The sequence below is a fragment of the Pituophis catenifer genome, unplaced genomic scaffold, assembly GCF_029215685.1.
Source record: "Pituophis catenifer annectens isolate HBS135680 unplaced genomic scaffold, rPitCat1.0.hap2 SCAF_5, whole genome shotgun sequence".
Classification (NCBI taxonomy): Eukaryota; Metazoa; Chordata; class Lepidosauria; order Squamata; family Colubridae; genus Pituophis; species Pituophis catenifer.
The window spans coordinates 102,042,868-102,331,225 of record NW_027256885.1 but is presented as its reverse complement, the minus strand read 5'-3'; the positions used below and the strand labels follow the sequence as shown (position 1 = coordinate 102,331,225).

Below are 288,358 nucleotides of genomic sequence, written 5' to 3'. Positions count from 1 at the left end.
GGAAATGTTTTGGGTGATTTTGACGTCTTCATGCTTTTTCTGAGGAGGGCTTATGGTCAGTTCCATTTGGCACCCTTGCCAGTGGTCCCCCATCCTTTCTCCCACCGGAGTGCTCTCCCGGGGTTCCTGACTCCTTTTGACGCATAAGAAAGGTGGCCCCAGAAGGTGTACGCCAACAGCCACAGGGCCAATGATGGGAAGGTGGCTAACTCCCAACTTTACCAAGCTGTCATAGAGGTCATCGTGTAGGTTTGCATCTGCCAGGGTCCCCTCCATCTGGCGCCTCTCTCAAAGGCTATGGTGGCATTGGTGTTCGTCCAGAGTTCAGGCATGACAGGGGCTGTGTGGTATGCCGATGGGGATGCAGACAAACACAACCAGCATCGTTGGGCTAAAGTTGGGTCAGGTTGGTTGACCAGGCTCTGAGCTATGTCCAGTATGTTCAGCATATAGTCCCCTTCCCTCAAATGTCGCATAGGCCCCTTTTTACCCCGGATGATATCCTTCCTTCTGTCCAACTTGGGTTTGGGTTTAGGTGATGGACTGGATTTGGTGCGGTGAAGGACATGATAGATGCGGCGACGGGGGAGCAGACTGGCTCAGGCCTCTCTTCATTTGGTGTTGCAGAGGACCCCAAACCATGGACCCTAATTCCTCCTCCCTCCTCAGGATCCCTAACAGCTCCAGGGCCCTCCTCTTGGGTGGGAGTAGGCAACTGGCCATGTTCACAACAGTCTGAGCTGTTGTTCAGGACCCTATCCACCAACAGGGCACACACAAACACCAAACAAAGCCATAGAGGACTCATGCCTGCCAATTTGAAAATAAGTCAGGGTAGTCTGATGAGTCTAGGTCTGAGAGGGAGATGATCTCTTCAGCATGAAAATCAGGAACCTCAACTTCATCAGGAAACAGAAAGAGAAAATGAACAGAAAGTATATCAACTGATGGATGAGGATGAAGATTAGGGAAGTCAGGGACCCTTGATATTAAGGTTCCACCAAGAGCCCTTGATAAATATACAAGTGGGACCTCAAGAACAGGAGTTAGTTTTTTTTTTTTTTTAATTGAAAAAGTTTTTCAAATACAAATTTTTCCCCCTTTTTCCCCCCCTCCTCCCTAACCCCCCTCACCCCCCTTCCCCTTTGACTTCTTCATAATAAAACCCAAATTCATAACAGATTATATCATACTTTGCTATCCACTTACTCCATCTCCATATACTGACCCTTTCTTTCTAATAAAATTATCATACCCCCCTTATACTATGCTATAATATGCATTTCAAAGTGACATTCTATTATAACAATATCTAGTAACTCCTGATTTAACATAATGATATTATTATTATATCTCCCAATTTAACAATTTCCGCTCATAATCTACCCTTTTACTACCCCCCATACGATATAACATTTCAAAGCATACTTCCACTCTAATACTATTCAATAAATCCCAATTTAACACTTATTCAGTTCAACTACCCATTTCCTTCCCCTCTTCATTACATACATTCACATCTAAACATAATATCCCTTTTCTTTAAACTAAACAATCCGTAACCTATCCTATCTCCACCCACTTTCCTACAAAATTACCATAATTATTCTTAATATCTTTATTCTTCTGCCCACTCCCCTAGAAGAATATTCCCTTATGTAAATAAAATCCTAAAAGAAAAAAAAACTTTTTGCTTGTAATCCATATAACATCTTCTATAATATCCTTCAATTGGATGATAAATTCCATCACCCATGTTAGGGTAACATCGCATCCTTATTCCAACAGTATTTTCAGAATCTTCAATTACCATCTGCCCCCATCAGTAACAAATATCTTCATATTGGAAGAAAGAAACAAAAAAAGCCCCCAACAACCACCCGAGTGACTTTATAATTATATTCCGTATAATGTTTATGGAGGTGTCTTTTATCCAGATTATTAATTCCAACCATCGTAATAGGGTAACAACCAGATCTTCTGTGTGCCCCAATCCAGTAAATCTCTTGCCATATAACTCGACATACACGTAATATATTTATCCAGAAATCCAAAAATCAAACAAGATGTTTCCAACCATTCAATTTAGGGCCTTTTTCACATCCCAAAATAATTCAGCACTGCAGAGATCTGCCCTATCCTCAGGATAAAATAAACCAATACTTTGCCAATTATCTTTTCGTATATTCAGTCCTCTCATAAGTAACTGGCATTACTGTTGTTTAGTTTAAAATTTTTTATGTTTGTGAGACCTACTTCTTCTTTTCTTGATTTTTTGTGGGTTGGATCTCCATCCTAAATTCCTTTCTGTAGATTGTATATCAACTATTTGGTTTTGCTGGTGTATAACTTGATCCTGTTGGGTTTGCTTTTGTGGCTGAGATCTTTCTGGTTCTGTAAATTGTATACCAACTAATTGACTTCCATGCTGGTTTGTGGTTTGACAAATCATTGCAATAGGATCCGGAACCGCCTCTCTTATATTAAATAATCCAGCTGAGACCTCTGAAGAAGAATCCAAAAGCGGCTCATCTGTGGAGACCTCTTTAACTTGTTGTTTCTTCATTGTCTCCATCTCCTTCTGCTTTTCTTGAATTTCTGTCTCTTGTTGATTTTGCTTTTTAAGTACCTTATGATAAAATTCTTCCGCTTTTTCAACAGTATTTATCTGATATCTTATTCCTTGATATCTCAGTATTATACCCACTGGGACATCCCACCTGAATAGAATATTTTGTCTTCTCAACTCAGTCACCAATAGACCAAATTTCTTTCTATCTCTTACCATCTTAGGCGGCAATTTCTTATATATCCAGATTTTTCTCCCATTCAGTTGTAAAGTAGAATTAAAAGATTTTTGCACAATATCATTCCTTATCTCTTTGTCTGTAAAGTAAATCACCACATCTCTAGGCAGTTGCCTTTGTTTTGCAATCCAGGAATTCACTCTATAAGCCTTATTAATTTTACTGAATACCTCCTCAGGATGAACCTTTAAGATCCCAGCCAAAACTTGAGCAGATGTTTTTCTTAAATCATCACTATTATTTTCCTGTAAGCCTCTAATTCTGATCGCAAATTCTGTAATTCTGTATTGCAGCATTACAACCTCTCTTTCAATTCCTTGCTTTATATCTTCTGCATTATAAGTCTCGTGACCATCTTCCTTTTTAGACTTTAGTTCTGAGCTATTATCTCGAATATTTATTAAGTCCTTTTCAATTCTTAATATTTTATTGTCCAAATCATCAATTTTCTCCATTTTAGACTCTAGCAATTTAATATTTGTATCCAACTTTATAACAATTTCTGAAAAACCATTAGTCAGTCTTACAATCTTTTGTTGCAAATTATCATACTTTTGTTGTATCATTTCTTTAATTTCCTGCCTTAAATTTTCAAATTTCTGGTTCACAGTCTCATAACATTTTGCCATTTCCTCCTGAATAAGTTCTTTTAAATTAAAACCATTCTGCAAAGTCTGTAGGCTCAGCACTTGCTCAAACAGTTGTGAGTGGGGGAGCACCCCCCCCTTCTTGTCTATCAGATTTCATTAGTAACGCCATCCTTCCAGCAGGCTGTTCTTTTTTACCCCCCAAACAAGATCAAGTACAAATCTCCAAGAAGAGAGGAACTTAAAATAACTCTTTTTCTTTCAAATTGTAGCCAACAGTATATATTCCGCTACTTTGTATCTGTTATGGAAGGACTCTTAGTTTCAGCTTTCTTCTACTTCTCAAGCCTCAGCGGCCATTTTAAAGCTTTTTTTTTTTTTTTCCTCTTTCACTTTAAAATGCTTGTAAATTCATTAAGGATACTTGCGATTTAGGGTCCAAAATCCAAGTCTCATCTTTTTTAATAAGTCCATCTGTTAGTTTCGTTAGTTAATCCGGTTCCAGCGCCTGGCTCTGCAAAAAACGCAGATTGCACTCGATGCCCGGAGCGGCGGCAAGGGACAATAGGGAGCTCCAACCTGCCCGTCCCCAAGAGTTAAAAAAGACTCTGGGGACTTCGCAGAGGGCTCTACCCACCCCCGCCCACTCAGACTCACATTTCCATCAGGAAATGGAGTTTTTCGAGCCGCCTTTCAGATGTAAAGGCGGCTCTTTTACAGGCAACGGGGCGGCGGTCACGGAGGACCGTCTGGCGGCGCCGGAAGCCAGACCAGGAGTTAGTTTTTTTTAATAGACACCGGAGCCTCTCAAACATCCATTATAAGTGTGCCCCCAGGCTGCCAGTTGACAAAAGACACAGTTAGAATATCGGGGGTGATGTTCCTGTGGTTCAGGTTCAAGGAGTTCAGTCCAAATCCTCATTCTCAGTTTGACAGTCCACACACACAGGAGAACAGTCACAGCAATGGGAACAACAACAAAATTCAGTGATGCAGTTCCAATCACAAAATCAACACATCAGGGAGCGGGGAGTTATTAGGTGTGGTCTGGGGAGGAGTAGTCTCAGTACTGGGCTGCCCACAGAGCCAAGTTTTGTTTGCCAAGTATAACGCCCACAATCCCAAGACTCCTAACAGACTCCAGAGGACCCACTCCCAAGGTGCTTCAAACATAAATGTCCAGAGGGGTTGCACACCTGTCACTGTCACAGTCTGTGTTCACAGGGGCAATGCCTCCTTCCTTGGGAACAGGATGATTCCAGAAGTCAAGAGGAAGGTGTTGAAATGCGGATTAGGTGCGAACTGGTAGGGAAGGTAAGTGAATTTCACCCCTGGTTTACACCCACATTCTTCTAATAACATAGGACTGTTGCCTAGTTTAGTAAAAAGATCCAGGTATTGTATCTCATTCTGTCTCTACTTTTTCTTCAAAACTGTCCTTAATTCCCTGATCAGATGACTGTCCACTGACCCTTGTGGAGGCCAGAAATCACCAGGTCGTGACAATCTCTCATGGGGCCACACTGACATACAATAATTTGACAGAGCAGCTTTCGTGCCAATTTCCCCCCTCCTAATTCTCAGAAATTTGCTAAGATACATCCTATGGCAGCAGTCACCAACCGGTGATCTGTGGACCACTGGTGGTCCACGAGAAAATTTTGGTGGTCCATGGCACACCCAGGTGGAGGAGCTGCTCTGGGATGAGCAATGGCCAGTCCTGTGACTAGAGCTCTGGAATATGGGACTGGCCAGGCAGCTTGCAGTGGGGCTGTAAATCTCTGCCATAGAGGGAGGTTCGTACAACTTGCAACTTTGCAGTGCAGCCCTCGCCGGCCGGAATGAGATAATGGTGCAAGGGGGGTGGCGGTGCAGGCGGGCTGAAGCAACGGGTGGCAGCAACCCCAGGCTGTTTCTTCCCCCTGCTGTAGCTTCCTGTCGGCTGACCCCACCAGTGGCTGTCCCTGCCCCTCACCCTCCCTTCCCAGTCACTCCTCGCCTGGCCTGAGTAGGGAAGGGTGGGGGATGGAGATTCACTCCATATTCCAAAGCGAGAGCAAAGCATCGTCTCTTGCTGGATCTCACTTTGCTCCGTCTTTTGCTGGATCTTGCGGGTGTTTCTTCTGGCTCTGGTTGGTGCTCCGCACACCTCAGTCTCTCAGGGAGATGCTTGACTTCCTCTCAGCCCCAAGACACTGGCTTTCCTATGAGATGAGAGAAAGAGAATAAGAGAGAGAGCGAATCAGAGAGAGAATGAGAGAGAATGAGAGAGAGAAAGAATCAGAGAGAGAATCAGAGAGAGACAAAATGAAAGAGAATCAGAGAGAGAGAGAATCAGAATGAGAGAATCAGAATGAGAGAGAAAGTGAGGGGGATAGAGAGAGAAAAAGAGAGATGAGAGAGAGAGAATGAGACAATGAGTGGGAGAGAGAGGGGGAGAGAGAGAGAAAGAGAGAGGAGGGAGAGTGCCTGAAGGACCCCATCCCATCACTGGGAGTCCAGGCGCTTCAGTAAGCGGCGTGCTGGATTCGTATTAGTGGTCCACAGGATTTAAAATTATGAACTTAGTGGTCCCTGAGGTCCAAAAGGTTGGGGACCCCTGTCCTATGGGACTGTCTGTGGGCACTGACGGCAGAGACCCTCCTTTTACTGTTCCAGTTTTACATTTTTTATCTGGGATTTTACCCCTTTTTGCCTTGCCTCCTGGAGATTTATTACCCATCCTTGTGACTATTTCTCAGGGGTCTTCATAAGAGTGTTGTATTCCTTCCACCCTGGACTTCACACCTTACAACCCCTGGGGGCATCCTCCACAATAGTCTCACCTCATCCTGTAGATGGTCAAGCTTGGCCACGCAACCTGAGGAAGCCTGGTTTTTGTTTCCAATATCTTCCTCCATGATGAAATTGTCCACACCTCGATTTTTCTGGGATTTGACCTTTGAGTCCCACACTGTCCAGGGACTTATCTCAGGGCCAAGTCCAAAAGTAGACAACTTATGGTCATTCAGTCACCCTTTCTGTGAGCCATGATGGCATGCATGTCCACTCCAGGAGCCCTTGCTATTTAAGTTCCCTGGCCACAGCTCAGACGAGCTCATGAGGACTTAAGGGCGGCTGCCCCCAGTGAACGCACAGCCAAGGTACTGTAGGAGGGGAACACCACCAAGACAGTGCCAGGACCAGTAGGACATAATCAACTCAGAAAGGCAAAGGCCACAGGCATAGGAAAATGACCTTCCCAAAATAGAACACATGAACATCAGGGCCATTTAGGAACAAAAGAGGACCCAGGGAAGTGGCACACACAAAAGACTCAGGACATGCCAGGAAAGGAACTATCAAGACAGCAGAAACTAGGAGAGCAAAACAAAAGGGATGGCAGAGGATTAGCAAAAGGAAAAGATTTAATCAATAGCCCCAGCAATCTGATAAGAGCCAAGCTGGGAGTAAGGGCTTAATTGATAACAACATGATCAGCTTAAGGCAAAAGGAAAAATAATGAAAGCAGAAGGAAACGAAAGGACGCGAAATCAAATAACTAAGACACCACCCAATCTCAAGTAGGAAAGATTCAGAATAAGAAAACACAGGGCGATCCACAAACTCACACACAAAAGCCAGACACACAAAAGTAACAAAAGAAACAAAGAATTTCCTTTGTACAGAAAAGTATAAAAATGTATGCTTACCTTGTAACGATGTCAGCTCACCCAGGAACGCTGGTTCGTGCACTTGGTGGATCCGTCTTCCTGAAAAAGAATAAAGGAATCCTGTTTTCACGCAGCTCGCTTCACTCGTTAATCGGCTCGTCGTGCCTGGGACGTTCTCCCAGCCAGGAAATTTGAATCCTCAGGGAGGGGAAACCTCTCCTCCCTTCTAACAATTGGTGACAATCACGAAGGGACTCCCAACGAACCCAGCCGACCGGACGGGGCCTGGAGATTGAACCCAGCCGGCACGGACCATTTTGTCCAGGGAAAAATCTACGGACCCTGCCCGGGAGGAAGAAGGTAGTACAGGGAGATTTTTGAGCTTAGCCCTCAACGAGCTGCTGGAAAACAGGTGAGTACCGCTTTAAATTATAATAAAATCCCTGAAATAAGGGGGAGTGTGGGAGTGCGTGAGTGAGTGTGTGCGTGTGGGGTTTCACCTGAACGGCAGCCTGATCCTACCTCTTCGAGCAATCTCTAGCCGCACCTCTACCTACTGCTAGCTCCACCGAGCCGTGACTGGTAGGATAGAGAAAGCAAGGGGGGAAAGCCGAACGTAGGACTTTCTGCCTAAAGGGAAAGAAAGTCGAGTGAACAGAAGCGTGTGAAAGGGGGGTAATAAAATTGTGAGAGGGAATCCCAGTTTTGTCCAGCCCAGACACGGGGCGAGCATGTGTGAGAGGAGGTGCCAGTATCCTCTGCTGGGGTCAGCAGGTCCTCCCGGATCCCCTTTTTGGATCCGAAAATCTACGGCGATTCCCTACGGAAGGGGCCCATACTTCGTAAGGGAATCGAAGTCCTTCCCAGAGCTTTTTCTCTGAAAACTGACGGCGTGCCACCCGGCTAAGTCGAAGTGATCCTTCTGGAGAAAAGGAAAGGGTCATGGGTAGCGATAGTTCGCGGGTGGCGGGAACCCCTTTGGAAGAAGTGCTCGATGCCCATACTGAGGGGCATGGATAAAAGGAAGTTAGGAAAATTGTGTCAAAAGTGGGCTTTGCTTAGAGACGAAACCGGGAAACAAATTTGGCCTGATAGCGGTACCTTCGATATAAAAATCCTAAAAGCACTTAGACCAAGACTAAAGCCCAGCCACATACCCTATTGGTATTGCTGGGCCGAACTAGCTAGGAATAAGGAATCCTTAATAGAAAACAACACACCCACGATAGAAACAGACAGAGAGGCAAAGATAATGGCCCCCTTAATAAGCAGACCCGTACCAGGGAGACAGAGGGGCCAACCCAACTACGTTTTAACACACACACCCTTTTCGGCCTCAGATTTAGTAATCTGGAAGAAAGATGCCCCAACCTTCAGAGCAGACCCCCAAACAGTGATCAGGACCCTAAAAGCCATTATAGATAGCCACAACCCATCATGGGGGGACATGAACCAACTACTGCATGTTTTCTTGACAAAAGATGAGTTGTTAAAACTTTTTGAAAAAATGGACCAGATTGCTAAACAACCAATCATAAGGGTCCCGGGTCAGGCTGCCCGCCCCAGGGTCACCTGGCCCCTTGAGAATCCAGACTGGGACTATAACGATGACACCCACTGGACCACTTATACCAGGGCAAAACAAAACCTAATGGAAGCCCTGGAAGAGATTGGGAAAAAAACCCTAAATTGGTCAGAATTCCAGCGAGTTACCCAGAGAGACCAGGAGAATCCTGATGCCTTTTGGGTCCGACTTTCAGAGGCAGCCACAACCTATGCCCACCTTGATGTGAACTGCCAGAAGGACCAGAGGATTTTAGCCTCGGCCTTGGTTGACCAATCTGCCCGAGATATTAAAGAACACTTCCACAAAATAGTCTCTAACTGGTCCACTTTAGATATCTCGGAATTGCGCAGGATTGCGAATTTCGTTTATGACCAAAGAGACAAACTTAAGGAAGAAGAAAGGGAGAGGAAGGAAATAGAGAAAGAGAGGAGGAGGAGAACAGAAAGGCATGAGGAACTGCAAGTATTCGCGGCCATGCACAGTAGCTACGGGCAAACCAAAAAATGGTTTTCCGATAATGGGCCGCGATGTACAAGGTGTGAAAAGATCGGAAACCCACCATATAGATGCTATCACTGTTTTAGGTGTGGGGAATTAGGACATTCAAGCCGGGGCTGTACCCAACCCTCCTCCCGCTACCGACACCCAGGACCACCCCGGGATTTTAGACAAAGAAATAGTTCATTTAATCAAAATGCGCGGGGAAACAACTATTACAGGGAACCACCAACAGCGCCCATGCCACATAACAATCCATTCTATCTCAATGAACAGCCCAATCCAAACAACACTCGTTGGGAAACGGAAGGGGACGGAGAATCAAGGCTCTTATGACTAGGGACAGATGAGGGAGAGTTTGCCGCCACCTTCCAAGGACTAGCCATCCCCTTAAGGAACGGTCCAGAAGGAGAACCCATGATCTCCCTCCTCATAGGGGGGAGAGAATATGACTGTCTGGTGGACACCGGGGCTACCGCCTCTTTGATTGTAAAACCACCACACAGGGACTCAATAAAACCTGGAGCTCATGATAACATAATGGGAGTAGAAGGAAAGGTGATTCCGGTACAATTCACAAACGATGTAACCATAGAAGAAGGTCCCTTCTCATTAAAACACTCATTCACCATATGCCCTCAATCTCCAGTCTCTCTCCTTGGAAGAGACCTCCTATGTAAACTAGGAGCAACCATCAGGTGTGGAAAAGAGGGACTAGCCCTAGATATTCCAGGGAGGAAAACCTTCCTACTAGCCACTCAAAGCACATTATTACATGCAGATTTGGCAGCTCTACCTTCCTCTTTATGGGGATGGGATGCGACAGAGGTAGGACTCCTTAAAGAAGCCACACCAGTCACGATCAGAGTAAAACCAGGACCCCCCCCCTCCATACCACAGTATAAAATCCAGGCTGAAGCCATCCAGCCCATACGCAAGCTGATAAACGCCTATTTGGAGCAGGGAGTTTTGCGCAAATGCACCTCCCCATGCAATACCCCAATTTTTCCTGTAAATAAATCCACAGTGGACAAAGATGGAAACCCAATCTTCAGATTTGTTCACGATCTACGCCTTATTAATTTGCATGTAATTCCCCGAGCGCCGATCGTAGCTAACCCGGCCACGATAATTACGGAGGTGCCGGCTTCAGCTACTCATTTTACTGTTGTAGATTTATGCTCTGCTTTCTTTAGTATTCCCGTGGACCACGCTTCCCAGTACCTTTTTGCTTTTACCTGGGAAGAACAGCAGTACACGTGGACCCGCCTCCCTCAGGGTTACACGGAATCCCCCACCCTATTTTCCCAGATCCTGAAGGCAGACCTCTCTTCCATCACCCTGCCGGAAGGATCAACCTTAGTCCAAAACGTAGATGATCTCCTGCTAGCCTCTAACAGTGAACAAGCATGTAAAATTGACACCCTTCACTTGCTGAAATCCTTGGCTGAGAGGGGACACAAAGCCTCCCCCTCAAAACTACAATACCTAAAAAAGGAAGTAACATACCCGAGTAGAAACCGTATTATCTTTTTTTTTTTTTAAATTTTTTATTGAAAATTATTAAAAAATACAGAAAAAAATATAATAATATGGATAGAATTGCAGAGAGTAATATAATACATATAGAGTTTTAAAGTATCAATTTTCGCCTGGAGAAAGTACAAACTTCCATTAAGCTAACTCATCAAAAGAAAGGAAGGTTTAACCAGAAAAAAAATTCTCAATCGTCATGCAGTACTCCTGGAAGTATTTACCCACGTTCACATTAAGGTTAATATTTTCGTTCTTCTTAAGATTTCTTTTTTTGCAGCCAAGCATACCATCTGTCCCAGCTCCTATATAACCCCGATTCTTGTCTATCTCGCAAAAGTCCAGTAAGCTTGTCTGCTTCTGCACAGTCCATGATCTTTGCAATTAACGTAGCCTCCGATGGGATATTTTTAGATTTCCATTCTTGCGCGAACGAGATCCTGGCTGCAATGATGATGTGGAGAGCGAGATACCAATTAGATTTGTTTAAATTCTCTGGTTTCATGCCTAGTAAAAACGTTTCCGGGTTCAAATCTATTCTACATCCTATGATTTCTAAAATCCATTTTTGAATTCTAACCCAATATTCTTTTGCTCGGGGACAGGTCCACCAACTATGAAAGTAAGTTCCCATAGCGGCGTTGCATTTCCAGCAAACCGGAGAGGTCCCCGGGAACATCTTCGATAATCTAGCCGGGGGCAGGTGCCATCTATATAGCATTTTGTATATATTTTCCTTATAGGAAACTGACATTGTTAATTTTAAGGTTGTCCCCCAGATTTCTTCCCATTTTTCAAGTTCAATCGAGTATCCCAAATTTCTCCCCCAGGCAATCATTGAGTCTTTGATGACCTCCTCTCCAATCCAGTCCATTAAGAGGAATTGATAGAGTTTGGATAATACCTTCTCATCCTTCCCCAACAAGATCTTATCAAGTTCCTGTAGAGAATTATAAATTCCTCCTTTATTTTTATCCTGAGCTGTCCTGGATTGGATCTGATTGTATGACCACCAATCTAGCTCATAGCCTAATTCCCCCAGCATATTTCGAGATTTTACTTTGCCTGAAGGAACCAACAGAGCTTGGTAGATTAGTGGTTTATTTCTGTTGTAAAGAGTCGGGTGTGTCATTGCCTCTAAAGGGGAAAGCCAAATCGGAGTCATCAGGTAAAATTTATTTCTTATTCGATCCCATATGGTCATCAAAAAAAAACCATAGAAACCGTATTATCAATGAAAAGCCCCCACACTAAAAGACAAGTCAGAGCACTTCTGGGGGTCCTGGGATTCTGCCGGCCCTGGATCCCGTCTTTTGGGGAACTGGTGAAACCCTTAATACAATTAACAAAACAGGACATGGCAGACCCCATAACATGGACTAAATCCCTAGAACAGAACTTCTTAGTAATTAAAAAGACCCTGGCATCGGCTCCCACGTTAGGTCTTCCCGACTACAATAAGCCTTTCACTTTATTCTTTTTATTTATTATTGAAAAGTTTTATAGGAAATGCAAACATTTTCTCCCCCCAACCCTTCCCCCCTCAACCCCTCCCACCCCCCTCCCCTCCTTCCCCCCTACCCTCCTCCCTAGACTTCCCAGAACAAGCACAGGGTATAGCATTCACAAACATAAAGCTAAAATATGCTAACAGATTATTGCATTCATATTCTCCCTAAGTCTTTAACTCCTTATAACTCAAAAAACTATAAACATAAAAAAATATTTCATTCATAAGCTATATGAATCTTCTTGTTTGGATACTTTTTTTGTATATAGTCAATCCATCTTCTCCATTCTGATATGTATCTTTCGTTTGAATGGTCTTTAAGGTATGATGAAATTTTTGCCATCTCTGCCAAATGCACAACTTTTAGTGTCCATTCCTCAATGGTGGGTGGATCTTCCTTCTTCCAGTACTGTGCCACCAGTAACCTGGCAGCTGTTATTAAATTCAAAACCAACTTAGTCTCTATTACAGTACAATCCGTGACTATTCCCAACAGAAAAAACTGTGGTGTAAATTTAATTTTTTTCCTTAAAATATTTTGAATAATCCACCATATTTTTACCCAAAAAGCCTTCATTTTTTTACATGTCCACCATATATGAAAATATGTAGCATCTTCACACTCACATCGCCAACACTTAGGTTGTAAATTTGGATACATACAAGCTAGTTTTTTTGGGTCTAAATGCCATCTATTAAACATTTTATAAAAGTTCTCTCTTAAGTTTTGAGCTTGTGTGAATCTTACATTTCTAACCCATATCTTTTCCCATGTATCCATCATTATTGGTTCACCTATGTTTTGTGCCCATTTTATCATACAATTCTTGACTAGCTCTGTTTCTGAATCTATTTCCACTAATACATTATACAACCTTTTTATATGCATTTGACCTTTATCAAATTCTCATCCTGCTGCAAAATACCAGTTTTTTTATCTTCTCTCCATCTGGCCTGCAGCTGACCATACTGAAACCAAGTCCTAATAATTCCTTCTTCTCTTAATTGCTCCATAGATTTTAATTGTAATCTGATTCCTTCCTTATACAGGAGTTCCTTATATGTAATCTTATCTTGCTTTTGCTCCAAATTTATATTCTCTATCGCATGTCTGGGTACTGTCCATATTGGTAACTTATCCTTTAGTTTATATTTATACTTTTTCCAGACACGCAGTAGAGCATTTCTTAATATGTGACTTTTAAAAGTCTTATCTACTTTCTTGTCATACAATAGATAAGCATGCCAGCCGTAGACCAGACCATATCTTTCAATATTCAATATCTTTTCCTCCGTTAAATGTATCCAATCTGCAATTGCTGAGAGGGTAGCGGCTTCATAATACAATCTTAAATTGGGCATTTTAAGACCACCTCTTTCTCGGGTGTCTTACATTATCTTTTGATTAACTCGTGGTTTCTTCCCTGCCCACACAAACTTGTTTATGCCCTTCTGCCATTCCTTCAGATTTTTATCTTTTTTGAGTATAGGTATCATTTGAAAAAGAAATAAAAATTTTGGTAAAATATTCATTTTTACAGCGGCTATCCTACCCAGCAAAGACAGTTGCAATTTTTTCCAATTTTCCATCTCTATCTGTATTTTTTGCCATAACGGTTCATAATTATGATGATATAATTTCATATTTGCAGTCATAATATAAACCCCTAAATGTTTAACCTTCTTAACTATTTCAAATCCTGTTAACCTTTCTATCTCTTCTTTCTGGCTTCTGACCATATTTTTAGCTATTATCTTTGTTTCAGCTGTATTTATTTTAAAACCAGATACTTGTCCATATGAGCAGATTATATCCATCAAGGCTGTAATTGATTGTACCGGTTGGGCTAAGGTAACCACCAGGTCATCCGCAAATGCTTGTAGCTTATACTCATGCTGTCTAATTCTAATTCCCTTTATTATATCCATCCCACGTATTTTATTTAATAAAATTTCCAGCGTCAAAATAAACAATAATGGAGACAAGGGACAACCTTGCCTTGTTCCTTTTTTGTGACGAAATGGGGTTGAGGGGTACCCCGGACCGTGAACCAGCTCATGAGTAAACACACTGAGACTGAAATGATTCTGACAGAGGCGTCTTGTGTAAAAATATAATTTACTTTAAAACATTTAAAAAGCACTATGTCTTTAAGAAAACACATTAAAAACAAAGTCTTATCTGGGTATGCGAAGCAAGGCTATCTCCCTAGATCCCTCTCCACAATACCGAAACAGTTCACAAAAGAATAAAGCTAGCATGAAGGTAAGCAGCTTCGGCGTCGATACATCATCAAGGCCATCATGGTGGGAGCAGCACGAGCTTCACAGCTGAAAGTCACCTGAAGTAAAAACAGTTCAAACAGCAAACATTGCTTGAAGCTTGTGGGAGGAAGAAGATCCAGCAACAGCAGTCCCGATGATAGCTTGCGTGCTATAAAACAGCAAAAGGCAAGCATCCGTGGGAGTCTCTCTGTAACATCTGGAGTCCTTATCTGCATTCTTCTCCCATCTGCGGCATGGCACCAAGCTTCCTGCAGGAGCTGTGCTTTTAGGCCTAGAAAACTAGGCCCAAGTAGCAAGCAAAAGGTCCTTGCTTATATAGGGAGTTAACCTGCAATTAACTAGGGCGGGGAAGGCTTGCAGGTAATTGCCAACAGCAGATGGCTTGATTAAAACCATACTGTTTGTGAGTAGGCAGATAGCCACAGCAATCCTGGAAACACTCGTGACAATCCCCTTCTCTGCGGCTATTTGACTGGTTAACAAACATACATTCTACATTGGGTACATATATACATCAATGGTAAGTACATTCACATAGCCATCGACATTTTACCCAGAAGATAGAGGTGTTGGTCACGGGGCAGCGGTTTGGTAAATACGTCCGCTACCTGTTCCTTGGTTTCACAATACACAGTCTTAATGAAACCTGTTTTCACCAATTGCCTCACATGTTTGTTTTGTATATCAATATGGCGCGATCTCTGGCCTACAGCATCGGCTTCCGATATGTTAATGGCAGCCATGTTATCCTCATAGACTTTTATAGGTTGCATGGGCTGCCCCCATAAGCTTACCAGAAGATCGTCAAACCAAACTAGGTTATTGGAAGCTTTGGACAAACTCACATACTCAGCTTCCGCTGTGGAGGTTGCAATTAACTTCTGCTTCCCAGAGTACCAATACACGGGGCTACTATTTAGGTATACAATGTACCCCGAAGTACTTTTTCTAGATCTAACATCCCCTGCCCAATCGGCATCCGAAAAACAACTCAATCTTAATTCTCTAGTTGCTTCTGGTTCCAATAACAATGAATAGTTCACAGTACCCTTTAAGTATCTCAGGAGTCGTTTAATTCCGCTCCAATGGTACTGTGTGGGATGTTCAGAATGTCTAGATAACACATTTACACTTAGACTGATATCCGGTCTAGTCCAATTTGCAATGTACAACAACGACCCAATCACGGACTTGTAAAGGGTCTTATCCTCAAACTCCGTGCTCTCAGTGTACATATTCTTAAGGAAGTCTGTTGCCATAGGGGTATCGCATGGCTTCGCCTCTACCATGCTACACTTTTTAAGCAATTCCTGAATCTTATCTTCCTGAGAGAGCCGAAACCCCTTCTCGGTTTTTACGAATTGCACCCCTAAAAATTTGCTAATGTGACCTAATGGTTTTAGGGCGAAACTCTTACTTAGGTCCTCAGAGAACTTCTTATGCCTGTTCTCTGATCTGCAAATATATAGTATGTCGTCAACGTACAACAGTACTGTTTCCCTAATGCCCTGATCTTCCTTGACAAAGACACACTCGTCAGCCGACGATGGTAAAAAGCCCATCTCTCTCAGGCTTTTTGTGAGACACTCGTACCATCGTTTACCAGATTGTTCTAAGCCATATAGGCTCTTGTTCAACAACCACACATCGTCTTCCCGATGGCTTACTCCCTGAGGAATCCTCACGTACAGCTCTTTGTCTAACTGGGCGTGCAGGTACGCGGTCTGAATATCGAACTGATATACATGTTCTCCTTGCATGGTAGCGATGGTGAGAGCTGTTCTCACGCTCTCAGGGCGCACCATGGGCGAGAAGGTGTCCTCATAATCGTCAGGGAATCTCTGTGAGAATCCCTGCGCTACTAGTCTCGCCTTATAGATAAAGCCCCCACCTTCAATGGGCTTTTGCTTGAAAAGCCACCTGGTGCCGATCACCCTCTTGTCCTTGGGCAATCTTGTTGGCATGAATACATCAAGCCTTCTCAGGCTTGTCTAATTCTGTATCCATGGCGGCCAGCCACTTCTGTCGTTCATGGTCAGGTAAGGCCAACACATCCTCATATCTCTGAGGGGTGGCCAAAACCTGGTCGACTGAGGTAACAAAGTCGTTGTACCTCTTAGGCTTATTGCCCCTAGTAACCCTAACTGGTCTGCCTTTAGGAGAGTCACTCACATCAGAGTCGTCCGATGAGTCATCTACCTCGTGACTATCACTATGCGTCTCAGAAGCTGGGTGCCTATCCTTCCTGGCTACCCCCATCTTACGCTTCAACACCCCTTTCAAGGGTGCCTGGGATGTACGCTTCCCAGAACCAGATGTGTCCCTATCCTCAGATAGGTTTTCCGATACATCCTCCGCTCGCCTATGACAACTACGGGAAGGGTTCCGAGTAAGAATCTCATTGGCATGGATCTTACTCCAGTTGGCCCCTTCATGAAAGGTGGCGGACCTTGATATCATTAGTTTCCCGTTAGGGTAGGCAAACCTAAATGCCTTGGAGCCCTGCTCATAACCAACAAATCTCAGTTTAACAGAGATTGGGTCTCCCTTTCTCCTGAGCTCCTTCGGGACATGAACATCGGCCATCACCCCGAAAACGTGGAGGTGTGCCAAGCTAGGCTTATGGCCGTATAGCACCTTGTATGGGGTCTTCTGCACCACGCTAGACCACACACGGTTCAGGGTGTAATTCGCGTATCTAACTGCTTCTACCCAATACGCGAAGTTTAATCTGGAATCCTCTAGGGCGCACCGCATCATAGTTTGTAATACGTCGCTGCGCTGTTCTGCAACGCGATTTTGAAACTTAGAGTAAGGCGCGGTGCGTAAATGGACTATGCCCTTACTCCTTGACCAGCTGGAGAACTGCCTGGAATTAAATTCAGTCCCCCTGTCAGTTAAGATCTTCTTAACTCTGACCTGGTGCTGGTTCTGGACTAAGTTACAAAATTCCTTAAACTTAGTCAACGTTTCACTCTTGGACATTAGGGGAAAAACGAATCCAAATCTGCTATGGTCGTCTACTATGGTAAGAAAGTACCGTCTCTTACCCACGGAAGGTGCGAATGGACCCACCAAATCCATGTGGACGAGCTGAAACGGGTGTTCAGAGTACCTCTGAGACTTCTCAGGCGCAGATTTCGCCTTCAACTTTGCACTCCTACAAATTGAACAGTCTAGGAATGTGTTACAGTCATTGATCTTGGTTCCCCTTGAGTGTTCGGTTACCTTCTTCACTATAGGAAAACTCACGTGACCTAGCCTGCGATGCATCAAGTGAGCACATTCATTGTGCAACGGCTCACCTATAGCAATTGCATTAGCATTTTCAGGTTCCCTATTATCTGACTCTAAGTTAAAATTTAAAAACTTTTTATTAACTTTACATTTGTCTTTACAAGGCTTCCTCTGGTGAAAGTCTTGATCCTCATCACCTAGTTCTAACTGTGATTCATTGTTACTACCAAATGAGATAGCATAATTGCTATCACTGCAGGACTCAGCATTCGTATTGGGGGAATAATAAGGCAAGCCACCTATCTTCAAAACCTCCCCAATCACACATTTGTTGTTTTTGATCACAGCTGTTCCTCCTGAGAACAGAATCTCCATTCTAGGGTTCTCACATATCCTCATCAGGCTTAGCAGATTATGATCTATCTCTGGTACATACAATGCTCCGTGAATCTCCCCTATCCCAGGAATATAAACATCTCCAATGCCAACAACACTCACCTTTTTACCGTTTGCAACTTTGACCATGGATTGATGCCTTCTCATATTAGCAAACAACCTTCGGTCACTGACAACATGGTTACTGGCTCCACTGTCCATTAACCATAGTTGCTCTCGCTGTTCCCTTGTAAGCTCTGACTCAGTAGTTTCCACTATACCTACAGAGCTATCATTAAACCTGGGATTGTTCCCTTTGTTGCCTCTATTTGGCTTTTTACGCCTTCTGTGGTTAGAAACGTCTCCACTTGGCTTTCTGCCTGGAGGAAGTGATCTCCTTTTACATTTATTATCAGAAGGTGTCTTTACACTTGCCCTAGTATTTACATTTTGTGGGCAATCCCTTCTATAATGTTCTTTTGAACCACAATTGAAGCATTCTCCGATAGCATATGCTCTATCTGAACTATCGGGCCTTCTTAAAGGTTTTTCCTTTTTGTGAAAAGCCGCCCTGCATTTTCGCAAGTTATCTTCAGCAATCAATCTGCCAGATAACACTTCTAAAGATAAGTTATTACAACTAACATTATCCAGTTGCGATATAAAATTATCCCAGCTAGGATCAAGGGAATTGAGTATAACAGTAATGAGGGTTTGTTCAGACACTGTTTCCCCCCTCAACATCAATTCCTGCCTTAACCTGTTTAACTCACATAAGTGTTCATTAATATCTACTCCCGCCTTCAACCTTGCGGAATAGAACTCCCTATAAACTCTGTTTGTAACATGGGAGCTTTTTGAACAAAATAGCTTATGCAGTTTCACCCAAACTTCTGTTATGGTCAGGTTACAAGGTATACTGGGATATAATGCAGGGTCAATAGACATCAATAAAATACAAAAGGCCTTATGATGTAAAAGATCAACTTCTAAGGACCATGGTCTAGGTGGGGGTTTTAACAGCAACGATAAAACATTTTCTTTCATTAAAATTACTTGAATACTTTTAACCCATTCCTTAAAATTTCCTCCACCCACACTTAAACTTTTAAAATTAGGAGGAAGGACCTGTACATTATTAAACATGGAAACAGACATTAATTGATGTTCAAAATGTGGTCCATCCTGGAACGGGCAATAAGGCATTGGAATGGAAGCACACAACACAGTGTCTTCCATCTGGCATTCTGACAATCGTTCCTCCCCAATGGGAGGGATTAAAACTTCACGTTGTGCGGATGCAAAGCTCATCCTGGCTTGATCACAAAAACTCAAGGGTCCTCTCTGGTGCACATCCCTAGGAATTTTTGAACGTGCTCCCAAATTCCTATCTTCAGTTGAGGTAGCCTCCGGAACCGTCCTGGATGTCGATGTCGTCACGGATGGATATATCCCACTCGTGGCGTGCGCTGAATTAGTCGCAGACATCAGGGGTGTTTTGGTATGTGCAGCTACTATTTGTTGAGCCGATGGTGCCTGCAAACCATCGCCTAAAATGGTTGCCAAAGTTTCTATCACACTTGCAACCTTACGCTCAACATGATAGTCTCTTAAATTTTTAGCAGAAGTCACTGATGTCATCAAGGGAGCTAAAGTCTTTATAGCCTGATCTATGATGGCTTCAACAGCAGATGGCGCAATATCAACTTGGCCATGCTGGTTTAACAAAGAAGCAGGAACATTCGAATCAGGCAGTCTGTTATCCCCCATTCTCCACTTATGGTCTGAGGTGGGGGTTTTAGGAAAAGATTGAAAGTCTCTTACCAATCTGGTGTTTTCTAGGACTTCGATCTTATTTTCTTTCACGGCTGGATTCTTTAATAATCCGCTAGAATCAGTAGTCGGGTTTTGACTTACTGTGGGCAAACCTAAAAACTGAAGGATTGCCTTCCTAAACTCATCATCCACCTCTGTATTTGTTTTCAAGACCTGAAGTGGCGTTCTTCCAGTCTCTACTTCTATAGGTGATGATGGTTTATTCACTATCTTAGGCCCTTCAGAAGTTGAGGCCTCTGCTCCAAAACTTATAGCTCCACTATTCTCTAAGTCAATTAGAGTTTGGGGTTTTTCAGCCAAAACATTTTTGGCCTGAGCCCCAGACAGTCCAGTTTGTGACTTCATACTTTGTGCTGCTGCTGCTGCCCTAGTCAACATCTATTCAACTGCAGACATTCCAGTCTAGCATGTTACCACATGAGCGTAAGTTCGTTAAACCATCCTCTGCTACCAACTGTGATGAAATGGGGTTGAGGGGTAATCCGGACCGTGAACCAGCTCATGAGTAAACACACTGAGACTGAAATGATTCTGACAGAGGCGTCTTGTGTAAAAATATAATTTACTTTAAAACATTTAAAAAGCACTATGTCTTTAAGAAAACACATTAAAAACAAAGTCTTATCTGGGTATGCGAAGCAAGGCTATCTCCCTAGATCCCTCTCCACAATACCGAAACAGTTCACAAAAGAATAAAGCTAGCATGAAGGTAAGCAGCTTCGGCGTCGATACATCATCAAGGCCATCATGGTGGGAGCAGCACGAGCTTCACAGCTGAAAGTCACCTGAAGTAAAAACAGTTCAAACAGCAAACATTGCTTGAAGCTTGTGGGAGGAAGAAGATCCAGCAACAGCAGTCCCGATGATAGCTTGCGTGCTATAAAACAGCAAAAGGCAAGCATCCGTGGGAGTCTCTCTGTAACATCTGGAGTCCTTATCTGCATTCTTCTCCCATCTGCGGCATGGCACCAAGCTTCCTGCAGGAGCTGTGCTTTTAGGCCTAGAAAACTAGGCCCAAGTAGCAAGCAAAAGGTCCTTGCTTATATAGGGAGTTAACCTGCAATTAACTAGGGCGGGAAGGCTTGCAGGTAATTGCCAACAGCAGATGGCTTGATTAAAACCATACTGTTTGTGAGTAGGCAGATAGCCACAGCAATCCTGGAAACACTCGTGACATTTTTCTATATTGAAATTATCTGTTAAACCACCATTGATTATTATTTGCGCTGTTTGTTTTTGATATATTGCCTTAATAGATTGTGTAAAATGTTCTCCAAATTGCATCCTTTCTATTAGTTTTAATAAAAATTGCCAATTCAATCTATCAAAGGCTTTTTCAGCATCCAAAAAAACTAGCACTGCGGGGACCTGGTTGTTCCTTCCCAAATACTCTAATAAATTGACAATTTGCCTTACATTACTTTTCATTTGTCTACCATTTATAAAACCAGTTTGATCATGATGAATCATTTGCTGCATAACTGTCATTAATCTATTTGCTAAAATTTTAGCAAAAATCTTATAGTCTGTATTTAAAAGTGAAATCGGCCTATAGTTTTTAGGATCTGTATAGTCTTGCCCATCTTTTGGGATCAGCGAAGTAAATGCTGTCTTCCAAGTTGGAGGTACCTCTCCTCCCTGTTGTATATTATTGAATAATTCCTTCAATGGTTCCACCATTTCCTCCTGTAAACTTTTATAATAAATAGTTGTCAAACCATCCGTTCCAGGAGCTTTGCCCACTTTCAACTGCTTAATTGCAAACATAATTTCCTCGGAAGTTATCAATTGATTTAAGCTATCCCTCTGCTCTTTTGAAGTTATATAAATATTCTCTTTCTGCAGATATCTATCTATATCTGTATCTTGAATTTTATCACCAGTATACAGCCTTGAGTAGAACTCTAAAAAAGATTTTTTAATCAATTCTTGCTCATAAACCTCCTTACCCTTGTATTTTATTTTCTCTATTGTCCTCGCTTTCTGCTTTTTCCTTAACAAATATGCCAACCACCTACCTGGTTTATTAGCGTTACAAAAAGTATTATGTTTTGCATATTGTAAATTGGTTGCCACTTGATCTGCTATTAACATATTAAACTGACCCTTCAATAAATTGATTGCCTCTTTAATTTTCTTATCTGTTGGGTTGGCTATTAAAGCCCGTTCCTGTTTATTAATCTCATCTTCTAATTCTTTTCTTTTCCCCCCCTATTTCTTTCTATATTTATTATTCAAATATATCAGAATTCCTTGCATGTACGCTTTACTTGCATCCCATACCATTTCCATAGATGTACCCTTTTGCATATTCATAACAAAAAATTCTTTCATAAATTTTTTACACTCTTTTACATTTTCTTCATATCTAAACAAGTTATCATTTAACCTCCAGGACCTCCTAGGCCCTTTTCCATCCTCCAATTCCAGCCAGACTGGACTATGGTCTGTCAATGTTCTTGAACAAATCTTCGTGTTCTTCACCCTAGATAAGAGATCATTGGTAATTAATATAAAATCAATCCTTGAAAAAGATTGATGTCTATCCGAGAAAAAAGTAAAGTCTTTTTCTTCTGGGTTTCTTTCACGCCAAATATCCCTCAACTCCCAGTCGTCCATCATCTCCCAAAACGGTTTGGGCAATTTTGCTCTTGTTAAAACATTTTGTTTAGGTCCCTTCTTATCTTTTTTTATGTCCAAAACACCATTCCAATCCCCCAATAAGATACAAGTTTTATATCTCCATTGTGTCAACTTTGAGTGTAGTAAGTTATAAAATTTTTCTTGTTGTTGGTTTGGGGCATATACTCCAATTACAAGTGTTTTTTCTCCTTTTATTAAAAGTTCAATTGCTAAAAATCTTCCTTGATCATCCGCTTCAACTAATTTTGCAATTAAGTCTCTTTTCAAATATATAACTATACCGTTTTTCTTCTCTGGTGCTGCTGCTACATAATGTGTACCTAATCTTGTATTTGTCAAATATTTTTGATCTTGTATCCTAATATGAGTCTCTTGTAAACAAATTACTTTGTTCTTGAATTGTTTAAGATAGTGAAATATTTTCCTTCTCTTCTGTGGAGAATTCAAACCATTGACATTCCAGGTCAAAAATCTAGTTCCCATCTCTGGGCCTCTGAAGCGTCTGGAGCAATTTCTGATGATCTTGCCTCAATTGACCTTTAGGTCTTGCTCCTCCCACAGCTTCTGTTTTGGTAGTTTCTTGGGTTGCCATCTGAAGTTGTTGCTGTCTTAATTCTTCCTTACGCTTAGCTGTTGCTGCTCTGGTCTGTCTTTGATCATTTGGTTCTTCTAATATATCAATTAAATCCAAATCTTGAACAGCCATCTGAATTTGTAATGGTTCTTCTTGACCAGTCAAGGCTCCCCCCTGAACTACTGTCAATAACTCTTCTCTCTCTCCTTCCATTACTTCCTTCTTTCTTTTTCCTTCTGGTGATTTAGGTGTCCCAGCCTTTAATACATTGATGTAAAAATCTCTTGCTTTCCATATTGTGTTAAGCCGATATCTCTCTCCCGAATAAGTCACCACTAGGCCGGCTGGCACCTCCCATCTATACTGTAGTTGGCATTTTCTCAGCTCATCCACCAGAAAAGCATATTCTCTTCTGGCTCTCAACATCTTGGGGGGGATTTCTTTCATTGTCATCACCTCCTGGCCTTCAACCTGAAGCTTGTTTTTAAAAGTAGCCTGTAAAATTTCATTGTGTACTCTCCTTGTAGTAAAATATATTACAATGTCTCTTGGTAAGTGTTTCTGTCTGGCCACCCAAGAGTTGACACGATATGCCTTGTCAATCTGCCAGCCCAGCTCAGTTTTCGACTCCCCCAGCAACTGTGCCAATGCCTCTGATATCATTTCTTTCAAATTCTCTTGTTTATTCTCCTTCACCCCTCTGAATCTTAAAGCAAATTCCATATCTCTATATTGTAACATCGTTACATCAACTTCAGCCCTTTCAAGTCTGTTTTGAGTCTCTCCTATTTTATTATCCAAAATTTCCGTGGATTGCTTAATTTCTTCCACTTTATCATCCATCATTTCAATATCACCTGCCAAACATTTAAATGCCAATAATATGTCTTCTCTAATTTGCCGATTCCGAGTTAAGATCTCCTCTGAAACAGCCTGTATTTTTTCATTAGTTTCATTAATTTTTTCATTAGTTTCATTAATTTTTTCATTAATCACAGTAGCAATTTTATTTTGTGTGGCTTGTAGGGCTTCTTGTATCATCTCAAACGTTAAAGTCTGTGGGTCTGTTGGGGGGGCAGAGGCTTGCAATCTAGAAGTATGAGCTGGGGAGCTTCCAGCGCTCCCAGTTCCTTTAATAGGAACGGTCTTTACAGGTTTTGAGGCCATTTTCAGTTTAAATTGGTCATTATATTTTAATCAGAAGCCAAAAAGAAAAGTTCCTCAAAGTCAAAAGATTTCCCCAATCATAAATTAACATTTAAAATCCTCCTTCTCTCAACACAAAAGTTCTTTCCAGGCAAAAGGCTACAGCGAAACGAAACTTTCTTGTAACTTTCACTTTCCGTGCCCTTTCAAATGACAATCACCATTTTGTTGCAAATTACTAAATTGTTACTTCCAAAGGAGGCTATAAACATTGGAGTTAAGTGTAAATACTTGCAGTCTGACTTCTCCTGGCTTGTTCTGCCTGCAGCAATTGAAGATGTTAAAAATCCCACACTTGTTATCAGCAGAATTGGTTGCGGCTTCTAGCTCCGCTAAATAGCGGAGTCGTCCCAAGTCCAGAGCAGACTGACAGGCTTCTAGGGAGCTCTCACTCTTCGCGCCCCAAGAATTCTCCTAGGGCGCTTGGGGGGCTCTACCTCTGCCTGTCTGCTCTTCTCTCTCCCCTTTGCCCGGGGAGAGGGTTTTCAAGCTGCCAGACAGCTGTTTTTCGGCTTTTCTGGCGGCTTTTACGGTGCCGGGGATCGGGCTCCCACGGAGCGTCAACGAGGCTCGCGGAGCCAACCGGAAGTCCAAGCCTTTCACTTTATTCATCCACAAGAAATTAGGCATCGTGTCTGGAGTCCTAACCCAGTGGTGTACTATTCTGTTAGACTAGATTCGGTAGCCCAAGGGACACTCCCATGCTTAAGAGCAGTAGTGGCAACCGTTGAAATAGTAAAGAGAATCAAGGATCTCATTCTAGGGCAACCTCTGACATTAAAAGTGCCTGACGAGGTTTTTGCCATCCTTCTAAAATCACAGACCCAAGCCTTCACACAACAACGCTTAGCACAATATGAGGCTGAATTGTTCACCTCAGACCACATAACGTTTGAGAGATGCAACACATTAAATCCAGCCACCTTGCTACCCACGGATCAGACAGATGAACCCCTTCATGACTGCCTCCACCTAATACAGGATGCAGAATTGCCTCACCCAGATTTAACTGACACCCCCTTGCAAAACCCAGATTTAGAAGTTTTTACGGATGGCTCTTCTTTTATTCATGAGGGAAACAGGGTTGCTGGAGCTGCGGTAGTATCTCTTTACGAGATCATTTGGGCAGAACCACTTTCCCCCTCTTTTAGCACCCAGGCTGCTGAACTCATTGCTCTAACAAAAGCCTGTGAAGGAGCTAGGGATCTATCTGCTAACATCTATACAGACTCCAAATATGCATTTGGAGTCTGCCATGCTACTGGAGCCTTGTGGAAACAAAGAGGATTCCTCACATCAGCAGGAAAGCAAATTGCACATGCCACCCAAGTCTCCCAACTATTACAAACTATCCAGCTACCAAAAGCCATTGCAGTCATCCATTGTAGAGTCCATCAAACAGATGACTCCATGGTCACTAAAGGAAATCACTATGCTGATACAACAGCCAAGTGGGTAGCTACAGAACCCCTTTCCTATAATGTCACTGCCCCAACAATAAGAGTTGATCCTGAAATTCAGTACAGGGACTTCCTAGGGCAGGGAGAAGCACAGATGTGGGAGGATAAATTAGGGGCAACATTTTCAGATGGGTTTTGGAGAGACCCAGATGGTAGACCTATTGCCCCACGTCACCTCATACACTTAATTTGTCAGAGGCTACATGCAAAAGGTCACTGTGGGACCCAGGCAATAGTTGATGCTGCTAGGAGAGTATGGCATGCACCAGGTATATACACGGAGGCAACCAGAGTAGCCAGCAGCTGCCAGACATGCCAAGCCAAAAATAGCACCTCCCGGAAAGCCATCTATGAGGGAGGGAGGCCATGGGCACAAAGACCATTTGAGGCAATACAAATGGACTATATCCAATTGCCCAAGGCCAATGGATACCAGTATGCTCTCGTGTGTAGGGACCAACTGACACACTGGGTGGAGGCTTTTCTGTGCCGCCATGCTATGGCTGTCGAGCCTCGGTTGGGTCTCGCCATCACTGGGGAGGACGACGAGGAGGGGGCAAGCTGCTGGACTCTCCGGGGGTGTGTCATCAGCTGTTTGAGAAGTCTTTACCACTCGCGCACAAAACGAAGCAAACTCTTTCATCGGAGATAGGGGGGGCACGGAGTTTGCAGATGACACTGCCTTGTGATGTAACAGAGGCGCGCTCCTCCTACAGGCCAGCTAGGGGAAGGAGGGATGATGTTGACTGTTTGATTGCCAATTGATTTATTGTGCTCCTCCTACAGGCCAGCTAGGGGAAGGAGGGGTGATGTTAACTGTTTGATTGCCGATTGATTTATTGCGCTCCTCCTACAGGCCAGCTAGGGGAAGGAGGGGTAATGTTAACTGTTTAATTGCCACTTGATTTGTTAACTGTTTAATTGCCACTTGATTTATTGCTGCGTATATAAAAGGCGCTACACTGCAATTGCGTGTAGCGCTAACTTTAAACCTTGTTTCCAGCTTGTGCCTTTCTCCTGCCTGTGTTTGCTGTGCTGAACCTAATTAAAGGATTGCAACTGCTTTATTCCATTCTGGTGGTGGCTTGTTTCCAGTGCAGTTGGGTGGACTGGCCGAGAGAAAGTTAGCGCTCCCCCACCCACCAATTTCAACTGCCTACTTTCCCTAGCTGCGGTCCGGCGAGAAAGGCTGTCAGTGATGGCAGAAGGGACGGCGCTAGGTGATTCGGAGTTGGAGGTCCCTCTAGAGGCTGATGTGGAGGAGGTGGTTGTGGAAGAGGAGAAGCTACAAACAGCAACCCCTCACCAACCGGTGGTCAGACCCAAGCTGCGCCAGCCACGTGAGGAGGACTGTGTGGAGACGGCTGGTGCACAGAGTCAAGGGCTAGACCCTTCGGGACAGGTTTCCGGTGGGGGCTGGTGGCCTAGTTCTACTCATATCGGGCCCCAATGGCCATCTACCCCCCCATTGGGTCCGTTATTTAGAGGTTGGCGGGAGAGACGTTGGACAGATGACGAAGAGGCGGACTGGGGCTATGATACTACAGGGCCTGAACCCAGTGCTATGGATGCCATAAGAGATCGGTTTGGAGAAGGGAGTTTCCGGGAGGCCCCGTCTTGGCAACCCTGGGCCACTGGGGCGGAGCCGTTACAAGGCAAGTCTTGGCAGGATGAGGGCCTTTCCAGGTCAGAGGTTCGGTTTCGCATTGCTAGCCCCAAATTCCAAAGGGAACAGGAAACAGGAAAAGGAAAGGGCCAAATCGAAGACCGGGACTACCACCTGCCTAAGAGGGAGGATAGCACCAGGGGTTCCGAACAACCATCGACCAGAAGAGAGGTAGGAGCTGGAAGGAGGGCACAACGTCCTGTGGGGGAACGGAGGCCCGTTGGAGACCTGAGGAGAGATGGGGAGAACAGACCGCCTGTACCACCCCCAGCATGGATCCCGGTTCCTGGGATGTGGGCACCACCTCCAATCTGGGGCCCTCCTGCACTGCAAGCCACCTTTGACGGGAGTCACTTTCAACTGCCCTCTTGGTAGCTACCAATATAGAGTATGCCGTTTGGACTTCAAGGCGCTCCAGCGGTGTTCATGCAGCTTATCAACGAAGTTTTGCATGAACATTTGTATACAGGAGTTCTTGTTTATTTAGACGACATTCTAATATATACGCGCACCTTGGAAGAACACGTGTTAGTCCGTCAGGTTTTAGAGAAGTTGTTAGCTGCTAAACTGTTTATAAAACTTTCGAAATGTGAGTTCCATAAATCAAAAATAGATTACCTTGGGTACAGGATCTCAAGCGATGGGATAGAAATGGATCCATGTAAAGTCCAAGCTATAGTTGAGTGGCAAGCGCCAAAAACCAGGAAACAACTCCAAAGTTTCCTTGGTTTTGCGAATTTCTATCGCCAATTCGTCCCCGCATTTGCCGCTATAGCACTACCGTTAACAGACCTGTTATGCACTAAATCCCCTGTGATAAAACCAAGACCAAACCAGTTATTGCAATGGACAGCTCAATGTCAAAGTGCGTTTGAACAGTTGAAATATCTTTTCACCAGAGAACCGGTACTTAAACACCCTGATCTGTCTCGTGAATACATCGTTCAAGCCGATGCTAGTGACGTTGCTGTGGGAGCTGTGTTGCTGCAAAAAGATGAACAGGATAGGATACGCCCTTGTGCTTATACCTCACACAAATTAAACACCACAGAGCGAGGGTGGGCGATCTGGGAAAAGGAGGCCTTCGCTGTCCGTTGGGCTCTACTTACGTGGCGTCACATCCTGGAAGGGGCTACTATCCCATTTGAGGTATGGACAGACCATAAAAATTTAGAGGCATTACAAACGCCTAGACGTCTGTCCCCAAAGCAACTACGCTGGGCACAATATTTTCAAAGATTCAATTTCAGACTCAAATATGTGCCAGCAGGAAAGAACTTCCTCGCCGATGCACTTTCTCGTATGCCACAATATAACAGTAAGCGCGAGGAAGTAGTGGAATCTCTTATACCACCTATTGAGAGTGGGCATGCGGTTGCGGCGGTGTTACAGAAAGAAGCGTCCTTCTTAACGAATCTTCGGATAGCTATCAGCCAGGATATGTGGGTAAATCAAAACCAAATGTCAGTAATCCTACGAGATGGATTAGGGTGGAATGGGGATCGTTTATACATTCCAGAACCGCTTCGAGCTACAGTTTTAAGACGGTGCCATGATGCCAAACCAGCAGGTCACTATGGTTTCCTTAAAACACTTCACCTGATTAGATGTCAATTTTGGTGGCCACGAATGCGTGGTGAAATTGAACGTTACATAAAAACATGCCCAACATGCGCGGCAGCAAAACCATGGTCAGGGAAACCACTCGGTCGATTACAATCGGTGGCTGATCCTAGTCGTCCGTGGGAGGAGGTGGCGATGGATTTTATAGTGGACCTTCCGCCCAGCAATGGACATACCGTTATTTGGACAGTAGTAGACCTATTTTCAAAGCAGGCGCATTTTATACCCTGTCGGGGTTTACCATCTGCCCGACGATTGACAGACATGTTTATACAACATATCTACTGCCTTCACGGGGTCCCGAAGCGTATTATATCAGATCGGGGTGTCCAGTTCACCACCCAGTTTTGGAGGTCTTTCATTCATAGGATAGGGTCTACTCAAGGATTAAGTTCAGCCTTCCATCCCAGTACAAATGGAGCAGCCGAACGGACTAATGCCGCTGTGGAACGATATCTACGTTGCTACGTTTCGTATCAGCAAACTGATTGGTCTGCCTTACTCCCGTTCACTGAAGTCGTGTACAACAATATCAGCCACCGTAGCACGGGATTTTCTCCTTTCCAGATCATCTATGGAAGAGAATTCCCTGCCATACCTGAGGTAGAACCTCCAGCTACAGGTGTATCTACGCATTCCGGTTGGGCCGACAAGATCCGACAAACGTGGCCAGCAGTAAAAATGGCGCTTCAGAAAGCAGCAAATGAATACAAACTTTATGTCGATAAAAAAAGAGCCGACCCAAAACCATTTTCTGTAGGGGATCACGTGTATCTATCTACAAAATACTTGAAATTACGATTACCTAGTAGGAAACTAGGTCCCAAATACATAGGTCCTTTTCCTATAACACGTGTGATCAACCCTGTCACTGTCATGCTTAAGCTACCTTCACTGTTAGGAAAAATACATCCTGTTTTTCATAGCAGCCTCCTTAAACCTGTCAAAGAGGAAAGGCCCACACATCAGCCTGTTTCCCCGGGACCGAGTCATTCAGATCAATATGAGATAGATAAAGTATTGGATTCACGTCTACATAGAGGCAGGTTACAGTACTTAGTACGGTGGAAGGGTTATCCACTAGCACAAGCATCTTGGGTGGCAGCTCCAGACATTCATGCCGACCGGTTGCTCCGTCGGTATCATCGTAAATATCCAAATAAACCAGGTCCCAGTGGGTAGAACGGTTGCTATACTAACATCTTTATTTTGTTTCCTGCAGGTGGACTCCTGGTAGAGAGGAGCCGCCTGTCGAGCCTCGGTTGGGTCTCGCCATCACTGGGGAGGACGAGGAGGAGGGGGCAAGCTGCTGGACTCTCCGGGGGTGTGTCATCAGCTGTTTGAGAAGTCTTTACCACTCGCGCACAAAACGAAGCAAACTCTTTCATCGGAGATAGGGGGGGCATGGAGTTTGCAGATGACGCTGCCTTGTGATGTAACAGAGGCGCGCTCCTCCTACAGGCCAGCTAGGGGAAGGAGGGGTGATGTTAACTGTTTGATTGCCGATTGATTTATTGCGCTCCTCCTACAGGCCAGCTAGGGGAAGGAGGGGTAATGTTAACTGTTTAATTGCCACTTGATTTATTGCTGCGTATATAAAAGGCGCTACACTGCGATTGCGTGTAGCGCTAACTTTAAACCTTGTTTCCGGCTTGTGCCTTTCTCCTGCCTGTGTTTGCTGTGCTGAACCTAATTAAAGGATTGCAACTGCTTTATTCCATTCTGGTGGTGGCTTGTTTCCAGTGCAGTTGGGTGGACTGGCCGAGAATGGCCCTGGAAACTGCCAGACACCTCATTAAAGATGTAGTGCCAAGATTTGGTGTGCCACGAATCTTAGATACAGACAGAGGAACATATTTCATAGCACAAGTCCTCACATACATATACCAAGCTTTAGGCATAACACAAAATCTCCATTGTCCCCGATCTCCACATTCATCGGCGGGGATAGAATGGGCTAACAGGGAGGTAAAAACACTACTGGGCAAGCTCTGCCAGGAGACACACCTCTCCTGGCCACACGTCTTGCCCATTGCCTTATTCTATATAAGGACGAGACCAAGAAGGGATATGGGAATCTCCCCTTTCGAGATTCTGTTTGGCGGCCCACCTGACACACTACAAGGCCTTGACCAACAGTCTCTCAGCCTAGACAGGGGGGATATGGTCCTTTCTTCATATCTTTCAGCCCTGCATAGGAGACTACAGGAGCTGTGGACGCAGAGTGTCCTAACACAGACGCTGCCCCTGGAGGAAAACCTACACCCATTCGAGCCAGGTGATAGCGTGTGGATACAATCCTTCACAAGGACCTCACCACTACAACCCAAGTGGACAGGACCCTACCAAGTTCTACTAACAACCCAGACAGCTATCCGAGTAGCAGAAAGGGACAGCTGGATACACTGGACACACGCCAAACCTGCAGTGGTGGACAACAGCCCAGAAATCCCTCCAATCAAACTGAAGAAAAACCCTGACACAGAAGAATGGACCTTGCAAGCATTTTTTGAACACGACGAACTTGACCAGTAATAACTCTTTATTGACACCATTCGGATTACCTGGATATACACACTTACCTTTTTTTTCTCTTTTTTTTTTAGTATTTGTTTAGAGGGGGGGGGTTTAGATTGTACAATGAGAAACAAAAAATCTATTGTAAGCATGCTATGTAACCTTTATTGTATATTGTTAATTGTGACTCAAGTAACAGCATTCCTAGAACCAAACCTCATCCCAGAGAAAGAGAACATCTGGGAATACCTAGCAAAAGAGATACTGAACACCACAGAATTTTGTCTAGCTGGGGGAAGATCAGTGAAAGACATTTTAAAAACATGTTTAATGGGGGTAGCAATAGGGCCACAGGCTATACTCAACCACACATGGCTTAGACATTTCCCTATCACACAACCATATTCAACCATTTATGAGTGGGGAAATATTTCCATTGTTGCAGGAAATGAGACGAGACTAGGCCAAGCTTTCCAATGCAGGAAAAAGTTTATTGTGCACGGTTCAAACAGCCCAAAGACAAACAAAAAGTCTGAACGCCGATGGCTTCTTCTGGCCATGTATTTATACAGTTTAAAGGCAAAAGTATTACAGAGAGTGATGCATTTCACACGTAGAAGCTGCCCTTTCATCTATCTCTGGGAAAGGAAATAACAAACTTCTTCTCACATACTCAGGTTCTCTGCTCCGGCGCTCAAGACATAACAAAAGGAGATAAGAGGCTAGGAGACGCCTCAAGGGCAATAAGGAAGCAGCACCCCTTATCCAGGGATATGCATGACATTTGGGATGCAATAAACATTAAACAACAGAATGTATCTGTTTAGGGTCAGTTTGCCCTCTTACAATTCTGTACCTACGTCAAATACCGTTTGTCATCTCAGCACCTTGGCACGGAAGAGGCACTTCTGTCTTGACCAAAGATTTGGATTTCTAATATTTGAGTTTTATCCCAATATCGAATCTTAGCCTGGCTCACCATAACAAAAGATCTAGACATGTACACCCTCCATGTAGCTGCTGTCTCTGCCTCATCCTCGTGTTTTGAAATCTATGGGTGCAACAAATTGGGAAATGGAAATTGCATCAATTTAAACAATACTGAATTGAGATGCAATAATACAGAGCAGATCCCCTTTTCTTATAGCTACTTGAGGCTGCCTCATGGCTGGTTCATACTGTGTGGACTACAAGCCTATTCATACCTGCCAGCCAACTCAACAGGAGGGCCATGTACCCTAGGGAAACTAACCATGCTAGTGCCATCCCTACAGAGACGACACAGGAGGGCTTTTCATTCCCTAGAGGCAGACTGTGACTCTCAAGTGAGTTTACTCACTAAAGCAGAATATGTTTCATTGGCTGTTTCGCTAGTGGGAGTGCCAGGACTAGCAGTCTGGAATTCCAGAAACTTAAATAGCTTGGCATGTACCCTAGCAAAAAGTTTAAATTCGACTTCCCACACATTGGATGCCCTAAACAGAGAATTGAGACAAGTCAGGGAGGCCACCCTTGAGAATCGGGCAGCAATTGATTATTTACTACTAAAACACCATCATGGCTGCGAAGAATTTAAAGGGTTGTGCTGTTTTGACTTGGAACAAAATTCAAAAATTGTAGACACAGAAGTCAAACACCTAGAGGAACTGGCACAAAACATTGGCCATAGCCAGTCATCTCTAGACTTTTCTTGGCTCTTTTCTTGGTTACCAGACTTCTCTTGGCTCAAAATCGCCCTAACAGGTGTTGTCACTATCTGTGTACTGGGAGGCCTTTTGTGTTGTCTCTGTCATTCCATCCCTCCTTGCCTTAGCTGCATAAGGGCATGTAAGCCGAATCTTCCCCAGAGAAAGGCAGGACATAATCAAGCAGCCCTCATGATGATCCAGATTGACCACGAGTATCAAATTTACACAGACCTAGATCCAGCCAAAGAAAAGGAAGTTGAAGAAACACCTATTTAGCACAGGCACGCACACACACACACAAAAAAATAAAAAATAAAAAATGGGGGATTGTAGGAGGGGAACACCACCAAGATAGTGCCAGGACCAGTAGGACATAATCAACTCAGAAAGGCAAAGGCCACAGGCATAGGAAAATGACCTTCCCAAAATAGAACACATGAACATCAGGGCCATTTAGGAACAAAAGAGGACCCAGGGAAGTGGCACACACAAAAGACTCAGGACATGCCAGGAAAGGAACTATCAAGACAGCAGAAACTAGGAGAGCAAAACAAAAGGGATGGCAGAGGATTAGCAAAAGGAAAAGATTTAATCAATAGCCCCAGCAATCTGATAAGAGCCAAGCTGGGAGTAAGGGCTTAATTGATAACAACATGATCAGTTTAAGGCAAAAGGAAAAATAATGAAAGCAGAAGGAAACGAAAGGACGCGAAATCAAATAACTAAGACACCACCCAATCTCAAGTAGGAAAGATTCAGAATAAGAAAACACAGGGCGATCCACGAACTCACACACAAAAGCCAGACACACAAAAGTAACAAAAGAAACAAAGAATTTCCTTTGTACAGAAAAGTATAAAAATGTATGCTTACCTTGTAACGATGTCAGCTCACCCAGGAACGCTGGTTCGTGCACTTGGTGGATCCGTCTTCCTGAAAAAGAATAAAGGAATCCTGTTTTCACGCAGCTCGCTTCACTCGTTAATCGGCTCGTCGTGCCTGGGACGTTCTCCCAGCCAGGAAATTCGAATCCTCGGGGAGGGGAAACCTCTCCTCCCTTCTAACAGTACCTTGCCGGATATAATTCTTAGGAACCATTCACTCTCCTCTCAACTGCCAACTTACATGACCTGGAGGCCTCCCCTTTGATTTGTCCCTCAGGCAGTGGTGGATCCAAGCGTGTATGCCTGTATCCTCCACCAAACTGTTGTCCCCAAAACTGGGCTCTTGCATGGTGTAGAAGCCGATAAGTCACCGGACACAAGGTGTGATACAGAATTATACTTTTATTTTGGTACCAAGCTATAAGGACCCTGGTTCAAAAAGCTAACCAAGGGCCCAGATTAGAATTTTACAGGAATTTTTATAGTCAAGGGGTGGTCGCATTCAACCCTTTGCCCTTCCCCTAATAATGCATGCATAACAGATAATATTGATTGGTTATTTGGATTTCAGCCCACTAAACCCTTACGCTTGTTATGCTAAATAGCTAAATGTCGCATCACTTGTTTTTCACCCCAGGTCATGGGTATCTTGCAAAGTGTGCCAGCTATGTGGTTTTTGGGGTTTTTCTTATAAGCGAGATATTCTTGTGTCTAATATCCTGGCTAGTGGTTTTCTAACAGGTAAGGTGCTAACTTCTGTCTTGCTACGACTGTGCAGGCCCCCCCTTCCTATTGCAGAGCACAATAAAAGAACAGTTTTGTCTCAAGGCAGCATCCCCACTCCCCCCGACCCCCCTCCTTCCGCAGAGAAAAGTAAAAGCAGTTTTAAGTTTTTGTCTGAGGCAGCACCCCCACCCCCTGTGACCCCCGCCTCCTTCTGCAGTGAGAGAAGACAGGAAAGAGCAAAGTTCTTAATTGTTCATTGTAAGGCAAAGAAATGAAGACAAGAGAAAATGTTTTATCAGAATTCATATTCCTCACTCTCATGTCCATTCCATCCATGCCTGGGTCCTATCTCCACATGTGACCCTTCCTCTGATCCCCAGGGCCTCATCTGTACATACATTCCATCATCTGATCCTTCATTAGCACCCACCCCTCTCCTAGAAGAATTAAATATTTTAGGAAATATTAAAAAGGCAGAATATTTCCCCTAAAAGAGAAATAGAAATCTTAAGACAGAAACTCCCTTCCACCAGCAGATATTTTGGTTATCTACAAGACAAAAGACTGGGCTAGCTTATCTACAAAACAAAAGACCTTCACCCTCAGGACATAATATGATTAGCACTCTACCCATCTAGCAACAGAACTCACCACATGTCACCTGGGGAGATTGCATCACCCAGCAAGGTTCAACCAAGCCTGGGAATCAAGACAGCCTACAAAGTTACCCCTGCATGGCCCCATGGGAGCCTGACAACCAATCAGAATACCTGCCCTTACACAGGAACAGGAAGCTCCAAGGCAGGGCCCAAGAGAGGGTATAAATCTCTCCCCGTCTCTCTTCCATGTGCTCAATTGCTCAGGACCTCAAACCATGTGGTCCTGTCCACCATTAAACCATCTTTCCAAACAGCCTCCATGTTTCCAGTGTCTTTCTCCCCACTTGGAACTGAACCCAGATGGACATTTTCTTCCAACAACATGATGAAAACAGCTTTTAAGATAGTTTAAAGGTTGCTTTCTCCTTGATATCTGAATATAATACCAACTGGGGCGTCCCACCTAAATGGGATATTTCTCTTTTTTAACTCATTCACCAGAAAACCAAATTTCTTCCTTTCCATCAATATCTTAGGTGGGAGTTCCTTGTAAATCCAAATCTTTCTTCCATACAATTGCAAATTAGAATTGAAGGAATTTTGCACGATATTATTCCTAATTTCTTTATCTGTAAAATAAATCACCACATCTCTAGGCAATTGCCTTTGCTTGGCAATCCAGGAGTTTATTCGATAAACTCTGTCAATCCTACAAAACACTTCCTCAGGTTGAACCTTTAGAATCCCAGCTAGAATTTCAGAAGATATTTTCCTTAAATCATCTCTATTATTTTCCTGCAAACCTCTTAATCTTATCGCATGTTCTGTGAAATTATATTGTACCATTAAAATCTCTTTTTCAATCTTCTGTTGCAGATTTTCTACATTACCAGACTTTTGATCAGCATCCATTTTAGGTTTTTCTTCTAAGCTATTATCCTGAGTGTTTGTCAAATCATTTTCAATTTTTTGAGTTCTATTGTCCAATTTATCTTGAATTTCTTCCATTTTAGACTCTAGTAAATTAGTATTTGTGTCCAACTGTATCATAAATTCTGAAAAACCATTAGCCACTTTTGAGAATTTTTTCTCCAAAAAATCAAACTTAGATTTCACCAATTCTTTAATTTCCTGCTTAAATTTTTCAAGTTGCTGATTCACAATCTCCTCCCTTCTTTCAATCTCCTCTAAGAAAAATTCTATTATATTAAAATCAGGTTTCTGAGACTGAAGAGTTAAGACTTGTTCCTTTAAATTGTTGGTGGGGGAATCCCCCCCCCCTACTTGTTTATCTGACTTTGTGAGTCTCAGTGCCATGTTTCCGCCCAGGCAGGCTTTGTTAAAAAAAAGCAAGAAAAAAGAAAAGACTTCTTTCCAATCAACAACAATATCAAGTCTCCAAGGAAAAAAAGAGAAAAAGACACAGGAGCGAAGTTTTGTCTACAAATGTAGCCAGTGGTATTTATTCCGCTACATTGTAATAATAGAAAACGGAAGGACTTTCCCTTTCAGCCTCTCCTCCAGCCGACGCCATTTTAAAAGGCTTTTTTTCCTCTTTCTTTTCCTCCTCTCTCTTAAGTAATTTTTAAAAAATCAGTAAAATACTTGCGGTTCAGTATTACAGGTCCAGCTCACATTTTCTTTGAGTAATCTGTTAAATTTGCAGGCTTGCTTTTGACGCCTGGCTCTGCATTAGCAGAGGTCTCCCAAAGCCCGGAGCAGCGGCTGGGGATACGGGGCATCTCATCCGCTCCGTCCCAAAAGTAAAGGAAAAACTTTTGGGACTCCGCAGAGAGTTCTACCCACCCCTGCCGGCTCTATCTCCGTTTCCTCATGGAAACGGAGTTTTTTCGAGCCGCCATTCCGTTGTGAAGGCGGCTCTGACAGGCAGTGGAAGCTGATGATCCCAAAGGAACGTCTGGCAGCGACGAACAGCAAACTGGAAGATATCAGCTAAATACTGTTGAAAGAGCGGAAGAATTTTATCAAAATAGGTTGAAAATGAACTTAACATCTTCAGGTATAATACAGGATAAGCAGAAGGAGCTGGAAATAAAGGTAAAATATCGAATTACAGAGACTGTACCAGATGAATTGCCTTTGGATTTATTGGACACCCCAGCTGGACTATCTACAAATTTGAGAGAAGTGGCATCTAACCTTAATGTGATGACTTATCAAGGCAAGGATAAGCATGGAAACCAATTAGGGGATATACAAGGGATAAAAAAGAAACATGAGATACAAAAACAAAACCAACAAGACCAATCTACAAAGCAGAATGAAAACCGACCAGATGATACACAATTTGTAGAAAGGAAACCAGGATGGAAACCAAACCCACAAAAAGAAAAGAAAAAAAGAAAAAGGTTGCATAAAAATAGAAATTTCTAAATCAAGCAACAGTGAAGCCAGTGACTTTAAAATATGAATGATTATGTGTAAACATAGAAGAGGCGATGTATTGGTTAATATCATCCTGAGGATTGTGGCAGATCTCTGCATGGCCGTAATCTGGGGACGTGAAAAGAGCCTTAAACTGATGGATTTGAATTATCCACTTTGGAATTTCTTTTTGTGTTGATAAACATATTATAATTATCTTGAATCACAAGGCAAGAGAATTATGCTGGGGCATGCAGAAGATCGGGTTGTTACCCACTACGATGATGGGAATCAATAATCCTGATGAAACCCACAATTATTACTATATGGAATATAATTATAATGTCACTCAGGTGGTTGTTTTTACCTTTATACATATAAGAAGATATTTACTACTGATGGGGGCAGATATGATTGAAAATCCTGAATAAACTGTTGCACCAGCAAGCTATGTTACCCGATTATGGATGTTGGTTTTACCAATCCAGTGGAAAGACCTCAAAGAAGATATTATATGGATTATAAATTTAAAGTCATTGTCTTTTCTTTTTTTTTATTTAGATATAATGGAAAATATAGACATATATTTTTAAGTAGTGTGGGCAGTGAATCAAAGATATTAAGAAATGTTGTGTATGGTAATTTTGCATGATAGTGGGTGAATAAGCTAGTTAGTAGATTGATTAGTCTAAGAAAAGGGATTTTTAAGTGATATATTTAGGGGAGTGGAGGAAATGGATAGAGTGGAATAAATGTTAAACTAGATTTTATGGGGAAGGCCGCTTTGAAATGTTATAGTAATATATATAGAAGATTAAATGTTAAAGTAGGACTTATCGTATAGTTTTAAAGTGGAGAAGTTATTCTATAATGTTATAGTATAATGTCTTTTTTTTTCTTTCTTTTCTCTTTTCTGAAATGTATGGATAAAGGGGGATGTCATAATATTAATAATATTTTTAGTAAGTAAAGGTCAATATTTAGAGGAGGGAGTAAGTAATCTGTTATGAATTAGGTTTTTTTTTTGTTTTGAAGAAGTCACAGGGGGGGATGGGTGGGGAGGGGGGGTTAGGGAGGGGGAGGGAGAGGGGAAAAAAAGGGGGAAAAATTTGTATTTGAAAACTTTTTCAATAAAAAAAAAAAAAGATAGTTTAAAGGTTGCTTTGTTTTCTCTCAATGTTTCCAAGACTGATCAATTTGATATAACAAAAGGGGTTAGACAAGGCTGTCCACTTTCTCCGCTATTGTATATTTTAACATTGGAGACTTTGCTAAACAAAATTAGGGAAGACCAGGAAATTAAAGGGTTAAAAATAAGACGAGAGGAGTACAAGGTTCAGGCCTTTGCTGATGACCTTGTATTTATAGCAGAAGAACCATTAGAAGTAGTACCAAAGCTGTTTAAGAAAATAGAAGAATTCAGGAAGGTGGCTGGTCTAAAAATAAATAGGAATAAATCGAAACTAATACTAAAAAACCTTACGAAGACTCAAAAGACAGAATTGGAGAACAGGATACAAATCCAAGCAATGAAGAAAATAAAATACTTAGGGATCTGGCTGTCACCAAGAACCTCATCAATAAGAGAAAACAATTATGATAAATTAATGATAAAGATAAAAAAAGATTTGGATAATTGGAAAAACCTACAGATCTCTTTAATGGGAAGAATTTCCACTATTAAAATGAACACTTTACCAAAGCTGCTATACCTGTTCCAGGTTGTGCCAATAAAATTAGAGAAAAAATTCTTTGAAACTTTAAATAAGATGATTTCTAAATTCATATGGCAGGGGAAACGACCACGAATAAAACTGAAGTTACTCCAGGACACCAAGGACAGGGGAGGAACAGCACTCCCGGATTGGGAACTTTACTATCAGGCAGCAGTGCTATCATGGGTTAAAGATTGGATGGAACTGAAAATCAGCAGAATATTAACAATAGAAGGTCATGATTTACAAGTGGACTGGCACTCCTTTTTATGGGACGAAAAACATAAAACACATACTTACTTTAAAAGACACACAATTAGGAACACATTACTATTAATTTGGCTCAAAATTAAAAAACAACAGTATATAAAAATCCTGAATTGGCTTTCACCATCAGAAGCATTAAGGCATCCAAACTTAATAGAACCCAAAGATATAATTAAATACAAAGACTTAACTGATTATCAAGGGAAATTGAAAAGTAAACAACAATTGGAAACAGATTTAAATAGAGAAATCGATTGGTGGACCTTCTCACAGATTCAATTGAAACATAAGGAATATACAAAAACATACAAAATTTACAAAGAAAAACAAGAATTAGATAAAATCATACTAGACTCAGAAGAGAAACTAATTAGTAAAATTTATAAATTCCTGTTGCGATACAAGATGGAGGAGGAAACAGTTAAGAATATGATGATTAAATGGATGCAAAACTTCAATTATACAATAGATCTGGAGAAATGGGAAGAACTTTGGCAACTGAACACAAAAGTAACATTAGCGGTGGCATACAAGGAAAACCAGCTGAAGATGTTTTATAGGTGGCATATGTCGCCCACAAGATTGGCTAAAATTCATCCGAAAAACAGGTCACTATGTTGGAAATGTAAAAACTCACAAGGTACCTTTTACCATCTATGGTGGACGTGCCCGGCGGCAAAGAAATTTTGGTCCAATATCAAGAAATGGCTGGAACAAATTACTAAGTTACAAATAGAGAAGAAACCAGAAACTTTCCTGTTAGGAATCTTTTCCAAAACATATCCTAAAGAAATAAAATATTTGTTGATACATATTCTAATGGCAGCACGGATAACATATGCCAAAAACTGGAAACAGGAAAAAATCCCAACGAAAGAAGAAGTAATGGACAAAATTACACAGTGTGCCGAAATGGATATGTTAACAAAAGAGTTAAAGGAAAAAGAAGAGACAAAATACTACAAAATATGGAATAAGTGGTACCAATGGCGTAATGCCACTACCAAAGAAATACAATTAGAAGAAGGATAGGATAAAAATGTAAATATGTATATAAATAACTTCCTACAGGCAGATACATCTGTAGAGGGAAACTTAAAAAGAAAGGGATAATCCAAATATATAGTATATAGATTAATAAGGGGGGAATTCTTAGGGGAAGAGAAGATTGGGGAGGGGGAAACGGAAAAAGGAAACTATTAGGTTAAGACTAAGGGAAATAAGTACAACTGTACTAATTGAAGGACCAATACGAAACAAATGCTTCAAAAGATTAATTTATTTATATGTTGTTTGTTGTGTAAATGTTTTTATATGTTTTTATATGTGTTTTATATGTGTTTTAATAAAGTTTATAAATTTTTAAATAAAAAAAACAAAGTGGAAAGTGAGCAAACAGAAGAAAAATCTAAATGAAATCAATATTTGGGGTGACTACCCTTTGGCTTCAAACCAGCATCAATTCTTGCACTTGCACAATGTCAGGGATTTTGTAGGATTAGAGTCAGGGGGTGCGATTAATCATTATGCCAAGCAGGTGCTAATGATAATCAATTTCATATGTAGGTGGAAACACAGTCATTAATGGAAAAATAAACAGCTGTGTAGGAGGCTTAAAACTTGGTGAGGAACAGCCAATCTGTTACTAAGGTGAAGTTGTGGAAGACTGTTTCATTTTGCAGGTCATACACTATGGCAAAACTGAGCACAGGAACAAGACAAAAGCTAGTTATACTGCTTCAGCAAGGTCTCTCCCAGGCACAGATTGCAGAGTGGGGTTTCAAGATGTGCTGTTCAAGCTCTTTTGAAGAAGCACAAAGAAATGGGCAACGTTGAGGACTGTAGACACAGCGGTCAGCCAAGGAAACTTAATGCAGCAAATGAAAGACACATCATGCTCACTTCCTTTTGACATTGGAAAATGTCCAGCAGTGCCATCAGCACAGAACTGGTGGAAACCAGTGGGACCCAGGTACACCCATCTATGTCTGGAGATGTCTGACCAGAAGTGGTCTTCATGGAAGAATTGTGGCCAAAAAGCCATACCTCTGACGTGGCAAAAAGGATAAGCAACTGAACTATGCATGAAAACATAAAAACTGGGGTGCAGAAAAATGGCAGCAGGTGCGCTGAACTGATGAGTTCAGCCAAAAGCCAAAAGCCCTACTAAGCAGGTATATACAAAAGTATGAAGGCTATTGCTTAAAAGCATTGTAAGCCGCCCTGAGTCTCCGGAGAAGGGCAGCATATAAATCAAACTAATAAATAAATAAATAAATGAGTCAAAATTTGAACTATTTGGCTGTAGCAGGAGGCAGTTTGCTTGCTGAAGGGCTGGAGAGCAGTACAATGAGTGTCTGCAGGCAACAGTGAAGCATGGTGGAGGTTTCTTGCAAGTTTGGAGCTGCATTTCTGCAAATGGAGTGGGAGATTTGGTCAGAATCAATGGTGTCCTCAATGCTGAGGAATACAGGCAGATATGTATCCATCATGCCATACCATCAGGGAGGTGTGTGATTGGCCCCAAATTTATTCTGCAGCAGGACAACAACCCCAAATATACAGCCAATGCCATTAAGAACTATCTTCAGTATAAAGAAGAACAAGGAGTCCTGGAAGTGATGCTTTGGCCCCCACAGAGCCCTGATTCTTGATTTCAAAAACTCTGCAAGTGTACCTAGAAGAATTTATGCTGTTTTGAAGGCAAAGGGTGGTCACACCAAATATTGATTTGATTTGGATTTCTCTTCTGTTTATTTTTATCAATTAACAAAATGCAAAGTAAATGAACTATTAGCACTTCTATTTCTGAAAGCATTCTTAATTTACAGCATTTTTGCACAACTGCTTAGCACTTTTGCACAGTACTGTATATGAAGGAAAAAAACACATTTTCAAACCCACTTTATAAACACAAAACTACATTAAAAACTTTCAAATACATATATCTGATTGGTAAAAATCCATTCTAACTCCAATTAAATCATTAAATTTAAGTCACTCCCTACATCTTATCCTCGCAGAATAAAATATTTTTCTTCACTGGAATCAAGTAATTATAAACTTCTCTTTTTCTCAAGGAATTCTCAACCTTGTTAGTATCCATGAAGTCCCAAACCTGTTCTCTTGAGACTTGTAGATTTGCTTGGAACCCTTCTTCTTTCAACTGCACTGGGAGGTTTGTATTCAAGCCATCATCATAATAAAGATTGGTGTCAGATTTGTATTCCAAAATTGCAGTTAAGTCCTTTGCATTGTCAGCTACTTCTGAAATTGCCTCAGTGGTTTTGGTAACATTCTACACATAATTGCATCTCTGAATTACTCATCTTTCTTCCAATTACTTGAGTAGTTTTTTGTTTTTTTAAAAAAATTTTTATCCTGCCTTTATTATTTAATTTATTTTTTTTTATAATTTTTTATTATATTTTTATTGTTAAAGAATAACAGAAAGAAAAAAAAATACAAAAATCAATAGTAAAGAAAGAAAAAAATTTTTCCCCCCCAACGTGCTATACAAATGGAAAGGAAGTTTTAGGAAATTAAAGTCTTCAATTCTTCCAGAAATCTCTTTGATAAGGTACTGGCGCCGATTCATCCAATCTCCCAAGTGCAAAGTCCACAAATGGTTGCCAAGTGTTCCAAAAAACATTCTCTTTGTATATACCACTTCTAATTTTAATATCACAAGTCAATTTATCATTTAATGCAAATTTCCATGTTTCATTATACCATTCTTCTAATTTTAAGTCAACATTTAATTTCCAATATCTAGCAATTATAATTCTCCCCATTATAACCAAAATCCTCACCAATTCTCTTTCTCCAGTTGTTAATGTTGTTTCATTCAATATTAATAATAATATGGTTTCCGATTTCAATTTGACCCTCTTCTTAATCATTTCAAATATTTCATTTTCTATCCTAGACCAAAAAAGTTCAACCCCATTACATTTACACCACATATGAGCATATGTCCCGAGTTCCACTTTACATCTCCAACACATTTTATCCACTTTATTATGCATTTGAAAAAGTCTTATTGGGGTCAAATACCACTTCCAAATAACTTTATAATTATGTTCTTTAATCCTTATTGATAATGTCCTCATTATTCTACTAACCCAGTTCATATTCCAATTTTGATTAGAAATTTCAATACCCAGTTCTTTTACCCAATTCTCTTTCATTACCCTTTGTGAATTATTATCAAAGTTAATAATTTTATAAATTTTGCTAACTAATCCCTTTGGTCCAATTTCATCTTTTATTATTCGAGATGTCAAATTTTCAAATTCCGTTTCCTTTCTACTCTCATCATTCCTTTCTTTACATTTCCTATTCCATTTATTCATTTGAATTCTTTTGAACCAATTAATGTTTAATTTTCCATAAATTTCCTCTTTCCTCATTTCATTTTCTATAAATTTCAACCATTCACTAATTGTTTCCACTTTCTCTTCTATTATAATCCTCTCTCTGTTACTATTTAATTTCATTGGGTAATTCTCTTTCAGTTTACCTAAATACAATACGCCTGGTATTAATTTTTTTGCTACTCTGTCCCAATTTTTAGTCAAACTATTTAACCAATAATTACAAATTTTAACCTTACCTTTAAAATTTTCCAAAAACCATTTGTAACCAAACTTCTTTATTTCCTTCATTTCCAAACTACCCCAAAGTTCAACATCTCCTTTTAAAATTTTTACTACTGTTCTTATATTAAATGCTCTATAATAGTTTAATAATTTTGGAATTCCTAAACCACCTTGTTTTTGGTTCTGATACCACATTTTCTTAATCAATCTTGATTTTTTTATCCCCATTACAAAATTTATCTAATTTGTTTTGATATACTTCAATGTCCTTCTCAGTTAAAAAAATCGGAAGCATCTCGAATAAAAAGTTAAATTTAGGAAGTAACATCATTTTACATATAGCTACTCTACCAAACCAAGATAACTTTAGTTTTTTATATTTCCCAATTTTCTCTTCAATTTCTTTTATTACTATGTCATAATTTAGTTTCTTTAAATTTTTAATTTTAAGTGAAAGTATAATACCTAAATATCTTAAATTATCCTTTATCCTAATTCCAAATTGATTTTGTAATTTTTCTAATTTGTTTTCCCTATCAATTTCCATTAATAATTCTGATTTTGCCCAATTTACTTTCAAACCAGTCATATCTTCAAATTCTTCCAAATGTATTTGAACTCTTTTTATATCATTTGTAATATTATTTAAAATGACAAGAGTGTCATCTGCATATCAATTAACTTTGATACCTTTATAACCTATTAATTCTGAATCCTCTTCAATCAAAGTTGTTAAAATTTCCATTGCTAATAAGAATAGGGTCGGAGACAGGGGACAACCCTGTCTCGTCCCTGCTTCCAAATTTATATCTTGTGTAAATATACCATTCACCTTCACTCTTGCCGTACCCCTCTGGTACAATTTAGAAATAATATGAATAAATTTATTACCAAATCCTAATGCAGAAATCATTTCTTTTATAGTATCCCATTGTATAGAATCAAAGGCTTTAAAAATATCCAAGGAAAGAATACCTATTTTATCACCATTATTCTCAGCAATATCAATAACATTTAATACTCTTCTAACTAAATCACACATATAACGCCCTTTAACAAAACCTACTTGATTGTGGTTTATATATTTATCTACAAAATTATTCAATCTATTTGCTACAATTGCAGTAAATATTTTAGCATCTTGGTTAATCAAGGAAATGGGCCGATAGGATTCAATCTTTTCTAAATCTTTACCTGGTTTCGGGATTAAGGATATAATTGTTCTATTCCAGGACATGGGAATATCACCTCCATGTAATATCTTATTATACAATTTCTGTAGTTTTGGGATCAAAGTTTCTTTAAACTCTTTATAAAATTCTGCTGGTAACCCATCCTCACCTGGAGATTTTCCAAGTTTTAGCTTCTGAATCACATCTTTAATTTCCTCAGAGGTAATATCCTTTTCCATTTTTTCTTTATATTTATTATCAATTTTCTTCTGACCATATTTTTCTAAAAAAAAATTTAATTTACAATTATCAATTACTTTTTTGAGATATAATTCTTGAAAAAACTTTTTAACAATTTCACATTTCTCTAATTTTTTATAACATCTCTTACCTTTTTCATCTATTAGGACACCTATTTCTCTTTTTTCTTTTTTATCTTTCGCCATTCTTGCTAATAATTTTGAATTTTTATTACCATATTCAAAAAATTCTCTTTTTAAATAGCTTAATTTTTTTAACTATTTCTGTATCTTCCGCTATTTGTTTATTTTTCAATTTTTTAAGTTCCTCCCATAATTTCCTATCCTTAGTCGCTAGAAATCTATTTTCCAGTTCTTTTATCAATTTCTTCTTTTCCTCTATTTTTACTTTATAATTCTTATACTTTCTACTTGATAATTTAATGCTTTCTCCTCTAAAAATTGCTTTCATTGTGTCCCAAACTGTTCCATATTTGACTTCCCCATTATCATTCCAATCCCAATTTTCTTCCCATTTCTTAAGAATATGATTCTTATCTTCCTCGTTTTTATACAATTTTTCATCATATCTCCAACTATTTTCTTTTTTCTCCAAAAACATATCTAATGCTAGCAACAATTCTGCATGGTCAGAGTCTTTAAATATTCCAACATCCATATTATCCACGTTATCCATCAGATTCTTAGATACAAAAATATAGTCAATTCTTGAATATGAATTAAATACCTTTGAGTAAAAAGTATACATTCTTTCATTACCTTTAATCTCCCTCCAAACATCTACTACACCATTTTGCAACATCCAATTATCAAGTATCCCCATTTTTCTTATTCCACCATAGCGGGTAGGATTGGTACTATCCATCTGGTTTCTAATTAAATTAAAATCACCAGCAATGATTACCTTCCCTACCCTTTCAATTTGCAACAAATCGGTAATCTTATTCAAAAAATCTTTTTGATTCACATTTGATACATATAGATTAACTAATATTATTTTTTTCCTCGTTAATACATCCTGTTATTATCAAATATCGTCCATCGATAGCCGCTATTAATTTGTTTTTTTCAAATTGGACTCTATTTGATATTAATGTTGCAACACCTCTAGATTTTGAGGACCCAAAAGCTTTTTCATAAACCTGCATCCCTTTTAAATACATCCTGTTTATATCCTCAGATTTCTGATGAGTTTCTTGCAAAAAAAGTATGTCAGGAGAATCTCTTTTAATCTTAAATTCTAAACGTCTTCTCTTAATCTGATTCCCAGTACCTTTAACATTCCAAGTCATTACCTTAATTACCCCATTAATATTTTTAATTTTAACTATTCCCTCTTTTTCCTTTCCATGACCCAAAACCCAAACAAATATATATAGGCAACACATAACATAAAAATAATAATAATAAAAATAATAATAATGTAAAACATGCAAACAACATAAAACAAAAACTAACATAACACACAACCACATAAAATCTTCATCTCCCACCATCTTCATTAAGACACACCTCGTTGCCAAGAGTGGGGGAGAGGGGACCCCGTCCATCAGCCGGGTCGTCTCTTCATTGGCATAATTCTGGTTTCAATTGAACAACTACAAGTTCTTCATCCCTGCACTCGGGCTCATCTTCCCTTTTATGTTCAGAATCCAATGTAATCATCCTTTCCACTCCTTCACCAGTAACATCTCGACTTTTCTTCTGTACCTCCGCCAAGGATGGAGAAATATCTTTCATTGGTTTTCTTTTCCTCTTTGGTTTTGGACCTAAACCTCCGACCGCCCCTCCTTCTTCCTCTGGTGTTGATGTATATACTTCAATTCCACCCATTTTGAGTAATTGTGATCTTAGTTCACTTTGTTATTCCTCTTTTTCCAAAAAACCAAGCTCATGAAGGTATTGAACCGCATCCATTTCTATTGTAAATATATGCATTCTATTTTTATAGAAAAATTTCATTCGCTGTGGTGGTCTCCAATTATACTTAATACCTCTATCTCTTAATATTTTAGTAATTGGCTTCAAATAATATCTCCACGATCTTTCCTCTCTTGAGATATCTTGAAAGACTTGGACCTGTTTTCCCTCAAGCTTCAGCACAGCATCACCATTTTCTCTAATTTTTGCCATTACTTGCAATTTATCATTAACACTTGCAAATCTCACCAAAACATTTCTTATTATTTCACGTTGTCTTCTAAATCCAATTCGATAGACACTTATCAAATCTGTAGTTGTAAAATTTTTATCCAATCCGAGTTCATTAAGCCATTTCAGAACACGTTGTTTAACATTGTCCACTTTTTCTTCCACTATGCCTCTTATAACAATGTTGGACTTCCTAACTTCTTCTTCCAGAGTACATATTCTTCTATCCTGTTTTTCATTTTTTAAAAAAAATTCAGTTATTTGCTTATCAATTTTTTTTGTTTGCACTTGTAGTTGATCTACATTATCTTTTATCACTGTTACTTCTGCTGTGTATTTAGCAAAATTAACATTAATTTCTTGAACAATTTGTTCCAGCTGATTGGATCTTTCCTTCTTTTCTTCATCCATTTTTAAATGTATTTTTTGAAATTCTGTATCCATTATGTCAATTTTATCACTTAATTTGTTTAATGCCAACACAATTTGAGCTGAGTCAATACTAGCTTGAGAAATCTGTTTGACCTTAGATCACACCGATTTATCTTTAGATGAATCCATCTTAATAACTCCTATAATTTTTTGACCAAATATTTCTATAACCTTATTCACAATTCAAAATCAATGGGTCATCAACTTGTATTTAAAAAATCTGATTCAAACAATGTTGAATTGTTGAAGAGGAAAATCTTTAACCATCAGTTCTGTACCACAAATACTCAGAAGGGTCTTTTCAAAAGGACTTGGGCTTATTTTACTTTCACTTTAAGGAGCCCAAGACGACAAATAAAGCATTAGGGAGTCCCAAATTTAAAGAAGTTGAAAGTCCAAATTATTGAAGGCTTGCTTACAATTGCTTCTTGCGCCAAAGGCAGTGTAAAATACAAACAGTGAAATTCCTGTAGTCAAGTTAATCAAGATCAGTTACACTCCTCAGCGCCATATTGCCCGCTGCGAACTTCAAACAGCAAGAGTACTTTAGATTACTTTAAAACTTTTAACTTTTAGTCCACAATTTTCACAGCGTCTTCAAAAAAAGGATAATTGCTTTCAAATTTTCAGACGATCCCACAAACAAGCCATTTAAATATTCGGCTATTCCAAAAAAAAAAAAAAAAGGTTCCTGTTCTCCACGTTTATGTCGACTCCAACATTCAGGCAGCTGTCATATATCTTATTTTTATCTTATTGAAATATAGCCATAAAACTTAATTTGCTGCCCTTCGCCCTGCGGACTTTTTTTGCGGATCCAGCTCACAATTAAGTTCAAATTTATTGTTTTTCAGACCTCTTTAAATCATCGTTTCGCCGTTTCATCACCCCCTCTGCTCACTTTTATTTCCCCGAAGGGAAAGCACTTTAAAAAAGCCTCAATTAAAAGCAGTTCAGGGTGGCTTACCACATCGATCTTAATCCAACCAAATCAGGAACTCTTCAATAACGCATTTAGTTGTTATTGGACTTTAAAAATGCTGTTTATTTTTATTTTCATCCACTTTCAGTTTTCCATATGCCGCAGAGAGATGAAGACAATGTCTCTAAGCCACAGCCATGGACACGCCCCTCACTTGAGTAGTTTTTATAACATCTTTATAACATAATTGATATAGAAAGTGAAGGGTTTTATTTAAATATTTTCCAAATGCCTCTCTAATAATACACTAGATATACGTTTTAAATCAATAAGTAGCTCCTAGCTAATCAGAATCCATAAAAATTGGAGTTTCAGCCATGGACAGTAAAGCAAACCAAGCTACAGATTACTTAAAATAGTAAAATTGTTAAGTTGGGTGAATGAGGATGCAGCAAGCCAGGCAGTGAGTGACAACAGCTCTTTATTGTAGGGTGAGAACCGAGCGACTGACCTAGGGAAACAGCTCCCTTTATATACCTTGCAGCTGTGGTGGTCAGCCAATCAGCTGATGGTCAGTTAGTTCAAACTTCCCGCTAAGAAAGCCTATTTACATAACAAAAATAAAACCACAACTTTCTATCCTTATGTTTCTCCATCAAAGTTAAAAAGATACTACAGACTTCCTCATTTTAGCTGCCTCCAGCAACCCTCTTCCTTGTCGTTTAACAATAAAAAAGTCCCAAAAATGGTGCAGATCTTCAAAAAGGAGTAACAGGCTGTGGCCTCTTTTCAGCTTAATAAAGATAATACTCCCAGAAAGTGATTAAGAAATGAAAGGCACTACTTATTATCCATTTGAAAAATAAATTCCAAAATGGCTTCTTTTTCAACAACAAAGTGATTGCAACCCCAGCTAAATGACTCACCACTCCCATGGCTTCCTGCAGACCGCTGCTATATGGAGGGTCTTGTGTGGTGATTCTAGGACTCTCCCTAACCCAGAAGAGTCATATAAACTAAAGGAATGCCTGTTCCTTTTGTTAGCAAATTGAAAAATCCACAGTCCAGAGAAAATCCCTTCAGGGAACCCTCCCTGGACTTGTTGTCAGTTGGCCAGTACTCTTCAATATCTTCATAAACGACTTAGATGAGGGAATAGAAGGGGAACTCATCAAATTTGCAGATAACACTAAGCTGGCAGGAATAGCCAACACCCCAGAAGATAAGATCAGGATCCAAAAAGATCTTGACAGACTTGAACAATGGGCCCTAGCCAACAACATGAAATTTAATGTGGAGAAAAGCAAGGTTTTACACCTAGGCAGGAAAAACCAAAGGTGCAAGTGCAGATTAGGTGAAAACTGGCTCAAAAACAGAAACTGTGAGAGGGACCTTGGAGTCCTAGTGGATGATCACATAAACATGAGTTGGTAGCGTGCTGCGGCAGCCAAAAAAGCTAATACAATTCTTGGTTGTATAAACAGGCATAGAATCAAAATCACATGAAGTATTAGTACTGCTTTATAAAGCCTTAGTATACCTGGAATACTGCATCCAGTTTTGGTCACCACATTACAAAAAAGGTGTTGAGACTTTGGAAAAACTGCAAAGAAGAGCAACTAAGACGATTAAGGGCATGGAGACAAAAACATATGAAGAATGTCTGCAGGAATTGGGTATGGCCAGTCTAGAGAAAAGAAGGACTAGGGGTGACATGATAGCAGTATTCCAGTATTTGAGTGGCTGTCACAAAGAGGAGGGGGTCAACTTATTTTCCAAAGCACCAGAAGGCAAGACAAGAAACAATGGATGGAAACTAATCAAGGAGAGAAGCAACCTGGAATTATGGAGAAACTTCCTAACAGTGAGGACTATTAATCAGTGGAACAGCTTGCCTCCAGAAGTTGTGGGTGCTTCACCACTGGAAATTTTAAAGAAAAGACTGGACAACCACCTATCTGAAATGGTATAGGGCGGGGGTGTCAAACTCACATCGTCATGGCAGCGTCACGTGACGTATCAGGACTTTTTTCCCTTTTGCTAAACTGGGTGTGGGCGTGGTCAGCACGTGATGCATCTGGCCTGTTGGAATTTTTTCAAGGCTTCTCCTCGGGTTTGAATTTCCCGGCTGGGAGAGCATCAACCACATGGTGGAGCGTTATCCGCGTAGTGAAAGTAATTGAGATCAAAGCGAGCTGCGTGAAAGTGAGGGTTCTTTATTTTTCATCGTCATGAGGTAAGTGTACTTTTTTATACTTTTTGTACAATGGAAGTTCTTTGTTTCTTTTGGTGCTTTTGTGTGTTTCCCTTTGTTTGTGTGTTCGCGGATCGCCCTGTGCTTTCCTATTCTAGTTTACTGTTGTTCTACTCGATGCTGGGTGGGGTTTCGGTTTAAGCGTTATCTGGGTGTGTGTTCCTTTTGTTTCCCTTCGCCCTTATTATATTGTTTCTCGCCTTAAGCTGATCATGCTGTTATCGAATAAGCCCTTACCCCCGGCTTAACTCTTATCAGATCACTCGGGCTATTGCTTAAATCCTCTTTCTTTGCCCTGAGCTAATCATCCCTTTATTTGCTCTCCTAGTTTCTGCTGTTTCAATAGTTTCTTTCTTGGCATGTCCTGGGTCTTTGTGTTATTCTCAGGTTGACCGTGCGAGACGCAATCAAAACACAGCAGCACCCCTTTCAGCTCTTTTTGGCACGCTGGTTTATTCGCGTCCGTGGACGGCTACACGCTGTGACTCGTAAAGACGAATGAAATCGGCGCTACAGTGTAGTAGAAATGGGTGTTTATATAGCCCTCCCTTCTCATTAACCCTTTTAAACCGCGCCCCCGTTTATCACCACACCCTTGTTAGCGCGGAAGCGTCTCAGCTGGTTCTCGAAGGTGCTGGTTGCAGCGTCATTTGGAGATGTCCTAAGCCCATCGCACCCGATACCACCTCCCCTCGCCCCGCAGAAGGCCGCCTGCACCCAGTGCCACCACCACCAAGTATGTATATGTCCCTCGATGCTTTCAACATTCGTTAGCGGTGTCGAGCAGGTTGCTAGGCTCGACAGGCAGCTCCCCTTTCACCAAGTGTCCTTCTGTAAGAGACAAATTACACATATTATTAGATTGTTGTGGTTTGTGAGGATATAGTTTATGAAACCGTCGAACTATACGACTCGTGTTCATATTGCTCTGCGGTATCCAGGAAGCTTCCTCTATTGGATAGCCCTTCCATTTAACCAGGTAATGGAAGACCCCCCATTTCCATCTAGAGTCTAGGATGTCATCGACCTCGTAATGGCCCTCTGTAATCAGACCAGGACGTTCAAATGTTTGGGTGTGGGTGGCGGGTTTGAGAAGACTACTATGAAATACGGGGTGGATCTTCCCCAGTAACGGAGGTAACTTTAGAACCACAGTCACAGGATTTATTGTCCTCACCACTGGGAATGGGCCTAAATATTTTGGTCCCAGTTTCCTACTAGGAAGTCGTAGTTTGATGTACTTGGTGGAGAGATATACCATGTCCCCCACCTTAAAAGGTTGGAATGGTGCACGTTTTTTATCCGCCTGGGTTTTGTATGCGATAACAGATTTATCCAATGCCTCCCTGACCTGGGGCCATACTGTCCTTATTCTGTCGGACCACTCTTGGGGCATTGTGGTAGCTGTTGATGAATGACTCAATTCAGGTATCGCTACGAAGTCCCGTCCCATCACCACCCGGAAAGGGGTAAGACCCGTACTGCTATGAACCGTGTTGTTATAGGTGACCTCTGCAAAGGGCAAGAGTGATGACCACTCGGTCTGTTGATATGAAACATAGCAACGGAGGTATCGCTCTATCATTGCGTTTGCTCTTTCTGCAGCCCCGTTGGTACTGGGGTGCAACGCCGAACTAAGTCCTTGTGTTGACCCGATAGCTGAGAGGAAGTTTCTCCAAAAGCGAGCAGTAAACTGCACCCCTCTATCAGATATAATATGGTGGGGCACCCCATGTAGCCGGTATATGTGCTGTACAAACAATTTAGATAACCTACGAGCTGACGGCAAACCCCAGCAAGGAATGAAGTGAGCTTGTTTAGAGAACAAATCAATAACAGTCCAGATAACCGTGTTCCCATTGCTGTCTGGTAGGTCAACTATAAAATCCATCCCTATTTCCTCCCACGGTTGGGTAGGGGTGGCTACAGTCTGTAACAACCCTAATGGTTTTCCAGGGCGGGATTTGGCTTTGGCGCAGACAGAACAGTTTTGTGTATATGTTTCTATATCTTTCCTCATATGAGGCCACCAAAACTGCCGCCTTGTTAGGTGTAGTGTTTTGAGGAAACCATAATGGCCAGCCACTTTATTGTCATGGCATCGGTGTAACACTAAGCCCCGAACCCTCATATATCTTGTCCCCTTTCCATGAGACCCCGTCTCTGTGCGTGAGCAGATGTTTGTTTTCTCCAAACCACTTGTCAGTATTTAACTCTCTTTGCATCAACTCTTTTCACTTTGTCGAGGACTCCGTTGTTACGGCTGCTACAGTTCCCCTATCCTTGCCTGGTATCATAGCTTGCACTACCTCGTCCCTTTTGCTTTGGAACTGGGGCATCCGAGACAGAGCATCGGCCAATAAATTCTTGCCTCCGGGCACGTGTTTTAATGTGAACTGGAATCACTGGAAGTGATGAGCCCAACGGACTTGTTTGGGGGACAGCCTTCTGGGTGTTTGCAACGCTATAAGGTTGCGGTGATCCATCCACACCTCAAACGGCACCTGCGCTCCCTCCAATAGATGTCTCCAGGTGAGGAGAGCCCAACGGACAGCAAACGCCTCCTTTTCCCAGATAGCCCAGCCCCTCTCCGTGGAACTGAACTTTTTGGAGGTGTATGCACAAGGGTGTAACTGACCTTGGACATCAGTCTGCAATAACACGGCACCTACCGCAACGTCGCTGGCGTCTACTTGTACTATGAACTGTTTCGCCTGGTCAGGATGCTGCAAAATGGGTGCCTCTGCGAACTGGCGCTTCAGGGTTTCGAATGCCGTTTGGCACTCCAGTGTCCAAGCCAAACGATGGCCCAGTCGCTGAGGCCCCTCCCACTTTGTCCGTAGTAAGTTTGTTAAGGGCAAAGCAATTTGCGCGAATGTTGGGATGAACTGACGATAAAAGTTGGCGAAGCCAAGGAAGCTTTGTAATTGCTTTCTAGTCATCGGGGCTACCCAGTCTAATACTGTTTTTACTTTTGCAGGATCCATAGCTATGCCATCCTTAGATATTCTATATCCCAAATAGTCTAGTTCTGTGCGATGGAATTTGCACTTGGATACCTTAACGTACAGTTGAGCTTGTAATAACCGTTCCAACACCTGGCGTACCAACACGATATGTTCCTCCATAGACTTGGTGTATATCAAAATATTGTCTAAATACACCAATACCCCTTGGTATAAATAATCGTGTAACACCTCATTGATTAGTTGCATAAAGACCGTGGGAGCGCCTTGTAACCCGAAAGGCATAACACAAAACTTATAACTGCCCAACGGGCAGTTAAACGTGGTCTTCCACTCATCGCCTTGTTTCACTCGTACCCTATAGTAGGCCTCCCGCAAGTCCAATTTCGTAAAATATTTGCCGGTCGCCAAAGCAGCGAGTAGATCTTTCATTAACGGCAACGGATACACCGGTTCCACACTCACTGCATTTAAACCCTGGTAGTCTACACATAAACGAAGGCCCCCATCCTTCTTCTCCCTGAACAGAACCGGAGCAGCCATACGTGACCGACTGGGTTGTATGAATCCCCGAGCTAGGTTTTTATCGATGTATTTCCATAACTCTTCCACCTCCCGTGGAGTCATGGCGTACATGTGTGGCTTTGGGAGCTTCACCCCGGGTATTAGCTCGATAGCACAATCAGTGGGTCGGTGTGGGGGTAGCGAGTCACACTCTTTCTCGTCAAACACTGCTGCTAAGTCCCCATAAACGGCAGGTACACCAATGGGACATGTATTGCTATCTATCCCCAAAGCCACCCCTTGCTCTTTTGGGATCTTCTGGATATCCGGGTCTGGACCTAGCGGCAAACGGAGTTTCCTGAAGTCCCCCTCCCACCAGATCGTGGGTTTCCATTTGTCTAGCCAGGCCAGACCCAGGATCACAGGCTCGATCATCGTATCCACCACCACAAATCGTATATACTCCCAATGGGCCCCTATTTCCATCTTTACCAACTCCGTGACCTGGGTTACTGGGGCCCCCCCTAACGTGGACCCATCCATTTGTTTGAACGTTATCGGGGGTTTTAGTGATTGTAACCGGATACCCAAACGGGTGGCTACAGCACGTCTCATCAAGCATCGTGTACATCCAGAATCAATAAGGGCCTCGTGTTGTACCCGTCCCGCCCCCTTTAACAGGATTAGTGTGATGGGTATGAGGAAGGGACGAATGGGCTCACTTACCATCGGGTCGCTGGTATCCTCATCCTCATCGCTATCAGCCACTACCACGGGGACTACACCAGGGAGTATAGCAGGACCCGGTCCCCCTGTGTTGGTTCCAGTTGGACTCTGTCCTTGCTGCGACAGGGCTCTAGTTTTCTCCAGAGATGGTCGCCCAAGAAGCTTCCCACTGGTTGTCGGAACATTTGGCCCAGGTGGTTGAACCGGTGGCCATGGGCACTCCAGAGCCCTATGGCCGGGCTGGTTGCATCAGAAACAGCATAATGGTCAGCGTGTGGAGTCAGCCACATGGGGATCGAGCTCCCCTCTCCCTACTGCTCTGACGGGAGCCGGTCGGTCTGGCTGGCGTCGGATGGGGATCGCGCTCACAGCACCCTTCACCCGAAACTCTCTCAATCCCACGTCTAGGTCGATGGCCGCTTTACACCACTCGGACAGGCGGGGTGGCATGCCCCGATATACACAAGCTTGTCTTAGTTCACGATCCAAGCCAAGATGGAATTGATGAACAAGCATGCGTTTGGGCCAACCCCTCACCCTCCCTGCGAGCCGACGGAACTCCTTTACCTATTCCTTTGCTGGACGTCCCCGTTGTTTCAGGGCTACGAGCTCCCCCTCGGCCACCTGGGTTTGTGTATCATCCTCAAACCGCACCCTGAGTCCTTCCAGGAACAGACCAATATCAGTGAGCTCTCGAGCATGATCATTGTGAAGGTCCGCTACCCAGTCAGCAGCTTCCCCTGTTAAGGTTGTTGTTATGGCGACTACCATGGACCACTGGGTTGGATATAGGCGGCCATATAGGTCGAGGTAGCTAAGTACCTGGCTCAGGAACAGGGCCACACGGTCTGGGTTGCCATCGAACGTGGTCTGCAGGGGGGGCGGTCCCCAGACCGGTTGGGGCTCCCACACCCCACTTTGGCTATGTCCCAAAATCAAGGTATACTGGGGGAAAATTAGAATTTGGATATCACAAATTACAGGAGAAGAAATAGAATTAGACCCAGATATTTTTTTATTAGGAATGTATAAACAAAATATCAGAAAAGAAATGACATATTTGATACATCATATAATTACGGCGGCCAGAATAGCAATTGCACAAGTTTGGAAGACCGATCATTTGCCAACCGACCAGCAGATAATACAAAAAATATATGCATGTGCGGAATCAGATCAACTAACACTGAAATTAAAGGATAAGGAAAGCTCAAAGTATTTTAAGGTATGGGACAAGTGGTATGATTGGATTAAGCGAAAAGAAAGTGGATAAGGATATACTTAGTAAAGTATAAAGATAATCTTGAATATTAAATTTTACTTTTCTCTAATAGTGAGTTTTAAACTAAGAACTGATAATTGAGAGTGTATTTCCATGCTTATTTCATATAAATACCAACAATGACTTCACTGTCAGGAGGATGAATATGGGACTAGGTTATGAAATATATAATGTGTAGAGGAGAAGAATATATATAGATATGTAAAAGAATAGAAATGAAATGTCAAATATATGATATGATCTATGTACATGAATATCTTATTATGGTTTTAATTGTTTTTATAATTGTTTGATAATTTAATAAAGTTTGTTTAAAAAAAAAAAGGAAAGCCCTCCTGTGTCATCTCTGTAGGGATGGCATTAACATGGTTAGTTTCCCTAGGGTGCATGGCCCCCCTGTCGAGTTGGCTGGTAGGTATGAGTAGACTTGTAGCCGACACAATATGAACCAGCCATGAGGCAACCTTAGATAACTATAAGAGAAGGGAATCTGCTCTGTATTATTGCATCTTAATTCTGTGTTATTTAAATTGATGCAATTTCCATTTCCCAACTTGCTACACCCATAGATTTTAAAACACCAGGATGAGGCGGAGATAGCAGCTACATGGAGGCTGTCCATGTCTAGATCTTTTGTCATGGAGATGTTGCCCCACTCATAAATGGTTGAGCATGGTGATGTAATAGGGAAATGTCTAAGCCACGTGTGGTTGAGTATAGCTTGGGATCCTATTGCTACTCCCATTAAACATGTTTGTAGGATGTCTTTCACTGATTTTCCTCCTGCTAAACAGAATTCTGTGGTGTTAAGTATTTCTCTTGCTAGGTATTCCCAGATGTTTCCCTTTTCTGGGATGAGATTTGGTTCTAGGAATGCTGTTACTTGAGATACAATTAATAATATACAATATAGGTTACATAGCATGCTTATAACAGATTTCCCCTTTTTCATTGTGCAATCTGATCCCTCCCCCCCTTTTTAACTGATATTAAAAAAAAAGAAAGAAAAAAATGTAAATATATATAAAAGATAATCAGAATGGTGCTAACAAAACAGTTATTACTGTTCAAGTTCATTGTGTTCAAAAAATGCTTGCAATGTCCATTGTTCTGTGTCTGGGTTTTTCTTCAGTTTGATTGGAGGGATTGCTGGGCTGTTGTCCACCACTGCTGGTTTGGCGTGTGTCCAGTGTATCCAGCTGTCCTTCTCTGCTACTCTGATGGCTGTCTGGGTTGTTAGTAGAACTTGGTAAGGTCCTGTCCACTTGGGTTGCAGTGGTGAATTCCTTGTGAAGGATTGTATCCACACGCTATCACTTGGCCTCTCCCGCTGACAAACGTGTCAAGCTGATGTTGGGCTCGACACAGAGCATAAATCTATAACCGTGAAATGAGTGGCTGAAGCCGGCACCTCTGTAATTATCGTGGCCGGATTCGGCACTATAGGTGCTCGGGGTATCACGTGATTGTTATTTTTTTTAAAAAAATTTGATTTATATGCCACCCTTCTCCGGAGACTCAGGGCGGCTTACAATGCATTAAGCAATAGCCTTCATACTTTTGTATATTTATACAAAGTCATCTTATTGCCCCCACAAACTGGGTCCTCATTTTACCTACCTTAGAAAGGATGGAAGGCTGAGTCAACCTTGACCCTGGTGAGATTCAAACTTACAGTAATTGCAGACAGCTGGTGTTAATCACAATGCTTTTAGTCTGCTGAGCCACCAGAAAACAATTTTATAGCTGTGCTGGCTTTCTCTACTGCCAACTCCCCCTAGTTTGCCTCTATAGTCTGAGTTACTTCTGGCAAGGCTTTTATTTCTTTGTTCAGGGTACACCTTTGCAATTCTTTCAATTCTGCTTCTGTGAATACTTTGTTTTATATTATAAATCATTGTTGATCTGCTAGCCTCTGTGTTAGATCGTGGGAGGCAATGAAGAGGCAGGATGACAGACAGTAACTTCAGCTCTTTATTTAAGTAAGTGACTTCTGGGGAGGCTTAGCCGGCAGCACTCCCTTTTAAAGGGAGCTGTCCCACCGATTCAGCCACTGACAACGCTTTACTTTTCCCTCCGTTTGAATCCAGCAATCAGTGGCGGCCCCCGTTTGAATCCACCAATCAGCAGTGGGCATGCAAATGTCCAGCCAAACCCGGACCTGAGTGAAACCTACATCCCTGGCTTCACTTGCTATTTACATATGTAACACCCCTCCCCTCTGGAATAGTCTTACCCAATCATCAGGGTGTACAACACATAGTCACATAAGTAGGCGGGGCGTTGATAGTTCCTACCTGACCTGCGTGGTTCATTCAAGTTAGCAGCAGCGGCCTGGGTAGTCAGGCCTGCTGCCGCTCCCACTCCCTGGCATGGAACTGCCTGGAAACTTTCTGTGGGTGTGGCGGACCCAGCCTGGCTTACTTCCCCAGAGTCTTGTCACTGGACACTTAGCCCTACAGGTGGGTGGGTGGTTTCCCTCAGGCTTGAGAGGAGGTCCCCTGTGTCTGGGTAATGTAGGCCACAATCTATGTTTGTTTTGTATCCTGCTTGGGGCAGGACACTGTCTCTTCCTATGGTTGTTTCACGTTCGGTTTGGGGCTGATTATTTTCAAACTGTCTTAGGCTCGAGTTCCCTATTCGTCCCCGGAGTTGGTCTATGTGCCTTCTCCAAACTTTTCCATCCTCTAGTTCTACCTGGTATGACTTGGGACCCATAATGTTAATTATTTTTGCCTTTAACCAGGCAGGGGTCCCTGCATAATTGTGAGCATATACTAGATTCCCTACCTGGAAGTTCCTGACCTTACTGGTAGAATCGATGGGGGTGTCTGTGCTATAATTGGGGTGCAGTCTGTCTAACGGGGATCTTAGCTTTCTTCCCATGAGTAGGTCAGCTGGACTCCTATTCGTGGTTGTGCTAGGGGTTATACAGTATGTTGCATTAATAAGAATTTGTCTATTTTGGTTTGCCAATCCCCAGGGCCCATTCGTGCTAGTGTTTCTTTGGTCGTTCTAACCATTTGTTCGACCTGCCCATTAGTGGTCGGTGAATATGGTGCGACCAATGTGTGCCGTATGCCCTGTTCAGCTAAAAACACCTCGAATTGTCTGGCGGTGAATTGTGCCCCATTATCTGATACCAAGACATCGGGTAACCTGTGAGTGGAAAATATCTTCCTTAACACCCTAATTACTGCCTCGGCCATTATGCTGGGCATCAAATTGACTTCTAACCATTTCGAGTATGCATCTACAATGATCAAGAATGTTTGGCCTTGGACTGGTCCCGCTAGATCTATGTGCAATCTCAACCATGGGCCCCTTGGTTTGTCCCACTCTCTTACGGGTGCCCGGGGTGGCGCTGGTCTAGATTCCTGACAGGGGGTTCACGTTGCCACCCACTCCGTAACAACCCCATCCATGTTGGGCCACCACATGTAACTCCTAGCCAGAGCCTTCATGCGTACTATCCCAGGGTGACCCACATGCAGCACTTCTAACACCTGTTCCCTTAGCTTTTGTGGAATTACCACCCTGTCTCCCCACAATAGGCACCCCTTCTGTACCGACAATTCCCATTTCTTATTTACAAATGGTTTATATTCCTCCCCCCATGGTTCCTCTGGCCAACCTCTCAACACCCAGTTCAAAACCGTTGACAGGACTCTGTCTTTAGTCGACTGACCTGCTATGTCCGTTGCTGTCAGTGGGATGTCTGTGGAGTCCTCGATGAGTAGAACGGGTGCTACTGGTTCTGGATCTTCAATGAGGTCTGGAAGGGGGCACCGGCTGAGGGCGTCTGCATGTCCGATGTCCTTGCCCAGTCAATGTATTAACTGGTAATTGTAAGCCGCTAAGAAAATTGTCTACCTTGTCATCCTTGTGTTTGGTGTTGGCCGGTCTCCCGCAATAAGTCCCAGTAGTGGTTTATGATCGGTGACCACAACAAAGTCCCTTCAATACAAATATTCGTGGAAACACTTCACCCCCGCTACCATGGCCAGTGCTTCCTTATCTAATTGACCATAGTTCCTTTCTGCTGATGACAGTGCCTTTGAGTAGAACGCAATAGGTGCTTCTGTTCCATTTGGCATCTTATGGCTGAGCACTGCCCCTACTCTGAATGGTGATGCGTCACATGTTAGTATTAGGGGCAGTGTTTCATTATACTGAATGAGAAAACTCTGTGCTGATAATAAGTTCTTTACTGCTGTATAGGCAGCGGCTTCCTTCCGTCCCCACTTCCAGTTGGCTTTCTTATCTAGCAGTCATGCAATGGTTCAGCCACCGTTGCCTTCTGTGGCAAGAAAATACTATAAAAATTTTAAAGTCCAAGAAACGCTTGCAACTCTGTCTGATTTTGTGATGTGGGAGCTTCCTTAATAGCTTTTATCTTACTTTGAGCGGGGTGTATCCCTGTCCCATCAATGAGATATCCTAAGAATTCAACCTTAGGCACAGCTATTTTACATTTTTCCTTATTTACCTTCAACCCAGTTTCTTTAAATCGCCTTAAGGTTTCCCTTACCCTCCATAATAATTCTTCTTTGCTGTCCCCTGATATGAGGACATCATCGAAGTATGGAACTACTCCAGGAATGCCTTGCAACAAGCGTTCCATTATACTTTGAAATAGCCCAGGGGCCACGCTTACCCCAAATTGTAATCGGTTGTTGAGTGTCAAAAGCCCCTTGACAACGCATCACCTTGATGGATGGTATTGAAGACCATGAAGGGGATCCGGAGGATACTGAAGGATTCCAGCAACAAAACACAAGAGCCTTGGTAGTACAGTGGACTAAAGCACTGTTATTAACATTTGCTGCTTGAAATTACTGCAAGTTCAAATCTCACTAGGCTCAAGGTTGACTCAGCCTTCCATCCTTTCAAAGGTAGGTAAAATGAGGACCCAGATTGTGGGGGCAATAAGCTGACTTTGTATAAATATACAAAAGTATGAAGGCTATTGCTTAACGCATTGTAAGGCACCCTGAGTCTCCAGAGAAGGACGGCATATAAATTAAAGCAAAAAAAAAAAAAAAAAAACCACGGTGGAGGGGGGTGTTGCGTTAGGACACCATGTACACTAATAGTGGGTGATGGATGGAAGGCAAGAAGAGGGAGGTTGGGATGGGAACGTAAATCAGCTGCTGAAGAGATAATGAAGAGGGGGAGTGGAATGGGAACGTAAATCAGCTGCTGAAGAGATAATAGTGCGGAGGGGAATGACGTCCTATGTTTGCGACGAGCATGAACGGAACAAGCGGCAGCTTTAATTGTGACAGCTGTGAGAAATCACTGCCTGCTTAATGATAGTTAACTGTATCCACACCCTACAAAACAGTATGGGCAGAGAGCTAGGGCGTCTCTGACTTTGTTTTGCTTAGCAGCTCAATCTCTACTGTACGCTGCTGTGTTGCCTCCATTAAACCGGGTTTTGGAACGAATCCTCCTTTTCGTGTGTGCATGTTCGTTTGTGCCTGATGAAGCACTGGCGGCTCCAGAGGGGCTGAGAGAAAGTCAGAGACCAGCTTTCCATCTTCAAGAAATAGGTGTGAAGTGAGAGAGATATGGCAGAAGGTACGGAAGAGGGGATTGCCGTTTTGGATTTGGAAGTGCCTGAAGGGACGAAGGATGAAAAAGAAGAACAGGGGGAATGTGAACAGCTGGTGGTGCGTCCCAAACAGAGAGCGGTTCAACCAGAGGAAAGGCAGGGGAGTCAGAAGAGTATGGTTGCAGAAAATACCCAGCCATCCTCAGGACATTGGTGGCATAGTTCGGCTTTGTGGGGGAAACAGGGGTTTCGGGCACCAACACCCCCCCCCCCCTCAGGTCCGCAATATCAAGGTTGGAGAGAACGACAGTGGACTGATGAGGAAGAGGGATAGTGGGGTTACTCCACTGGATCGGGAGTAACCATGATGGATTTGTTGAGAGAGAGGTTTGGGGAGGCCAGCTTTAGGGACGCTCCTTCTTGGCAGCCATGGGCTCCAGGGTTGGAATCATCGGCTACCTGGCAGGGAGGGAGTGGAGCGTTGGTAGGAATGTCTGAGAGCAGATTTAGACTGGCCAGTCCCAAATTGAGGATGGATAAAGAGCGGTATCGGGGGAGGGGGGAGGAACCCACCCTCCCTGAGATGATACCAACGTTGGGGCCACATGGAACTGTCAGGGTGGCAATTAATCCCATTCTGCTTTTGGGTAATTGCACCTTGATTAGAGAATGGATCGTGGCTTTTCCTTGAAGTATACTTTAAGAAAATAAACCTGAGATATATTCTAATAAACACATTTTATTATAAAGAAGTAAAAAACATCTTACTAGCTAATGATTACATCTTGGCAGCGTTCCTGCCTTGCCTCTTGGCAGGGGAACAAAGAAAGTTAGAAGAAAAGGAAAGAATGTGAAAGAATGTGGACATGTGCAGTGGCTTCTGAGATAAGAGTCAAATCAGTCTACCGTAAGTCTCAGAATGGGAGCCCAGCTGACAAATACAAAAAACGCAGTGACAATCCCCTTCTTTGTCAGTTGAGCGGACATCAGGTACATCATCAGATAAGGTACATCTTCTTAGGCAGATACTCGTGTTGAGCTGCTGGAAGCGGTTTGTTGAGTATATCAGCAATTTGATCATGTGTAGACACATACTGCAATTTAACAAAACCTTTTTTCACTAATTGTTTTATGTTCTGATAACGGATGTCAATGTGTCTGGACCTAGAACCTGTGAAATGTGATTCAGAAATATAAACCACCGATTCATTGTCTTCCATCACAGTGATTGATCGGATCAGACATGCCCAGATATCTGTGACCAAAGCATCAAACCATGTTAGAGAATTACATGCATCTGAAACACAAGCATATTCAGCTTCAGTAGATGAACAAGAAACAAAATTCTGCTTACGCACTTGCCAATAAACAAGACATCCATTTAAGAACATCATATAACCTGAAATACTTTTACGTGATTTCTTATCACTCGCCCAATCAGAATCTGCATAACAACATAATTCTGCATAATCAGTATGTGTTGGTTCTAACAATAACTTCATATGTTTAGTGTGTTTTAGGTATCTCAATAATTTCTTAGCACATGTCCAATGAAACTGTTTTGCCTTACCTACGTGTCGAGATAAGAGATTAACACTAAGTGCAATGTCGGGTCTGGTCCAACTACTAATGTACAACAGTGACCCAATAACTGAACGATAAAGTGTTTGATCCTCGAACTCAGGACTTGCTTCATGTGTCAAGTTGTGAAAATCTGTTTGCATGGGTGTCTTTGTTGTGTTAGCATCCTTCATGTTGCAATGATGCAAAATTTGTTTAATTTTATCTTCTTGTGAAAGACTAAACCCCTTCTGTGTTTTTTCAATCTGAACACCTAAATAAGTACTAATATGACCTAATGATTTCAATGTAAAATATCTCTGCAAAGCTTTGGCAAAAATTTCACTCATTTTCTTATTTGGACCAATATAAACAATATCATCAACATAAACAAGAACCATCTCATATGTATTGTTAGATCTTTTTGTGAACACGCACTCATCAGTTTCGGACTTAATAAAGCCCATTGAATTTAGTTTGTCAGTAAGACATAAGTACCACATTAAACCAGACTGTTTCAGACCATAAAGACTTTTGTTTAGAAACCAGGTATCCCCTTCTTGCTATCAGAACCCTGGAGGACCTCTCACGTAGCTCTCTTCATCTAGGTCTGCATGTAGATAAGCTGTGTCAACATCGAACTGGAAAACTTCTAAACCAAGAATAGTTACTGTTGCTAAAGAAATTTTTACACTCTCAGTCCGGACTGTCGGTGAATAGGTATTTGTGTAGTCCTCAGAATAAAGTTGAAAGAAACCCTGAGCTACAAGTCTGGCCTTGTACAGTGTCTCACCATTTGGCTTCTTTTTGATTCTGTAGACCCATTGAGTGCCATTGACCCTTTTGTTTGCTGGAGGTTTTGCAGGTGTAAACACCTTAAGTTTCTTTAGACTGTCCGTTTCAACCTGCATTGCCTCATACCATTTCTCTTGCTCTGAATCAGGAAGATGTTTGATTTGTGTGAACGTATCAGGTGGAAGTGTAACATTGCAAATCAAAGGCAAGGGTGTTTTTGTCAGTTGCCACGAATATAGTTGTGGAGGGATTCCCTTTGTGACCCTCTTGGAACATCTCGGAAAAACAGTCCATTCTTCTTCTGCTTTGTCCTCAGCATCAGCATCCGCGGCTTGCGAAGACGGAACATCAGGTTGAGAAGAACCAGTGGCTGGAACATCCGCCCGTGAATCTTGATCATCAGGCTGTGTGGCATTAGTAGTATCATCTCTAGGAAAATAAACTCCAGGATCATTGGAATGAATCCTGGACCAGTCAACATCTTCCTCAAAATTAGCAGATTAGGAAATCAAAATTACATGTTTGGAGTCAATAAATTTGCTCCATTTTGAATTATCATCAATGCCCATAAATCTCAGTCTCTTTGCTGCTGGACCTCCTTTTCTTCTTTGAGCTAAGGGAATGTTCACCATAGTGTATGAACCAAAAATATGGAGGTTTTTGAGATCGGGCTTGTAGCCATACAACATGAAGAAAGGAGTCTGATTCATTACACTGCTCCAAGTACGGTTTACAATGTAATTTGCATATTTGATAGCTTCACCCCAGTATGGGTTACTAAGGTTGGCGTCTTCTAGGAGACAACGCATCATGGTTTGCAGTACCCCTTGTCGTCTTTCTACGACCCCGTTATGAGCCGGTGTGTATGGGGCCGAAGTCTGATGAAGAATTCCATTTTTACGCATCCAGTCCTGGAAACGCTGAGACATGAATTAAGTAATAAACACCACCAATTAACATGGTTTCAGCAACAATATCTCCATTTTTAACTATGTAACTTGCTTTTTCAAGGTGGTGAACCTGGAACTTTAACATTCTAGACAAGTGACTCTGACTAAGCAAATTACTATTTGCTGTTGGTATATAATAAACATCAGGAATGAAAGCATTGAGCTCTTCAACATAAACAGTTCCTTTTCCTTTGACCTGACAAGGATAATTGGAAAAAGAATAAAGTTCACGTAGTTCAGGTTCAGGCTTGTGCATCTCTGTAAAAAGTTCCTTTCTGTAGGTAACATGCAATGCTGCACCACTGTCCAAAGTCCACAGGAGTCGTCTGTTGTACTCTGGTTGAGGTTGTGGATTGTTGGTTAAAGCCAATGTGGCGAGTGGAGCTTGTGGATCACGCCTGGGACCACGACGACCTTGTCTTCCTCCTCTGTCTCTGCCTCCTCTGGAATCTGTTCCTCGGGGCTGGTATGAGACTGGAGCTGGAACTCGTTGGGGACAATCCCAGGTGGCATGTCCCACACGATCACAGATGTAGCATCTTGGCATCCTTGGAACATAGGTTCTTCCTTGGAAGGGACGCCTCGCTGGAGCTCTTGATGCGGGTGGTCCTCTCAAATGTGGAGTAGCTAACATAAGTGCTTCTTCTTCAATTAAAAGTCTGCATATATGATCCACTGTGCATTGAGCAATAGGCACTAGATTAATCTTTGTAATGGCATCTTTCCATTTATAATTCAATGAGTTAATAATAATGCTGATCATTTGAATATCATCAATAAGATAGCCTCTTTCTCTCAATTCTTTTCTGATTCCTTTCAGTTTGGTTAAATGTCCTCCAATTTGTTCACCAGGTTTCAATCTCGAACCATGGAACTCAGACATGAGCAAACATGAAGATTCAATTGAAACAGGCCTGTAGCAATTTTCCAATTGGACCCAAATTTGTTGGGCTGTTGCATCAGGTGGAAAGGTAACCTGCAGTTCAGTATCCATGGACATCAATAATGTTGTGCAAGCTTTAGTCTCTAAGTCTCTTATTGCAGGAGTCCATGGCTGAGCAGGAGGATTAAAAACCATACCGTGAGTACCTTCTCTGCGAAGTAACAATCCAATCTCACTGACCCAGGACTTATAATTTTGTCCTGACATCTTTAATTTGGATTCACCAGCTAGTGGAGCAACAGAAAATGCCTGTTGAGGAACATGCATTTGGTATGCTGGCTGTGCCGGTAAAAATACCTGTGGTATTTGCTGTGCTTGTTGTGGACCAACAAATGGTCCTGGTTGCATGGCTGGAGGCACTTGTGTGTGCATTTGTGGCTGAGGCTGTTGCATTTGAGCTGCAATATTAACATGGCCTGCTGGAGATGCAGTCATTTGCCTTTGCTGCATTAAGCATTGTTGTGCTCCATCTAAAAGGACACCAGCACCACCAGGGGGTGCTGAAGATTGGGCCTGTGGAGACGCTTGTTGCATTGCAGTCTGAATATCTGGGTGAGTTAAGGACATGTTTGATAAAGTCTTGTGCAATACTTGAAAATGTTCATGTAAACTGCGATGCATTTCAGCTTTCTCTAGTAAATTACTTTTGCCAGCAGATGGTGCTGCAACTTTAGTTTTGGGCAGCTCAGATAATTTTTCTGCCTTCGTGGCATGTGTAATTTGATCAGAGAGAATGTCATATGACAATTGTGACGTGTACACAGCTCTCTGTTCTGGTTGGCCTGACACAATATCCTCTAGGGGGTGTGTCTTTAGCTCTGAAGAAGAAGCTAAGATGGCGGTTTCAGGAATTTTAAAAGCACGAGACTCTCTCTTATCTGCCTCGAGCATAGATAAAGCCATTTTTGCCTGGGATAGCTGACGTTCAAAAAATTTTATATGGTCATGATAGGCTTTTATAGTTTGCTCATCCAGGGTGAGCTCAGACCTTCGAGGAGAATAATAAATTACTCCTCTCTCTGTGTGGGAGGGAAAATGCTCAGCAGTTTGTGAAAACTTTGGCCTTGCACCAAGTGTTTCAAATTCAGAAGGTTCTGGGAGGACTGTTTGAGAGCATGCATATTCAGAAGGAGACGTCACTGACCTCAGTTGCAGCACGTTGCCTTCAAAAGCAGCTTTTCTGTTATCTTCCTCCTGAAGCCTCTGTAAGAGCATTTCGTCCGATTCTCCTGCTCCTCCCATGGCTCTTTGTTCCAGGCGGGTTGGTGAAGCAAGTGGCGTTTGAAGAATTTAAAACCTATTTGTGGTTCTTTCCACGGCTTCATCAGAGATATCTATGTCTTCAGCAGACTGTTGTCTGTATTTTGTTTTGATCTTTTTCTTTCTCGGCATATTTGCAAAAAATAATCAGCGTTCCTCAGTCGCCGAAAATAATCATCTGTCTAAACTAGCCTAGAGGTCTAATCATCAAAGTAACAAGCAAGGAAAAAGCCATAATTTCAAAACGAGCCATCCTCCTGCTACCACATGTCAGGGTGGCAATTAATCCCATTCTGCTTTTGGGTAATTGCACCTTGATTAGAGAATGGATCATGGCTTTTCCTTGAAGTATACTTCAAGGAAAGAATGTGAAAGAATGTGGACATGTGCAATGGCTTCTGAGATAAGAGTCAAATCAGTCTACCGTAAGTCTCAGAATGGGAGCCCAGCTGACAAATACAAAAAATGCAGTGACAGGAACAACCCAAACCCATGGGAGGGTCCAGCGAGAAAGGGAAAGGGAATCAGAGGTTAGGCATCAACAGACAGAAGCATGGAGGAGCCATCAGGGAGGCAAAGGCTCTGCACGTGGTAGGGACCCAGGTCCTGTTTGGGTGCCTGGATTGTGGCCACAGCAAATCCCCTGGGGGCCTACTCCATTCCAGGCTACTTTTGATGGTAATCCGGAACGTGTGGCTCTGTTTTTGAGCCAAGTAATTAGCTACATGGATGCCTATGGACATTTCTATCCCTCTCCATGGGCGAGAGTGGTGGCTGTTACTATGAACTTAACTGGTGATGCGGCTGACTGGGTAGCTGGATTACACAACATGCATGCCCGGGAGCTCGCGGATTTAGGTCACTTTCTGGAAGCCCTGCGGTGTAGGTTCGAGGATGATGCGAGTACTCAAGCAATTGTCGAAGGTGATTTAGTCTCATTGAGGCAAAGGGGTCGAGCAGCTAAAGAATACGTACAAGACTTTTGAAAACTAGCAGGACGGCTGAGGGGGTGGCCCGAGCGTTTACTCGTGCACCAGTTTCACATGGGTCTGGACAGGGAGCTACGCCGGGCTTGTGTTTATAGGGGGCTTGGTCCTCGTATTGTGGAGTGGTATAAAGCGATCATAGAACTGGATATTGGGTTAAAGGAGTTTCGTACACGAGGTGAGGTACTGGGCCAACCATGAAAACTATTGGAAAGACTGCAAATGGGCCGAGGAGTAGTGAGATTGAACATGCCTATAGGGGCCAGATCTACTGCTCCTCCAAGACATCTGTTTCGATGCTACCAATGTGACCAGGAGGGGCATAGAGCCATCGAGTGTCCGTTTCCACCTCTCTGGGTATCGGCTCCACAACCATCGAATCCTGGGGAAAGAACCAACCCATGGTCACAAGTGACTTCGGAACGTTCTCGTAGTGCAAGCAACGGAAAGCAGTCTTAGTAAACATGAAGAAAGACATGGTTGCTCGGGAACCGCTCGGGTACCAGAAGAGCCGGAGGTTACCGAAGACGAGACGGATCCCCGAGACCCTATGGTATGTGCTCCTATACGTCCCTTTATAGTCCAAGTAACATTGAAACACCCAAAAACGGGTAAGGCAGAACACATAGGGGCTTTGGTTGACACTGGGTGTACGCGCTGTCTCTTGCGGAGGTCAGTGGCTGAAGGGTTGGGTCTTCGTATTATAACTCTGCAGACTCCCATTAAATTCGAACAAATGGATGGCTCAACTCTAGGTGGACAGCCTGCTACACATGTGACAGAACTGGCGAGACTTGAAATTGGACAACATTGGGAGTTGGTGCGATTTGTGGTAGTGGAGACAATGATAGAACCTGTTATCCTGGGGCTATCATGGTTGGACAAGTGGAAGCCCACCATTTGGTGAGAGGGGGGTTACCACAAACTAAGAATGGTATTGGGTCCTGAACCCCCAGAGGATGGTTCTAGTAAAGGAGCTGTGGGGCGAGAAACAGAGCCATCCCTACTGGAGGGGGTCCCAAGGATATACTGGGACTTAAAACGTGTATTCAGTGAAAAGGAATGTGAATCCCTCCCACCACATTGCCCCACTGACTGTGCTATAGAACTGAAGCCTGGTCTTTGGTTGCCCAAACCTCGCATGTATGCAATGACTCCCCAGGAACTGGAGGAGCTATGTCGATATATCGATAGTAATCTGGCTAGGGGATTCATAAAACCCAGCAGATCACACATGGCAGCGCCGGGTACTATTTAAAGAGAAGAAAGATGGTGGCCTTCACTTATGTGTTGATTTTCGGGGATTGAATGCAGTATGTGTGGAACCCTTGTACCCGTTACCCCTTATGACAGACCTGTTCTCCACTTAGGCTACTGGTAAGATTTTCACTAAGCTTGATCTACGAGAAGCATATTACAGAGTCCGTATCCATGACGGTGATGAGTGGAAGACAACTTTCAACTGTCCTCTTGGGAGTTACAAGTTCCAGGTTATGCCGTTTGGGTTGCAGGGGGCTCCCGGAGTATTTATGCAACTTATTAATAGCATGCTCTATGACCATCTGTATAGGGGAGTCCTAGTCTATTTGGACGATATTCTGATATATTCCACCACCATGGAAGAACATAAACAACTTGTGAGACAGGTTCTAACAAAACTGTTAAATGCCCAGTTATTTGTGAAACTTTCAAAATGTGAGTTTCATAAAACAGAGATTGACTATCTTGGATTCAGGATCACGGGAGAGGGGATAGAAATGGACCCCAACAAAGTGAAAACAGTGTTGGAATGGCAGGCTCCAAAGACCCAAAGACAGCTACAGAGCTTCCTCGGGTTTGCAAACTTTTATAGAAGGTTCATTCCCACATTTGCCCAGATAGCCCTACCCCTAACAGATCTTCTATGAACACGGGATCTGGGGGTAGGAAAAAAAAAACCAAAACAGATACTAGAATGGACACAATCCTGTCAAAGGGCGTTCAAGACTTTGAAATTTCTATTCGCCAGAGAACCAATACTTCAGCATCCTGATACAACACAGCCGTTCGTTATCCAAGCAGATGCAAGCGAGGTAGCGGTGGGTGGAGTCCGGCTACAACGGGACACTCAAGGCATACTCCACCCATGTGCGTACACCTCTCGAAAACTAACTCCCACAGAACGGAACTGGACTGTGTGGGAAAAGGAGGCTTACGCCATCAAATGGGCTCTTCAGACCTGGAGACATTTGCTAGAAGGCACCAATGTTCAGTCCGAAGTATGGACGGATCATAAGAACTTGGAGGCTCTGCAGACACCCCGTAGGTTATCACCCAAACAAGCAAGATGGGCACAATATTTCCGCAGGTTTACGTTTACACTGAAGACCATACCAGGTGGAAAAAATTATTTAGCGGATGCTCTATCTCGTATGCCCCAATATGAGAGTAGGTGGGATGACTCACCACAATCCTTGCTGCTGCTTCAGCAAACAGGAAAACAAGTAAGAGATGTACCCCAGGATGTATCCCCCTGGATAGTAGACTTAAAAAAGGAAATAGCGACGGACCCCTGGTTAGCAACGAATTGCCAATTAGTGACGCAGAGAGGAGGATTGGCATGGAGGGGGGACAAATTGTATATCCCAAACCCCTTAAGGGACAAAATCTTAAAGCAATGTCACGATGTGAAAATGGCCGGACATTTCGGGTTCATCAAAACATTACATTTACTACGACGGCAATTTTGGTGGCCGCGCATGCGGAACCATGTAGAGGAATACGTACGGGGCTGTCCTGTCTGTGCAGTAGCCAAGCCACTAGTAGGGAAACCACCCGGCCTATTACAGTCAGTTTCTGACCCATGTAGACCATGGGATGAGGTAGCCATGGATTTTGTTGCTGAGCTACCTAAGAGCAAAGGACATACTGTAATCTGGACGGTAATTGACCTGTTTTCTAAACAGGCACAGTTCGTCCCATATAAAGGTCTGCCTTCTGCTAGATGTCTGGCAAAACTGTTTGTTCAGCACATATATCGTCTCCATGGTGTACCTAAACGGGTTATATCCGACAGGGGTCCTCAATTTACTGCCCGATTCTGGAAACTGTTCCTACGACAAATAGGAACAGACCAAGGACTTAGTTCTGCGTTCCATCCGAGTACCAATGGGGCGGTCGAGCGAGCCAATGCAATGGTGGAGAGATATCTACGCTCCTACGTATCCTACCAACAGGATGATTGGTATGACCTATTACCATTCGCTGAGTCAGCCTACAATAATATGGTACATAGTAGCACAGGATATACCCCATTTCAGGTGGTGTCAGGAAAGGAGTTTCCTGCTATCCCAGAACTCGACATACAAACACAAACATCACATACGCCTGGCGACTGGACAAGGAAAATAAACAGGGTTTGGCTGCATATAAAGAATGCGTTAACAAAAGCCACAAAAGCATATAAACAGCAAGCCAACAAGAGGAGGAGTGATGCCCCACCCTTTAAGGTGGGAGATAAGGTATACTTATCTACTAAATGTATAAAATTGTGTATACCCAGCAACAAGCTAGGCCCCAAATATATAGGCCCCTTCACCATTACTAAGGTCATAAACCCCGTCACCATCTCCTTGAGACTTCCACCTCTACTAAAAAGGATATACCCTGTATTCCACAGTAGCCTCCTAAAACCGGCTATTGGCGTGCAATCTCCTGGAACGAGCCCAGGACCAGTGACAGGAAACATATATGAAGTAGAGAAAATACTTGACTCAAAACTGTATCACAGGACACTTAGATACCTGGTGTGGTGGAAAGGATAGTCCAATACAGATGCAACATGGGTACGACCAAAGGATCTAAATGCTCCTCGATTGCTGAAGCAATTCAATAGAGCACACCCACACAAACCTGGGAGCTATCCCTAAGGGAAAAGACCTGATAATCCTATCTTTTTGTCTCTACCGGATGAGACCTGGTGGGGGGTGGTCGCATGTCGAGTGTCAAAAGCCCCACGACAACACATCACCTTGATGGATGGTATTGAAGACCATGAAGGGGATCTGGAGGATACTGAAGGATTCCAGCAACAAAACACGGTGGAGGGGGGGTGTTGCGTTAGGACACCATGTACACTAATAGTGGGTGATGGACAGAAGGCAAGAAGAGGGAGGTTGGGATGGGAACGTAAATCAGCTGCTGAAGAGATAATAGTGCGGAGGGGAATGACGTCCTATGTCTGCGATGAGCATGAACGGAACAAGCGGCAGCTTTGATTGTGACAGCTGTGAGAAATCACTGCCTGCTTAATGATAGTTAACTGTATCCACACCCTATAAAACAGTACGGGCGGAGAGCTAGGGCGTCTCTGACTTTGTTTTGCTTAGCAGCTCAATCTCTACTGTACGCTGCTGTGTTGCCTCCATTAAACCGGGTTTTCGAACGAATCCTCCTTTTCGTGTGTGCATGTTCGTTTGCGCCCAGTGAAGCACTGGTGGCTCCAGAGGGACTGAGATCGGTGGCATTTGAATGCCCCGCGGAGGTTAATACAACTGCCTAACATGCAGGAAGCCCAAGTTTGAATTCAAGTAAGGGTATGGCTAGCTGATGAGAGCTAAATAGCTTGAAATAGATCTATACTAGTCTCCCTTTATTTCTTTATCAGCAAAATATAAATTTGGTATAAAATGGTTTGTCGTGAATGCGACTGCTTGAGGGCTCCTGGATTGGAGCTGAAAGGCAAAAAGGAGCAGAATGCCCCCTCCCACATGTTGGGGTAGACCCGGTGTCTCGATAGAAAAACACTTAATATATATAGGAGTCATGTTGTGATGAAGAGGTTTAGAGGAACTAGAGGCATGTCCCACTTTTCAATTAATTAACTACATTCGAATACTAATCTAGGAATGTTATTTGAATTAAAAGAACTTGCTCATTATCCATAACACATTTTTAAAAAGTATTGAGAGATAATAGGGACATCCTCTGCCTCACATCAACAAGTTACTATCTGCCAGGTTTTCTGGAACAGATGAGACAGTTATAACAGAATGAAATAAAAATCTGCAACAATCATGCCTAGAAAGTTTAGTAAATGTGCAAGAACTACAAACAGCCAAGCAAGAGAAGGAGAGGAATCTGAAGATGGCCAGTAGTATACTAGGCACAACTTTAATCATGTTGATAAAACAAACTAGTCTGCTCACACATATTTAAAAAAATAATTTCCCTTTCTGTTAGAGGCTTGGTTGTAATTCCTTCATCAACCACAGCTTTGTGCATTGCACACAGTGTTTCAAGTTCTGGAGCAGAAATAAAAACTACATAGGGCATAAACTCTGATGTCCACAACACTTTAAGTGCCTGGAGAGAAAAGAATTAAGTTACCCTCTCATATTATTTTTTATTTTTTTGGATATTAGGCAGTATCAGTGTAAGCAACTTTACTATTATGCAGATCTTTATGGTAGCCCATATCTTTCTCTATTTAATACTCAGTGTGTTTCAGGTCCTTTCAATCAAGCAATGCCATCTATTGGGACACAGGAAGTGTGCTTTCTTTGTTGCAGCACCTACTGTACCCTCTGGAATTATATGCCCCCAGAGATTCATATAACTGCCAGCCTGATGATGTTCTGGAAGTCTTTAAAACCTTGGCTCTTTTCCCAGGGTCTTTGTGGAATCTTGTTATTGGTGGTGGTGAGATAGGGAATATGGTTGTCAAAATGTGTCAGAGATTTTCTTTGTATTGTTTTTCTGTTATTTAAACTGTAAGCTGCCCAAAGTTACTCTAGAGTCAGGTAGACTCTAAATCTAAGTATATTTTAATTCAGTTTTACATTTCTCAAAATGATTAGCAACTAATGATATTTTTATTTACTTATGTTTATATCTCACTATAATTTAACACTCAGTCGTGCATGCATTACACACACACACACAGAGTATATCTTAATTACATTTCAGCTATTTCTATACATATGAGTGAAAATAGCATTAGAAATATTTTAATATTAATTTCATTTAAAAAATGAAAGTGCAAATAAAAAGTGACTTGCCATACATCAAAAAGAATGCAAGGTAGTCAGTTTGGTGTATGGGTTAAAGCACCAAGCTAGAAACTGGGAGACTGTGAGTTCTAGTCCCACCTTAGGCACAAAGCCAGCTGGAAGACCTTGGGCCAGTCACTCGCTCAGCCCTGGGAAGGAGGCAATGGAAAACCTCTTCTGCCAAAAAAATTGCAGGGGCCTGTCCAGTCAGTCACCAGGAGTCAACACTGACTCAAAGGCTGTTAGGTGTTTTGTGCCAGCCATGGCAGTCTCTTCAAAGGCCACCAGATGGGGGCAAAGAGGCACCTTTGATCCCACTGGTGGGTCAAGGGGCTCCAGCCCCTGCAGCCCCATTGGGGAGATGTCAGCCTCCGCCTTTACTGCTTTGGCTGCCATAAGAAACGGGTGGGAGAGAATTCGAGAGCGTGGGGGGGGGAAGCGTGCTGGAGGATTTTTGAAGAAACGAAACCTAATCTCCGAAGTGGCTATCGGGTCAACCGTCATCGCGTTCCTGATTGATGACGATGCCAGACATGCTTCCACCTGACTTTAGTTTCAGCTTTTCCTTGGTAGCGTTCACTTCATTTTCTAGTAAAAGTACATTACTCTATAAATAATGGAGTTTGGCTTATTCTTTCCTGGACTTTGAAGGAAGCACACCTGACATTAAGCTGAAACTCACTCCAGTCATCCCGGATAACCACCGAGGGGACTGAGATCCAGATCATGTCGGACCATGAAGGTGAAGAAGAACAGATGGGAGCATCGGGTTCTACGATGCCTTCACTTCAAGCAGAGAAAGAGGTTGCCGAATGGTTGGAAAAACTCCGGCTGAGAGAGGAGCCTGAAGAATCCAGATGGTCGAAAGGAGTAGGAAGGCTGCCGGACTGGGGGGGGGACCCCCCAGGGAGTAACCAGCTCCAGACCCCCTAAGAGAGAGGTGGTGTGGCTGCAAGAGCAAAAGGAAAGCCTCATGTTGGCACAGGCATTGCAACTCCTCCGTGATGTTGAAGAAAGCCGGAAAAGCCGTGAGTCTTATGGGTTCCCTGTGGAGAAGGGAGGAGACGGCCCCAGGGGGGAGCTGGAAGAAACAGCCTGTGGGGGAGAGGATGAGGAAGCTGAGGAAAGAACATCTCAGGCTTCTGGAGCTCAAGTGAGGGATGCAGCAGGCCAGGGACCCCCAGCCTTGCAGCCCCCCCCCCCCCACAGACGTAAGAAACCAAAGATTCCCCCTCAACCGGGAAATATGATGGGAATCCGAAGACCTTGGGGTTTTTTTTTGACTCAAGTGTGGAACCACATGCAGGACTGGGGGGAGGACTACTTATCAGATGCTGCTCGAGTGAGATGCGTCACGAACGTCTTAGAGGGAGCAGCAGCTGACTGGATGGTGGTCCTCCACAATAATAACTCCCCCTTGCTGAGAAACTACAACCAGTTCATGGGGGCTCTTAGGAGGCGGTTTGAAGACCACCTAGCTGAACGGAAAGCAAGACTCAGAATGAAGGGCATCCAGCAAGGCCGGAGATCAGTGGCAGAATATACCCAAGAATTTCGCGAGCTGGCACCCTACATGACAGGGTGGTCAGAAGCGGCTCTACTGGAGAGCTTCAAAGATGGGCTGAATGAAGAGATATACAAGGACTGTAGAGGCCGGGGGGGTCCCTGAAGACTTGCAGAGTTGGTATATAGTAGCTGAGGATGTGGAGATCGAGCTGGCCCGAAGCTGACTCCGAGGGGGACGTGCAGGAGACCCGTCATCCTCCTTTCACCATAAAGAAGAACCTAAGATGGCCGAGGGGAAAGTGGAATTCAAACTGAAGTCGAAGCTCTTCACCTGTTTCAAATGTGGGAAGGAAGGACATCGGGCTGCCGAATGTTTCTCCAAACCAGTACCAAAGGCCACTGGCTTGGGACCAAAGAAGGCTGACAAACCACCCACAAAAACCCGCGGCACTGCCCTGAAAGGAGAAGTCGTTGAGTTTGCTCCCCGAAACAAGGGTGAGCTGGGAACTCCGACCACCGCCACCGACAGCGAGACGGACTCCGACTCCGACGATCTGGTGAGTCACACAGAGGACCCCATGCTCATCCCCGTAGAAATAAGGGTGCCATCCACAGGGACACAAGCGCAGATGTTAGCCCTATTAGACTCTGGGTGCACCAGGTGCATAATCAGCCCGAAGGTGGTGGAGAAGATGGGCCTGAGACTAAAAACGTTAAAAAGGCCCATTGACCAAACCCATTGAAATGCAGTTGGGGGATCATGTAGAGAGTCTCAGATTTATTGTGGCCCCTGACATGGAACGACCCCTCATACTTGGGCTGCCTTGGCTCCGTAGATGGAACCCACGGGTTAATTGGAAGACGGGGGTCTTGCGTATTCACACTGGAAAACCGAAATTAGAGAGGGAACCCCCCCCCCAAAGGACAGGATAGAAATCTGAATGCGATTTGTGTGGAAAACGCTTACCCCCTACCACTCATGAAGGACATGCTATCTCACCTAGGAAAAGGGAAAATCTTCACCAAACTTGACTTACGGGAGGCATATTACTGAGTGAGAATTAAAGAGGGGGATGAATGGAAGACAGCGTTTAGTTGCCCGCTTGGATGTTTCCAGTTTAGAGTGCTCCCGTTTGGACTACAGGGAGCCCCTGCTGTGTTCATGCAATTGATTAACGAAGTACTGCATGAGCACCTGTTTAAGGGGGTCCTGGTCTACTTGGACGACATTCTTATCTACTCAGAGAACATGGACGACCATGTGAAGTTGGTGCGAACAGTCCTGAAAAAACTCAGGGCTGCTGAACTATATGCCAAACTTTCTAAGTGCAAGTTCCATCAAAGCAAAATTGACTATCTTGGATATCGCATATCGCATGAGGGGATAGAGATGGACCCTGGAAAGGTTCGGGTCATATTGGAATGGGCCGCCCCACGCACCCACAAACAACTACAGAGTTTCCTGGGATTTGCGAATTTCTATAGACAGTTTATCCCCTCATTTGCAAAAATTGCACTGCCAATAACAAATCTTCTGAAAACTAAAGGTGAGGCAAAACCAAGGCCCTCTTGAATGGACTATGGACTGTGAAGCAGCCTTCGAAAAGTTGAAACAATTGTTTGCTGCTGAACCAGTCCTCAAACATCCAGACATGGAAGAGCCTTTTGTAGTACAGGCTGACGCGAGCGACATAGCTGTGGGAGCAGTGCTTATGCAAAAGAACACAGAAGGGGAATTACAACCCTGTGCTTACACGTCCCGTAAATTATCAGAAACCGAGAGAAGATGGGCCATATGGGAAAAAGAGGCTTTTGCGGTGTGATGGGCATTGTTAATATGGAGACAATTTCTGGAAGGAGCAAAGCATCCTTTTGAAGTTTGGACTGATCATAAAAATCTGGAGGCGTTGAAAAGACTGCGTAAACTGTCACCAAAGCAAGCTCGTTGGGCCCAGCATTTCAACCGCTTCAATTTCACTCTACGCTACATTCCTGGTGGAAAGAACTTCATGGCAGATGCACTTTCCAGATTGCCTCAATACAACAGTACCAAGAAAGAAGTGGTTCGACCCATCATCCCTTCGACACAACTGGCAGCGCCAATGACTACCAGAGCGCAGGCGAGGGCCGATCTGGCCCTTTCGGGCGACCTACTTCAGAAACTGCAAGAAGCCCTAAAAACTGACGAATGGTTTAAAACCCATTCAAATGAATGTACACTCCGTGATGGTCTAGCTTGGATAGGGGCAAAATTGTATGTCCCTGATAGTTTAAGACTAACAGTATTACAGTACGCTCATGATGCCAAAGCAGTGGGACACTTTGGGTTTGTTAAAACTCTACATCTTGTTAAAAGACAATTTTGGTGGCCTGCCCTCAAAAAGGACATAGAGGCATATGTGGCTAGTTGTCCGGTGTGTGCCTCAGCTAAAAGACCTCCGGGGAAGCCACCCAGTTTACTGCAGAGTGTGGCAAGGCCGGATGCCCCTTGGAAGGAAATATCCATGGATTTTATTGTTGACCTACCAGAGAGTGAAGGGTGCACGGTCATTTGGGCAGTAACGGATTTGTTTTCCAAACAAGTGCACTTCATCCCCTGCTCTAAAATCCCTTCAGCTAAAACTCTTGCAAAACTGTTTATTCGTCATATTTACCGATTACATGGAGCTCCAAAACGTATAATTTTGGACAGGGGTGTACAGTTTACTTCCAACTTTTGGAAGGAGTTTTTAAGGTTGATAGGCTCCGCCCAAGGGCTAAGCTCCGCCCACCACCCCCAGACTAATGGGGCTTGTGAGAGAACCAATGCCGTGTTAGAACAGTACCTGAGATGTTATGTAAATTACCAGCAAGACAACTGGGTGGACCTATTGCCATTTGCGGAGGTGGCATACAACAACTCCATACATAGCAGCACCGGGTTCACTCCGTTTAAGGTAACATCTGGTCAGGAATTTGTGCCAATCCCCGAGCTACCACAAGACACCCCACAAAACCCATTTTTGATTGAGTGGATCGAACAGCTACGGAGCACTTGGGCCGTAACTCGAAAAGCCCTAGATGATGCACACCGAGCGCATAAGACCCAAGCTGATAAAAAACGGTCCCCGGCACATGTGTATAAAGTGGGTGACAGGATTTATCTTTCCACCAAATACTTACAGACTTCACAGAAATCAAAAAAGCTTGGACCCAAGTATGTGGGTCCTTTCCTGGTCACTAGACTTATTAATCCAGTAACAGTTGAATTGGAGTTGCCAAAAACTTTGAGACGAATCCACCCTGTGTTTCATGTTAGCTTGTTGAAACCAGAACACTCATCCCCTTTACGACCGGACCAAGATTCCCCTCCAGTCCCCATACTGATAGAAGGGGAACAACATTTTGAAGTCAAAGAAATTTTAGACTCTAGGAAGCACCACGGTAAAGTGCAATATCTGGTGGCCTGGAAACATTTTCCTTTGTCTCAAGCTGAGTGGGTGAACAAACGTGATGTCCGGGCACCAAAGAAAGTACAGTTGTTTCATACCAAATATCCTGATAAACCTTAATGTCTGTATGGCAATTTTTCTTTTCTTCCTTTTCTTTTCCCTGTTTAGGACTAACGTCTTTTCTCCGGAGGGGCCGAATGTCAGCCTCCGCCTTTACTGCTTTGGCTGCCATAAGAAACGGGTGGGAGAGAATTCGAGAGCATGGGGGGAAGCGTGCTGGAGGATTTTTGAAGAAACGAAACCTAATCTCCGAAGTGGCTATCGGGTCAACCATCATCGCGTTCCTGATTGATGACGATGCCAGACGTGCTTCCACCTGACCTCTGGAAGACCTTTGGATTGGGTGATTGATGATGGACAGTGGGAGGGGATGCTTTCTATATGCAACTTTCGCACCTATTGCTTTAGTTTCAGCTTTTCCTTGGTAGCGTTCACTTCATTTTCTAGTAAAAGTACATTACTCTATAAATAATGGAGTTTGGCTTATTCTTTCCTGGACTTTGAAGGAAGCACACCTGACAGGAGAGTTAATGGTCCTCTGGCCCCCTCACACATTGGTAAGGGAGGGGCCAGGGGCCCCTATAAAATCCCCTGCACAGGGGCTGCTCCCTGCCTTCTGCTTTTGCCTTTTGTCCTTTTTCCCTTTTTTCCTGCTTTTGTTCTAGTCTCCTATGGGACTGACCCATGGGCTCAATCCAGGCACGGATGCCTCCATGCCTGGGACCTTATTTTACTCTACTTTTACTTCTAAATAAAGACTTAATTTGATTGCATCCTTGCGTGCTGACCTTTTCTTGGAAGCATCCTCAACGAGCCATCGTTCTTTGTGAGATCCCTCACAAAGTGGTAGCCGAGGATGGTTTGAGGCAACGCTTCCAAGCCAGCAGAAGCAAGATGCCAGGAGGTTCCAGCAAGAACTCCCAAGAGATGGATGGCAGGACTTCCCCGGTCATGACCAGGAGTCTCCAAGCAAGGTTGGCAGCCCTGCATCCAGTCCCTGATGCGAGCTTCGATCCAGAGGAGGGTGCAGAAGATCTCTATGCCCCCAGAGGACCCAGCGGAATGCAAGGGACCCCTTCGCACATTTCCTTGCAGCTGCAAGCCACAGAGGAAGGCGTGGAAGGCCAGCAGTCCACCCAGGACTGCCAGGACACTGGGGATGCGGCCAGGGACCAGGCCACCCCCAGCGTGGACCAGCTCACTGGTGAGGAATGCAGAGAGCTGCTAAGAACACTCCTGGCAACCCAAGGGACTCCAGGAGCCAAGCCATGTGGGACACCAGCGCAGGGGGCCTCTGGACACTGGGTAAGTCCTTCCCCAGCGCCCAAGAGGCTCCCCAACATGGCGGCCCCCAGGCCACCTACTCCAGCGAGGCTTGGTAGGCCTCAGCTAGGCCACGAGGCCCAGAAACCGATGGCAGCCAGCCAAAGCAGCATGCAAACTGCTTGCCCCCCCACCCCCACAGGCAAGCCTCGAAGTCTGCCGAGCCGCTCCTGCTGCAGCGGGCATCAGGGCTGCAATCCAAGTCCTGGTCGCAGCCCTGGAGGCCATGATGACCGCGGCCTCAACCTCAGGGGCAGCCAGCCTCCCTCAACACCCCCAGGGGACCAGCAAGGGGGGGCATCCAGTCTGGAGCCCCCCAGCCAGGACCCAGGCCTTCAGAGAGCCCCAGAAGAACCCCTGGGGGCTCCAGCCTTCCCAACACCCCCACCGAGGCAACGGAGGACTCACCTGGATGACTTCAGGGGCCCTCCAGCTGAGCCTCCCGCCTCCCAAGATGGCTGCCTCCTCCGGAGTCTTCAGGACCAGCGGTGGGCCCCTCCAGGCGATCCTCAGCATTTTCGGGCTTTTCCAGCCCCATCCTGCAGCCTTCGCCCCCTGGTAAGTATTCCAGTACCAGGGGGGCTTCCAGAAGACTCTTCAGAGCTCCACAGGCCTGGGCCCAGGCCTGGCCCTGAAGCACAGAGGGAGAGGTCCGCTCCCGTCGGCTCCTGGGCTGGAATGAGTTCTGAGCATGCTCAGTTGGCCCCATCTGAAAAGGAGAAAAATAATCAGAGAAAAATACCTACACCGGCCAGCAGAGGGATCCCTCTTCCATTTACTTCAATGGAACCCAAGAAGAGATACCTTGGACAGCAAAATACATCAGCATTTTCTGCCCCAGCTGTGTCTGTTCTCCCAAATAACTTTCAGAAATTACATCTGGGAGGGGAAAATTTTAACATATGGAATAAAGAGGTACAGGTATGTCTCTTAAAAGAGGGGACCCTAGAAATGGTTTTAGACCCCCCACCTTTCCCTTGGGGACCTAAAGAAGAGTGGTACCACAGGAGAGCCTATACCACTCTACTGAGCTCACTGGATGCTAAATTGTACCCTAGCATTCCAGATGGGCTCACAGCTGGTGAAATTTGGGGGTTGTTATATAGCTTATTTAATAGTGATAGCTTGGGCTCCACCACAAGACTCACAACGGAGTTCTATAACACCAAGCTAAAATTTGGGGCTAGCATGGCTGAGCACCTGGGAAAGTTGAAGGCACTCAGGGCAGAGCTGGTGCTCAGGGACTACCCTGTGACTGAGGCCAACATGATCACCGTCATTCTGGCATCCCTGGACAAAAGTTGGGGCAATTTTATTGTCTCACTAGAGGGAACCAGAAAGGAAGCCATGACTCTGTCCTACCTCACAGGGAGGCTCAATGAGGAAGACAGGAGGCGTAGAGATGCGGGAGAGTACACCAGGGCCACAACTCATCACATCAACAGAAGGCACCAGAGTTCAGAGCAGGTTAACGCTCTACCCAAGTGTTTCATCTGTGGCTCTGAGGAGCATCTGAAGAAGGACTGCCCCCATTACCAGCAAGGACCTAAGTGTGGTTCCAATCAAGGAAGGAGCAGGGGGCAGAGAAGGGGGCCTGGTGGGGGCAAAGGTGGTGCTAAGGGCAATTTTGTGTATACTAGTTACCTCACCCCCGCTGCAAAGGCTGATGGCCCTACTGGCCTCTGGTTACTGGACTCTGGGGCTTCATCTCACATTGCTAACTTGAGGCAAGGCTTTAAGAGGTTAAGGAGAATTAACTCCTCCGTTAAGGTTGCAAATGGTAACAATGCTTTGGTTGTTGGGGAGGGCACTGTCTCTGTACCAGGGCTGGGCAATGTCGAAGGTGTATTACATGCTCCCTCTATAGCCAATAACCTGTTAAGCATAACCAAGCTATGTGATGATGGCAGGGTAGAGGTATTGTTTCGCAAAGGGGGAGGTCATGTCACTCGAGACAAAAGGGTCATTGGGAATGTTACCATTATAAATGGTTTGCCATATTTCTCCCCCGAGTACCCAGCCACAGGAGACAGCTCACAGGGTGCCACCCCAGAAGGGGCCTGCGCGCAGAGAGAGAGAAAGGCTCCACAGCCAGCTCCCAGGCTGTCAAAGATGCACAAGACTGAGACAGTTGCGCCCACGCCGCCTCAACCAGCACCACGGCCTTCCAAGGCTAATGCAGGCAAGAAACCTGAGCCTCAGCAGGCACCTAAGGCAGATAAGCCCAAAAAAGGGCCTAAGGTGCCAGCACCGCCCAAGGCAACCAGAGCCAAGGGGGTGTCAGTGGGAAAGCCGCTCCATACTAAATGTGCCCACCTTTTACATCGGAGGTTAGGCCATGCGAGCTTCCCAGTGGTTAAAAAGATGGGGGAATTCGCTGAGGGGATTCATCTCCAGGATTGTGAGGTGTTTCTGGACTGTGCCATCTGTAAGAGGGCAAAGAGGAAGGCTGCCCCAATAGCTAAGGTGTCACTGCATAAAACTCAATACCCATATCAATTAATACATGTTGATTTGGTTGGGCCATTTACACCATCCCTAGGAAAGAAGCAGTATTTCCTCACTGCCGTTGATGATTTCTCGAGGTATGGCCATGTGTATACCCTCACGGAAAAGTCTGAAGCCTTTGATGCCATAAAGTCACTGTACAACTACGTGGAAACTCAGTACAAGACCAAGATCGCACAGCTGCACAGCGACCAGGGGGCTGAGTTCATGTCCCGAAAGTTCCAGGACTGGGTAAGACATAAGGGCATACATCATTTTCGTACAGCGCCTTTTACACCTGCGCAGAACGGTGTGTCAGAAAAACGTAATTACATTCTGCAGACCATGGTGTGCAGCCTGATTGCGGATGCTGGGGTTGCAGAATCGTACTGGGCAGAGGCAGTACACTACGCCAACTACACCCTGAACTGCACCTGGAGCAGCGTTGTGAACCAGACCCCATATTTTCTGGTCCACGGTAGGAAGCCAAGTTTGGGACACTTGCGTGTGTTTGGCTCCTACGCTTGGGTGCACATCCCCGAGCAGCTGCGGAAGAAGGGGAGATCCGTCTCCCAGAGACTGAGGTTCTTGGGCTATGCCCCTGGCTCCAAGGCCTACCGATTCCTGGGAGACGGGGGCAGGACTGTGACCTCCCAATCTGCCTCCTTTGAAGAGGACTCCAATTGGATCCAGATCCACTCAAATGATCTGGGTCCATACATCAACCGGCCCAGCAAAGCCGCACCAACCATGACACCGCCTGAGACAACCATAGACCCTGTCACCGACGAGAGCGAGGAACAGGACGAGGAGGTCAGCCTACCTGGTCCAGATGAGGAGGATGAGCTGTCCAGTCCTGAGGGGGAAGACACGCCATCTTCACCTGACTCTTCGCCTCCAGCGATGCTCCAGAGGCCCATGATGCCCAATGCCTGGGACCGAGGGCCTCCACATCCCGGTCGTGAACAGCCAGTCGGCGAGGAACCTGCAGAGGAAAAGGGTGGTGAGTGGCAGGAGGTCAGAAGGTCAAAGCGGTCCAACAAGGGGGTCCCACCTAAGAGAATCGACATTGGACATGTCGCATCTGTCAACAGCATCGTGATCACCCCAAAGACTTTCTCTGACATATTCACCGGCACCTGTCATTGGCTGGCAAGAAGGGGAATTGTTAGGTGTTTTGTGCCAGCCATGGCAGTCTCTTCAAAGGCCACCAGATGGGAACAAAGAGACACCTTTGATCCCACTGGTGGGTCAAGGGGCTCCAGCCCCTGCAGCCCCATTGGGGAGAGTTAATGGTCCTCCGGCCCCCTCACACATTGGTAAGGGAGGGGCCAGGGGCCCCTATAAAAACCCCTGCACAGGGGCTGCTCCCTGCCTTCTGCTTTTGCCTTTTGTCCTTTTTCCCTTTTTCCCTGCTCTTGTTCTAGTCTCCTATGGGACTGACCCATGGGCTCAATCCAGGCATGGATGCCTCCATGCCTGGGACCTTATTTTACTCTACTTTTACTTCTAAAGAAAGACTTAATTTGATTGCATCCTTGCGTGCTGACCTTTTCTTGGAAGCATCCTCAACGAGCCATCGTTCTTCATGAGATCCCTCACAAAGGCACCCTTCCCCTTGCCCCCACAAAAGTCTTTTATTGGAATGGACTGTCAAAAGCCCAGGTTTCTTCTAAACCAAGAATATGCATGTCCCAATTTGGGCTCAGAGCTAGATCAAATTTTGAAGGATACTTAAGGGCAGGATGAAGGATCCACTCACAAAACTGAGTGGAGGTAGGGCAGCAATTAAATTAATACTAACTTCCCTCCCTTCTCCAAACTTTTAATTATTGTAATTTGAGTTCTTTTGAAATAAATTTCCAATATAGGTATGCACAGTCATGTGAAAAAGAAAGTACAGTACCCTCTTTGAGTTATATGGTTTTACCCATCAGGACATAGTAAAAATAATCTCCTTAGCAGTTCTTAAAAGAGGGTAAATACAACCTCAGATGAACAACAACACATGACATATCACATCATGGTATCATTTATTTCACAAAAAGAAAGCCAAAAGGGAGAAGCCATGTGGGAAAAACTAAGTACACCTTATGATTCAATAGCTTGTAGAACCACCATTAGCAGCAATAACTTGAAGTAATCTTTTTCTGTATGACTTTTATCAGTCTCTCACATTGTTATGGAGGAATTTTGGCCCACTTTTCTTTACAACATTGCTTCAGTTGACTGAAGTTTGTGGGCATTTGTTTATGTACAGCTGTCTTGAGGTCTTGCCACAGCATTTTAATTAGGTTGAGGTCTGGACTTTGACTGGGCCATTGCAACACCTTGATTCTTTTCTTTTTCAGCCATTCTGTTGTAGATTTGCTGGTGTGTATGGAATCATTGTCCTGTTGCATGACCCAATGTTGGCCAACCTTTAGCTATCGGACAGATGGCCTCACATTTGACTCTAGAATACTTTGGTATACAGAAGAGTTCATGGTTGACTCAATGACTGCAAGGTGCCCAGGTCCCATGGCTGCAAAATAAGTCGGGCAACCCTTCGAAACAAACCATACTTGTTCAGTCTTTTTCTAATTGTAGTGTCATGAACTTGCTAATTGAGGCCTGTAGAGTCTGAGGTGTAACTCTTGGGATTTTTTTGCAATTTCTCTGAGCATTGCATGGTCTGATCTTGGGGTGAATTTGCTGGGATGTCCCCTCCTGGGAAGATTGGCAACTGTCTTGAATGTTGTCCACTTGTGAATAATCTTCCTCACTGTAGAATGACAGACTTTAAATTGTCTGGAAATGGCCTTATAACTCTTCTCAGACTGATGGGCAGCAACAATTGCTTCTCTAAGATCATTGCTGCTGTCTTTAACTTTGGCATTGTGTTAACACACACCTCAATGCTGGAGACCATCAAACTCCTAAAAAATTTGGCTTTTATAATGGTAGTCACACTTGCTGATGAACAATTAGAATAGAATAACAGAGTTGGAAGGGACCTTGGAGATCTTCTAGTCCAACCCCCTGCCCAGGCAGGAAACCCTACACCACTTCAGACAAATGGTTATCCAACATCTTCTTAAAAATTTCCAGTGTTGGAGCATTCACAACTTCTGCAGGCAAGTTCTTCCACTTATTAATTGTTCTATCAGAAAATTTCTCCTTAGTTCTAAGTTGCTTCTCTCCTTGATTAGTTTCCACCCATTGCTTCTTGTTCTACCCTCAGGTGCTTTGGAGAATAGTTTGACTCCCTCTTCTTTGTGGCAACCCCTGAGATATTGGAAGACTGCTATCATGTCTCCCCTAGTCCTTCTTTTCATTAAACTAGACATACCCAGTTCCTGCAACCGTTCTTCATATGTTTTAGCCTCCAGTCCCCTAATGATCTTTGTTGCTCTTCTCTGCACTCTTTCTAGAGTCTCAACATCTTTTTTACATTGTGGCGACCAAAACTGAATGCAATATTCCAAGTGTGGTCTTACCAAGGCATTATAAAGTGGTATTAACACTTCACGTGATCTTGATTCTATCCCTCTGTTTATGCAGCCCAGATGTCAGGCTTCGGTGCTATCTTAAATAAACTTCATTCTCAAACGCAAAGTCTCTAATGAATCTATTTTATTTAAGAATAGAAAAAAAACCCGACATGCCTGAACTCTGGTTGCAGCCAAACTGGCCCCTCCTTCCAACACCCTCCCCTTCTGCTCTCCAACCCCAATGTCCCATTGGCCATCATGCAGATCCATCTCTTCGTCTCGGCACGTTCGTTTCACAGGAATTTGCCCCCCCACCCTCCGTCACCCAGGTAACACTATCTGTAGTATGCAGAAAACTAGGTAAAAGTTCATCTCAGCAATAAATCAACGCTTCTGCTCTCTGTTTCATTTCATTCATGTCAGCGCTGGAAGAGAGCCTAATTTGGAACGCTAACATCCAGCCCCTCTCCCCTCACTTCTGCGACGTAACCTGCCCCATAGGGAAAACACAACAAGATAAATATCATTAGCCCCTCCTTTGCTGCGCACCCCCCCTCCCGGCTTTCCCGGGTGGTCTGCATGGAATTTTGCTATAAGGCGGTCAGCTTGGATGTTTGCGCTCTTCACCCAGGAAGCCTCTGACAATGGGTAGCCCTTCCATTTAATTAAGTACTGGAGGTGCCCCCTGTGCCATCTTGAATCAAGAATTCGCTGCATTTCATAGTGCGTTTGGCCCCCAACAACCAGGGGCCCAGGGGGTTCACGTGGCGTCGGCCTTAAAGTAGAACCCACTACAGGTTTCATGCACTACGAAGTGCAGCGAATTCTTGATTCAAGATGGCACAGGGGGCGCCTCCAGTACTTAATTAAATGTTATAAAGAAAATAAAACATCTAACTATCTAAATAATTACATTTTGGCAACGTTCCTGCCGGCTACCTCTCAGCAGCCGGACTTCTTTGGCAAGAGAACAAAGAAAAGTGTGAAGTAGAAAGAAAGGAATGCGGACACGCGTAGTTAGCTTACTGATAAGAAGTTTGGCAAGCTACGGAAAGTCTTAAAGTCCAAAAATATGAGCTCATCTGGTAAATACAAAAACACAGTGACAACCCCTTCTTTTGCCAGTTGAGCGAATATCAGGTACATCATCAAATGAGGCACATCTTCTTACGCAGATACTCGTGTTGAGCTGCTGGAAGCGGTTTGTTGAGCATGTCTGCAATCTGATCATGTGTAGATACATACTGCAATTTAACAAAACCTTTTTTCACTAATTGTTTTATGTTTTGATAACGGATGTCAATGTGTCTGGACCTAGAACCTGTGAAATGTGATTCAGAAATATAAACCACCGATTCATTGTCTTCCATCATGGTGATCGGTCAGATCGAATGTGTCCAGATATCTGTGACCAAAGCATCAAACCAAGTTAGAGAATTACATGCATCTGAAACACAAGCATATTCAGCTTCAGTAGATGAACAAGAAACAAAATTCTGTTTACGTACTTGCCAATAAACAGGACATCCATTTAAGAACATCATATAACCTGAAGTACTTTTACGTGATTTCTTATCACTTGCCCAATCAGAATCTGCATAACAACATAATTCTGCATAATCAGTATGTGTTGGTTCTAACAATAACTTCATGTGTTTAGTGTGCTTTAGGTATCTCAATAATTTCTTTTTTTTTTTTATTTTTTTTTATTGAAAAAGTTTTTAAAAACAAACATATTTTCCCCACAACCCCTCACAACCCCCACAACCCCCCCCTCCCCCTCCCCGACTTCCCAGAGCAGAACACAAGGTATTTCTATTGATCTTTAACAATAATCTAAATTGCATAACCAATCATTAAACTAACATCCCTAAAAAAAAAAATTCTTAACCCCCCATATATAAAATCCTATTTCTTAAACATAATACTTCTAATGTCACTTATATAACGCTTATACAAATAAAAAAAAATCATTCATAAGCTATTTGATATTTTTTGGTCTGATACTTATTTTGTATATAATCAATCCATCTTCTCCAGTCCTGTATGTACCTTTCTTGTGTGTGATCCTTCAGATATGCTGAAATTTTAGCCATTTCAGCTAAATTAGTTACTTTCAATATCCAGTCATCAATAGTAGGCAAAAAGTCCTTCTTCCAGTATTGTGCTACCAACAATCTTGCTGCTGTTATCAAGTTCAAAATCAATTTAGTCTCTGCAACTGTACAGTCCGTAGTTATACCCAGTAAAAACAACTGTGGAGTAAATTTCAGTCTCTTTTTAAGAATATTCTGCATCACCCACCAAATCTTTATCCAAAATGCTTTGATTTTTCTACAAGTCCACCATATATGATAATAAGTTGCATCATCACAGTCACATCTCCAACATTTAGCTTGCACATTAGAATACATACATGATAATTTTTTAGGATCTAAATGCCATCTATAAAACATTTTATAAAAATTTTCTCTTAAATTTTGTGCTTGTGTAAATTTCACATTTCTAATCCAAATCTTTTCCCAAGTTTCCATCATCACTGGCTCTTGAAAATTTTGTGCCCATTTAATCATACAGTCTTTAACCAATTCCGTCTCAGAATCTATTTCCAATAAAGCATTATACAACCTTTTAATATGCATTTGTTTTTGATCTCTAATTTGTTTTACCAAATTCTCCTCATTTTGCACAAAGCCAATTTTTTGATCTTCCTTCCATCTAGCTTGAAGTTGACCATACTGAAACCATGTATAAGTTATACCTTCTTCTCTCAGTATATCTAAAGATTTCAAATACATTACCCCCCTTTCCATAATAAGAAGCTCTTTATAAGTAATCACCTCCTGTTTTTGTTCTATACTTATATTTTCTATTGCATGTCTAGGATTTGCCCATAAAGGTATCTTATAATTTAACTTATATTGATATTTTTTCCAAACCCTTAACAAAGCATTTCTTAATATATGAACCTTAAATACTTTATCCACTTTTTTGTCATATAGCAAATAGGCATGCCATCCATATAACAAATCATAACCTTCTAAATTCAAAATTCTCCCCTCAGTTAGATTAAACCAATCACTGATTTGTGATAAAACCGCTGCTTCATAATATAATCTTAAATTAGGCATTTTGAGACCCCCTCTTTCACGTGTATCTTGTATAATTTTCATTTTTATTCTGGGTTTTTTCCCAGCCCAAATAAAAGTATTAACACCTTTCTGCCATTCTCTCAGATTTTCATCTTTCTTAAGCACAGGTATCATTTGGAACAGAAATAAAAATCTAGGTAAAACATTCATTTTAATTGCTGCAATTCTTCCCAATAAAGACAACTGTAATTTTTTCCAATTTTCCATATCCTTCTGTACCTTCTGCCAAAGTACCTCATAATTGTTTTTGTATAATTTTGTATTTGAAGCTGCTATATATACCCCTAGATATTTAACCTTTTTAACTATTTCAAAATCTGTTAATCTTGCTAATAATTTCTTAATGCATGTCCAATGAAACTGTTTTGCCTTACCTACGTGTCGAGATAAGAGATTAACACTAAGTGCAATGTCGGGTCTGGTCCAACTACTCATGTAAAACAGTGACCCAATAACTGAACGATAAAGTGTTTGATCCTCTAACTCAGGACTTGCTTCATGTGTCAAGTTGTGAAAATCTGTTTGCATGGGTGTCTTTGTTGTGTTAGCATCCTTCATGTTGCAATTGCTAAAGCAATTTTTACACTCTCAGTTCGGACTGTGGGTGAGTAGGTATTTGTGTAGTCCTCAGGATAACGTTGAGCGAAACCCTGAGCTACAAGTGTGGCCTTGTACAGTGACTCACCATTTGGCTTCTTTTTGATTCTGTAGACCCATCGAGTGCCAATGACCTTTTTAATTTGCTGGAGGTTTTGCAGGCGTAAACACTTTAAGTTTCTTTAGACTGTCCATTTCAACCTGCATTGCCTCATACCATTTGTCTTGCTCTGAATCAGGAAGATGTTTGATTTGCGTGAAATTATCAGGTGGAAGTGTAACATTGCAAATCAAAGGCAAGGGTGCTTTTGTCAATTGCCAAGAATATCGTTGTGGAGGGATCCCTTTTGTGGCCCTCTTGGAATGTCTCGGAACAACTGTCCAGTCTTCTTCTGCTTCGTCCTTGTCCTCACATTCGTCGCTAGCGTCAGCATCCATGGCTTGTGAAGACGGAACATCGGGTTGAGAAGAACTAGTGGAATCTTGATCATCAATTTGCGTGGCATCAGCAGTATCATCTCTAGGAAAATAAACTCCAGGATCATTGGAATGAATCCTGGACCAGTCAACATCTTCCTCAAAATTAGCAGATTGGGAAATCACAATTACATGTTTGGAGTCAATAAATTTGCTCCATTTTGAGTTATCATCAATGCCCATAAATCTCAGTCTCTTTACTGCTGGACCTCCTTTTCTTCTTTGAGCTAAGGGAATGTTCACCATAGCATATGAACCAAAAATATGGATGTTTTTGAGATCAGGCTTGTACCCGTACAACATGAAGAAAGGAGTCTGATTCATTACACTGCTCCAAGTACGGTTGACAATGTAATTTGCATATTTGATAGCTTCACCCCAGTATGGGTTACTAAGGTTGGCGTCTTCTAGGAGACAACGCATCATGGTTTGCAGTACCCCTTGTCGTCTTTCTACGACCCCATTATGAGCCGGTGTGTAAGGAGCCGACGTCTGATGAAGAATTCCATTCTTACGCATCCAGTCCTGGAAACGCTGAGACATGAATTCAGCACCACGATCACTCTGGATTCTGGCGATGCGAACTTGGTGTTGGGTAGAAACAAGAGCAGCAAAATCTTTAAAGATCTGAAAGGTCTCAGATTTTTCTTTCATAGGATATACATATCCATATCTAGAGTAATTATCAACAATTGTTAGAAAATATTTTCTACCACCAAGTGTTGGCGGGAAAGAACCAACTATGTCAGTGTGAACCAAATCAAAAATGCGTGTTGACAGGCATGTAGCGCGTTTGGGAATGGCTGCTGCTTTGGATTTGGCCTTTTTGCAGACAGCACAATCCAAAAACACCTTACACCCCTTTAGATCCAAACCTTTTGCGAACTCCGGCATCTTCCTAAGAACACGGAAACTGGCATGTCCCAATCTTCTATGCCATTTATGGATACACCTGGAATGCAAAGGTTTACCAATTAGTGAATTCTCAACATTAACATTTTTATGAGGAACCTCAGGCTTGCTCTGAGCAACCTGTTTCCTTATTTTCTTTTTGTTGGCTTTAGGAGCCTTTGGAGTAGCAACAGGATCTCTCACTGGAGCATCTCTCTCTGGGCCTGTGCTCTCCCTTTTTGGAGTTTGTATACTTGCCTGTGTTTGCGGTTTAGGCTTTGGCTTTAAGTAATAAACACCACCAATTAATATAGTTTCAGCAACAATATCTCCATTTTTAACTATGTAACTTGCTTTTTCAAGGTGGTGAACCTGGAACTTTAATGCTCTAGAAAAGTGACTCTGACTAAGCAAATTACTGGTTGCTGTTGGTATATAATAAACATCAGGAATGAATGCATCGAGCTCTTCAACATAAACAGTTCCTTTTCCTTTGACCTGACAAGGATGATTGGAAAAAGAATAAAGTTCATGTAGTTCAGGTTCAGGCTTGTGCATCTCTGTGAAAAGTTCCTTTCTGTAGGTAACATGCAACGCTGCACCACTGTCCAAAGATCACAGGAGTCGTCTGTCGTACTCTGGTTGAGGTTGTGGATCATTGGTTAAAGCCAATGTGGTGAGTGGAGCTTGCGAATCACGCCTGGGACCACGACGACCTTGTTTTCCGCCTCTGCCTCTGGAGTCTGTTCCTCTGGGCTGGTACGTGACGGGAGCTGGAACTCGTTGGGGACAATCCCGGGTGACATGTCCCACACGATCACAGATGTTGCATCTTGGCATCCTTGGAGTGTAGGTCCTTCCTCGGAAGGGGCGCCTAGCTGGAGCTCTTGATGCAGGTGGTCCTCTCAAATGTGGAGTGGCTAACATAAGTGCTTCTTCTTCAATTAAAAGTCTGCATACATTGTCCACTGTGCGTTGAGCAATAGGCACTTGGTTAATCTTTGTAATGGCATCTTTCCATCCATAATTCAATGAGTTAATAATAATGCTGATCATTTGAATATCATCAATATTGTAGCCTCTTTCTCTCAATTCTCTTCTGATTCCTTTCAGTTTGGTTAAATGTACTCCAATTTGTTCACCAGGTTTCAATCTCGAACCATGGAACTCAGACATGAGCAAACATGAAGATTCAATTGAAACAGGCCTGTAGCAATTTTCCAATTGGACCCAAATTTGTTGGGCTGTTGCATCAGGTGGAAAGGTAACCTGCAGTTCAGTATTCATGGACATCAATAATGTTGTGCAAGCTTAAAGACACACTAAATATCTATATAATCATTCATAACCTATCTGCAATTTCTTATTCCGATATTTGTTTTGAATATAATCTATCCACCTTCTCCAATCTCTTAAATATCTTTCATTTGAATGATTCTTCAGGTACGCCGAGATTTTTGCCATTTCCGCTAGATTTATAACTTTCATTGTCCACTCTTGGATTGTAGGTAAATCTTGCTTCTTCCAATATTGTGCCACCAACAGTCTTGCTGCAGTTATTAAATTCAAAATCAATTTAGTCTCTATAACTGTACAGTCCGTAACTATACCCAAAAGAAACAGCTGTGGTGTAAATTTCAACCTCTTTTTAAGAATATTTTGTAAAATCCACCAGATTTTAATCCAAAACGCTTTAACCTTTTTACATGTCCACCAAATGTGAAAATAAGTAGCATCCTCACAATTACATCTCCAACATTTTGGTTGTACATTCGGATACATACGAGATAACTTTTTTGGATCTAGATGCCATCTATAAAACATTTTATAAAAGTTCTCCCTTAAATTTTGCGCTTTGGTAAATTTCACATTTGTTACCCATATTTTCTCCCACGTTTCCATCATTATTGGCTGTTCAAAATTCTGCGCCCATTTTATCATACAGTCCTTAACTAGCTCTGTTTCCGAGTCCATCTCTATCAGTATATTATACAATCTTTTTATATGCATTGGGCTTTGATCTCTAATTTGTTTAATTAAATTTTCATCACTTTGTATAACACCAGTTTTCTGGTCTTTTCTCCATCTGGCTTGTAATTGTACATATTGAAACCATGTTTGAATTATTTTCTCCTCTTTCAACACATTCACAGATTTTAATTTTAATATACCTCCCTCCATAATGAGAATATCTTTATACGTAATTACATCCTGTCTACATTCTATACTTGTATTCTCTATTGCGTGCCTGGGTGCTGTCCATATAGGTATTTTTTCATTTAACTTATATTGATATTTCTTCCAGACACGCAATAAAGCATTTCTCAGTATATGACTCTTAAATGCTCTGTCCACCCTTTTTTCATACACTAAATAAGCATGCCAACCATAGACCAGATCATACCCTTCAATATTCAATATCCTTCCATTTGTTAAATTAATCCAATCACTAATTGCTGATAAAACAGCTGCTTCATAGTACAATTTTAAATTTGGCATTTTCAGTCCTCCTCTTTCTCGTATGTCCTGCATTATTTTCAACTTTATCCTTGGTTTCTTACCTTGCCATACGAACTTATTAATACCTTTCTGCCACTCTTCCAGGTTGGCATCCTTTTTTAGTATTGGTATCATTTGAAAGAGGAACAAAAACCTAGGCAACACATTCATTTTTATAACTGCTATTCTACCCAACAAGGACAATTGTAGTTTTTTCCAATTATCCATTTCAACTTGTATTTTATGCCATATCAATTCATAATTATACTTATACAATTTACCATTAGAAGATGCAATATAAACTCCTAAATACTTGACTTTTTTAACTATTTCACATCCCGTTACCCTTTGTAACTCCTCTTTTTGATTAGCTGTCATATTTTTAACTATCATCTTTGTTTTTCCAATGTTTATCTTAAACCCAGATACTTGACCATACTGTTTTATTATATCAATCAAAACCTTTGCTGATTCCACTGGATGAGTTAAGGTCATAACCAAATCATCTGCAAATGCCCGTATCTTATATTCATAATCTCTAACTTTGATTCCCTTTATCCCATCTGCATTACGTATTTTATTTAACAGCAACTCCAAAGTTAATATAAATAATAATGGCGATAAGGGACATCCCTGCCTCGTGCCTTTTTCAATTTTAAAAGTTTCTGTCAAACTGCCATTAATAATTATCTGAGCTGTCTGTTCCTGATATATTGCTTTTATAGACTGCATAAAGCAATTCCCAAATTGCATCCTATTGACCACTCTCAATAAAAATTGCCAATCTAATCGATCAAAAGCTTTTTCCGCATCCAGAAATATAAGCACCGCAGGGATTTGGTTATTCCTTTCCAAATGTTCCAATATGTCAACAATTTGTCTTACATTATTTTTCATTTGTCTACCTTGTATAAAACCAGTTTGGTCAGCATGAATCGTCTTCTGCATTACTAACATTAACCTATTTGCCAATATCTTAGCAAATATTTTATAATCTGTGTTCAATAAGGATATAGGTCTATAATTTTTGGGTTGTGTCAAATCTTGATCTTCTTTTGGAATTAACGAAATAAAAGCTGTTTTCCATGAAGGTGGTACCCCTTCACCCAGCTGAATTCTATTGAATAATTCTTTAAGAGGTAAAACCATCTCCAATTGTAAATATTTATAGTACACAGCTGTTAATCCATCCGTACCAGGAGCCTTACCAGTTTTTAACTGTTTAATTGTTGAGAGGATCTCCTCCTCTGTTATTAATTGGTTTAACCGTTCTCTTTGTTCCTCTGTAACTATTGGAATATTCTGTCTATCCAAATATGTCTCTACCTCTACACCTTGTATTTTATCTGCAGTATACAATCTTGCATAAAATTCTAAAAATGCCTTTTTAATCATATTTTGGTGATACAGCTCTCTACCTTTATACTCTATTTTCTCTATGGTACGAGATTTTTGTTTTTTCCTCAGCATGTATGCCAACCATCTACCTGGTTTATTTGCATTACAAAAAGTATTATGTTTAGCATATTGTAGATTGGTTGCCACTTGGTCTGAAAGCATCATATTAAATTGCCCACGTAATAAACTGATCTCTTCTTTAATTTTCTTATCCCCTGGGTTATCAATTAACACCCTTTCTTTTTTCTTAATCTCTTCTTCTAATTCCCTCCTTTTCTCCACTTGTTTACGCCTATAAGCATTATTCATATTTATCAGAACTCCTCTCATATATGCTTTACTAGCATCCCATACCATATCCATAGATGTTCCCTTGTTCATATTAAAAACAAAAAATTCCTTCATTAGTTTTTTACATTCTATTACATTTTTCTCATATCTGAAAAGGTTTTCATTTAACCGCCAAGATCTCCTAACTCTTTCCCCACACTCCAGTTCCATCCAAACTGGGCTGTGATCAGTTAAAATTCTGGGACAAGTCTTTATCTTCTTTACTCTGGAAAAAAAATCATTTGTAATTAATATAAAATCAATTCTTGAAAAGGATTGATGTCTATCTGAAAAAAATGTAAAATCTTGTTCTCTATAATTCCTTTCACGCCAGATGTCTCTTAATTCCATATCCTCCATCATATCAAAAAAAGTCTTAGGCAGTCTAGATCGCAATTTTGTAGATTGTACTATTCTTTTCTTATCAATACTAGGGTCTAACACTCCGTTCCAATCTCCCATCAGTATACATGAATTATAATCCCAATGTAATAATTTTGTATGTATCAACTTATAAAATTTCTCTTGCTGTTGATTGGGAGCATATATCCCCAATAAGAGTGTTTTCTTCCCTTCTATCATTATCTCAATTGCCAGAAATCTTCCTTGTTGATCTGCCTCAACTAATTTAGCCGTCAAATCTCTTTTCAAGTAAATCACTATTCCATTCTTTTTTTCCGGGGCTGATGCAACAAAATGTGTTCCCAATTTTGTATTTATTAAATATTTTTGGTCAGTTGTCCTTATATGTGTTTCCTGCAGGCATATTATTTCATTTTTAAATTGTCTCAAATGGTGAAATATTTTCTTCCTTTTTTGTGGTGAGTTTAAACCGTTAACATTCCAGGTTAAGAACCTAGAAGCCATCCTCAGAATCTCGAAGCTTGGCGAGAACCGCTTGATAATCCTCTTGGAATTTTCTTTTAGGTCTCGCCCCTCCCACAGCTTCTACACCAACATTCACTTCTTGTGATAAAGCCTGCTCTTGTAACTTTTTTAACTCTTCAACTTTACGTTTAGTAGCTGCTCTGGTTTGTCTTTGATCTTTGCCTTCTTCTTGTTTTTCAACTATATCCCATGCTTGGACAGCACTTGAAAGTTGCAGTACTTCCTCCTGCATACTCATAGCTCCACCTTCCGATTGCTTCTGCAGATCCTCTTTTCTTCCCTCTGTCGCCTCTCTTGCTTTTTTGCCTCCTGGCACTGGTGGTTGTCCAGCCTTTAATATATTACTATAAAAATCTCTTGCTTTGTAAATTGTATTAAGGCGATATCTCTCTCCTGCATAATCCACTGATAATCCGACTGGGACTTCCCATCTGTATTGTACCTGTCGGTTCCTCAGCTCATCTGCCAGAAAAGCATATTCTTTCTTGGATTTCAGCATTTTGGGTGGTATTTCTTTAAATACTGCAACTTCTTGTCCTGCCACTTGCAACTTATTTTTGTAGGCAGCTTGTAAAATCTCATTTCTAATCCTTCTAGTAACAAAATAAATCACAACATCTCTTGGTAATTTCCTTTGTCTAGCTACCCATGAATTAACACGATAGATCCGATCCATTTGCCATTCGAGTTCACCTCTGGACACTCCTATAAATTGTGCCAGAGCATCTTCAAAGATCTCTTTCAGATTTTCCTTCGGGTTTTCTTTCAAGCCTCTTATTCTCACGGCAAATTCCATCATCTTATATTGTGTCAACAACATTTCAGCTTCTGTTTTGTCAATCTTAATTTGTGATTCCTCAACTTTACCATCTAAAATCTCATTAGCTTGAGCAACCTCATCAATTCTATCTTCTACATAACTAACATGTTTTGCCAGTCCCTGGAGTGCAAAGACTATATCTTCCCTTATATGTTGATTTCTTGTCTTAATTATGTCCTTCATTTCTTCCATTTGATCTGAGACTCCTTTAAATGCAAATGCAATGTCCTCTTTAAAACCTTCTTTGATTTCTTTCATGGCTGCCTGAAACATCTCAAGTGTTAACATTTGTGCTTGTGGTTGTAGCTGTGGTTGTAATTGAGCTTGTGTATCTGCCGGAGGCAAGAAGGTTTGCAACCTACTAGTTTGAGCTGGGGAACTTCCCGCACTCGCTGCTTTAGGCAACACCAATTTTGTCTGCTTTGAAGCCATTTTAAAATTACACAGTCTCAAGAACAGTTCTTATAGCCAGCGAGAAAAAATCAGAAAATCTTTAAGATCTTTAAATTTTAATTCCCAAAGTCCAGGATATAGGATTAAATCCAAAAAAATTTTTAAGCGGAGTTGTTAACTGGTAGGCATTAATGAGTTAACAAGCCTGTAACAACTTTCTTCTTAAGTTTCACTTTCGTCTCTTTGTCTTAACGAGCCAGCGCCATCTTCCCCTCCCTTTCCACTCCAGCTCCGCTCATATAGGCTCGAAAAGAAACGATGTTCAAAGGAATTAAAGTGTAAGTACTTGCAATTATGTAGTCTCCTGTTTTTGTTCTGCCTGCTTCAATTTTCTCTTTGTATCAATTAAAAGCAGGAGCGGACGTGGCGTTTTGCTCTGCCTTCTGGCAGAGGCGTCCCGGCTTTGGAGCTTTTCCCAGGTTCTTGGGGAGCTCGCACTTTTCGAGCCCCAGAATTAATTCTAGGGCTCTTATGGAGCTCTACCCTGCACCTGGCTGCTCACTTCCCCCTCTTCTCCCGGGGGGGAAGGTTCTTCGCCGCTAGACAGCTGATTTTTTGCTGTTCTAGCGGCTAACAAAGTCACGGGGCTAGCGCTCACCCAGGGAGCGTCCTCAACGTCCTACGGAGCCGTAATAAAGCTAGGCGGGTAATTAGGGAATTGAAGAAACAAGAGATGTGAAATGTCATAATTGTTTAGATTAGGATTGATTATGATTGTTGAAGTTTATATCCTGTAATTTGTTCTGGGAAGGGGAGGGGGGGAGGGGGGAGGTTGAGGTAGGGAAGGGGGGGGGGGAATATGTAAACTTTTTGTAAAACTTTTCAATAAAAAAAAAAAATAATGTTGTGCAAGCTTTAGTCTCTAAGTCTCTTATTGCAGGAGTCCATGGCTGAGCAGGAGGATTAAAAACCATACAGTGAGTACCTTCTCTGCGAAGTAATAATCCAATCTCACTGACCCAGGCCTTATAATTCTGTCCTGACATCTTTAATTTTGACTCACCAGCTAGTGGAGCAACAGAAAATGCCTGTTGAGGAACATGCATTTGGTATGCTGGCTGTGCCGGTAAAAATACCTGTGGTATTTGCTGTGCTTGTTGTGGTGGAGGTGGACCAGGAATTGGCCCTGGTTGTACAGCTGGAGGCACCTGTGCATGCATTTGTGGTTGAGGCTGTTGCATTTGAGCTGCAATATTAACATGACTTTCTGGGGACGCAGTCATTTGCCTTTGCTGCATTAAGCTTTGTTTTGCTCTATCTAAAAGGACACCAGCACCACCAGGGGGTGCTGGGAATTGAGCCTGTAGAGACACTTGTGGCATTGCAGTCTGAATATCTGAGTGAGTTAAAGACATCTCTAATAGAGTCTTCTGCAACAATTGTAATTGCTATCTCAAGATGCGGTGCATTTCAGCTTTCTCTAGTAAATTACTTTCGCCAGCAGATGGTGCTGCAACTTCAGTTTTAGGCAGCTCAGGTAATCTTTCTGCATACATGGCATTTGTAATTTGAGAATAGAGATGATCATGTGACACATGTGACGTGTGCACAGCTCTCTGTTCTGATTGACCTGACACAAAATCCACCAGGGGGTGTGTTTTTGGCTCCGAAGGAGAAGGCAAAATGGCGTTTTCAGAGATTTTAAAAGCACTAGACTTTCTCTTATCTTGCTCAAACATAGATAAAGCCATTTTTGCCTGGGATAGCTCATGTTCAAAAATTTTTATCAGATCACTATAGCTTTTTACAGCTAGCTCACGAAAGGAGAGATCGGAACTGCGAGGAGAATAATGAATTATTTCTCTCTCTCCGTGGGGGTGAAAATGCTCTGCCGCTTGTAGAAAATCTGGCCCTGCACCAAGCGTTACAAATTCAGAAGGTTCTGGGACGACTGTTTGAGAGCCTGCATAATTGGAAGGGGGCATTACTGACCTCAGTCGTAGTGCTTCGCCTTCAAAAGCAGCTCTGCCTTTATTTTCCTTCTGAAGCCTTTGTAAGAGCATTTCATCCGTTTCTTCTCCTCCCACGGCCCCCTCTAGCCGGGTGGCTGAGGCGAGCAGCCGGAAACTTGAAAACCTCCTTTCTGCCTCCTCTTCGTTGGAGAAATCAATCAAATCATTTACAAAGAGTGGTCTTAATTTCATTTTTCCTTTTTTCTTCTTTTTTGGCATTTTAGCAGACAAATAATCAGCGTTCTGCAGTCACAAAAATAATCATCTGGCTAAACTAGCCTAGAGGTCTAATCATCAAAGTAACAAGCAAGGAAAAAGCCATAAATCAACTGTCCGTCGGCTACCAGGTGTCAGGGCGCTGATTAATCCCATTCTGCTTTTGGGTAATCGCACCTTGATTTAGAGACGTGGATCGTGGCATTTTCCTTGTGTATACTTTTGCAAGAAAAAAAACCCGAAGATATTTTTTTCTAAGGAAAAACTCATTTATTTGTTATAAAGAAAATAAAACATCTAACTATCTAAATAATTACATTTTGGCAACATTCCTGCCGGCTACCTCTCAGCAGCCGGACTTCTTTGGCAAGAGAACAAAGAAAAGTGTGAAGTAGAAAGAAAGGAATGCGGACATGCGTAGTTAGCTTATTGATAAGAAGTTTGGTAAGCTACGGAAAGTCTTAAAGTCCAAAAATATGAGCTCATCTGGTAAATACAAAAACGCAGTGACAAAAAAAGAGACTTCTTGTGCTGTCTGAGGCATGGAAGCCAGCTGGGTGACTTTGGGCATACCCTCTAAGAAAGCAGTGTTGAATCCCTTCTGAAAGTTATGCTAAGAAAATGGCATGGATTTCTCCATGGAGTCACCAGGTGTCAATCTCAAAAAATAAAACAAAAGAAATAGAGGATCAGATTTTATCCTTTACCCATCTACTGCTACCACAAGCACAATCTCCATAATTTGGAGACAGTAACAAATATTGAGTGAAGTTGGGTGAAGTGCAGGGGTGGGTTCTACTTACCTTTACTACTGGTTTGCAGCAGGGCCGCACACAAGTGCTCTTCTGCGCATGCACAGAAACGTTTTGATGACGTTGGGGTTGGTGAGCGGAACCTCCCGCCGGTTTTACTACCGGTTCTATAGAACCGGTGCGAACCGGGGGCAACCCACCACTGGTGAAGTGGCAACATCAAGGCATGACGTAGCCCCCACTTCCTGTTGAAAAAGAGAGCCTTAGCCCTCTTGTGAAATTTGCTCACTGCTCAAATTAATGGAATAACAGAAATTCCAACTCTTAAACTGTCTCTGATTTGATCAGGTGCAAAATTTTCTCTTTGATAGTTGGAAATTAAGATAGTATGTCAGCATACCTGTGGATTCACATCCAAGATGCATGTTCTTCCAGTCTGAACCACTTCAATTATAGAATCTATTTTGGTGCCATAAAGGTTTCCTTCATATTCTCCATGTTCTAAGTAGCTTCCTGCTTTAATATCTGCTTCCATTTCACTTCGCAACGCTAACCGGTTAGCTTGTCCATCTTTCTCATCATCCCTCGGTTTCCGTGATGTAACTAAACAAATTGACATATGTGCAAAACAAAAATGTACAGAAGCTACAGCCAGGTGTGCTTTCATGTAATAATGTCTTATAGAAAGACACAAGGACCTGGGGGACTTCCTGTTTGCTGTTTGTCCCCGCTGGATGCTCCTCTGGGATCGTCGAACCCACTGCCTGTAAGAGCCGCCTTTCTCAGCGGAATGGCGGCTCGAAAAAACTCCGTTTCCATTAGGAAACGGAGATAGAGCCGGCTGGGGTGGGTAGAGTCCTCTGCCTAATCCCAAAAGTTTTTTATTTACTTTTGGGAGGGAGCGGAAGAGACTCCCCGTATCCCCAGCCGACGCTCCGGGCTCTGGGAAATCTCTGCTACACGCAGAGCTAGGGGGCAAAAGCAAGCCTGTAAATCTGTCAAATAAATTAATTAAAGAAGATATGAGCTGGACCTTTGATCCTGAAGCGCAAGTATTCCTTTTATTCTATTTTGCCTAAGAAGTGAAGTGAAGGGAAAAAAGTTTTTTTTTAAAATGGCGATTGCTGCTGCGGCTTGAAGAGAGGCTGAAAGGGAAACTCCTTCCGTTTTCAATTACAAAGTAGCAGAATGAATACTTTTGGCTGTAACTGAAGGCAAAATCTCACTCTCATTTCTGTTTTTTTTTTCTTTTTTCTTTTTTCTCTTTGAGGATTTGATATTGATCTTGGTTGGAAAAAAGTTTTTTTTTTTCTCTCTTTTCCAGTAAATTTTGTCTGCGTGGAAAAATGGCACTGAGACTTATAAAACTAGACAAACAGGCAGTGGGGGGGGGATTCCCCCATTAATAAATTACATCAACAAGTTTTAACTCTCCAGTCACAGAAACCTGACTTTAATATAATAGAATTTCTTCTTGAGGAGATTGTAAGAAGGGATGAGATTGTGAATCAGCAACTTGAAAAATTTAAGTTGGAAATCAAAGAAATTGGTGAACTGGTGAAATCTAAGTTTGGCTTTTTGGATCGAAAGATTTTAAAAGTAGCTAATGGCTTAGCAGACTTTATGACTCAGTTGGAAGCAAATACTAACTCTAAAATGAAAGAAACTGAGGAGAATTTGGATGACAAGATCCAAAAAATTAAAAAGGATTTGGCAAACATTCAGGATAATAGTTCAGAAGACAAACTTAAAATGGAGGCTGATCAAAAGACTGTTATTGAAGAAAATGTACAACAGAGGATTGAAAGAGAAGTTTTAATGATCCAATACAATTTTACAGAATATGCAATTAGACTGAGAGGTTTGCAGGAAGATGACAGAGATGATTTAAGGAAGATATCTTCTGAAATTCTGGCTGGGATTTTAAAGGTTCAACCTGATGAAGTGTTTTGCAGGATTGACAGAATTTATAGAATAAACTCCTGGTTGGCAAAACAAAGGCAATTGCCTAGAGATGTGGTGATTTATTTTACAGACAAAGAAATTAGAAATAATATTGTCCAGAATTCTTATGACTCTGCTTTGCAATTTCGTGGAAGAAAGATTTGGATTTTTAAGGAACTCCCGCCCAAGATGTTAATGGAGAGGAAGAAATTTGGTTTTCTAGTGAATGAGTTAAAAAAAAGGAATATTCTATTTAGGTGGGACGTCCCAGTTGGTTTAATATTGAGACACCAAGGAGTAAGATACCAACTGGATACAGTCGAAAAAGCGGAAGAATTTTATCAAAAAATTTTAAAAATAAATTTAACATCTTTAGGCATAACACAGGACAAGCAAAAGGAGTTGGAAATAAAGGGAAAACATCAAATTACAGAGGCTGTGGTAGATAAACTGTCTTTGGACTCCTTGGATACCCCAGCTGGACTGTCTATAAATTTGAGAGCAGTGTCATCTGATTTTAATGTGATGAACTATCAACTTACAGACAAGTGCGTAAATCAACCAGTTGATATACAAGTGAAGGAAAAGACATATGAGATAATAAAACAAAACCAACAAGATCAATTTACAAAGCAGAATGACAACCGATCAGCTGATACACAACTTGTAGGAAGGAAATCTGGATGGAAATGCAACCCGCAAAAGAAAAAGAAAAGAAACAGATCTCGTAGAAATAGTAGTTTCTAAACCAAGCAACAGTGAAGCCAGGGATTTTAAAAAAAAAATAAATGAATATGTGAAAAGATATTGGAGGCGAATTATTGTTTAATACTATCTTGAGGAAAGTGGCAGATCTCTGCAATGCCGTGATTTTGGGATGTGGAAAGAGCCTTACATTGTTGGATTTGAACTTGAACTATCTATTTTGGATTTCTCTTACCGATAAATATATTATAACTATTTTGAGTTACAAGGCAAGAGAGTCATGCTGGGGCATGCAGAAGATCTGGCTGTTACCCACAAAGATGATGGGGATTTATAATCCTGATGAAAACCACAATTACAACTATATGGAATATAATTATAATGTCACTCGGGTGGTTGTTTTTATTTTTATATATACATGAGGATATTCATTATTGATGGGGGCAGAAGATGACTGAAGATTTTGAATAAACTGTTGCACCAGGATGCTATGTTACCCTATTATGGATGATGGATTTAACAATCTAGTGGAAAGACATCAAAGAAGATACTAAATGAATTATAAATTCAAAGTTATTGTCTTTTTTTATAAAATGGAATGTATATATAGACATATGTATATTTTAGCAGAGTGGGCAGTGGATTATATTTAGAATTGTAGTGCATGGTAATCTTGCAGGAAACTGGGTTGAAATAGGCTAGTTTAGTGATTGATTAGTTTAAGAAAAAGGATTTTTAAGTCATATATTTTGGGGAGTGGAAGAATCGGATAGAACTGAACAAATGTTAAATTTGGAGAAGGCTGCTTTGAAATGTTAAATTAATATATATAAAAGTAAAGGTTATGTTGTTGTAATAATAATATTTTATAAGTTTGGGGGAGGAGAAAAAGGGTAGATTGTGAAAAGCGGAGAAAAGCGGAGTTATAAGAATACTTTGCTAAGGGTCAGTACTTTGAGGAGTGAGTAAGGGCATGGTAAAATATTATGTAATTAATTATGAATTAGCTTATTGTTGTGAAGAAGAAGTCACGGGGGGGATGGGTGGTGAGGGGGGGTTAGGGAAGAAGGGAGGAAAAGGGGGAAAAACTTGTATTTGAAAAACTTTTTCAATAAAAAAAAAAAAAAAAAAGGACCTGAATACAGTAGATTTCTTGTACAAGTAGAAAGGCTCTTCAGTCCAAGGGTGGTTTCCTGTTAATGGCTCATAGAATAATTACTATGTTTCAGGAAACATTCCAGTCCTCAGGTACAAATTTGGAGGAAACGCTGGGAGCTGCAGCAGGAAGGAGGACACAAGAAAGCTCCAGAAATTAGGCTTTTAGTCTGGAACACTTTTTGAATTTGCATTTTTATTTTCATTGTAAATTCATGTGGCTCCTGCCTCTTACTCATCTGTATTTGGAAAAAATAAGAATTTTTACCTAGCTACCTATAATTAAAATGTTTAAATAAACTTGTACACAAATAATTTAAATTCCAATCTGTAGAATTCCTTATGTAATACATCCCAGTATGTGCTTAGAAGTATTTAATGGGGCTTATTCCCAGGTGAACATGCTTGGAAGAACAAGTGCCTATATATTTGCTGACATCATTTTACTGCCAAACATATGAAACTAAATGGCCAGTCTTAAAAAATGAACTAGTTACACAATTTCAAATGCATTTATTCATAGTATTTTAACTTGTTTTTACACTACTTTATTTCATGATGCCTACTTGAGATGCAGATTATCAGGGAGCAGAGAAATATGTTTAATGAATCAACGTAAAAAAAAAGCAAACAGAGTGCTATAAAAACTTACATGGTACTGTGGTTCCAAACTTTGAGGGATTCAGTACAATAAATCTGTTTTTCAGACTTCTTCAGCCAACTCCTTGGGCTCCTATTAAGACCAGTGTTTTTCTTTGAAATGGAGGCATTTTTGCTACTTCCTCATATATCTGAATTTCATGTTGATCAAATTCTAGATGCAACAGTGTATGTTAAAATGAAGGCAACGTGAACATTATATAAATTTCATAACTCTAAGATATTGCAGTTCATCATTAGCTTGTTCATTGGATGACTTTGGAACCACAGTGTTGTTGTGGGAACAAAATATATATTGGTATTGCACTTAGATATTAGTGCATATCAAATAAAAGATTAAATACAAAAACATTTCTTTGAAAGGTATAATAGGAACTACAGTTGCTGCTAGGGTCTTGCACTATGTAAGTATTTCCTACCATGCTTATATTGCTTCTACACCATCCTAACTGGATTCAACATTAATCTGAAAAGTAATCACTATCCCACCCAATCCTAATAATTCCAAGGAGTGATGAGACCCTATGCACATAAAACCCTTCCACAGTAAGTCAGGATGTATGGACATCATGAGGCAATTCCAGAAATACAATCTTTCCACTGGGTGCAAAGAAGCAATAGGACCAATATGCGATTTGGCATAAATTTATTTATAGGAGTTACCGTATATGGCCACGTAGCTCATATAATGACTTTAGGGGACTCACAAAAATCCATACAAACATGTTCCACCCCCGCAAAGTGCCTGACCAAACATCCTTGCAGCTCAACCCCCATTCTAACCCAAGGCTTGGAGGAACAGCCAGGTCTTCATGGCCTTCCAGAAGGCTGAAAGTGTAGTGATCTTTCAGATCTCAGGTGGGATGCTATTTCAAAGGGTTGGGGCAGCCACTGAGAATGCATCCCTTCGAGGTGCCATTAGGTGGCAACGTGTAAGGCAAGGGACCTGTAGCAAACCCACCCTATTTATATCCTACTAGGAAGGACAGATTACCTCAGGGAGAGATGGCCATGCAAGTAACCTGCCCTGTACCTTGTAGTCATGGCAGAAAGCTCTCTGCAAAAAGTTGATATGGCTGGGCCAAACATTGATTACAACAACGTATTGATTTAAATTTAAGATTAATTAAAATTAGACATTACGTTCCGGTGGTGGTATCGCAGCAGTGCGGTGGAAAGAGAACGGTCTCTGTTCTCTGACCCCAAATTTTTCATGTTTTGGGGACCCTTCGGGGCGCAAAAAGCCTGGAGGGCATTGCGGACTAGAGGGGAAGTCTAGAGTGCGGTGAAGTGAAGGGCAATCACTCGTTGCATGAATGGACACCCCTGTCAAACCAGCGTGAAGGTGTCTGACAGCTTGCTATGGCGGACCTGAGGCTGTGATAAGCCAGTGAGTACAGGGAGAAGATTTTTACAGCAGACGGTTTCATTTAAAGTGATTACTTTGAAAACCGCAAGATTAACAATCGTTTTGAAGAGTGAGTCCTGCCCTTTCTGGTTAAAAGAATTCCAGTGGAGAGAGCGAGTGGCGATTTGGCAGAGGGGAAATGAGTCAGCACAATACATTTAACCATTAAGGCGGCGACGAGGAGGAAGATTGTGATGTTTCGGCAAGACTGTGGATATCTGGTGAGAACTGAGAATTAAAGGGAAAGAGAAAGCAAAGAAGGAGAGAGACTTGGCATAGTAGAGTGACAGGAAAGGAAAGGAGAAGAAGAAGCCAGGACTGACATTGCCATGATTCAACAGTAAGAGAAGCTTGATTGGACGAGTGCTCGAGCTGGAAAAAGAAAGGAAAGAACTCCCTGTTCTAATTGAACTTTTGAACAGAAGATTCAAAGGAAATTGAGGTGGAATAAAAGTGAAGGAGGGGGAAAATTGACTTAAGAGACTATAGAAAAGATATAATATTATACATTATCTATATAACCAGGGCAAAAGAGACCTGGGAGGAGTTAAGAGCTGTAATCGAGAGAAGACCTATACGCCTCTAAACCTTGGGTTTAATGTATGCTTAGTGTATATTTACAATTCCTTAGTGATTAATTGAACAACAGCAAATTAACTAAGAAGATTTAAATATTCTTATATCTGTTTTTTTTTTAATTTTAAATATTTTATTAAATATACAATTTAAAAACATTAGACTTGGTGCGACTTGTCTGGTACATACTTTTCTAACACTTTTTCTTTCGTGTATATTACAATATAACATCATGCATATTCCATATATACTTTTTGTACATTCAATCACACTCCAGTTACATACATATTCCCTTCGTATCTATTCAAATCCAGTTTATTCCTTCTAATATTTCTTTTATTATTTTATTTATTTTTCTCCCCTTTTCTTCACTTTGTTTCTAATTCTCTATCCCTACATTCCTCCTTTTCTCTAGCCATTTATAAAATGTATTCCAGGTTACATGGAATTCCAATTCATCTTTATCTTTGAGCTCCATTGTTAACCTGTCCATTTCTGCACAGGTCAATATTTTGTTGATTATTGTAGAGGTAGGTAGAAGGTCATGGTGCAAGGCTGAGAGAAGCACACTGTCTTGGCTCATGCGCTGTGGATCTTGCCTGCTTGTATGATCTCATTCTGGCTCTGATCTGTATTATCTCACCTTGCCTTCAGAGGATGGCATCTTGAGAGGGGGGTGAATAGTTTCTACCAATTAGAACACTGTTGCTAGTTTTTCTTTTCTGCTTGTAAAAAACTGTATAAAAAAGCAATAAACGCGGCGGAGGGAGAGACATCTTGGATCAGAGCAAAAGTCTGGACCTCTGATTTCTACATCTGGTGCCCGAAGCGGGGACACCCTCCATGGGCAGCAACACTCTTAACATACTTATCATTGTCTAGAATAGACCCCTGGTGCATCTTCATCTTTCGAGATCCCTCAGTGGTAAGTATGGGTTGCAATCTATCTCAGCATCAGCAAACGCATGTGCAGGAACTCAGATTCCTATTGCACAAGTCTGGCGTGATGACGTGCGAGACTGACATAAGGAAACTGGTAGTTGAGATAGGAAAACATTGTCCCTGGTACCTGGAATGGGGGACGCTTCGTTTACGGGACTGGACAAGGATAGGGCATATGTTACATCTTGAACCTCGGGCTCCCGTGCAAATATTACATCAATGGTATCAATGCTGTCAAGCAATAGAAAAATGTGGCTCTGATGCTTCAGCAGGGCAACAATTAACTACAAGCCCTCCACCTGATTATGATAAAGTTAAAATTGTCACCCCAAAACCATATTTAATTAAACCATCAGCTCCTTCTGAAGGAGCTAGTTATATTGCATCCCCACGGCCACTGTACACCCCCATTAGGAAGATTTTAGAGGAACAGTTAGACAAAGGTGAGGGAGATATAGAAGAAATTGCTGATATGTTTTCTGTTTGTCCAGTACACGTTACAGGACAAGTAGATCAGAATGGAGCTCAAATAGTGGAATATCATCCTTTGTCTTATGCAATTTTAACAGAACTTAGAAAAGGAATTAGAGATATGGGGTTGGGAAGTACCTATATGCAAGAGATGTTAGAAGCCTTGATGAGAAAACATATCTTAGTACCTGTCAGGACATGCCTCCTTTCAATACTCAAGAAAGAAAAACCCCGACTCCATTTTCATAGAGAAAGGTAATTTTACTGAGTATGAACTGAATGCAACCAAAGAAAAGCAAGGTCTGAAGCAAAAGGCGCGAAAATTACATATAGAAAGCATCCCCAAAAGCCTTCCCCCAACTGTTCAGCATAAATCATCCAATCCACAATTCCCCAGGGGTCATGTGGGTGCAACGTCTGGTGGTGCCATCCTCTTGCTATGCCATGGCAGTTGACCTTGAATTGTTATCAGCTTCAAAGAAACGCTGAAACAAAGTTTCTCTCTTCTTCTCCACCAGCTCACTTCCCCCCTCCCAAGAATTCCAATAGCTCCCCCTTCCCCCCATTTCATGGCAGCCGAGCAAGCAATGAAAAAGCGGAGGCTGACATTCAGCCCTCCTACAGAAGAGACATTATTCCTAAAAGAAAACCAAAATGACAGAAAACAGATAATTACAGATTTAAAAGCATGACAATAAGAAATAGATTAAGGTTGATCAGGATATTTGGAGTAAAACAATTGCAGCTGTTTTGGAGCTCGAACATCCTGCTTATTTACTCATTCAGCTTTAGATAACGGAAAATGTTTCCAGGCCACCAAATACTGCACCTTACCACGATGCTTTCTAGAGTCCAATATTTCCTTGTCCTTCTTTAGTGCGGGCCACCAGAACTGTTGTTTAACTAAATGTAATGTCTTCATGAAACCAAAATGGCCGGCAACTTTGGCATCATGGGCGTGTTGTAATACTGTCACTCTTAGACTGGCGGGAACATACAGCTTAGCTCCCATCCAGGCGAGTCCTTCTCGAAGCGTACACTCATTTGAATGGGCCAAAAACCACTCGTCGGTTTTTAGAGCGTCTCTTAGCTGCTTGCTCAAGTCACCAGACAAAGTTGGATCTGCTTTCACCTGGGCTCTAGTAACTACTGGTGCTGCCAGCTGTTTTGAGGGGATAATCAGACAAATCACTTCCTCTCTAACACTATTGTATTGCGGCAATCTCGAAAGGGCATCTGCCATGAAGTTCTTCCCTCCAGGAAGGTAGCGCAGGGAAAAATTGAATCGTTTGAAGTGCTGAGCCCAGCGGACTTGTTTTGGGGACAGCTTTCATGGCGTTTTCAAAGCTTCTAAGTTCTTGTGGTCAGTCCACACCTCAAATGGTTGCTTAGCCCCTTCAAGGAAATGTCTCCACATTAACAGTGCCCAACGAACAGCAAAAGCCTCTTTCTCCCATATGGCCCATCTCCTCTCAGTCTCTGATAATTTCCGAGAGGTATAGGCACAGGGTTGCAGCTTTCCTTCTGCGTTCGCTTGAAGTAACACCGCCCCGATGGCCACATCGCTGGCATCAGCCTGTACAACAAAAGGGGCTTCCATGTCAGGATGTTTAAGGACCGGGTGGGCAGCAAACAGTCATTTTAGTTTCTCAAACGCTGCCTGACAGTCCATAGTCCACTCGAGAGGCCGGGAGGGCTTTGGCCTCTCGTTTCGTTTTCAGAAGATTAGTAATAGGTAGTGCAATTTTTGCGAACGAGGGGATGAATTGTCGATAGAAGTTAGCAAACCCCAGGAAACTCTGTAGTTGTTTGCGGGTGCGTGGGGGGGCCCATTCCAACATGGCCTGGACCTTTTCTGGATCCATTTCTATCCCCTCATGTGAGATGCGGTACCCCAGATAGTCAAGTTTAGTTTGGTGGAATTCGCATTTTGATAGCTTGGCATACAGTTCAGCAGCTCTAAGTTTTTTCAGGACAGCCCTCACCAATTTTACGTGGTCGTCCATGGTCTCGGTGTAGATAAGAATATCATCCGGGTAGACCAGCACCCCCTTGTACAAGTGTTCATGCAGCACTATATTAATTAGCTGCATGAACACCGCAGGGGCTCCTTGCAGTCCGAAAGGGAGCACCCGAAACTGGAAGCATCCCAGCGGGCAGTTGAAAGCAGTTTTCCATTCATCCCGTTCTTTAATCCGAACTCTATAATATGCCTCCCGTAAATCCAGCTTTGTAAAAATCTTTCCTTTGCCTAGATGGGCTAACATGTCCTTCATGAGAGGCAGGGGGTAGACATTTTCTACGCAAATCACATTTAAATTTCTATAATCGACCATGAAAGGACCCATCCTTCTTTTCCCGGAATAGTACTGGTGCTGCCACCCGCGGCCTAGCCAGTTGGATAAAACCGCGTTTTAAGTTTTTATCAATAAAGTCTCGTAGTTCCCCCAGCTCCCGGTGGGTCATGGGATAGATTTTTGGTTTGGGAGTTTTACCCCAGGGAGGATTTCAATGGTACAGTCTGTTGGTCGGTGGGGGGGCAGCACGTCTGATGTCTTCTCGCTGAACACCTCCCGGAGGTCCCAGTACTCTTTTGGGATCTTTTCTTCCCCCACAATGTGGTCTGTCGCCGTCGCCGCCCCCTTGTTCTCCACTTTGCCCACGCAATGGGGTTCCTCCCCTTTCTTCCCTGGTTGTTTGGAGTGGATGTGCAACACTCCCGTTTTCCAGTTTATGCATGGGTTCCCTTTACAGAGCAAAGGCAGTCCAAGTAGGAGGGGCCATTCCATGCCTGGGGCCACAATAAAACTCAGAGTCTCTAGGTGATCCCCCATCCTCATCTCGGTTGGCTCGGTTACAAAATGGGCTGGGCCTCCTCCAGCCACCGATCCATCTAGCTGACAGAATGCGATGGGCCTTTTCATCGTTTTTAGTCTTAGGCCCATCTGTTCTACAATGTCCGGGCTGATGATGCACCTGGTGCATCCCGAATCTAGGAGGGCTGGCATCTGGCCGTGGGCCCCGGTGGATGGTACTTTTAGTTCTACTGGGATGGTCATGGGCCCCCCTTTCTGACTTACCAGGAAGTCGTTGTTGGAGTCAGTTTCGGTTTCGCTGTCATCGGCGATGGTCGGAGTTCCCAACTCACCCTGTTTCAGGGGAGCGGATTCAACAACTTCTCCCTTCAGGGTGGTTTCGCGGGCTCTCGCTGGTGTTTTATCAGCTTTCTTTCCTCCAGTAGAGGTCGCCTTGGGCACCGGCTTAGAGAAACACTCAGCAGCTCGGTGCCCTTCCTTCCCACATTTGAAACACGCAGAGGATTTTGGTTTGGACCCTGCTGTCCCCATTGCGGCCTTTGGTGGCCCCTTGTGGAATGAGGAGGGTGGCTGATCCCAGGTGCACCCACCACGGAGACTACCCCAGGCCAAGTCAATCTCCATGTCCGCTGCCAACATGTACCAGCTCTGCAGGTCATTGGGAGTCCCTCGGGAACGACAATCCTTGTAAACATCCTCATTTAGCCCATCTTTATAGTTCTGCAGTACGGCCACCTCTGACCACCCTCTCATGTAGGGTGCCAGCTCGCGGAACTCCTGGGTGTACTCCACCACCGATCTCCGCCCCTGGTGGATGGCCTTCATTCTTATTCTCGCCCTTCGCTCGGCTAAGGGGTCCTCAAAACGCGTTCTGAGGGCTGCCATGAATTGATCATAATTCTTCAGCAAGGGGGAATTTTCATTGTGGAGTCCCACCATCCACTCAGCTGCTACCCCCTCCAGGGCCTTGGTAACGCACCTCACATGTGTGGCATCTGAGAGGAAATCCTCCCCCCAGTCCTGCATGTGGTTCCAAACTTGGGTCAGAAAAAATCCCAACTTCTTCAGGTCTCCCCGGAATTTTTCTGATATTGGGGGAAATGTTGGCTTTCTTTACCTCTGGGGCAGTGCCGGTTTTGCCGGGGCCCCCTGGGCTGCTGCAGCAGCCACTTGAGTTCTGGAGGCTTGAGCTGTTCCTTCCCCAGCTTGGTCTCTCCCTTCCCCACAAGCAGCAGCCTCCGCTCCATCCCTGGGGCATTCATCCTCCCTCCCGGGGGAGTATGCATACCTTTCCCAGTTTTTTTGGCTCTCTTCAGCCTCTCTCAAAAGTTGCAGGGCCTGTGCGACCAGGAGATTTTCTTTCTGCTCCTGCAGCCAGCCAGCTTCTCCCCCTCGACGTCTGGTACTTGTTACACCTTGGGGGGTCTTCTCCGGCTCCGGTAACCTCCCCACGCCCAGTGACCATTTGGCTTTCTCCGGATCTTCCTCCAGCTGCTGAGCCGGCAGCTCCCATCTGGTCCTGGTCGCTGTCTTGATCAGACATTGTTTGCTCAGCCCCCACGGTAGTTTTCCAGGATGGCTGTTAAGTCAGACCTTGCTTTATGTCAGGACATGCCTCCTTTCAATACTCAAGAAAGAAAAACCCCAACTCCATTTTCATAGAGAAAGGTACTTTTACTGAGTATGAACTGAATGCAACCAAAGAAAAGCAAGGTCTGAAGCAAAAGGCACGAAAATTACATATAGAAAGCATCCCCAAAAGCCTTCCCCCAACTGTCCAGCATAAATCATTCAATCCACAATTCCCCAGGGGTCATGTGGGTGCAACGTCTGGTGGTGCCATCCTCTTGCTATGCCATGGCAGTTGACCTTGAGTTGTTATCAGCTTCAAAGAAACTGTCGAGTGTCAGCCATTCCCTCGACACATGATCCCGGAGACTGTGACAAGCCAGAAGAACAGAGACACGGTGAAGGGGGGTGTTGTAGCGTTTAGCAGGGCACGGTGCTATCAGGTGGTGGACGGTATAGGGAATCTGGGGACAGGGTCAATAAAACGATGTCAAAGGAAACAAACGCCCTTCAATACGAGGGACAGCGAGATCCAGAAGTAACTGAAGGAGTAAATAGCGCGGTCACTTTAAATGCACAATTGAGCAAGGGCGGGGCGCTTGGGGGCGTTCTATAAAGCCAGATAAGTGGAGGAATTGGGCGTCTCCGACTTTGTTTTTCATCAGAAAACTTCAGCGCTTACTGTATGACCACCGTGTAAACTACGATTAAACTGGATAGCTTCACCTTTGAGTGTGTGCGTGTGGTGTTTGTTCGGCGGAGCACAGGTGGTTCCAGAGGAGGCTGACAGAAATGCTGAAACAAAGTTTCCCTCTTCTTCTCCACCAGCTCACTTCCCCCCTCCCAAGAATTCCAATAGCTCCCCCTGTTTCATGGCAGCCGAGCAAGCAATGAAAAAGCGGAGGCTGACAGAACCTGAAGATTGGAAAACTACCTTTCGCATGTTGCTTACTCCAATGCAATATGTAGTTTGGGATAGTGAATTTAAACATCAATGTGCCATGCATGCCCTCCACTCGGGAGGAGCATTTATTCCTTATCAATTGTATGGATCTGGTCCTTTTGCTCCAGTTGATGCTCAGGTTATTCTGCCAGCAGCCACTTTACAAGTTTCTTCTGAATGTGCTTATCGAGCCTTCGGAAAAGTGCCTGTTTCTGGCAAGCCTCAACAAGCCTTCTCTAACATCAGGCAAAAGGCTAATGAACCGTATGCTGATTTTATTAATAGATTACAGGATGCTTTGCGGCGACAGATAGACAATCCCGAAGCTCAGAATGAGTTGCTGATTAGGCTGGCAAAAGACAATGCCACTTCTGAGTGTCGAAGGGCAATTTGAAGGAGCTCTGGTAGCACAGCAGACTAAAGCACTGTTATTAACATTCAGCTGCCTGCAATTAATGTAAGTTCAAATCTCACCAGGCTCAAGGTTGACTCAGCCTTCCATCCTTTCTAAGGTAGGTAAAATGAGGACCCAGATTGTGGGGGCAATAAGCTGACTTTGTATAAATATACAAAAGTATGAAGGCTATTGCTTAACGCATTGTAAGCCACCCTGAGTCTTCGGAGAAGGGCGGCATATAAATCAAATTAAAAAAAATATTGTTGGGCTGGGAAAAGATCCTGATTTGGCAGATATGATTAAAGCGTGTCAGGATATAGGAACATCCTCTTATCAAACCAATTTGTTAGCAGCTGCTTTATCACAAGGCAGCAAACTTCAAGGAAAATGTTACAATTGTGGCAAACCTGGTCATTTTAAAAGGGAGTGTCGAAATCCGGGGGGGGGGGTATGTCTGCAACATCTCGCCCTCCCTTTCATCAGGGATCAAAACCGAAAACAAAATGCCCAAAGTGTCAGAAAGGTTATCATTGGGCAAGCGAATGTCGCTCAGGGTCGGGAAACCGCTGGCCAGGCCGGTCTCTGGCCCCAGTCCAAACAGAGACAATAAATCAACAATAGAAAATACTCCTGCAGCTACAAAAGGTAGTGCTGGTATTGATTTGATACTGCAGGAGGAAGTGAATTTTAAATTTCCTGGGGAGGTTCAAGTAATTCCATCCCAATTATCAGGCCCTTTAACAGAAAATTATGTAGGGCTTGTCTTTCCACGGTCAAGCATGGGTAAAAAAGGTATTTTTGTCATTCTTGGAGTGATAGATTCAGACTACACCGGGATTATTTATGTTCAATTGTGGACCAATTTGCCCCAAACTTTGCCCATTTATACTAGCCCTGATCAACTCTTGCTTTTGCCTTATTTTGTCCCGGCAGGGAGAGAGCAAAAGGAGAGAGGGAAAGGTGGCTTTGGTTCTACTGACCCAGCCACTTCTATCATAGCTGTCATCACTACCCCAATAACATCCCAATGGCCCCGTCAGATCATTGTGTTGCAGGGTAAGCCCTTTGAGGGGATTTTGGACACAGGAGCAGATGTTTCAGTGATCTCTGCCAAGCAGTGGCCTGCTGCCTGGCCAACTGAGCCCTGCCCAAGTGTGTGGGGTGTGGTGGGGTCGACAAAGTGCACATCAAAGTGCAGGATTTCTTTCAGCTCACTTGCCTAATTCAGATTTGGTCATTCAGGTCCGCCCTTTTATATTAGATATTCATGTCAGCCTTTGGGGGGCGCAACTTGCTCAGAATTTTGGGGGCCACCCTCACTTTGGAGGACTGAAACTACTGCCCTCCCGCTGACTTGGATAGTTAGGGAGCCGGTGTGGATTGATCAATGGCCCATGTCACACGAAAAATTAACGGCTCTCCACCAGTTAGTGCAAGATCAGCTGCTTGCGGGTCATGTTGTGCCATCCACTAGTCCATGGAATACACCTGTGTTTGTGATAAAAAAGAAAAGTGGCAAATGGCGTTTTTTACATAATCTTCGAACCGTGAATGCATGTATTCAACCTATGGGCCCCTTGCAGTGCGGGACACCAAATCCTAATCTCATTCCCCAAGATCATGAGGTGATGGTCATTGACTTAAAGGATTGTTTCTTTTCCATTCCTTTGTGTCCCTCTGATCAGGAAAAGTTTGCATTTACAGTACCTGCGGTGAACCATTCAGAACCCAATAAACGCTATCACTGGACAGTTTTACCACAGGGAATGTTGAATAGTCCCACATTATGTCAATTTTATGTTGCTGAGGCATTAGCCCCTTTTCGCAAACATCATCCTTTGGTTTTGGTATATCATTATATGGATGACATTTTAATTGGAGCACCAAAAATACAATCTAACTGGCTTTCTGAAATACAAAATGATTTATGTGTCTATGGATTGTAAATTGCCCTGGAAAAAATACAACTGCACGCTCCTTATCTGTATTTAGGACATAAAATGTTGCAGTCTTTTTCTGCTCCGGCTTTTCCTCATTTAAATTTACCCAAAGTTATTTCCTTAGTGTTGTGGCTCTGTTACCTGAGCCTGTGTTATCGGCAGGAGAGGACTCCGAGAGTGAAGGAGAGGAGTTGGCAAGGCCTCCCTCTCCAGGACCCTCCTCTCTGGCAATGCCTTCGGTGTCCTCCGAAAGTCAAGAGATAGGCCCGGGGCCAAGCACGTCCACGCAGCCACAGATGGACAGTAATGAGGAAGATGAGTCTTGGCTGGACCCTCGGCAGCGTTGCAGAGATAAGCGCGCGCAGCAGAAGAAGAGGCGTGCCAGGGATTAGGCTGAGTCACTGGACCACACCCCACAGGGTATAAAATTATAAAAGTGGGTGTGGTGGCCGGTTCAGCTCTGTGACAAGCAAAAAACGGATATCGGATGACCTTCTTTGTATTTACTGGACTTTGTTGATTATTGTGTATTGGCTTTGTTCCCGGACGAAGGGAGAAACTCCCCCCTCATGAGTAAAGAATACCTGGCAGCCAGCCACTGGGTTGCTGCCAATTCTGATACCGGATAAACTGTTGTCGGCTGAGTTCTTTAACTGTTGCCTGTCTGTGGGGGTGCGTGTGTGAGACGGGGACAGAACCTTGGTAGTACAGGGGTTTAATGTTAGTTAATGTTAGAGCCTTGGTAGTACAGGGGTTTAAGGCACCCTGTTATTAAGCTTATTAAGACCAGCTGCCTGCAATTAATGCAAGTTCAAATCTCACCAGGCTCAAGGTTGACTCAGCCTTCCATCCTTTCTAAGGTAGGTGAAATGAGGACCCAGTTTGTGGGGGCAATAAGCTGACTTTGTATAAATATACAAAAGGATGAAGGCTATTGCTGAGCACATTGTAAGCCGCCCTGAGTCTTCGGAGAAGGGCGGCATATAAATCAAATTAAAAAAAAAAAAAAAAAAACATCTTGCTTGTCACCCCAAAAGTTAACCCATCTTTAACCAAGATGGACCAACAGCTGCAAGATGCTAATCAGCTCCTGCAGCAACAAGTAGCTCAGTTAACCGCCCAACTTGCTTTGGGGAATGCTCCTGCAGCTCTCCCTCTCCCTCCTCCTCCCCGTCATAAATGCCCAGTGAATGTGCCAGATAGGTTTTCTGGGCATCCGGAGATGTTCCTGGCCTTCATGGGACAATGCCAATTATTCATGACCATGAGACCAGATGATTTTCCGGATGACCGGGCTCGGGTGGCATTCGTGATTAGCTTCCTCTCTGGCTCTGCCGCCTGATGGGCCACGCCCCTGTTGCTTCAAAATAGCCCATTGCTCTTGGACTGTCAGGGCTTTTTGCAACACCTGCGCATTATGTATGAGGACCCCCTTCAGATTCAGATGGCAGCTAGGCGCATTAAGGACCTCCGTCAAGGGAAGCGCCCCCTGCAGGACTATATCGCTGAATTTCGACTTTTAGGCCAGGACTCTGCTTGGAATGAGGCGGCGCTGATGGATGCCTTCCAGGATGGCCTCTCAGATGAGCTGCAGGACGAACTGGTTCGGGTGGAGGTGCCTCAGACCCTTGACGCTCTGGTGACCCAATGCCTGCGTATCGACGCCTGCCTCCAACGGCGACGGCCTCGTCGGCCCCTTCAGGAACCACCAACAGCTTCTGCACTCCCGCGTCCCGCACCGACAGCGCCCCGGGCCACCCCGCATTTTGTGGCGACGGCTGAGGAGCCCATGGAGCTAGGAGCGGCCAGACCTCACCTGATGGCCCAGGAGCGGATGCGGAGATGCCAAGGGGGATTGTGCCTCTATTGCGGAGAGGCTGGACATTTTGCTGCTTCGTGTCCCAGAAAACGAAGTGGGGCGCTCAAGCCTGTTCCTGAATCTCGGCGTGACCAGCCGGGAAACGGGGCAGGCCCGGTCTAGGGGAAACCCTAGGCCGGGCGCGTGTCAATGCCCCGCCGGACTTAGTGGATGTGGACTGTGAGCCACCTCGGCACCTGATTCTGGACACCCGGGTTTTCTTGGCCAACTGGTCAGAGGGGCTTCAAGCGCATGCGCTGGTGGACTTGGGGGCCACGACGAATTTCATGGACCACGCCTTTGTGGCCCATTTTAAGGTCCTCTTGGTTCCGGTGGACCCTCCGTTGCGGGTCGAGACTATCGATGGGCGGGAACTCATGGCGGGGCCCATTAAATTCACTACCCAGCCTTTGCACCTCACCATTGTGACACATGAGGAGGCGATCCAGTTCTACGTTACAGCAGACCTTCATTTCCCATTGGTCCTGGGGATGGCCTGGCTTCGGGCCCACGATCCTCAGGTGGCATGGTCGAGAAACGCCATCTCTTTCCCGAGTCTACAGTGCGTCGACCACCTCCGCCACACCTGTGCCGGCCAGGATGTCTCCACCCCTGCTGTCTCCTTGCCTCCTGAACTGATGCCCTTCGCTGACGTGTTCAGCGAAAAGGAGGCGGATCGATTACCCTCGCACCGACCCTACGACTGCCTGGTGGATCTGCTGCCTAACGTGCAACTGCCCGCGGGACGCCTGCATTCCATGTCGGAGCCCGAGTTGGCTGCCCTACGGGACTTCTTGGACAAGAACCTGGCCCGAGGGTTCATCCGGCCTTTGTCCTCCCCTCTCTCGGCCCCGGTCCTCTTTGTGAAGAAGGAGATGGGGGACTTATGCCTGTGCTGTGATTACCGCCGATTGAATTCTATCACGGTGTGGAATCGCTACCCCCTGCCGCTCATCCCGGAGCTGATGGAGAGGTTGCGGGAGGCCTCGATCTTCACCAAGCTCGATCTCTGAGGGGCCTACAACCTGGTGCGCATGCGAGAGGGGGATGAGTGGAAGATGGCGTTTGGCACCTGATACGGCCATTTCGAGTACACTGTCATGCCGTTCGGGTTGAGCAACGCCCCCGCAGTTTTCCAGCACCTGATGAATGACATTTTCCGGGACATGTTGGACCGGTTTGTGGTTATATACCTGGATGATATCTTGATTTTTTCCCAGTCCCAGGAAAGTCACCTCCAGCATGTCCGCCAGGTCCTGCAGCACCTGCGGGAGCACCAACTCTATGTGAAGTTGGAGAAATGCCTCTTCTTCCAGACTTCCATAGAGTTCCTTGGGCACATCATCTCCCCCGAAGGCATCGCTATGGACCCGCGCAAGGTAGAGGCCTTGTGTAGTTGGGAACCCCCTCGTCGGGTGAAGGACATCCAGCGTCTGCTGGTGTTCGCCAACTACTACCGGACCTTCATCCCGGGCTTCGCCACCCTGACCTTGCCGCTGACCCAACTCCTTCGGAAGAAAGTCCCGTTCCAGTGGGGTCCCCCGCAACAGCAGGCCTTCGAGGTCCTCAAACAAGCTTTTGTCACGGAACCTGTCCTGAGGCACCCCAATCCACATCGTTCGTGGTAGAGACGGATGCGTCCAATGTGGCGATTGGGGCAGTGCTGCTACAGGCCCCGGTGGATGGCGGCACTCTTTTTCCCTGCGCTTATTACTCACGGAAACTCAATCCTTCCAAGCGCAACTACACCATCTGGGAAAAAGAGTTGCTGGCTATCAAGGCCACATTTGAGGCTTGGCGTCATCACCTCGAGGGGGCCTGACACCAGGTCGAGGTGCGGACGGACCATCGGAACCTGGAGCACCTCACAACCGCCATGAAGTTGAACCAGCGGCAGATCAGGTGGTCGTTGTGTTTCGCCCGGTTCAACTTCCACGTCACCTACATCCCGAGTGGCCACAACCAGAGAGCAGATGCTCTATCCCGCAAGCCGGAGTACTTTTGCTTTAAGGACTCTCTTTCCCCATGGACGGTGCTGCCAGCGGAATCCTTGGCCGCGGTCCAGGACCCGATGGACTTGCGGGCTCAGGTGCTGGAAGCGCAGCACCGGGATGACTGGTCGCAGCAGCGGAAAGCGGAAATCGGCCCCGCAGCCCCATGGATTTTGGAGGAGGGCTTGCTGAAGCACCGGGGCCGGTTGTATGTGCCCACGAGTCCGCTCCGAGCCCTCGTCATGAACCAGTGCCATGACAACCCTGCGGCGGGACACTTCGGCTTCTTCAAAACTCTAAACCTGGTGATGCAGACTTTTTGGTGGCCTCGGGTACGGCATGACATGCACGCGTACGTGATGTCCTGTGTGACGTGCCGACAGGCCAAAGCCGCATCCAGCCCACTTCCTGGACTCCTCCAGCTGCTGCCAACACCGGAGAGACCATGGGGAGCCATCTCCATGGACTTCCTGATGGACCTGCCACCGTCCGCTACGTTCACGACCGTCCTCATGGTGGCGGATATGCTCATGAAAATGGCACATTTTATCCCATGCTGTGGACTGCCATTGGCCCGCACCACAGCCCGTCTGTTCCTGCAACACATCTTCCACCTCCACGGCCTGCCGGACAGGGTGGTTTCGGACCGCGGGGCCCAATTCATGGCCCGCTTCTGGAAAAGCCTGATGGCCGCGTTGGAGGTCCAGGTGTGCCTGTCGTCGGCGCATCATCCGGAGACTGATGGGGGAATGGAGAAGGTCATCGGCATCCTAGAACAGTACCTCCACTGTTTCGTAAACCAGCAGCAGGACAACTGGGCCGAGTACCTTCCCCTGGCGGAGTTCGCCTTTAATAACTCCCAACACACCTCCACCCAGATGACCCCGTTCCATGCCAACGTAGGATACCATCCACGGCTTTTCCCTTTGTCGATCTCGGATTCCCCTGTTCCCAAGACCCAGGACTTCCTCTCGGAACTGCAGGCAGTGCAGCAACTGGTGCATCGGCAGCTGATCCGGGCGAAGGAGGACTATAAACGGGTCTCCGACTGCTCTCGACGGGCAACGCCACCACTGGAGGTTGGAGACCGGGTGTGGCTGTCCATGAAACAACTCCCCACGGACCGGCCGGTGAAGAAGCTTGATCACCGTTTTATCGGTCCCTTCCCCATCGAGGCGGTCATCAGCCAAGTGACCTATCGGTTGACTCTGCCACGATCCATGCGAATCCACCCTGTTTTCCATCGGTCCCTTCTGGTCCCTGAGGCCCCGCCGTGCCACCTCCGATGGCCAACGACACCTGCTCCCCCAACCACTGTCGCCGAGGACGGCTCCACGACGTACGAGGTGGACAGCATCCGGGACTCCCATTGGCTAAAGGGGCGTTTCCAGTACCTGATTGCCTGGAAGGGGTACGGGCCCACGGATTTCTCTTGGGAGGATGCCCCTGACCTGGTATGGGCCTTCCATGACCAGTTCCCATCCCGACCGCATCCCGACCGTCAGCCGCAGGGGAAGGGCCCTGCGGTGGGGGATAGTGTTGTGGCCAGCCACTGGGTTGCTGCCAATTCTGATACCGGATAAACTGTTGTCGGCTGAGTTCTTTAACTGTTGTCTGTCTGTGGGGGGTGCGTGTGTGAGATGGGGACAGAACACTTAATAAATTTGCAACAATTGCTGGGTACTATTAATTGGGTCCGCTCATATTTTTCTTTGCCTACCCATTTACTTAGTCCATTATTTGAGTTATTGACTAAAGGAAAAAAGCCTGGAGATTTAATTATAGTTCTGTCTGTAGTGTTTGCTACAGTTGAGAAAATTAATAACATCTTGAGTACTCAGTTTGTGGATCGAATCCCTCATAGAGATTGTCAGTTATCTCTTTTAATATTCCCTACTAGTAAGCTACCCACGGGAATATTGGCTGTTTTAGAACAGCAAAAAATATATTGTATTGAATGGCTTTATTTGCCTCATACACCATCTCAAAATGTTTTGCCTTTTATCCAAGCCATTGCTGATATTATAACCTCGGGGCGCACTCAAGCTTGTCATAGAAATGGGACTGATCTAATAAATATTGTTCTTCCTATCTCAAAATCTGAGTTTCACTTTTATTTTCAGAATAATTTATCTCTTCAGTGTGCTCTAACTGACTATGTAGGTTGTATTTCATATCATCTGCCTAAAGATCCTCGGCTTACTTGTTTAATGACTTCCTCCTTTCCTGTTCGCCCATTGCTTTCTCCTTCTCCACTATCACAAGCTCTTACTGTTTTTTCTGATGGAGTACGAACGAGAGGAGTGATTGCTTACAAGGATCCTCATGATGATATCTGGAAAGTATCCTACACTGCAGGGCAGTCTTCACCTCAACACTCAATGTCTGCTGCCATCTTGGCTTTCCACACTTTTTCTCAACAGCCTTTTAATTTGATCTCTGACTCAGTATGTGTGTCAACTTATTTTTAATCTTCCAGGTGCTTATATCACACCTAGGATTGACTCCAATCTTATGGCCCTATTTCTCACTTTGCAGCAACTGCTACAAGACCAGAAACATTTGTACTTTGTCTCTCACATACGCAGTCATTCATCCCTTCCTGGTCCTCTTTCTGAAGGCAACAGTCACGCTGATGTTCATGTTTTACCCACTTTGTTCACAGATCCGTTTTTTAATCATTCTTTTTTCCATCAAAATGCCAGGTGGCTGGCACAAGCTTGCCACATTCCACTAGAGCAAGCTAAGCAAATTGTTTCATCCTGTCCCCAATGTTCTGGGGACAGGATGAAACACGGAAGTCTCCTTCAGGAGACACGGGAGTTAATCCCCGTGGACTCACCTCTAATCAACTATGGAAATGGATGTTACATGGGGCTCCCCTTGAGGAGCACCCGGAGGCTCCAACTGGTCCAGAATGCAGCCGCGCAGGTGGTTATGGGAGCGACTTGGCGTTCCCATGTAACACCTCTCCTGCGCGAGCTGCACTGGCTCCCGGTGGTCTTCCGGGTGTGCTTCAAGGTCCTGGTTACCACCTTTAGAGTGCTCCATGGCTTAGGACCTGGGTACCTATGAGACCGCCTTCTGCCACCGGTAGCCTCTCACTGGCCAGTACGCTCCCACAGAGAGGGACTCCTCAGGGTGCCGTCAGTCAAACAGTGTCGACTGGCAGCCCCCAAGGGGAGAGCCTTCTCTGTGGGGGCACCTGCCATTTGGAACGAGCTCCCCTCGGAGATACGGAGGATCCCGGATTTACGCACTTTCTGCCGTGCCCTCAAGACCTTTTTATTCCAGCAGGCTGGGTTGGCCTAACTCCTTTTAATTGTTTAATTTTAATTTGTTTTTTTAAAAAGGGGGTGTTTTAATCAGTATGGGCCAAATTTATTTAATGTGTTTTAAATTGTTTTTTAAATTTTATATTATATGTGTTTTATCTTTGGCTGTTCACCGCCCTGAGTCCTTCGGGAGTAGGGCAGTATATAAATCCAAAATAAACTAAACTAAACTAAAAAACCCATGTTCCCTCTTTAGCTCCTTGGAAATATATTCATTTATCTATTGATACCTATTCTGGAGCGATTTGGGCTACGCCTCAATGATGGGAAACAGCTAATCATGTTATTTCTCATCTTTTTTTGGCCATTACAGCTCTGGGCAAGCCCTCTTCTTTAAAAACAGATAATGGGTCTGCCTATTCTTCACAGGCTTTTTTGCAATTTTGTACAACCTGGAATATTGTTCTTACTCATGGTCTTCCCTATAATTCAACAGGTCAAGCCATTGTGGAACGTGCTAATAGGTCCTTTAAGGACTACCTTCACAAACAAAAAAAGAGGGCTCTCGGGTACCAAATTTGTCATGGGTAACACAACAGGTTACAAAAGTATTATTTACCTTAAATCAATTGAATTTTTCAATTTCTAATTCGACCACTTATCAGAGGCATTTTCAACAAAAAACAAGTTTGCCTCCTCCTCTGGTATATTATTGGGCATTACCAGATAAAACATGGTTAGGATCTCTGATTACTTGGGGGCGTGGCTATGCTGCTGTGCTTACTCCTACAGGACCTTTTTTTTTGAAAAATATTTTTTTATTTCAAACAAAAACAACATAAAAGTATCATCCTTTCAAACATTTACAGACAGTGTATCGATCGGTTAGCATCCTTTTGTGTTCACAAAACCTTCAAAATATCCATATATGACACAAGCTTCTTTTCCCTGAGGACAAATTTTTACACATTTTATCTTAACTTCCACTTCATATATCTTATTTCATCTCCATATTTTATTATCTATCCAATGATAAAATAAACCCCATATTTTCTCTCCTTTCCAGTTTTTAGCAAATACGATTCTAGCTGCTGTTAAAATATTCACAATTAAATATTGCAATTCTCTATTATATGTCTCTGGTAAGATCCCTAATAAAAATATCTCTGGTTTAAAGTCAATATGTCTCTTTATCATTTTTTCCAACCACGTGTGTATCTTAGTCCAATATCTCTTTGCTTCTACGCATGTCCACCACATATGGTAGTATGATCCTGGAGTCTGATGACACTTCCAACATTTCTCTGATTTATTCTTGAACATTCTGGCTATCCTCATCGGGGGTAGATGCCACCTGTAAAACATCTTATACAAATTCTCCTTATATGCTGTAGACATTGTCATCTTATAATTATGTGACCACAATTTTTGCCATTTCTCTAAATCAATACCGTAACCAAAATTTTTTCCCCAAGCTATCATTGATTCTTTAACTTGTTCTTCTTCCAATTTCATCTCTAACAAATATCCATATAGTTTTTTAATTACATGATCATCAGAACCCATTAAAATCTTATCTAAATTAGTCAAAACATTATAAAAACCTTCTTGTTTGAGATCTTCATATCTAGAACGTATTTGAGCATATGAAAACCAATCCATTTTATAACCCTGATCTTCTAGTTCTTGCTTTAATTTAAGTTCACCCTTTTCACCCAATAATTCACTATATCTAACAATTTGTTCCCTTTTAAATACAACCGAGTATGTAAAGGCTTCAATCGTAGATACCCAGACTGGAATTTTTAAGTAATAATGTGCCATCCCATCAACAAATCGTGTCCCTCCAAATTCAATAATCTGGTGTTTCTCAAATTTATCCATTCTTTAATCCACATTAAACTTGTTGCTTGATAATAAAGTTCAAAGTTAGGCAGACCAAAACCACCTCTCATTTTTGCATCTTGTAACAACTTTAATCTTATCCTCGCCTTCTTTCCCTGCCAAATATATTTCAACATCATTTTATTCAAGTCTTCCAAAAATTCCTTACCCAACTTAATTGGAATTGTCTGGAATAAATACAAAATTCTAGGCAAAATGTTCATCTTAATAGTTGAGATCCTACCAATCAATGATAACTGCAAATTTCACCATTTCACCAAGTCTTGCCCTATCTGTTGTTTGAGCTTATTATAATTATTTTCTTTAAGTGCACTACTTCTTGCTGTCAAATATATCCCCAAATATTTTACCTTATTTGTGACCTGCATCTTCGAGATCTCCATCAGTTCCTCTTTTTGCTTTTTCAACATATTTTTAGTCATTATCTTCATAATGCCTTGTCATGGTCAGATCACTAGCTCCTTTGCCTGGACCTTCGAACCGCTACACCCCGCTGCAGGGAGGCGGAGCCAATAAGATGGGTCCGCCCCAGGCGCCTGATGGATCCTGATAGGTTTCAGATGGAGCTTGGGCCATTTCCTGAGGATCTAGCACATGACTCGGCTGAGGACCTGGTAGCCGCCTGGGATCGGGCGGCTGGTGGGGCCTTGGACCGAGTTGTGCCTTTGCGGCCTCTGACCCGGTGCCGATCCCACGCAGCTCCTTGGTTTACTGAGGAGCTGAGGGAAATGAAGCACCGGAAAAGACACCTGGAGAGCGGTTGGAGGGCCAGTCTCGCTGAATCTGATCGAACACTGGTAAGGTCGCATATTAAGGCCTACCTAGTGGCGATAAAGACGGCAAAGTTTAATTACTTTTCCACCTCTATTGCATCATCAGAGAATCGTCTGGCCGCCCTGTTTAGGGTGACCTGCTCCCTGCTCCATCCGGGAGTGCGGGAGGATCCCCTGGAAGGCAGGGCAGAGGATTTCGGACAATACCTGTATGACAAAATCGCTCAGATCCAGGGGGATTTGGACTCTGACTGGGTAGATCAGGGCAGGGTGACGAGGAATAGTCTTGAGAATGTTATCTGGGAGGAGTTTGATGCTGTGACTCCTGATGATGTGGACAGGATTTTGGGGAGACTTAGTACGGCCACATGTTTACTGGACCCATGTCCCTCCTGGTTGGTACTGGCTTCCCAGGAGGTTACACGAGGCTGGCTCCAGGGTGTTATCAACGCTTCGTTGAGTGAGGGTTACTTCCCCACTGCCTTGAAAGAGGTGGTGGTGAGGCCTCTCCTCAAGAAGCCGTCCCTGGATCCGGCAATATTGGCCAACTATCGTCCTGTCTCCAACCTTCGCTTTATGGCGAAGGTTGTTGAGAGTGTGGTCACGCGACAGTTTCCACAATTCCTGGAGGAAACATCTTATCTAGATCCGTTCCAGTCGGGTTTCAGGTCTGGGCACAGCACGGAAACAGCATTGGTCATGTTGGTTGATGATCTCTGGAGGGCTCGGGACAGGGGTTGCTCCTCTGTTCTGGTCCTGTTAGACCTCTCAGCGGCTTTTGATACCATCGACCATGGTATCATGCTGCACCGGCTGGAAGAGTTGGGGATGGGAGGCACCGTATTGCGGTGGTTCTCCTCCTTTCTCTCCGACCGGTCGCAGTTTGTGTTGGCAGGGGGGCAGAGGTCGACCTCGAGGCCTCTTGTCTGTGGAGTGCCGCAGGGATTGGTCCTCTCGCCCCTTCTGTTCAACATTTATGTGAAGCCACTGGGCGAGATCATCCGTGGCTTCGGGGTGAGATACCATCAGTACGCTGATGACACCCAGCTGTACATCTCCACCCCAGGCCACCCCAACGATGCCCTTGAAGTGATGTCTCAGTGCCTGGAGGCTGTGCGGCTCTGGATGGGGAGGAACAGGCTCAAGCTCAACCCTTCCAAGACTGAGTGGCTGTGGCTCCCGGCATCCCGATATAGTCAGTTGACTCCATCACTGACTATTGGGGGTGAGTCCTTGGCCCCCACAGAAAGGGCTCGCAATCTGGGAGTCCTCCTGGATATGCAGCTGTCCTTGGAGGAACATCTGACGGCTGTAACCAGGGGGACCTTTTATCAGGTTCGCCTGATTCACCAGTTGCGGCCCTTTCTTGCACAGTCACTCACACCCTCGTCACCTCTCGCCTTGACTACTGCAATGCTATCTACATGGGGCTCCCCTTGAGGGGCACCCAGAGGCTCCAGCTGGTCCAGAACGCAGCAGCGTTCCCATGTAACACCGCTCCTGCGCGAGCTGCACTGGCTCCCGGTGGTCTTCCAGGTGCGCTTCAAGGTGTTGGTTATCACCTTTAAAGCGCTCCATGGCATAGGGCCTAGCTATCTTCGAGACCGCCTGCTGCTACCGACGACCTCCCAGTGACCCGTGCGCTCCCACAGAGAGGGCCTCCTCAGGGTGCCATCAGCCAAACAATGTAGGCTGGTGACCCCCAGGGGGAGAGCCTTCTCTGTGGGGGCACCTACCCTCTGGAATCAGCTGCCCCCAGAGATAAGGAGAATCCAAGACCTCAGTGCCTTCCGCCGTGCCCTTAAAACCCACTTTTTCCAGCAAGCCGGGCTGGCTTAGGAAGAAATTTTTAAAATTTTTAAATGTTTAATTGGTTTGTGTTTTTTTAAATTTTGGGCCAAATTTATATAGATTTTAATTGTTTTTAATATTTGTATTTCATGTTTTTAATTCTGGCTGTGCACTGCCCTGAGTCCTCAGGGAGAAGGGCGGTATATAAATTGAAAATAAATAAATAAATAAAATAAAAATAAATAAATGCCTGCTGTCAGTCAGGCAATGTCGGCAGGTGACCCCCAGGGGAAGACCCTTCTCTGTGGGGGCACCCGCCCTCTGGAATGAGCTACCTCCAGGGATATGACTGATCCTGGACCTCTGGACCTTTCGCCGGGCTCTGAAGACTTTTTTATTTTAGCAAGCCGGGCTGGCTTAAAATTTTTAATTGGTTAATTTTATGGGTAAGGGGTTTTAAATTGGGGGAAGCCAATATAGATTTAATTATGTGTTAAAGTATTTTAATGTTTATATTGTATGTTTTTTAATCCTGGCTGTTCACCGCCCCGAGTCCTTCGGGAGAGGGGTGGTATAAAAATTTAATAAATGAAATGAAATGAAATTTTATCTTTATTAATTTTCAAGCCTGCTATTTTCCCAAATTCACCAATAGTTTCTATCAGTTTATTTATTGTTGTTAATGGTTCTTCTATAATGAAGACCAGGTCATCTGCAAAGGCTTGCAATTTATATTCTTCTTTTCAAATTTTCATACCTTTTATCTCTTTTTCTTCTCTAATATTTCTGTTTAAAACTTCCAACGTCAATATAAAAAAAAGTGGTGACAGCGGGCATCCTTGTCTAGTACCTTTTTCTATCTCAATAGAATCAGTCAATTCTCCATTAATCATTACTTTTGCAGTCTGTTTGCAATATATTGCTTCAATTGCCTGTATGAATTTTCTGCCAAAGCCCATCTCTTCCATTTGAAGTATCAGAAATCGCCAATTTACATTATCAAAGGCTTTTTGAGGGTCTAAAAATTTCAACGCCATCTGCTTTTCCAGATGAGCTTCATAATATTCTAATGTGTCCAGAATTATTCTTGATTTGTCTTTTTGGGAGGAAACCATTTTGATCTATATGTATGAAATTATTCAAGTATCTCTTAAGTCTTTCTGCCAATATTGAAGCAAAAATTTTATAGTCCGAATTTAGCAAGGATATAGGCCTATAGTTTTTGATTTGTTGTGGGTCTGTGTCTTCTTTATGAATCAGCGTAATATACGCCTCAGTCCATGACTTGGGTATTTCCTTCTTTATCATCACTTCATTCATAACATCCAATAGTGGGAGACTCAAAATTTCTTGTAATGTCCTATAATATTCAATGGGCAGACCATCTGGCCCTGGTGCCTTTCCATTCTTTTGTTTCTTAATTGCTTCTGTTAACTCCATCATCGTTATATTTCCTTCCAACATCTCCTCCATGTCTTTGGGAATCCGAGGTAATTTTGCTTCTTGTAAATATCTTGTCACTTTTTCCTCCTCTATTATGTCTCTTTTGTATAATTGTCTATAATATTCTTGTATTATTTTCCCCATCTCTTTATTTCCAAATTTACTTTGCCCTTGATCATCAGTTAATTGTGTTATTTTTCTTGACTCTTTTTCTTTTTTCAATTTATATGCTAGCCATCTTCCTGGTTTATTTGCATTTTCAAAATAGTTCTGTTTGGCATTTCTTATTTTTTGGGCTAATTCTTCCTTCTCCAGTAGATCCATTTTATGCTTTATTATGTCCATTTTAATTTTTACATCTTTCTTATATGGATCTTTTTGGAGTTCCTTTTCACATCTTTTATAGTCATCAGTCAATATTTTAAAGGTTTGTCTTTTTTTCACATTTCTTTTCCTTGTATAGTCCATAATTAAGCCTCTGGCATAGGCCTTCATTGTATCCCAATGATTTTGTGAAAGAAGATGTTTCTTCTTTCTTATTTTCCTTGAAGAAAAAATCCAACTCTCTTTCCATTTTCTGTACAAAGTCTTTCTCTTTTAATATTGTATTATTTAAAGTCCATCTGGCTCTTCCTTTCCGCCCTTTCCAAATTGCTATCACAGGGTTATGGTCTGCCCATAAATTTGCTTCTATTTCCATGTGTTCAATATTCAAAGTCAAATCCATTGTTGTCCATATCATATCTAGTCTAGACCAAGATAGATGTCTATCAGAGTAAAAAGTATATTGTCTGTTTTTCCCATTTCTCTCCCTCCATATATCTTTTAAGCTTATTTCCTCTGTCATCTTAAAAAAGGATCTCGGTAATGTCTTCCGGTTATGTCTTATTGTTTTATGTGTTTTATAGTCCAAATTTTCATCCACAATTCCATTAAAATCTCCCATCATACATATATTGTCATATTCCATTTCAGTTATTTTATTGTGTAATTTTCTATATAAATCACTTTGATTGTTGTTTGGAGCATATATTGCTACCAAAAGAATTTTCATATTATTATCAATTATTTCCACCATCAAAATTCTACCTTCTGTATCTGCATATTTCTGCTCCACCAATGTTACATTTTTAATATATAAAGCAACTCCTCTCTTTTTACTTTGTGACAAAGATAAAAAAGGTCTTCCAAGTTTTGGTTGTATTAGTAATTGTTCATGCTGTTTTTTAATATGTACTTCTTGTAAACAAATTATATCAAATTTTAATTTCTCTAATTTATGAAATATTTTTCTTCTTTTAGTAGCTGAGTTAAGTCCATTTACATTTATTGAAATTAATTTCCTTTCTTCCATGTTCATACTTTATATGTAGGTTTTGTTGCTCTAGTTGATCTTACTTCACGTTGTTCCTTGTGTTCCACAACCCTGCCAACAGCACCTTCTGTTGATTCAAGCGTTGCCAATTCTTCTTCTGTAAATTTTATTGGGACTACTGTAGTTTGGGTTTCAACTTCCATTTCTACTTCTTTCTCTTTAAGAAATTCATCATAGAAAACTCTCGCTTTATCAATTGTATTCAATCTATATCTTTGAAGTTGCAATGTTAGACTTAATCCTTCTGGGATCAACCATCTATAGTTAATTCCTTTTTGAATCAGGATTTTAGTCAAAAATTGATATCCTCTTCTCAACTCTCTCATTTTTCTTGGTATTTGTTTTAGAACCGCCACTTCTTTCTCCTTGTATTTCAGAGTTTTTTCTCTGGCTGCCTGAAGAATTTGTGCTTTAATCGATTTCTTAGTAAATCTTATATGTACTTCTCTTGGCAGTTTATTACGCATTGCATATCTGGTATAAACTCGATAAATCTCATCGACCCCATCCATCATCTTCTCTTTAGTGACTTCTAATGCCTCGGCCAACATCTCAATCATAATATCTGCCAAATTTTCCCCTTTTTCCTCTTCAACATTTTGAAATCTTAAGTAGAATTCTGCTTTATCCATTTCCCATCCAATTAGACCAGTTGTTTCTTGTTTAACCTCTCCCAATCTGTTCTCTATTTCCTTCATTTTTTCTTCTTTTTGGTTGTCTTTTTTCTCTAATTTTACCAGTCTTTCCTCATATTTTGACATTGTTTGTTGAATGCAGACCACTTTTTCATCTCATCTTAAGCAGCTGTTGTTCCATCCTATGAACTTTTCCGTCTGTCTTCAATAGTTGTTGTTCCATCCTTTGAAGTGTTTGTATAATTGTTTGTACTGGTAATTCTTTCTCTTTCTCTTGTTGCAACATCACCTGAATAGTACGTTGGCCTCCAGATGGTGACAAAGACGGTGTGGTCACTGCAGTTCCCACTGTCACTATTTTTCTGCTCATTTTTTAAAAAAATATTCAGCCAAAACCACTTCCAAAAAGCAAGAAAAGGGAGAAGCAATTCTTCAGGTTCTTCCAAAACCCTAATCCTTTAAATGTTAGCGAAAAACAAAATAAGAATAAAAAGTAAAACGTAAAGGAAAATAGCAAAAATCAGGGAAGAGAAAAAAGGGGCAAAAAGAAAACAAGCCGGCCAGAATTGAAAAAAAGGAAGGAAAAAAGGACTAAAAAAAATTTATTATAAAAAAATAAAAAAATAAAAATCCACATCCAAATGAAAAAAGAAAAGAAGTCAGTAAATCTTCAGGCTCTTGGGTACCTTAATCCAATGGAGTTATATAAAAATCCCAAATAAAAAAATAAAAAAGGAAAAAAAGGAAAAGAAAATAGTCTTTCAAACACTTTTATATCCAGAAAGCATACAGAGAGTGATTTCTTATCCAAGCCACAATTAACAAGAAAAAAAAAAAGAAACAAGTAACTGCTCAAAAGAGATCAAAAGTCTTCCAGAGTATTTCCAGACTCCTACTTCAAATAAATCTGACAAGAGCACCTGTATAAACAGTGCAAATACTTCCACTTCTTCAGTTGCTTTCCCCTCTTATCAGTCACAGTACAGAGCCTCTCTGTTATGGCTACAATGTATCTTTCAGCTGTTACTTGAATAAACATAAAAACAAAGTTTCTTTTCCAGCAGGTGGCTGTATTACACACTCTCCTATCTTTCCTATTCTTAGAAGTCCCAAGTTCTTCCGTTTAAAGTTAATCAAAAATTACAAAAAAGGAAAAAGAAGAAGGGAAAAAAAGGAAAAGAAAGGGCTCCGGTCCAAATAATCCAACCAACATTAATCAGTTATTTTTAAAAAAAACAAAATTTAAAGAGTTTAAATTTGTCAAAGGCAATCAGCCCCGTTACCTTCCTGGGGTAATTGCCTGGATCATGGCACTTTCCTTGTGTATACTCTTGAAAAATAAAACCGGAATACATCTTCTAATTAAACTCATATTTATTGTAAAGAAGAAAAGCAAACATCTTATTAATCTAAATCATTAAATTGTTACATTTTGGTAAAGTTCCTACTGGCTACATCTCTGCAGCCGGACTTCTCTTGGCAAGAGAACAAAGAAAAGTGTGAAGTAGAAAGAAATGCGGATATACGTAGTTAGCTTACTGATAACAAAATTGGCAAGCTACGGAAAGTCTGACAGTCCAGAAATAATGAGCTCTGCTGGTAAATAAAAAAAAAAGCAGTGACAACCCCTTCTTTTGCCAGTTGAGCGAATATCAGGTACATCATCAAATAAGGCACATCTTACGCAGATACTCATGTTGAGCTGCTGGAAGTGGTTTGTTGAGCATATCTGCAATCTGATCATGTGTAGATACATACTGCATTTTAACAAAACCTTGTTTCACTAATTGTTTTATATTTTGATAACGGATGTCAATGTGTCTGGACCTAGAACCTGTGAAATGTGATTCAGAAATATAAACCACCGATTCATTGTCTTCCATCACTGTGATCGGTCGGATCGGGTGTGTCCAGATATCTGTGACCAAAGCATCAAACCAAGTTAGAGAATTACATGCATCTGAAACACAAGCATATTCAGCTTCAGTAGATGAACAAGAAACAAAATTCTGCTTACGCACTTGCCAATAAACAGGACATCCATTTAAGAACATCATATAACCTGAAGTACTTTTACGTGATTTCTTATCACTTGCCCAATCAGAATCTGCATAACAACATAATTCTGCATAATCAGTATGTGTCGAGACAAGAGATTAACACTAAGTGCAATGTCGGGTCTGGTCCAACTACTAATGTACAACAGTGACCCAATAACTGAACGATAAAGTGTTTGATCCTCGAACTCAGGACTTGCTTCATGTGTCAAGTTGTGAAAATCTGTTTGCATGGGTGTCTTTGTTGTGTTAGCATCCTTCATGTTGCAATGATGCAAAATTTGTTCAATTTTATCTTCTTGTGAAAGACTAAACCCCTTCTGTGTTTTTTCAACCTGAACACCTAAATAAGTGCTAATATGACCCAATGATTTCAATGTAAAATATCTCTGCAAAGCTTTGGCAAAAATTTCACTCATTTTCTTATTTGGACCAATATAAACAATATCATCAACATAAACAAGAACTATCTCATATGCATTGTTAGATCTTTTTGTGAACACGCACTCATCAGTTTCGGACTTAATAAAGCCCATTGAATTTAGTTTGTCAGTAAGACATAAGTACCACATTAAACCAGACTGTTTCAGACCATAAAGACTTTTGTTTAGAAACCAGGTATCCCCTTCTTGCTGTCGGAATCCTGGAGGACCTCTCATGTAGATCTCTTCATCTAGGTCTGCATGTAGATAAGCCGTGTCAACATCGAACTGGAAAACTTCTAAACCAAGGATAGTTGCAGTTGCTAAAGCAATTTTTACACTTTCAGTTTGGACTGTCAGTGAATAGGTATTTGTGTAGTCCTCAGGATAATGTTGAGCGAAACCCTGAGCTACAAGTCTGGCCTTGTACAATGACTCACCATTTGGTTTCTTTTTGATTCTGTAGACCCATCGAGTGCCAATGACCTTTTTGTTTGCTGGAGGTTTTGCAGGTGTAAACACTTTAAGTTTCTTTAGACTGTCCATTTCCTTTTTTTATTGAAAAGTTTTACAAAAAAACAAGAATTTTCTTCCCCCCCATGTTCCCCCCACCCTTTCCCTCCCCTCATCCCCCCCTCCCCCCCAGACTTCCCAGAGCAAAATACAAGGTATTTCATTTAACAATCATAAGGAAGATTAACCTACTTATCCTCAGACTACTAACTCCCCCCCGAAACCTTAACTCCACTATAGATAACATAATACTTCTAATACTTAACGTTCATTCATAAGCTATTTGATATTTTCTTGTCTGATACTTATTTTGAATATAATCAATCCATCTTCTCCATTCCGATACGTATCTTTCTTGTGTATAATCCTTCAAGTACGCTGAGATTTTCGCCATTTCTGCTAGGTTCGTTACTTTCAGTATCCACTCTTCAATAGTAGGCAAAGAGTCCTTCTTCCAATATTGCGCTACCAACAGCCTAGCTGCTGATATTAAATTCAAAATCAATTTAGTCTCTGATACTGTACAGTCCGTAGTTATACCCAATAGGAACAATTGAGGAGTAAATTTCAACCTTCTTTTCAGAATATTCTGCATCACCCACCAAATTTTTATCCAAAATGCCTTGATTTTCTTACAGGTCCACCATATATGATAATAGGTTACATCATTACACTCACATCTCCAACATTTAGCTTGCAAATTCGAGTACATACATGATAATTTTTTAGGATCTAAGTGCCATCTATAAAACATTTTATAAAAATTCTCTCTCAAATTTTGTGCTTGCGTAAATTTAACATTTCTGACCCAAATCTTTTCCCATATTTCCATCATCACTGGTTCCTGAAAGTTTTGTGCCCATTTTATCATACAATCCTTAACCAATTCCGTTTCTGAGTCTATTTCCAATAAAGCATTATACAACCTTTTAATATGCATCTGACTTTGATCTCTAATCTGTTTCACCAAATTTTCCTCATTTTGCATAACACCAATTTTTTGATCTTCCCTCCATCTAGCTTGAAGTTGACCATACTGAAACCAAGTATAAATTATCCCTTCTTCTTTTAATACATCTAAAGATTTCAGTTGCAACTTACCCCTTTCCAAAAGAAGAAGCTTTATAAGTAATCACCTCTGTTTTTTGCTCTATACTTATATTTTCTATTGCATGTCTGGGATTTGCCCATATGGGTATCTTATAGTTTAACTTATATTGATACTTTTTCCAAACCCTCAACAATGCATTTCTAAGTATATGACCCTTAAACACTTTATTCACTTTTTTTTCATATAACAAATAAGCATGCCATCCATATAACAAATCATAACCTTCTATGTTTAACATTCTTTCTTCAGTTAAGTTAAACCAATCACTAATTTGTGATAAAGCAGCTGCTTCATAATACAATCTTAAATTAGGCATTTTAAGACCTCCTCTCTCACGTATATCCTGTATAATTTTCAGTTTCACTCTTGGTTTCTTCCCAGCCCAAATGAAAGTATTAACCCCTTTCTGCCATTCCATCAGATTTCCATCTTTCTTAAGCACTGGTATCATTTGAAACAAAAATAAAAACCTAGGTAGTACATTCATTTTTATTGCTGCTATCCTTCCCAGTAATGATAGTTGTAACTTTTTCCAATTTTCCATTTCTTTCTGTACTTTTTGCCAAAGAATTTCATAATTATTTTTAAACAATTTCGTGTTTGAGGCTGCAATATATACTCCTAGATACTTAACCTTTTTAACTATTTCAAACCCCGTTATTCTCCTTAAGTCTTCTCTTTGAGTTATGGACATGTTTTTAGTTATCATCTTTGTCTTATGTAGATTTACTTTAAATCCAGATACTTCGCCATATTGAGCTACTATGTCCAACATATAGGGAGCCACTTCTATAGGTTGAGATAAAGTAACAACCAGGTCATCTGCAAACGCTCTTAATCTATAATCCTGCTGTCTAATTACAATTCCTTTTATTTTATCAGAGTCACGTAATTTATTCAACAAAACTTCTAAAGTTAAAATAAACAACAATGGCGACAAGGGACAACCCTGCCTAGTACCTTTCTCAATTTTAAACACATCTGTTAAACCTCCATTAACTATTATTTGTCCTGTTTGTTCCTGATATATTGCTCTAATTGAATGTATAAAATACTCCCCAAAATGCATTTTTTCTATTATCTTAAACAGAAATTGCCAATTCAATCGATCAAATGCTTTCTCTGCATCCAAAAATATGAACGCTGCAGGGACCTGGTTGTTTTTTTCCAGATATTCCAATAGGTTTATAATTTGTCTAACATTATATTTCATTTGCCTCCCTTTTATAAAGCCTGATTGATCATTATGAATTGTTTGTTGCATAACTGGCATTAGTCTATTCGCTAATATCTTAGCAAAAATTTTATAATCCGTGTTCAAAAGTGAAATTGGCCTAAAATTTTCAGGTTTAGTACAATTTTGATCTTCCTTCGGGATCAGTGAAACAAAAGCTGTTCACCAAGAGGGTGGGACTCCTCCCCCTAATTGAATTTTACAAAATAGAACTCTAAGCGGTTCTACCATTTCAAGCTGTAAATTCTTATAATAAACAGCTGTTAATCCATCTGTTCCCGGAGCTTTCCCTATTTTTAATTGCTTAATTGCATCAGTAATCTCATCAGAAGTTATTGGTTGATTCAATCCTTCCCTCTGTTCCAACGTTAATTCAGGAATATTCCCTTCCTTTAAGTATCTATCTATATCTGTACCTTGTATTGAGTCAATAGCATATAACTTTGTATAAAATTCTAAAAAAGCCTTTTTGATCATATTCTGTTGGTAAACTTGCTTACCTCTAAATTCTATCTTACCAATGACTCGTGATTTCTGTTTTTTCCTCAACATGTAGGCCAACCACCTACCTGGTTTATTGGCATTACAAAATGTATTATGTTTAGCATATTGTAAGCTAGTTGCCACCTGATCATCCATTAACATATTAAATTGCCCTCATAGTATATTTATTGTTTCTTTTACTTTCTTGTCTCCTGGATTAAATATAAGTAATTGTTCTTTCTTTTTTATTTCTTCCTCTATCTCTTTCCGCTTCTTTTGTTGTTTTAGTCTATTTTTATTATTCATATGTATTAACATATGAATAATATGAATTCTCCTGGATTCACGGCTGTCTTTGGAAGAGCACATGATGGCCGTGGCCAGGGGGACTTTTTATCAGGTCCACCTGATTCACCAGTTGCGTCCCTTTCTGGATCGGGACTCGTTAAATACGGTCACTCATGCTCTCGTTACTTCCCGCCTGGACTACTGCAATGCTCTCTACATGGGGCTCCCCTTAAGGAGCACCCAGAGGCTCCAGATGGTCCAGAATGCGGCCGTGCGGGTGGTTATGGGAGCGACGTGGCGCTCCCATGTGACCCCCCTCCTGCGTGAGCTGCACTGGCTCCCGGTGGTCTTCCGGGTGCGCTTCAAGGTTTTGGTTACCACCTTTAGAGCGGTCCATGGCATCGGACCGGGGTATTTACGAGACCGCCTTCTGCTACCAATAGCCTCTCACCGACCAGTACGCTCCCATAGAGAGGAGCTTCTCAGGGTGCCGTCGGCCAAACAATGTTGACTGGCAGCCCCCAGGGGGAGAGCCTTCTCTGTGGGGGCACCTACCATCTGGAACGAGCTCCCCCCAGAGATACGGAGGATCCCAGACCTGCGCACATTTCGTCGTGCTCTCAAAACTTTTTTATTTCACCAGGCTGGCCTGGCCTGGCCTAACTCTCCTCTTTTAAATTTTTAATTCGTGTGATTTTATAAATCTTCCCTTGGAGGGAAGAGCCGAGGATTTTGTTCAGTATCTGTATGACAAAATCACTCAGATTCGGGCAGGTCTGGACTCTGACGGGATAGATCCAGCGAGGGTGACGGAGACAGGTCTTGAGACTGTTATCTGGGATGAGTTTGATCCTGTGACCCCAGATGACGTGGACAGGATTCTGGGTAGATTGAACACGACCATATGTTTGTTGGACCCGTGTCCCTCCTGGTTAGTGCTGGCTTCCCGGGAGGTGACGCGAGGCTGGCTCCAGGGGATTATAAATGCTTCGTTGGGTGAGGGTGTCTTTCCTGCCGCCTTGAAAGAGGCGGTGGTAAGGCCTCTCCTCAAGAAGCCTTCCCTGGACCCGGCAGTATTGGCTAATTATCGTCCAGTCTCCAACCTTTGCTTCGTTGCGAAGGTTGTTGAGAGTGTGGTTGCGCGACAGCTACCCCAGTACCTGGATGAAGCGTCGTATCTAGATCCGTTCCAGTCGGGCTTCAGGCCTGGGTACAGCACGGAAACGGCATTGGTCGCGTTGGTTGATGATCTCTGGAGGGCTCGGGACAGGGGTTGTTCCTCTGTCCTGGTCCTGTTAGACCTCTCAGCGGCTTTTGATACCATCGACCATAGTATCATGCTGCACCGGCTGGAAGGGTTGGGGGTGGGAGGCACCGTTTTACGGTGGTTCTCCTCCTTTCTCTCTGACCGGTCGCAGTCTGTGTTGACAGGGGGGCAGAGATCGACCCGGAGGCCCCTTATATGTGGGGTGCCGCAGGGATCGGTTCTCTCGCCCCTTCTGTTCAACATTTATGTAAAGCCGCTGGGCGAGATCATCCGTGGTTTCGGGGTGAAGTACCATCTGTACGCTGATGACACCCAGCTGTACATCTCCACCCCGGACCACCCCAACGATGCCCTTGAAGTGATGTCCCAGTGCCTGGAGGCCGTACAGATCTGGATGGGGAGAAACGGGCTCAGGCTCAACCCATCCAAGACCGAGTGGCTGTGGTTTCCGACGTCCCGATATAGTCAGCTGGCACCGTCGCTGGCTATTGGGGGCGAATCATTGGCCCCCACAGAAAGGGCTCGTAACTTGGGCGTCCTCCTGGACTCACGGCTGTCTTTAGAAGAGCACTTGACGGCCGTGACCGGGAGGATTTTTCATCAGGTTCGCCTGATTCGCCAGTTGCGTCCCTTTCTAGATCGGGACTCGTTACGCACAGTCACTCATGCACTCGTCACCTCTTGTCTGGACTATTGTAATGCTCTCTACATGGGGCTCCCCTTGAGGTGCACCCGGAGGCTCCAACTGGCGCAGAGTGTGGCCGCGTGGGTGGTTATGGGAGCAACATGGAGCTCCCATGTAACACCTCTCCTGCGCAAGCTGCACTGGCTCCCGGTGGTCTTCCGGGTGCGCTTCAAGGTTCTGGTTACCACCTTTAAAGCGCTCCATGGCTTGGGACCTGGTTACTTACGGGACCGCCTACTACCATCAACAGCCTCCCACCGACCAGTACGCTCCCACAGAGAGGGGCTCCTCCAGGTGCCGTCGGCCAAACAATGTCGGCTGTCGGCCCCTAGGGGGAGAGCCTTCTCTGTGGGGGCACCGACGTTCTGGAATGAGCTCCCCCCAGAGATACGGAGGATTCCGGATCTGTGCACCTTCCGCCACGAGTTGAAGACGCTTTTATTTCATCAAGCTGGCCTCGCCTAAATCTTCTCCCTTTTAAGTGTAAATTCTAAATTTTTAATGTATTTAAAATATGGGTATCTTAAATTATGGGTATTAATTCAGCCAAATTTATTTAATTCATTTTATTCGATTTTAAATTTTGTATATCTATGTGTTTTATTTCATGGCTGTGCACCGCCCTGAGTCCTTCGGGAGTAGGGCGGTATAGAAATTCAATAATAAATAATAAAAATAAATAAATAAAAATAAATTGGGTGTTTTAATCTGTGTTTCGGCCAAAATATTTAATAATTTTAAAGGATTTTTTAATATTTGTATATCTGTATTTTATCTTGGCTGTTCACCGCCCTGAGTCCTTCGGGAGTAGGGCGGTATAGAAATTTGATAAATAAATAAATAAATAAATAAATAAATAAATAAATAAATAAACATACCCCTCATATAAGCCTTACTAGCATCCCAGACCATTTCCATAGAAGTACCCTTATTCATATTAATAACAAAAAATTCTTTCATTTGTTTTTTAAGCTCTTTCACATTTTCTTCATATCTAAATAAATTTTCATTTAACCTCCAAGACCTCCTTTCTCCCCTCTCCTGTTCAAATTCCACCCAAACCGGACTGTGATCAGTTAAAGTTCTTGGACATATCGTCGTCTTCTTCACCCTGGAAATAAAATCATTTGTGGTTAGTATAAAATCAATCCTGGAGAAGGATTGATGTCTATCAGAAAAAAAGTAAAGTCTCTTTCCTCCAGGTTACGTTCTCTCCAAATATCTCTCAGTTCTATATCTTCCATCATATCAAAAAAAGATTTAGGTAATTTTGCACGTGTTGAGATCTTTGATAAACTTTTTTTATCTTTCTGTGTGTCTATTACTCCATTCCAGTCACCCATTAATATAAAAGATTTATAATCCCATTGTATTATTTTAGTATGTAAAAATTTATAAAACTTGTCTTGTTGCTGATTAGGGGCATATATTCCAATAAAAAGCATTTTTCCAGTCTGTGTTGATAATTCAATTGCAATATATCTTCCTTGATCATCTGCCTCAATTAAATTAGCTGATAGTCCTTTCCTTACATATATGACTAGTTCATTTTTCTTCTCTGGCGCTGATGCCACAAAATGTGTACCTAATTTATTTTTATTTTATTTTATTTTGAATTTGTATACCGCCCTTCTCCCTGAGGACTCAGGGCGGTGAACAGCCAAGTAAAAACATCAAGTACAAATATTAAAATACAGTTAAAATATACATATATAAATTTGGCCCCATTAATTAAAAACAATAAACAAAACACTTAAAAACACTTAAAAAAATTAGGCCAGCCCGGCTTGCTGGAAAAGGAAGGTTTTAAGGGCACGGCGGAAGGCACCGAGGTCTTGGATTCTCCTTATCTCTGGAGGCAATTGATTCCAGAGGGTAGGTGCCCCCACAGAGAAGGCCCTCCCCCTGGGGGTCACCAGCCTGCACTGTTTGGCTGATGGCACCCCGAGGAGGCCCTCTCTGTGGGAGCGCACGGGTCGATGGGAGATTGTCGGTGGCAGCAGGCGGTCTCGAAGATAGCTAGGCCCTATGCCATGGAGCGCTTTAAAGGTGATAACCAACACCTTGAAGCGCACCCGGAAGACCACTGGGAGCCAGTGCAGCTCGCGCAGGAGCGGTGTTACATGGGAGCGCCAGGCTGCTCCCGTCACTACCCGCGCTGCTGCATTCTGGACCAGTTGGAGCCTCCGGGTGCTCCTCAAGGGGAGCCCCATGTAGAGAGCGTTGCAGTAGTCAAGGCGAGAGGTGACGAGGGCATGAGTGACTGTGCACAGGGAATCCCGATCAAGAAAGGGCCGCAACTGGCGGATCAGGCGAACCTGACAAAAGGTCCCCCTGGTTACAGCTGTCAGATGTTCCTCCAAGGACAGCTGCCTATCCAGGAGGACTCCCAGATTGCGAGCCCTCTCTGTGGGGGCCAACGACTCGCCCCCAATAGTCAGTGATGGAGTCAACTGACTATATCGGGATGCCGGGAGCCACAGCCACTCAGTCTTGGAAGGGTTGAGCCTGAGCCTGTTCCTCCCCATCCAGATCCGCACAGCCTCCAGGCACTGGGACATCACTTCAAGGGCATCGTTGGGGTGGCCTGGGGTGGAGATGTACAGCTGGGTGTCATCAGCGTACTGGTGGTATCTCACCCCAAAGCCACGGATGATCTCGCCCAGCGGCTTCACATAAATGTTGAACAGGAGGGGCGAGAGGACCGACCCCTGAGGCACTCCACATATAAGAGGCCTTGAGGTCGACCTCTGCCCACCTGCCAACACGAACTGCGACCGGTCGGAGAGAAAGGAGGAGAACCACCGTAATACGGTGCCCCCCATCCCCAACTCTTCCAGCCGGTGCAGCATGATACCATGGTCGATGGTATCAAAAGCCGCTGAGAGGTCTAACAGGACCAGAACAGAGGAACAACCCCTGTCCCGAGCCCTCCAGAGATCATCAACCAACGCGACCAATGCCGTTTCCATGCTGTGCCCAGGCCTGAAACCCGACTGGAACGGATCTAGATAGGATGTTTCCTCCAAGAATTGTGGAAACTGTCGCGCGACCACACTCTCAACAACCTTCGCCAGGAAGCGAAGGTTGGAGACAGGACGATAGTTGGCCAATATTGCCGGATCCAGGGACGGCTTCTTGAGGAGAGGCCTCACCACCGCTTCTTTCAAAGCGGCGGGGAAGTGACCCTCACTCAACGAAGCGTTGATAACACCCTGGAGCCAGCCTCGTGTAACCTCCCGGGAGGCCAGTACCAACCAGGAGGGACACGGGTCCAGTAGACATGTGGCCGCACTAAGTCTCCCCAAAATCCTGTCCACATCATCCGGAGTCACAGCATCAAACTCCTCCCAGGTAACATTCTCAAGACTATTCCTCGTCACCCTGCCCTGATCTACCCAGTCAGAGTCCAAATCCCCCCGGATCTGAGCGATTTTGTCATACAGGTATTGTCCGAAATCCTCCGCCCTGCCTTCCAAGGGATCCTCCCGCGCTCCCGGATGGAGCAGGGAGCGGGTTACCCTGAACAGGGCGGCCGGACGATTCCCTGATGACGCAATAGAGGCGGAAAAGTAGTTAAACTTTGCCGTCTTTATCGCCACTAGGTAGGTCTTAATATGCGACCTTACCAGTGTTCGGTCAGATTCAGCGAGACTGGCCCTCCAACCACTCTCTAGGCGTCTTTTCCGGCGTTTTATCTCCCTCAGCTCCTCGGTGAACCAAGGAGCCGCGAGGGATCGACACCGGGTCAGAGGCCGCAAAGGCACGACTCGATCCAAGGCCCCACCAGCCGCCCGATCCCAGGCAGCTACCAGGTCCTCGGCCGAGTCGTGTGCCAGATCTTCAGGAATTGGCCCAAGCTCCATCTGGAACCTATCAGGATCCATCAGGCGCCTGGGGCGGATCCATCTAATTGGGTCCGCCTCCCTGCGGCGGGGTGTAGCGGTTCGAAGGTCCAGACGAAGGAGTGAGTGATCTGACCATGACAAGGGTTTCATGTCTATATCCCCTATAATAAGACCACTCAACCACTGGCCAGAGACAAAAATCAGGTCCAGCGTGTGTCCCCCCCTGTGAGTGGGGCCATGAACTAACTGGGTCAGGTCCATGGCCGTCATGGAAGCCATGAACTCCCGAGCCATCTCTGACGTTTCACCAACGGACGGCAGATTGAAATCACCCATGACCATAAGCCTGGGTGTATCAACTGCCACCGTGGCTATCACGTCTTGAATTTATCAAATATTTTTGGTCTAATAATCTAATATGTGTTTCTTGCAAGCAAATAACATCATTGTTAAATTGTTTCAAGTAGTGAAATACTTTCTTTCTTTTTTGTGGTGAATTTAGGCCATTGACATTCCAAGATAGGAATTTAGTTGCCATCTTTAGCCTTTCGAAGCCCTATGAGCATCAGCTGAAGCTCCTCCTCCACCTTACTCTTCCGCCTAGCCCCCCCCCCCCCCCACTGCTTCTGTTTTTTGAACTTCTTGAGCTAAATCTTGAGATTGTTGCCTTTTTGATTGTTGTTCTTGAAGTTTATAAGTTGATCGGGTCAGTCATTGTACTTTCGGTTCTCCCTTCTTAGGTGGTTCTTCCATGATAATTCCTCCAGCTGCAACTTCAGCATAAGTTTGTATCTGTTTTCCATCTTTTTCTTGTTGTAACATCTCCATTTTCTTCCTTCCCCCCCCCCCCCCCGGTGAGGGTGGGTATCCAGCCTTTAAAACATTTACATAAAAGTCTTTTGCCTTCCAGACTGTGTTTAACCGGTATCTTTCTCCATTATAAGTCACTATTAGACCAATTGGAACGTCCCATCTGTATGCCACTTGTTGATTTCTTAGCTCATTTACCAAAAAGCCAAAGTCTTTTCTACTTCTCAGCATCTTTGGAGGAATCTCTTTCAAAACCACCACCTCTTGCCCAGCCACCTGAACTTTATTCTTGTAGGAAGCTTGTAAAATATCGTTTCTGATCCTCCTGGTTGTAAAATAAATCACCACATCTCTTGGCAGCTGTCTTTGTTTTGCCAACCAGGAATTAACCCTGTAAATTTTATCAATTTGGCTTGCCACCTCTTCTGGTCTTTCTTTAATTAGCTCTGCAATAGCATCAGCACAAATATCTTTTAAATTTTCTTTGCTATTTTCTTTCAGGCCTCTCAATCTCAAAGCAAGCTCCATGGACCTGTATTGTAACATTACCAATTCATCATCCACTTTCTCTGTTCTGGTCATAACATCTCCCATTTTGCTTTCCAAATTTAAATTGGCTTCATTAATTTCTTCAACTTTCCCATCAAGCTGGATAACAAGGTTTGACAATCCTGATACAGCATAAACAATATCATCTCTTATTTCATCGTGTTTCTCTGCAACCACTTCCTTACTTGATCTTATATCCTCCTCAACTTTCTTTAATTTCCCTTCCACAAGTAATGTTAAGTTATTCATTGCTGTTGCTTGATTATTCATAGCTTCTTTCATTGCTGTTGCTTGATTATTCATGGCTTCTTTCATAAATTCTTTAAAATCATTAAGTGCTGCCTCCTGACTCTGACTCTGACTCTGTGGATCAGCCAGAAGTTGTGCTTTCTGTTTCACCACTGACACAACTGGAGAACCTCCCCCTCCTTTAACAACTCCTGGTTTCACTTGTTCAGAAGCCATTTTTTCCCCCTTCTAAAGAGATCTTTTTTTTTTCTTCCAAAGCCACAAAGTCCCTTAAACAACTTTAAAATGTTTGTAATTTATAGTCTCTGATTTATCAGGCAGGATAGTTTTTTTTTTCTCCACAAGCTCTCACTTCCCAGCAGTTAATAAGCAGCTAATTCACTCTCCCAGCGCAAAGTTCTCAATAAGCACTTTCGTTTCTGGCTTTCACTTTCAAAACCATAACAAAGACGCCATCTTCAACCTCCAGCTCAATGAAATTCAGTTTGAAACAAAGTAACTTCGGAGTTAAGCTCTGTACTTTTAAAGCTTGTTCTCCTGTTTCTGCTCTGCCTGCGCTTGTAATCAGTCAAACTCACTTTTGAGAGCAGGATCGGATCGTGGCTTCTCGCTCTGCTTTCGCAGAGTTGTCCTGGCTTTGGAACTTCTTGGCGGGCTGGCTGGGGAGCTCTCACCCTCCAAGCCTCTGGAAATATTCCAGAGGGCTTTCGGGGAGCTCTACTCTTGCCCACCGGCTCTCCTCTCCTTCTTTTCCCGAAGGGGAGGTTTTTCAGCCGCCAGACAGCCGGTTTGCGCTGTCAAAGCGGCTTTTACGAAGACACAGGGCTGGCAGTCTAAAAAGACCGTCCACGAAGCCTGCGTTGCCGACCGGAAGCCTAGACTGTCCATTTCAACCTGCATTGCTTCATACCATTTGTCTTGCTCTGAATCAGGAAGATGTTTGATTTGCGTGAAATTATCAGGTGGAAGTGTAACATTGCAAATCAAAGGCAAGGGTGCTTTTGTCAGTTGCCAAGAATATCGTTGTGGAGGGATCCCTTTTGTGGCCCTCTTGGAACATCTCGGAACAACAGTCCAGTCTTCTTCTGCTTCGTCCTCGTCCTCACATTCGTCGTTAGCGTCAGCATCCGTGGCTTGCGAAGACGGAACATCATGTTGAGAAGAACTGGTGGATGGAATATCCGCCTGTGATAAACTCCAGGATCATTGGAATGAATCCTGGACCAGTCAATATCTTCCTCAAAATTGGCGGATTGGGAAGTCACTATTACATGTTTAGAGTCAATAAATTTACTCCATTTTGAGTTATCATCAATACCCATAAATCTCAGTCTCTTTGCTGTTGGACCTCCTTTCCTTCTTTGAGCTAAGGGAATGTTCACCATAGCGTATGAACCAAAAATATGGATGTTTTTGAGATCGGGCTTGTAGCCATACAACATGAAGAAAGGAGTCTGATTTATTACACTGCTCCAAGTACAGTTGACAATGTAATTTGCATATTTGATAGCTTCACCCCAGTATGGCATACTAAGGTTGGCATCTTCTAGGAGACAACACATCATGGTTTGCAGTACCCCTTGTCTTCTCTCTACGACTCCGTTATGAGCCGGTGTGTACGGGGCCGAAGTCTGATGAAGAATTCCATTCTTACGCATCCAGTCCTGGAAACGCTGAGACATGAACTCAGCACCATGGTCACTCTGGATTCTGGCGATGCTTACTCCGTGTTGGGTAGAGACAAGGGCTGCAAAGTCTTTAAAGATCTGAAAGGTCTCAGATTTTTCTTTCATAGGATATCCATATCCATATCTAGAGTAATTATCAACAATTGTTAAAAAATATTTTCTACCACCAAGTGTTGGCGGAAATGGACCAACTATGTCAGTGTGAACCAAATCAAAAATGCATGTTGACAGGCGTGTAGCGTGTTTGGGAATGGCTGCTGCTTTGGATTTGGCCTTCTTGCATACAGCACAATCCAAAAAACAGCTTACACCCCTTTAGATCCAAACCTTTTGCGAACTCTGGCATCTTCCTAAGAACACGGAAACTGGCATGCCCCAATCTTCTATGCCACTCATGGATACACCTGGAATGCAAAGGTTTACCAGTTTGTGAATTTTCAACATTAACAGTTTTATGAGGAACCTCAGGCTTGCTCTGAGCAACCCGTTTATCAACTTTCTTTTTGTTGGCTTTAGGAGCCTTTGGAGTAGCAACAGGATCTCTCACTGGAGCATCTCTCTCTGGGCCTGTGCTCTTTCTTTTTGGAGTTTGTATACTTGCCTGTGTTTGCGATTTAGGCTTTGGCTTTAAGTAATAAACACCATCAATTAACATGGTTTCAGCAACAATATCTCCATCTTTAACTATGTAACTTGCTTTTTCAAGGTGGTGAACCTGGAACTTTAATACTCTAGACAAGTGACTCTGACTAAGCAAATTACTAGTTGCTGTTGGTATATAATAAACATCAGGAATGAATGCATCGAGCTCTTCAACATAGACAGTTCCTTTTCCTTTGACCTGACAAGGATGATTTGAAAAAGAATAAAGTTCACGTAGTTCAGGTTCAGGTTCGTGCATCTCTGTGAAAAGTTCTTTTCTATAAGTAACATGCAAAGCTGCACCACTGTCCAAAGTCCACAGGAGTCGTCTGTCATACTCTGGTTGAGGTTGTGGATCATTGGTTAAAGCCAATGTGGCAAGTGGACCTTGTGTCAGCGTTGCAACGCTGGCATAGAGGGAGCAGAGGAGAGCGAAAGATAAACTCTGAGACTTTTGCCTGCTAAATCCCTTTGAAGCACGGTTGTTGTGGAAATGAGGGGAGGGGGCACATTCCTGGGAAATGACAAGGAAAAGAAGTCTGAAGAATGACTTGGAAGACAGCCAATGAGAAGCAGAGAATTGGGGATCGGAAAGGGAGGGATTGGGAGGCAAAAGGTCAGTCTTGTCCACGCGGAGTCATGATCCGGTGGCTGAGCTCAATTAAAGAAAGATTTCCTTAAAGATTGGCAGTTTGGAAATTCATTTAATTTTGAGATAGCACCGCAGTCTGACAGATGGACAAGACTCAACTTTCCAAGCCAAACTGGCAAACCTCCAGCCCTCCAGCTCCTTACCAGATGTTTGGACGAATTGGAGGGAGGGGTCTGGAGCCATGGCAGCAAGCCAGCTCTCTACTGAAAGTCTGCTTCAAACGGCTATGAACCAGCCACCCCTCCCTACTTCAGCCAGCTTGAATGCAATGGGGCCACCCCCTCCCCCAGCAAAGCTGCAACCCCCCCTTCCCCCCTCACTGCCACAGGATTACCAAGGACAGACGATTGTGCTCCAGCCCAAGAGAAGAAAAAATGATGAACCTTGGTGGACTTTGCCAAAATTTGCAGAAGCTGAATTCCCCTTTCCAGACGCTAAAGGTAAGGGGAAGCCCCTGAGTGAACTGGGAAGGGCGGATTGGTTATGGGATTGGCAGAAGGCCAGACAGAAAGAAATTTCAACCCTGCCACTCGAAAGCCCCATGGAGGAGTTAAAGAAAATTTTGAACATGCTGTCAGCCTGGAAGATGGTCCATCCTGCAGGCCCAAAGATAGAAGGAGGCCAGCTGACCCTGTTGAACCAAGCCACCATAGAAGGGGGCCCAGCCCTTCCCCTTCCCACACCAGAAGGAAGGAAAGTCCCAGTTTGCATCCATGGGTTCCTCCTCTACCCAGCAAACATACCAGCCTACGCAAGGCATCACCCCCCCGGCCCCCAAATGAGAGATGAGGAAGAAGCCCAATGATACCCCAGACAGGCACACAGAGCCCGGCCATGGGAGGACGGGCCACTGAGGGCAGAACCACCCCAGTTCAGAGGGAAATTTGATGGGGATCCAGACCAGTTGGTGCAGTTCCTCGACGCAGCTGAGGTCTATATCGAGAGCTATGGGCACCTTTACCCATTCCCCAGAGCCCTGGTCAATGCCATTTCAGAAGGGCTGGAGGGAGAAGCAAAGACCTGGTCATCAGCCCTCCACAAGAATAGAGCCCCCCAACTGCAAGACGCAGATGATTTCTTGCAACTATTGCGGGCGAGGTACGAGGAAGTAGGGGAGGACCCATATGTGGAAGACGAACTCAGAAGCCTAGTCCAGAGAGGGAAGCCCATCAAGGAACACATTTGTGAATTCCGAAGAGTTGTGGGCACCTTGCCTCCCCTACCTGAGCGACTGCTAGTGTATTTCTTCAGAACCAGCCTAGATAAGCGGATCGCTCAAGTGACCACTTATCGAGACATCCCGAACCGACTCTCTGAATGGTTCCGCGTGGCGATGCAAGTTGAAAGGGGACTGCGCACCAACGACATGCTAGAGCAACCAGAGGCCAGGGAGAGATACCAATTGGACCTGAGGCCACAAACCAGACGAGGAACCATGGCACCATGGCCTACCCAAAGGCCTTTCGTTCCGCGGAACCCAATGAGATGCTACAGATGTGGAGGAATGGGCCATCTAGCAGCAGCCTGTGGAACCCCGGGCCCGAGGCCAAACCCTCAGCCAAAGGCACGACGAGAACGGGGCCCCAAGTGAGCCACTGATGCACCACGAAGTCTCCTCCCCGGCACAGAGGTCTTCGCCCACCTGACTGAGACAAAGGGAGTCCCGGATGATGGAGACCAATTCCCCGACTTGTATGACAGCGAGGACGAGGGTGAAGACGACCCAATGGTGAGTGGACCCATCCACCCTTTCCTTTTCCCCATATGCCTAACAGCCCCAAAGACAGGTACCCAAGAGACTTTCCAAGCCCTGATAGACTCGGGCTGCACTAGGTGCCTGATTAATCTACCCACAGTCCTAAAGTTGGGAATCTGAGCTAAGAAGCTCAACCACCCAATTCGTTTTGAGCAAGTTGATGGGACCCTAGTAGGCGGAACATGTGCCACACACCTGACCGAACCAGTGAAGCTAGAACTAGGAGATCACTGGGAGACGATACGGTTCATAATAGCCCCCAAGATGGCCGATCCAGTCATACTGGGACTTTCCTGGCTAGACAAGTGGGGTCCAGTTATCTGGTGGCAAGAGGGGACCCGCAGATTGAGGATAGCCAAAGGGCCCCAACCTCTGCCGTTCCAACCAGAACAAACACCCCCCACACTCGGACCCCAATGTCTCCCAGCTGAACAAAAGAAAATGGCACCGACACAAGGGCCCCTCCCGAAGGGCACCACGAAGCAGCTGGGGCCCACATCCAACAGCACCCATGACACAGAGCAGATCCCAAAAGACTACCAAGACCTAGCACAGGTATTCAGCGAGACCGAGTGCGATGTCCTACCTCCCCACCGCGATTCCGACTGTGCCATCGAAATCATCCCTGGGGCAAAACTTCCTAAACCAAAATTGTATGCCATGACGCCCCGTGAAATGCAAGAAATGCGAAACTACATAGACAAAAACCTACGAAGGGGTTTCATCGAGCCAGTCAAACCGCGGGTCGCGGCACCAGTCCTCTTCAAAGAGAAGAAAGATGGTTCTATGCGTCTGGTAATTGACTTTCGGGACATCAATGTGGTCTGCGTACACAACCTATACCCCCTCCCCCTCATGAAGGACATGCTAGCCCACCTGGCCAAGGGGAGGATTTTCACCAAACTAGACCTCCGCGAAGCCTACTACCGAGTGCGCATCAGGGAAGGAGACGAGTGGAAGACAGCGTTCAACTGCCCCCTGGGAAGTTACCAATTCAAGGTGATAGCATTTGGGCTACAGGGAGCCCCAGCCGTGTTCATGCAATTGATAAACGAAGTTCTGCATGACCACCTGTACAAAGGGGTCCTCGTCTACCTAGATGACATTCTCATTTACACAGAGACCATGGACGAACACATACCCCTCGTACGCAAAGTGCTGGAAAAACTGCTGAAAGCGAACCTCTATGTCAAACTGTCAAAATGTGAGTTCCACCGATCGCGTCTGGACTATCTAGGTTACCGAGTGTCAAACGAGGGGATAGAGATGGACCCGGCTAAAGTACAATCAGTCCTAGACTGGCGACCCCCACGCACCCGCAGGCAACTACAAAGCTTCCTGGGGTTCGCGAACTTCTACAGGCAATTCATCCCCTCCTTTGCAAGAATTGCCAAACCTCTGACAGACCTCCTAAAGACAGGAAGTCTGACAACAAAACCCCGCCCGGGACAGCCTCTACAATGGGACTCAGCCTGCCAACAGGCGTTCGAGACACTAAAACAAATGTTTTCAAAAGAACCGGTCTTGAAGCATCCTGACCCCCGAACAACCCTTCGTCATCCAAGCAGATGCCAGCGATGTAGCAGTAGGGGCAATCCTACTCCAAAAGAACAGCCAGGGGGACCTGCAACCTTGTGCCTACACATCCCACAAACTCACCGACACAGAAAGACGATGGGTGGCATGGGAGGTCTACACCGACCACAAAAACCTACAAGCCCTCAAGACCCCATGGAAGTTATCGCCCAGGCAAGTCCGGTGGGCCCAATACTTCAATTGTTTCAACTTCGAGCTGAAGCACATCCTAGGAGGGAAGAACTTTCTGGCCGATGCCCTATCCCGAATGCCTCAATACAACAGTGAACGTGAGCAGATAGTGAATCCCATCATCCCTTCTGCCCAAGGAGTGGGCCAAGTAATCACCAGATGGCAGCATCAAGACCAGCAGGGCCAGCCCGCGAGCGACCTAACGACGAGGTTCAAGGCAGAAACATTGGCGGACCCCTGGTTCTGAGACAATCAACATCTCTTGACAAAGAGAGATGGCCTAGCATGGAGAGGGACAAAACTTCATGTCCCAGCCACCTTGCGCACCTTAATCCTCAAGAGAAGTCACGACGTCAAACCAGCAGGACATTTCGGCTTCCTAAAGACTCTACACTTAGCTCGGAGACAATTTTGGTGGCCCCACATGAGAAAAAACATGGACAGCTATGTAAAAAGTTGTACCATCTGTGCCACAATGAAAACCCGACCAGGAAGGCCCCCGGGGCTACTGCAGCCAGTAGCTGAACCGTCAAGGCCATGGGAGGAGATTGCTATGGACTTCATAGTCGAACTGCCGAGGAGCAGCAGAAGCACAGTGATCTGGACTGTAATAGACCTGTTCTCCAAACAGGCGCATTTCATACCCTGCAACGGACTACCCTCAGCCCGCCAATTGGCCAAACTGTTCGTAAAACACATCTACCGCCTGCACGGAGTACCCAGAAGAATCATCTCTGATCGAGGGGTCCAGTTTACAGCAAAGTTCTGGAGGGAATTCCTTTGATCCATAGGATCATCCCAAGGCCTCAGCTCAGCGTTTCACCCGAGCACCAATGGGGGGGCGGAGAGATTGAATGCCATGATAGAGCAGTACCTGAGGTGCTACATTGACTACCAACAATCGAACTGGGCGGACCTCTTATCGTTTGCTGAGGTTGCATACAACAATGCTGTCCACAGTAGTACAGGACTAACCCCATTTAAGATAGTGAGTGGCATCGATTTCGTCCTCATGCCAGAGTACCCGAGGGAGCCTCCTTCCTCAGTTACCTTGACCGAATGGATGGCAATGCTAAGAGAAACCTGGGAGAATGTCAAGAGGGCGTTAGACAAGGCAGCACAGTCTTATAAGAAACAAGCAGATAAGCACCGAGACCCCCAGAGACCGTTCCAAGTGGGGGAAAAGGTCTACCTCTCCACCAAGTACTTGAGACTCAGACTCCCGACCAGAAAACTGGGGCCGAAATTCATAGGGCCATTTCCAATAGTAAAAGTAATCAACCCGGTTACAGTACAATTGCAGTTGCCCTGGTTACTAGGGAGGATACACCCCGTTTTTCACAGTAGCCTCCTGAAGCCTGTAGTAGGGTCAACTTTAAGGCCGGTGCCACGTGATCCCCCAGGGCCCTTAATTGTTGGAGGCCAGACCCACTATGAAGTACAGCGGGTTCTCGATTCAAGGTGGCACAGGGGGCGCCTCCAGTACTTAATTAAGTGGAAGGGCTACCCCTTGTCAGAAGCTTCCTGGGTGAAGAGCACAAACATCCAAGCTGACCGCCTCATAGCTAAATTCCATGCAGATCACCCGAACAAGCCAGGAGGGGGTGGGGTAACCCCTCGGAGGGGGTGAGGTACTAAACTTGTTATTTATTTCACACAGGCCCCGCTGGGAGAGTGAAGGGAGAGGGGCCGGATGTCAGCGTTGCAACGCTGGCATAGAGGGAGCAGAGGAGAGCGAAAGATAAACTCTGAGACTTTTGCCTGCTAAATCCCTTTGAAGCACGGTTGTCGTGGAAATGAGGGGAGAGGGCACATTCCTGGGAAATGACAAGGAAAAGAAGTCTGAAGAATGACTTGGAAGACAGCCAATGAGAAGCAGAGAATTGGGGATCGGGAAGGGAGGGATTGGGAGGCAAAAGGTCAGTCTTGTCCGCGCGGAGTCATGATCCGGTGGCTGAGCTGAATTAAAGAAAGATTTCCTTAAAGATTGGCAGTTTGGAAATTCATTTAATTTTGAGATAGCACCGCAATCTGACACCTTGTGGATCATGCCGGGGACCACGACGACCTTGTCTTCCGCCTCTGCCTTTGCCTCTGGAATCTGTTCCTCTGGGCTGGTACGTGACGGGAGCTGGAACTCGTTGGGGACAATCCCGGGTGGCATGTCCCACACGATCACAGATGTTGCATCTTGGCATCCTTGGAGCGTAGGTCCTCCCTCGGAAGGGACACCTAGCTGGAGCTCTTGATGTGGGTGGTCCTCTCAAGTGTGGCGTAGGTAACATGAGTGCTTCTTCTTCAATTAAAAGTCTGCATACATTGTCCACTGTACGTTGAGCAATGGGCACTTGGTTAATCTTTGTAATGGCATCTTTCCATTCATAGTTCAAAGAATTAATGATAATGCTGATCATTTGAATATCTTCAATAGGATAGCCTCTTTCTCTTAACTCTTTTCTCAGTCCTTTCAGTTTGGTCAAATGTCCTCCAATTTGTTCACCAGGTTTCAATCTCGAACCATGGAATTCAGACATGAGCAAACATGAAGACTCAATTGAAACAGGCCTGTAGCAATTTTCCAATTGGACCCAAATTTGTTGGGCCGTTGCATCAGGCGGAAATGTAACCTGCAGTTCAGTATCGATGGACATCAATAATGTTGTGCAAGCTTTAGTTTCTAAGTCTCTTATTTCAGGTGTCCATGGTTGGGCAGGAGGGTTAAACACCATACGGTGGGTACCTTCTCTACATAGCAAAAGTCCAACCTCACTGACCCGGGCCTTGTAATTTTGCCCTGACATCTTTAATTTTGACTCACCAGCCAGTGGAGCAACAGAAGGTACCTGTTGAGGAATGTGCATTTGAGGTGCTGGCTGTGGAAGTAAAGGCACTTGTTGTGCTGGAGGTGGACCAGGAGCTGGCCCTGGTTGTACAGCTGGAGGCAGGTGTGCATGCATTTGTGGCTGCTGTGTCATTTGAGCTGCAATATTAACATGGCCTGCTGGAGATGCAGTCATTTGCCTTTGCTGCATTAAGCTTTGTTGTGTTTCATCTAAAAGGACACCAGCACCACCAGGGGGTGCTGAAGATTGAGCCTGTGGAGACACTTGTGGCATTGCAGCCTGAATATCTGAGTGAGTTAAAGACATCTCTAACAAAGTCTGTTGCAATGCCTGTAATCGCTCTCTCAAATCGTGATGCATTTCAGCTTTCTCTAGTAAATTACTTTTGCCAGCAGATAGTGCTGCTACTTCAGTTTTAGGCAGCTCAGATAATCTTTCTGCCTGCGTGGCATTGTATGTAATTTGATCAGAGAGAACACCATGTGACAAATGTAACGTGTGCACAGCTCTCTGTTCTGATTGGCCTGACACAATATCCACCAGGGGGGGTGTCTTTGGCTCTGAAGAAGAAGACAAAATGGTGTTTTCAGAAATTTTGAAAGCACTAGACTCTCTTAGCTGGCTCAAGCCTAGATAGAGCCATTTTTGCCTGAGATGGCTCACATTCAAAAATTTCTATCTGGTCACAATAGTTTCTTATAGCTTGCTCTTTAGGAGTGACCCTGAAGGTTTGAGAGGGATAATAAATTGTTTCTCTCTCTGCGTGGGAGGAAAAAGGCTTTGCCGTTTGTGGAAAATCTGGCCCTGCACCAAGCATTACAAATTCAGAAGGTTCTGGGACGACTGTTTGAGAGCCTGCATAATTGGAAGGGGGCATTACCGACCTCGGTTGCAGCACATTATCTTCAAAAGCAGCTCTGCCTTTATCTTCCTTCTGAAGCCTTTGTAAGAGCATTTCGTCCGTTTCTTCTCCTCCCACGGCTCCCTCTAGCCGGGTGGCTGAGGCAAGCAGCCGGAAACTTGAAAACCTCCTTTCTGCCTCCTCTTCGTTGGAGAAATCAATCAAATCATTTACGAAGAGTCGTCTTAATTTCATTTTTCCTTTTTTCTTCTTTTTTGGCATCTTAGCAGACAATTAATTAGCGTTCCGCAGTTGCAAAAATAATCATCTGGCTAAACTAGCCTAGAGGTCTAATCATCAAAGTAACAAGCAAGGAAAAAGCCATAAATCAACCATCCTCTGCTACCATTGTCAGAGGCAATCAGCCCCGTTACCTTCCTGGGGTAATTGCCTGGATCGTGGCACTTTCCTTGTGTATACTCTTGAAAAATAAAACCGGAATACATCTTCTAATTAAACTCATATTTATTGTAAAGAAGAAAATAAAACATCTTACTGATCTAAATAATTAAATTGTTACATTTTGGTAAAGTTCCTACCAGCTACATCTCTGCAGCCGGACTTCTCTTGGCAAGAGAACAAAGAAAAGTGTGAAGTAGAAAGAAAGGAATGCGGATATACGTAGTTAGCTTACTGATAACAAAATTGGCAAGCTACGGAAAGTCTGACAGTCCAGAAATAATGAGCTCTGCTGGTAAATACAAAAAACGCAGTGACACCAATACTGCTCTTTTCTTCTTCAGTCAGGTCCAGTTCAAGTCAATAGTAAAAATGAAGCAATTTTTAAATCCTTCAAATTAGATACTTGGGTAAAAAAAAAAAAAAACCTGTTCCCAAATAAATTCGCCGCTTATCCTCACTTACTCTCAATCTCAAAGTCATTCATCCCGCAGGGTGTTCTTTGTATAATTTAAAAAGAAGTAAAAGTCTCTCACCGATCTGGTCACTGTCGTTCCCTTTCTCTTCCTGAAACTGTCCCAGCCTCGGCAGCTTCAATGGCTGCTACTCCGCCGCTGGAAAAAGGGCTTTCCTGGATCAACCAGGGACTTTGCGATGTCCCTGGGATCCACAGGATGTGCCCTCCACTACCACAGTCAAAACTAGACTGTGGGATCCAGTATGGACCGTCCAGCAGTGGAGCTATCGGCAGGATTTCTGGAGCCCCAGAAATTCCCGCTCGTCTCGCCATGACGTCAGCTTCCGGTCACTCCTACAGGACCTTTGTGGGTTCCAGCACGTTGTGTTCGCCCAGCCAAGGATGTCATGTCACCAACCCCTGAATCCTATCCCAGAGATGGCAAAGGTGACTCTACAGATGGTGCAGCGACCAATCCGATCCCGTCGTGCCAGTCATCCAGTGACATGGGGAGATGTGAAGAATTTGACCACCAAAGCGCAGGAAGTGCTGCAACAGCAACAAGTGGAAAAAAACCTGAAAATTTGTGCGCTGCCATTTTTGCAGTTTTAACTGCCAATTCCTTAGTCATAATTTGTTTGTGCTTGATTGTTAATAACTGTACTTTGGCAACAGCAGCTGTCATCCCACCTAAACATTCTCTCGAACAACGCATGAAACAAAACTTATGGGTGCAGCTTGCAAACATTACAAAAACGGATGCCTTTTGTTTGTCTGAAGTTTATGATATGGAAAATTTGCTTTCTACATGTTTAATCTCTGTATGTACCCATGCTGTAGTAATTCAAAACTTTACTACTTTGAGTGAGTATTTGTTCAAAGGGAACTTTGATTATAAGAATATAGCTCGTTGGGGGAAAGCTGTATATTATTCACCACCTAATGCAATTAATTTGTATCAGTTCCTGAAAATGCAACTTTGTTGCTTTAACATTTCAGATGAGTCACGGAACATTCAGCATCAACTTAACATTTTACATAATTTGGCCTCTGATTTAAAAATTGACACTTTAGAATCTTGGTGGGAAAGCCTTTGGTCTTGGTTACCTACAGGCTTATTGGGAAACATCCTACGTTATTCAGTCATCATTTGTGCTATTTTGATTGGTGGGTGCTGTTTTGTTCAGTGTCTTCCCTCTTTTTGTATTACTGCATTTTGCCCCAAACCCCCTCTTATGCTGCCTCAGGGTCAGGTTTATGCCTTGTATAAGCAACTGCAGGGATATTCCTCTCCTGATTATGATTACGATGCCCTGACAAACAAAAAACAGCTCCCCATCCCCCAGTGCATTCTCACAGGGAGGGCCTCCTTGGGGTGCCATCGGCCAGACAATGTTGGCTGGTGACCCCTAGGGAGTGGGCCTTCTCTGTGGGCGCACCTACCCTGTGGAATCAGCTCCCCCTGGAGCTCTGGGTGGCACCTAACCTTCGCTCTGACCTTAAAACATGGTTATTTTGCCTGGCTGGTTTGGACTGAAGGGGTTTTAAAGGGGATTTTAATGGTCTTTTTATAATTTTATTGGGTATTTTTAACATTGATTTTGCTTGTTTTTATTGTTGTGAGCTGCCCTGAGTCCTTTCGGAGATAGGGCGGCATACAAGTTTAAATAATAAATAATAAATAAATAAATAAAACAAAACAGAGTGAAATGTATGTTACATGTAAATGCCCAACATTGTGTGCCCATGGCAGGGCAAGGGTTAATACCATCCAACCTACCCAGCACTTCCCTTGACCCCTCCTCACCTTGACCCCGCCTTCCAGGTATATAAGGTTTTGTCCAGGAGTCCATGTTGCATTCCAGAAGTGTATCTGCAAGAGATAAGTAACATGTGTTAATAAACAAGTATTGATTCAAACTCAACCTTGTGCTGGAGTTATTGGGCTAGATCCTTAGAAACACTTAACAATGTAGAGGTAGGTAGAAGGTCATGGTGCCAGGCTGAGAGCAGCACACTGCCTTGGCTCATGCACTGTGGATCTTGCCTGCTTGTATGATCTCATTCTGGCTCTGATCTGTATTATCTCACCTTGCCTACAGAGGATGGCATCTTGAGAGGGGGGTGAATAGTTGTCTTTTCTGCTTGTAAAAAACTGTATAAAAAAGCAATAAATGCGGCGGAGGGAGAGACATCTTGGATCAGAGCAAAAGCCTGGACCTCTGATTTCTACAGATTATTTCTGCCTCCTGTGGGTTCTCTCTGCATTTCCAGTTTTGTGCAAATATCAACCTCGCTGCCGTTAATATGTGTACTGTTAAGTTGGACGAATGAGGACGCAGCAAGCCAGGCAGTGAGTGACAACAGCTCTTTATTGTAGGGTGAGAACCCAGCAACTGACCTAGGGAAACAGCTCCCTTTATATACCTTGCAGCTGTGGTGGTCAGCCAATCAGCTGATGGTCAGTTAGTTCAAACTTCCCGCCAAGAAACCTATTTACATAACACTCCTCCCCTCCCAGAAGTCACTTTGTATTAGCATACAAAGTCTCTCAGGTGACCAGGGCGTGTACGTATCCTGGTCGACCTGCGCAGTTCAGTCGGAGGGGAGGCGTCGAGCAGGTCGGAGGGACTCTGTCAGGGCATTGATTAATCCCATTTTTGGCTCTGGGACAAATCACCCTGGTTTAGAGGATGGATCGAGGCTTATTCCTTGTTGCAATATTCTGAAAAGAAACGCGAAGAAAAGTTCTCTAATAAAACTCATTTATTTGTTATAAAGAAAATAAAACACCTCACTAACTAAGAAAGATAAATTGTTACATTTTGGCAAGCGAGATCTCCTGCCAGTCCAGCTGGACCTCTCTGGCAGGAGAACAAAGGAAAGAGTGTGTGAAGCAAGTGAAGGAATGCAGACATGCGTAGTAACTTTTGATAACAATTCTTGGCAAGGTACGGAAAGTCTGATAGTCCAGAAATAATGAGCTCAGCTGGTAAATAAAATAACGCAGTGACATTCCCCTTCTTTTGCCAGTTGAGCGAATATCAGTACATCATCAAATAAGGCACATCTTCTTACGCAGATACTCGTGTTGAGCTGCTGGAAGTGGTTTGTTGAGCATATCAGCAATTTGATCATGTGTAGATACATACTGCAAATTAACAAAACCTTGTTTCACTAAATGTTTTATGTTTTGGTAACGGATGTCAATGTGTCTGGACCTAGAACCTGTGAAATGAGATTCAGAAATATAAACCACCGATTCATTGTCTTCCATCATGGTGATCGGTCGGATCGGGTGTGTCCAGATATCTGTGACTAAAGCATCAAACCAAGTTAGAGAATTACATGCATCTGAAACACAAGCATATTCAGCTTCAGTAGATGAACAAGAAACAAAATTCTGTTTACATACTTGCCAATAAACAGGACATCCATTTAAGAACATCATATAACCTGAAGTACTTTTATGTGATTTCTTATCACTTGCCCAATCAGAATCTGCATAACAACATAATTCTGCATAATCAGTATGTGTTAGTTCTAACAATAACTTCATATGTTTAGTGTGCTTTAGGTATTTCAATAATTTCTTAACGCATGTCCAATGAAACTGTTTTGCCTTACCTACGTGTCATGATAAGAGGTTAACACTAAGTGCAATGTCGGGTCTGGTCCAACTACTAATGTACAACAGTGACCCAATAACTGAACGATAAAGTGTTTGATCCTCGAACTCAGGACTTGCTTCTTGTGTCAAGTTGTGAAAATCTGTTTGCATGGGTGTCTTTGTTGTGTTAGCATCCTTCATGTTGCAATGATGCAAAATTTGTTCAATTTTATCTTCTTGTGAAAGACTAAACCCCTTCTGTGTTTTTTCAATCTGAACACCTAAATAAGTGCTAATGTGACCTAATGATTTCAATGTGAAGTATCTCTGCAAAGCTTTGCAAAAATTTCACTCATTTGCTTATTTGGACCAATATAAACAATATCATCAACATAAACAAGAACTATCTCATATGCATTGTTAGATCTTTTTGTGAACACGCACTCATCAGTTTCGGACTTAATAAAGCCCATTGAATTTAGTTTGTCAGTAAAACATAAATACCACATTAAACCAGATTGTTTCAGACCATAAAGACTTTTGTTTAGGAACCAGGTATCCCCTTCTTGCTGTCGGAATCCTGGAGGACTTCTCACGTAGATCTCTTCGTCTAGGTCTGCATGTAGATAAGCCGTGTCAACATCAAACTGGAAAACTTCTAAACCAAGGATAGTTGCAGTTGCTAAAGCAATTTTTACACTCTCAGTTCTGACTGTCGGTGAGTAAGTATTTGTGTAGTCCTCAGGATAACGTTGAGCGAAACCCTGAGCTACAAGTCTGGCCTTGTACAATGACTCACCATTTGGTTTCTTTTTGATTCTGTAGACCCATCGAGTGCCAAAGATCTTTTTGTTTGCTGGAGGTTTTGCAGGTGTAAATACTTTAAGTTTCTTTAGACTGTCCATTTCAGCCTGCATTGCCTCATACCATTTGTCTTGCTCTGAATCAGGGAGTTGCTTGATTTGTGTGAAATTATCAGGTGGAAGTGTGACATTGCAAATCAAAGGCAAGGGTGCTTTTGTCAGTTGCCAAGAATATCATTGTGGAGGGATTCCTTTTGTGGCCCTCTTGGAACGTCTCGGAACAACTGTCCAATCTTCTTCTAGTTCGTCCTCGTCCTCACTTTCATCGCTAGCATCAGCATCCGCGGCTTGCGAAGACGGAACATCGGGTTGAGAAGAATCAGTGGAATCTTGATCAGCAAACTGCGTGTCATCAGCAGTGTAATCTCTGGGAAAATAAACTCCAGGATCATTGGAATGAATCCTGGACCAGTCAATATCTTCTTCAAAATTAGCAGATTGGGAAATCACAATTGCATGTTTAGAGTCAATAAATCTGCTCCATTTTGAGTTATCATCAATACCCATAAATCTCAGTCTTTTTGCTGCTGGACTTCCTTTTCTTCTTTGAGCTAAGGGAATGTTCACCATAGCGTATGAACCAAAAATATGGATGTTTTTAAGATCGGGCTTGTAGCCATACAACATGAAGAAAGGAGTCTGATTTGTTACACTGCTCCAAGTACGATTTACAATGTAATTTGCACACTTGATAGCTTCACCCCAGTATATCTTACCAAGGTTGGCGTCTTCTAGGAGACAATGCATCATGGTTTGCAGTACCCCTTGTCTTCGTTCTGAGACTCCATTATGAGCCGGTGTGTAAGGAGCCGACGTCTGATGAAGAATTCCATTCTTACGCATCCAGTCCTGGAAACGCTGAGACATGAATTCGGCACCACGATCACTCTGGATTCTGGCAATGCGAACTTGGTGTTGGGTAGAAACAAGGGTTGCAAAGTCTTTAAAGATCTGAAAGGTCTCAGATTTTTCTTTCATAGGATATACATATCCATATCTAGAGTAATTATCAACAATTATTAGAAAATATTTTCTACCACCAAATGATGGTGGGAATGGACCAACTATGTCAGTGTGAACCAAATCAAAAATGCGTGTTGACAGGTGTGTAGCGTGTTTGGGAATGGCTGCTGCTTTGGATTTGGCCTTTTTGCATACAGCACAATCCAAAAACACCTTACACCCCTTTAGATCCAACCCTTTTGCGAACTCCGGCATCTTCCTAAGAACACGGAAACTGGCATGCCCCAATCTTCTATGCCATTTGTGGATACACCTGGAATGCAAAGGTTTACCAGTTAGTGAATTCTCAACATTAACATTTTTATGAGGAACCTCAGGCTTGCTCTGAGCAACCTGTTTACCAATTCTCTTTTTGTTGGCTTTAGGACCCTTTGGAATAGCAACAGGATCTCTCTCTGGAGCATCTCTCTCTGGGCCTGTGCTCTCCCTTTTTGGAGTTTGTATACTTGCCTGTGTTTGTGTTTTAGGCTTTGGCTTTAAGTAATAAACACCACCAATTAATATGGTTCCAGCAACAATATCTCCATCTTTAACTATGTAATTTGCATTTTCAAGGTGGTGAACCTGGAACTTTAACATTCTAGACAAGTGACTCTGACTAAGCAAGTTACTGGTTGCTGTTGGTATGTAATAAATATCAGGAATGAATGCATCGAGCTCTTCAACATAAACAGTTCCTTTTCCTTTGACCTGACAAGGATGATTTGAAAAAGAGTAAAGTTCACGTAGTTCTGGTTCAGGCTCGTGCATTTCTGTGAAAAGTTCCTTTCTGTAGGTAACGTGCAATGCTGCACCACTGTCCAAAGTCCACAGGAGTCGTCTGTCGTACTCTGGTTGAGGTTGTGGATCATTGGTTAAAGCCAGTGTGGCGAGTGGAGTTTGTGGATCACGCCGGGGACCACGACGACCTTGTCTTCCGCCTCTGCCTCTGCCTCTGGAATCTGTTCCTCTGGGCTGGTACGTGACGGGAGCTGGAACTCGTTGGGGACAATCCCGGGTGGCATGTCCCACACGATTGCAGGTGTTGCACCTTGGCATCCTTGGAGCGTAGGTCCTTCCTCGGAAGGGGCGCCTAGCTGGAGCTCTTGATGCGGGTGGTCCTCTCAAATGTGGCGTGGCCAACATGAATGCCTCTTCTTCAATTAAAAGTCTACAGACATTGTCCACTGTGCGTTGAGCAATAGGGACTTGGTTAATTTTTGTAACGGCATCTTTCCATTCATAATTCAAAGAGTTAATAATGATGCTGATCATTTGAATATCTTCAATGTTATGGCCTCTTCCTCTCAATTCTGTTCTCAGTCCTTTCAGTTTGGTCAAATGTCCTCCAATTTGTTCATCACGTTTCAATCTCGAACCGTGGAGTTCAGACATGAGTAAACATGAAGATTCAATTGAGATAGGCCTGTAGCAATTTTCCAATTCAGCCCAAATTTGTTGGGCTGTTGTATTTGGTGGAAAAGTGACCTGCAGTTCAGTATCCATGGACATCAATAATGTTGTGCGGGCTCTAATCTCTAAATCTCTTATTGCAAAATCCCATGGTTGTCCAGGAGGGTTAAAAACCATACAGTGAGTGCCTTCTCTAAGAAGCAATAGTGTAATCTCACTGACCCAGGCTTTGTAATTGTGTCCTGACATTTTTAGTTTTGACTCACCAGTTAGTGGAGAGACAGAAAATGCCTGGTAAGGAGCCTGCATTTGGTATGCTGGCTGTGCTGGCAGAAATGCCTGTGGTATTTGCTGTGCCTGTTGTGGACCTAAAAATGGTCTTGGTTGTGCCATTGGAGGTGGGCCAGGAGCTGGCCCTATTTGCACTTGTGGCTGGGGCACATATGCAGGCATTTGTAGCTTCTGTGGCTGATGCACTGGAATCTGCTGTATTCCAGTTGCCATTTGTGCTTGATCTGCAATATTGGCATGACCTGCTGGAGATGCAGTCATTTGCCTTTGCTTCATTAAGTTTAATTGTGTTCCATCTAAAAGGACACCAACAAAAGGGTGTTTGAGTTCGGGCCTGTGGAAACACTTGTGGCATTTCAGCTTCCTGTAGTAGATTTCTTTCACCAGCAGATGGTGCTGCACCTTTAGCTTTGGGCAGCCCAGTTACAAGAAATGACTGTGTGGCAGGTTTACATGTAACTTGATCAGGGAGACTTTCATGTGACGTATGCAGTGCTCTTTGCCTTAATTGGCCTGGCACAGAATCCACCAGGGGGAGTGTCTTTGGCTCTGAGGAAGAAGACAATATGGCTCTTTTTGAAAAATTTAAGTCACGGGATTCTTCCTTATCTTGCTCAAGCATAGATATAGCCATTTTTGCCTGGGATAGCTCCTGTTCATAGAATTTTATACGTTCACGATAGGCTTTCATAGCCAGCTCATCCAGGGTGAGCTTAGAGCTTCGAGGAGAATAATGAATTGTTTCTCTCTCTGCGTGGGAGTAATTTTGCTCGGCAGTTTGCTTTGGCCTTGCACCGAGCATTACAAATTCAGAAGGTTCTGGGAAGACTTTTTGAGAGCATGCATATTCAGAAGAAGACGTCACTGACCTCAGTTCCAGTACGTTATCTTCAAAAACAATTTCTCTGTTATCTCCCTTCGTTCCTTCTCCCACGGCTTCTTCTTGTTCCAGGCGTGTGGCTGTAGTAAGGGGCTGGAAATCTGAAAACCTCCTTTCTGCCACCTTCTCAGCAAAATACATTTTGTATTTGTTTTTCTTCTGTTTCGGCATCTTAGCAAAATAATTAGCGTACCTCAGTAGCTAAAAACTAATTGCCTATGCGCTCTTATCAGATCTTGGGGCCCTTGGGTCTTTCCCACTCCCTCACCAGTGCTGTCGGTGGATCTGGCCTAGACTCCTGGCAGGGCTGATATACTGGGGTGAAGCTATCAAGTATGCAAATTACATTGTTAACCGTACTTGGAGCAGTGTAACAAATCAGACTCCTTTCTTCATGTTGTATGGCTACAAGCCTGATCTTAAAAACATTCATATTTTTGGTTCATACGCTATGGTGAAAATAAAACACCTCACTAACTAAGAAAAGTTAATTGTTACATTTTTGAAAATAATTTTCCTGCCGATCCAAAGACGGACCTTGCTGGCAGGAGAACAAAGGGAAGAGAAGGTGAGAAGCAAGTGAAGGAATGTGGGTGGATGCGGAAACACGTAGCTTACTGATAAGAAGTTGGCAAAGCTACGGAGAGTCTGACAGTCCAGAAATAATGAGCTCAGCTGGTAAATAAAATAACGCAGTGACATTCCCCTTCTTTTGCCAGTTGAGCGAATATCAGTTCATGGGATGCTGGCAGGGCTGGCATCTCCCCACCCACTCGGTAATGTCTATGTCAATGTTAGGCCACCAGACGTAGCTCCTGGCTAGTCCCTTCATCTGAACGATCCCAGGGTGCCCCTCATGCAACAGCATTAAAATCTTTTCCCTTAGGCACAAGGGAACAATAACCCGATCGCCCCATAACAGACACCCCCCTTGCATGGTTAGTTCGTCCCGTTTGCTCGTGTACTGTTTAAATTCCCCGCCCTCAGTCTTCTCCGGCCACCCCCTCGTCACCCAACTCGCGACCGTCCAGATCATGTGGTCCTTGGTTGAGGCTCTCGCTACTTCTGCTGATGTGATAGGTCCCGAGTCCAATACGTCTATCAGCAGGATGGGGATGCCGGGTGTGGGGTCTTCTAGCTTATCTGGTAATGGGCATCGGCTGAGTGCGTCGGTGTTGCCCATGTCTGCTCCTGGACGATGTATCAATCGATAAGAGTAGGCTGCTAAGCAGATGGCCCAGCGTGTCATCCTGGGCAACAGGGCTGCCGGTGTTGGTCGGCCTCCTGCGATGAGACCCAGAAGCGGGTGATGGTCGGTGATTTGGTCGAAGTCCCTCCGGAATAGGTACTCGTGGAATTTCTTTACCCCTGAGACGGCAGCGAGGGCCTCTTCATCCAGCTGGCTGTAGTTCCGCTCGGCACTGGAGAGTGTCCGGGAGTAGTAGGCGATGGGTGCCTCTAGGCCGTTAGGCAGTCTATGGCTTACAACAGCTCCCACGCCGAAAGGGGACGCATCACAAGCTAAAACAAGGGGAAGCGTAGAGTTGTATTGTATTGAGAAACTCTTGGCTGACAGCAGTTTTTTTATGTTCGCGAATGCAGTAGTCTCGGCCTTCCCCCATTTCCAAGTGGACTTCTTAGCTAACAGTCTGTGCAGGGGTTCAGTCACTGTTGCCTTGTCCTTCAAGAAAATTGTGTAGAAATTTAAAAGTCCCAGAAACGCCTGCAGTTCCGCCTTGTCTTTTAGGGTAGGGGCCTCCTGGATTGCCCTGATCCTACACTTGGTAGGGTGTATGCTGGTGCCATCTACTCGGTACCCCAGGAATTCTACGGAGGGGACCGCGATCATACACTTGTTGCGTTTGACCCTGAGTCCAGCATTCCTGAATTTTTGCAGGACTTTTCTGAGCCTCCCCCTAGTTCTTGTTCATCTTCAGCGGTGACAAGTACATCATCGAAATATGGGACCACCCCGGGGATCCCTTGCAACAGCCGCTCCATAGTGCTTTGAAATAGTCCCGGGGCTATGCTAACTCCAAACTGCAGGCGGGTGCATTTGAAGGCACCTCTGTGAGTTACTATGGTCTGCGCTTCTGCAGTAGCGCCATCTACCGGCAGCTGCTGGTACGCCTGCGCAAGATCAAGTTTAGCGAATATCTTGCCGGGGCCTAGGGAATGCAGTAAATGGTGTACAATTGGAACCGGGTAAGCGCTCTGTTGAAGAGCCTTATTAATTGTACACTTATAGTCTGCACATATGCGCACTGACCTGTCCGGCTTTACGGGTGTCACAATTGGGGTCTCCCATCTGGCGTGGTCGACTGGCACAAGCACCCCCTGCTTGATTAATTTGTCCAGCTCGATGTCTATTTTGGGTTTGAGGGCGAATGGTACCCTCCTTGGTTTCAATCAAATTGGGGCAATGTTGGGGTTGAGGTTGAATGAGATAGGGGTCCCCACATACTTGCCAAGCCGCTCGTTGAACACGTCCTGGAACTCCTGCATCAGGTTGTCCTTCAGGGTGCTTCGTACGTTGCGGACTCCGGTGAATCCCATGCCCAGGGCTCGAAACCAGTCCATGCCCAGGAGGCTTGGGAGCTTGCTGCTGATGATGGTGAGGGGAAGCTTCTCGCGGAATTCCCCATATTGCACTTGGAACTCGCTGATTCCTTCTATGGGGATGCAGTTCCCCTGGTAGTCTTTCAGTCTGCGCCGCTGTGGTTGGAGCTGCCGCTTGTGTACGCTGGGGATGGCCTTCTTTAGATTGTCCCACGACATGATGGTTATGGGGGATCCTGTGTCGATCTCCATCTGGCACTCACGTCCCTCTATCTCGACCGCGGTGTAGGTCTTTTCTCTGGGAGATGTGCAGGTCTGGCCGATTCGGATAGTGTAGGCCTCGATGTCTTCAGATTTCGCGCCCTTCCGGCTTCAGCCATCTTTATTGGGCCTCCGGCACGGCGCTGTCTCGGCTTGGCAGGCTTGGCCACGTGGTTTGTAGCCTTGCGCCTGCTTAGCCCTGCAGACTCGGGCGATGTGGCCTCTGTAGCCGGCCGTCCCTCACTCTGCAAATTAGTTGCTCTAGGAGCATTTCATCCAAGTCTCTGTATTCGCATTGGTTTGCAGCCTTACATAGGGCAGTGACGTACTCGCTGATTGACTCTCCGTCCTGCTGCAGTCTTTGCCGGAACTCGTACCACTGGACGTACTTCGAAGGCGTTGGGGCATAGTGGTCTTTCAGCAGGGTCTGCAGCGTTGACCATGATATAGTGTGGACCGAATTCGGCTCCGATAAGGCTTCGGCCGTGTCGAACACCCGTGGTCCGCAGTGGCTCAGGAACAGGGCCTTCTTCCGCACGTCCGGTAGCCCTTGCAGGTCGTTGGCCACCATGAAACACTCGAACCGGGACATGTAGGATCCCCACTTTTCTTCCTTGGGGTTGAAAGGCACTGGCGGTGTGTAGGCAGACATCGTTTCTTGCTTCTCCGGTGCTCTGCTCGCTCGCCTGGCTGGATTCTGGATTCGGGTGTTCCCCTTCTCTCTCGGCTCGTTGCTTCAGCTCTTTCCGTGGCCTCAGCTCTTTCTCGGCTGTGGCTTCAGCTCTTTCCTTGGCTTCTGGCCTCAGATCCCACCTTTGTCGCCAATGTTAAGTTGGGCGAATGAGGACGCAGCAAGCCAGGCAGTGAGTGACAACAGCTCTTTATTGTAGGGTGAGAACCCAGCAACTGACCTAGGGAAACAGCTCCCTTTATATACCTTGCAGCTGTGGTGGTCAGCCAATCAGCTGATGGTCAGTTAGTTCAAACTTCCCGCCAAGAAACCTAATTACATAACATGTACCATAAGATATATGTCGAGCGTCAAGAAGCACTCGACATCGTGTCCATGCACCGGCAGAACATGAATACCCGGCTGGAAGGGGGGGGGTTGAGCCACATGGGTGATGGTGGTGGAATAGGCTTCCGAGTAGGCGTTTATGTGCACGGGTGCCTTATGGGGTCGCGTGGGATTAGTTTACTACTCTGAGAACACTCTAGAAAAGTGACGGCATCCCAGTACGTCCGAAGGAAATGAGGAAGGACGAGACCTTCCAGCTGAATGTAATCTGGAAGGAACTATATAAGGACTCGCTTGCAAGGGCGTGACAGCTGCGTCTTTGTTTTGCTAGCTTTGCATTCCGGTTTCTGTAAGCGCTGATTGCCACGATTAAATGAAGATACACCAGCTTGGCTTTAAGCGTGTTCTTTGAGCGTGGACACAGTCCTAGGGGAGCCGAGAGGAAGACGCAGCTCTCCCTTTTCACAAGCCGTTTTGGAGCCGCCCCCCCCCCCCCCGTGAAGGAAGGAACGGGATGGCAGAGGGCGTAGCGGCCGACGTGCTGCCGGAGGATACAGCGGAGACCGTGGGCGAAGCGGAGGAGGAGGTTGACGCCGGGATGGATGGGGCGGCCAGCCCGCCGGTGGTGCAGTCGAAACAGCATGAGCCCGGGGTCGACGGCGCCCCTAGTGAACGAAAGGAACGCGAACGCAACGCCCGGGAGACGCCCGGCCCAGAGACAGGTGGGATGCGTCTTCAAACCCCGCCCTATGCCGGTTCCCAGTTCCAGGATTGGAGGGAACGGCGATGGCTGGAAGACGAGGAAGGGAACTGGAGCCACTCCACTGGCCTGGGGGCTTCCACCCTAGAGCTCCTACGCGACCGTTTTGGCGAGGCGAGCTTTCGCGACGCGCCCTCCTGGCAGCCATGGGCGCCCAGCATGGAGGGAGCCACCTCCTGGTCGGGAGGCGGTACGGCGGGTGGGAGTTCTGACAGCAAATTCCGCCTTGCCAGCCCGAAGCTGAAGTTGGAGGGGCGTGAACAACGCTGGGTGAGTGGAGAGCGGAGACAGGCTGTACATTCATACGGTGGGGGCAAGGGCAGCCACGCAACTCCCGGTGCCGCTACACAGCCCGGGAGAGAGAGGAGAGTAGATCCCGTGAGAGACGCCCCTCGACAGCTACCCGGCACAGGAGATAGGCCACCGCAACAGCGTTACAGAGACCCGCTACCGGCATGGGGCCACGGTCCCTGGGCACCCCCCCTCCAGCAACATCCCTGGGGATTACCGCCTGTGCAGGCTGCATTTGATGGAACTGCAGGAAAGGTGGCACTGTTCCTGAGTCAGGTAATAAGCCATATGGACCTTTATGGCAGATTATATCCTTCGCAGTGGTCCATGGTCGTGGCGGTCACAGCAGTGCTAATGGGGGAGGCAGCTGAATGGGTCGCCGATTTACATAGTGAACACGCCCGCGAGTTAACGGATCTGGGCCTGTTCCTTGAAGCATTACGCAATAGGTTCGAGGATGAAACTCGGACCCAGGTCATCGAAGGTGAATTGGTCAACCTACAACAGCGTGGTCGCCCTGCCAAGGATTATGTCAAGGAGTTCCGTAATCTGGCAGGAAAACTCCATTCGTGGCCAGAGCGATTACTTATCCACCAATTCCAGGCAGGGCTAGATAGAGAAATAAAACAGGCCTGTGTATACCGGGGTCTAGGCCCACGACTGTCCGAATGGTACAAGGCAGCGGTGAGCCTAGACGTTGGTTTACGAGAATTCAGGCCTCGGAACACACCACCGTTCCAGTCCCGTCGTGGTCCAGGTGGCAGATCCAGTGACTGCGGGGCGTTTAGAGGAACCCCGGCATTCGGGCCGACCGCTACTGAGGCGAACAGACGCCCGTTCCGGTGCTTTCGATGCAACCAAGAGGGTCATAGAGCTGCGGACTGCCCCGTCGCAGCCCCGCGACTGTCAACTCCCCGGCCATCCGTTCCGACTACCACGCCACGTGACCGACCCCTACGAACACCAGAACGCTCTAGGGCGGCCACGCAGATGCCCTCGTTAGAACCGACAAACCGGTCCAGTAATACCATGCCAGGGACGGCTCGTGTCCCCGACGCATCCGAAGAAAGCGACAACGGAGATGAGTTGCAGGATCCTATGGTAAGTGACCCTGTACACCCCTTCCTGATACCAGTGACCCTTAGACATCCTGTCACTAAGAAGGAGTGTGAACAAAAAGCCTTAATTGATACAGGCTGTACTCGATGCCTTATGCGGCAGTCGGTAGCTGAGGGCTTAGGCCTTCGGATCCTGACTCTTCGTACCCCCATTAAATTCGAGCAGATGGATGGGTCCATCCGGGGAGGCACACCTACCGCCAGTGTTACAGAACCCGTATTCCTGCAAATAGGAGCCCATCAGGAAATGATCCGGTTCATTGTAGTAACCCAGATGATCGAACCCATCATTCTTGGGCTCGCGTGGTTGGACAGGTGGGAACCACACATTTGGTGGGAGGGGGGTTATCGTAGGCTCAGACTGCCATGTACAAAAGAGAGGGTGGCTCTCCAGCAAGAAACAACAAGACAAGGTACATACCCCCAAGCATATAATGACCTCGCCCGAGTATTTAGCGAGGAAGAATGTGACATCCTGCCCCCCCATCGGGATACGGATTGTGGTATCGAAATACTTCCCGGAGCCTGGTTGCCAAAACCCCGTATGTACTCGATGACACCACAGGAACTGAAGGAATTGCGAACGTATATAGATAAAAACCTGGCCCGGGGATTTATTCGTCCCAGTCATTCGCATTTAGCGGCACCCGTCCTCTTTCGAGGTAAGAAGGATGGCGGCTTACGTTTATGTGTTGACTACCGGGGATTGAATGCTGTCTGCGTAGAACCGTTGTACCCCCTGCCGCTGATAACTGATTTGTTGGCTACCCTGGCGTCAGGGAAAATCTTCACGAAATTGGACCTCCGCGAAGCCTATTATCGGGTACGGATACGTCAGGGAGACAAGTGGAAAACCACATTTAACACTCCCCTCGGCAGCTACCAGTTCCTGGTGATGCCTTTTGGTCTACAAGGGGCACCAGCGGTGTTTATGCAGCTTATAAACGGTATTTTACATGAACACCTATATCGGGGCATCTTAGTCTATCTGGACGACATTTTGATCTACTCTGATACAATGGAAGAACACGTCCAGCTGGTTAGACAGGTCCTGACCAAGTTGCTGGACGCACATCTTTTTGTAAAACTCTCAAAATGTGAGTTCCACCGGGAGGAGATCGATTATCTAGGTTTTCGAATTAGTCGTACTGGTATCCAGATGGACCCGAAGAAAGTAGCTGCGGTCTTAGAGTGGAAAGCTCCGCAAACCCGTAAACAACTGCAAAGTTTTTTAGGTTTTGCAAACTTTTATCGACATTTCATTCCGTCCTTTGCAACAACAGCATTACCATTAACGGAGCTATTGCGAACAAAAGGTGTGGTGGCCCCTGGGAAAAAGCCTAGGCCGGGATACAAACTACAATGGTCATCTGAATGCCAACAAGCCTTTGAAAATCTTAAACGGGCTTTTGCCACTGAACCCGTATTGATACACCCTAACACGTCACAACCGTTCGTAATACAAGCGGATGCTAGTGACGTGGCAGTAGGAGCTATTCTAATGCAGAAAGATGCGAACGGTATGTTAAGGCCTTGTGCATACACCTCCCGAAAATTTACAACCGCAGAAAGGAACTGGGCAGTGTGGGAGAAAGAGGCCTATGCCGTAAAATGGGCGTTACAGACATGGCGGCACCTACTGGAGGGTAATCCCATACCGTTCGAGGTCTGGACGGATCACAAGAATCTACAGGCCCTCCAAACACCTCGGAAACTGTCCCCAAAACAGGTGAGATGGGCACAATATTTTCAGCGGTTCCGTTTTGCCCTCGTGTATAAGCCAGCTAGAGGAATGTTTTTAGCGGATGCGTTGTCACGGATGCCGCAATATCACAGTAAACGAGATGAGGGTTTACAAGCAGTAATCTCACCCCTAAAAGCGTATGTATTGACAGCCCCGCAGACCAAGGATTGGCTCACGCTTTTACGGAAAGCCATTCGGATGGACGCATGGGCACAAAACAATGCAGCATCCCTAACCCACCATGATGGCCTAGCGTGGTGGGGAGATAAACTCTATATTCCAGCAACATTGAGACAACGAGTGTTACTCCAGTGCCATGATAGGAAAACCGCCGGACACTTCGGGTTCCTTAAAACCCTACATCTGACGCGCAGACAATTCTGGTGGCCTAAAATGAGGAAAGACATTGACCAATACGTCCGGGGATGCCACACATGCGCGGTATCCAAGCCACAACCAGGGAAGCCACTGGGCTTATTACAAACCGTAGCCGAACCAAACAGACCATGGGAGGAAATAGCCATGGATTTCATTGTAGACCTTCCCAGTAGCAGAGGTTATACCGTTATTTGGACAGTAGTCGATCTTTTCTCAAAGCAAGCCCACTTTATTCCATGTAAAGGCTTACCCTCTGCCCGACGCCTGGTACGTTTATTCCTACAACATATTTACCGTTTGCATGGAGTGCCTAAGAGGATAATATCAGACAGAGGGGTACAATTCACTGCCCGATTCTGGAGAGGGTTTCTCCGTGATATAGGGTCAACCCAGGGCCTTAGTTCAGCCTATCACCCTAGTACGAACGGTGTTGCTGAACGCACGAATGCCATGATAGAACGATACTTACGCTCCTACGTTACCTACCAACAAAACGATTGGGTTGATTACCTTCTATTTGCTGAAATGGCATACAATAACGCAGTACATCGGAGTACTGGATTTACTCCGTTCCGGGTAGTCATGGGGAGGGACTTCCCTGCTATCCCGGAGTTAGACCTTTCCCTCCAAAAACCTATGACTCCCAACGACTGGGCTACTAACGTGAATGCTGTGTGGCCTCACGTAAAAACCGCTTTGACACGGGCAGCCGATGAATACAAGCTCCAGGCAGACAAAAGGAGGGCTACATGTCCATCTTTTCAGATCGGAGACCTGGTTTATTTGTCAACAAAATACTTAAAGCTACGATTACCAAGTAAAAAACTAGGACCCAAATATATAGGCCCATTTCCTATCATTAGAGTAATTAACCCCGTAACATTCATGCTAAAACTACCCCCCTTATTGGGAAAGACCCATCCGGTATTCCACTCTAGCTTGTTAAAACCGGCCACTACACCCACTACAACACCAAAACCACCTCCTGGCCCGGTAACCGGTGCCCACTATGAAATACAAGACATCATCGATTCCAAACTACGTAGAGGCCAGTTATACTATTTAGTCCGCTGGACAGGGTATCCTGATAGTGAAGCATCCTGGGTACCTGTAAAAGACATAAACGCCCCTAGATTGCTGAGAAAGTTCCACAAAGCAAACCCCCAGAAACCACATCCCTTACCTGACCATTAATATCATCTCTTTTTGTCTCCTCCTCTTAGACGGACGCCTGGTAGGGGGAGCCGCCTGTCGAGCGTCAAGAAGCACTCGACATCGTGTCCATGCACCGGCAGAACATGAATACCCGGCTGGAAGGGGGGGGGTTGAGCCACATGGGTGATGGTGGTGGAATAGGCTTCCGAGTAGGCGTTTATGTGCACGGGTGCCTTATGGGGTCGCATGGGATTAGCTTACTACTCTGAGAACACTCTAGAAAAGTGACGGCATCCCAGTACATCCGAAGGAAATGAGGAAGTACGAGACCTTCCAGCTGAATGTAATCTGGAAGGAACTATATAAGGACTCGCTTGCAAGGGCGTGACAGCTGCGTCTTTGTTTTGCTAGCTTTGCATTCCGGTTTCTGTAAGCGCTGATTGCCACGATTAAATGAAGATACACCAGCTTGGCTTTAAGCGTGTTCTTTGAGCGTGGACACAGTCCTAGGGGAGCCGAGAATATATTTCTTCTTTTTTGTAATTATCCCTTACTATACCCAGAAGGAAGAGTTCTGGCGTCATATCTATCGTCTGGTTTAACATCTCTTCTAGCCACTGTTTTATTTGGAGCCAAAAGTCCTTGGCTTTCGGGCACCCCCACCCCCCATATGATAATAAGTGCCTAGTGTTGCTTTACATTTCCAACATATCAGTGAGCAATTTTTGCACATCTTGGCCAGTCTTGTGGGTGGGAAATGCCACCTGTAAAACATCTTGTATTAATTTTCTTTGTATGCAGTGGCTAGGGTAAGCTTTTTGTTCCTCTCCCATAGTTTTTGCCAGCTATCTAGCTCTATGCCATACCCAAAATTCTTACTCCAGGTGAGCATGGTCTCTTTCACTTGCTCTTCTATCATGTCGTAATCCAGTAAATATTTATATAATTTCCTAATCATCTTCACATCTGCCCCTTGTAGGATTTCGTCCAATTCTATTGGTTCGGTCCTTATGCCCCATTCATTTTTATCTCTCACGTATCGGGATTGAATCTGAAGATATGCCCACCATTCTAGTTCTATCCCTTCTTCTTGTAAATCCTGTCTAGACCTCAGCTCTCCTTTTTCATTCAATATGTCTTTATACATGATCACTCTTCCTAATTTCATGAAATTTGGATGTACAAACATCTCCAGGGTCGACAGCCAATTGGGAATTTCTATATAATTTTGTTGCTTAGTTTTAATCCAGACATCCAATAGAGCTCTTCTGATGAGGTGTTTCTGGAAGTATTGGTGTGCTTTATGTTTCCCGTCCCAGAGGATCGTGTGCCACCCTGTTTGCATGTCATGTCCTTCCAGTGCTAGCAGCCTCCTGTTTTTTAAATTAATCCACTCCATGATCCATGTGAGTGCTGCCGCCTGGTAGTATTTTTCCCAGTCAGGGAGTCCAAATCCACCTCTTTCTTTCGAGTCTTGCAATAATTTCAATTTAATTCTGAGTTTTTTCCCTTGCCAAATATATTTAGTTATTATTTTATTTAAATTTCTAAAAAAAATCTTTTTTCAATCTTATTGGTATGGTTTGAAATAGAAAGAGTATCTTTGGCAATATAGTCAGATCTCTGACCTTCGTAAGATCTCCGACCTTCGGGTATTTCATTGCGCACTCAAGACCCTGTTGTTCCGCCAGGCTGGGCTATCAACATAACAATCTTAAATTGGGTTTTAAATTTCTGGGGTTTTAAAATTTAGCCGAATTTATTTAATAATTTTAAACTATTTTAACTGATGTTGTTTTGTGTTTTTAATAGGCTGTACACCGCCCTGAGTTCTTCGGGAGAAGGGCGGTATAGAAATAAAATTATTATTATTATTATTATTATTATTATTATTATTATTATTATTATTATTATTATTATTATTATTATTATAGTCATTTTGACTGTCGCGATTCTCCCCATGAAGGAAAGTTGCAGGTTTTTCCACCTATCCAAATCTACCTTAATTTGGTCCACTAATTTATTGTAATTGTCCTCCTTTAGTGTAGCACATCTTTTTTTTTTAATCAAGTATTATTGGTTTTTTTTCCTCCCACATTCACCCACATCTTTTTTGAACAGAGTATTGGCCAAATCTTATCTTATACAATTTATCAAATTCAAATACATTTTACTCAATTACAATTTTTGCCATAATTTTCTTTTTTCCCTTTTTTTAATCATATCTCAATATTTCTATGCTTACTTATATAAACAATATCTTCATTCGCCCTCAAATTCTAATTTTCCTGCTTATTCATATTTATTCTCTTTTATTTTTTAACCATTCATTCTTTATCTTAGTATATTTATATATGTTTGGGGTTGCCTTTCTTCCATTTCATCTTTTTTGTTGTACAGCAATCTTTCTTCTCAATCCTGCCATCTCCCTCTCTTCTTTCCTTCTTACTTTCTTTTTCCCTCCTCTCCTGCTCCTCTCTACTTCCTCTTCCTTTCTCTTTCTCCTCCTTTCTTCCTCCCTGTCTAGCCTTCTCTCCTACTCTGATTTCCCCTCTCTTCCTTCCTCCCCTCTCTTCCATCTCTCTACTCTACTCTCTACACCTCTTTCATCTCTCTCTATTGCTGTATTCATTTTCAATTTAATATTTTCCACTATGGTGTCCAGGCAACCCCTATCTTTCTCATTTATTAAAAATATTACTCAAAATTCCCCCCTCTTTTTAATTATTAACAAATATTTCAACTTATTGCATTTTTTCCTTGAAACCTTTGTTAAAATAATCTTCCAACCCTTGCTTTTTTCCCTTTAACAATGTATTTCTTCTGTTTTACTTCTTACAAGTCTGTCATTTACATCATTTACTTACATTTCATTTTCATTCAATTTTACATTTCAATTTCAATTCTCATCTTAATTTCAATTAATTCTTTTGTTGCTTTTATTTCTCTCCATTTAGTGCTTCCTCCAACATCAAAAACATAGTTCATTTTTTTCCACATTTCATCTACTGATCTATTTTACATTAAACAATATTTTCACATATAATTTCTACAACTAACATCCTTCTCTTTATTAACATATTAATATTTTCACTGACTCTTAACCATTTTCTTTTAAACTCTCCACAATCCCATTTCTTGATGCTTTCCTCCCTTTCTCCCATTCCCTTACCTTCTTCCTCTTCCTTTTCTTATATCTCCCTTTCTGCCTCTTTTGTTTAATTTTCACTCTGTTAATTTTCCCTCTCAATATTTCCCCACTTATTTCTCTTCTTTTCAGTTTTGAGATGTATTCTCTCTTATCCATTTTTATTCTATCACTGTTAATCCCAGTGTAATCATCTTTATCTTTATTTTCATTTATTTCCTTTTCAATATTTTTCCTTGTTTCTCTTGCTTCTCATTCATCTTTTCTCTTTCTTTTTTCTTGCATTCTAACCGATCCTCTGCTTCCTTATTTCCCTTAAATGCTTCTCTTATTTTTTCAAACATTTCCCTTAATATCTCACATTCATCCTCCCAATTCTCCATATTGTCATTTTAGAAGGCTAGAATTTTCCAATTTATTATTTTCATTTTTGAGGTTTATCCAATCTTTTATCCAATTTAGCGATGCTGCTTTGTAATATAGCTCCCAGTCCGGTAAACCTAATCCTCCTTTATCTCGGGTATCTTGTAAGCATTTTATTTTTGTTGCAATATTTTCAGGATCAGACTCAATAAGATTAGTGAGAGTTAGAGGTTTGAATATATTTTCTTTTATTTACAGCAGGCATTCTATATTCACTGAATATTCACAGATAGAAGCAAGGAAAAGGATGCAGACAGCTCCTTATATATACAATGGGAGGAGCTAGATGTGGGAGTGGTGAATTATGAATACATTAAGGAGTGAAGAATAAATTAACCCCTGATACCCCGTTCATATACTATTTACACATTGGAGAATAAGGCATTTACATCTGACAAATCCCCCTCTAAATGCCGATTCATTATGCAACACCAATTACATTCAGATTCAGGACAATACAAAACATACAATTTAGAAGTTAAATATTTGTGCTGCTTAGAAGGTAAAGGCTTTGTCAAGATGTCAGCTAATTGTTCTGAAGTATCACAATGCACTGCTTTAATAAATCCATCCTGAGATAATTGTCTCACATGTTTAAATTTTATATCTATGTGTCTGGACCTTTGTCCAATGGCGTCAGATCTAGATATTTCAATGGCTGCTTTGTTGTCTTCATGCATAACAAAAGGCAAAGCAGGTTTTTTCCAAACATCTGAAATTAAATCATTAAACCATACAAGGTTATTTGCAGCTTTGGATAAACAAACATATTCTGCTTCTGTCGTTGAAGTGGCCACTAGTTCTTGTTTACCAGTGTACCAGTAAACTGGACAGTCATTTAAGAGGAATATATAGCCAGATGTGCTTTTTCTACATGAGGTGTCTCCAGCCCAGTCCGCATCTGCGTAACATGTAAGCTTTGGTTCTTTATTATCGTTAGGTTCTAACATTAAACAAAAGTCTAGTGTACTTTTCAGATATCTTAAAATTCTTTTAACAGCTTCCCAGTGATACATTGTTGGCTTGCTGACATGTCTGGATAATAAATTGAGTGGTAAAGCGATATCTGGTCTTGTCCAATTAGATATATAAAGAAGTGAACCTATGATTGATCTATAAAATGTGTTATCTTTGAATTCGGGAGAAGATTCATCAGTATTTCTTAGAAAGTCAGTTTGCATAGGAGTATCACAAGGTTTGGCATTATTTAGATTGCATTTATTTAAAAGTTCTATGATCTTATCTCTCTGAGTAAGTTTGAATCCTCTTTTAGTCTTATTAATTTGAACACCAAGATATTTGTTTACTTTGCCTAGAGATTTTAACGAGAAATGTTCATTTAGCTTAGTTACAAAAGTTTCTCTTCTCTCTTTATGTTTTCCTATGTATAAAATGTCATCCACATAAATCAATACAAATTCTATGTAATCATCACCCTTTTTGACAAAGAAACAGTTATCAGCAGTGGTAGCATTGAAGTCCATGGTTTTAAGTACTTTTACTAAACAATCATACCATTGTTTACCAGATTGTTTTAACCCGTATAAACTCTTGTTTAACAACCAAATCTCATTTTTGTTTGTGTATTGACTGTGAGGTGCTCTTACATATATTTCCTTATCTAGTTTTGCGTGTAGATACGCAGTCTGTATGTCATATTGGAATACATCAAGATTGAGTGCTGATGCTACCACTAGAGCTGTTTTGACACTCTCTGTTCTTACTGTGGGGGAATACGTGTCAGTATAGTCCTCCGGATATTTCTGTGCATAACCTTGTGCAACTAGTCTAGCTTTGTATAGGGTATTGCCTCCCTCTAAGTTCTTAATTTTATATATCCACCTGGTACCAATAATTGTTTTATCTTTAGGTGCAATTGCAGGTGTAAATACATTTAGTCCTTGTAAACTTTCCATCTCTTTTTTCATCGCTAATTCCCATTTTTCTTTTTCTTTACTAGGGAGTTTTAACACTTCCTCATATGTATTAGGTGTTGTTGGCTCACCATCCATATGCATTATATAATCCTTGTATTTATTTGGTATTTGGTTTCTGGTGTTTCTAATAGTTTTTTTAGGTTTACTATCGTTATCATGCAAATATCTTGCTTCCTTTTTTGTTAGTGTATCTGTTTTTATTTTGTGTTGGCTATTTGTCCATGTTTTGGTTTTGTTTTTATATTTGTTGATATCTTGCTTTTCTATAGTCTCTTCCTCATGAGATTTTGTATCTTTGTTGTTATTTGGAAATATTTCATTAAGATGTATTTTAGACCAGTTGGCCTGTTCATGGAACACAGCTGTTCTGGAGACTATAAATTTGTTATTATTATCAATGAATCTGTATCCTTTAGTGCCTGTCTCGTAACCCATAAATCTGAGTCTTCTGGATACGTTTTCTCCCTTTCTTCTTAATTGCTTAGGTATGTGTACGTCTGCAGTGACTCCAAATATGTGCATGTGTGCTAATTTTGGTTTCCTATTATACATCACTTCATATGGTGTCTTATTTACAATGCTGGACCAGGTTCTATTCTGTGTGTAATTTGAATAATGTAAGGCTTCTGACCAGAATTGTTTGCTTAAGCCAGCATCTTCCAATGTGCATCTAATCATGGTTTGTAATGTTGAGTTCTTCCTCTCCGCAATCCCGTTCTGGAACGCAGAAAATGGGCTAGATGTGTAATGTAACATTCCTTTGTCTTTTAACTATTGGGAGAATTCTTTAGACATGAATTCACATCCCCTATCTGTCATAATTTGTTTTATTTTGATATTGTGTTGTGTTTCTATGCGTTTGTAAAATTCTTTAAATTTTTGAAAGGTTTCATCTTTGTGTTTTAATGTATAAACAAATCCATAGCGGCTATAATCGTCTACTATTGTCAAGAAGTAACGTTTTCTATAAGTGATTGATGGAGTTAATGGACCAACTAAGTCCATGTGTACTAAATCAAAAATTTTGTTGGTTGATCTAGTAGATTTTCTTGGTCTGGGACTAGTTTTTAGTTTTGTAGATTTACATACTGAGCATTCCAAATAGTTTTCACAATTTTTTATTTTAACACCTTCTGCGTGTTCAGTCATTTTTTGTACTACAGGAAAACTGGCATGTCCTAACTTCCTATGTAAGATGTGAGCACACTCATCATGAATTGGCTTACCTATTTTTGGTTTTTTTTCATTGTGTGTATCTATGTGATCATGAGATATTTTACATTCATCATTGTCACTGTTGCTAATATTTTCATTATCTACTTCAATACAATCTTCCATATTTGAATCAATGTTATGCAACCATTTTTCCTTTGTTATCAGATAAGGTAGGCCTCCTTTAATCATCACAGTGCCTATATTTATTTTATTCTTCTCCAAAGTCGCTTTTCCTTTAGAAAAAACAATGTTAATGTCAGAATCTCTACTTAGTTTTATGGCACTTAGTATGTTATGAGGTATTTCAGGTATTAACAATACCCCCTCTATTTTTCCTAGACCAGGCAGGGTTACATTCCCTCTACCTAATACTTGAACCTTTTCTTGGTTAGCTACCTTTATTACAAATTTATCTTCTATAAATGAAGACAATATATTTTTGTTATTAGTGGTGTGATTAGTTGCTCCAGAATCAATAAGCCAATTATTGTTCTCATTTTGCTGTATGTTAGTGTTGTCTTGTTTATTTAATCCATTTAGTGAACCAGATTTTCTATCCTTTGAATTATCTCTGCCCCCTCTATTCTCTTTGTAATTTGGTGGGCTTCTATATCTATGTCTATCTATGGAAGACTGTCTATAATTGTATTTGTTTCTATATTCTGACCTATGTCTTTCTTTTGAAATCTTGGGGTAATCTCTCCTATTGTGTTCCCTGGATCCACAGTTATGACATTTAAATGTTTCATTATATTTTTCTTGGAAAGCTACTTTCCTATATGGTTTGTGTTCTATGTGATTGTTAGAACGATTCCTTCTTGAATTGTCTTCTGCTATTAATTTATTGGATAGACTTTCTATGGATAAGTATCCTAGATTGATTGTGTCTAAATGTGTTATATAATTGTCCCATGATGGATCAAGTGAGTTGATAATAACACTTTTCATTGTTTGGTCTGAAATCACCTCCCCCCTCAAATGCAGCTCAGCTCTTATTTTGTTTAAAGATATTAAGTGCTCACTTATGGAAACCCCTGGTTTAATCCTAGATGAAAAGAAATCTTTAGACATCCTTGTGGTGGTAGCTACACTGTCACTGTGAAACAAATTAAACATGCATTGAATAATTTCTGAAACAGTCAGATTTGGCTTAATGCTGTGATACATTGCAGGAGACACACTAGATATTAATAAGAAAAATGCTCTATGGTGTAAACAATCTATTTTTAGAGTCCAAGGTCTTTTTGGGGGACTAGTGATAAAAAACAGTAAGTTTTCCTTCATAAAGACAACCTGGAGCTGTTGATACCATTCTTGCAAATTAATGCCATCTACCCTTAGCTTTGGGAAGTCACTGGGTAAATTTCCGACATTATTAGGTCCATTACTTACAACCTGAGGTAGTCCGTGGTCTCGTAAATGCAGAAAGTTACAAAACGGCATGGGGATGCTCGCAACGAGCCTGCACGGTCTCCTCGCCAGTTCATGTCTTCCCGGGCCGTCTGCGTAGTCTTGCGCATGCGCGTTGTCCATTTCTTCCTTGGAGTCGTCGTGAAAGGTTCTCCTCACTGCGGCTCGCTCGTTCCGCTCCTCCTCAGATGAATCGGTCTCTGGTTCGATTTTGGGAGTCCTGACGACGGCGGCTGTTCTTCCTTTTCTTCTGAGGGCGTTGGTGCTTGCTTCGGTCTGTGGCGTGGGGCGGTATCGGCAGGGCTCTCTGGGTTCGGGCGTCGGCGCTCTCGTAGTCAGGATGGGAGCGGGCAGGTCTTGAGGCATTGGCTTGCTCGCTCGCTTCTTCGTTAGCTTTTTAGTAATTTTTAGTTTTGGCCCAAATGCAGCAAAAAGCGTTTTCATTGCTGATTTTATTTGGTAGTTTGTTGAATCACCTTCACTTTCTGATTCTGATTCTTCTGAGGAGTTTGAATCTTCTTTTTCATTTTCGTTGTCTGATAACGTTTTTCGCGCCAGAAATTTTGAATTGAGCTTTTTGATTGGCTCTGCTTCGCTCACCTTGGAGGCCTGTTGAAACCAAGATGGCTGCCATTCAAAATTTCGCGCTGGATCACCGTTTTTCTTCTTCACAATATTTTTTTCTGCAGTCATATCACTCACTGTTTTTGGGTCTTTAGACTTTTCATTAGTGATGTTTTTCTCTCTCGCTGCTCCGCTGTTCTTCAGCATATCTTGGAGGTTCGCGATGAGGCTTTCATCGTTCTTCTGGCTCTTTAATAGTTTTAATATTTCTGACCTGAGTTCGTTATTCTCTATTTCGATTTCCTCCTGGTCATCATTTTCATCTATAATTTCTTCGTCTTCAGTGGTGTATTCTTCGGATTCTCTCGAAATTGCGTTTGTGGATTCGTTGATTATTTCTTGTTCTGTTTCCATTTCTTTGCTGTATGCCCTGGTGTTGGGCCTATCTTTCTTAGACATTTTTAAGTTTTTATTGAGTCAATTAACCATCCTCTGCTACCAGCTTGTTGCAATATTTTCAGGATCAGACTCAATAAGATTAGTGAGAGTTAGAGGTTTGAATATATTTTCTTTTATTTACAGCAGGCATTCTATATTCACTGAATATTCACAGATAGAAGCAAGGAAAAGGATGCAGACAGCTCCTTATATATACAATGGGAGGAGCTAGATGTGGGAGTGGTGAATTATGAATACATTAAGGAGTGAAGAATAAATTAACCCCTGATACCCCGTTCATATACTATTTACACATTGGAGAATAAGGCATTTACATCTGACAATTTTAATTCTGGCCTTTTCCCTTGCCAAATATATTTATAAACTATTTTATTGAGGTCCTTGAAGAAATCTTTTCCTGGCCAAATTGGAGTTACTTGAAAGAGGTAAAGTAGTCTAGGTAGTATATTCATTTTTATAGATGCAATCCTCCCTAGAAATGACAGTTGTAGTTTATTCCATGATTCTAAATCCTTTTTGATTTGTTTCATCAGTTTAGAGTGCTCCATGGCTTAGGACCTGGCTACTTATGGGACCGCCTACTACCACAAATAGCCTCCCACCGCCCGGTACACTCTCATAGAGAGGGGCTCCTCTGGGTGCCGTCGGCCAAACAGTGTCGACTGGCGGCCCCCAGGGGGAGGGCCTTCTCTGTGGGGACACCCACTATCTGGAACGAGCTCCCCCCGGAGATACGGAGGATCCCAGATCTCCGCACTTTTCGCCGCACTCTTAAGACCTTCCTATTCCAGCAAGCTGGCCTGGCCTAACCTTTTCCCCGCTTTTCTTTTAAATTGAAAATTTTAAATCTGTTTTTAAATTATTGGGATGTTTTAAATTTGTCTCGGGCTAAATTGTTTAATCTGGTTTTATTTTTGCTTTTAAATTTTTGTATTTATGTATTTTATTTTTGTGCCTGTTCACCGCCCTGAGTCCTTCGGGAGTAGGGTAGTATATAAATCTAATAAAAGAAAGAAAGTTTGATATAGTTGTCCTCTCTAATTGATGTTGCTTTGACAGTGAGCCAGATTCCCAGATATTTTACTTTCTTGACAATTTGTATTCCTAGTTTATCTTTTAATCTTGTTTCCTGTGCCTTTGTCAGGTTCTTTGTTAACATTGTAGTTTTTTGTTTGTTGATTTTGAGCCCCACCACTCTTCCATATTGCTCTATTTTCTCTAAGAGTTTAATTCCTGAAGATTCCGGTTTTTCCAATATAATCAAACTTAAATTCAGTTAATTTTACTTCACTCTATTTGATTCTTCTTCCTCTAAGTCAATTTCTTCTTTTTTCAGACTTATTCCATTCTGGCTCCTTTTTTCCAGATATCTACTTTCAATGTCCAAAGTCCCAATGTCTTTTAGATTAAATGTCCACCAGGTTTCCAAAACGTCCACCTCTCAAAATGTCCTAGTCCATGTATTTAAATGTCATCCAAATATTGTCCAAATATCCAATAGCCAAATAGCCAAGTGTTCTAATATCCAAAAGAATATCCAAGAAAATATCCAATATCCACAAAAATATCCAAGAAAAAGTATTACATTCAAATTAAATTAAATTAAATCCAATGTTCGCTAAGTACCAAATGAGCGGGGTTTCTCTGTCGCTCTCTCTTCCGGTTTCTGCTGCTCGTTAACCGCCTCTTCACTGTCTCTGCATAAGTCAAAGCCAAAGTCTATCGATCCTCTCTTCTTCTCTCCTTAAATCTTGTCTTTTCACCAACAGCAAGGTATTTAACGTTCAGTTTTTGTCTGGACTCGCCTTTCTCCTCTGGATTTCTTCCGAATGCACCGGCTGTCAGTTTGTGCGCTGTCACTGTCAAAATGGATTCCCGCTCCGCTTGATTCTCAGTCGCCACCTCTCTAACTCTACTTCGCCTCTTACTTGGAGATTACTTTCACCGCTTTTCGTTTACGCTTTATAGGTTAAAGCTGTACCTTTTGATTCTTGTTTCTTCTTATTTTTCCACCGATGTCTTCTTCTAATTTATTTATTTATTTATTTATTTATTTATTTATTTATTTATTTATTTATTTATTTAATTTGTATACCGCCCTTCTCCCAGAAGGGACTCAGGGCGGTGAACAGCCAAAATTAAAAAACATACAAATACAAAAGTTAAGATAATTAAAAAGAATTAAATCATTGGCTTCCCAATTTAAAACCCCCAAGTCTATAAAATTTAAAATCCCAATTAAAAACTATTTAGGCTAGGCCGGCTTGGTGAAATAAATAAGTCTTCAGGGCCTTACGGAAGGTACAGAGGTCCGGGATCAGTCGCATTCCAGGAGGCAGCTCGTTCCACAGGGCAGATGCCCCCACAAAGAAGGGTCTCCCCCTGGGGGCTGCCAGCCGACATTGCCTGACCGACGGCATCCTGAGGAGGCCCTCTCTGTGAGAGCGTATTGGCCGGTGGGAGGTTATCGGTAGCAGCAGGCGGTCTCGCAAATATCCTGGCCCTAAGCCATGGAGCGCTTTAAAGATGAGAACCAATACCTTAAAGCGCACCCGGAAGACCACTGGGAGCCAATGCAGCTCGTGCAGGAGAGGTGTTACATGGGAGCGCCACGTCGCTCCCATAATCACCCGCGCAGCTGCATTCTGCACCAGCTGGAGCCTCCGGGTGCTCCTCAAGGGGAGCCCCATGTAGAGAGCGTTGCAGTAGTCCAGGCGTGATATGACGAGGGCATGAGTGACCGTGCACAAGGAGTCCTGATCCAGAAAGGGGCGCAACTGGCGTATCAGGCGAACCTGATAAAAGGCCCCCCTGGCCACGGCCATCATATGCTCTTCTAAAGACAGCTGTGTGTCCAGGAGGACACCCAAGTTGCGAGCCCCCTCTGTGGGGGTCAGTGACTTGCCCCCAATAGCCAGCAATGGCACCAGCTGGCTATATCGGGACGCCGGTATCCACAGCCACTCGGTCTTGGAGGGGTTGAGTCTGAGCCTGTTCCTCCCCATCCAGACCCGCACGGCCTCCAGACACTGGGACATCACTTCGAGGGCATCATTGGGGTGGTCTGGGGTGGAGATGTACAGCTGAGTGTCATCAGCGTACAGATGCCATCGCACCCCAAAACCACGGATGATCTCACCCAGCGGCTTCACATAAATGTTGAAGAGGAGCGGCGAGAGGACCGACCCTTGCGGCACCCCACAAGCAAGGCACCTTGAGGTCGACCTCTGCCCCCCTACCAACACAGACTGCGACCGGTCGGAGAGATAGGAGGAGAACCACTGCAACACGGTGCCTCCCACCCCCAATCCCCCCAGCCGGCGCAGCATGATACCATGGTCGATGGTATCAAAAGCCGCTGAGAGGTCTAACAGGACCAGAACAGAGGAACAACCCCTGTCCCGAGCCCTCCAGAGATCATCCACCAATGCGACCAATGCCGTCTCCGTGCTGTACCCAGGCCTGAAGCCGGACTGGCACGGATCTAGATAGACGGTTTCATCCAGGTACTGTGGGAGCTGTTGCGCAACCACACTCTCCACAACCTTTGCAACGAAGCGAAGGTTGGAAACCGGACGGTAGTTTGCCAGAACAGCCAGGTCCAGAGAAGGCTTCTTGAGGAGGGGCCTCACCACTGCCTCTTTCAAGGCGGGAGGCAAGAAACCCTCTCTCAAAGAAGCATTTATAATCCTCTGGAGCCAGCCTCGTGTTACCTCCCGGGTGGCCAGTACCAGCCAGGAGGGACATGGGTCCAATAAACATGTGGTTGCATTTAACCTCCCCAGGATCCTGTCCACGTCCTCAGGAGTCACAGGGTTGAACTTGTCCCAGATAACATTCTCAAGACCGGCCTCAGTCACCCCGCCGGGATCTACCCAGTCAGAGTCCAAGCCTTCCCGAATCTGAGCGATTTTATCGTGCAGATACTGTGCAAATTCCTGTTGTGGCTCCGTCCTCCGAGCCTATCTTATGAACATGAAGGAGAGGAGTCGGCCAGGCCTCCCTCTCCAGGCCCCTCCTCTCTGGCACTGCCTCAGGTGCCGGCTGAGGAAGAGGAGATTAGCCAGGAGCCAGGTGTCTCCGATGATAGTGATGGAGGCGATCTGTCGTTCCTGGATCCACGCCAACGAAGGCATGATAAACGGTTGAAGCAGTTGAGGAGGCGTGCCAGGGATTAGGCTGAGTCACTGGACCACACCCCAGAGACTATATAAGAGAGTGTGGTGGCCATTTAAGACTCTGTGACAGACAAAAACTAACTCTGGCTAGTCACTTTGAACAACGCTTAAATCTGCTGAAGGTTTCTTGTTTTGAACTGGACTATTTGCAAACTCTGCCGAAGGTTTCTTGTTTTGAACTGGACTATTTGCGAACTGTGTGTATTTCTGTTTATCTGGTGAAGGGATATTAAGTAAAAAGCACTTGGCAGTCAGTGCTCGTATTGCTGCCAAGTTTTTGATAACAAACTGTGCGTGCCAAGTGCTTCCTTTAACCCTCGGCTGGCTGTGTGTGTGTGTGTGTGTGTGTGTGTGTGTGTGTGTGTGTGTGGAGACGGGGACAGAAAAATTCCTCAGCCTGCCCTTGCAAGGGGTCCTCCCACGCCCCCTGATGTAGGAGGGAACGAGTCACCCTAAACAAGGCGGCTGGGCGGTTATCTGCCGATGCAATAAGAGCGGAAAAGTAATTACACTTTGCCACTTTTATCACCACTAGATAGGTCTTAATATGAGACCTAACTAGTGTTCGGTCGGATTCGGAGCGACTAGCCCTCCAACCACTCTCTAGGCGTCTTTTCCGGCGCTTCATCTCCCTCAGCTCCTCAGAGAACCAAGGGGCCGGGCAGGTTCGGCGTCGGGTCAGAGGCCGCAAAGGCACGACTCGGTCCACAGCACTGGCGGCCATCCTATCCCAGGCAGCCACCAGGTCTTCAGCCGAGTCGTGAGCCAGAGTTTCAGGAACTGGCCCAAGCTCCCTCTGGAAACTATCAGGATCCATTAGGCACCTGGGGCGGATCCACCTGGTCGGTCCAGGTGATCTTCGCTTCCCACTAATCAGCTGTCAACGTTTCGGGCCAGCCAGGGAGGCTGGTTTTTTCCCGATCAGGATTAAGGGGTTTTTCCTGAACCTTCGGAGGGATTTCTGTCCTCTCCGAGGTCCTCAGAATTTCCCCTTTTATCTATTGACCTCTCCGTGGTCAATAGTGCCTAAATCGCCTCCCAAATCAAGGATATTAGGGGCTTCAAGAGCAGAGATCCGTTCTCGTTGTCCCTAACACGATGACGTCACCACCGGAAGTCCAATTTATTATTTTTATTTACTCACTTTGGCAGCACATATACTGAAATTGGAACGATACAGAGAAGATTAGCATAGTGTACCACATCTTGACGTCAAATAGATACCTAAGTATCTCACTTTCTTTACTGTCTGTATTTTAATTTTCTCAGCCAATTCTTTTTCTTGCATTTTACTCATACTCTTGACTAATATTTTGGTTTTTTCCTTGTTCACCCTCAAACCTGCAACTTCCCCATATTCACCCAATACTTCCATTAACCTCTCACCCGATTGTAAAGGGTCTTCTTGGATGAACACAAGGTCCTCAGCAAATGCTTGCACCTTGAAGATTTCCTTTTTTATTTCCAGACCTTTTATTTGTTCATCTTTTCAGATAATTCTAGTGAGTACTTCTAGGGATAGAACCAGGGGTGAAATGCTCCCAGTTCAAACCGGATCACCCTATCCGGTAGCGATGGAGGCGGGTGGTTCGGAGAACCAGTAGCAAAAATCCCTGCCCCCCCCATGCCCAGCTGAGCCGCACAAACATCAGAGGCTTTTTTTTACTTTTAAAAGCATTTTTTCTACAACCTCTTTGGCCAAAAAAATGTGTTTAAAAGTAAAAAAAAAACGCCTCTGATGATCGTGCGGCTCAGCTGGGATCATCAAAGGCTTTTAAAAGAAAAAAACCCTTTTTTTCTTTTAAATGCCTCTGACGATCCAAGCTGAGTTGCCTGATTGGCAGAGACTTTTTTCTTTTAAATGCCTCTGACGATCAGGCAACTCAGCTTGGATCATCAGAGGCATTTAAAAGAAAAAAAACCCTTTTTTTCTTTTAAATGCCTCTGACGATCCAAGCTGAATTGCCTGATCGTCAGAGGCATTTAAAAGAAAAAAAAGTCTCTGCTGATCAGGCAACTCAGCTGGGATCGTCAGAGCCTTTTGAAAGCATTTTTTTACAACCTTTTCTCCAAAGAGGTTGTAGAAAAAATGGTTTTAAAAGTAAAAAAAAAAAATTGGCCATGCCCACCCAGTCACATTAACCCCCCCTCTCACCAAGCCACACCCACAGAACCGGTAGTAACAATTTTTAGATTTCACCACTGGATAGAACGAACAATAACGGTGATAATGGGCATCCCTGCCTAGTTCCTTTCTGAATTTTGAAACTCTGTGTCGTTTCACCATTAACAACTACTTCGGCTTTTTGGGTAGAGTAGATTCCGTTGAACATGTTTATGAAATTCTCCCCAAATTCCATTAGTTTTAATTGATTTGACATAAAGTCCCATTTGATGTTGTTGAAGGCCTTTTGCACATCAACAAACATTAAGGCCAATTTCTTTTCATTATGGGACTCATAGTATTCTAATACGTTTAGTATGATTCTGATGTTATTCTTTATCTGCCTCCTTGGCAGAAAACCATTCTGATCTCTATGAATAAAATCCTCTAAGAATCTTTTTAACCTTTCGGCCATGATGGCCATGAATATCTTATAGTCCGAATTTAACAAAGATATGGGTCTGTAATTCCTAACAAGTGTCAAATCCGAATTGTCCTTTGGAATTAAGGTGATGATTGCTTCCTCTCATGAGGCCAGTATTTTTGCATCTCTAAGAACTGCATTGAATACTTTTTTTTTTATTGAAAAAGTTTTTCAAATACAAATTTTCCCCCTTTTTTCTCCCCCCTCCTCCCTAACCCCCCTCACCACCCGTCCCCCTGTGACTTCTTCAAAGTAAAATCCAAATTCATAACAGATTATATAATATTTTACCATCCCCTTACTCCATCCCCCAAATACTGACCCTTTCTTTCTAATAATATTATTACATCCCCCTTTTACCATACATTTCAGAATAACATTCTACTATAACATTGTATAATAACTTCTAATTTAGCATAATAATATTATTATGACTCCCAATTTAGCAATAATCTGCCCTTTTTCTCCTCCCCCATACATATATCTATATATTAATATAACATTTCAAAACAACCTTCCACTTTAAGGCTATATAATAAATCCTAATTTAACATTTAATCTTTAGTGTATATTAATATAACATTTCAAAGCAGCCTTCCCCTATAAAGCTATATAATAAATCCTAATTTAACATTTATTCAACTCTATCCATTTCCTCCACTCCCATAAATATATCTCTTAAACATCCCTTTTCTTAAACTAAACAATCAATAAACTAGCCTGTCTCTTAATATCTTTATTCTTCTGCCCACCCTACTAAAAAAAATATTCCCTTATATAGATAAAATCAATGACTTTAAATTTATAATCCATATAATATCTTCTTTGATGTTTCTCCACTGGATTGTTAACTCCATCACTCATATTAGGGTAACATAACATCCTGATTGCAACAGAATGTTCAAAGTCCTCAGTTATCATCTGCCCCCATCAATAATAAATATCTTCATGTATATAAAAAAAGAAAACAACCACCCGAGTGACATTATAATTGTATTCCATATAATATCTGTAATAATGGATTTCTTCAGGATTATTAATTCCCACCATCATAATGGGGTAACAACCAGATCTTCTGCATGCCCCAGCATAGCTCTCTTGCCATGTAGCTCAGCATAAACATGATATATTTATCAAAAAAAGTCCAAAATAGATAATTCCAATCCAACAATTTAGGGCCCTTTTCACATCCCAAGATTACAGCATTGCAGAGGTCTGTCACTCTCCTCAGGATAATATTAACCAATACTTCGCCTCAACTATCTTTTCATGTATTCAGTCATCTTTTAAATAACTGGCTTCACTGTTGCCTAATTTAGAAATTTTTGTTTTTGCGAGATCTATTTCTTTTTTTCTTGACTTGTTGTGGGTTTGATCTCCATCCTAATCTCCTTTCTATGAGTTGTATATCGACTGATCGGTTTTCATTCTGATTTATAACTTGATCTTGTTGGTTTTGCTTTTGTGACTCATATTTCTTTTCTATAAGTTGTGTATCAACTAATTGATTTCCATGCTTGTCTGTGACTTGATGAATCATCACGTTAGAATCCGATGCCACATCTCTTTTATTTATGGATAATCCAGCTGAGGTATCTAAAGAATCCAAAGGCGATTCATCTACAGAGGCCTCTGTAGCTCAATATTTTTCCTTTATTTCCAACTCCTTCTGCTTATCTTGTGTTGTGCATAAAGATGTTGAGCTCATTTTCAAAAATTTTTGGTAAAATTCTTCCGCTTTTTCAACAGTATTTAATTGGTATCTTGCTCCTTGATATCTCAATATTATAACAACTGGAGCATCCCACCTAAATAGAATATTTCGTTTTTTAAGCTCAGTCACCAGAAAACCAAATTTCTTTCTTTCCAATAACATCTTAGGTGGTAGCTCTTTGTATATCCAAATCTTTCTTCCAAACAAATGCAGAGTAGAATTAAAAGATTTTTGCACAATATTATTTCTTATTTCTTTGTCTGTAAAATAAATCACCACATCTCTTGGCAGTTGCCTTTGCTTTGCAATCCAGGAGTTTATTCTATAAACTCTGTCAATCCTACAAAATACTTCCTCAGGATGAACCTTTAAGATCCCAGCCAGAATTTCAGAAGATATTTTCCTTAAATCATCTCTGTTGTTTTCCTGTAATCCTCTCAGTCTAATCGCATATTCTGTGAGATTATATTGCATCATTAAAACTTCTTTTTCAATCCGTTGTTTTATATTTTCTGCATTACAAGTCTTTTGATCAGCTTCCATTTTAAGTTTTTCTTCTAAGCTATTGTCTTGAGTGTTTATCAAATCATTTTCAATTCTTTGTATTTTATTATCCAGATTATCCTCAATTTCCTCCATTTTAGACTCTAATAAATTAATATTTGTATCCAACTTCATAATAATTTCTGAAAAACCATTAGTCACTTTTGCAATCTTTCGTTGCAAAGTATCAAACTTTAATTGCACCAATTCTTTAATTTCCTGCTTAAATTTTTCAAAGTTCTGATTCACAATCTCATCCCTTCTTACAATCTCCTCCAAGAGAAATTCAATTATATTAAAATCAGTTTTCTGAGTCTGTAGGTTTAGAACTTGTTCATATAGTTTATAAATGGGGGAGTCCCCCCCCCCCCACTGCTTGTTTGTCCGGCTTTGTAAGTCTAAACGCCATATTTCCACACAGACAAACTCTTTTAAGAAAGAAAAAAGAAGCAAAAAGAGAGAAAAAAAAAAGCTTCTTTCCAAACAAGATCAATATCAAATCTCCAGGAAAGAGAAAGCACAAAAGTGGAGCTTTTTCTTCAATTGTAGCCAAGAATATTTATTCCGCTACTTTGTGGCTTAATAAGAAACGGAAGGACATTCCCTTTCGGCTTTCCCTGCTCAAACTTCGGCAGTCGCCATTTTAAAAGTTCTTTTTTACTTTCTTCAATATCTTTTGCAAAATAAGTAAAAATACTTGCGATTTAGGGTCACAGGTCCAGATCTCATCCTCTTTACTTAGTCTGTTAGTTTTCTTGAAAGGCTTGTTCTCGTTGCCTTGCTCTGCAAAAAAGCAGAGGTCTCCCAACGCCCGGAGAAGCGGCGAGTGAAATAGGGAGCCTCATCTGCTTCGCCCCCAGGAGTAAAAAAAAAACTCTGGGGGCTTCGCGGAAAGCTCTACCTACACTCACCTGCTCTATCTCACATTTCCTCATGGAAATGGAGTTTTTCGAGCCGCCTTTCCATTGTAAAGGCGGCTCTTTACAGGCGATGGGGCTGGCGGTCCCGAGGGACCGTCTGGCAGCGACGAGAAGCAAACCGGAAGTCTGCATTGAATACTTCTAATAAGGTGGAATTTAGTGGATCTTGAAGATTTTTGTATATTTCTGAGGGCAATCCATCTGGGCCTGCCGTTTTGTTATTTTTCTGTCTTTTAATTGCCACTGTTAATTCTAGATGTGTTATGTCTCTGTTCAGCATGAGTCTTATTTCTTCTGACACTTTAGGTAAGTCGGCTTTTTAGAGTCATTGAATGCTTTTTTCTTCAAGAGTGCCGCCCTCTTCTGCATATAATTCCTTATAAAACTCATGAATTATGTCTCTTTTCCCTTCGTTATGATATATTATCTGCCCCTCTTTATTGCATAATCTACTAATGCACTTTTTATCTTTTTGTTTCTTCAATTTATAAGCTAGCCAACGTCCCGGTTTGTTTGCATTTTCGAAGAAATTTTGTTTTGAGTATTTTAGTTGTTGTGCCAAATCCTCCTTCTCGATCATATTCAAGTTATGTTTAATTATGTCTATTTGTTGCTTCAGATCCCTTCTTTTGGGTTCTTTTTGTAGATCTCTTTCTAGCCTACCAAGTTCTTCCTCCAAATCTTTTTGACGCTGTCTTTTCTTTTTGTTTTCTTTCACCATGTAGGCGATCGCAATCCCTCTCATGTAGGCTTTTGCCATATCCCATCAATTTTGAATATTTGTATCCTCCTTTTTATTGTCTTTAAATCTTTGATTTAAATTCTTTATGTTTTAAAACTGCTCTCTTTAATGTCCATCTTCTTATTCCCCCCCCCCCACATCTAATTGTCACTGGATTATGATCTGCCCAAAGATTTTTTCCAGTTTCATTTCTTCTACTTCCAAGTTTAATTCCTTTGACATCCAAACCATGTCTATCCTTGACCATGAGGCATGTCGACCCGAATAGAATGTAAATTGCTTCTTCCCTGCATTTCTTTCCCTCCAACTGTCCAAAATATTCATTTCCTCTGCCATTTTGAAAAAGTTATTGGACAATGTTTTCCTGGTTCCTTTTCTTATCTTATTGCTTTTATAGTCCAGATGTTTATCCACTATTGAGTTAAAATCCCCTAAAATGCAAGTGTTATCGTATTCCATCTTTCCGATAATCGTATGTAACTTCTTGTAAAATTGATTCTGTTTTTCATTTGGGGCATAGATTCCCACTAAGGCTTCTTTCTTATAGTTCAAAATTACTTCTACTATCAATATCCTACCCTCATCGTCCTCATAAATTTGTCTTGTCAGAATTTCCTCTTTAAAATACATTGCTACTCCCCCTTTCTTCTGATGTGATAGTGCTGCAAACATCTTTCCTAACTTGGGCTGAACTAATAAATGTTGATGCTGTTTCTTTATATGTACCTCTTGCAAAATTATTATATCCAAATTCATTTTATAGAGTCTGCTAAAAAGTTTTTTCCTTTTAGAGGGGGAATTTAATCCATTCACGTTTAAAGATATAGCCAATATTTCTTCTTGCAAGTATCTACTTGTATTTAGGTCTTGTAGCCCTTGTTGATCTAATCTCTTTGGGTCTGCTTTCATCGTAGTTGCTGTCATCTGTTCTTTCTCCTCTTCCATTTTCCTTCTCCCTATTTAGTGGCTCTCTCATTTCCGTATTTTGTAGTCTAATATCACCTTCTACTCTTACTTCTCTTTCTTCTAGTTTTTCTTCACTGCTAAAGTTCTGGCTATAAAATTCCTCTGCTTTGTCTATGGTGTCTATTCTGTATCTTTTTTCCTGCCACGATACCATGATTCCCTCTGGCGTCAGCCATCTAAAGTTAATATTGTGCCTAATTAGTTTGGACGTCAAAAATTGGTACAACCTCCTTAATTCTCACACCCTGCGTGGCACTTGTTTTAATACTACTAACTGTCTCCCTCTATGTTCTAGTGGGTCGTCCCTGGTTCTATGAAGTATCTCATCCCTCACTGATTTTTTAACAAATCTAATATGGACTTCTTTAGGGAGGTTGTGGTGTCTTGAGTAATTAGTATGAATTCTGTAAGTTTCATCCATTTCGTTCAGCATTTCATCCTTCCCAATTCCTAAGGCTTTCGTTAATAGGTCTGCCATCATTTCTGGCAAGTCTTCACTTTTTTCTTCTTTGACATTTTGAAAGCGCAGGTAATGTGCTGCTCGTTCTGTCTCCAACTGGATAACGGTGTTTTCCAGATCTTTATTGGCCTGTATTAATTTCTCGTTCATTTCGTCAACTTTTTTCTCCTCCTTGCCCATCCTTGTCAGGGTGGCAATTAATCCCATTCTGCTTTTGGGTAATTGCACCTTGATTAGAGAATGGATCGTGGCTTTTCCTTCGAGTATACTTTTAAAGCAAATAAAAGCCGAGATATATTCTAATAAACACATTTTATTATAAAGAAGTAAAAAACATCTTACTAGCTAATGATTACATCTTGGCAGCGTTCCTGCCTTACGTCTTGGCAGGCGAACAAAGAAAATTAGAAGAAAGGTGAAAAAATGTGAAAGAATGTGGACATGCGCAGTGGCTTCTGAGATAAGAGTCAAATCAGTCTACCGTAAATCTCAGAATGGGAGCCCAGCTGACAAATACAAAAACGCAGTGACAATCCCCTTCTTTGTCAGTTGAGCGGACATGAAGTACATCATCAAATAAGGCACATCTTCTTATGCAGATACTCGTGTTGAGCTGCTGGAAGCGGTTTGTTGAGCATATCAGCAATTTGATCATGTGTAGATACATACTGCAAATTAACAAAACCTTGTTTCACTAATTGTTTTATGTTTTGACAACGGATGTCAATGTGTCTGGACCTAGAACCTGTGAAATGTGATTCAGAAATATAAACCACCGATTCATTGTCTTCCATCACGGTGATTGGTCGAATCGGACGTGTCCAGATATCTGTGACCAAAGCATCAAACCATGTTAGAGAATTACATGCATCTGAAACACAAGCATATTCAGCTTCAGTAGATGAACAAGAAACAAAATTCTGTTTACGCACTTACCAATAAACAGGACATCCATTTAAGAACATCATATAACCTGAAGTACTTTTACGTGATTTCTTATCACTTGCCCAATCAGAATCTGCATAACAACATAATTCTGCATAATCAGTATGTGTTGGTTCTAACAATAACTTCATATGTTTAGTGTGCTTTAGGTATTTCAATAATTTCTTAACGCATGTCCAATGAAACTGTTTTGCCTTACCTACGTGTCGAGACAAGAGATTAACACTAAGTGCAATGTCGGGTCTGGTCCAACTACTAATGTACAACAGTGACCCAATAACTGAACGATAAAGTGTTTGATCCTCGAACTCAGGACTTGCTTCATGTGTCAAGTTGTGAAAATCTGTTTGCATGGGTGTCTTTGTTGTGTTAGCATCCTTCATGTTGCAATGATGCAAAATTTGTTCAATTTTATCTTCTTGTGAAAGACTAAACCCCTTCTGTGTTTTTTCAATCTGAACACCTAAATAAGTACTAATATGACCTAATGATTTCAATGTAAAATATCTCTGCAAAGCTTTGGCAAAAATTTCACTCATTTGCTTATTTGGACCAATATAAACAATATCATCAACATAAACAAGAACCATCTCATATGTATTGTTAGATCTTTTTGTGAACACGCACTCATCAATTTCGGACTTAATAAAGCCCATTGAATTTAGTTTGTCAGTAAGACATAAGTACCACATTAAACCAGACTGTTTCAGACCATAAAGACTTTTGTTTAGAAACCAGGTATCCCCTTCTTGCTTTCGGAACCCTGGAGGACCTCTCACGTAGATCTCTTCATCTAGGTCAGCATGTAGATAAGCTGTGTCAACATTGAACTGGAAAGCTTCTAAACCAAGGATAGTTGCAGTTGCTAAAGCAATTTTTACACTCTCAGTCCGGACTGTCGGTGAGTAGGTATTTGTGTAGCCCTCAGGATAACGTTGAGCGAAACCCTGAGCTACAAGTGTGGCCTTGTACAGTGACTCACCATTTGGCTTCTTTTTGATTCTGTAGACCCATCGAGTGCCAATGACCCTTTTGTTTGCTGGAGGTTTTGCAGGTGTAAACACCTTAAGTTTCTTTAGACTGTCCATTTCAACCTGCATTGCCTCATACCATTTGTCTTGCTCTGAATCAGGAAGATGTTTGATTTGTGTGAACGAATCAGGTGGAAGTGTAACATTGCAAATCAAAGGCAAGGGTGTTTTTGTCAGTTGCCAAGAATATCGTTGTGGAGGGATTCCTTTTGTGACCCTCTTGGAACGTCTCGGAACAACAGTCCATTCTTCTTCTGCTTCATCCTCATCCTCACATTCGTCGCTAGCGTCAGCATCGGCGGCTTGTGAAGACGGAACATCAGGTTGAGAAGAACTAGTGGCTGGAACATTTGCCTGTGGATCTTGGTCATCAATCTGTGTGGCATCAGCAGTATCATCTCTAGGAAAATAAACTCCAGGATCATTGGAATGAATCCTGGACCAGTCAACATCTTCCTCAAAATTAGCAGATTGGGAAATCACAATTACATGTTTGGAGTCAATAAATTTGCTCCATTTTGAATTATCATCAATACCCATAAATCTCAGTCTCTTTGCTGCTGGACCTCCTTTTCTTCTTTGAGCTAAGGGAATGTTCACCATAGCATATGAACCAAAAATATGGAGGTTTTTGAGATCGGGCTTGTACCCGTACAACATGAAGAAAGGAGTCTGATTTATTACACTGCTCCAAGTACGGTTGACAATGTAATTTGCATATTTGATAGCTTCACCCCAGTATGGCATACTAAGGTTGGCGTCTTCTAGGAGACAATGCATCATGGTTTGCAGGACCCCTTGTCATCGTTCTAAGACTCCGTTGTGAGGCAGTGTGTAAGGAGCCGATGTCTGATGAAGAATTCCATTCTTACGCATCCAATCCTGGAAACGCTGAGACATGAATTCAGCACCACGATCACTGGATTCTGGCAATGCGAACTTGGTGTTGGGTAGAAACAAGAGCAGCAAAATCTTTAAAGATCTGAAAAGTCTCAGATTTTTCTTTCATAGGATATACATATCCATATCTAGAGTAATTATCAACAATTGTTAGAAAATATTTTCTACCATCAAGTGTTGGAGGAAAAGGACCAACTATGTCAGTGTGAACCAAATAAAAAATGCCTGTTGACAGGTGTGTAGCACGTTTGGGAATGGCTGCTGCTTTGGATTTGGCTTTCTTGCAGACAGCACAATCCAAAAACACCTTACACCCCTTTAGATCCAACCCTTTTGCGAACTCCGGCATCTTCCTAAGAACACGGAAACTGGCATGCCCCAATCTTCTATGCCACTTATGGATACACCTGGAATGCAAAGGTTTACCAGTTAGTGAATTCTCAACATTAACATTTTTATGAGGAACCTCAGGCTTGCTCTGAGCAACCTGTTTCCTAATTTTCTTTTTGTTGGCTTTAGGAGCCTTTGGAGTAGCAACAGGATCTCTCTCTGGAACATCTCTCCCTGGGCCTGTGCTCTCCTCTTTTGGTATACTTGCCTGTGTTTGCAGTTTAGACTTTGGCTTTAAGTAATAAACACCACCAATTAACATGGTTTCAGCAACAATATCTCCATCTTTAACTATGTAACTTGCTTTTTCAAGGTGGTGAACCTGGAACTTTAACATTCTAGACAAGTGACTCTGACTAAGCAAATTACTATTTGCTGTTGGTATGTAATAAACATCAGGAATGAATGTATCGAGCTCTTCAACATAGACAGTTCCTTTTCCTTTGACCTGACAAGGATGATTGGAAAAAGAATAAAGTTCACGTAGTTCAGGTTCAGGCTCGTGCATCTCTGTGAAAAGTTCCTTTCTGTAGGTAACATGCAACGCTGCACCACTGTCCAAAGTCCACAGGAGTCATCTGTCGTACTCTGGATGAGGTTGTGGATCATTGGTTAAAGCCAATGTGGTGAGTGGAGCTTGTGGATCACACCTGGGACCACGACGACCTTGTCTTCCACCTCTGCCTCTGCCTCCTCTGGAATCTGTTCCTCTGGGCTGGTACGAGACGGGAGCTGGAACTCGTTGGGGACAATCCTGGGTGGCATGTCCCACACGATTACAGATGTAGCATCTTGGCATCCTTGGAACGTAGGCTCTTCCTAGGAAGGGACGCCTCGCTGGAGCTCTTGATGTGGGTGGTCCTCGCAAATGTGGAGTAGATAACATAAGTGCTTCTTCTTCAATTAAAAGTCTGCATATATGATCCACTGTGCGTTGAGCAATAGGCACTAGATTAATCTTTGTAATGGCATCTTTCCATTCATAATTCAATGAGTTAATAATAATGCTGATCATTTGAATATCATCAATAAGATAGCCTCTTTCTCTCAATTCTTTTCTGATTCCTTTCAGTTTGGTTAAATGTCCTCCAATTTGTTCACCAGGTTTCAATCTCGAACCATGGAACTCAGACATGAGTAAGCATGAAGATTCAATTGAAACAGGCCTGTAGCAATTTTCCAATTGGACCCAAATTTGTTGGGCTGTTGCATCAGGCGGAAAGGTGACCTGCAGTTCTATATCCATGGACATCAATAATGTTGTGCAAGCTTAAGTCTCTAAGTCTCTTATTGCAGGAGTCCATGGCTGAGCAGGAGGATTAAAAAACATACAGTGAGTACCTTCTCTACGAAGTAACAATCCAATCTCACTGACCCAGGCCTTATAATTCTGTCCTGACATCTTTAATTTCGACTCACCAGCTAGTGGAGCAACAGAAAATGCCTGTTGAGGAACATGCATTTGGTATGTTGGCTTTGCCGGTAAAAATACCTGTGGTATTTTTTGTGCTTGTTGTGGACCGACAAATGGTCCTGGTTGCACGGCTGGAGGCATTTGTGTGTGCACTTGTGGCTGAGGCTGTTGCATTGGAATCTGCTGTGCTCCAGCTGCTATTTGTGCTTGAGCTTGGGGCTGTTGCATTTGAGCTTTCTCTAGTAAATTACTTTTGCCAGCAGATGGTGCTGCATCTTTAGTTTCGGGCAGCTCAGTTAATTTTTCCGCCTTCGTGGCATGTGTAATTTGATCAGAGAGAACATCATGTGACAATTGTGACGTGTACACAGCTCTCTGTTCTGATTGGCCTGACACAATATCCTCTAGGTGGTGTGTCTTTAGCTCTGAAGAAGAAGCTAAGATGGCGGTTTCAGAAATTTTAAAAGCACGAGACTCTCTCTTATCTTGCTCGAGCATAGATAAAGCTAATTTTGCCTGGGATAGCTCATGTTCAAAAAATTTTATATGGTCATGATAGCCTTTTATAGCTTGCTCATGCTGGGTGAGCTTGGAGCTGCGAGGAGAATAATAGATTATTTCTCTCTCTGTGTGGGAGGGAAAATGCTCAGCAGTTTGTGAAAACTTTGGCCTTGCACCAAGTGTTTCAAATTCAGAAGGTTCTGGGAGGACTGTTTGAGAGCATGCATATTCAGAAGGAGACGTCACTGACCTCAGTTGCAGCACATTGCCTTCAAAAGCAGCTTTTCTGTTATCTTCCTCCTGAAACCTCTGTAAGAGCATTTTGTCCATTTCTCCTCCCACGGCTCCTTGTTCCAGGCGTGTGGCTGAAGCAAGCGGCGTTTCAAGAATTGAAAACTTATTTGTGGTTCTTTCCACGGCTTCATCAGAGATATCTATGTCTTCAGCAGACTGTGTTCTGCATTTTGTTTTGATCTTTTGCTTTCTCGGCATATTTGCAAAAAATAATCAGCGTTCCTCAGTCGCCGAAAATAATCATCTGTCTAAACTAGCCTAGAGGTCTAATCATCAAAGTAACAAGCAAGGAAAAAGCCATAATTTCAAAACGAGCCATCCTCCTGCTACCACGTGTCAGGGTGGCAATTAATCCCATTCTGCTTTTGGGTAATTGCACCTTGATTAGAGAATGGATCGTGGCTTTTCCTTCAAGTATACTTTTAAAGCAAATAAAACCTGAGATATATTCTAATAAACACATTTTATTATAAAGAAGTAAAAAACATCTTACTAGCTAATGATTACATCTTGGCAGCGTTCCTGCCTTACCTCTTGTCAGGTGAACAAAGAAAATGAGAAGAAAGGTGAAAAAATGTGAAAGAATGTGGACATGCGCAGTGGCTTCTGAGATAAGAGTCAAATCAGTCTACTGTAAGTCTCAGAATGGGAGCCCAGCTGACAAATAAAAAAACGCAGTGACAATCCTCTCTTCCATTTCTAATAATTTTAGTTCGTTCTTCATAATTTGTTGCTGGAAGGTCTCAAACCTCCCATCCATTGATTTCATTTTCTCCTTTAATTCTCCAGTATCGCTTCTAACTTCCCCAATTTCTTTTTTCAGGTCTTCATGATTCCTTAACATCATGTCCTGCGTCGATTGTAACATTGATTGCAGTTCTTTAAATGAATTGGCTCTTTCTCTCTGCATCAATTCCTCTATTGATCTCTGGCCTAATGGACTTGATTCAAGTGATGAGGAATGAGATATTTGTTTTCTTCCTGTGCCAACTTTGGATAAATTAGGAATACTTGTCATTTTTAACAATGTCTTGAACCGATTCTCCCACTTATTTACAAGTCTTGGATTTTTCTCCGCCACTCCGAAGCACAAATTCTCTCTTTTGTACTTCGTTGTTTCACAGTTTGCTTCTTAACAATAACTACCACACAAATCTCTTACACTTTAACCTGAGGTATAAGGTACAATAGATATAAATCAATATCGAACAATCTTAACAAAGATCGATGGCTATCTTATCGTATTTCAGTTTCTATGTCCTAAATACTTCGTAAATATTATAAATACCAATATCTTACAACACCCCTCAGTCCAAATCCATTAATGATCAAGTATAATTACATAATCATATAAATTCTTTATGTATAAATGTATATAGATATATAGGTATATAAATCTTCTTGGATAATTCTATTCAAATATTAAGTATATTCTTTTAGTCTTTTAGAATCACACAGTCTTAGTATATTGAAGTTAGATCTTACAGTCAGGCAGGTTCTTATTTACAAGTTTCCCTTCTCGTTGTATCACTTTCCCTTTGACCAGCAGATGTCTCCTTTGTCTCTGACAGATTACTCAGCATTCAAAATGTCCACCTTCCCAGTTTCATCAGCGCTTTCCCCCTTCCATTGTATAACTTCCTTTGTCCAGATTTTTTAAGTTCAAAATTTTTTGCACAAAAGAGAACCTCCTCTCCTCCTCTATTCCTTTTCCAACCAAATTAGTCAACAGTTCTGCGGAGCGCCCTTTCTTTGCCTATACGTCTCTCTTCGCCGCTATTCCACCCAGAGAGAAATCTTCCCCTCCTTCCTCCTCAGGCTCCTTTTCTCTCTCTCTCTCTTTTTTTTTATTGAAAAAGTTTTACAAATACAGATTTTTCCCCCTTTCCCCCCCTTTCCCTCCCTAACCCTCCCTTGTCAGGGCATTTATTAATCCCATGTTTGGCTCTGGGACTAATTACCCTGGTTTAGAGGAGATGAATCGAGGCTTATCCTTGTTTGCAATATTCCGAAAAGAAACGCGAGGAAAGGTTTCTAATAAAACTCATTTATTTGTTATAAAGAAAATAAAACACCTCACTAACTAAGAAAAGTTAAATTGTTACATTTTGGCAAGTGAGATCTCCTGCCGGTCCAAGACGGACCTTGCTGGCAGGAGAACAAAGGAAAGAGAACAAAGGAAAAAGTGTGAGAAGGAATGTGGGTGGATGGACATATGTAGTAGCTTCTGATAACAATTCTTGGCAAGGTACGGAGAGTCAGATAGTCCAGAAATAATGAGCTCAGCTGGTAAATAAAATAACGCAGTGACATCCCTATCCCTCCCCTACCCCCATGACTTCCCCAGGGTGAAATCCAAATCCAAATCACATTATATAATACTTTACCGCCCATCTACTCTACCCCCTGTGTACTATACATTTCTTCCTAACATACAACTATTCTACCCCATATATACTATACATTTCTACACAACGTTCAGCTAAAAGTTATCTAGTACATCCTGGTTAAATATTTATTCTGCATAATCCATCCATTTCTCCACTCCCGTACATAGATTTCTTGGGTCCGGTCTTTTAAATATGCTGAAATCTTCACCAAAAAACTGGCCACCTTCAGAGTCCATTCTTTGATAGTAAACATAACATCCCTTTCCCAATATTACACCCAGTGAAAAAATCCTTAACTAATCCTTTTCTCTTTACTACTGCCCTGGAATCCGGAGAGATGTTTGCCCCCGAGCACTCACACAGAGTTGTTGGGATTGCTTCTCCCAGTCTCAGCTGCACCGCCGTCTCACAAAATCACCACCAATCTTCATCCGCCTGTCAGGTCTTCACAGCCACCATGTTGGGCTGTCTCCCTCTCTGCCTGACTTCTCCGAGGCTTTCCCCACTGGATTCAGCCCTGACTGCCATCAAAACTGCTCAGCAGGCTGCCTCCGTTTCCAGTTTCCCTCCAGGAAACCTCAGACCCCAAAAGGTCAGCCTAGCAGTTTGTAACAACTGTAGAAACAGCCTCCATTGCTGGAGAAGCCACTTCGCACACCCGCTCTCCCTGACAGCTGGCCCCACCTCCGAGAGTTAAAGTATTTTTATAGATATTAGATATAGATATTATAGATTTTGTGAATTTACTATATATTGACAACTATAATCAACTTGCTTAACTTTGTACAAATTGATAATTATAACTTTGAATTAATTTGAGATATATATTTAATTGATTTCCAATACTTATCCCAACCCTAATTTCTAGCCCTGATTCCAATTTTGATATATATAGACTTGTCTATTGATTTAAGATAGTCTGATTAATTAACAGAGCACTCGTACTGTTATTCATCCTTATATTTGTATATTTATAGTTATATATTTCTTTGATAGTTAGTTGTTACATATGCTGAATAATCTGTTAAATTGGATTAAGAACTAGAGATAGTTGTTTTCAGTTGTTTTAGATAGCTTAGTGATGGCACAAGACTTCTTCAATCAACTGATGGGAAACGAAGAGGAGCAGAGCAGTAAGGAGGAGGTAGAGACCATAAGACAGGAAGAAGAACCGATACAACATCTGGAAGCTAAATAAGGAGCCTGGGAAAAGAGAAACAAGGAAGAAAAAGAAAGCCAAGAAATAAGAGGTAGTAAAACAAGAACTCAAAGAGTTACAAGGGCTAATAGATACTAACACCCGGTAGATAGACCAAAGAATGGAAGATTTGAAGCTCATATCAATAAATGTTAACAGACTAAATGCAGTGGCAAAAAGAAGACAAATATTTGCAAAGTTAATTAAACAAAAAGCAGACATAGTATGCCTCCAGGAGGTACACATCCAAAAGCAGGATGAAAAATACTTGGAATATGAGATGTGATTGTTCAGAGGCTACATATTACCATGTTTGGTGGAACTGTAAGAAAGTTAAGGCTTTTTGGATAAAAATATGGTGGGTTATGCAGAATGTTTTGAAGAAAAAAATTCAATTTTCTCCACAATTGTTTTTATTGGGTATAGTAAAGGGTTTTACATTGGATGAAACTAAGTTGATATTGTACATGATAACAGCAGCGAGATTATTGATAGGTAAATATTGGAAAAATGAAGCTTTGCCCACTATTGAAGAATGGACTTTGAAGATGGCCAGTTTTGCGGAGATGGCGAAGATTTCAGCATATTTAAAAGATCGCTCACAAGAGACTTATGAATGGGAATGGAAAAAATGGATAGATTATGTGCAGAACAAATATCAAACTAGGAAGTATCAAATAGCTTTTCATTGAAAGTATTATATAAAAATAGAAATGTATGAATTTTGACAAGATGAAAAATTATAAGGCGGTTTGAGGGGTTCAGGTTTTATAAAAAGGGGATTTTGATGGGATTATATTCTGTGGAAGTCGGGGGGGAGGGTTAGGGGGGGTTCGGGGGGGGTTAGGGTGGGGAGTATGGGTGGGTTGGGGGGAAAAATGGGGTGAAAATGTAATTGTAAAACTTTTGCAATAAAAAAAAAAGAAAAAAATAAAAAAGAAAGAAAAAAATAATAAAAAAAATACTTGGAATATAACAAACTAGGGAAACTGTATACAGCTTTAGCAGAGAAGAAGAAGAAAGGGGTGGTGATATATATTAAGGAAGGAATAAAAGCCAACCAAATTTATGCGGATTCAAAAGGAAGAACTTTAATGATGGAAATAAAGAGAGGGCATACACCTATTTTGTTGGTAGTTATTTACACACCTAATAAAAGTCAGGGGAAATATTATAAGAAACTACATGAAAAGATAACTACAACAGGCTATAGGAATATATGTATTGTGGATGATTATAATGGGATAGTGGATACCCAAAAAGACTCTGCCAGCGATAAAAATAAGAAGAAAAGAAATATACTACCCAAAACTTTCTTTAATATGATAGATGAATTAAATTTGATAGATAAGTGGAGAACTTTACATTCAAAAGAAAACAAATACACATTTTATTCCAATCTCCATGCATCCTGGTCCAGAATTGATATGATATGGATGAATAGGGAATTAGGTTTAGGAATAGGAAAAATTGAGATTTCCCCAAACACGTGGGCCGACCACAATCCCCTTGAGATAATATGGAGAGGCCCGCAAAAAAGAAGAAGTTGGATGTTAAACACCCAAATTTTAAAGGAAAAGGAATATATTGAAAGGATAATGAGGGAATTGAGATTATTTTTTAAAGAAAATAAAAAACAAAATACTTCCTTAATAAATTTATGGGATACCATGAAAGCCTATATAAGGGGAATAACAATAGCTTATAATGCAAAGAAAAATAAGGAAAAATGGAAGCAGCATAACACCCTATCGGAAGAAATTGGAAATTTGGAGAAGCGACTCCAAACAAAACCAGGAGATGAATTTGTTAAAGAGAACTTGATCCTTGCGAGACATAAATTAAATATATTAGAACAAGAGGAGATCGCAAGAAATTTAAAATATTCCAAACAATTTTATTTCGAACACACTAACAAAACCGGAAGGTGGCTGGCTTACAAGTTGAAAAAAGAGAAAGAAGGACAGATTATCCAACAACTAGAGGACGAGATGGGGATCACACAAAACAATGAAGAAGAAGAAAAAGAAAATAGTACAAGATTACTATGCGGATCTTTATAAACAAGAGGAAATAGCAAAGGATAAAATTGATAATTATTTACTGGAAGAAGGGATCATACCACTAGAGGAGGAAAAAAGGGAATTGTTAATTAAAGAAATAACACCAGAAGAACTGAGAGGGGCAATTTTAAGACTTAAAAATAACAAGACACCAGGACCGGATGGTCTCCCAGGAAAAGTCTATAAAAAACTGAGTGAAATTATAGAACCAGTGTTATTGGAACTTTGTAATGAAGCACTATATGAAGCGAAAATACCAGAATCGTGGAGGGAAGCATATATCACCTTAATTTCGAAAGAAGGTACAGATAAGAGTCAAATTAGAAATTATAGACCAATATCACATCAGTACTGTGGGTGGGAGGGGTAGATATGGTGGGAGCAGGGGGCCATATCGTGTTAGGGGAGCGCGCGCCCGCTGTCTTCGAGCGGTGGCGCGCTCCGGCCCCCAAAGCTCCACTCGTTCTCCAGGTGGCGCAGATCCTCAGGGCCCTGGCCTCCGTCTGATGTTATGCAATGCCAGGTCTGTAGTAAATAAAGCCCCCCTCATTTGTGATCTTGTTCAGGAGGGGGGAGTGGACCTGGCAGGTATTACGGAAACCTGGTTGGGCCAAGAGGAGGGGGTCCCTCTCATTGAAATGTGCCCACCAGGTTTCCACGCATTCCATCAGCCGAGGTTGCAGGGTAGGGGCGGGGGGGGGGTAGCGGTTATTATTTTTTTTTTTTATTGAAAAAGTTTTCAAATACAAATTTCCCCCCCTTTTTTTTCCCCTCTCCCTCCCCCTCCCTAACCCCCCCTCCCCACCCATCCCCCCCTGTGACTTCTTCATAAAAAAAACCTAATTCATAACAGATTACTTACTCCCTCCTCTAAATATTGACCTTTACTTACTAAAAATATTATTAATATTATGACATCCCCCTTTATCCATACATTTCAGAAAAGAGAAAAGAAAGAAAGAAAAAAGACATTATACTATAACATTATAGAATAACTTCTCCACTTTAAAACTATACGATAAGTCCTACTTTAACATTTAATCTTCTATATATATTACTATAACATTTCGAAGCGGCCTTCCCCATAAAATCTAGTTTAACATTTATTCCACTCTATCCATTTCCTCCACTCCCGTAAATATATCACTTAAAAATCCCTTTTCTTAGACTAATCAATCTACGAACTAGCTTATTCACCCACTATCATGCAAAATTACCATACACAACATTTCTTAATATCTTTGATTCACTGCCCACACTACTTAAAAATATATGTCTATATTTTCCATTATATCTAAATAAAAAAAAAAGAAAAGACAATGACTTTAAATTTATAATCCATATAATATCTTCTTTGAGGTCTTTCCACTGGATTGGTAGAACCAACATCCATAATCGGGTAACATAGCTTGCTGGTGCAACAGTTTATTCGGGATCTTCAATCATATCTGCCCCCATCAGTAGTAAATATCTTCTTATATGTATAAAGGTAAAAACAACCACCCGAGTGACATTATAATTATATTCCATAATAATTGTGGGTTTCATCAGGATTATTGATTCCCATCATCGTAGTGGGTAACAACCCGATCTTCTGCATGCCCCAGCATAATTCTCTTGCCTTGTGATTCAAGATAATTATAATATGTTTATCAACACAAAAAGAAATTCCAAAGTGGATAATTCAAATCCATCAGTTTAAGGCTCTTTTCACGTCCCCAGATTACGGCCATGCAGAGATCTGCCACAATCCTCAGGATGATATTAACCAATACATCGCCTCTTCTATGTTTACACATAATCATTCATATTTTAAAGTCACTGGCTTCACTGTTGCCTGATTTAGAAATTTCTATTTTTATGCAACCTTTTTCTTTTTTTCTTTTCTTTTTGTGGGTTTGGTTTCCATCCTGGTTTCCTTTCTACAAATTGTGTATCATCTGGTCGGTTTTCATTCTGCTTTGTAGATTGGTCTTGTTGGTTTTGTTTTTGTATCTCATGTTTCTTTTTTATCCCTTGTATATCCCCTAATTGGTTTCCATGCTTATCCTTGCCTTGATAAGTCATCACATTAAGGTTAGATGCCACTTCTCTCAAATTTGTAGATAGTCCAGCTGGGGTGTCCAATAAATCCAAAGGCAATTCATCTGGTACAGTCTCTGTAATTCGATATTTTACCTTTATTTCCAGCTCCTTCTGCTTATCCTGTATTATACCTGAAGATGTTAAGTTCATTTTCAACCTATTTTGATAAAATTCTTCCGCTCTTTCAACAGTATTTAGCTGATATCTTTCTCCTTGATATCTGAATATAATACCAACTGGGGCATCCCACCTAAATGGGATATTTCTCTTTTTTAACTCATTCACCAGAAAACCAAATTTCTTCCTTTCCATCAATATCTTAGGTGGGAGTTCCTTGTAAATCCAAATCTTTCTTCCATACAATTGCAAATTAGAATTGAAGGAATTTTGCACGATATTATTCCTAATTTCTTTATCTGTAAAATAAATCACCACATCTCTAGGCAATTGCCTTTGCTTGGCAATCCAGGAGTTTATTCGATAAACTCTGTCAATCCTACAAAACACTTCCTCAGGTTGAACCTTTAAAATCCCAGCTAGAATTTCAGAAGATATTTTCCTTAAATCATCTCTATTATTTTCCTGCAAACCTCTTAATCTTATCGCATGTTCTGTGAAATTATATTGTACCATTAAAATCTCTTTTTCAATCTTCTGTTGCAGATTTTCTACATTACCAGACTTTTGATCAGCATCCATTTTAGGTTTTTCTTCTAAGCTATTATCCTGAGTGTTTATCAAATCATTTTCAATTTTTTGAGTTCTATTGTCCAATTTATCTTGAATTTCTTCCATTTTAGACTCTAGTAAATTAGTATTTGTGTCCAACTGTATCATAAATTCTGAAAAACCATTAGCCACTTTTGAGAATTTTTTCTCCAAAAAATCAAACTTAGATTTCACCAATTCTTTAATTTCCTGCTTAAATTTTTCAAGTTGCTGATTCACAATCTCCTCCCTTCTTTCAATCTCCTCTAAGAAAAATTCTATTATATTAAAATCAGGTTTCTGAGACTGAAGAGTTAAGACTTGTTCCTTTAAATTGTTGGTGGGGGAATCCCCCCCCCTACTTGTTTATCTGACTTTGTGAGTCTCAGTGCCATGTTTCCGCCCAGGCAGGCTTTGTTAATAAAAAAAAAAACAAGAAAAAAGACTTCTTTCCAATCAACAACAATATCAAGTCTCCAAGGGAAAAAAAGAGAAAAAGACACAGGAGCGAAGTTTTGTCTACAAATGTAGCCAGTGGTATTTATTCCGCTACATTGTAATAATAGAAAACGGAAGGACTTTCCCTTTCAGCCTCTCCTCCAGCCAACGCCATTTTAAAAGACTTTTTTTCCTCTTTCCTTTCCTCCTCTCTCTTAAGTAATTTTTTAAAAAATCAGTAAAATACTTGCGGTTCAGTATTACAGGTCCAGCTCACATTTTCTTTGAGTAATCTGTTAAATTTGCAGGCTTGCTTTTGACGCCTGGCTCTGCATTAGCAGAGGTCTCCCAAAGCCCGGAGCAGCGGCTGGGGATACGGGGCATCTCATCCGCTCCATCCCAAAAGTAAAGGAAAAACTTCTGGGACTCCGCAGAGAGTTCTACCCACCCCTGCCGGCTCTATCTCCGTTTCCTCATGGAAACGGAGTTTTTTCGCGCCGCCATCCGTTGTGAAGGCGGCTCTGACAGGCAGTGGAAGCTGACGATCCCAAAGGAACGTCTGGCAGCGACGAACAGCAAACCGGAAGCGGTAGCGGTTATTATTAACGAAGGTCTGAGACCGAGGGAGGCCACTGTTCCTCAGACGGCCGGCTGTGAATCCCTCCTTGTGAAATGGGGTCACGGGGTTCAGATGGGTTTGCTGATCACGTACCTGGCTCCCTGCCATGTGGCAGCAGCCCTGCCCGAGCTACTCAGCGTCATCGCCACGGTGGCGGTTGAGACCCCTAGGCTTATGGTCATGGGGGATTTCAATTTACTGTCCGTTGGTGAGGCATCTGAGGTGGCTCGGGAGTTCATGGCTTCCATGACAGCCATGGACCTGACCCAGTTAATTCATGGCCCTACCCACACGGGGGGAAACACGCTGGATCTGGTTTTTGTCTCTGGACAGTGGTTGAGTGATCTCGAGATAGGGGATATAGTCACCGAGCCCTTGTCATGGTCTGATCACTCTCTCCTTCGTCTCGACCTTCGAACCGCTACACCCCACCGCAGGGAGGCGGAGCCGGTAAGATGGTTCCGCCCCAGGCGCCTGATGGAACCGGATAGGTTCCAGATGGAGCTTGGGCCATTCCCTGAGGCTCTGGCACACACCTCGACTGGAGACCTAGTGGCCGCCTGGGATAGGGCGGCCGCTGGAGCTCTGGATCGGGTCGTGCCTTTGCGGCCTCTGACCCGGCGCCGATCTCATTTAGCTCCTTGGTTCACTGAGGAGCTGAGGGAGTTGAAGCGCCGGAAAAGACGCCTAGAGAGTAGTTGGAGGGCCAGTCTTTCTGAATCTGACCGGACACTGGTAAGATCTCATATTAGGAATTACCTAGTGGTGATAAAAGCAGCGAAATGTAGCTATTTTGCTGCTCTTATTGTGTCATCAGATAATAGCCCGGCCACCCTGTTTAGGGTGACCCGCTCCCTGCTCCACCAGGAAGCGCGGGAGGACCCCTTGGAGGGTAGGGCCGAGGATTTTGTTCAATATCTGTATGACAAAATCACTCAGATTCAGGAAGATCTGGACTCCAACTGGGTAGTCTCAGGGGGAGGGACTGGGGCAGGTCTTGAGAATGTTATCTGGGATGAGTTTGATCCTGTGACCCCTGAGGTCATGGACAGGATTCTGGGTAGACTGAACGCGACCACTTGTTTATTGGACCCGTGTCCCTCCTGGTTAGTGCTGGCTTCTCAGGAGGTGACACGAGGCTGGTTCCAGGGGATTATAAATGCTTCGTTGGTTGAGGGTGTCTTTCCTGCCGCCTTGAAAGAGGCGGTGGTGAGGCCTCTCCTCAAGAAGCATTCCCTGGACCTGGCAATGTTGGTAAATTATCGTCCGGTCTCCAACCTTCGTTTTGTGGCGAAGGTTGTTGAGAGTGTGGTTGCGCAACAGCTCCCCCATCACCTGGATGAAACGACGTATCTGGATCCGTTCCAGTCGGGCTTCAGGCCCGGGTACAGCACGGAAACGGTATTGGTCATGTTGGTTGATGATCTCTGGAGGGCTTGGGACAGGGGGTGCTCCTCTGTCCTGGTCCTGTTAGATCTCTCAGCGGCTTTTGATACCATCGACCATGGTATCATGCTGCACCGGTTGGAAGAGTTAGGGGTGGGAGGCACTGTGTTGCGGTGGTTCTCCTCCTTTCTCTCTGACCGGTCGCAGTCTGTGTTGACAGGGGGACAGAGGTCGACCCCGAGGCCCCTCATATGTGGGGTGCCGCAAGGGTCGGTCCTCTCGCCTCTCCTGTTCAACATTTATGTGAAGCCGCTGGGCGAGATCATCCGTGGTTTCGGGGTGGAGTACCATCAGTACGCTGACGACACCCAGCTGTACATCTCCACCCCGGATCACCCCAACGATGCCCTTGAAGTGATGTCCCGGTGCCTGGAGGCCGTACGGATCTGGATGGGGAGGAACAGGCTCAGGCTCAACCCATCCAAGACCGAGTGGCTGTCGTTTCCGACGTCCCGATATAGTCAGTTGACGCCATCACTGACTATTGGGGGCGAGTCATTACCCCCCACGGAGAGGGCTCGCAACTTGGGTGTCCTTCTGGATTCACGGCTGTCTTTAGAAAAGCACTTGGCGGCTGTGACCGGGAGGACTTTTCATCAGGTTCGCCTGATCTGCCAGTTGAGTCCCTTTCTAGATCAGGACTCCTTACACACGGTCACTCATGCCCTCGTCACTTCCTGCCTGGACTACTGCAATGCTGTCTACATGGGGCTACCCTTGAGGAGCACCCGGAGGCTCCAGCTGGTGCAGAGTGCGGCCGCGCGGGTGGTTATGGGAGTGACGTGGAGTTCCCATGTAACACCTCTCCTGCGCGAGCTGCACTGGCTCCCTGTGGTCTCCCGGGTGCGCTTCAAGGTTTTGGTTACCACCTTTAGAGCGCTTCATGGCTTAGGACCTGGATATTTACGGGACCGCCTGCTGCCACCAGTAGCCTCTCACCGGCCAGTACGCTCTCATAGAGAGGGGCTCCTCCGGGTGCCGTCGACCAAACAGTGTCGACTGGCGGCCCCCAAGGGGAAAGCCTTCTCTGTGGGGGCACCTGCTATCTGGAATGAGCTTCCCCCAGACATACGGAGGATCCCGGATCTACGCACCTTCCGCCGCGCCCTCAAGACTTTTTTATTTCAACAGGCCAGCCTGGCCTAACTTTTTCCCTTTTAACTTTTTAAATTGTAAATTGTAAATTTGTCTTAAGTATTGGGGGTGTTTTAATTTGTCCCGGGCCAAATTATCTAATGTGGTTTTATACTGTCTTTTAAATTTTGTAATCTATGTGTTTTATTTTTTCGCTGTTCACCGCCCTGAGTCCTTTGGGAGTAGGGTGGTATATAAATTTAATAAAATATAATAATAAAAATATAAAAACTTAACAAGCACTTCATTTTATAGCACTTAATCTAATTCTCTTAAGCGAATTAGAAAAAGAAATGGATTTACAAATTGTTAAAAAATTAAATACCTAGGGATATGGTTAACAGCGAGGTGTTCATCCCTAAAGGAGGATAATTATATGGTTTTGGTCCAACAAATTAAGAAGGATTTGGAAAAGTGGGAAACATTACAAATATCGCTCTTAGGTAGGATAGCGACTATCAAGATGAATATCCTACCTAAACTATTATATTTATTTCAAACAATCCCCATTCCATTAGACAGAAAATTTTTCATGGAACTTAATAAAATTATTACTAAATTTGTCTGGTCAGGAAAAAAGGCAAGGATAAAATTACGCTTTCTCCAAGACAGTAGAAGTAGGGGTGGTTTTGGTCTCCCAGCGTGGGAACTATACCACAAAGCAACTACGTTAGTTTAGATAAGAGATTGGGTCAATTTAAGGAATAGAAGAATCTTAACTCTGGAAGGACACAATCTACAAAAGGGGTGGCATGCTTTTATGTGGGACAAAGGGAATAGGATACACTCATACTTTTACAGACATAAAATGTTAGGTGTTTTGTGCCAGCCATGGCAGTCTCTTCAAAGGCCACCAGATGGGAGCAAAGAGGCACCTGTGATCCCACTGGTGGGTCAAGGGGCTCCAGCCCCTGCAGCCCCATTGGGGAGAGTTAATGGTCCTCCGGCCCCCACACACATGGGTAAGGGAGTGGCCAGGGGCCCCTATAAGAACCCCTGCACAGGGGCTGCTTCCCGCCCTTTTGCTTTTTCCCTTTTCCCTTTTTCCCTGCTCTTGTTCTACTTTCCTATGGGACTGATCCATGGGCTCAATCCAGGCATGGATGCCTCCATGCCTGGGACCTTATTTTACTCCACTTTTACTTCTAAATAAAGACTTAATTTGATTGCATCCTTGCGTGCTGACCTTTTCTTGGAAGCGCTCTCAACGAGCCATTGTTCTTTGTGAGATCCCTCACAAAGTGGTAGCAGAGGATGGTTTGAGGCAACGCTTCCAAGCCAGCAGAAGCAAGATGCCAGGAGTTTCCAGCAAGAACTCCCAAGAGATGGATGGTAGGACTTCCCCGGTTATGACCAGGAGTCTCCAAGCAAGGTTGGCAACCCTGCATCCAGTCCCTGATGTGAGCTTCGATCCAGAGGAGGGTACAGATGATCTCTATCCCCCCAGAGGACCCAGCGGAACGCAAGGGACCCCTTCACATGCTTCCTTGCAGCTGCAAGCCACAGAGGAAGGCATGGAAGACCAGCAGTCCACCCAGGACTTCCAAGACACTTGGGAGGAGGCCAGGGACCAGGCCACCCCCAGCGTAGACCAGCTCACTGGCGAGGAATGCAGAGAGCTGCTACGAATGCTCCTAGCAGCCTGAGGGACGCCAGGAGCCCAGCCATGTGGGACACCAGCGCAGGGGGCCTCTGGACACTGGGTAAGTCCTTCCCCAGTGCCCAGGAGGCTCCCCAACATGGCGCTGGCCACCCTGGGGGACCCCGGGGCCCCGGAGCTTTTGGTGGGAAAGTTCCTGCCAAATCGCGACCTGCAGCTTCCGGGGCCAACCGGAAGCACCATGGCGGCCCCCAGGCCACCTACTCCAGCGAGGCTTGGTAGGCCTCAGCTAGGCCACGAGGCCCAGCAACCGATGGCAGCCAGCCAAAGCAGCATGCAAACTGCTCGCCCCCCCCCCCCACAGGCAAGCCTCGAAGTCTGCCCAGCCACTCCTGCTGCAGCAGGCATCAGGGCTGCAATCCAAGTCCTGGTCGCAGCCCTGGAGGCCACGATGACCGTGGCCTCAACCTTGGGGGCAGCCAGCCTCCCTCAACACCCACAGGGGACCAGCGAGGGGGGGGGCGTCCAGTCCGGAGCCCCCCAGCCAGGCCTCAGGCCTCCAGAGAGCCCCAAAAGAACCCCTGGGGGCTCCAGCCTTCTCAACACCCCCGCTGAGGCAACGGAGGACTCACCTCGATGACTTCAGGGGGCCTCCAGCTGAGCCTCCCACCTTCCAAGATGGCAGCCTCCTCTGGAGTCTTCAGGACCAGCGGTGGGCCCATCCAGGTGATCCTCAGCATTTTCGGGCTTTTCCAGCCCCATCCTGCAGCCTTCGCCCCCTGGAAAGTGTTCCAGTATCAAGGGGGCTTCCAGAAGACTCTTCAGAGCTCCACAGGCCTGGGCCCAGGCCTGGCCCTGAAGCACAGAGGGAGAGGTCTGCTCCCGTCGGCTCCTGGGCTGGAATATGCTCTGGGCATGCTCAGAGCTCATTCAGGCATGCTCAGTTTGCTCCACCTGAAAAGGAGAAAAATAATAAGAGAAAAATACCTACACCGGACAGCAGAGGGATCCCTCTCCCATTTACTTCAATGGAACCAAGGCAGAAATACCAAGGACAGCAGAATACATCAGCATTTTCTGCTCCAGCTGTGTCTGTTCTCCCAAATAACTTTCAGAAGCTACATCTGGGAGGGGAAATTTTTAACATATGGAATAAAGAGATACAGGTATGTCTCTTAAAAGCGGGGACCCTAGAAATGGTTCTAGACCCCCCACCTTTCCCTTGGGGACCTCAAGAAGAGTGGTACCACAGGAGAGCCTATACCACTCTACTGAGCTCACTGGATGCTAAATTGTACCCTAGCATTCCAGATGGGCTCACAGCTGGGGGTTGTTATATAGCTTATTTAATAGTGATAGCTTGGGCTCCACCACAAGACTCACAACGGAGTTCTATAACACCAAGCTAAAATTTGGGGCTAGCATGGCTGAGCACCTGGGAAAGTTGAAGGCACTCAGGGCAGAGCTGGTGCTCAGGGACTACCAACATGATCGCCGTCATTCTGGCATCCCTGGACAAAAGTTGGGGCAATTTTATTGTCTCACTAGAGGGAACCAGAAAGGAAGCCATGACTCTGTCCTACCTCACAGGGAGGCTCAATGAGGAAGATAGGAAGCGTAGAGATGCGGGAGAGTACACCAGGGCCACAACTCATCGCATCAACAGAAGGCACCAGAGTTCAGAGCAGGTTAACGCTCTACCCAAGTGTTTCATCTGTGGCTCTGAGGAGCATCTGAAGAAGGACTGCTCCCATTACCAGCAAGGACCTAAGCGTGGTTCCAATCAAGGAAGGGGCAGGGGGCAGAGAAGGGGGCCTGGCGGGGGAAAAGGTGGTGCTAAGGGCAATTTTGTGTATACTAGTTACCTCACCCCTACTGCAAAGGCTGATGGCCCTACTGGCCTTTGGTTACTGGACTCTGGGGCATCATCTCACATTGCTAATTTGAGGCAAGGCTTTAAGAGGTTAAGGAGAATTAACTCCTCCGTTAAGGTTGCAAATGGTAACAATGCTTTGGTTGTTGGGGATGGCACTGTCTCTGTACCAGGGCTGGGCAATGTCGAAGGTGTATTACATGCTCCCTCTATAGCCAATAACCTGTTAAGCATAACCAAGCTATGTGATGAAGGCAGGGTGGAGGTATTGTTTCGCAAAGGGGGAGGTCATGTCACTCGAGACAAAAGGGTCATTGGGAATGTTACCATTATAAATGGTTTGCCATATTTCTCCCCCGAGTACCCAGCCACAGGAGACAGCTCACAGGGTGCCACCCCAGAAGGGGCCTGCGCGCAGAGAGAGAGAAAGGCTCCACAGCCAGCTCCCAGGCTGTCAAAGATGCACAAGACTGAGGCAGTTGTGCCCACGCCGCCTCAACCAGCACCACGGCCTTCCAAGGCCAATGCGGGCAAGAAACCCAAGCCTCAGCAGGCACCTAAGGCAGATAAGCCCAAAAAAGGGCCTAAGGTGCCAGCACCGCCCAAGGCAACCAGAGCCAAGGGGGTGTCAGTGGGAAAGCCATTCCATACTAAATGTGCCCACCTCTTACATCAGAGGTTAGGCCATGCCAGCTTCCCAGTGGTTAAAAAGATGGGGGAATTCGCTGAGGGGATTCATCTCCAGGATTGTGAGGTGTTTCTGGACTGTGCCATCTGTAAGAGGGCAAAGAGGAAGGCCGCCCCAATACCTAAGGTGTCACTGCATAAAACCCAATACGCGTATCAATTAATACATGTTGATTTGGTTGGGCCATTTACACCGTCCCTAGGAAAGAGGCAGTATTTCCTCACTGCAGTTGATGATTTCTCGAGGTATGGCCATGTGTATACCCTCACGGAAAAGTCTGAAGCTTTTGATGCCATAAAATAATTGTACAACTACGTGGAAACTCAGTACAAAACAAAGATCGCGCAGCTGCAGAGTGACCGTGGGGCCGAGTTCATGTCCCGATAATTCCAGGACTGGATAAGACACAAGGGCATACACCATTTTCGTACAGCACCTTTTTCTCCTGCGCAGAACGGTGTGTCAGAAAAACGTAATGGCATTCTGCAGACTATGGTGCTCAGCCTGATTGCGGATGCTGGGGTTGCGGAATCGTACTGGGCGGAGGCGGTACACTACGCCAACTACACCCTGAACCGCACCTGGAGCAGCGTTGTGAACCAGACCCCATATTTTCTGGTCCATGGTAGGAAGCCAAGTTTGGGACACTTACGTGTGTTTGGCTCCTACACTTGGGTGCACATCCCCAAGCAGCTACGGAAGAAGGGGAGATCCGTCTCCCAGAGACTGAGGTTCTTGGGCTATGCCCCTGGCTCCAAGGCCTACCAATTCCTGGGAGAAGAGGGCAGGACTGTGACCTCCCAATCTGCCTCCTTCAAAGAGGACTCCAATTGGACCCAGATCCACTCAAATGATCTGGGCCCATACATCAACCAGCCCAGCAAAGCCGCACCAACCATGACACCGCCTGAGACAACCATAAACCCTGCCACCAACGAGAGCGAGGAACAGGACGAAGAGGTCAGCCTACCTGGTCCAGATGAGGAGGATGAGCCGTCCAGTCCTGAGGGGGAAGACACGCCATCTTCACCTGACTCTTCGCCTCCAGCGATGCTCCAGAGGCCCATGATGCCCAACGCCTGGGACCGAGGGCCTCCACATCCCGGTTGTGAACAGCCAGTTGGCGAGGAACCCGCAGAGGAAAAGGGTGGTGAGTGGCAGGAGGTCAGAAGGTCAAAGCGGTCCAACAAGGGGGTCCCACCAAAGAGAATCGACATTGGACATGTCGCATCTGTCAACAGCATTGTGGTCACCCCAAAGACTTTCTCTGACATATTCACCGGCACCTGTCATTGGCTGGCAAGAAGGGGAATTGTTAGGTGTTTTGTGCCAGCCATGGCAGTCTCTTCAAAGGCCACCAGACGGGAACAAAGAGGCACCTTTGATCCCACTGGTGGGTCAAGGGGCTCCAGCCCCTGCAGCCCCATTGGGGAGATTTAATGGTCCTCCAGCCCCCACACACATGGGTAAGGGAGGGGCCAGGGGCCCCTATAAGAAGGGGCTGCTTCCCGCCCTTTTGTTTTTTCCCTTTTCCCTTTTTCCCTGCTCTTGTTCTACTCTCCTATGGGACTGATCCATGGGCTCAATCCAGGCATGGATGCCTCCATGTCTGGGAACTTATTTTACTCCACTTTTACTTCTAAATAAAGACTTAATTTGATTGCATCCTTGCGTGCTGACCTTTTCTTGGAAGCACCCTCAACGAGCCATCATTCTTCATGAGATCCCTCACATAAAATAAGAGATGCACTGATATGAATTTGGGAAGGTATAAAGAAGAAACATTATACGAAAATTCCCAGTTGGCTATCTACTATGGAAGCTATGATCCACCCCAACACATTAGATATTAGCAAAATGTCTAGATACACAGAAATCTTAGATAAACAGAGAAAGCTCAAAAGTAACCAGGTATTAAAAGAACAGGGAATATCCATTGATTGGTGGCCATACTTACAACTGCAATCCAGATACAAAAAAGATGTGGAAGAATACGGAATAGATTTGGAACCAAGACAACTAGATAAATTGCTGATTGGCCCCGAAAGAAAATTAATATCCAAATTATACAATTATTTATTAGAATTTGATAGAGCAGAGGAGGTGTTAAAAGAACCGATGATCGCATGGGCTAAAAATATAGGGCATAACATAAACCTAGACGATTGGGAAACTATCTGGAACAAAAATTACACGTTAACAAAATCTATAAGGATTTATAAGGCCTATAAGGAAAATCAGTATAAAATGCTCTATCGTTGGCACTTAGCTCCAAGAAAACTGGCTAAAATGTACCCAAATCTAAGCCCCAAGTGCTGGAAATGCAACCAACACCAAGGTACCTTCTTTCATGCTTGGTGGTTATGCCCCGAAGCGAAAAAGTATTGGACTAAAATACAAAATTGGCTACAAGATTTAATAAATTGCCAAATTGAGTTAAATCCAGAAACATTTCTCCTGGGAAAATTAAAAACTAAATCTGATAAAAAAAATAAGATATCTGATCCTACATATACTAACAACAGCAAGAATTGTGTTCGTGCAATATTGGAAAGAACATAACTTACCCCAGAGGAATTGATTATCCAAAAAATATTTGAATGTGCTGAAATGAATATACTAACCTTAAAATTAAAAGAAAAAGAGGATTCGGAATATTATGCGGTTTGGGAAAAATGGTATAGGTGGATAGACAACAGAAACAAAAATAGGTAATATTCATAAGGAAGTTGAGGATGTATATATATATGTATATAATGTAGATTTTATGTGAACTGTTAATCCAAAGTATACAAAAATGACCCTGTCTGTTTGAATATGTATTAGAGTTTTGGAAAGAAAAACTACAATAAAAATTATTTATAAAAAAATAAAATAAAATTAGACATTACATGCTAATATCAGACATATTAAAAATTATAATTTGATGACAATTTGGGGAAAGGTCTGGGTCATGTGGCCTGGACCTTCACATTCTACACCTAATTTCATACAATAATTTTCAAATTATGAGTATGCCATGAATATAGATGGGTCAACAAAGTAACATAGCTAATTATATGAATGAGATAATATGTGATAGCTGCAGCTTGTCACAAAGGTAAGAAATATTTTTCTCTAGTAGAATTTCTCCTACTTCATGGTTATTTATTTATTTTTTAAAATAGTGCTGTATAGGAGCCCTGTGTTCCTAATTACTTGTGGGGAAGTTAGATGTAATCAGGAACAGAAGGCTCCTAAATTATTTTTATACAGCAGTAAAAAAATCAATAATGTGCCCCATTTCAATTTAGTATTAAATTGCTAAATGCGACAAGCTAAATTACCAGTTCAAAGGTCATATGAATTATGAAATAAATTATCAAACAGTGCAAATGCAAAATGTTTTACTATACAGTGACAAGGGATATCACATTGTTTATATGTAGAAAAACTCAAAAAAAGTCAATTTCATTTGGAATCATTTCCCGGATTTGTATGTATAGCAACTGGAGAGCAAAAGATATAGGTAGTCCTTGATGTATGACCATAATTGACCTTGGAATTACAGTTATAACAGTCATTAAGTGGATCACCACATGACTGCACCCAATTTTATGAGCTTTCTTGGGGTGATTGTTAAACAAAGGCTACAGTCGTTAAATGAACTTGTTTTCCTCAATGAGCGTTTTTTGCAGCAAACCAGAAGTTGACACCAAAAATCAGTCATGTGACCACAGGACACTGCAAACGGATGTAAATGCAAGCTCATTGCTAAGTACCCAAAATGTGATCAAGTTATCAGGTGTGTGTGTGCCACCATTGCAAATTTAAAAATGAGTCATAAGTAACTCTGGGGAGGTTTGCCATAATTTCAAACAGTCACTAAGCAACCAGTCATATAGCAAGGTCTATCTGCATAATACAACAGCACAAAATAAAAATAGACTAGATAGAATATTTTACTAAGCTTTGAAAACTGAATACACATAAAAAAGCTAAATGAATGTAAACTTTTTAAAATGTTCCTGAATTATTTTTCTGTATTCTACTATATAATGCTGAAATTCCCAAACCTGCATTTCTAGTTGTGAGATACATCATTTTTTCCTTCTTTTTTACTATTTATTGTCCCACAGAAAGGACCTGAAAACAAACGAGACATTCTGAAATTATAATTTGTTATGTTAGTTTGGTACAAAGTATTCATGTACTCCATTAAAAACTGTATCACCTTAACTTCTTGTACCTGCTAAATTTGTTTTATATAGCTGTAATAAATTATCTAGACTTGTGGACATAATGTTTTCTATTTACTTTTTTCTATGTACCAGCAGGTGAAAGGATTCAGAAATTAGTGAGTAAAATGTTTTGATTCTTAATTTGTAATTATGGACACTATGAAAAGCATTAATGCACTCCATTATTCACAATGCATGGAACCTGGAGACTGAACCCAATACAAATAATGATATTTTTGTGTTCTTTACTTGAATTATCCCACTCCTGTCTAACAAATGCTTTCCTCTTTTCTTCCAAGAACAGGCTAGGAATAAGTCCTGCACTTCCTCCTTCTTTGATATGGCTGGCCTGAAATCAAATTAAGCATGTAACAAAATTGATTTTTACATTAGTAGTTGTAATGTAGTCAAAAGCAATTTTTAATGGCCAGATTTGTTCACATAAACAAGTTGGATGCAAAGCACTGTAACACACTAGTTAGTAGTGGGAAATATCTGGAACATACAAAGTAAGTGCAAGTATAAGAACAGTTGTTTTTTTTAAAAAAACCAGTGATCTCATTTCCCACCCACCTTTCAATAACCAATTTTTCAGTAAATATTCTAAAGTGTAGTTTTGATGCTGATCAAAGTCCTAAAACAGTGCATGTTTAAAAAATGCATTTAAAAAAAATAATAACTCATCCCAGCCCCTTTACTTTCATTAAATCTGATGAATGAATGCATATTCACTTTAAATTCAGGATCTCTTATATGTTCCAAAAGTCTTTAGATACTAATTTCCATAGCAAGCTAAAATGACACCAAAGGAGTACACATCATGTCGTCACAACACACCTTCTGTCAAATGAACCCAACCCCCACAGACATTTGTGCCTAAAAATAAGATTAAACAATACAAATTTATTTATTTATGTATTTATTTTATTTATTTGAATTTATATACCGCCCTTCTCCCAAAGGACTCAGGGCGGTGTTGTTCTGTCCCCAACCCCACGCACACACACCAACAGACGTTTAGGAGTTAAAGACCAAACCAGCCGGCAAAATCCTTTTCCTTATGATAACGGAACTTGGCAACAACCTAGTGGCTGCCTGCCAAGAGTTTATTATTTACAAAAAGGAGAGATAACTTCTCCCCACTTCTGATACATCAAAGGAAAGCAGCTCAATAATTACAGAATTAATCAAGTCCAGAGATACTCCAGCAAAGTCTTAAAGCAAAAGTCCGGCAATGCAGAATGGCATGGAAGCTTTCAGCTTTGTTCGTCACAAGGTTTGACTGGCCACCACGCTCCCTTTTATATCCAGTGGGGTGTGGTCCAGTGACTCAGCCTAATCTCGGGCACGCCCTTTCTTCTGTTGCGCACGCTTATCTCTGCGATGCTGGCGTGGGTCCAGCCAAGACTCATTACCCTCATCACTGTCCATCTGTGGCTGCGTGGACGTGCTTGGCCCTGGCCCTATCTCTTGCCCTTCGGCGGACACCAAAGGCATTGTCAGAGAGGAGGGTCCTGGAGAGGGAGGCCTTGCCAACTCCTCCCCTTCACTCTCGGAGTCCTCTCCTGACGATGACACAGGCTCCGGTAACGGAGCCACAACAGTGTTGTGGCCCCGCCCTCTGAGCCTGTCCCATCGGAGGAAGAAATCTCCGAGCATGAGGAAGAGGAGTCAGCCAGGCCTCCCTCTCCAGGCCCCTCCCCTCTGGCATTGTCTCAAGTGCCGGCCGAGGGAGAGGAGACAGCTGATTCGAGTCAAAGTGATAATGACACATCATTCCTGGACGCACGCCTCCGAAGGCGTGATAAACGTTTGCAGCAGCTTGGGAGGCGTGCTAGGGATTAGAACTGAGTCACTGGACCACACCCCAGAGACCACACCCCAGAGACTATATAATAGAGAGTGGTGGTCAAGGATCTTTTGTGACGAACAAAGCAAAACCTTGGACAGTCACTAAAGCCTCGTCCGGAACTGCTGGGAGGAATATTATTTCTGTTTGGACTTTCTTGAACGTTCGTATCTTATCTGTCTGTTTGTGAAAATAAAGTAACTTGGCAGACGGTGTGTCTATCGCTGCCAAGTCGGAGATAAGAACTGGGTGCGTTCCAAAGTGTTTCCTTAACCCTCGACTGGCTGTGTGTGTGTGTGTGGGGACGGGGACAGATCATCTTGTTCGTCACCCCATACTCCATCGTTAACCCACGATGGACCAACAGCTGCAGCAGCAGATACAGCAGATGCTGGAGGCCAATCAGCTTCTGCAACAGCAAGTAGCACAGCTAACTGCCCAACTTGCTTTGGGAAATGCTCCTGCAGCTCCACCTCCTCCCCCTCCCCGTCCGAGATGCCCAGTGAACGTGCCAGATAGGTTTTCTGGGCAGCAGGAGATGTTTCCGGCCTTCTTGGGACAATGCCAACTGTTTATGGCAATGAGGCCGGAGGATTTTCCGGATGACCGGGCTCGGGTGGCATTTGTTATCAGCTCCCTCTCGGGCACTGCCGCCCGATGGGCCACGCCCCTGTTGTTGCAAGATAGCCCCTTGTTCCTGGACTTTCAGGGCTTTTTACAACACCTGCGCACCATGTTTGAGGACCCCCTCCGGGTGCAGACGGCAGCGAGGCACATCAAGGACCTCCACCAAGGCAAGCGCCCCCTGCAGGACTATATTGCAGAGTTCCGACTGCTAGGCCAGGATTCGGCTTGGAATGAGGTGGCGCTGATGGACGCCTTCCAGGACGGCCTTTCCGACGAGATGCAGGACGAGCTGGTTCGTGTGGAGGCGCCACCGACCCTCGACGCGCTGGTGACCCAATGCCTGCGTATCGACGCCCGCTTGCAACGGCGACGGCCCCGTCGGGCTCTTCCGGAACCATCGACAGCGTCGGCACCCCCGCGTTTCGCACCGACAGCGCTCCGGACCGCACAGCGTTTTGTGGCGACAGCTGAGGAGCCTATGGAGCTCGGAGCAGCCAGACCTCAACTGACGGCCCAGGAGCGGATGCGGAGACGTCAAGGGGGGTTGTGCCTCTATTGCGGCGAGGCGGGACATTTTGCCGCCTCGTGTCCCCGGAAGCGGAGTGGACCGCTCAGGCCTGTTCCGGAGTCTCGGCGTGACCTGCCGGAAAACGGGCCAGGCCTGGCCTAGGGGAAACTCTGGGTCAGGCACGTGACCATGCCCCGCCGGAGTCGGCGGCTGTGGACTGTGAGCCCCCTCGGCACCTGATTTTGAACACCCGGGTGTTGTTGGCTAACCGGTCGGAGGGGCTCCAAGCGCACGCGCTGGTGGACTCGGGGGCCACCACGAACTTTATGGACCAGGCCTTTGTGGCCCATTACAAAGTCCCCTTGGTTCCAGTGGACCCTCCGTTGAGGGTTGAAACTATAGATGGGCGGGAACTCGTGGCGGGGCCCATCAAAACCGCTACCCAGCCCTTGCGCCTCGCCATTGGAAACCACGAGGAGGCGATCCAGTTTTACGTAACGGCGGATCTGCACTTTCCCTTGGTCCTGGGGATGGCCTGGCTTCGGGCGCACGACCCTCAGGTGGCGTGGTCGAGAAACGCCATCTCGTTCCCAAGCCTGCAGTGTGTCGACCACCTTCGCCACACCTGCGCCGGCCAGGACGTCTCTGCCCCAAACGTCTCCTTGCCTCCGGAGCTGACGCCCTTCGCCGACGTGTTCAGCGAGAAGGAGGCGGACCGCTTGCCCCCGCACCGACCCTACGACTGTGCGGTGGACCTAATGCCCAACGCGCCCCTGCCATCAGGACGCCTGTACTCCATGTCGGAGCCCGAGCTGGCCGCCTTGCGGGACTTCCTGGAAAAGAACCTGGCCCGTGGGTTCATCCGGCCTTCGACCTCCCCGCTCTCGGCCCCGGTCCTCTTCGTTAAAAAGAAGACGGGGGACTTGCGCCTCTGTTGCGACTACCGGCGCTTGAATGCCATCACAGTGCGAAATCGCTACCCCCTGCCGCTGATCCCGGAGCTGATGGAGAGGTTGCGGGAGGCCTCGATCTTCACTAAGCTCGATCTCCGAGGGGCTTACAACCTGGTGCGCGTGAGAGAGGGGGACGAGTGGAAGACGGCGTTCGGCACGCGGTACGGACACTTCGAGTATACCGTCATGCCGTTCGGGTTGACCAACGCCCCGCAGTCTTCCAGCACTTGATGAACGATGTGTTCCGGGACATGCTGGATCGGTTCGTGGTGATCTACTTGGATGACATTTTGATCTATTCCCGGACCCCGGAAAGTCACCTCCAGCATGTCCGCCAGGTCCTGCAGCGCCTGCGGGAGCACCAGCTCTATGCGAAGTTGGAGAAATTCTACTTCTTCCAGACTTCCATAGAGTTCCTTGGGCACATCATCACCCCCGAGGGCATCGCGATGGACCCGCACAAGGTGGAGGCCTTGCGCAGTTGGGAACCCCCGCGTCGGGTGAAGGACGTCCAGCGTCTGTTGGGATTCGCCAACTACTATCGGACCTTCATCCCGGGCTTCGCCACCCTGACCTTGCCGTTGACCCAGCTCCTTCGGAAGAAGGTCCCGTTCCAGTGGGGGCCCCCGCAGCAGCAGGCCTTCGAGGTCCTCAAGCAGGCCTTCCTCACGGAGCCAGTCCTGAGGCACCCCAATCCACACCGTCCGTTCGTGGTGGAGACGGACGCGTCCAACGTGGCGATTGGGGCGGTGCTGCTACAGGCTCCGGTGGATGGCGGCACTCTTTTTCCCTGCGCATACTACTCCCGGAAACTCAACCCTTCCGAGCGCAACTACACCATCTGGGAAAAGGAGTTGCTGGCCATCAAGGCCGCGTTTGAGGCTTGGCGACATCACCTCGAGGGGGCCCGACACCAGGTGGAGGTGCGGACGGACCATCGAAACCTGGAGCACCTCACCACGGCACGGAAGTTGAACCAGCGGCAGATCCGGTGGTCGTTGTTTTTCGCCCGGTTCAACTTCCACGTCACCTACATTCCGAGCAACCTCAACCAGAGGGCGGACGCGCTATCCCGTAAGCCGGAATACTTTTGCCCCAAGGACTCCCTTCCCCCCCGGACGGTGCTGCCAGCGGACTCCTTGGCCGCGGTCCAGGAACCGGTGGACCTGCGGGCTCAGGTGCTGGAAGCGCAGCGACGGGACGACTGGTCGCAGCAGCGGAGAGCGGACGTCGGCCCCGCGTCCCCATGGACTGTGGAGGAGGGCTTGCTCAGACATCGGGGTCGGCTGTACGTGCCCACGAGTCCGCTCCGAGCCCTCGTCATGAACCAGTGTCATGACAACCCCGCGGCGGGGCACTTCGGCTTCTTTAAGACTTTGAACCTGGTGACACGGACTTTTTGGTGGCCTCGGGTACGGCACGATGTGCACGCCTACGTGACGTCCTGTGTGACGTGCCGACAGGCCAAAGCCGCGTCCGGCCCCCCTCCTGGACTCCTCCAGCCGCTGCCGACACCGGAGAGACCGTGGGGAGCCATCTCCATGGACTTCCTGACAGACCTGCCCCTGTCCGCTACGTACACGACCGTCCTCGTGGTGGTGGATGCACTCACGAAGATGGCACATTTCATCCCGTGCCGCAGCCTGCCCTCGGCCCGCACCACGGCTCGCCTGTTCCTGCAACATATCTTCCGCCTCCACGGCCTGCCGGACCGGGTGGTTTCGGACCGCGGGGCCCAGTTCACGGCCCGCTTCTGGAAAAGCCTGATGGCCGCGCTGGAGGTGCAGGTGTGCCTGTCGTCGTCGCACCATCCGGAGACTGACGGGGGCACGGAGAAGGTCATCGGCATACTGGAGCAGTACCTCCGCTGTTTTGTCAACCAGCAGCAGGACAACTGGGCCGAGTACCTTCCCCTGGCGGAGTTCGCCTTTAATAACTCCCAACACACCTCCACCCAGATGACCCCGTTCCATGCCAACGTCGGATACCATCCACGGCTTTTCCCGTTGACCATCATGGACTCCCCTGTTCCCGAGACCCGGGACTTCCTCTCAGAGCTGCAGGCGGTGCAGCAACTGGTGCGGCGGCAGCTAATCCGGGCGAAAGAGGATTATAAACGGTTCGCCGATCGCGCCCGCCGGGCGACGCCACCGCTGGAAGTAGGAGATCGGGTGTGGTTGTCCACGAAACACCTCCCCACGGACCGGCCGGTACGGAAACTGGCCCAACGCTTTATCGGTCCCTTCCCTATCGAGGCGGTCATCAATCCGGTGGCCTACCGGTTGACTCTACCCCGCTCCATGCGGCTCCACCCTGTTTTTCATCGGTCCCTCCTGGTCCCTGAGGCCCCCGCGAGCCATCTCCGCCGCCCGCCGACGCCTGCCCCCCCAGCCGCAGCCGACGAGGACGACGCCTCGACGTACGAGGTGGACAGTATCCGGGACTCCCGTTGGCTGAAGGGGCGCTTCCAATACCTCATCGCCTGGAAGGGGTACGGGCCCGAGGATTTCACCTGGGTGGACGCGTCTGCCGTTCAGGCCCCTGACCTGGTGCGGGCTTTCCACGAACAGTTCCCGTCCCGACCCCATCCCGACCGTCAGACCCGGGGGAAGGGCCCTGCGGTGGGGGATAGTGTTGTGGCCCCGCCCTCTGAGCCTGTCCCATCGGAGGAAGAAAGCTCCGAGCATGAGGAAGAGGAGTCAGCCAGGCCTCCCTCTCCAGGCCCCTCCCCTCTGGCATTGTCTCAAGTGCCGGCCGAGGGAGAGGAGACAGCTGATTCGAGTCAAAGTGATAATGACACATCATTCCTGGACGCACGCCTCCGAAGGCGTGATAAACGTTTGCAGCAGCTTGGGAGGCGTGCTAGGGATTAGAACTGAGTCACTGGACCACACCCCAGAGACCACACCCCAGAGACTATATAATAGAGAGTGGTGGTCAAGGATCTTTTGTGACGAACAAAGCAAAACCTTGGACAGTCACTAAAGCCTCGTCCGGAACTGCTGGGAGGAATATTATTTCTGTTTGGACTTTCTTGAACGTTCGTATCTTATCTGTCTGTTTGTGAAAATAAAGTAACTTGGCAGACGGTGTGTCTATCGCTGCCAAGTCGGAGATAAGAACTGGGTGCGTTCCAAAGTGTTTCCTTAACCCTCGACTGGCTGTGTGTGTGTGTGTGGGGACGGGGACAGATCAAACAGGTGTACAGCCAGAATAAGAACACACAAATAGAAAAATTAATAACAATTTAAAATAAATATTAAAGAATATGGCCCGTAACTAATTAAAAACCCATTTTTAAACCTCAAGAGTTAAAAATTAAAAATTAAAGATTAAAAGTTGAAAAGAATCGGAATTAGGCCAGCCTGGCTTGTTGGAACAACAGAGTCTTGAGGGCACGGCGGAAGGTGCGTAGGTCCGGGATCCTCCGAATCTCCGGGGGCAATTCGTTCCAGAGGGCAGGTGCCCCCACAGAGAAGGCTCTCTCCTTGGGGGTCGCCAGTCGACATTGCCTGACCGACGGCACCCAGAGGAGACCCTCTCTGTGAGAGCGTACTGGCTGATGGGAGGTTATTGGTAGCAGAAGGCGGTCTCGTATCCAGGTCCTAAGCCATGGAGCGCTCTAAAGATGTTAACCAACACCTTGAATCGCACCCGGAAGACCACCGGAAGCCAGTGCAGCTCACGCAGGATAGGTGTTACATGGGAGCGCCACGTCGCCCCCACAATCACCCGCGCGGCTGCATTCTGGACCAGTTGGAGCCTCCGGGTGCTCTTCAAGGAGAGCCCCATGTAAAGAGCGTTACAGTAGTCCAGGCGGGAAGTGACGAGGGCGTGAGTGACCGTGCGCAAGGAGTCCTTATCCAGAAAGGGGCGCAACTGGCGGATCAGGCGAACCTGATAAAAGCCCCCCCGGCCACAGCCATCAGATGTTCTTCCAAGGACAGCCGTGCATCCAGGAGGACACCCAAGTTGTGGACCCTCTCCGTGGGGGCCAAAGACTCACCCCCAATAGTCAGCGATGGCGTCAGCTGGCTATATCGGGACACCGGAAGCCACAGCCACTCGGTCTTGGAGGGGTTGAGTCTGAGCCTGTTCCTCCTCATCCAGATCCGCACGGCCTCCAGGCACCGGGATATCACATCAAGGGCATCATTGGGGTGGTCCGGGGTGGAGATTTACAGCTGAGTGTCATCAGCGTATTGGTGGAACCTCACCCCCAAACCACGGATGATCTCGCCCAGCAACTTCACATAAATGTTGAACAGAAGGGGCGAGAGGACCGACCCTTGCGGCACCCCACAAACAAGGCACCTCGAGGTCGACCTCTGCCCCCTGCCAACACGAACTGCGACCAGTCGGAGAGAAAGGAGGAGAACCACCGCAACACGGTGTCCCCCACCCCCAGCCCCTCCAACCGGCACAGCATGATACCATGGTTGATGGTATCAAAAGCCGCTGAGAGGTCTAATAGGACCAGGACCGAGGAGCAACCCCCATCCCGAGCCCTCCAGAGATCATCAACGAAAGCGACCAATGCCGTTTCCGTGCTGTACCCTGGCCTGAAGCCCGACTGGAATGGATCTAGATAGACAGCTTCATCCAGGTGCTGGGAAATTGCCTAACTAATTGCCTAACTAAGGTACACCATTCAATGTGTAAAAGCCAAATATATCTTGAGGAAACATATTTTTCTTGATAAATTCAAACTACGGAAGGGGAAAGAGAAATAAAGGATTTCCAACTGCTTAGATGAATTCTATGCAAAGTTTCTCTTCCATTTGTATTCCACCTGAAACGTCAAGACTAATAGTTCCTCCCACAGCAAGAACCACAAGGCCAGTTGTATTGGAATGTGCTGGACAAAAATTTAGGAATATGTTCACAAAAATAATCTAACCATTCTTTTCTAATAACAGATGATGGAGGATGGCTAAGAACAAATCCAAAGGCATTTACAATTTCCTGTCACAGATCTAAGCTAATGAGAATTTTTCCTTCTGTAAATATATACTTTAGACAAGCCTAACTGATGCATCAGTAATTTTTGTTATCTTTCACACTAACGTACATGCCTAAGACCCATATTTTTGCATTTTATGCATACATATTCATACATGTACAAAGAAACCCATCCCAAAAAGATGGATGCTTTTTTACTCCATAAAGGCTAATATTCTTTCAGGCTACTTATATAACAATTTAAGAAGTATAGTCCATCTGTGTGCTGATTTGTATAATTTTGTTATTCTGATTAAGCATAGCAGTTACAGATGATCTCAAGACAAGCCTGATAATTTCTCCATCTTGTGTTGAGATATTTTTACAGATAGCATTATAATTGTGACCATATAGAAGGGATAGACAAATGATCTGCCCCACTTTTATGGAACAGTTCTGAATTTCTGTCTGAAATTGGGGGGTTTTCTGTTCAATGATGTCCAGTTCTGAGAGACTGCATGGACAAGTCCCTGCATTGTTTTCTTGGAAAGGTTTTTCAGAAGTGGTTTGCCATTGCCTTCTTTCTAGGGCTGATAAAGAGTGAGTGGCCCAAGATTACCCAGCCATTAGGTTTAAATCCCGGCTTCCCATTGGTTGCTGGCCATTCCAAGATGGCCACCGGGAAATTGGCGCGAAACTGAGCCTCTCTATGTCCGGGGCCTCTGCGAGGGAATCCTTTTCCCTTACCGGGCTGGCGTCTTCTTGGGTCTGTTCTTGGGTGCTCATCGCTGCTCCATGGGTTTCTAGGAGGCCTTGGAGTTTCGTGATGAGCTCTCCATTGCTGATGGGTGCTTCCATCATTTTCAGCAGGGCCATTCTCAGTTCATCTTCTTCTCGTGGCTCTTCTCTTTCGTGATCATCTGCTTCCTCCCGTGGTCTCTCTTTGCAGAGGAGTGGGCCCAGCTCGATGTCCTGTCCACTTTCAGCTGGGGTGGCTCTTGGCATGGCACCTTTGGGTGTCAGTTGAGCAGCCATCCTCTTGGTGAATGCCCTGGTGTTTACTCTGCTCTTCTTATCAGAGTAAGCGGCTTGTTCGGTCATTCTTTAGAGTTATGGGTAACCATCCTCTGCTACCAATTTGTTAATGCTGGATGGATCTAACCCAATAACTCACAGGAGACAATGGAATCTCTTCATCAATTCTTTATTCTAGGCCTGGAGTCCTCCTAGGCCCAATTCAGGGTAAAGGTCACTGACCTCTGTCTTGTCTTTGCAGGCACACATCTGGAACTGCTGGATGCCCACGTGTAGGACCCTTTTATACACCAGGGGAGGAGTCTGAGGTAAGTGGGTATGATGGGATATGGGGAGGTGCCAGCCCCTGCCTGGGAGGATTAGAAATTTACCCTGACAGTGACATTGTGCCTAAGGTAGGACTAGAACTCACAGTTTCCTGTTTTTTAGCCTGATGCCTTAATCACTACACCAAACTGGCTCTCTTGTCTGAAATTATATTTAACAGTCATTCCTTGCAGCATCCAAAATATTTTTTTAAAAAATAAATGTGATATGTATTTAACCGGAAGATTGGCTCTACTGTATGCATAGAAGATTTACATTAAATTTAACAATCTCTAACCTTACACCAGTTTGGGTCTTCTCGATTTACAATCTGAAGAATTTCTCCCTTGGAAAATGTAAGACCAGTGTCAGATCCCTAAAAGTGATACTGCCTTTCAATTGGAGGATGGGGGAGACTTGGATTCGATTTATTAGCATTGCCTGTGTCAACAGATATTTTACAACCTATATCCTGGCGCCAAAAAGCCCTGAGATCCTCTTTACCTGGAGGAATTTTTATGATAGCCATGTGGGTTGTTTCACTTTAAAGGATAACAGTGTGAATGCATGGTTGTTCGAGTTCTCAGGGAAGCTAGGAAAGAAAACATCTTCACACTTGTGTATTAGTTAAAATCTGCATTCTGGCTTAAAGGGAGGGGTCTCTACTGCTTTAATCCTACTTGTCTTGCCTAAGGGTATTCAGATCGTGCTTTAACTGGATCGCTTTCACTTCTGCTTAATAAAAGAATCCTTTTGAACAACCACGTTTCAAGAGTTCTTATTTTCTTAAGTAGGAAGGAGAGGCAATCCTTACAACCAGCTTCTTTGCATGGAATCAGATTATCATTGAATGGCTTATAATCAACGTGACACTTCACAAATACCTGAAACATAATTTTAAAAATAGCTTAAGTACAATAATTCTAATAGATTTACAAATGCTTAGCAAGTTTGTAAGTTGCTTGGAGTTTAAACCCCCCCCCCCTTTTTTTTTTTCATTTAGCAAATTTAAGGGTCCCAAGGACAATTCTGAAAGCCAATTAAGTTTCTGGCAAAGATTCAAGCTGTGTGAATTCAATGAACATGAATTACTACTGTTATCTTGTGGTCATATATATTCTCATAGTTTGTGTTTTAGGCATCCCAATCATTTTTAGATGTTTATATTCTCAGAATGCAGTCAAGGGAGGCTGAAACAATGTCAGTATTTTAATTAAGAGTGCCAGGATTCAGACTTGCATGTGTTGTAGGAAAGACAAGACTAGGCCAAGCTCTTCATTGTAGGAAAGTTTATTTGCGCAGGTTCAAACTGCAAAAGCAAGCAAAATGTCTGAACCCTGAAGGGTTGCACAAAGTGGGGCTTATATAGTGGTCAATACGTAACAGTTGCTATATAGACATATAAGGTAATATAAGGAACTAAACCGTTCCTTCCAGACATGGGAGTTGAGATAATACAGCAAGGGAGTAACATACATTATCTAAATCTGGCATGTGACATCTTGAGACAGCAGTTCCCAGAGAACAACAGGATGCATCTGTCTGGGTCACAAAGACAAAAATACATTCTTGCTAATACAACACAAAGGGGAATGGATGGTTTCAGGCCTGTTAATATCAAACATTGGTTCGAACCAAGGATTTGCCTATCTCATTTCCCCCCCTTTGTGACTCATTTCCAGAAGAGTCACATACTCAGGTTCTTCTCTCTGGAGATGTTCATATTCCCACATGGCCATCACCTGAGCAGTGGCTTTTCTTTCGACCAACATGGACAAACTATTTGATAGGGTTCTCAACATAATTGGCAACACACAAGGTATTATAACACATCCAGCTGCAATCAAACCAATGAGTGCCATGATAGCCTGTAATCCGGGAAGTTTAGGAAACCATTCACCAAACATTCCCTTTAAATCAAAACCTTTCCATATTTGAGGTGGACTGTGTGTGAGTTGTCTAATTTCAGTTGTAAGTTGCTTAACAACCTTACCGGTTTCATCAATCTGCAAGCAACAATTGGACAAATTAAATTTTCCGCAAACCCCTCTTTCCTTTGCTAATAAGTAATCTAAAGCTAGTCGATTTTGGTACACATCTGTCCTAATTTTATCAGTGGCCTCCGATAAGATATTAAGTGCCTTATCTATTCTTATCCCAGCCAAATCCAACACTGCCTGGAGCCTAATGATCCGGTTCAGCATATAAATTGGTGTTCTATATCCCCACGAACCATCTTCAGCCCAGGTTGCTCTTCCATATGTACAGACTATTCTTTCATTCGTCCATACTTCATCGTCCTTCTCATATGCAGACAGCTCCTTACATGGGAAATCCGAAAAAGCAGTAGAGATTTCCCTCCTTACTCTGTGACCAATCTGTTCATACAATGGGACCCCTAATATTTGCCTAGATTGTATAGGAAGGAGGAAAAAGGACGGCTTAATCCATCCTAAAACACAGGAACCTGACCAATTATATGGAAGTTCTTCATAGGCCAATTTTCCACAGATCCAATACATATTTTTAGGTGCTATCCATTCCTGGGTTGGTTGCAGATCAGTGAGATAGTTTAAGAATGTAAGGTTAAACTTATCAGGTGGAGATAAATTACTAGGAGACGTCCACTGTTGATACCCAACAAGCCAAGACCCCAAACAGATCAACTGCCCAACATTTTCTGAACCTTCTCTAACAAAACAATTTCTCCCCACTAAATTAGTGGTAAGCGTCCAGACTATACCTGATAGATGCACCCTTTTCGTGATATTTCCAGCCCGGGAAAGGTTGTTGTAAACCGATGGATTGGCCTCCATCGCCTCCCAAGGCCATTGCTCTCCCATATTAGTCCCTCCACATACAAAACAGTTCTTAACCATTAACATTTTAGCCACTTCCTCAGCCAATTCTATAAACAGATTATTAGCCTTAGTACTGATTGGTAAAGGCTTATGAAATTTTTGCAAGTTATCGTATACAGACCATCACAGTGATCGCACTTCTCCTTCAAAAACTTGTGCAACTTTGATGGTCAGATACGTCTGTGGATCTTTGCCTGTTCCATCAATTCCAAAACCATAGCTGGCTACTGGTGGGTGAGTGCGAGCTATCTCCATTACCACTTTATTATCAGATCCTCTTCTGAATGAATCAATGTGTTTACAACCTGCATAACCTCCTCCAGTGTAGTCACACACACATTTCCAACCTGAACATTGTGTACTGCCAGCACATGGGAGCCATTGATTGGGATTCCCGTATGCCCAATTAAGATTGGATTGGCACAAGTATTTATGATTATGAATGTATGTGTGTACCCATACCTGATCTCCACACGGTGTTCCTTTTCCTTTATTCATGGCCACACATGCATCAAAACTCAAGGATAAGGGTTGTTTCCCTTGTTTCAACTGAAGAGTATAATTTAACAAATATAACCGTCCTTCACCTTCCGGATCCTGACGAGTTCCTTCCTTGGCTAAGCCTGCCCACAATGTCACATTCAGGCGGATGGGAACAGCTGGATTATAACATATGGTTTTGTTTTGAAGCAAGCATAAACTGTACATAGTATGATTATGAACACATGTTGCATCTAAAGACATACACCCCCTCGGAGCTTGTGTGTGATATATCAATGTATTAATAAGCTTGTCTCCCACTCTCGCTTTTGTCACACATGGAGTGCACCTATCTATTTCTTGACTAACCTCCTTTCCTTTACCCTTCAGATGTTCAACTTCCCTAGGTTTCCGAGTTTTCTTGGTACCTTTCCTAGGGGCTCTCAAGGTAACCCCAAATTCTATCTGTTGTAAATGTAAAACACAAGTCCCCTGCCAACCGAGTCTCAACTGGGCTATAGTAGTGACCCGCTCCCATCCCCAGTATAAGGGATTGCCACATTCCAAGGTAACTGGGGGGCTCCCCGCTTTGTAGGGAGCTTTAATACATATTCCTATTCTAAAAGCATAACCCACATATTGACAGGCCTGTGGGTTTGAGTAACCACGGTTCTGGCAGGCATTCGTAACAATCCTATCAAATGCTTGTGGATATTGACACAGATGTGGCAAAAGACCATTCCAGCATTCAGGGGTGAAAGACAAAGGCGGAGTTCCATCACAACTGCCAGATCCCACAGTATAGGCCTGTATGATGCGGGGTCGTTCATCAGGGTCGCTCCATTGACCTAAATTAGTAATACATACATGATTAGTTAACACAATTGATACATATACTAAAAGAAAAAGCATAACTATTTGCAGCTCCATCGCCGTTCGCATCTTCACCCGTGCGTAGAAAGCCAGCTTCCGGAGTGGCTCAGCAGGGGTTTCTTCACTGCTGTGCGTAGAGAAACCTATTCCCGGTAAGGCTTCAGCAGAGCAGCTCACTGGTTCTGTTTTCGACTAAAGGTCAACTTGGTCGGCTTCTTCTGATCGACCTTCACCGTCCAACCAAGGTCAGCAGCTGGTTTAACACATGTCCAATGTATCCACAATTTGGATTCTGCAATTTTAATAGCAAGCGGTGAGGCCATGATAACAGTATATGGTCCTTTCCATCTGCCCTCTAACTGTTCCTTTTTCCAATGTTTGACCCACACCATATCTCCAGGTTTGTACGGGTGGCAGCGAGTAACCAATCTAGAAGGAACCTGTTCCATCACATATGGTTGGAGCTTCTCAACCTGTTTGTTAAGTTCCTGTACCATCTCTAAATTCCACACACACCCCTTGTGACCTAAGTCTGGCTACCCAGTGAGATTCTTTCGTAAAAGATTGGGAGGGTGGCCAAACATGAGTTCATATGGTGATAACTTATGCTGTCCCCTCGGGGAGCTTCGAATTGCATACAGAGCCAAAGGAAGGGCATCTGGCCATTTAAGATGGCTTTCAGTACAGATTTTGGTAATTCTTTCTTTCAAGGTGCGGTTCATTCGTTCAGCCGACATTCCCAATTGAGGATGAAACGCACTGTGAAACCTCCAATGTATGCCCACCGCATTGGCAACTGCTTGATTAACTTGGTGGACGAATTCAGGGCCATTATCTGAAGAAATATGGCCGGGTATACCAAATCTGGGAATGATCTCTTTCAGCAGAATTCGAGCCACCTCCCTTGCTTGTTTAGTCTTTGTGGGAAAAGCCTCTGGCCAGCCAGTATACATATCAACCATAACTAACAGTGCTTTATAAAATCCACACCTTGGCATATCAGTGAAATCTATCATAACATAATCCATTGGAATGTAGGACTTGGGTATTGCTCCAGGGGGCAGCAGCGGTCCTTGTCTTGGATTGACTCTGGCACAGGTGACACACTTGGCAACTGTCCCTGCAGCAATACCAGCAAGACCATTAATATAATAATCCCTGCTTAAAGCTGATTCCAACGCTGTCTTCCCCATATGAGTAGTTTTGTGTGCTAACTGAGCTAGCGTCCAGGCTACTGATGACGGCACAAAAATCCTTTTGTCAGGCAACACATACCATCTGTCCTCAACTTTTGCTTTCAAATCAGTTACAGCTTTCACACTTTCCTTTTGTGAATATGAAGGTTTAATCTCCGGTGGCAACACTCCAAGCACCATAGCAACTTGAAGAAGCAAATCGGGGGGTGAGTCATCCCTTTTTGCAGCCTCTCTTGCTTCCATATCAGCAGCCCTATTTCCTATCACCACCTTATCATCGCCTCTCTGATGTCCTCTACAATGCATCACAGCAACTTTCTTTGGCTTATTAACAGCTTCAATCAGGCGACTTATCAACTGGCCATGCAAAATGTCTTTTCCTGCTGAGTCCTTAAAACCTCTCTCCTTATACACAGCACCATGTGCATGTAAAGTAAGAAATGCATATTTACTATCTGTCCACACATTCAAACTTTTTCCTTCTGCCAATTCCAAAGCTCTTATCAAGGCCCATAATTCAGCTACTTGTGCACTAGATCCTTTACTCAAAGGGCCGCTTTCAATCACTTCCCCATCTCCCACAACAGCATATCCCGATAACCTATTGCCATCAATGATGTAACTGGATCCATCAGTGTACCAATTCAGCTGTGCATCAATCAATTCATTTTCATTTCATTTCATTTCATTTTATTTAATTTGTATACCGCCCTACTCCCGAAGGACTCAGGGCGGTGAACAGGCACAGAATAAAACACGTAAAATACAAAAATTAAGAACAGAAGTAAAATCGAATTAAATCAATTTAGCCCAAGACAAATTTAAAACCCCAGGTTAAGAACAAGTTAAAATTTACATTAAAATTTACATTAAAAAAGAATGGGAAAGGTTAGGCCAGACCAGCCTGGTGAAATAAAAAGGTTTTAAGAGCGCGCCGGAAGGTGCGTAGATCTGGGATCCTCCGTATCTCCGGGGGGAGCTCGTTCCAGATAGTAGGTGCCCCCACAGAGAAGGCTCTCCCCTTGGGGGCCGGCGGCCGACATTGTTTGGCCGACGGCACCCGGAGGAGTCCCTCTCTGTGAGAGCGTACCGGCCGGTGGGAGGCTGTTTGCGGCAGCAGGCGGTCCCGTAAATAACCAGGCCCTAAGCCATGGAGCGCTCTAAAGGTGGTAACCAAAACCTTGAAGCGCACCCGGAAGACCACCGGGAGCCAGTGCAGCTCGCGCAGGAGAGGTGTTACATGGGAGCGCCATGTCGCTCCCATTACCACCCGCGCGGCCGCACTCTGCGCCAGTTGGAGCCTCCGGGTGCTCCTCAAGGGGAGCCCCATGTAGAGAGCATTGCAGTAGTCCAGGCGGGAAGTGACGAGGGCATGAGTGACCGTGTTTAAAGAGTCCCGATCCAGAAAGGGATGCAACTGGCGAATCAGGCGAACCTGATGGAAAATCCTCCCGGTCACGGCCGTCAGGTGCTCTTCTAAAGACAGCCATGAATCCAGGAGGATGCCCAAGTTGCGAGCCCTCTCCGTGGGGGCCAGCGATTCACCCCCAATAGTCAGCGATGGCGTCAACTGACTATATCGGGACGTCGGAAACCACAGCCACTCAGTCTTGGATGGGTTGAGCCTGAGCCTGTTCCTTCCCATCCAGATCTGCACCGCCTCCAGGCACCGGGACATCACTTCAAGGGCATCGTTGGGGTGGTCCGGGGTGGAGATGTACAGCTGAGTATCATCAGTGTACTGATGGTACTTCACCCAGAAACCATGGATGATCTCACCCAGTGGCTTTACATAAATGTTGAACAGAAGGGGCGAGAGGACCGACCCTTGTGGCACCCCACATATAAGGCACCTCGGGGTCGACCTCTGCCCCCCTGCCAACACAGACTGCGACCGGTCGGAGAGAAAGGAGGAGAACCACCGCAACACAGTGCCTCCCACCCCCAACTCTTCCAACCGGTGCAGCATGATACCATGGTCGATGGTATCAAAAGCTGCTGAGAGATCTAATAGGACCAGGACAGAGGAGCAACCCCTGTCCCGAGCCCTCCAGAGATCATCCACCAACACGACCAATGCCGTTTCCGTGCTGTACCCAGGCCTGAAGCCCGACTGGAACGGATCCAGATACGCCGTTTCATCCAGGTGCTGGGGGAGCTGTCGCGCAACCACACTCTCAACAACCTTCACCATAAAGCGAAGCTGGAGACCGGACGATAATTCGACAACACTGCCGGATCCAGGGAAGGCTTCTTGAGGAGAGGCCTCACCACCACCTCTTTCAAGGCGGTGGGGAAGTCACCCTCACTCAATGAAGCATTTATAATCCCCTGGAGCCAGCCTCGCATCACCTCCTGGGAAGCCAGCACTAACCAGGAGGGACACGGGTCCAACAAACATGTGGTCGCATTCAGTCTCCCCAGAATCCTATCCATGTCATCAGGAGTCACAGGATCAAACTGATCCCAGATAACATTCTCAAGACCTGCCCCAGTCGTCCCCCTGAACCTACCCAGTCAGAGTACAGATCTTCCCGAATCTGAGTGATTTTGTCATACAGATACTGTACAAAATCCTCGGCTCTACCCTCCAAGGGGTCCTCCCGCACTCCCTGGTGGAGTAAGGAGCGGGTCACCCTAAACAGGGCGGCCGGGCTATTATCTGATGACACAATAAGAGCAGCAAAATAATTACATTTCTCTGCTTTTATCACCACTAGGTAATTCCTAATATGAAATCTTACCAGTGTCCGGTCGGATTCAGAAAGGCTGGCCCTCCAACTGCTCTCTAGGCGTCTTTTCTGGCGCTTCATCTCCCTCAGCTCCTCAGTGAACCAGGGAGCCAGGTGAGATTGGCACCAGGTCAGAGGCCGCAAAGGCATGACCTGATCCAGAGCTCCAGCAGCCGACCTATCCCAGGTGGCCACTAGTTCTCCAGTCGAGGCGTGTGCCAGAGCCTCAGGAAATGGCCCAAGCTCCATCTGGAACCTATCAGGTTCCATCAGGCGCCTGGGGTGGAACCATCTTACCGGCTCTGCCTCTCTGTGGCAGGGTGCAGCGGTTCGAAGGTCAAGGCGAAGGAGTGAGTGATCTGACCATGACAAGGGCTCGGTGACTATATCCCCTATCTCAAGATCACTCAATCACTGTCCAGAGACAAAAACTAAGTCCAGCGTGTTTCCCCCCATGTGGGTAGGGCCATGAATTAGCTGGGTCAGGTCCATAGCTGTCATGGAAGCCATGAACTCCCGAGCCATCTCAGACATCTCACCCATGGACAGCAGGTTGAAATCCCCCATGACCATAAGGCTGGGGGTATCAACCGCCACTGCGGCGATGACGTTGAGTAGCTCAGGCAGGGCTGCTGCCACGTGGCAGGGAGCCAGGTACGTGATCAGCACACCCATCTGAACCCCATGAGCCCACTTCACAAGGAGGGACTCACAGCTGGCTGTCTGAGGGACAGTGGCCTCCCTCAGTCTAAGACCTTCTTTAATAATAACCGCTACCCCCCCCACCCCTCCCCTGTGACCTCGGCTGATGAAATGCATGGAAACCTGGTGGGCACATTTCTACGAGGGCCCCCCCCCCCTCTGGGCCCAATCAGGTCTCCGTAATACCTGCCAGGTCCGCTCCCCCCTCCTGCACGAGATCACAGATGAGGGGGGCCTTATTTACTACAGACTTGGCATTGCACAGCATCAGCCGAAGGCCTGGGCCCTTAGGATATCAATGGGATATCAGTCAGATCTGGCCGTGTCGAATAAACCTTATCCAGCACCTGTAAACAATCATGTGTAGGCACTGATTCAGTAGGCAACAGAGTGGCTGGATTCAATCAATTAGACACAATCAATTTAACCTGAGGATTCTCAATCATTATTGCTTGGTACTTTGCCAATCGCTGGCCACTTATCCACAGATGACCTTTTATATCTATTATGGACTGCACGGCATGCGGGGAATGCACATTGATGGGGCAAGAAAAAGTGAGTTTGTTGCAATCTTGTATCAGTTCTACAATAGCCGCCAGCACCTTCAAACAATGGGGCCATCCCTTTGCTACTCCATCCAATTGTTTTGACAAATAAGCTACCGGTTGTTGCCAGCTACCTAAAGGCTTGGTAAGCACCCCTAAAGCAATATTCTTGCTAGTATCCACATATAGATTAAAAGGCTTTTGTAAATTAGGCAATGCCAAAGCTGGCGCCTGTGTCAAAGCTTCTTTAATGTCTTTAAAAGCTCTTTTCTGATCTCCTCCCCATTCAAGGGGCTCTATGTTAGCACCTCTAGTGGCGGCATACAAGGGAGCAGCTATCAAAGCAAAGTTAGTCTAGTCCCAGAGCCCGACTTCCTTTCTCAATGTCATATCCTAAATACCTAACATGCTTTTTCACCAATTGTGCTTTCTTCCTTGACACTCGGTACCCACACTCAAGCAACAGTTCTAACAATACCTTTGTGTTGTCCCAACATAAATCCTCTGACTGTCCTGTTATTAACACATCATCAACATATTGTAAAACTGTATCCCCTTGCTGAAGAGGAACATAATACTGCAAATCAGTGGCTAGGGCAGTTCCAAACAAAGTAGGTGAGTTCTTAAACCCTTGAGGTAACCGAGTCCAAATGTATTGTGTTTTTGTCCCAGTGTGGGGGTGTTTCCACTCAAATGCAAACAACGGCTGGCTTATTGGATGTATCGGAATAGTGAAAAAGGCATCTTTCAAATCAATAACAGAAAACCAACTGGCTTGCGGGGGGATCAAACTGAGCAGGGTATATGGGTTCGGCACGGCCGGATGTAGGGTCATGGTCAGGTTATTCACGGGACGAAGGTCCTGAACAGGGCGGTAAGACCCGTCAGACTTTTTAATTGGGATAATTGGGGTGTTCCAAGGGGACTGAATATGCACCAGTACTCCTGCTTTTAAATATTTTTGGATACTTTCATAAATGGCATAAATGGCTTCCCTGGAAACTGGCCTCTGACCTATGTGCACCAACCTAGCCCCCGGCTTTACCTCAACCACCACCGGTGGGTGATGGGCGGCAAAGCCTGTGTCAGCATTCCAATTTATGATCTCCTCCAGCGCTGACATGAATGAGAGAGGGAGAAGCTTTGCTTTAATGATGAGATGAACTTTTACCTAGTTTCCTGCTTTTTAGTAGATAGTGTTACCTGGGTGACAGAGGGAGGGGGGAATTCCTGTGAATAGAGAGTGCTTGGGACGGAGAGATGGATCTGCACGATGGCCAATGAGACATTGGGGTTGAAGAACGGAAAGGGAGGGGTGTGGAAGGAGGTGCCAGTTTTGGCTGCACAAAGAGTTCAGGGATGTCATTCTTTCTATTCTTAAATAAAGAAAAGATTCATCAGAGACCTTGCGTTTGAGAATGAAGTTTATTTAAGATAGCAGCGAAACCTGACAGACAGCCAAAACTCCTCCAAAGCCAGGCTGGCTGATTTTAAATCATCCCGCTCCCTCCCAGATGTGTGGTCGGACTGGAGGTTATCTCTGGACACTATGGCTGAAGCCAAGCTCTCGGAGGAAAGTCTGCTTCAAGCAACGGGAGGGGAACCGGCCGTGATCCCAGCCAGTTTGGAAAGTACGAAGGCTCAACTCTCCCCGCCCTCCCCCTCGGCAGAACTTCAAGCCAAGAAATGGGAGCCAGATAAGTACCAGGGGATTGTGCCAAAAGCCTCCGAGGCTGAATTTCCCTTTCCAAACGTGAAAGATAAAGAGAAACCCCTAAGCGAATTGGGGAGGGCGACCTGGCTATGGGAATGGGAGCAAGCCAGGAAACAAACCAAGCACCAAGAAATTCTAAAGAAGCCACTCGAAAGCCCCATAGATGAGTTGAAAGAGAAATTTGACCCTGCCACCCTTCGGGGGAGGGGCCATCTTGCAGACCCAAAGAAAAGAGAGAACCAGTCTGGGCTGTTGATCCAAGAGGCCGTAGGCCAAAGCGCAGCCCTTCCCCCCTCCACAGCAGAAGGAGGAGGAGCCCAACGACGCATCCATGGGTTCCCCCCCCTCCCAGCAAGCAGCGAAGCCTAGATGAGGCAGTACCTCCCTACCCCAGGATGAGAGACGAGGCAGAGGACTATCAACATCAAGGCCGGCCCTACAGAGCTCAGCACAGAGAGGAGAGGGCAGAGAGGGAGGAACCACCCCAGTTCAGAGGGAAGTTCGATGGTGACCCAGATAATCTCGCCCAATTCCTCGATTCAGCTGAGATATACATAGAGCATTTTGGACACCTCTACCCTTTCCCCAGAGCCCTAGTGAATGCTATCTCAGAAGGGTTGGAGGGAGAAGCAAAGAGGTGGTCAGCATCCCTCTACAAAAACAGGGGCCCCCAGCTGCAAGATGCAGACGGGTTCTTGCAACTATTGAGAGCCCGTTATGAGGAGGAGGAAGAGGACCCCTATGTGGAAGATGAGTTCAGAAACCTAATACAGAAGGGGAAGCCTATCAGAGAGCATATCCGTGAATTCAGGAGAGTCATTGGGACACTGCCTCCCCTACCAGAGCGATTGCTGGTGTATTTTTTTAGAACAAGCCTAGATAAGAGAATTTCCCAAGTGACTGCCTTTCGGGACATCCCAAACCGACTCTCCGAATGGTTCTGGGTAGTGATAAAAGTCGACAGAGGGCTGCGGGCAAACGACATGTCAAAACCACCAGATGGAAAGGAGAGAGGCCGACCGGACCAGGGACCACCCAACAGATGAGAAACCCCAACATCACAGCCCACTCAGAGGCCAGCCGCCCCACGGAACCCACTGAAATGCTACAGATGTGGGGGGAGTGGCCACGTAGCAGTAAGATGTGGAACCCCTAGACCGGGACCAGCTCCACCGCCCAAAGCACGACCGGAACGAGGGCCCAAACACGCCACCCACGTACCACGGAAAGCTCCCCAAAGCCCGGAGTTTTTCGCTCACCTGACTGAAACCAGAGGGATCCCAGATGAGGGAGATCAGTCCCCCGAACCCTATGACACGGAGGACGAAGGCAAGGACGACCCGATGGTGAGTGGACCCGTCCATCCTTTTCTTTTCCCCATACACCTAACAGCCCCCAAAACAGGGACCCAAGGGACTTTCCAAGCCCTAATATACTCTGGTAGCACAAGGTGCCTAATTAACCTACCCACAGTTCTAAAGTTTAGTTTAGTTTAGTTTATTTGATTTGTATACCGCCCTACTCCTGAAGGACTCAGGGCGGTGAACAGCCAAGCAATAAAATACATAAATACACAAAATTTAAAAACCAGATAAAATCAAATTAAATCATTTTGGCCCGGACAGATTAAAACACCCCAATAATTTAAAAACAGATTAAAATTTACATATTAAAAGAGGGAGGAGATTAGGCCAAGCCCGCTTGATGGAATAAAAAGGTCTTCGCAGCGCGGCAGAAGGTGCGCAGATCCGGGATCCTCCGTATCTCTGGGGGGAGCTCATTCCAGACGGTAGGTGCCCCCACAAAGAAGGCTCTCCCCCTAGGGGCCGCCAGCCGACACTGTTTGGCTGACAGCACCCGGAGGAGTCCCTCTCTATGAGAGCGTACTGGCCGGTGGGAGGCTATTGGTGGTAGTAGGCGGTCCCATAAATAACCAGGTCCTAAGATCCCCTAAAATTGGGGATCCGAGCTAAAAAGCTCAAACAACCAATTCGCTTTGAGCAAGTTGATGGGTCCCTAGTGGGGGGAGCGTACGCCACACACTTGACTGAACCCGTGAGACTAGAACTAGCAGATCACTGGGAAACGATCTGCTTCATAATAGCCCCCAAGATGACAGACCCGGTCATATTGGGACTCTCGTGGTTGGACAAATGGGGCCCAATCATTTGGTGGCAAGAGGGGACCCGCAGGCTGAGGATAGCAAAGGGCCCCCAACCCCTACCTCCCCAACCAGGAGAATTCCCTCCCACGCTGGGACCCCAAAGCCGCCCGCCACTGCAGAAGAAAACACCGCCAACACAAGGGTCCCTTCCAGAAGGTACAGCGAAGCAATTGGCAGCCGCACCCGCCAGCGCTTGTAATACAGATCAGATCCCAGGGGAGTACCAAGACCTTGCAGAGGTATTCAGCGAGGCCGAGTGTGACATTCTACCCCCCCACCGCGAGACCGATTGTGCCATCGAGATTATCCTGGGAGTGAAACTACCCAAACCTAAAATGTATGCCATGACGCCCCATGAAATGCAGGAAATGCGGGACTACATAGACAAGAACTTACGAAGGGGATTTATTGAGCCAGTAAAACCAAGGGTAGCGGCGCTGGTCCTGTTTAAAGAGAAAAAGGACGGCTCTATGAGACTGGTGGTCGATTTTCGAAGTATCACCGCCGTTTGCGTACACAACTTATACCCCCTCCCCCTCACAAAGGACATGCTGGCCCACCTAGCTAAAGGAAAGGTTTTCACCAAACTAGACTTTCGAGAAGCTTATTACCGAGTATGCATCAAGGCAGGAGATGAATGGAAAACAGCATTCAACTGCCCCCTGGGTAGTTTCCAGTTCAAGGTAATGCCCTTTGGATTGCAAGGAGCCCCGGCAGTGTTCATGCAGTTGATAAATGAAGTCCTACATGAGCACCTTTACAAAGGGGTCCTCGTCTACCTGGACGATATTCTCATCTACACGGAGACCATAGATGAACATATACCCCTCGTCCACCAAGTACTGAAAAAACTGCTGAGGGCAAACCTGTATGTCAAACTGTCAAAATGCGATTACCACCAATCACGGCTAGACTACCTAGGCTACCGAGTATCAAACGAGGGGATAGAAATGGACCCAGCCAAGGTCCAATCAGTTCTACAATGGCAGCCCCCTCGCATCCGCAGACAACTGCAAAGCTTCCTAGGCTTCGCAAACTTTTACAGACAATTCATCCCCTCATTCGCGAGAATTGCCAAACCTTTGACGGACCTCCTAAAGACAGGAAGCCCAACAACGAAACCCCGCTCGGGACAACCCCTACAGTGGGATCTGACCTGCCAACAGGCATTCGAGACGCTAAAAGGAATGTTTGCGAAAGAACCTGTCTTAAAACTCCCTGATCCTGAACAGCCTTTCGTCATCCAAGCAGACGCAAGTGATGTGGCAGTAGGAGCCGTGTTACTCCAAAAGAACAGCCAAGGTAATCTACAACCCTGCACCTACACCTCCCGCAAACTCACCGACACGGAGAGGCGATGGGCGGCGTGGGAGAAGGAAGCGTTCGCAGTAAGATGGGCGTTTTTGACCTGGCAGCACCTACTAGAGGGAGGCCAGAAACCGTTTGAAGTCTGGACTGATCATAAAAACCTGGAGGCCCTAAAAACCCCACGGAAACTGTCACCCAGGCAAGTCCGATGGGCTCAATACTTTCAATTTCGAGCTTAAGCACATCCCAGGAGGGAGGAATTTCCTGGCTGACGCCCTCTCCCGGATGCCCCAATACAACAGTGAGCGGGAGCAGGTAGTGAATGCCATCATCCCCTCCACCCAAGCAGCGGCTCAAGTGATCACCAGACAGCAACAACGTGACCAGCAGGGCCAACTTGCAAGTGACTTAACCGCAAAATTAAAAAATGAAACACTGACAGACCCCTGGTTCCGAGACAATCAACATCTCTTGACAAAAAGAGATGACCTAGCATGGAAGGGGACAAAGCTCTATGTCCCACAGACTTTACGCACCTTGATTCTCAAGAGGAGCCACGACGTTAAACCAGCGGGACACTTCGGGTTCCTAAAGACTCTGCACCTAGTACGAAGGCAGTTCTGGTGGCCCCACATGAGAAAGGACGTAGACAGTTATGTAAAAAGCTGCACCATTTGTGCCACGATGAAGACAAGACCAGGGTGCCCGCCTGGACTGTTGCAACCAGTAGCTGAACCGACAAGACCATGGGAGGAGATTGCGATGGACTTCATAGTAGACCTACCGAGGAGTAGTGGGAATACAGTGATCTGGACTGTAATAGACTTATTCTCCAAACAGGCACACTTCATTCCTTGCAGCGGACTGCCCTCAGCCCACCAGTTATCCAAACTGTTCCTGAAACACATCTACCGCCTGCATGGAGTCCCCAGGAGAATCATCTCCGACCGAGGGGTCCAGTTCACAGCAAAGTTCTGGAGGGAGTTCCTACGATCCATAGGGTCATCCCAAGGGCTCAGCTCAGCATTTCACCTGAGCACCAATGGGGGGGCAGAAAGACTGAACGCTATGATAGAACAGTATTTAAGATGCTATGTCGACTACCAGCAGTCCAATTGGGCAGACCTCCTATCTTTTGCGGAGGTCGCATATAATAATGCTGTCCACAGCAGCACGGGGCTAACCCCGTTCAAAGTAGTGAGTGGTATGGATTTTGTACCCATGCCAGAGTACCCGAGGGAGCCCCCTTCCTCAGTCAGCTTGACTGACTGGATGGCAATGTTGAGAGAAACTTGGGAGAATGTTAAGAGGGCGCTGGCCAAGGCGGCTCAATCTTATAAGAAACAGGCAGACAAGCGCCGAACTCCCCAAAGACCATTTCAGTTGGGAGAGAAAGTCTACCTTTCCACCAAGTACTTGAGACTTAGACTCCCGAGCAAGAAATTGGGCCCAAAATTTATAGGACCGTTCCCCATAGTAAAAATAATCAACCCCGTTACAGTACAACTGCAGTTGCCACGGCTCCTGGGGAAGATTCACCCCGTTTTTCACAGTAGCCTTCTGAAGCCTGTACTGGGGTCTACTTTAAGGCTGACACCACGTGAACCCCCTGGGCCCCTGGTTGTTGGGGCCAAACTCACTACGAAGTGAAGCGAATTCTTGACTCAAGATGGCACAGGGGGCGCCTCCAGTACTTAATTAAATGGAAGGGTTACCCGTTGTCAGAGGCTTCCTGGGTGAAGAGCTCAAACATCCAAGCTGACCGCCTTATAGCAAAATTCCATGCAGACCACCCGGGCAAGCCGGGAGGGGGGGTTTCGCATCCAAGGAGGGGATAATGATACTTATCTTGTTGTGTTTTTTTTCTATGGGGCAGGTTACATCGGAGAAGTGAAGGGAGAGGGGCCGGATGTCAGCGTTCCAATTTATGATCTCCTCCAGCGCTGACATGAATGAGAGAGGGCGAAGCTTTGCTTTAATGATGAGATGAACTTTTACCTAGTTTCCTGCTTTTTAGTAGATAGTGTTACCTGGGTGACAGAGGGAGGGGGGAATTCCTGTGAATAGAGAGTGCTTGGGATGGAGAGATGGATCTGCACGATGGCCAATGAGACATTGGGGTTGAAAAACGGAAAGGGAGGGGTGTGGAAGGAGGTGCCAGTTTTGGCTGCACAAAGAGTTCAGGGATGTCGTTCTTTCTATTCTTAAATAAAGAAAAGATTCATCAGAGACCTTGCATTTGAGAATGAAGTTTATTTAAGATAGCAGCGAAACCTGACAGCCTGGTGGGTTATCCTCCGCCCACAATCCAGGCACCTCAAATTGCATCCGCTTCTCTTTCAGAGTCTCTATGCCAACCTGTCTTCCCATCATCAATCTCCAAGTCTCTTCCGGTGAGTGTCTAACCATCACCTTCTGTCGGCCCTCATCAAATTCAATGGTTGCTCCTAACTTGCAAAGCAAGTCCCTTCCTAAGAGTGGAATAGGGCACTCTGGGATATAAAGGAACTCATGCTGAACTTCAGTTCCTTTAAAACCACAAGTGACTGGTTTCAAGACCTGGCGCCCCAGGACCTGTCCAGATACACCTTGGACTTGAATTCGATGAGGTCCAGGTGCTGAAATCTGCTTATTTACAACTGATCTTCCTGCTCCCGTATCCACCAAAAAAGTCGTCTGTTGGCCCCCAATATTCACTGTAACCAATGGCTCGGGTGGGGCCTCCTCCAAGCCCAGTCCCCATCAGTCTGACCATCCCATTTTGGCCAACCCAATCATTTCCGCCTCTTGCCTTTGATTGGGGCTTCCAAAGCCACCAAAACCTCTACCTCCCCTATTGCCGTGCCACCCTCTGTCACCACCTCTTCCTTGGAATCTTCTGGTAACCATTCCTCCATGCGCCCCAACAATTGGGCTGCCACCCGGTCTTCGCATCACACCTCTTCCTCTCAGCATTCTCCTTGGACATTCTCTCTGCCAATGGCCTTCTCCTCTGCAATACGCACACTGGTTGGGACCTAGGGATTCACCTTGTGCAGGGCTCACAGCCATTCCTCCCTGCAATGCCAATGCCAATAACTCAGCCTTCTTTTGCATTTTGGCATCTTTCTCCCTTTTCTCCACCTTATCTCTGTTCACATACACTTTCTGTCAGCGTTCCAAATTAGGCTTTCTTCCAGCGCTGACATAACAAGTTGAAGCAGAAAGAGCGGAAGCTTGATTTATTGCTGAGATGAACTTTTACCTAGTTTTGTATGTACAGATAGGGTTTCCTGGGAGACGAGGATGGGGGCTGCATTCCTGTGAAAAGAACGTGCCGGGGTGTAGAGATGGATTTGTATGATGGCCAATGGGATATTGGGGTTGGAGAGCGGAAGAGGAGGGGGTTGGAAGGAGGGGCCAGTTTGGCTGCAATTTGAATCAGAAATGTCGGATTCTGCTATTCTTAAAAATAAAATGATTCATTAGACAGCTTGCGCTTGAGAATGAAGTTTATTCAAGATAGCACCGAAACCTGACAGACAGCCAAACTCTCCTCCAAATCCAGGCTGGCTGAGTTTAAATCATCCCGTTCCCTCCCAGACATCTGGTCGGACGGACTATGGCTGAAGCCAAGCTATCGGAGGAAAGCCTGCTTCAAGAAATGGGAGGAGCAGAAGCGGTCGTGATTCCAGCCAACTTGGAAAATACAAAGGTTCAACTTTCTTCACCTTCCCTCCCCGCAGAACTTCAAGCAAAGAAACGTGAAGCAGATAAGTACCCGGGGACTGTGCCAAAAGCCTTAGAGGCGAAATCCCCTTTTGCAAAGGCAAAAGATAAAGAAAAACCCCTAAGTGAATTGGGAAGGGCGAGCTGGGGATGGGAATGGCAGCGAAGCCCAGACAAGGCAGCACCTCCCCACCCCAGGATGAGAGACGAGGCAGAGGACTATCAACACCAGGGCTGGCCCTCCAGAGCTCAGCACAGAGAGGAGAGGGCAGAGAGGGAGGAGCCACCCCAGTTCAGAGGGAAGTTCGATGGTGACCCAGACAACCTCGCCCAATTCCTTGATTCAGCTGAGATATACATAGAGCGGTTCGGACACCGCTACCCTTTCCCCAGAGCCCTAGTGAATGCTATCTCGGAAGGGCTGGAGGGAGAAGCAAAGAGGTGGTCAGCATCACTCTACAAATACAGGGCTCCCCAGCTACAAAATGCGGATGGGTTCTTGCAACTATTGAGAGCCCGTTATGAGGAGGAGGAGGAGGACCCCTATGTGGAAGACGAGCTCAGAAACCTAATGCAGAGGGGGAAGCCTATCAGAGAGCATATCCGTGAATTCAGGAGAGTCATTGGGACACTGCCTCCCCTACCAGAGCGATTGCTGGTGTATTTTTTTAGAACAAGCCTAGATAAAAGAATTTCCCAAGTGACTGCCTATCGTGACATCCCAAACTGACTCGCTGAATGGTTCCGGGTAGCGATAAAAGTCGACAGAGGGCTGCGGGCGAGTGACACGTCAAAACCACCAGAGGGAAAGGAGAGAGGCCGACCAGACCAGGGGCGACTCAACAGACGAGAAACCCCAACATCACAGCCCTCCTACAGACCAACTGCCCCACGGACCCCACTGAAATGCTACAGATGTGGGGGAAGCGGCCACATAGCAGCAAGATGTGGAACACCTAGACCGGGACCAGCTCCACCGCCCAAAGCACGACCGGAACAAGGGCCCAAGCGCGTCACCCACGTACCGCAGGAAGCTCCCCAAATCCCTGAGTTTTTCGCTCATCTGACCGAAACCAGAGGAATCCCAGATGAGGGAGATCAGTTCCCTGAACCCTATGACACGGAAGACGAAGGCGAGGATGACCCGATGGTGAGTGGACCCGTCCATCCTTTTCTTTTCCCCATACGCCTAACAGCCCCCAAAACAGGGGCCCAAGAGACTTTCCAAGCCCTAATAGACTCGGGTAGCACACGGTGCCTAATCAACCTACCCACAGTTCTAAAATTGGGAATCCGAGCTAAACAGCTCAAACAACCAATTCGCTTCGAGCAAGTTGATGGGTCCCTAGTGGGAGGAACGTACGCCACACACTTGACTGAACCCGTGAGACTAGAACTCGCAGATCACTGGGAGACAATCCGCTTCATAATAGCCCCCAAGATGACAGAACCAGTCATATTGGGACTCTCATGGCTCGACAAATGGGGCCCAATCATTTGGTGGCAAGAGGGAACCCGCAGGCTGAGAATAGCAAAGGGGCCCCAACCCCTGCCGCCCCGACCAGAAGAATTCCCTCCCATGCTGAAACCCCAAAGCAGCCCTCCACTACAGAAGAAAACACCACCAACACAAGGGTCCCTCCCAGAAGGTGCAGCAAAGCAATTGGCAGCCGCACCCACCACCGCTTGTAACGCAAACCAGATCCCAAGGGAGTACCAAGACCTTGCAGGGGTATTCAGCAAGGCCGAGTGTGACATTCTGCCCCCCCACCGCGAGACCGATTGTGCCATCGAGATTATCCCAGGAGCGAAACTACCCAAACCAAAAATGTATGCCATGACGCCCCGAGAAATGCAGGAAATGCGGGACTACATAGACAAAAACTTACAAAGGGGATTTATTGAGCCAGTGAAACCAAGGGTAGCGGCGCCGGTCATGTTTAAAGAGAAAAAGGACGGCTCCATGAGACTGGTGGTCGACTTTCGAAGTATCAACGCTGTTTGCGTGCACAACTTGTACCCCCTCCCCCTCATGAAAGACATGTTAGCCCACCTAGCTAAAGGGAAGGTTTTCACCAAACTAGACCTTCGAGAAGCTTATTACCGAGTACGCATAAAGGCAGGAGATGAATGGAAAACAGCATTCAACTGCCCCCTGGGTAGTTTCCAGTTTAAAGTAATGCCTTTTGGATTGCAAGGAGCCCCGGCAGTATTCATGCAGTTAATAAACGAAGTCTTACATGAACACCTTTACAAAGGGGTCCTCGTCTACCTGGACGATATTCTTATCTACACGGAGACCATAGACGAACACATACCCCTCGTCCGCCAAGTACTGAAAAAACTGCTACGGGCAAACCTATATGTCAAACTGCCAAAATGCGATTTCCACCAATCACGGCTAGACTACCTGGGCTACCGAGTATCAAATGAGGGAATAGAGATGGACCCAGCCAAGGTCCAATCAGTTCTACAATGGCAGCCCCCTCGCACCCACAGACAACTGCAAAGTTTTCTAGGCTTTGCGAATTTCTACAGACAATTCATCCCCTCGTTCGCGAAGATTGCCAAACCTTTGACAGATCTCCTAAAGACAGGAAGCCCAGCGATGAAACCTCACCCAGGACAACCCCTACAGTGGGACCTGACCTGCCAACAGGCATTTGAGACGCTAAAAGGACTGTTCGCGAAAGAACCTGTCTTAAAACACCCAGATCCAGAACAGCCTTTTGTCATCCAAGCAGATGCAAGTGATGTGGCAGTAGGAGCCGTGTTACTCCAAAAGAACAACCAAGGTGATCTACAACCCTGCGCCTACACCTCCCGCAAACTCACCGATACGGAGAGGCGATGGGCGGCGTGGGAGAAGGAAGCGTTTGCAGTAAGGTGGGCCTTGTTGACCTGGCGGCACCTTCTAGAGGGAGGCCAGAAACCATTTGAAGTCTGGACTGATCATAAAAACCTAGAGGCCCTAAAAACCCCACGAAAACTGTCGCCCAGGCAAGTGCGGTGGGCACAATACTTCAATCGTTTCAATTTCGAGCTTAAGCACATCCCAGGTGGGAGAAATTTCCTGGCTGATGCCCTCTCCCGGATGCCCCAATACAACAGTGAACGGGAGCAGGTAGTGAATGCCATCATCCCCTCCACCCAAGCTGCGGCCCAAGTGGTAACCAGACGGCAACGACGTGACCAGCAAGGCCAACTTGCAAGTGACTTAACTGCGAAATTAAAAAATGAAATGCTGACAGACCCCTGGTATCGGGACAATCAACATCTCTTGACAAAAAGAGATGAACTAGCATGGAGTGGGACAAAGCTCTATGTCCCACAGAGTTTACGCATCCTGATTCTCAAGAGGAGCCACGATGTTAAACCAGCAGGACACTTCGGGTTCCTAAAGACTCTGCACCTAGTACGAAGGCAGTTCTGGTGGCCACATATGAGAAAGGACGTAGACAGTTATGTAAAAAGCTGCACCATTTGTGCCACGATGAAGACAAGGCCAGGGTGCCCGCCTGGATTGTTGCAACCAGTAGCTGAGCCAACAAGACCATGGGAGGAGATTGCAATGGACTTTATAGTAGACCTACCGAGGAGCAGTGGAAATACAGTGATCTGGACTGTAATAGACTTATTCTCCAAACAGGCACACTTCATTCCTTGTAGTGGACTGCCTTCAGCCCGTCAGTTGTCCAAACTGTTCCTGAAACACATTTACCGCCTACATGGAGTCCCCAGGAGAATCATTTCCGACAGAGGGGTCCAGTTCACAGCAAAGTTCTGGAGGGAGTTTCTACGGTCCATAGGTTCATCCCAAGGGCTCAGCTCAGCATTTCACCCGAGCACCAATGGGGGGGCAGAAAGACTGAACGCTATGATAGAACAGTATTTAAGATGCTACGTCGACTACCAGCAGTCCAATTGGGCAGACCTCCTATCTTTTGCGGAGGTTGCATATAATAATGCTGTCCACAGCAGCACGGGGCTAACCCCGTTCAAAATAGTGAGTGGCATGGATTTTGTTCCCATGCCAGAGTACCCGAGGGAGCCCCCTTCCTCAGTCAGTTTGACCGACTGGATGGCAATGTTGAGACAAACTTGGGAAAATGTTAAGAGGGCGCTGGCAAAGGCGGCTCAATCTTATAAGGACCAAGCAGACAAGCACCGAACTCCCCAAAGACCATTTCAGCTGGGAGAGAAAGTTTACCTCTCCACCAAGTACTTGAGACTTAGACTCCCGAGCAGGAAATTGGGCCCAAAATTTATAGGACCATTTCCTATAATAAAAATAATCAACCCCGTTACAGTGCAATTGCAGTTGCCATGGCTTTTGGGGAAAATTCACCCCGTTTTTCACAGTAGCCTTCTAAAACCTGTAGTGGGGTCTACCTTAAGGCCAACGCCACGTGAACCCCCTGGGCCCCTGGTTGTTGGGGGCCAAACGCACTACGAAGTGCAGCGGATTCTTGATTCAAGATGGCACAGGGGGCGCCTTCAGTACTTAATTAAATGGAAGGGTTACCCATTGTCAGAGGCTTCCTGGGTGAAGAGCGCAAACATCCAAGCTGATCGCCTTATAGCAAAATTCCATGCAGACCACCCGGGAAAGCCGGGAGGGGGGGGTGCACAGCCAGGGAGGGGCTGATGAGACTAATCTTGTTGTGTTTTCCCTATGGGATAGGTGATGTCGCAGAAGTGAAGGGAGAGGGGCCGGATGTCAGCATTCCAAATTAGGCTTTCTTCCAGCGCTGACATAACAAGTTGAAGCAGAAAGAGCGGAAGCTTGATTTATTGCTGAGATGAACTTTTACCTAGTTTTGTATGTACAGATAGGGTTTCCTGGGAGATGAGGATGGGGGCTGCATTCCTGTGAAAAGAACGTGCCGGGGTGTAGAGATGGATTTGTATGATGGCCAATGGGATATTGGGGTTGGAGAGCGGAAGAGGAGGGGGTTGGAAGGAGGGGCCAGTTTGGCTGCAATTTGAATCAGAAATGTCGGATTCTGCTATTCTTAAAAATAAAATGATTCTTTAGACAGCTTGCGCTTGAGAATGAAGTTTATTCAAGATAGCACCGAAACCTGACACTTTCCTTGCCCGCTCCAACAACTCACTTGTATTCTTGCCCAAAGCTTCCTCTACTCTCTGCAATTTCCTTCTAATATCCTCATAACTCTGCGCTATGAACCTTTCATTCAACATCCTCACATTTCCTGGACTCCTTGGATCCACCTGAGTATACAATTAATATGCCTCTATCAATCTTTGCAAAAAACTTTCTGGACTTTCATTGGCTCTCTGAACAACCAGTGAAGGTTTTGACATGTTAACCGGGGGTTTTCCCGCCTGTCTTAAAGCCTCTACCACCAGATTTTGATACTCTCTTAACCGGGTCATATGCTCAGGGGTCCTAGGATCCCACCCCGGATTCTCTACCGGTGCTTTGTCCAACAACATCTGTTTGAACTGATCCTCAGTATCATTCGGGTGTCTAATTTTTAAACAGTTCCGAACAGCTCCTTTCCATTTCTCTCTCTCTTCCGGAGTCAGCAAAGTAGTTAACAGCTGCTACACATCCTGCCAAGTTGGATTATGAGTCTCCATAATGGTCTGAAATCAATCTGCCATTTCAGTAGGCTTGGTAGTTAACGGCCCATAATGTTGTTTCCAATTCAATAAATCAGTTGTGGTAAACGGCACATACTGAAAAAGAGGAATAATCTCTCTATCTCCCTGTGCATTAACCACTTGTTGATCCATCTGACGCAATGGTGCTAAAAATTCCTTTTTCGCAGTGGCAGCTTCTGCTTTTGCTGTAGCCGAACGGGTTTGCACCCCTACAGCCACCTCTCCACCTACTGCCCCTAAAGCTTCATCATCATCATCATCACTTTGCCCACTACTGTCAGCAGAAGGACCTGGCTTAACTTTCACTCCACCTCCATCACCACTATCCCTTCTTTGTTGTCCATCTCCACCTCCAGCCGGCCCTGCCACAGGTTGATTCTGGGGTGGCAACGGAGGAGAACACGGGGGGGGGGGGGGGTGTCTCATCACTTCCTCCGGTTCTTCTGTCAAAATTTTCCTTCTCATAATATATCTCTCAGCCCTTTCACTTTTCTCTCTTTCACACTTAGCCTTCAGCCTTCTATTTCCCAGTCTGGCTACACACAAACGAACCATCTCTGCTTGACATTGCAGCAATTCATCAGCCCTTTCAGTTAAAGCATTCACCCATTGATCTATGTATGGGAACTGGTTGAGGTATTTTTCCTGATTTACTGCTATTTCACCCCACAGTTTATCAGCTAATTCCTCCTTAAAAGATCCTTGCGGAGGCCACCCGGTTCCCAGCTGCGGCCACACAGTTTCACACAAAAACCTCAATCTATCTTTCTTTCCTTTCGGGTATAAAGGGTCACTAAAATAAGTGTTAAATCCTTTTAACATGCATGCCAGCGGTGTGTTGGGCACACTCTGTTTCCCCCCATCCTATCACACTGTCACCAATTCGCAGCCCTGGAGCTCACGGTCACTGACGAGAACTGCGGTGACTTAACCACCCACACAACCTAACACGGACTTCTTTAGGGTCTCCGCCCCGAGTCCAGGAGGGTGATCAGTCCCCCTCTTCTGTCTTCAAGCGAGACAGGTACTATACACTTTCATATATACTCGCCTGAGGCATCTTCACCTTCTGTTTCCTGGCCAGGAATTGTTCAGACTTCTTTCCTACACTGCAGGGTTCTTGGGTTCACTCGTAGCACCGTCTGTACCACAGGGCTGTCGCTGCTGTCTCCCGGAGATCCAAGTCCCCGTGGCGCCTGGAGAATGTTCGGGAGCGACCACCCGGTGGGTCCGAGGGGTCGACCGGCCCTCAGCGAAATATCGCCTTGACCTCAGTCCCAATCTGGGTCGCCAGGTAACTGTTGTAGGAAAGACAAGACTAGGCCAAGCTCTTCATTGTAGGAAAGTTTATTTGCACAGGTTCAAACTGCAAAAGGAAGCAAAATGTCTGAACCCCGAAGGGTTGCACAAAGTGGGGCTTATATAGTGGTCAATACGTAACAATTGCTATATAGACATATAAGGTAATATAAGGAACTAAACCGTTCCTTCCAGACATGGGAGTTGAGATAATACAGCAAGGGAGTAACATACATTATCTAAATCTGGCATGTGACATCTTGAGACAGCAGTTCCCAGAGAACAACAGGATGCATCTGTCTGGGTCACGAAGACAAAAATACATTCTTGCTAATACAACACTTTATCTAGCTGACAAAGGGGAATGGACGGTTTCAGGCCTGTTAATATCAAACATTGGTTCGAACCAAGGATTTGCCTATCTCACATGGAAGAGTATGCCATCTGCCACAGAACAAAACTTTTTCTCACAGCAGTAGACAGAAAGGTTACAACTGATTAGTGTTATAGGACAGTGTATTTTTTATGTATTTAGGTGACTTTACATGCAATAACCATCTCAATCATTAATAAAACAATGAAACAATACATTTAATACAAAACAATTGTAAAGATATTTTCTACATATTTTAACAGTTGTTCAAAGTTAATCAATTTATTTTATTCCACATTTTACAGTAAGTTCTCAGTTTTGTTTATTTCATGTAGTATGTTGTACTAAAGTCTTTTGAAAAAAGCATGATTAAAAAGTAGTGAATCTTTTGTTATCAAGTTATACAGCTGAGGAGATAGTAAAAGATACGATGATTGCCTGGGGAAGAAATTTAGGAAGATCGATACAACTTGAAGAATGGCAGGGAATATGGAATAGATCAATGAAATTGACATTATCAGCGGCATTTAAGGAGAACTTTTATAAAATGATCTATAGGTGGTACCTCCCACCAGATAGGATAGCTAAAATGTTCCCTGGATCCTCGGATAAATGTTGGAAGTGCAATTCAGCCAGGGGTACTTTCTTTCATCAGTGGTGGGCCTGCCCTCAGATCAGGAAATTTTGGGAAAAGATTCAAAAATGGTTGAATGAGATAATAGGTGCAAGTTTTCCCCTAACTCCAGATTCTTACTTGGAATCAAACTAAAAGACGTGGGCAAACAAGACTGGCATTTATTCATCCATATTACAACAGCTGCGAGAATGGCACTTGTCCAACATTGGAAAAATGTAAATACACCATCAGATCAATTTATAATAAACAAGATATTGAATTGTGCCGAACTGGACAAATTAATGTATATCCTAAGAGACAAAAAAGAATCCATTTATTACAGCAATTGGGAACGCTGGTATTTATGGTTAAGGAAGAGGACAAATATAGAATAAATAACATAGTATTAAATATATACTTAATTATAATGAGATAGCGTTTAGTATTTAAAATAGTCAACGCTAATTGAACAAAAGGATTTACTGGGATGTAACTATGAATAAGTATTTGGGGGTTCGATACGACCCCCAGTTTGTCCTTCTCTGTGGTTGTCTTTATGTGTTGTGTTGTATACCCATATATAACTTATATTTGTTCAAAAATTACACTATATGTTTTTTTATCTGTAAATAATTAATAAAGATCTATTTAAAAAAAAAAAAGTAGTGAATGCTTGGATGCTTACATAAAGCTCCAAAATATACATTCAGATTCAAAAGTAATATTTTCAAAATATTTCATCAAAACATTTTAGGTTGATTCAGCAAATCATAGTTCTGAAAAGACACAATTACTTTTTAAGTAGTGAGATTTTATTTTCTTCTTCTCATACTTGGGAACTGGACCAAAGAACTCAGTCAACCACACAGTATTGGCGTTCATAAATTGTGTTATCACTGCTTAAGCATTAATATTTTTCTACATATAGGGTTTTAAAACCAACGGAAAGTTGACATCCCAGATATAGAGGAAACGTAACAATAAATTATATTATTACACTCAAAAGGCCAGAAAGATAAGATACAACCAAACACTGCAAACTGCAACAAGATTACAGTATATACAATTACTGTATTATATGACACAGAGAAACAGCACAGTCTAGTTCGGATGTATACATGTACATGGCGAGAGAAACGAATCTTGCGAGTTTACCAGACGGCTGGCATAGGGAACAAAGCTGTTACAGAATCTGGTAGTCCTGCTAGAAATGCTTTGAAACCTCCTCCCAGAGGGGAGCAACAGAAACAGACCATAAAGTGGGTGTGTGGGGTCTCTAACAATGCTTTGAGCTCTAAGCACATAACGCTTATAAGCAGTATCCTGAATAATAGTAAGCGAACTTCCTATAATCTTCTCGGCTGTCCTTACCACTCTCTGAATGGACTTTATCTGAGGCATTGCTGCCACCAAACCAAACAGTGATACAGTTTGTTAAAACACTCTCAATTGTGCCTCTGTAAAAAGTGGCCAGGACAGAAGAAGAAAGCTGTGCTCTCATCATCTGATGCAGGAAATGCAAATGCTGGTTTGCACACTTCACTAAGGATGACGTGTGGAGAGACCAGTTCAGATTGTTAGTTATCTGAACCCCCAGATACTTAATACTGTTGACCAACTCTACAGCTGCATCCTTGATACTGAGTGGAGTATGAACATGCTGGCTCTTTCTAAAATCTACAATGATCTCCTTTGTTTTATCAACATTTAGAACCAGGTTACTTTTATTTTACCAGTCCACCAGAACCTTCACCTCATCCCTATAAGCATCTTCATTGTTGTCCCAGATAAGACCCACCACTGCCATGTCATCCGCATACTTCACAATATGATTTGTAGCAGATTTGGCACAGCAGTCATGGGTCATCAAGGTGAACAGTAGCGGACTCAAGACACAGCCCTGTGGGGAACCTGTATGCAAGGAGATGGAGTTGGAAACTTTTCTTTCAACTTGCACAAACTGGGGCCTATCAATAAGGAAATCCAGTATCCAATTACATAAAGGAGTATTAAAACCTAATAGGCCCAGTTTGTTCACCAAATGCTGAGGAATGATTGTGTTGAATGCCAAACTAAAATCAATAAACAGCATTCACATATGAGTATTCTTCTTCTCCAGGTGCGCCAACCTAAAATGAAGCACACAGGAAAGTGCATCATCTATAGAGCGGTTCTTCCAATAGGCAAACTGTAATGAATCAGCCATCAATAGACACATAGACATTAACAACATCTATAGACTATGCAAAAGAGACAATCAACCTGCCCAAAAGAGGACAAAAAGACTCCAGCACCTCTCCACCAGTAATCAGCACTCAGATCAGCATAGATTAACTCCAAGGTCAACTACAGACCAACAATCAAGTAAGCAATACCCCAATCAAGAAACTCGCAAAGAGCCAGAGAAGGCAGCCAACATCACGGCAAAGCGGTGCAGATGAGCAGTACCCAGTGGTGGGATTCTACCGGTTAGCACCGGTTCAGTAGAACCGGTTATTAAGTAGTTAATCAATTTGGAGAACCGGTTGTTAGAAGAAATCTCCTTTTGTTTTTTTCCACTTTACTGTTGTGGCCCATACGCGGCCTGTGCAGCTAGTAGCTGATTCAGACAGCGAGGAGGCTGGCGTGGTGCTGCGCCAGCAGCCTGTGCAGCTGGCACTTAAGTCAAACAATAAGGAGTCTGGAGAAGATGTGGTACCAGAGGCGGGGATTCAGCCAGGGCCTTCAGAACCTCCAGAAGCTCCCTTAAGTGAAGAAGACGAAGAGGAGGAGCCTCTTCTTGATGCATGGGCACGCAGAGCTGCCAAAAGGCAGGAGTGGCTTCTCAGGAGGAGGTCTCCTCGAGAGTAAGGCTTGGGCTAATTGGCCACTCCCTTAGCCTATTTAAGGAGGAACGCCGACTGAAGAAATTTGCAGGGAACAACTTAGTTCACATACCTTCGCGTCTTGTCTTGCTTATCTTATCAGCTTTCTGCAAATTGCTTCTGGGCATTCTGCCAACCATAGTAAGTTTTCAGTTATTATTCTTTGAATTCTTGACGGCTGTTAATGCAATTAATTAACAGCCGTTGTTGTAAAAGACTGGTTTATTCAGTAAACTAAGGTTTGAACAGACTTTGTGTGTGCTGCGTTCTTTGGGGTCTGTAGCTGGGGCAGAACAGTTTGTTCCCTGCCCAAAAACACACACACAAACCTTGATTAAGATGGAGCAGCTGAGGGAAGAGAATGAGCAGCTTCGGCAGCAGTTAGCTGTGATGGCTGGCCAGCTGGCTCAGCTTCAAACCCAAATGGCTTCATCTGCTCCTCCTCCTCCTCCTCCTCGGAGAAACTGCCTGGTAGCTGTGCCAGACAAGTTTGCTGGTAATTTGGAAATGTTCCCAGCTTTCCTTGGACAATGCAATTTATTTATGAGTTTGCGAGCTGAGGATTTTCCCAAAGACCGAGATAAAGTCGGATTTGTTATCAGCCTGCTTTCCAGCTCTGCAGCTCATTGGGCCACGCCCCTGTTGGTCCAGAACAGTCTGTTGCTTAAAGACTTTTGGAGGTTTTGTGAGCACTTGCGGCAAATGTACGAGGACCCTATCAAAGCACAAACATCCACCAGACGGTTGAAGTCCTTGAAGCAAGGCCGGCTACCCCTACAGGAATACATTAGCAAATTCCGTTTGCTAAGCCAAGACTCGGCCTGGAACGAGGCAGCACTTTTGGATGTATTCCAGGAGTGTTTGTCGGAAGCGTTACAGGATGAGTTGGCTAGAGTGGACATTCCTCCGACTCTTAACGAGCTGGTTCGTCTGAGCCTTAGAATTAATGCGAGGTTACAGTGGCGGCCCTCGCGTCGTGCCCATCAGGAACCCCGTGTGAACCCAGTTGTTCGTGAGGATCCGGCTCCAAGGGAGGAGCTCATGGAAATTGGTGCAGCCAGACCCCGCCTGTCCATAGCTGAGAAGGACAGATGACGGGCAGGGGGGTTGTGCTTATATTGTGGGGAGCCTGGACACTTCGCCGCCTCTTGCCCCAAGAAGCAACGCAGGGCGTCGGCTCCTGGCCCTGCACCACAGTCACAGTTTACCCTGTCAGGAAACGGTCGGAGCCCGATCTAGGGGAAACCCTGGGTCGGGCACATACCAACACCAGCTCACGCTCTGCGGAGGTGGATTCCGGACCCCCTCATCATTTGATTTTGAACACCAAAGTTTTCATTGCCAATAACCCCCAAGGGATCCCGGCTCATGCTTTGGTGGAATCCGGTGCGATGACCAATTTCATGGACGAGGCATTTGCTAATCACTTTGCCATTCCCCTGTGTCCAGTGGATACTCCCATGATCCTGGAGACCATTGATGGTCGGGTGCTTCTGTCCGGGCTGATTAAGGCCGCCACTCAACCTGTGCGTCTGACCATCGGTAAGAATGAGGAGGCCATCCAATTTTATGTCATGTCCGGATTACATTTTCCTTTGGTTTTGGGGCTGGCTTGGCTTCGGACTCATGATCAACAAATCCTTTGGTCCCAGAATTTCATGTCGTTCCCGAGCCTGCAATGTGTGGATCATACTCGCCAAGTCTGCACAGGCCAGGTACAGGGTCCACCTGCGGTATCTTTGCCGGCTGACCTCTCGGAATTCATGGACATTTTTCACGAGAAAGAGGCGGACCAATTGCCCCCCCACCGGTCATACAATTGTCCCATTGACTTAATCCCGGACGCAGTGCTCCCTGTAGGGACGTTGTATTCTATGTCGGGCCCTGAATTGGCTGTGTTAAGGGAATTTGTGGACAAAAACCTGGCCTGGGGTTTTATCCGGCCCTCGTCATCAACCTTGTCTGCTCCGGTCCTCTTTGTCAAGAACAAAACCAGAGAGTTTACCGTAAATTGAACGCCATTAAGGTGCATAACCGGTATCCTTTACCCTTGATTCCTGAACTGTTAGAGAGACTTTGGGGGGCTACCGTGTTTACCAAGTTGGACCTGAGCGTTGCTTACAATCTGGTTTGGGTACGAGAAGGGGATGAGTGGAAGACAGCATTCGGCACCAGGTATGGCCATTTTGAATACATGGTCATGCCGTTTGGATTAACCAACACTCTCTCTGTCTTCCAGCATTTTATGAATGATATTTTCCAGGATCTTTTGGACCAGTTTGTTGTGGTTTATATCGATGACATCTTGATTTACTCGACATCCCAGAAAAGTCATCTCCAACATCTCCATCTGGTCTTGCAATGGCTTTGGGAACACCAGTTATATGCGAAGCTGGAGAAATGGCAATTCTACCAGATGACCATCGACTTCTTGGGCCATCACATTTCTCCCAAGGGCATAGCGATAGATCGGAGCAAGGTCGAGGCGTTGAGAAGTTGGCAACCTCTCTGTCAGGCGAAAGATGCCCAGCGACTCCATGGGTTCACCAATTATTACCAGACATTCATCCCTGGCTTCGCCACTTTGACCGTGCCCGTCACTCAACTCCTGCAGAAAAAAGTCCCATTCCGGTGGGGCACCCCCAAGCAGCAGGTGTTCCTGGCCTTAAAACAGCCCTTCATGAAAGAGCCGATTCTTAAGCATCCTGACCCTCACTGCCTGATTGTTGTGGAAATGGACGTGTCGGATATCGCGGTCGGAGGGGTGTTACTCCAGGCTCACGTTGTCGAGAGTCAAGCCGTCTCGACATAGCATGGGGAGGGGAGTTGCTGCAGATTCATTGCTGAAATGGGGGAAACCCTACCAAATGAAGAAATCCAAGAAGCAGGCTGCTGCGATGATGTCTGGTGGTGGGGGGGGGTGTGATTACTAACCTTAGTTGTGCACGATTGGTGAAGGGCAGGTGGCTGGTGTTAGTCCCATACTCGAAGGCGGCCGGTCACCTCACGGCCGGAGCAGCGTAGGGAGCTGTCATTGGCCGCTGTCCCAAAAGAGGGCTGTACCCGGAAGCAACGCTGATTGGCTAATAGTGCGCCTGGCTTATTTTGAGTTTGTATAAAGAGCATTGGGAGGCAGCCGCTCCCAACGCCGACTTTATGTTTGTCAATAACGTTCGTGTGTGACTGCTCCAAGAAATGAAAAGTAAACCCCTTTACAACCTCGTTCTTTGCCTACGAGTTGTGTTTTCAACGGTTCGAATCACCTTGGAGAGCAGAATACGACAGAAAGTCGGCGTTCACATTTCCCTTCTCATTTCTCTGGGATGAGATGGCAGAGGGTGTGGAGGCTGGAACCCTGTTGCTGGGAGATGGGGCCGAAGCCGCGGCCGTGGAGGTGGTTCCAGATGCACCCAGCAAACCTGACCCGCCTGTTGTGAGGCCGAAGGATAGGTCGTCTCAACAGGGGGTGGGTGTGCATGAAGCACTGGCAGAGCCGGCTGGCGCTAATGGGAAGAAGACGTTGTCAGGGGAGTGGTGGCATAGCCCCACCCTGACGGGTGTCGGGGTAGCCACGTCTTCAAAACCTCATCTGGGAGATGCCGCTTTCCAGGGTTGGCAGGAGTGATGCTGGCTTGAGGACGATGACGGAGAATGGAGTTACTCTATGGGCCTGGGATCCTCAATGCTTGATATACTGAGGGAGAGATTCGGAGAAGCGAGCTTTCGGGATGCTCCTTCATGGCAACCGTGGATGGCCGGAACGGAGGCTTCAGCGGCTTGGCGGGGGGGGGGGGGGCACCTAGAGGCACGGACAGCCATTTCCATTTGGCTAGCCCGAAACTACGACTAGCTAAAGGCTGGCCCCAGCAAAAGGATCAATTGACAGCAACGCCAACCACCACGTCGATGGGGGGTGCCCTGAGAGGGTTAGATCAAGAGGGACCCAGGCGACAGGGTGTACTCACTACAGGGTATGACGGGGCCCGGCAGCATGAGGGCTCATGAAGAGAGGACAGGAGGGATACAAGGGAGGCCCGTCCTCTACCTGGAGCCCCCCCTATCTGGGTGCCCAGCCAGCAGCAGGTTTGGGGACCCCCTCCGTTACAAACCATGTTCGATGGGAGTGCTGACCGTGTGTCCATCTTTTTGAGTCAGGTGCTCAGTTATCTAGATTTCTATGGACACTTATACCCCTCTCAATGGTCTATGGTGGTCGCTATTACAAACGTGTAATCAGGGGAGGCCGCAGATTGGGTTGCGGACCTCCATAGCGACCATGCGAGGGAACTAATTGATGTTGGCTTATTTTTAGATTTGAGGATGACACTCATACCCAGGTGGTGGAGGGGGAGTTAGTATCCTTAAAACAAAGGGGGCATCCCGTTAGGGAATATATAAAGGAGTTTAGGGCTCTTGCAGGACAGCTTCGAGCCTGGCCAGATTGATTGTTAGTGCATCATTTTCGACTGGGGTTGGATAAAGAAATTAGACAAGCATGTGTTTATAGAGGGTTACCACCTCGTTTAACGGAGTGGTTCAAGGAAGCCATAGACCTGGATGTTGGATTACGGGAATTTAGGCCTCGGGGGGGGCAACACTACCCAGCAACGACGCCCGGCGGAGAGGCCACCCGCTCCGAGAGCTCCAGGTTGGAACAGTTCTTTTCCCATGCGACCGGCTGAGTCGGCAGGCCGTGGCACGTTTCGCTGTTTCTGTTGTGACCAGCCAGGTCATCGAGCGCTGGACTGCCCTCTACCTCCCGTCCAGACCAAGACGACTCCAGCTGGGGTGGGTCGCACACCCAGGGGCCGAGCCCGTACAAGTCCAGATCAATCCCGGTTAGCCACTCAAAGTCCACGTGGTGGTCCACATCCCAAACTCCAAGAAGTAAAGGGCCCCGTGAGAACGGAAGAAGGTCCCATAACCACAATTGATGAAGAGGACAGTGATCCAAATGATCCCATGGTAAGTGCACCCGTTCGCCCCTTTGTGATACCAGTTGTCATACGGAACCTGCGCACCTCCCAAGCGAGTCACAGGGGCGCATTGATAGATTCAGGGTGCACTCGATGTTTAATGAGCAGAGCAGTAGTCAATGACCTGGGATTACGCAAAGTGCAGTTGAAAACCCCTATACGTTTTGAGCAGATTGATGGGTCGGTGTTGGGCGGGTCTCCATCCAAACACGTTACCGAACCTGTGGAATTACAAATAGGCGAGCATAAAGAAACTATAAGGTTTGTGATCATAGAACGAATGATTGAACCCTTTATTTTGGGGTTGGCCTGGCTGGATAAGTGGAAACCCCATATATGGTGGGAAGGGGGGTATCGGAAATTACGACTGGTTCTTGGGTCAAAGACAGAGTCAGAAGAACAGGCCGAGCCAGCCAGAGCCCATGAGGAAATGTCGGGGAAGTTCCCGGAGGTGTACAAAGACTTGAGGGAGGTGTTTAATGAGGAGGGGGCTGAGGTATTAGCCCCCCCATAGAACCACTGACTGCGCTATCGAATTACTCCCGGGGGTCAAACTACCAAAACCTCGAATGTATGCAATGACACCACCTGAATTGGAAGAACTTTGGAAATACATAGATCGGTCACAGATGGCTGCCCCTGTATTATTCCGGAAAAAGAAAGATGGGGGTCTCCACCTCTGTGTGGACTTCTGAGATTTGAACACAGTGTGCATAGAATACCTATACCCTCTACCGTTAATCAAAGATCTCCTGGCGGTATTGTCTACAGGAAAGATCTTTACGAAATTGGACCTGCGTGAAGCATATTACCGCGTGCGTATAAAGCAAGACGATGAGTGGAAAACCACCTTTAATTGCCCATTAGGCAGTTATAAATTCAAAGTAATGCCATTTGGATTACAAGGTGCACCGGCCGTATTGATGCAGGTTATTAACGAGGTGTCGAGCCCTGGCCGGGACTCGCCATCTCCTGGGACGCTGGGGAAGTCTGGGGACGAGCGGAGCGCCTACCTAACCACCCATGACGGTGGGATCGGCTCCACGCAGCAGCTCAGCACCCGAGTTGGGGCGGCCGGCCGAGAACTACCGGCGCTGTCCTGTGACGTCATGACTGTGGCGTCGGAGCGTCACAGCGCTCAACAGCTGATGTGGGAGGGGGGGAATTTTGAAATTGAATCGCCAGATGGTGGTTTGGGAATCAGGGAGGGAATAAATAGCGCTGCACGGCGGTTGCGTGCAGCGCTGACTTAAACCCTGTGTTCCGGTTCGTTCTGTTCTTCTTGCCGTGTGGCTGTTACTTTCGAATAAACACTTGTGCTTGGCAACGTTTCTGCTGATTTCTTACGGGCACGGTCTGGATGACTGACGGAGCCGAGAGAAAGTCAGCACTTAAACCTATTCCCGTTCTCATTGGTTGCTGTTTTTGTCTGCTGAGGCATGAGGATGGCGAAAGGCTCGGTGCCAGAGGAGGTTGAAATGGAGCTGCTAGCTGAAGCAGCAGGGGGGGAGACGCTGGCCGAGGAGGAGGTTCAGGAGGAACCTGTTGAGCAGCTGGTGGTGAGACCCAAGATACGTCAGACCCAGGAGGAGGGCTGTCAGGAGGAGAACGGTTCCCAGTTGCAGAGGGGCCACCCTGCACAGCCAGCTACAGGAGACTGGTGGCATAGCTCTGCTCTTGCTGGACTGAAACTGCCAACCCCCCCCCCCCTTTGGTTCCAGCCTTTCAGGGCTGGAGGGAGAGACGTTGGATAGAGGAAGAAGAGGGGGAATGGGGTTATGATACCGGCCCTAGTGCTATGGACACCCTCCGGGAACAGTTTGGGGAGGCAAGCTTCCGTGACGACCCCTCCTGGCAGCCGTGGGCTACTGGATTGGATCCTGTGCAAGCACCATCCTGGCAGGATACTGGGATGTCTAGTTCGGGTGGTCGTTTCCGCCTTGCCAGCCCGAAGCTGCGGAGAGAGCAGGCACCACCCCGGCTGGAAGACCGCACAGCAGCATGGGATCAAGGGTCCTCTCCGGGGAAGGGCGTCGAGTGCCATCAGGAGCGTCAACCCTGGAGGCAGGACAGGGGCTCTGCGAGAGGGCTCCAAGGGCAACCAGTGGACCAGGCCCGTGTTGAGCGAAGGGGTGTGGAGGCGAGAAGACCACCTGACCCGAGGCCGCTGTGGGGCCCAGCTCCCGTAATGTGGGTACCACCAACTAATTGCCCCCCCCCTGCTTTGCAAGCCACGTTTGACGGGAGTCCAGACTGAGTGGCCTTATTTTTAAGCCAAGTGATAAGCCATCTGGACCAGTATGGACGTTGGTACCCTTCCCAGTGGGCCATGGTTGTGGCCATAACGGTGGTCCTGACTGGGGATGCTGCTGATTGGGTGGCTAGCCTGCACAGTAACCATGCTAGGGAGCTGATCGATGTTGGGAGATTCTTGGAGGCTCTTCGGTCTACCTTTGAGAATGAGTCGAGTGTGCAAGTAGCAGAAGGTGACCTAGTCGCGCTTAAACAGAAGGGTGCTCCCGCTAAAGACTATGTAAGAGACTTCAGGAAGATAGCAAGTCATTTGGTGGGCTGGCCAGAACAGATGTTGGTCCAACAGTTTCGCATGGGTCTAGACCGAGAACTGCGACAAGCTTGTGTCTATAGGGGCCTGGCACCACGTTTAGCAGTATGGTTCAAGGCCGCTATAGAGCTGGACCTAGGCCTCCGAGAGTTCCGGGTTCGACCTGAGGGTGGTCCAGGTCAGAGGAAAGGCCTGATGGACAGACCGACAGAAAAGCCTCAAAGCATAAAAGAACCCAGACCTTGTGTACCCCCAGAACCACTGGAAAGGCCCCAACGACTGGGATTCTGATTCTTTCGATGTAACCTGGTGGGACATTGAGTGGCTGAGTGCCCTTCGCCAACACTGTGGGTACAGCCCCAGAGACCGACCGCTGGAGTGGCATCAAGAGGTCGAGCCCGACAGCCACCCGAGAGGTCCCGGGCGGCACAGGGCCCCAAGATAGTTACAGAACCCCAGGGCAGGGGTCTTTCTACACCAGTTCCAGCAGCGGGGAAGTTTCCTGTGGTGTCCGGAGACAGTGACGACGAGGACCTGGAAGACCCGATGGTGAGCGAACCCATTTGTCCTTTTGTGATACCAGTGATATTAAGGAACCCTTGGACCACTTCAGGGAGTCGTTATGGGGCTCTAGTGGATTCAGGGTGTACCCGGTGTCTTATCCGCCGAGCAGTGGTGGATGCCCTGGGACTGCGGGTGAGGCGGCTAAAAGCTCCCGTAACATTTGAACAAATGGATGGATCGTTGTTGGGGGGGGCACCGGCTACCCATGTGACGGAGAGGTTACACCTGGAGATAGGAGACCACCGAGAGATGATCTGCTTTATTGTTATTGACAAAATGATAGAGCCAATAATACTGGGACTAGCTTGGCTTGATAAGTGGCAGCCTAACATCTGGTGGGAAGGGGGCTATCGGAAACTACGGCTGACAGTTGGTCCAGAGCCACCTGACATGGCTAGGAGCCCCCGTGCGCCATCTATGGAGGGGCATAAAGGAGAGGGCTGTGCCTTGACGGTGCCCCCTTCAGAAAAGGAATTCCCTAGTGTTTATGAGGATCTCGCTGTTGTATTCAGCGAAGAGGAGTGTGAGGTGTTGCCCCCTCATCGGCCCACTGACTGTGCTATCGAATTGGTGCCTGGGGCCACACTACCAAAACCGAGGATGTATTCCATGACCCAGAAGGAAATAGCAGAGCTAAGACGATACATCAATAAAAATCTAGCTCGAGGGTTTATCAAACCCAGTAGGTCACGTATGGCGGCCCCTGTCCTTTTCAGAGAGAAGAAGGATGGGGGGTTACGCTTATGTGTCGATTTTCGGGGATTAAATGCAGTTTGCGTGGAGCATTTGTACCCGCTTCCCTTGATGAAAGACCTCTTGGCCACGTTGGCGACCGGACGAGTTTTCACGAAGCTGGATTTACAAGAGGCATACTACCGAGTCCGTATCAAACCGGGGGATGAGTGGAAAACCACATTCAACTGTCCCTTGGGCACTTACCAGTTTCAAGTCATGCCGTTCGGTCTCCAGGGCGCTCCTGCAGTCTTCATGCAGCTCATCAACGAGGTGCTGCATGAACATCTGTACAGGGGTGTCTTGGTATACCTGGACGATATTCTAATATATACCCAGACCATGGAAGAACATACCCAGCTGGTATGTCAAGTGTTACAAAAGTTATTGGCGGCTAAACTGTTTGTGAAGTTATCAAAATGTGAGTTCCACAAAACAAGAATAGACTATCTGGGCTACAGGATATCAGCAGATGGTGTGGAAATGGATCCAAGAAAGGTCCAAGCAATTGTGGACTGGCAAGCTCCGGGGACTAGAAAACAACTTCAAAGTTTTCTCGGTTTTGCCAATTTTTATCGACAATTTATTCCTGCATTCGCCACAATAGCGTTACCTCTGACAGACTTGTTGCGTACCAAATCACAAACTGCAAAACCAAAGCCCGGTCAGCTATTGAATTGGACAACCGCATGTCAAACAGCGTTCGAACAGTTGAAATACCTGTTCACTAGAGAACCGATTCTTAAGCATCCTGATCCAACACTAGCATTTGTTGTTCAAGCAGATGCTAGTGACGTAGCTGTGGCAGCTGTTGTATTACAAAAAGATGGGCAGGGTCGTCTGCAACCATGTGCATATACCTCCCGCAAATTAAGTCCCATCGAACGAGGGTGGGCTATATGGGAGAAAGAGGCCTTCGCTGTAAAGTGGGCATTGACAACATGGCGTCACCTTCTTGAAGGAGCTGCGCATCCGTTTGAGGTCTGGATGGATCATAAAAACTTGGAGGCATTACAAACACTGAGACGGTTGTCCCCTAAGCAGGTGCGATGGTCTCAATATTTCCACAGATTCTCCTTCCGGTTGAAATATGTTCCGGCTGGAAAAAATTTCCTTGCAGATGCCTTGTTCCGAATGCCACAATACCATAGCAAACAGGAGGAGGTCGTAGAAGCTGTTATACCACCCAGTCAGGGTTCACATGATATGTCAACGGTGCTTCGTTCGGAGAAGCCCTTTGTGACCAAACTCAAGGTAGCGATAACCAATGACCAATGGTTGACACAAAACCGGCCCATGCTTACCATTCGGGAGGGGCTGGCATGGAGAGGGGATAAGTTGTATGTTCCGGAATCACTGAGAATGTCTGTTCTACAACGTTGCCATGATTCGAAACCGGCAGGACATTTTGGATATTTGAAAACACTTCATCTTGTCAGACGACAGTTTTGGTGGCGGTGGATGCGCGGTGATATCGAGACATATGTGAGAGGGTGTTCGATATGTGCAGCAGCTAAACCGTGGTCAGGGAAACAGATTGGACTGTTACAAACTGTAGCTGAGCCCAGTGAACCATGGGAAGAGATCGCTATGGACTTTATAGTCGATCTTCCCCCTAGTAGTGGATACAATACAATCTGGATGGTGGTAGATTTGTTTTCGAAGCAAGCTCATTTTGTACCCTGCAAAGGCTTACCATCGGCACGACGTCTAACCGACCTGTTCCTCCAGCACATCTACCGCCTTCATGGAGTTCCTAAACGGATCATTTCGGACCGAGGAGTTTAATTCACTGCTAAATTTTGGAGATGTTTCATACATCGGATAGGCTCCACCCAGGGATTGAGCTCTGCCTTTCATCCTAGTACTAATGGGGCAGCGGAGCGAGCCAATGCTGCGGTTGAGCATTACCTCCGTTGCTATGTCTCTTACCAGCAATCCGATTGGTCTAGGCTCATCCCATTTGCGGAAGTAGCTTATAATAATGTCACACATCGTAGTACAGGTCTCTCCCCCTTCCAGGTTGTATATGGTCGAGACTTCCCAATCATCCCGGAGGTAGAACCTCCGTCAACAAGCGTACGTACCCCAGGTAGTTGGGCAGAGAAGATCCGCCGCATATGGCCAAACGTTAAAACAGCATTAAAAAAAGCGGCAGATGAATATAAAACGTATATAGATAAAAGAAGGGCAGACCCAAAACCATTTCAAGTGGGGGATAAAGTGTACCTATCGACCAAATACCTGAAGCTTAGGTGGCCAAGTAGGAAATTGGGTCCAAAGTACTTGGGACCTTTCCCGATTACCCGAGTGTTCAATCCTTTAACTGTAGTTCTTAAGTTGCCCTCACTCTTAGGTAAAATACATCCTATGTTTCACAGTAGTTTATTGAAACCCGTAACAGTGGATAGGACAACCGATGCCTCTGGTCCGCCAGGTCCAATACACACGGACCAATATGAAATAGATAAGATATTAGATTCTAGACTCCGTAGGGGCAGACTCCAGTATCTGGTACGTTGGAAAGGGTATCCCCTAGCACAGGCATCCTGGGTAGTAGCGTCAGACATACATGCTACATGTTTGGTATGGAGATTCCACCGCAAACACCCCAACAGGCCACAGCCTGTGGGAATCGTATCTACTGTTATTAACGTCTCTCCTCTTCCTCCCGCAGGTGGACCCCTGGTAGAGGGGAGCTGCCTGTCGAGCCCTGGCCGGGACTCGCCATCTCCTGGGATGCTGTGGAAGTCTGGGGACGAGCGGAGCGCCTACCTAACCACCCATGACGGTGGGATCGGCTCCGCGCAGCAGCTCAGCACCCGAGGTGGGCCGGCCGACCAAGAACTACCGGCGCTGTCCTGTGACGTCATGACTGTGGCGTCAAAGCGTCACAGCGCTCAACAGCTCATGTGGGAGGGGGGGAATTTTGAAATTGAATCACCGGATGGTGGTTTGGGAATCAGGGAGGGAATAAATAGCGCTGCACGGTGGTTGCATGCAGCGCTGACTTAAACCCTGTGTTCTGGTTCGTTCTGTTCTTCTTGCCGTGTGGCTGTTACTTTCGAATAAACACTTGTGCTTGGCAACGTTTCTGCTGATTTCTTACGGGCACGGTCTGGATGACTGACGGAGCCGAGACGAGGTATTGCATGAGCAACTTTACCGCGGATTATTGGTATATCTAGATGATATCCTGATATACACTAAAACAATGGAGGAACATGTGCGATTGGTACGCCAAGTGCTAAACAAATTGCTGGCTGCACGCCCCTTTGTAAAATTGTCCAAATACGACTTCCATCGTACCCAGCTAGATTATTTGGGATATCGCATTTCGGGAACCGGGGTGGATCCAAACAAAGTAAAAACAGTCCTAGAATGGCAAGCCCCTACAAAGTTTCCTTGGCTTCACCAACTTTTATAGACAATTTATTCCAGCCTTCGCCCAAGTGGCTTTACTGCTAACGGATCTATTGTGTACCAAACATACTGGTATGAAGGCCAAACCCAGCCAAGTGTTAAACTGGACAATCGAGTGTCAGCAAGCTTTTGAACAACTAAAAAGTCTCTTTGCTCGGGAACCGGTCTTGAAACACCCTAATCCAGCCCTCATGTTTATCGTGCAGGCGGACGCCAGAGACATGGCTGTAGGAGCGGTACTACTGCAAAAAGGAGAGGGGGAAGTGCTGTATCCATGTGCCTACACGTCTCGCAAACTAACACCGACTGAAAGAGCTTGGGCGATCTGGGAGAAAGAGGCCTTCGCCGTTCGCTGGGCATTACTTATGTGGCGGCATCTCTTGGAGGGGAGTGGCACCAAATTCGAAGTATGGACGGACCATAAAAACCTACAGGATCTCCAGATGCCCAGAAAACTGTCCCCCAAACAGGTGCGTTGGGCAAAGTATTTCCAACGATTCAACTTCAACCTGAAATATGTACCAGGAGGGAAAAACTTTCTAGCGGACGCCTTGTCACGTATGCCCCAATTCCATAGCAAAAGGGAGGATATTGTCCAAGCGATGATACCTAAAACTCCGACCGAACCCTCCTTACAGGCTAAAGACAGCATATGGCAAGAGGATCTGCGTCGTGAAACGATGAAAGACTTGTGGGCCCAAACCCACAAATCCATATTGACACACCACAGTGGGTTAGCTTGGATGGGGTCTCGGATTTATGTGCCGGCAGCTTTACACCAATCAGTGTTACGGCGCTGTCACGACTCAAAATTGGCTGGTCATTTCGGGTTCCTCAAAATGCTACATCTAACTAGGTGGCAATTCTGGTGGCCCCAAATGCTCAAGGATATTATTTTATTTTATTTTATTTTTATTATTGCGATTTATATGCCGCCTTTCTCCCTAGGGACTCAAGGCGGCTTACAAAATGACAAATTCCAATACAAATCACAATGAAAAAATTAAAATCAACAACCCTATTAAAACAGTTTAAAATTATAACAGTGTATCCCCAAACGGATCAGTTGAGTTGACGAAAGAGCCATGTCTTCAGCTCGCGACAGAAGGAAAGAAGGTCGGGGGCTATCCTGAGCTCGGTGGGAAATCCATTCCAGAGGGTCGGGGCTCCCACAGAGAACGCCCTCCTCCTGGGGGCCGTCAGCCGACATTGTTTGGCCGACTCTGTGAGAGTGCACAGGACGGTGGGAGAGCGGCTGGAGATGGTCCTGCAAGTATCCCGGGCCTAAGCCAACATATTAAACAATATGTTAGTGTGTGTTCTATATGTGCAACGACTAAACCGAAGCCCGGTCAACCCTTGGGTCTCTTACAGCCTGTAGCCAATCCTACAGGCCCTTGGGAGGAAATCGCTATGGATTTTATCGTGGAGCTTCCGGAGAGCGATGGAAATACCATAATTTGGACCATAGTCAATCTTTTTTCCAAGCAAGCGCACTTTGTTCCATGTAAAGGATTACCTTCAGCCCAGAAACTCTCAAAGATGTTTGTCCAACACGTGTATCGACTACATGGGGTTCCACGACGTATCATCTCGGATAGGGGGGTTCAATTTACGGCACGGTTCTGGCATAACTTCATAACCCTGATTGGCTCTTCTCAAGGACTAAGTACAGCCTACCATCCCAGTACTAATGTCACCGCAGAATGAGCAAACGCAATGGTAGAGCATTACTTACGGTGCTACGTGTCCTATCAACAAAATGATTGGTCAGACCTGTGACCGTTTGCTGAGGTAGCATACAACAACACCCTGCATCGAAGTACGGGAGCATCTCCCTTCAAAGTTGTCACTGGAAAGGAGTTCAATGCTATTCCCGAATTAAATGATCCAATTCCGGGACAAATAACCCCAGCTCCAGCTGAATGGAGCACCAATATAAGTAAAATGTGGTCGAAGATAAAAGCAGCCCTAAACAAGGTGACTAATGAGTATAAAGCGCAAGCGGACAAGAAACGAGCTGACCATAAACCATTTCAAATAGGGGATCTCGTTTACCTATCTACTAAGTATATAAAGTTGAAAACCCCGTGTAAAAAACTTGGACCCCAATATCTGGGCCCATTCAGGATCCAAAGGGTAATCAATCCAGTTACGGTAGTCCTGAAATTACCACCATATTTGGGAAAAATTCATCCCACTTTTCACTGTAGTTTGTTGAAACCTGTAGCAAATGGAGGGGGTACACAGGGTCCAGGTCCCGTAGTGAATGATCACTACGAATTAGATGGCATTCTTGATTCCTGAATCCGTAAGGGTGAGCTTCAATATCTGGTAAAGTGGAAAGGATATCCTTTAGCCGAGGCTTCCTGGGTGGCGGACATGGACCTAAAAGCTCCTAAGCTCTTGAACCACTATCATAAAAACAACCCCCACAAACCGGGTCCCACAATCTAACCAATCTCTTTCGTGTTTTACAAGTGGACTCCTGGTAGAGGGGGCCACCTGTCGAGAGTCAAGCCGTCTCAACATAGTGCGGGGAGGGGAGTAGCTGCAGATTCGTTGCTGAAATGGGGGAAACCCTACCAAACGAAGAAATCCAAGAAGCAGGCTGCTGCGACGATGTCTGGTGTGTGTGTGTGACTACCAACCTTAGTTGTGCACGATTGGTGAAGGGCAGGTGGCTGGTGTTAGTCCCATACTCGAAGGTGGACGGTCACCCCGCGGCCGGAGCAGCGTAGGGAGCTGTCATCGGCCGCCGTCCCAAAAGAGGGCTGTACCCGGAAGCAACGCCGATTGGCTAATAGTGCGCCCGGCTTATTTTGAGTTTGTATAAAGAGCGTTGGGAGGCAGCCGCTCCCAACGCTGACTTTATGTTTGTCAATAACGTTCGTGTGTGACTGCTCCAAGAAATGAAAAGTAAACCCGTTTACAACCTCGTTCTTTGCCTACGAGTTGTGTTTTCAACGGTTCAAATCACCTTGGAGAGCAGAATATGACACATGTGGCTGGTGGTACTCTTTTTCCTTGCGCATACTATTCCCGGAAATTGAATCCTTCCAAGCGCAATTATACCATCTGGGAAAAAGAGCTACTGGCCATAAGAGCCTTGGTAGCACAGGGGTTTAAGGCACCCTGTTATTAAGCTTATTAAGACCAGCTGTCTGCAATTACTGCAGGGTTCGAATCTCGCCAAGGCTCAAGGTTGACTCAGCCTTCCATCCTTTCTAAGGTAGGTGAAATGAGGACCCAGTTTGTGGGGGCAATAAGCTGACTTTGTATAAATATACAAAAGTATGAAGGCTATTGCTGAGCACATTTTTTTTTTTTTTTTAATTTTGTATGCTTTGTTTTTACTTAGGCTGTGCACCGCCCTGAGTCCTATTTGGAGAAGGGCGGTATAGAAATTTAAACAAACAAATAAATAAATAAATAAATAAACATTGTAAGCCGCCCTGAGTCTTCGGAGAAGGGCGGCATATAAATCAAAAATTAAAAAAAAAAAAAAGACTGCGTTCGAGACCTGGAGACATCACCTCGAGGGAGCCCGACATCAAGTGGAAGTCTGGACAGACCACAAGAATCTGGAGTTTCTGCAGACTGAGTGGAAACTCAACCAACAACAGATCCGGTGGTCCTTCTTTTTTACCTGCTTCAACTTCAAAGTGACGTACATTCCGAGTGGGCGCAATCAACGAGCAGATGTGCTCTTGAGGAAACCCGAATATGCCCAAATCAAGGACCCGCTTCCACCTTGGACAATTCTTCCAGTCGAGTCGTTCGCTGCCGTCCAGGAACCTGTCACCCTATGGGTTCAGATCCGGGAGGCACAGCGGCAGGATGCCTACATTGATCTTCGGAAACGTGAAGTAGGGCCCGACTCTCCCTGGACATTTACCAACAATCTCTTGAGGTACCGGGAGAGACTTTATGTACCATCGGGGCCGCTTAGGGGTCTTAGAGTGTCCCAGTGCCACGACAACCCTGCGGCGGGACATTTCGGTCTGTTTAAAACCCTTAACCTAGTGTCGCGGACCTTCTGGTGGCCTCGTCTCTGTCACGATGTCCAGACGTATGTGACGTCCTGCGTCCATTGTTGACAGGCCAAGTTGGCTGCGGGCGCTCCCCCAGGACTACTTCAGCCCTTGCCGACACAAGAGAGACCTTGGAGTGTCATCTCGATGGACTTTCTAACAGACTTGCCCCCGTCTTCGGGTTTCACGACTGTGTTCGTAGTGGTGGACATGTTGACAAAGATGGCGCATTTCATACCTTGTCAAGGATTGCCGACAGCTCACGCCACCGCCTGCATGTTCATCCAACATGTCTTTCAGCTACATAGGGTCGTGTCGGACAGAGGGACCCAGTTCACCACCCAGTTTTGGAAAGGGCTGATGACGGCCTTAGATGTCAAGATCTGCTTATCGTCAACTCATCATCCCGAAACTGACGGCGGGACTGAAAAAGTCATTGGAATATTGGAGCAATACCTGCACTGCTTTGTCAATCAGCAACAGGACAATTGGACAGAATACTTAGCAGTCGTGGAGTTTGCTTTTAATAATTCCCAGCACACCTCCACTCAAACCACCCCTTTCTTAGCCAATCTGGGCTATCACCCACGTTTCTTCCTGCTCACACCCCTTGACTCCCCAGTTCCAGCAGCAGATGAATTCTTGACTGAGTTACAGGCTGTTCATCAACTGGTGAAACGATATCATGACAAGGCCAAGGAAGATTATAAAAGGGTCGCGGACTGCTCTCGGCGGGCAACACCACCGTTGGCTGTTGGGGATCGCATGTGGCTGTCAACGAAGCATCTCCCCTCAGACCGGCCAGTCAGACAACTAGACCATCGTTACATTGGGCCTTTTCCTGTGGAGGCAGTCATCAATCCAGTGGCCTACCGCCTGACCCTGCCTCGGTCTTTGAGGATACACCCTGTGTTTCATCGATCCCTCCTGGTTACCGAATGGCCTACCTGTCCGCTCTGCCAACTTGACTGTCCTCAGCCAGCGCCCTGTGACGGAGATGAATCGCTCGAGTATGAGGTCGCTAGCATTCGAGACTCCCGGTGGCTGAAGGGCCAGAGGACTTCACATGGGAGGATGCAACCTCTGTTCATGCTCCAGATCTTATACGCGCCTTTCACGAGCAGTTCCCGTCCCGACCGCATCTGGATCGACAGACTCGGGGGAAGGGCCCTGTGATGAGGGATAGTGTTGTGGCCCATACGTGGCCTGTGCAGCTAGTAGCTGATTCAGACAGCGAGGAGGCTGGTGTGGTGCTGCACCAGCAGCCTGTGCAGCTGGCACTCGAGTCGGACAATGAGGAGGCTAGAGAAGATGTGGTGCCAGAGGCGGGGATTCAGCCAGGGCCTTCAGAACCTCCAGAAGCTCCCTTAAGTGAAGAAGACGAAGAGGAGGAGCCTCTTCTTGATGCATGGGTGCGCAGAGCTGCCAAAACGCAGGAGTGGCTTCTCAGGAGGAGGTCTCCTCGAGAGTAAGGCTTGGGGCTAATTGGCCACTCCCTTAGCCTATTTAAGGAGGAACGCTGACTGAAGCAATTTGCAGGGAACAACTTAGTTCACATACCTTCATGTCTTGTCTTGCTTATTTTATCAGCTTTCTGTGTCACTGTGTTTTTTTGTGTTTGCCAGCTGTGCTTGAATTCTAAGACTTACGGTAGATGCTGGGCACCTTATCTCTAAGCTACTGTGCATGTCCACATTCTTTCACTTTCTTCTTTCTTTGTTCGTCTGCTAGAACTTCTGCCGGCAAGGCAGGGACGCTGCCAAGATGTAATTAATTAGCTAGTAAGACTGTTGCTAGGATATGGTATAAGTCTAACAAGTTGTCCAGGCAATATATGTGTTCTATAACTTCAAATGTATTCTGTAACTTTAAATGTAATGCTGAGTAATTGTACTGCTGAGTCATTGTAATGACTAATGACTGCTGACTGAATGCAGACTGCAATTATCATAATTGTACTGTTGAGTCATTGCACTGCTGACTTCACTTATCTTAAGTGGATAATTACTAATGTAAACTGTATATAAGAAGGAAGCCGAGCTATAGTCATTGTTGGACCTGCCCTCATCATTGCTTGACTTGCTGCTTGACTGGAACTGTTGATTGGAACTGTTACTATCGTGTGTGAAGGAGTTCTCATCGTGGATGGATATGCTACCATCGTGATTCGTTACCAGCATTGAATTGCTGTTTATTACCAACTGCTGTTTGTCTGGTAAGAAGATATCTGTAACTTCGGACTGATTTGAATGGCTAAAGACTTGGATTGACTAAAAGACTATGCAATTGTTTTTCACTACAAAGTAAAAGCTTTCTTAAACCAGTTTGTATGTATTGTATTCATTGCTCTCAGTACCGTTTCTCTGTGCACTTACTCTGTTGGTTGGTAACACAACAATATCCTTAACAACTGTTTTTACTTTCTTTATAATAAAATGTGTTTTATTAGAATGCATCTCGGGTTTTATTTTCTTTAAAAAGTATACTCCAAGGAAAAGCCACGGTCCCGTCTCTAATCAGGTGCAATTACCCCAAAGCAGAATGGGATTAATTGCCACCCTGACACGTGGTAGCAGGAGGATGGCTTGGATTGAATTATGGCTTTTTCTTTGCTAGTTACTTTGAAGATAAGCAAATAGGCTATTAGGCAATTAGTTTTCAGTGACTGCGGAACGCTGATTAATTTACTGCTAAGATGCCAAAGAAAAAGAAGAAAGGGAAAATGAAACTCAGAGCATTCTCTATTAATGATTTAAACCTCTCCTACGAAGAAGAGGCAGAAAGGAGGTTTTCAAATTTCCGGCCGCTTGCCTCAGCCACCCGGCTAGAGGGAGCCATGGGAGTAGAAGAAACGGATGAAATGCTCTTACAGAGGCTTCAGGAGGAAGATAACAGAAAAGCTGCTTTTGAAGGCAATGTGCTGCAATTAAGGTCAGTGACGTCTCCTTCTGAATATGCATGCTCTCAAACAGTCCTCCCAGAACCTTTTGAATTTGAAACGCTTGGTGCAAGGCCAAAGTTTTCACAAACCGATGAGCATTTTCCCTCCCACACAGAGAGAGAAATAATTTATTATTCTCCTCGAAGCTCCAAGCTCACCCTGGATCAACAAGCTATAAAAAACTATCATGACCATATAAAATTTTTTGAACATGAGCTATCCCAGGCAAAAATAGCTTTATCTATGCTTGAGGCAGATAAGAGAGAGTCTCGTGTTTTTAAAATTCCTGAAAACGCCATCTTGGCTTCTCCTTCAAAGCCAAAGCCACACCCCCAAGAGGGTCTTGTGTCAGGCCAATCAGAACAGAGAGCTGTGTACACGTCACAATTGTCACATGACGTTCTCTCCGATCAAATTACACATCATGCCACGAAGGCGGAAAAATTATCTGAGCTGCCCGAAACTAAAGTTGCAGCACCATCTGCTGGCAAAAGTAATTTACTAGAGAAAGCTGAAATGCATCGCAGTTTGCAAGAACAATTTCAAGTATTGCATCGGACTTTATCAAACATGTCCTTAATCCACTCAGATATTCAGACTGCAATGCCACAAGTGTCTCCACAGGCCCAATCTTCAGCACCCCCTGGTAGTGCTGGTGTCCTTTTAGATGGAGCACAACAACGCTTAATGCAGCAAAGGCAAATGACTGCGTCTCCAGCAGGCCATGTTAATATTGCAGATCAAATGCAACAACTCCAAGCTCAAGCACAAATGGCAGCTGGAGCACTGCAAATTCCTATACAGCAGCCACATGTTCAAGTGCATGCACAAATGCCTCCAGCCGTGCAACCAGGACCATTTGTTGGTCCACAACAAGCACAGCAAATACCACAGGTATTTTTACCGGCAAAGCCAGCATACCAAATGCATGTTCCTCAACAGGCCTTTTCTGTTGCTCCACTAGCTGGTGAGTCGAAATTAAAGATGTCAGGACAGAATTATAAGGCCTGGGTCAGTGAGATTGGATTGTTACTTCGCAGAGAAGGTACTCACTGTATGGTTTTTAATCCTCCTGCTCAGCCATGGACTCCTGCAATAAGAGACTTAGAGACTAAAGCTTGCACAACATTATTGATGTCCATGAATACTGAACTGCAGGTCACCTTTCCACCTGATGCAACAGCCCAACAAATTTGGGTCCAATTGGAAAATTGCTACAGGCCTGTTTCAATTGAATCTTCATGTTTGCTCATGTCTGAGTTCCATGGTTCGAGATTGAAACCTGGTGAACAAATTGGAGGACATTTAACCAAACTGAAAGGAATCAGAAAAGAATTGAGAGAAAGAGGCTATCTTATTGATGATATTCAAATGATCAGCATTATTATTAACTCATTGAATTATGAATGGAAAGATGCCATTACAAAGATTAATCTAGTGCCTATTGCTCAACGCACAGTGGATCATATATGAAGACTTTTAATTGAAGAAGAAGCACTCATGTTAGCCACGCCACATTTGAGAGGACCACCCACATCATGAGCTCCAGTGAGGCGTCCCTTCCGAGGAAGAGCCTACGTTCCAAGGATGCCAAGATGTTACATCTGTAATTGTGTGGGACATGCCACCCGGGATTGTCCCCAACGAGTTCCAGCTCCCATCTCGTACCAGCCCAGAGGAACAGATTCCAGAGGAGGCAGAAGCAGAGGCGGAAAACAAGGTCATCATGGTCCCAGGCGTGATCCACAAGCTCCACTCGCCACATTGGCTTTAACCAACGATCCACAACCTCATCCAGAGTACGACAGATGACTCCTGTGGACTTTGGACAGTGGTGCAATTTGCAGGGAACAACTTAGTTCACATACCTTCATGTCTTGTCTTGCTTATTTTATCAGCTTTCTGTGTCACTGTGTTTTTTTATGTTTGCCAGCTGTGCTTGAATTCTAAGACTTACGGTAGATGCTGGGCACCTTATCTCTAAGCTACTGTGCATGTCCACATTCTTTCACTTTCTTCTAACTTTCTTTGTTCGTCTGCCAGAACTTCTGCTGACAAGGCAGGATCGCTGCCAAGATGTAATTAATTAGCTAGTAAGACTGTTTTTACTTTCTTTATAATAAAATGTGTTTTATTAGAATGCATCTCGGGTTTTATTTTCTTACTCCAAGTATAAAGTATACTCCACGGAAAAGCCACGGTCCCGTCTCTAATCAGGTGCAATTACCCCAAAGCGGAGTGGGATTAATTGCCACCCTGACATTCTGCAAATTGCTTCTGGGCATTCTGCCAACCATAGTAAGTTTTCAGTTATTATTCTTTGAATTCTTGATGGCTGTTAATGCAATTAATTAACAGCTGTTGTTGTAAAAGACTGGTTTATTCAGTAAACTAAGGTTTGAACGGACTTTGTGTGTGCTGTGTTATTTGGGGTCCGTAGCTGGTGCAGAACATTTACAGGGTTAATCCTGTAAGGAATTACAACTTTCTGGTGTTGTTTCCTAGCCTAATCTTTATTGCCCTGTTTACAGAAACTGCCTCTCCATTAACCCTTATTACATTCTTGGCAGTACGCCTAGACTTACTGTCGCTTCCGGTTCCAGAGCTTCTCGGAGGTTTTTTTTTTGCTTGACTTTCTTAAAGGGGAAGGGTTGTTTTAAGCTTTTTACACCGCTGTTGGGAGGAAATACTCCCCTGTTGGAGTTCTTCCAGCCAGGGTGCAATGATCAGCACTTTGAAAAAATAATTGAATAATGAAGCAGAAGCTTTTAATGACAAGGAACCAAGATGAGTGACATTCAGCAAGGCTTATTGGCTAGCTAGAAAGATTGACATTCAAACATGAGTTTACATACCCTTTCTATCTTTTGGTCTAAAACTGGTTTTTGATGAAGTTTAATTCTGTGCTTGGTGATGTCTAATCCTGTGTTTAGTGATGAGATAATTTTCCCTATTCAGCTTTGTTTGGAAGGAAAAATATTAATCTCTGTTCCTGAAAAGAAGCAGCCTCAGAAATCTGACTAGTTCCTGTGTCTATTTGTTCCGGTAATTGGTTTAACATGCAACAGATACTCTGTTTGCTCCTTTGCTTCATTCTGGAGAGCTTAAATGACCTCTCTGCTAAAGGGTTTCACTTTATGAGCAAGTGTTGCATGCTGATAGTTATCATTGCATTTTAACTATTCCTCAAGGTGCTCTGCACCCCGGCCTGATTTGTAACTCCAGTTTTCAGGTATTTCTAATCTAATGATTGGTATTTAGGGCAGCTTTTTGCAAGCAAAGAAGATTTTTGTATTTTTGTACAGGTAATCCTTTTTTTTCCCCAAAAACAGTTTTTTCTTTTTTAAACAAAAACAACATAAAAAACATCAACCTTTCAAACACTTACAGACAGTATTTCAATCGGTGAAAATCATTTCGTGCTCTCAAAATTTTCAAACTCTCATTATATGACAGATATTCTTACCTCTGATAAAAAACAAGTGCTTAAACATTTTATCCAAATTTCATTTCATATATAATATTTCATCTCCATGCTTTATTATCTATCCATTGATAAAATAGTTCCCATATCAAATAATATTGTTTATCTTCCTGTTCTCTTATTTCAAATGTCAATCTATTCATTTCGGCACAGTCCAACATTTCCTTAATAATTTCTTCATCAGTAATCATCTTCTCTCCTTTCAATTTTTTTGCAAATACAATTCTAGCCGCTGTTAATATATTCACAATTAAATATTGTAATTCTTTGTTAAATGTCTCTGGTAAGATCCCTAATAAAAATATCTCTGGTTTAAGGTCAATATATCTCTTTGTCATTTTTTTCCAACCATGTGTGTCCAAAATCTCCTTGCTTCTATGCATGTCCACCACATATGGTAATAGGATCCTGGGGTCTGATGGCACTTCCAGCACTTCTCCGATTTGTTCTTGAACATTCTGGCTATCCTCGTCGGGGGGTAAATGCCACCTGTAAAACATCTTATACAAATTCTCCTTATATGCTGTAGACACTGTCATTTTATAATTATGTGACCACAATTTTTGCCATTTCTCTAAATCAATACTATAACCAAAATTTTTCCCCCATGCTATCATTGATTCTTTAACTTCTTGTTCTTCCAATTTTGCCTCTAGCAAGTGTCCATATAACTTTTTAATTACATGGTCATCAGAGCCCATCAATATTTTATCTAAGGTAGTCAAAGCGTTATAAAAACCTTCTTGTTTGAGATCTTCTCGATATCTAGAAAATATTTGCATATATGAAAACCAATCCATCTTAAATCCCTGATCTTCTAAGTCTTGCTTTAATTTAAGTTCACCCTTTTCATCCAATAATTCACTATATCTAACAATTTGTTCCCTTTTGAATATCACTGGATATGAAAAAGCTTCAATTGTAGATACCCAGACTGGAATCTTCAAATAATGGTATTTTTTAATCCTCTCCCAATTCAAAAGCAACGCTTCATGTATCTGATGTCTTCTAAAATACCCCTGTATTTTAGTTCCTTTGTACCATAAAAAGGCATGCCACCCCATCAACAAATCATGTCCCTCCAAATTCAATAGTCTAGTATTTTTCAGTGTTACCCATTCTTTAATCCACATTAAACTAGCTGCTTGATAATATAATTCAAAGTTAGGTAAACCAAAGCCACCCCTCACTTTAGCATCTTGTAACAACTTAATTTTTATTCTTGCCTTTTTCCCTTGCGAAATATATTTCAATATCATTTTATTCAAATCTGAAAAAAAAAACCTTGTCCAACTTTATCGGAATTGTCTGAAACAAATACAACATTCTAGGCAAAATATTCATCTTAATGGTTGCAATTCTCCCAATTAAAGATAGTTGTAAGTTTCCCCATTTTTCCAAATCTTGTCCTATCTGTCATTTAACCTTATTATAATTATTTTCCTTAAGAGAATTACACCTTGCTGTCAATTGTATCCCCAAATATTTTACCTTATTTGTAACCTGTATATTTGAAATCGCCATCAATTCTTCTCTTTGCTTTTTCAACATATTTTTAGTCATTATCTTTGTCTTTTCTTTATTAATTTTTAGGCCAGCCACTTCTCCGAACTCTCCAATTCTTTCTTTATTTATAGATGTTAAGGGTTCTTCCATGATAAAAACCAAATCGTCTGCAAAAGCTTGTAATTTATATTCCTCTTTCCGAATTTTCATACCTTTTATCTCCTTTTCTTCTCTAATATTTCTGTTTAGCACTTCCAATGTCAATATAAACAACAATGGGGACAGTGGGCATCCTTGTCTAGTGCCTTTCTCTATTTCAATATATTCAGACAGTTCTCCATTTATCATTACCTTAGCCTTTTGTTTTGAGTATATAGCTTCAATTGCCTGAAGAAATGTTTTCCCAAAGCCCATCTCCTCCATCTGTAACATCATAAACTGCCAACTGACATTGTTGAAGGCTTTTTGTGCATCTAAGAATATCAAGGCCATCTGCTTTTCAGGGTGTGCTTCGTAGTATTCTAAAGTGTCCAAGATTATTCTTATATTGTCTCGGATTTGTCTTTTAGGTAAGAATCCGTTTTGATCGGAATGTATAAAATTATTCAAATATCTCTTAAGTCTTTCTGCCAATATCATAGCAAAGATTTTATAATCTGCGTTTAGCAGGGATATCGGCCTATAGTTTTTGATTTGTTGTTGGTCTGTCTCTTCCTTATGAATCAAAGTGATGTATGCCTCAGTCCATGTCTTGGGTATTTCTTTTTTTATCATTACTTCATTCATAACCTCCAGCATTGGGATCAATAGTGAATCTTGTAGAGTTCTATAATATTCGGCTGGCAGTCCATCTGGGCCTGGCGCCTTTCCATTCTTTTGTTTCTTAATTGCCTCAGTGAGCTCCATCATCGTTATGTTTCCATCCAATAACTCCTCAATCTCTTTGGGAATTTTTGGTAGTTTAGCTTTTTGTAAATACCTTGCCACTTTATCCTCTTCTATCGCGTCTTTCTTGTACAGTTGTGTATATTATTCCTATATTATTTCCCCCATCTCTTTGTTTCCAAATCTACTTTGTCCTTGATGATCAATTAATTGCGTTATTTTCCTTGATTCTCTTTCTTTTTTCAATTTATATGCTAACCATCTGCCAAGTTTATTTGCATTTTCAAAATAATTCTGTTTAGCAATTATTATTTTTTGCTCTAGTTCTTCCTTCTCCAGTAGTTCCATTTTGTTTTGTTTTTTTTGTTTTAAATTTTTTATTGTATTTTTATTGTTAAAGAATAACAGAAAGAAAAAAAAAACAATACAAAAATCAATAGTAAAAAAAGAAAAAAAAATTTCCCCCCAACGTGCTATACAAATGGAAAGGAAGTTTTAGGAAATTAAAGTCTTCAATTCTTCCAGAAATCTCTTTGATAAGGTACTGGCGCCGATTCATCCAATCTCCCAAGTGCAAAGTCCACAAATGGTTGCCAAGTGTTCCAAAAAACATTCTCTTTGTATATACCACTTCTAATTTTAATATCACAAGTCAATTTATCATTTAATGCAAATTTCCATGTTTCATTATACCATTCTTCTAATTTTAAGTCAACATTTAATTTCCAATATCTAGCAATTATAATTCTCCCCATTATAACCAAAATCCTCATCAATTCTTTTTCTCCAGTTGTTAATGTTGTTTCATTCAATATTAATAATAATATGGTTTCCGATTTCAATTTGACCCTCTTCTTAATCATTTCAAATATTTCATTTTCTATCCTAGACCAAAAAAGTTCAACCCCATTACATTTACACCACATATGAGCATATGTCCCGAGTTCCACTTTACATCTCCAACACATTTTATCCACTTTATTATGCATTTGAAAAAGTCTTATTGGGGTCAAATACCACTTCCAAATAACTTTATAATTATGTTCTTTAATCCTTATTGATAATGTCCTCATTATTCTACTAACCCAGTTCATATTCCAATTTTGATTAGAAATTTCAATACCCAGTTCTTTTACCCAATTCTCTTTCATTACCCTTTGTGAATTATTATCAAAGTTAATAATTTTATAAATTTTGCTAACTAATCCCTTTGGTCCAATTTCATCTTTTATTATTCGAGATATCAAATTTTCAAATTCCGTTTCCTTTCTACTCTCATCATTCCTTTCTTTACATTTCCTATTCCATTTATTCATTTGAATTCTTTTGAACCAATTAATGTTTAATTTTCCATAAATTTCCTCTTTCCTCATTTCATTTTCTATAAATTTCAACCATTCACTAATTGTTTCCACTTTCTCTTCTATTATAATCCTCTCTCTGTTACTATTTAATTTCATTGGGTAATTCTCTTTCAGTTTACCTAAATACAATACGCCTGGTATTAATTTTTTTACTACTCTGTCCCAATTTTTAGTCAAACTATTTAACCAATAATTACAAATTTTAACCTTACCTTTAAAATTTTCCAAAAACCATTTGTAACCAAACTTCTTTATTTCCTTCATTTCCAAACTACCCCAAAGTTCAACAGCTCCTTTTAAAATTTTTACTACTGTTCTTATATTAAATGCTCTATAATAGTTTAATAATTTTGGAATTCCTAAACCACCTTGTTTTTGGTTCTGATACCACATTTTCTTAATCAATCTTGGTTTTTTATCCCCATTACAAAATTTATCTAATTTTTTTTTATATACTTCAATGTCCTTCTCAGTTAAAAAAATCGGAAGCATCTCGAATAAAAAGTTAAATTTAGGAAGTAACATAATTTTACATATAGCTACTCTACCAAACCAAGATAACTTTAGTTTTTTATATTTCCCAATTTTCTCTTCAATTTCTTTTATTACTATGTCATAATTTAGTTTCTTTAAATTTTTAATTTTAAGTGAAAGTATAATACCTAAATATCTTAAATTATCCTTTATCCTAATTCCAAATTGATTTTGTAATTTTTCTAATTTGTTTTCCCTATCAATTTCCATTAATAATTCTGATTTTGCCCAATTTACTTTCAAACCAGTCATATCTTCAAATTCTTCCAAATGTATTTGAACTCTTTTTATATCATTTGTAATATTATTTAAAATGACAAGAGTGTCATCTGCATATAAATTAACTTTGATGCCTTTATAACCTATTAATTCTGAATCGTCTTCAATCAAAGTTGTTAAAATTTCCATTGCTAATAAGAATAGGGTCGGA

General features: G+C 44.2%; 1 protein-coding gene across 1 annotated transcript; it reads right to left on the bottom strand.

Annotated features, from left to right (window-relative positions):
- Positions 1–73,568: 73,568 nt before the first annotated feature.
- Positions 73,569–236,567, bottom strand: LOC139317752 (protein PALS2-like). Its single transcript, XM_070944819.1, is given in 11 exon segments — positions 73,569–73,699; positions 74,350–74,506; positions 102,298–102,500; positions 106,354–106,515; positions 221,473–221,515; positions 221,517–221,542; positions 221,887–221,986; positions 232,155–232,212; positions 232,667–232,740; positions 233,850–233,862; positions 236,248–236,567. Coding segments are annotated over 11 exon segments (1,287 nt in total).
- Between the last annotated feature and the right edge of the window lie 51,791 nt (positions 236,568–288,358).